At 43.3% G+C, this 288,358-nt stretch overlaps 1 protein-coding gene across 1 annotated transcript; it reads right to left on the bottom strand.

The window, feature by feature from the left end:
* Positions 1–67,823: 67,823 nt before the first annotated feature.
* Positions 67,824–279,050, bottom strand: ANTXR1 (ANTXR cell adhesion molecule 1). The gene is made up of 18 exons (XM_077263047.1): positions 278,646–279,050; positions 219,554–219,625; positions 218,958–219,029; positions 217,059–217,140; positions 211,062–211,095; positions 207,327–207,406; positions 206,407–206,475; positions 204,459–204,539; positions 184,037–184,097; positions 183,252–183,350; positions 179,625–179,694; positions 179,251–179,329; positions 170,679–170,774; positions 167,993–168,034; positions 135,551–135,646; positions 134,625–134,792; positions 112,021–112,101; positions 67,824–69,448 (listed from the first exon to the last, which is right to left on the bottom strand). The coding sequence occupies exons 1-18, from the start codon at positions 278,789–278,791 to the stop codon at positions 69,173–69,175; spliced, it is 1,704 nt and encodes a 567-aa protein (XP_077119162.1). The 5' UTR covers positions 278,792–279,050; the 3' UTR covers positions 67,824–69,172.
* Between the last annotated feature and the right edge of the window lie 9,308 nt (positions 279,051–288,358).

Below are 288,358 nucleotides of genomic sequence, written 5' to 3'. Positions count from 1 at the left end.
AAGGCACTGTATATCCCATATATAATACATGTGGTTTATGACGTTACATTGCCTAAATACAGTATATTAGTACCGTGTGATGCCAAAATAATAGAGCCACACATTGCCCTCATAATGGCGGCTTAGTGTGCCCTCCACCCCTACAAGGTTATGGATGTCATAAAGAGCATAAGAAAATGTTGTGCTCTCGTCCTGACTGTTATTTGGATTTTATTAAAACTTTGACACTATAACAGCCCAGTCCGAACAACCAGATTTAAGTCTGCAATTTTAATTTCTAAATTCAATATTTCTGGCAGATAATAAGTAGGAAAAAATGCCAGGAAAAAACTATATGAACTGGGCGTTGGCTGTAGGAAAATAATCTATAGCGCTGTTGCTGTGGCACGCTGTTTTGGATAAATAGAAAACGTCAATGCTTAGAAATTTGTCTTTCACTTACTTTGTCCTAAAATACAATTTATATTTTACAGCAAAAGTGAGGATGAGAGCCATAAAGCAGGTGTTATGTGGCTGCGCTGCACCATTAAACAATCCACTTTTGGCTTTATATGAACAGAGCTGAATTCCGATGGAGATGTATACGTAGCCGACCCGTTCTACCACGCTAAGAAAAGCAAGATTATATCTACATGACAAGCCCAGACTTATAGCCATTAATATAAAGAGTTCAATGCTCCACTATGGCCCTGACTCAATAACACAGACGTTTCGTACACCAGACTGAATGATGGGCCTGCAGGAATAAGACGCGCCTAAAACATTAGGAGCCACTTAAAGGGAACTTGTCACGTCCTATTTCGCTATTAATCTGTCCCCAGTGTGTTGTCAGTGATGCGATGTGCATCACTGACATATTATTTTCAAGCAAAACAGCGTAGTATTCTTTCCAAAATATCGCTTTGTATAGTATAGTTATGTTCTACTTAGTCTTTCAGTCATAGGGGTGGGCGAGTAAACTGTCAGTCATTACGTGTCTCACACTTTTATTTAAAATAAGCTCCGGAGGCAAAATCTCAGGGTGATCTATGTTTGACCCATAGATCTTAACAGCGTATTTACATATAAGAACAAAATGTATTTCTCTGAACTAAGAGATCAGACCACAGATAGGACAGCATCATTTTATTCAGCTTCCTAAGACCTACATGCCCATATAAACGGCTTATGAGGGTTAGTCCTACTCATAGATTCCCAGTAAGTACCAAAAACTCATAGATGGAAGCTCGGGGGCAAGTGTGAAGCCAGTAAATATGTACACTGTCTCTACGCACTGATGGAGAAAAACCAGACAGCTTAAAGGGAACCTGTCTCCCCCCCCCCCAGTCGTTTCAAACTAAAAGAGCCACCTTGTGCAGCAGTAATGCTGCATTCTGACAAGGTGTCTGTTTTAGTTCTGGGTGCTGTAACTAGAGAAATAATCCGTTTTATAATTTGTCAGAAATACCTGGTCTTCAGTCAAGGAGGCCGGCGTTTCCCCCCTGCTTTAGATGCCACACAGCTGTCACTCACATCTTCTTGGCGTCGGGCGGCGCCTCCTCCTCAGCGCTGTTTTGAAAATAGCCGGCGCTTGCGCTCTTTTCCCCTGCCTGGTGCAGGCGCAGTGAGCGCTGCCCGTCTTTCCTCATATGCAGTCTAGCTGACTGCGCCTGTGCGGCCGCTCTGCCTGTAAATCCCAGCCCTGCAGTGACTTATGATTTATTCTCACTGCGGGGCTGGGATTCACAGGCAGGGCGGCCGCGCAGGCGCAGTCAGCTGGGCTGCATATGAGGAAAGATGGGCAGCGCTCACTGCGCCTGCACCAGGCAGGGGAAAAGAGCGCAGGCGCCGGCTATTTTCAAAACAGCGCCGAGGAGGCGGCGCCCGGCGCCTAGAAGATGTGAGTGACAGCTGTGTGGCGTCTAAAGCAGGGGGGAAACGCCGGCCTCCTTGACTGAAGACAAGGTATTTCTGACAAATTAAAAAATGGATTATTTCTCTAGTTACAGCACCCAGAACTAAAAGAGCCACCTTGTCAGAATGCAGCATTACTGCTGCACAAGGTGGCTCTTTTAGTTTGAAACAACTGGGGGGGGGGGTGGTGACAGGTTCCCTTTAATCTAGAGAAAAACTGATGATGGAGAAATATGCAAAGTAGCAAATTGTGGAAAATATATGATAACATCATCCGAGCTCCTGCGTTGAGGATATTCTAGTCTGTCAGAATAAAAATAGTATTTAATTCAGCTGTGAGAGCATAAAGAATGAATGGAACAGAGATGTACATGTGTGAGTGTATGGAAAAAAGGACAGTGAGGGAATCTGTGTGAGAGCACGTGAAGTAGGGAAGGAAAACCTGCTATTATGCTGTAAGAAGAGAAACACAGAAAAATGCAAATAATTGGTTTTAGGATGAGCGATAAACAAACAGTCCTGCAAGCAAACAAATTGCAAAACGCACCTCTATAATGCGGTTGTGGCGCCCCTGTGCTCCGGCTGTCACAATGATATCGCCTCCCTAACCCGTGGTGGTATCATGTCTGGAAGTAAATGGAGCTCCCTACACTAAGTAAACCGCACATCCACACACAAGTCTGATCCCTGACCAGAAAGGGAAGCACAAGCCCCTAGTTTGTAGGGTGACTGCCTCTTCTAGCTGGGGGAGGAGTAAGAGCAGAATAGTGCAGTGTAGTGTGAGGTAGAGAATAGTGAGCACATGGAGGTTCCAGGGGTTGTAGCTATGGAAAGCTCACCCTAGTATTACAATGAGGACAGGGCACCAGAGCCCTAGGCTACCAGGGATTGCAAATCCTGGGAGCAGAATCTGGAGACCGGAGGGACTGCAGGTACTCTGGTCACCCCTGCAGCACCAAAAGCAACACATTACAGAGAGTTCAGAGCTGGAACCGAGAGTATAGCTTCCAAAGGGGCTCACAATGTATGCTGGCTAGAGCTGCTGCACAATAGACAAGAAGGGAGTACAGATCAGCTCATAAGCTGTTGAATCTCCAAAGATACGGGCACAGAACGGAAGGCTTATTATACCCACTTGGTGGAGCGGACTCCAGTTACTTTCAGACTGGCCGGAGCCTATACTTAGTGACCAGTACCCCTGGATTCAATCTGCATCCATCATCAGTTAAGGTTAAGACTGATTTCCTTTGCCTTCCTGCTTATTTCTGCTGCACTGCTCACTACAACTCCCATCATTGCCCGAGGGATATGCTCCTGCTGAGGGGAGTGATCCGTCTTGCTGCATTACCATCTATTCCCTGGGGACCCCACTTGCAGTGCTGGTCATCACTGGCCAGACACCTCAGCTGGCGTCACGATACAACCATAAACTATTATCCCCTGTAAATATTCCCTTTGCATTTGTCCGGTCAGGGCCACGGTGCTGGGCGATCGCCACTGTGACATCCCTGATAGACTTCCTGCCTGGCTATCGAGTACCCCTGCCCACACGACCACGGCATGGGCAGCACACAAATGATGAAATGTGATCACACTACAATAATGAACTACCACATGGTGAGTAGAACTGAGAAAAAATAATATAAAAGAGAAAATAAACAATTGACAACAATTATATGTAAACACTGACTAATTTCAGAAACTGACACCAAATACATGTCTATATAGTGGGAGTGTAGACTAAATGAGACACGAGACACCTCCTCAGGTCCCTGTGTCGTATCCATAAATCATCAGGCTCACACCATCTGGCGCCCTGCAAAATGACAACTGTACATGACAGGAGGAGGAGTGGTGCACATGACTAAACGCACCTTGCTTTTTTCGTCATTTTAGTGAAATTATGACTCTGTGTTCTCAGGTTCTGATTACTATACTACGGGCAGTGCTCTGTGTAGACATTCCTCAATAATGATACACCCACGAGCTCTCACACAGGGTGGAAAAGCCAGAGGCACAGCGAGCCTGAATGATGCACCTGTCAGTGACCACAACGTTCTCTCGATGTTGATATCTACCAAGAGATTTTAGCTTTAAAATAAGAGTCTGATATTTGTTTTTTTCTGTATAAACTATAAAGATAACCAAAGAAATGACTTTTCATGTCTTCTCAAAATAGGTGGTCTTATATGGATATCATCTAAAGGAGTGGTCCGCAACCTTTCTTACCTTAAGAGCTACATTCAACTCTAAGAGATGGTCATGAGCCACATCTAGAGCCTCTAGAGAAGTGACATTACTGTCCCCTTCGCACAGTAGTGACACCCACTGCCACTTATTACTGATATCAGGACAATCAAACTTCTCTGTCGACGATGAACTGAGATCATTTGCCCTTCTCCCTTATAGGCAGGGGTTTCCACCGAGCCCGTACCCAGTATGTAGGGAGTGTTTGATGCAAGAATACTATCACATCCATCTTTAACAACCCTCTAACTGGCAGTATTATCCTTTCTCCAGCTTAAAATATTACCTCCATGCCTTGGATCAATGGCGTAACTTGAAGCTTGTCGGCTCCAATGTAAAGGCTCGAACGGAGGAAGCTAAAACTATTGAAGATCTTTAATATTAATGGTCTTTTCATATGGGCCTCCTAGCCCCGGGATCCAGGTGCAATTGTAACTCCTGCACCTATTAATGTTACGACCCTGCCTAGGATATGTGCATCTAGATCTGCTCTTTGCCGCACCCAGTCATTATGTGTGAACTGCTGCTCATAGCTGTTTGCTAGACTTGATAATAATGAACCAAGCTAGCACACAGCCATGAACCAACCACACATTATGGGCCCTCAAACCACTAGTGGCTCCCAAGCCACAGGTTGGGGACACCTGATCTAAAGACACCCTCACCCTATTAGACATAGAGGAGAGCGATTACAAAAGAGTGGCTCCTGCTCTGGTGGACTTGGCTACCTATGTATTACAATGTCGGCTACTCAATGAAACAGGACTTCAATTTATAAAACTAATAGCATGTCACAGTGACTGGCATACAAACGTTTTCATAGATGAGGATGTGGGTTCTGAGATCCGTTCTGATCTCTAATACTAAAATGCAGTAGCACTTGGCTGAGCACTATTCCAGTTTTGTCCTTTTATTAAACTTTCTGTGGTTCAATGCACTGCACACTTGGATTTGCTATTTTTTATAGCTGGTCTTGATGACAACCTCCTTTCAAACAGTGAGTTCCTGGAGATCAGCTATGGGGGTTTAATAACAAGCCAATACAAATCCAGGAGAGAACTTGGTAGCCCAAATTTTAATGGCGTCCACTGGGATTCTGTCAAGAGAAATCCAGTAGAGATCCAGCAGAGGATTGATATCATGGTTTACAGTTGAAATCCAAATTATGCAACCTAAAATGCAATCCAGAATAAATAAAAATAAAATAAGGCAAACAAGAACAATTTAAATAGCTCAACACAGCTAATATAATAAGTAGCTCCTCCAAAAGTCAGCACAAAATGCCACTTCACTAACTACTGCAGTTTCCATATTATTCAACCCCTTCATCAGTACTTAGTAGAGCCTCTTTGGCTGTTATGACCTGCTGCAAATGTAATGCATAGCAAGACAACAGCTTTGGGAAGTGTTCCTGAGAAATCTTAGCCTATTTCTCATGGACAATGGCCTCCAGGTCACTAATATTCTCGGGTTGTCAACGGAGTAGTACAAAAAGGTAAGAGAATAAAAAGGATATAAATGATGGCAAAAACATGGAATGTTCCTAGAAATACAGTTGGAAGCTGAGTTCACAAGAGAACTCTACTTACATTACCTGGACATGGTAGAAAGAGACAAAGCGACAAAGCTATCACCGGCTGCCACCAGATTCCTGAGTAGGCAGGTAGTTGAAAGATTGACTGCAGAAGAGTGACTGCAAAAGATCTGCTGCTATATGCTGAAGCTCTTCATGCCCAAACTCTAAGATGCACACCTCTACTGACCAAAAAGAACAAGAAAAGTCATCTACAAACAGCTCAAAATCATATAAATAAGCCACTGAACCACAGTTTTGGGACTCTGTTTTGTGGAGCGATGACACTGAATGGCAATTTTTTAAATCTATGGATTAGCGGCATATCTGGAGGAAGAAGAATGAAGCATATGTTGTAAAAACATCCAGCCTTCAGTACAGCATGTGGCTCAGTGATTCCGTAGGGCTACTTTGCTTCTATTGGTGCTGGAAACCTGCAGTGTTTGGAGGGTTAGATACAATCAATCAAGTATCAGGAAATCATGAGGAAATGTCATGAAGAAAAAGGTATGTCTTCTGATAGGAAGCTGCAGGTTAATAGCATTTTTTTTTCTGGTGACAGGTTCACTTTTAGTAATGAAATGGATTTTTAACAAATTTGTGGTGGAACAGAATGACTCCATTACTATTTTTTGTAGGGTGATATTTTTGTAGGAGTTTTCACTTATGTTAAGGATGACTTTCTTGCTACTTAGCAGAGCGTTCCTAGCCCGACAAGTTATGGTATACTGAACAAATAGTGGCTTGCCTAGGAGCACAATGCCGGGGACACTGTGTGGATGACAAAGAATGCGTCATCTATACAAAGCAAGAAGAGTGGAGGCAATCAAGAACAGTGACACCCATCAGACCGGACCTACCTTAAGGTGAGTATAATAAAAGCTAGTCATGAAAATGTGATGGGCCCCAATGAAAAATTTAGACCTGGGTGTCACCTGCATGTTGGTCAGATGTATGGGCCCTTGTTGCGTTCTAGATCCCATAAAGACATATGTGTTCACCCCCAATATAATGATGTCCCCCTTCCTGAGCCATTTCCTGGTATAATGTTCCCAATGCTTAGCCCCTTCCTTGTATAATGATCCCCATCTTAGGTCCCTTCCTATAATAATCTCCCCATCCTGGCCCCTTCCTGGTATAATGTTCCCCATCCTGAGCCCTTTCCTATAATATTATCCCCCATTCTAGCCCCTTGCTATAATAATGTCCCCCAGTCTGTTCCCTTTCCTCGTATAATGTCCCCTATTAAGGGTCTCTTCTAGTAATGAGCAATGGTGCTCATTACTCCGGTTTTCCGAGCATGCTCGGGTTGTCTCTGAGTATCTTGGGCGTGCTCGTATATTATGTTTGAGTCCCCGCAGCTGCATGACTTGCGGCTGCTAGACAGCCTGAATACATGTGGGGATTCTCCAACAAACAGGCAATCTCTGCATGTGTTCAGGTTATCTAACAGCCGCAAAATCATGCAGCTGCTGCGACTCAAACATAATCTACGAGCACGCACAAGATACTCGGAGGACACCCGAGCATGCTCGGAAAACCCGAGTAACGAGCACACTCACCCATTAGTCCCTTCCTATAATTATGTCCCTCATTTTGTGCCCTTCCTGGTATAATATTCTTAATCATGAGCCCCTTCCTATAATAATGTCCCCCATCCTGGCCCCTTCCTATAATAATGTCCCCCCTTCCTGGTATAATGTCCCCTATTCTACGCCCTCTATTGGTATAATGTTTCCCATCCTGAGCCCTTCCTGGTATAATGTTTTCCATCCTAGGCCCCTTCCTGGTGTAATGTTGCCCATTTTGATCCCCTTCCTGGTATAATGTTTTCCATCCTAGGCCCCTTCCTGGTGTAATGTTGCCCATTTTGATCCCCTTCCTGGTATAATGTCCCCAATCTTGGGCCCCCTCCAGTAATAATGTTCCAAGATCTCCAACGTATATTTTCAAAATAAATTATTATCTTTACCTTCCTCCATGCCTACGACACACAGCGTCATCCTCTACAGCCGGCGCTGGAGCTAGCAGCTGACTTTGGCTTGCCCAGCACGCATGGCAATGACGTTATGCCCCACCCATGAAGATCACGCCGATGTCAGCTGTGGGCCTTTGATTGGCCAGTGGCATGTATTGCATTGCAGGCAGAAGGCAGGTATCTGTGACACAATATGCTTCAGCTGAATTAGGCGCTGGCATTTACGGGCCTCCATGCTGCACATTCCCGATCAAATCATCTGTGACTGCGATCGTTGCGTCTCTGGCTCTGTATGTATAGATTATCAAACTGTTTAATTACTAATTTGTGTATTTCAAGAAAACCTCAAAAACATCAACTGAAAATATGCTTAATTTTACTAAAGCTTAAGTGTGCTCATCTTTTTAATTTTTATTGCATAAATCACATGAAAATAAGGTTCTTGGTAATGTATCTTATCAGAGAAATCTGCTTCTTTCTCTGTCAGGACTCATTATTAGTTTTAAAAATTTCTAATTTTCTGGTAAATTTTGTATTCAGTGAAGACAGATTTTTTAATTACTGACATAGGAGATGATAGTTATTGGTGATAAGACTCCAGTTCAGATGGGGGAACGTGAGTGGGGAGGAGGCATTAGAAGCAGAGTTCCTGTCCCCCCATCTGTATAGAATCTTACCAGTACCCCAATAAAAGAGCTCATCTCCTATCTCAGTAATGTAAAAATCTGTCTTCACTGAATACAGATTTTATCCGGGAACTGAGAATTTTGAGAATGATCAATCCAGTATGAGGGAAAAGATTTTTCTAATGAGATATATCACAAAGTTGCTTATTTTCATGTACACTATTGATTTGTGAAATAAAAATGTAAACGACGGTTCCTCTTTAAATTGCACCATTACATTACTTTCTCCAGGATGGAGCTGATTTTACTCTGCAGGGTTTTGCTGGCTCAGTCCACCATTGGCTCCTAAATCATTTTCTTTGGCTTGTGCTTTTCATCTGATGTTACTGTGAATATATAATGATTCTGAATAATGTTTGTTCAGTCAGGAAAGGATCACACCATTCTTTAACTTTTCCCTTCCCCATCTTCCTTGTACACATTTTGAGGAGTAGCGTTCTGAAGACGTGTCGTTGGATGGGCCACACCATAGACCGTGGTATAATGCCAGATTCTACACAGTTTGACCCTGGAATATTTTCCCCCTTTTTTTAAAGAACAAGTTTAAACTTTTCTATCACTACATCAAAATATTATGTACTATTCCAATGACATCCACCAGGCTTAAAGGTGGGATCCGAGCATAATATATATGCGTGATTGCTGCAGCCAATCAGTTGCCGCGGGAGCCATGTATGACAGCCACATAAAATTAGAGTCCTGGAATTGATCATATGACCACAACAGAGACCTGAGATCAACGATTTTAAGGCCACGTTAACACATATTTGGTCAGTATTTTGTCTCAGTATTTGTATGCCAACACCAGGAGTGGAACAATCAGAGGAAAACTATAATAGAAATGAGTCGCCCGCCTGGGCTGTGGGGTACTCGGAGCCAGGTCCAGTCTTAAAGGGGATGTCACGGTGGCTGCGACTAGGGATTTTATGAATAAAGTTCGTGATGCCACCTGTGGTATTCAGTCAGTAGGGACCGACACTGCTTAAAGGGGTCCTCTGGGGTAATGGTATGGCAGCTAGGTGGTATAACTTCCCACAGGTGAAGTAGGTCCCCAGGGCGCCCAGTGTATGGTGAAGATGGTGGGTGGTGCGATAAAGAGCGAGGACACAGGTTAGCAATGTCTTTACCTGGTTTACTGTAGGCTTCAGGCAACCGCAGTCCAGGGCACCAGACAACAGGTACAGGCAGGGTCCAGCTGGCTTGGAAGCGAATACAGTCTCCCTTACCAGGTGGAGATCAAAGCCTTCCTCCAAGTGCGGTGGTGTTGTAGTCCCTTACTGCCTAAGGCTTCCAATAAGGTCCTCACAGTTCCTCTCTGTCCCCCATAAAGGTTAGGACACAACGTATGACAAGTGAACTAGGCCTTTTTACGGGGTCTCTATCATGACCTGGGCCCTATAGATATCACTGTGTCTCCTGGGTATCAATGTGGACAGGTGATGTACAATCCAGCTGTCCTGCCAGTTTCAGTTATGCCATTATAGAGTTCAGCACGGCCACGGTCTTCCAGCTACCGGAATCTGCACTAGCCAAGGAGGTAGCCACTTCTCAGCTCTGCTCCACTGGTGTTGTCCTCCTGTGCTTTCTCCCTCCTGCACTCTTTCTACAAGCTGTTCTTTCTTTCTGTTTCCTTCTTCCTCCAGGAGCTGTCATACCTTGGACTACACGGCCCCTTCAGACTTTCCGGCACTCACTGCCCGTCTGCTCTCTTCAGGTCCCCTGACAGTCTGCACTCTCTGCTGTCTGGGACGAACTCTCTGCTTTCCCTCCAAACCAGAATATATCAAGGGGAGTTCACCCTGAATCCATGTTCAGAGCTCCCCTTTCTGGTCTGAAGTGTGAACGTGTTGTATGTAGTGTTTACCTGTTGAAAGATATCCTTGATCGCTTCCAAGCGTGACACAACTCTCCCCGTGGGGAAAGCAATGCCACTGTGACGGCCAGGACCCTGGGGCGTCAGAGAAACACTTCACCACTTCTGTTTTTTACCTATACCTGGTTTTAGCTTACAAATAGTGATGTAAAATACTAACCAAATACTGATAGTGTGATCGTGGCCTAAAGGGAAACTGTCACTCATGGAAGATGAGATTTCCCAGTGCTGTTCGGCATTTGTGATCAGAGACTGCCACCTACTGTTCAAACAGAACCCTGTGGAACTAAAGGATGGGAGAAGTGTTGCGGGAAGGAAGGGTCTAAAAAGAGCTTCGGGTGACATCTGTGACACAGCTGGCCGGTACAAAAGGCAAGAGTGACAAGAGAAGAGAATTGGTGCTAATAAGTGAAACCAGCAGGATATGTGCTGAGATAGATGCTGCGGTCGAGTCATTGGTACGTGGTTGGAGGCCCAGACCAGCTTGGCGTTGTGAGCCAGTGAGTGGGGTACAGACATTGTCAGTCAAGACCCGTGAACCAGACTACACCAGTCAAGACCTCGGTCCTAGCCTATTGCCAGACAAAACCTGTGAATCAGACTACAATTGTCAAGATCTGAGGTCCAGCCCTCATCTATCTTGGCCCAATAGACGACCATCACAGGTCAAGCATCAAACACAGGGTGCAGACACAAATCCGAAAGAAAATGTCCGTTATGGTAGTCAGGAGGCGCTAGTGATCAGGGCCATTATTTCCAATGCTGACGAACGACACAGGGTTCGGTCTGGTGATGTGCAGTAGACAGGACGGGGAGCGGCTAGTGTGAGGAGGACCCACAGAGCATTACTTGTTAGAGGGACTTGTTGCCTATCGTGAAATACTGGTAACCCCATTATTGCCTGTAGCTTACGCGAACCATGTAGGAGAACCTTTTTGGTGGCGTCCTTATTGTAGTGAACGTTGGACCTGCTTACAAGTAGCTAGAGTATATGATTCCTGCTGCAAGTGTTCTTGTGTGTTTATTGTCATCTACACTAATATTGTATACTCTTAATATCTTGTATCCTTGAATAATTCACTTCATACAAAATCGCCCTCTCCGTATTTCCATGTTAAGAAAATAGTTAAGTTGGTTTCGCCTTGTCCTTGTCTTTGTATTGCTTCCCAGTAACCTGTTTACACAAGTCTACATCTACAGATCTGTGGTTAGCTCTTCAAGATGATTGGAACTACCTCCCCGCAGAGTTCCTTCAAAGACTGTGGGAGACTCTACCTAGAAGAATTGATGATGCTTTGGAGGCAAATGGCGGTGACACCAATTATTTGATTTAGATTTCTCTTTTGTTCTTTCACCTTGCATTTTGTTAATTGATAAAAAAATTATTAACACTTTGATAAAAAAAAAAAAGCTATAAAAACGTGTTCCCAACTGTTGGGACTTGCTATGAGTTGTAGTTTTGTACCATCTCAGGAGCCACCGATTGGGGATCCCTGCTCTATAGAATATAACTATTTCTACCATCTTAACAATATAAATCCTCATTATTCCAATCTGCACAGAGTCCTTGCAGATTTCTGTGAATGACATGTAATAAGGAAAACAGCAGCCGGATGATTAGTGTACAACATATTGATGTCACATGTCATGGCTACTACATGTTATCTGCATTATAGGAGCTGCAGCTCCACCTGGTGGCGAAATTCCAACTCCAGTCACACAGACTTTCAGATAAATTCTTACACAATTTCCATGAATTTGAATGAGATTAAATATGTCAGTGTAGCCTGAGAATCAGACGAGTGAATGTTGTTTAAGGGGTTTTTTCAGTTAAAATTAAAGGTAACCTGTCACAATGGATAATTGTATTGACCTGTAGATATGGGGATAGTCAGCAGATTAATAGCGTTAGGCCGGAGTCAAACGAGGGTATAACACGGCCGAGTGCTATCCGATGTTTTGTCAGACAGCACTTGGCCCAGTGCTATACTCTGGGGCAGAGCAAATCAGCGATTATTTTCTCCTGCCGATTTGGCATGAGAGGACAATCTCAGCATGGTGCAATTGGCAGCAAGGCTCGACTCACTGCACACATACAAGAATATGGGTGCGGGTGAAACATCGGACTGCACTCGGATGTCATCTAAGTGCAGTCCGATAAACGCTGAGATAGGCAATGGAGAAGATGGAGAAATGACTTTCTCCATCTCCTCCACACCTGTGCTGTGATTCTCTCATGCAAGCTGTAGATGTGCGTCATTAGCATATCTCATCGGATGATATACGAAATAAACCTTATTCATCCTGGGAGCAGCCAGGCCCCTTTATAACACTAAAAACCCGCAGATTAACCCTATATCTGCAGGTTGATAGCGTTATCCTACATGACAGATTCCCTTTAAATTTCTGCCATTAATGTATCTGACTGCAGATTGCTGAATCCTAATATTATGCCATGTGCCATGCTTGCTCTCTGCTGCTTGCTGGAGTGGTGGCCATGTCAGAGTTTGAGCCGAGTGTCATCTTAGTATGATCCGATTCTCTTGCATGTGAGAATCATATCACAGGTGAGGACTCAGGACTTAAAGGGATTCTGTCACCCCCTCCAGCCGTTAGAAACTAAAAGAGCCACCTTGTGCAGCAGTAATGCCGCATTCTGACAAGGTGGTTCTTTTAGTTATTGGTGCAGTCAAAGCAGAAATAAAGCATTTTATAATTTCGCAAAAATACCTGTCTTTAGCCCTGGAGGCAGGTCTTAACCCCCCTGCTGCACACGCCACACTGCCGTCACTCAAGGCTTCTTCGGCGCCGGGCGCCGCCCCCTCCGCGCTGTTTTCAAATCAAATCCGGCACCTGCGCAGTTTTGTTCTGCCTGGGGCAGGCGCAGTGAGCACTGCCCGTCTGACCTCAGATGCAGTCTCACAGACTGCGCCTGCGCGGCTGCCGTGCTTGTGAATCCCAGCCCCGCACTGTGCATAATGCATAACACACTGCGGGGCTGGAATTCACAAGCAGGGATGTCAGATTGCAATCGGATGACATCCGAGTGTAGTCTGAGGTTTCACAGGCACCTACATATTTGTATGGGTGTGTGATCCGAATTCCGGAGCCTCTCGTAAAAATAATGATTTTTTCTATAAAATAGTTTTTATTGTATAAAAGCACCAAAACATAAAAAAATGATATAAATGAGGTATAGCTGTAATCGTACTGACCCCCCAAAAAACTGCTTTATCAATTTTACCAAACGCGGAACAGTATAAACACTCCCCCAAAATAAATTCATGAATTGCTGGTTTTTGTTCATTCTGTGTTAGGGCTAGCGGAACGCACCTAATGAAAGTATATATTTTATTAGGATAGATGCGTTTGCAGCCCGGGGGATGCGCTGGAAAAATGCATCCGCTGCCCCCGATGTGCGGCGGAGACAACGCTAGCGTCGGGAATGTCGGCCCGACGCACAGCGACGGGCCGAGCCCGACGCTAGTGTGAAAGTAGCCTTAGTCCCAGAAGCGTCTGCTCGCCGCTGCCCAGCACTGACTTCAATGGCAGAAGCAGGAAAAGCAGCAGTAACTCTTTGTACAGAGTGGGACTGAGCAAGATGCCGGGACCGATGTCTCCGCTGAGCAGACTCCACTGCGGCAGGAGAAGCATGGGAGACCACAGCGGAGATGGACCAAGATTCCCCCTCTGCAGAGGCGGGAACTCGACCCCTAACATTCTGCCTAACAAAAATCAGAATAAAAAGCGATCAAAAAATGTCAACTTGTCCCACAAAAAACAGGACCTCACGTGACTCTGTAGACCAAAATATGGAAAAATTATAGCTCTCAAAATGTGGTAACGAAAAAACTATTTTTTGCAATAAAAAGTGTCTTTTAGTGTGTGACAGTTGCCAAACATAAAAAAAGCTATAAAAACCCGCTATAAATAGTAAATCAAACCCCATTCATCACCCCCTTAGCTAGGGAAAAATAATAAAATAATTTTTTTTAATTTATTTCTATTTTCCCATTAGGGTTAGGGTTAGGGCTAAAGTTAGGGTTAGGGCTACAGTTAGGCTTGGGGCTAAAGTTAGGGTTAGGGTTGGGGCTAAAGTTAGGGTTAGGGTTTGGATTACATTTACGGTTAAGATTAGGGTGTGGTTAGGGTTATGGTTGGGATTAGGGTTAGGGGTGTGTTGGAGTTAGGGGTGTGGCTAGGGTTGGGATTAGGGTTAGGGGCATGTTCAGGTTAGGGGTGTGGTTAGGGTTATGGTTAGGGTTGGGATTAGGGGATAGGGGTGTGTTGGGGTTAGCGTTGGAGTTAGAATAGGGGGATTTCCACTGTTTAGGCACATCAGGGGATCTCCAAATGCGACATGGCGTCAGATCTCAATTCCAGCCAATTCTGCATTGAAAAAGTAAAACATTGCTCCTTCACTTCCGAGCTCTCCCGTACGCCCAAACAGGGGTTTACCCCAACATATGGGGCATCAGCGTACTCGGGACAAATTGGACAACAACTTTTGGGGTCCAATTTCTCTTGTTACTCTTTTGGAAAATAAAAATTTGGGGGCTAAAAAATCATTTTTGTGGGAAAAAAGATTTTTTATTTTCACAGCTCTGCGCTATAAACTGTAGTGAAACACTTGGGGGTTCAAAGTTCTCACAAAACATCTAGATAAGTTTCTTGGGGGGGTCTAGTTTCCAATATGGGGTCACTTGTGGGGGGTTTCTACTGTTTAGGTACATCAGGGGCTCTGCAAATGCAGCGTGACGCCCGCAGACCATTCCATCTAAGTCTGCATTCCAAACGGTGCTCCTTCCCTTTCGAGCTCTGCCATGCGCCCAAATGGTGGTTCCCCCCATGTATGGGATATCAGCGTACTCAGGACAAATTGGACAACAACTTTTGGGATCCAATTTCTCATGTTACCCTTTGGAAAATACAAAACTGGGGGCTAAAATATCATTTTTGTGGGAAAATTTTTTATTTTATTTTCACAGCTCTGCGTTATAAACTGTAGAGAAATATTTGGGGGTTCAAAGTTCTCACAACACATATAGATAAGTTCCTTAGGGGGTCTACTTTCCAAAATGGTGTCACTTGGGTTTGCACTGTTCAGGCACATCAGGGGCTCTCCAAACTCGACATGGCTTCCTATCTCAATTCCAGTCAATTTTGCTTTGAAAAGTCAAATGGCGCTCCATCTCTTCGGAGCTCTGCCATGAGCCCAAACAGTGGTTTACCCCCACATATAGAGTATTAGCGTACTCATGACAATTTGTACAACAACCGTTGGTGTCCAATTTTTCCTGTTACGCTTGGGAAAATAAAAAATTGGGGGTGAAAAGATAATTTTTGTGAAAAAAATATGATTTTTTATTTTTACGGCTCTATACTATAAACTTCTGTGAAGCACTTGGGGATTCAAAGTGCTCACCACACATTTAGATAAGTTCCTTAGGGAGTCTACTTTCCAAAATTGTGTCACTTGTGGGGGGTTTCACTGTTTAGACACATCGGGGCTCTCCCAACGCGACATGGCTTCCTATCTCAATTCCAGTCAATTTTGCATTGAAAAGTCAAATGGCGCTCCTTCCCTTCCGAGCTCTGCCTTGTGCCCAAACAGTGGTTTACCTCCACATATGGGGTATCAGCATACTCAGGACAAATTTCACAACAATTTTTGGGGTCCACTTTTTCTGTTACCCTTGGGAAAATATAAAATTGGGGGCAAAAACATCATTTTTGTGAAAAAATATGATTTTTTATTTTTATGGCTCTACATTATAAACTTCTGTGACTGTCAAGCACTTGGTGGGTCAAAGTGCTCACCACACATTTAGATAAGTTCCTTAGGGGGTCTACTTTCCAAAATGGTGTCACTTGTGGGGGTTTCAATGTTTAGGCACATCAGGCGCTCTCCAAATGCAACATGGCATCCCATCTCAATTCCAGTCAGTTTTGCATTGAAAAGTCAAATGGCGCTCCTTCCCTTCCGAGCTCTGCCATGCGCCCAACCATTGGTTTACCCCCACAAGTTAATAAACTTCTTGAATGTGGTTTTGAGTACCTTAAGGGGTGCAGTTTTGAGAATGGTGTCACACTTGGTTATTTTCTATCATATAGACCCCTCAAAATGACATCAAATGTGCTGTGGTCCCTAAAAAAAAAAATGTTGTTGTAAAAATGAGAAATTGCTGGTCAATTTTTAACCCTTATAACTCCCTAACAAAAAAGTTGGCTCCAAAATTGTGCTGATGTAAAGTAGACATGTGGGAAATGTTACTTATTAAGTATTTTGTGTGACATATCTCTGTGATTTAAGGGCATAAAAATTCAAATTTGGAAAATTGCGAAATTTTCTAAATTTTCACCAAATTTCCGTTTTTTTCACAAATAAATGCAGGTAATATCAAAGAAATTTTACCACTATCATGAAGTACAATATGTCACTAGAAAACATTGTCAGAATCATCAGGATCCATAAGTTCCTTAGGGGTCTACTTTCCAAAATGGTGTCTCTTGTGGGGGGTTTCTACTGTTTAGGCACATCAGGTGCTCTCCAAACTTGACATGGCGTCCTTTCTCAATTCCAGCCAATTTTGCAATGGAAAGTCAAACAGCGCTCCTTCTCTTCCGAGCTCTGCCATGCGCCCAAACAGTGGTTCATTTTTTTTAAACATTCCAAAAATTCCTTCACTTCTTGAATGTGATTTTGAGCACCTTGAGGGGTGCAGTTTTAGAATGGTGTCACATTTGGGTATTTTCTATCATATAGACCCTTCAAAGTGACTTCAAATGTAATGTGGTCCCTAAAAAAAAATGGTGTTGCAAAAATCAGAAATTGCTTGTCATAACTCCCTAACAAAAAAAAATTTTGATTCCAAAATTGTGATGATGTAAAGTAGACATGTGGAAAATGTTACTTATTACGTATTTTGTGTGACGTATCTCTGTGATTTAAGGGCATGAAATTTCAAAGTTGGAAAATTGGGAAATTTTCAAAATGTTCGGCAAATTTCTATTTTTTTCCAAAAAACGCAAGTAATGTCAAGGAAATTTTACCACTAACATGAAGTACAATATGTCTCGAGAAAACAAAGTCAGAATCACCAGGATCCATGCAAGCGTTCCAGTGTTATAACCTCATAAAGGGAGAGTGGTCAGAATTGTAAAAATTGGCCCGGTCATTAACATGCAAACCACCCTTGGGAGTTAAGGGGTTAAGAAACTGAACTTTTAAATTGGGGGCTGGAAATCGTGGTGCAGCTTTTTTGAGACCCCCTGATAAGATTCCCAAGGTGTTTTTGGAGAATTGTGGGGTTCTGCAGTCTGACAATATGCAGCTATGTGGTATAATATACAGAGAGTCTTTATGCACAATGTGGTCTGAGGTGATGCTTCAGGAGATTTCTTAGCAGAGCAGGGCTGCAGTATGTGAGCAGGCAGAGCGTGGGCACATGGATAGTTATATAAGGGTGATTCTGGCCGGGTTTCAAGGCAGTGTTTCGACTGTTCTGTCCCCACATGAGGCGAATGGAGGTGTGGTTGATTAATAGGGGTTGAACTTATGAGAGATTCATACCTTCAGTTTCCTGGATGCAGGTCAGACAAGACCAATGCTATTCAGCATCTGGAGAGATGATGCACACCAGGGATTGTGCAATCCAGACTTGTTTATTTGTAAATCTGGACATACAGCGTATAATTGGTAATACAGTACTTTCTCCGGAAATGCAGGCATAGACATGGTACAGCAATATGTAGCACCAAGTATGGCTGCAAGCGTGAGCAGCAAGAGGTCGAAAGACTGATCCCTTCCTAAGCCCGGTACAAGCTTGTCCTCTCCCAACAGCAAGTAAACTAAAAATGAAATGGCTGCCAGAGATAGAGAAGATGTGGCGCCACAGGGTCCTGGTCGTCACAGTAGCATTGCTTTCCTCAAGGGGAGAGTGATGTTACGTTTGGAAGCGATGAAAGATATCTTTTATCAGGTAACCTGTTATGATCTGGTGGCCTAAGAGCAGCATGAGACGTACTCTGGAGAAGGTGGTACCTATACTGACCGCAGACCCTGAACTTAAAACCGCAACTAGAAGTAGCCGTGGAATGTACCTATCACTCCCTAGACATTTCGACACAGCCGGAGGACTAATTACCCCTAGAGATAGAAAAGGGAAAACTATCTTGCCTCAGAGAAAATCCCCAAAGGATAGACAGCCCCCCACAAATATTGACTGTGAGAGGAGAGGGAAAAAACATACAGAGACTGAAATCAGAATTTAGCAAAGGAGGCCACTTCTAGCTAAATAGAAAGGATAGGACAGAGTACTATGCGGTCAGTATTAAAACACTAGAAAATATCCACCACAGAAAATACAAAATCTCCACAGCAAACTAAAGATATGGAGGGTATATCTGCATCTCCAGAGATACCAGCTTGGCTAAACAAATCCCTATACAGACCAAGCTGGACAAGACAAAAACATGGAAAAGAACTGAACAATAAGGCCACAGCATGTGGACAGCAAAAAATCAAGGCCAGAACTTATCTTTGTTGAAATGAACAGCAAAGCAGGAGAGACCAGGCAGGGATGTGAATCCTCCAGGAACAATGGACAACTGGCACTGACTAAAGGGTGAGGCAAGACTAAATAGCCCAGTCAGAATTGAAAAAAGTGAACACACCTGATAAATGCTGCGATTCAGAGACAGCAGCGCTACCACTTACAACCACCGGAGGGAGCCCAAGAGCAGAATTCACAACAGTACCCCCCCCTTGAGGAGGGGTCACCGAACCCTCACCAGAGCCCCCAGGCCGATCCGGACGAGCCAAATGAAAGACACGAACCAAATCCTCAGCATGAACATCGGAGGCAACAACCCAAGAATTATCCTCCTGGCCATAACCCTTCCATTTGACAAGATACTGAAGCTTCTGCCTCGAAAAACGAGAATCCAAAATCTTCTCAACCACATACTCCAACTCCCCATCAATCAACACCGGGGCAGGAGGATCAACAGAGGGAACAACGGGCACCACATATTTCCGCAACAAAGATCTATGAAAAACATTATGGATGGAAAAAGAGGCTGGAAGGGCCAAACGAAAAGACACTGGATTGATAATTTCAGAAATCCTATAAGGGCCAATAAACCGAGGCTTAAACTTAGGGGAAGAAACCTTCATAGGAACATGACTGGAAGACAACCAGACCAAATCCCCAACCCGAAGCCGGGAACCAACACACCGACGACGGTTAGCAAAACGCTGAGCCCCCTCCTGAGACAACACCAAATTGTCAACAACATGAGCCCAAATTTGCTGCAACCTGTCAACCACAGAGTCCACCCCAGGACAATCAGAAGGCTCAACCTGCCCCGAAGAAAAACGAGGATGAAAACCAGAGTTACAAAAGAAGGGTGAAACCAAGGTAGCAGAACTAGCCCGATTATTAAGGGCAAACTTGGCCAATGGCGAGAAAGCCACCCAATCATCCTGATCAGCAGACACAAAGCATCTCAAATAAGTTTCCAAAGTCTGATTAGTTCGCTCGGTTTGGCCATTTGTCTGAGGATGAAATGCAGAAGAAAAAGACAAATCAATGCCCAGCCTAGCACAAAAGGCCCGCCAAAACCTAGAAACAAACTGGGAACCTCTATCGGACACAATATTCTCCGGAATGCCATGCAAACGAACCACATGCTGAAAAAACAACAAAACCAAATCAGAAGAGGAAGGCAACTTAAGCAAAGGTACCAAATGAACCATCTTAGAAAACCGGTCACAAACCACCCAGATAACTGACATCCTCTGGGAAACCGGAAGATCCGAAATAAAATCCATAGAAATATGCGTCCAAGGCCTCTCAGGGACCGGCAAAGGCAAAAGCAACCCACTAGCACGGGAACAGCAAGGCTTGGCCCGCGCACAAGTCCCACAGGACTGCACAAAAGAATGCACATCCCGTGACAAAGAAGGCCACCAAAAGGACCTACCAACCAAATCTCTGGTACCAAAAATCCTAGGATGACCAGCCAACACAGAACAATGAACCTCAGAAATCACTTTACTAGTCCATCTGTCAGGAACAAACAGTTTCACCACTGGACAGCGGTCAGGTTTATCAGCCTGAAATTCCTGAAGAACCCGTCGTAAATCAGGGGAGATGGCAGAAAGAATCACCCCTTCCTTCAGAATGCCGACCGGCTCAAGGACCCCAGGAGAATCAGGCAAAAAGCTCCTAGAGAGGGCATCAGCCTTAACATTCTTAGAACCCGGAAGATACGAGACCACAAAATCAAAACGGGAGAAAAACAGGGACCATCGGGCCTGTCTAGGATTCAGCCGTTTGGCAGACGAGGTAAATCAGATTCTTATGATCGGTCAAGACCACAATACGGTGCTTGGCCCCCTCAAGCCAATGTCACCACTCCTCAAATGCCCACTTCATAGCCAACAACTCACGATTGCCGACATCATAACTGCGTTCCGCAGGCGAAAACTTTCGAGAAAAGAATGCACACGGTTTCATCAAGGAACCATCAAAATTCCTCTGAGACAAAACGGCCCCTGCCCCAATCTCAGAAGCGTCAACCTCAACCTGAAAAGGAAGAGAAACATCCAGCTGACGCAACACAGGGGCAGAAGTAAATTGGCGTTTAAGCTCCTGAAAGGCAGAAACAGCCGCAGAGGACCAATTCGTCACATCAGCGCCTTTCTTCGTCAAATCTGTCAGGGGTTTAACCACACTGGAGAAGTTGGCAATGAAACGGTGATAAAAATTAGCAAAGCCCAAAAATTTCTGAAGGCTCTTCACGGATGTGGGCTGGATCCAATCATGAATGGCCTGAACCTTAACCGGATCCATATCTATAGATGAGGGAGAAAAAATGAAGCCCCAAAAAGAAACCTTCTGTACTCCAAAGAGGCACTTAGACCCCTTCACAAACAAGGCATTATCACAAAGGATCTGAAATACCATCCTGACTTGTTTCACATGAGACTCCCAATCATCTGAAAAAATCAAAATATCATCCAAATATACAATCATGAATAGTGTTGAGCGATACCGTCCGATACTTGAAAGTATCGGTATCGGAAAGTATCGGCCGATACCGGCAAAGTATCGGATCCAATCCGATACCGATACCCGATACCAATACAAGTCAATGGGACTCATGTATCGGACGGTATCCCTGATGGTTCCCAGGGTCTGAAGGAGAGGAAACTCTCCTTCAGGCCCTGGGATCCATATTAATGTGTAAAATAAAGAATTAAAATAAAAAATATTGCTATACTCACCTCTCCGACGCAGCCTGCACCTTACCGAGGGAAGCGGCAGCGTTCTTTGTTTAAAATTCGCGCTTTTCTTTCCTTTACGTGAAGTCCCGGCTTGTGATTTGTCGCGTGCCGCCCATGTGGCCGGGACGCAACCAATCACAGCAAGCCGTGAAGTAATTTCAGGTCCTTCAGGATTTTAAAATTACGTTCCGGCGTTGTGATTGGTTGCGTCGCAGTCACATGGGCGACGCAACCAATCACAGCAAGCCGTGACGTAATTTCAGGTCCTTCAGGATTTTAAAATTACGTCCCGGCTTTGTGATTGGTTGGTCACGTGAGGTTGGACAAGCGCGCATTTTAAAATGCGCGCGTGTCCAGCCTCCCGGCTTGTGATTGGTTGATCGCGACGCAACCAATCACAAGCCGGGACGTCACGGAAGGCTGGACAAGCGCGCATTTTAAAATGCGCGCGTGTCCAGCCTCCCGTGACGTCACGGCTTGTGATTGGTTGCGTCGCCCATGTGACTGCGACGCAACCAATCACAAAGCCGGGACGTAATTTTAAAATCCTTAAGGACCTGAAATTACGTCACGGCTTGCTGTGATTGGTTGCGTCGCCCATGTGACTGCGACGCAACCAATCACAAAGCCGGGACTTCACGTAAGGAAAGAAAAGCGCAAATTTTAAACAAAGAACGCTGCCGCTTCCCTCGGTAAGGTGCAGGCTGCGTCGGAGAGGTGAGTATAGCAATATTTTTTATTTTAATTCTCTCTTTTACACATTTTTACATTAATGTTGTTTCGATACCGATACCCGATACCACAAAAGTATCGGATCTCGGTATCGGAATTCCGATACAGCAAATATCGGCCGATACCCGATACTTGCGGTATCGGAATGCTCAACACTAATCATGAATTTATCAAGATAATTCCGAAATATATCATGCATGAGGGACTGAAACACAGATGGAGCATTAGAGAGTCTGAATGGCATCACAAGGTATTCAAAATGGCCTTCGGGCGTATTAAACGCAGTTTTCCATTCGTCACCCTGCTTAATACGAACAAGATTATATGCCCCTCGAAGGTCAATCTTAGTAAACCAACTAGCCCCCTTAATCCTAGCAAACAGATCAGAAAGCAAAGGCAAAGGGTATTGGAATTTGACCGTGATCTTATTCAAGAGGCGATAATCAATACAGGGTCTCAAGGAGCCATCTTTTTTGGCAACAAAAAAAAAACCTGCTCCCAATGGTGAAGAAGATGGCCGAATATGCCCCTTCTCCAAGGACTCCTTAACATAGCTCCGCATGGCAGTATGTTCTGGCACAGACCGGTTGAAAAGTCGGCCCTTAGGGAACTTACAGCCTGGAATCAAGTCAATAGCACAATCACAGTCCCTATGCGGTGGAAGGGAACTGGACTTGGGCTCATTGAATACATCCTGGAAATCTGACAAAAACTCAGGAATTTCAGAAGAGGGGGAGGAGGCAATTGACATCACAGGAACGTCACCATGAACCCCCTGAAAATCCCAACTAGTCACAGACATAGATTTCCAATCTAATACCGGATTATGCACCTGTAACCATTGGAAACCCAGCACAATAGCATCATGCAAATTATGCAACACCAGAAAACGACAATCTTCCTGATGGGCTGGCGCCATGCACATGGTCAGCTGTGTCCAAAACTGAGGTTTATTTTTAGCCAACGGTGTAGCATCAATGCCCCTCAAAGGAATAGGACTCTGCAAAGGCTGCAAGGGGAAACCACAATGTCTGGCAAAGTCCATTAAGTTTAGAGCGGCGCCTGAATCCACAAATGCCATGACAGAAAATGATGATAATGAGCAGATCAGGGTCACAGATAACAGAAATTTAGGTTGTACAGTACTGATGGTAACAGAACTAGCGATTCTCTTGGTATGCTTAGGGCAATTAGAAATAACATGAGCAGAATCGCCGCAGTAAAAACACAACCTATTCTGACATCTGAATCCTTGTCGTTCAGCTCTAGACACAATCCTATCACACTGCATAGGCTCAGGACTCCGCTTGGAAGACAATGCCATAGTGTGCACAACTCTGCGCTCGCGCAAGCGCCGATCAATCTGAATGGCCAGAGACATAGAATCACTCAGACCAGCAGGCGTGGGGAACCCCACCATAACATCCTTAGCGGATTCAGAAAGACCCTTTCTGAAAATCGCCGCTAAGGCATCCTCATTCCATTTAGTCAGTACAGACCATTTTCTAAATTTCTGGCAATATGATTCTGCCTCTTCTTGACCATGACACAGGGCCAACAAGGTCTTCTCAGCATGATCCACTGAATTAGGTTCATCATACAATAACCCAAGCGCCTGAAAAAAGGTGTCTACATTAAGCAACGCCGGATTCCCAGGTTCCAGGGCAAATGCCCAATCCTGGGGGTCACCATGCAGCAGAGATATAACAATTTTAACCTGCTGGATGGGATCACCAGAGGAACAGGGTTTCAGAGCAAAAAACAGTTTACAGTTATTTTTAAAGCTCAAAAATTTGGACCTGTCCCCAAAAAACAAATCAGGAGTTGGAATTCTAGGCTCTAAAACCCGGAGTCTGAACGATATAATCGGAAATACCCTGTACTCTAGCAGCAAGTTGATCCACACGAGAAGCCAATCCCTGAACATCCATACCAGCGCCGAACTCCTGAGCCACCCAGAGGTAAAGAGGGAAGAAAAAAAAAAAACACAACAGACTACAGAAAAAAAAATGGCTCAGCACTTTCCTTCCCTTCTTCTGAGATGCGTTTAACTCATTGTTGGCCAGTTGTACTGTTATGATCTGGTGGCCTAAGAGCAGCATGAGACGTACTCTGGAGAAGGTGGTACCTGTACTGACCGCAGACCCTGAACTTAACACCGCAACTAGAAGTAGCTGTGGAATGTACCTATCACTCCCTAGACATCTCGACACAGCCGGAGGACTAATTACCCCTAGAGATAGAAAAGGGAAAACTATCTTGCCTCAGAGAAAATCCCCAAAGGATAGACAGCCCCCCACAAATATTGATTGTGAGAGGAGAGGGAAAAAACATACACAGACTGAAATCAGAATTTAGCAAAGGAGGCCACTTCTAGCTAAATAGAAAGGATAGGACAGAGTACTATGCGGTCAGTATTAAAACACTAGAAAATATCCACCACAGAAAATACAAAATCTCCACAGCTAACTAAAGATATGGAGGGTATATCTGCATCTCCAGAGATACCAGCTTGGCTAAACAAATCCTTATACAGACCAAGCTGGACAAGACAAAAACATGGAAAAGAACTGAACAATAAGGCCACAGCATGTGGACAGCAAAAAATCAAGGCCAGAACTTATCTTTGTTGAAATGAACAGCAAAGCAGGAGAGACCAGGCAGGGATGGGAATCCTCCAGGAACAATGGACAACTGGCACTGACTAAAGGGTCAGGCAAGACTAAATAGCCCAGTCAGAATTGCAAAAAGTGAACACACCTGATAAATGCTGCGATTCAGAGACAGCAGCGCTACCACTTACAACCACCGGAGGGAGCCCAAGAGCAGAATTCACAACAGTAACCACCATACACACACAACATGTTCACATTCCAGGCCACAAAAGGGAGCTTTTGATCCTATTCCTAGGTGACTCCCCTATATATATTGTGGTTTGGAAGGAAAGAGAAGTTAGATTGTCAGAGAGTTTGTGTCAGACTGTGAGAGACAGAGAAGAGAGCAGATGGACCTAGAGGGTCAGAAGGTCTGAAGGGGCCATGTAGTCTGAAGTACTACAGCTCCTGGAAAGAAGAGTACAAAGAGCCGAACATTGTTCAGTGAGCGTGAAGGAGAGCGAAGCACAGGAGAGTAACATCAGGGGAGACCAGCTAATAGCAGGCTGCCTCCCTCTGAGGCGCAGATGACCGGTAGCTGGACCATCGAGATTGTAAGGACTCTACGACTTACATCAGAGACCGGCAGGACAGCTGATCTGTAAGCTACCTGTCCGCCTCAATACCCAGGAGACACGGTGACACCTATAGAGCCCCAGGTGTGCTAGAGTCCCTGTAAAAAGGCTTAAGTCACCAGTCTTATGGGTTATGTCCTATCCAATATGGGGGACAGAGAGAACAACTGTGAGGACCTTATGTGAAGCCATAGGCAGTAAGGGACTACAACACATCACGCTTTGAGGAAGGCTTTTAACTCCCACTTGGTAAAGGGGACTCTGGATTCGCTTCCAAGCCGGCCGGACCCTGCCTGCCCTGTGATATGGTACCCTGGACTGTGGCTGCCTGAAGTCTTCAGTAAACCAGGTAAAGAGAGTGTAAACTTGGGTCCTCTTTCTTTACTGCGCCATTTACCATCTTTCATCTACACACCGGGAGCCCTGGGGACATACTTCACCTGTGGGAAGTTATACCATCTAGCTGCAATAACATCACCCCAGTAGACCATTTAAAACCCTGCTATTCTGTTCATTACCACTATACACTTGTTATGCTCCGGTCATTTTTGACGAGACCTAATAAAGTCTTGATTTTTAGCTAATTTAAGTGTTTTAATTGAATATTTTTTGCAGTATTATATTGTATGTGAACCTAGTTGTTTATAAACAAATGAAAAATGGAAAGAAAAATTTACTTTTTATTTTTTTTGGTGTCAAAACATTTAACATGGCTTCATTGGAATATTTATGCATATTGCATATTTGCACATACAAAAATAATTATTTATCCAACTGTAAACTATAACTAATAACAATAAACTAAATGTAATTATATTATTTTCCAACAAAAACAAAAGAAAATTAACAGTTCAGTTTTTTTATGTAAAATGATAAATAAGTCACACGGTGCAAAATTTACTCTTTGCAATTGTCACAGGTATAATTGACATGTCTTTTGCATAAATATTTTTCACATCTGTAACTGTAACATATCACATTTGATTTGTGATTGCTTGATGTTGGACAGAAGTCCCATCGGTTCCGTTTTAGGCTGGTTGCGTTGCTGGTGGCATCCGTGGGTACTGTAGCAGTGCTGGTGGAAGCTGATAGTTCACTTTCTTTATCTTGCTGTTGGATCCGGTGGACAATGGCTGCCGCTCCATCAACTCTGGGTGTTTCCTTTCGTCCTTCAATATATGGCCTGTTATGACCTGGTGGTTAGGAGCACCCGAAGTGACCTGATGGCTAAAATAGAAAACCTGGGACAAGCTCTGAGGAAGTGGTAACTCTACTGACCGCAATCCCTAATCCTATCACACACACTAGAAATAGCCGTGGAGCGTACCTAACTCTCCCTAGACGCCTCTTCACAGCCTAAGAGCTAGCTACCCCTAAAGATAGAAATAGTAGCCTACCTTGCCTCAGAGAAATTCCCCAAAGTAAAGGTAGCCCCCACAAATATTAACTGTGAGTTAAGAGGGAAGTGACAAACACAGGAATGAAACAGATTTTAGCAAAGGAGGCCGAATCTTCTCTAGAAAGACAGAGGATAGGAAAGGGAACTATGCGGTCAGTATAAAAATCTACAAAAACCATGCAGAGTGTGCAAAAAGACCTCCACACCGACTCACGGTGTGGAGGTGCAGCTCTGCACTCCCAGAGCTTCCAGCTAGCAAGGAAATATCATAATAGCAGGCTGGACTGAAACATAGCATGTACTGAAAAATATATTCAAAAACCAATGAACAGCAAATGAACTAGCAGGGACTTAGCTTCTGCTGGAGTAGACAGGTCATCTGAGAAATCCAAGAGAGATCTGAACCAGTACTGAGACATTGACAGCTGGCATGAACTAACGACCTGGGCAGAGTTAAATAGGGAAGCCAGCAGAAGCAATAAACGAGGGCAGCTGAGAAAGCCAACCTCAAAGATCAGCAGTTCCACTCAAAGCCACCAGAGGGTGTCCAAGGACAGAACTCACCAAAGTACCATTCACGACCACAGGAGGGAGCCCGAGAACGGAATTCACAACAGTTGCCACTCCTCAAACGCCCACTTCATAGCCAACAACTCCCGATTGCCGACATCATAATTGCGTTCAGCAGGCGAAAACTTGTGGGAGAAGAAGGCACACGGTTTCATTAAGGAACCAACAGAATCCCTCTGAGACAAAACGGCCCCTGCCCCAATCTCAGAAGCGTCAATCTCAACCTGAAATGGAAGAGAAACATCCGGTTGGCGCAACACCAGAGCAGAAGTAAATCGGCGTTTAAGCTCCTGAAAGGCAGAGACAGCCGCAGAGGACCAATTCGCCACATCAGCGCCTTTCTTCGTCAAATCGGTCAAGGGTTTAACAACGCTGGAGAAGTTAGCAATGAAACGGCGATAAAAATTTGCAAAACCCAAAAATTTCTGAAGAGTCTTCACGGATGTTGGTTGAATCCAATCATAAATGGCCTGAACCTTAACCGGATCCATCTCCATAGATGAGGGAGAAAAAATAAAGCCCAAAAAAGAAACCTTCTGAACTCCAAAGAGGCATTTAGAGCCCTTCACAAACAACGCATTAGCACGAAGGACCTGGAACACCATCATGACCTGCCTTTCATGAGACTCCCAATCATCTGAAAAGACCAAAATATCATCCAAATATACGATCATGAACCTATCCAGATACTTCTGGAAGATGTCGTGCATAAAGGACTGAAACACAGATGGAGCATTAGAAAGCCCGAATGGCATCACCAGGTACTCAAAATGGCCCTCGGGCGTATTAAATGCTGTTTTCCATTCATCGCCCTGTTTAATACGCACAAGATTATACGCCCCTCGAAGGTCAATCTTGGTAAACCAACTAGCCCCCTTAATCCGAGCAAACAAATCAGACAACAGAGGCAAAGGGTACTGAAATTTGACCGTGATTTTATTGAGAAGGCGGTAATCTATACAGGGTCTCAGAGAGCCATCCTTCTTGGCCACAAAAAAGAACCCTGCTCCCAACGGCGACGAAGACGGGCGTATATGCCCTTTCTCCAAGGACTCCTTTACATAACTCCGCATAGCGGCATGTTCTGGCACAGATAAATTGAACAGTCGGCCCTTAGGGAACTTACTACCAGGAATCAAATTAATAGCGCAATCACAGTCCCTATGAGGAGGTAGGGCACTGGACTTGGGCTCATCAAATACATCCTGGTAATCCGACAAAAACTCAGGGACTTCAGAAGGAGTGGAAGAAGAAATTGACATCAAAGGAGCATCACCATGTATCCCTTGACAACCCCAACTAGACACAGACATTGATTTCCAATCCAGTACTGGATTATGAACCTGTAACCATGGCAAACCCAACACGACAACATCATGCAAATTATGCAACACCAAAAAGCGGATATTTTCCTGATGTGCGGGAGCCATGTACATGGTCAGCTGAGTCCAGTACTGAGGTTTATTCTTGGCCAATGGCGTAGCATCAATCCCCCTTAAGGGAATAGGACTCTGCAAAGGCTCCAAGGAAAAACCACAGCACCTGGCAAACTCCAAGTCCATCAAGTTCAGGGCAGCGCCTGAATCCACAAATGCCATAACAGAGTAGGACGACAGTGAGCAAATCAGAGTAACAGATAAGAGAAATTTAGGCTGCAAAGTACTAATGGTGACAGACCTAGCGAACCTCTTAGTGCGCTTAGGACAATCAGAGATAGCATGAGAGGAGTCACCACAGTAAAAACACAGCCCATTCTGACGTCTGTGTTCTTGCCGTTCAGCTCTGGTCAAAGTCCTATCACATTGCATAGGCTCAGGCCTCCGCTCAGAGGACACCGCCAAAAGGTGCACAACTTTGCGCTCGCGCAAACGCCGATCAATCTGAATGGCCAAAGACATTGACTCATTCAGACCAGCAGGCGTGGGGAACCCCACCATAACATCCTTAAGGGCTTCAGAAAGACCCTTTCTGAAAATTGCTGCCAGGGCACACTCATTCCATTGAGTAAGCACAGACCACTTTCTAAACTTCTGGCAATATACTTCTGCCTCATCCTGACCCTGACATAGAGTCAGCAAGATCTTTTCTGCCTGATCCACAGAATTAGGTTCGTCATAAAGCAATCCAAGCGCTAGAAAAAATGCATCCACATTAAGCAATGCAGGATTTCCTGGCTCAAGGGAGAATGCCCAGTCTTGCGGGTCACCACGCAACAAAGAAATAATAATCTTTACTTGCTGAATGGGATCACCAGAGGAGCGGGGTTTCAGAGCAAGAAACAGTCTGCAATTATTTTTGAAATTCAAAAACTTAGATCTATCCCCAGAAAACAAATCAGGAATTGGAATTCTAGGCTCTAACATCGGATTCTGAACTACATAATCTTGAATACTCTGTACCCTAGCAGTGAGTTGATCCACACAAGAGGACAAACCTTGAATATCCATATCTACACCTGAGTCCTGAACCACCCAGAGGTTAAGGGGAAAAGAAAGACAAAACAAGCTGCAAAGAAAAAAAAATTGACTCAGAACTTCTCTTATCCCTCTTTTGAGATGCATCAACACTTTGTTGGCCAGCTGTACTGTTATGACCTGGTGGTTAGGAGCACCCGAAGTGACCTGATGGTCAAAATAGAAAACCTGGGACAAGCTCTGAGGAAGTGGTAACTCTACTGACCGCAATCCCTAATCCTATCACACACACTAGAAATAGCCGTGGAGTGTACCTAACTCTCCCTAGACGCCTCTTCACAGCCTAAGAGCTAACTACCCCTAAAGATAGAAATAGTAGCCTACCTTGCCTCAGAGAAATTCCCCAAAGTAAAGGTAGCCCCCACAAATATTAACTGTGAGTTAAGAGGGAAGTGACAAACACAGGAATGAAACAGATTTTAGCAAAGGAGGCCGAATCTTCTCTAGAAAGACAGAGGATAGGAAAGGGAACTATGCGGTCAGTATAAAAATCTACAAAAACCACGCAGAGTGTGCAAAAAGACCTCCACACCGACTCACGGTGTTGGAGGTGCAGCTCTGCACTCCCAGAGCTTCCAGCTAGCAAGGAAATATCATAATAGCAGGCTGGACTGAAACATAGCATGTACTGAAAAATATATTCAAAACCAATAAACAGCAAATGACTAGCAAGGACTTAGCTTCCGCTGGAGTAGTCAGGTCATCTGAGAATTCCAAGAGAGATCTGAACCAGTACTGAGACATTGACAGCTGGCATGAACTAACGACCTGGGCAGAGTTAAATAGGGAAGCGAGCACAAGCAATAAACGAGGGCAGCTGAGAAAGCCAACCTCAAAGATCAGCAGTTCCACTCAAAGCCACCAGAGGGTGTCCAAGGCCAGAACTCACCAAAGTACCATTCACGACCACAGGATGGAGCCCGAGAACGGAATTCACAACAATGGCCTAACCAGTGATTTTCCCAACTCCTCTATAAAAAGTCTTCTCTTATATACCGTATTTTTCAGACTATAAGATGCACCCAGGTTTTAGAGGTGGAAAATAGAGAAAAAAATATTTGAAGAAAAAAGATGGTAAAATATTTAATAGCATACTATTATATGTGTTGTTATTATATATAATAGTATGCTATAATGTTGGAAGCTACGGGACCAGTGTGGTGTCTGTAAAGTACTATATGAAGATGCTGGAGGGTGAGTATAAGAATAGGGGCACAGGGCTTATATTTAAAGCACCACTCCAGCACTGAAAAATAACATTGGAGTGCTGCTTTAAGAACCCATGGGAGAACTATAACTCCCAGCATGTCCTGCTGATCCTATGGCATGCTGGGAGTTATAGTTCACCACAGGAGTGGCAGAGTGCTTTATTGTGTGTTGTAGTGACTAACCTTTTAATTGTGGCAGCCAGCCAGCTGTGTTGAGGTAAAATGCTGGAGCATCCCATCCCATGACACCTCAGAGCGCTCCCTCTTGTTGCCTCCCCACAGCACAGGAGGAAGCCAGCAGATTGTAGTGTTTTGTCTGCAGGACCAGTGATGACATCAGAAGAGGGAGGGCTCTGTGCTGCCATGTGATGCTCCAGCCTGCCCACTGCTGACATCACACAGGTCCTTGTGCTGGAGCACTCAGCACCCAGCACAGCCAGGCAGGTATGCAGCGATCTTGTGTCTCCCCTCTGGCCCTTGCTGCTGCTGCCTCCTCCACCAGACACACAGATCTCCCCAGCTGCTGCAGGAATCCAGCGCTGGGGAAGCCATGTGTGTCCCTGTGAAGGAGTATTCATTTGCTGCTCCAGGCTCACTGCTCAGCTGACAGGTGGGCGGGGAAGCAGCTAATGAATATTCACTGCACTTTAATGATCGGGACCATGTGGTTTCCCCAGCACTGATTCCTGAAGCCCCACAGGGACATTTTTCTGCCTCCCGCCTCCCAGTGCAATCCCACTCGCTGCTGCCCCCTCCCCACATTACATCCCTACCATAAGACGCACCCTGTTGTGAATTCTGCTCTTGGGTTCCCTCCGGTGGTTGTTGCTGGTAATACAGTTGTCCCTGGGTTGCAATCCTTGGCAGCTGTCCCTGCTGATTGCAGTGCTGACTGGGGTATTTAAGGTTGCAGGATTCATTAGTCCTTGCCAGTTGTCCATTGTTCTTGGAAGGTTTGGATCTCAGTCTGGTTCCTCCTGCCCTGCTGCCAATTCAGCAAAGATAAGTGTCTGGTTTTTGTTTCTGCAGCACACATGCTGTGTGCTTTACAGATCAGTGCTATTCATTGTTTTTTCTTGTCCAGCTTAGACTGTGCCATGATTTTTCCAGTCAAGTTGGATTCTCAGGAGATGCAGATATACGTTCCATGTCTTTATTTAGATGGTGGAATTTTTGTATTATCTGCTGTGGATATTTTCAGGGTTTTATTACTGACCGCTTAGCATTCTGTCCTATCCTTTCCTGTTTAGTTAGAGTGGCCTCTTTTGCTAAACCCTGTTTTCTGCCTGCGTGTGTCTTTCCTCTAATACTCACAGTCAATATTTGTGGGGGGCTGTCTATCCTTTGGGGTTCTGCTCTGAGGCAAGATAGGATTCCCATTTCCATCTATAGGGGTATTTAGTCCTCCGGCTGTGTCGAGGTGTCTAGGATTGTTAGGTGCATCCCACAGCTACTTCTAGTTGCGGTGTCAGTTTAGGGATTGCGGTCAGTATAGGTTCCACCTACTCCTGAGAAAGTCTCATGCGGCTCCAAGGTCACCGGATCATAACAGTACAACCGGCCAACAATGAGTTAAATGCATCTCAGAAGAAGGGAAGAAAGGTGTTGAGCATGGATATTCAGGGATTAGCTTTTCGTGTAGACCAGCTTGCTGCTAGGGTACAGGGTATTTCTGATTATATTGTTCAGACTCCGGTTTTAGAGCCTAAGATTCCTATTCCTGATTTGTTTTTTGGTGACAGGTCCAAATTTCTGAGTTTTAAATATAACTGTAAACTGTTTTTTGCTCTGAGACCTCGATCCTCTGGTGATTCCATTCAGCAGGTTAAAATTGTCATCTCCCTGCTGCGTGGCGATCCTCAGGATTGGGAATTTTCCCTGGAATCTGGGAATCCGGCCTTGCTTAATGTAGACGCCTTCTTTCAGGCTTTAGGATTATTATATGATGAACCAAACTCTGTGGATCAAGCAGAGAAGACCTTGTTGGCCCTGTCTCAGGGTCAAGAAGCGGCAGAATTGTATTGTCAGAAATTTAGAAAATGGTCTGTGTTGACTAAATGGAATGATGATGCTTTGGCGGCAATTTTCAGAAAGGGTCTTTCTGAATCCGTTAAAGATGTTATGGTGGGGTTTCCCACGCCTTCCGGTCTGTGTGATTCTATGTCTCTGGCCATTCAGATTGATCGGCGTTTGTGAGAGCGCAGAACTGTGTGCGCTGTGGCGTTGTCCTCAGAGCAGATGCCTGAGCCAATGCAATGTGATAGGATTCTGTCTAGAATGGAACAACGGGGATTCAGATGTCAGAATAGGTTGTGTTTTTATTGTGGCGATGCCTCTCATGTCATTTCAGTCTGCCCTAAGCGTACTAAGAGGATCACTAGTTCATTTACCATCAGTACTATACAACCTAAATTTCTGTTATCTGTGTCCTTGATCTGCTCATTGTCTTCATTTTCTGTCATGGCGTTTGTGGATTCAGGCGCCGCCTTGAACTTAATGGACTTTGAGTTTGCCAGGTGTTGTGGTTTTCCCTTGCAGCCTTTGCAGAATCCTATTCCTTTAAGGGGGATTGATGCTACACCTTTGGCTAAAAATAAGCCTCAGTTTTGGACACAGGTGACCATGCACATGGCGCCAGCCCATCAGGAAGATTGTCGATTCCTGGTGTTGCATAATTTGCACGATGTTATCGTGCTGGGTTTTCCGTGGTTGCAGGTACATAATCCTGTGTTGGATTGGAATTCTATGTCTGTGACTAGTTGGGGTTGTCAGGGGGTTCACAATGACGTGCCTTTGATGTCAATCTCCTCTTCTTCCTCTTCTGAAATTCCAGAGTTTTTGTCTGATTTTCAGGATGTATTCGATGAGACCAAGTCCAGTTCCCTTCCACCGCATAGGGACTGTGATTGTGCTATTGACTTGATTCCAGGCTGTAAGTTCCCTAAGGGCCGACTTTTCAACCTGTCTGTGCCTGAACATACCGCTATGCGGAGTTATGTTAAGGAGTCTTTGGAGAAAGGGCATATTCGGCCATCTTCTTCACCGTTGGGAGCAGGTTTTTTTTTTGTTGCTAAGAAGGATGGCTCCTTGAGACCCTGTATTGATTATCGCCTCTTGAATAAGATCATGGTCAAGTTTCAATACCCTTTACCTGTGCTTTCCGATTTGTTTGCTAGGATTAGGGGGGCTAGTTGGTTTACTAAAATTGACCTTCGGGGGGCATATAATCTTGTTCGTATTAAGCAGGGTGATGAATGGAAAACTGCGTTTAATACGCCCGAAGGCCATTTTGAATACCTTGTGATGCCATTCGGGCTCTCTAATGCTCCATCTGTTTTTCAGTCCTTCATGCATGATATCTTCCAGACTTATCTTGATAAATTCTTGATTATATATTTGGATGACATTTTCATCTTTTCCGATGATTGGGAGTCTCACGTGAAGCAGGTCAGGATGGTATTTCAGATCCTTCGTGATAATGCTTTGTTTGTGAAGGGGTCTAAGTGTCTCTTTGGAGTGCAGAAGGTTTCTTTTTTGGGCTTCATTTTTTCTCCCTCATCTATGGAGATGGATCCGGTTAAGGTTCAGGCCATTCATGATTGGATTCAACCCACATCCGTGAAGAGCCTTCAGAAATTTTTGGGCTTTGATAATTTTTATCGCCGGTTCATTGCTAACTTCTCCAGCGTGGTTAAACCCTTGACCGATTTGACGAAGAAAGGCGCTGATGTGGCGAATTGGTCCTCTGCAGCTGTCTCTGCCTTTCAGGAGCTTAAACGTCGATTTACTTCTGCCCCGGTGTTGCGTCAACCAGATATTTCTCTTCCGTTTCAGGTTGAGGTTGACGCTTCTGAGATTGGCGCAGGGGCCGTTTTGTCCCAAAGGGATCCTGTTGGTTCCTTGATGAAACCATGTGCCTTCTTTTCCCGTAAGTTTTCGCCTGCCGAACGCAATTATGATGTCGGCAATCGGGAATTGTTGGCTATGAAGTGGGCGTTTGAGGAGTGGCGACATTGGCTTGAGGGAGCTAAGCACCGTATTGTGGTCTTGACCGATCATAAGAATCTGATTTACCTCGAGTCTGCCAGATGGCTGAATCCTAGACAGGCTCGATGGTCCTTGTTTTTTTCCCATTTTGATTTCGTGGTCTCGTATCTTCCTGGTTCTAAGAATATTAAGGCTGATGCCCTCTCTAGGAGTTTTTTGCCTGATTCTCCTGAGGTCCTTGAACCGGTCGGCATTCTGAAAGAAGGGGTGGTCCTCTCTGCCATTTCCCCTGATTTACGACGGGTTCTTCAGGAATTTCAGGCTGACAAACCTGACCGCTGTCCGGTGGGGAAACTGTTTGTTCCTGACAGATGGACTAGTAGAGTGATTTCTGAGGTTCATTGTTCTGTGTTGGCTGGCCATCCTGGTATTTTTGGTACCAGAGATTTGGTTAGTAGGTCATTTTGGTGGCCTTCTTTGTCACGTGATGTGCGTTCTTTTGTGCAGTCCTGTGGGACGTGTGCGCGGGCCAAGCCTTGTTGTTCCCGTGCTTGTGGGTTGCTTTTGCCATTGCCGGTCCCTGAGAGGCCCTGGACGCATATTTCTATGGATTTTATTTCTGATCTTCCGGTTTCCCAGAGGATGTCGGTTATTTGGGTGGTTTGTGACCGGTTCTCTAAGATGGTTCATTTGGTGCCTTTGCCTAAATTGCCTTCCTCTTCAGATTTGGTTCCGTTGTTTTTTCAGCATGTAGTTCGTTTGCATGGTATTCCGGAGAATATTGTGTCCGACAGAGGTTCCCAGTTTGTTTCTAGGTTTTGGCGGGCCTTTTGTGCTAAGATGGGCATTGATTTGTCTTTTTCTTCCGCATTTCATCCTCAGACAAATGGCCAAACCGAGCGAACTAATCAGACCCTGGAGACTTACTTGAGATGCTTTGTGTCTGCTGATCAGGATGATTGGGTGGCTTTCTTGCCATTGGCCGAGTTTGCCCTTAATAATCGGGCTAGTTTGGCTACTTTGGTTTCGCCCTTCTTTTGTAATTTTGGTTTTCATCCTTGTTTTTCTTCAGGGCAGGTTGATCCTTCTGACTGTCCCGGTGTGGATTCTGTGGTTGACAGGTTGCAGCAGATTTGGGCTCATGTGGTGGACAATTTGGCGTTGTCTCAGGAGGAGGCTCAACGTTTTGCTAACCGTCGTCAGTGTGTTGGTTCCCGGCTTCGGGTTGGGGATCTGGTTTGGTTGTCTTCCCGTCATGTTCCTATGAAGGTTTCTTCCCCTAAGTTTAAGCCTCGCTTTATTGGTTCTTATAGGATTTCTGAGATTATTAATCCGGTGTCTTTTCAATTGGCGCTTCCGGCCTCTTTTGCTATCCATAATGTCTTCCATAGATCTTTACTGCGGAAATATGTGGTGCCCGTTGTTCCCTCTGTTGATCCTCCGGCCCCGGTGTTGGTTGATGGGGAGTTGGAGTATGTGGTTGAGAAGATTTTGGATTCTCGCTTTTCAAGGCGGAGGCTTCAGTACCTTGTCAAATGGAAGGGTTATGGTCAGGAGGATAATTCTTGGGTTTTTGCCTCTGATGTCCATGCTGCTGACTTGGTTCGTGCCTTTCATCTGGCTCGTCCTGATCGGCCTGGGGGCTCTGGTGAGGGTTCGGTGACACTTCCTCAAGGGGGGGTACTGTTGTGAATTCTGCTCTTGGGTTCCCTCCGGTGGTTGTTGGTGGTAATACAGTTGTCCCTGGGTTGCAATCCTGGGCAGGTGTCCCTGCTGACTGCAGTGCTGACTGGGGTATTTAAGGTTGCAGGATTCATTAGTCCTTGCCAGTTGTCCATGGTTCTTGGAAGGTTTGGATCTCTGTCTGGTTCCTCCTGTCCTGCTGCCAATTCAGCAAAGATAAGTGTCTGGTTTTTGTTTCTGCAGCACACATGCTGTGTGCTTTACAGATCAGTGCTATTCATTGTTTTTTCTTGTCCAGCTTAGACTGTGCCAGGATTTTTCCAGTCAAGTTGGATTCTCAGGAGATGCAGATATACGTTCCATGTCTTTAGTTAGATGGTGGAATTTTTGTATTATCTGCTGTGGATATTTTCAGGGTTTTATTACTGACTGCTTAGCATTCTGTCCTATCCTTTCCTGTTTCGCTAGAGTGGCCTCTTTTGCTAAACCCTGTTTTCCGCCTGCGTGTGTCTTTCCTCTAATACTCACAGTCAGTATTTGTGGGGGGCTGTCTATCCTTTGGGGTTCTGCTCTGAGGCAAGATAGGATTCCCATTTCCATCTATAGGGGTATTTAGTCCTCCGGCTGTGTCGAGGTGTCTAGGATTGTTAGGTACATCCCACGGCTACTTCTAGTGCGGTGTCAGTTTAGGGATTGCGGTCAGTATAGGTTCCACCTACTCCTGAGAAAGTCTCATGCGGCTCCAAAGTCACCGGATCATAACGGCACCCACACTTTCCTCCCAAATTTGGAGGAAAAAAAGTGCATCTTATGGTCAGAAAAATAGGGTAGTTTATTTTTGTTCCAATTTGGGTCTATTTCCTTCCATAGCACGAATGCATTGTATGCTGAGTGCTGACACATCAAGCATATTGTAAAAAATCACCATTGGCTACCGATTTGTTTTGCGCTTGCAGGTGTAAGTGCCTATCAGTTGATCTAGAGTATCAACAGCCCCTTTTGTAGCATTATAATTTATAATGTAAAATGATGTTCGGTTTTCTGTTGTCTCTATTACTGATTTCACTATCATGATGAACTGTGCTCATCAGAATTACCTGCTTGTGTTTCGTTGGGACGTAAGAAACTACTGTAGTATCCTTAGTAAAATAAAACATAGAACTATAAATGTCTCTCTTACTGAGAATACCTTGCGGCAGTTCTGGCTTATTTTTTCTAACATTTCCCAACATGGTCATTTTACTTTTCATCAACATCTGCCCTAATTGATATGATGTAAAAAAATTGTCGCATGTGACATTTTGTCCTTTGATTCCCTGGGTCAAATCCAAGACAACTCGCATACCTTGATTTTTTTCGTCTCTTTCTCCTGCTCGTTTTCCTATGTATACCTGTGCATTTAGAGCGTATGCACTTTTGCTGTCGCACAGAGTCCATATTTTGATGCCGTACTTTGCAGGCTTAGGCCGGCGTCACACTCAGCGTATGGAAATACGGTCCGTTTTTTACGGCCGTAATATGCAGAAATTGTCCAAAAACACTTTTCCGTATTAAATGCGAGGATGCGATTTTTACGCACAAATTTATCCATGTGTCATCCGTATGGCATCAGTATGGCTTCTGTACGGCGTTTTTTTCTCGCAGGGTTGCAAAATGGACATATCATGGATCCATCGGCTCAAATATTCTAAAAAACAAATATACAGTCTATATATATATATATGTCAGTGAGACACATATATATATATATATATATATATATATATATATATATATATATATATATATGTGTATATTTATATTTAATTCAGCGCTAGATAGCAGAAAAGCCGGTAATTCAATTGCCGGCTTTTCCTCTCTCCTTCACAAACCCAACAGGATATGAGACATGGTTTACACACACAGTAAACCATCTCATATCCCTTCTTTTATGACATATTCCTCTTTACTAATGTAACAAGTGTCTCTGTGTGAAATATTGGGTCTCTAGCTATTAAATTAAAGGGTTAAATCCCGGAAAAAATTGGCGTGGGCTCCCGCGCAATTTTCTCTGCCAGAGTGGGAAAGCCAGTGACTGAGGGCAGATATTAATAGCCTAGGGAGGTACCGTGGTTATAGGATCCCCCCTGGATAAAAACATCTGCCCCCAGCCACCCCAGAAAAGGCACATCTGGAAGATGCGCCTATTCTGGCACTTAGCCTCTCTCTTCCCTCTCCCGTGTAGCGGTGGGATATGGGGTAATGAAGGGTTAATGTCACCTTGCTATTGTAAGGTGACATTCAGCCAGGTTAATAATGGAGAGGCGTCAATTATGACACCTATCCATTATTAATCCAATAGTACGAAATGGTTAATAAAACACACACACATTATTAAAAAGTATTTTAATGAAATAAAGACACATGTTGTTTTAATATTTTATTATACTCTTAATCCACCTGAAGACCCTTGTCACCTGAAATAAAGTTAAACAAAACAAACACAATATTCCATACCTTCCTTCGTTCAGTCTTGTCCCACGCTGTAAATCCATCTGAAGGGGTTAAATCATTTTACACCCAGGAGCTCTGCTAATGCAGCTGTGCTCTTGTCTGTAAAACTTTGTGAATGAATGGAATGCAGGGGAATGTCCTGTAGTTACCTTGAGTCACGGTGATGCGCCCTCTGCTGGATGAACTCATATGAGTTCATACAGCTGCCGCACGTGTGCCACACTGATGTGCCACGTGAGCACACGGACACACGGACACGGATAACTCCGGTACCGATTTTTCCAGTACCGGAATTATCTGGACGTGTGGGACAGGCCTTAGATGGCAGCATGGTAAAATATAAGAGCAGATATACACAGCATGGAAACAACACATAGAAACTGAGGAGCATAACTTACACGGAACAGCACATACATTACAGGTTTTCCTATTCTTTCCCTGTTCTGTTCTCCAACCGCACCCACAGCAGTTGTAGTAGTTAAGGGGAATTCCACATGCTGAACAAAGCCCTACTTTCTGGCAATCCTAAGGGCCATATTGCAAGTCTCACTCTGAGTGTTCAGTCCTTAATTCAGGGCAGCAGTTCCCTCCCGGCCTGGTGGCCTGGAGGCCTGGCAATGCCCTGTGTCCACATGCGACTGTCTTGTCCTGAGGTCCTAGGCAGAGTGGTAAATGCTAGACTGTATGGGCTCCTTCCAAGTGTGTCGTCATTTCTGGGGGCGTGTCATACTGGGGGGGCGTGTTCTGACATAGCAAAGGCAGGAAAGCCACCATTATACATTTCTCTGAGCAGTCTGATGCCGGTGTAGATGAGCAGCAGGAAGGGAGGTCAGTGGTCTCAGTAAGAAACAGTCTAGGTTCAACCTAGGCAGTTCTGGAGGCAAGACAGCAGCTTCTTGTTCCCTCTCTGCTGCTGCTGCTTGCCCAACCCACAATATTAACTGTTTACTGTCCCTGAACTAGTAGCAGTGCTTAAATGGGACACTCACAATACAATATATCTCAATAGGAACAATACAGACATTACAGAACATTACAAATCCAGCAATACACAGTACAAATACAGCATAATAATACAACAACATGTAGGTGCATCATATGGCGGTATACAGAGTTCATCACATACATTGCAATAATAAACAAAGGACATATTTATATCAAGTGCAGGGGGGTCACAAGGAAGGAGGAAATGGCGCAACTGGGGGGGGGGACTGGTCACCTCCTTACACTCCTCGCTCCTTAAACATGGTCATCCCCGGCCATGGCAAACTAAGCAAACCGCAATAATAACACAGTGTATAATGGCCGGTCATCCTTTTAACATGGGAGGCCACACTCTTTAAAGTGTACCTCACTTTCAGACCCAACAGTCCTTTGTAGTGAAGGGATCCACATCACCCTAGTCCTTCCGGAGACAGGCCCCTTTTTGACAGTGGCAGGCTGCGTTTAAACATGGGGTTAGTCCAGGGGCAAGAATGGAGGCAAAGTTCAGGAGCAGGCAATCCGGCAGCCATGTCCGGAGTCCACCGTCAATAATCCCCATGGGGTCCTGGTCCCGTTATACAGCAGGGGGGACACCAATGGGTGACAACAAAACTGGGAGAGGGGAGAAAAATAAACAAATGTGGCCATCAACAGGTGGCCACTACAAACAGTATCATCCTTAGCCATTATGACAGGTCCATTGTCCTTTTAGGGACGCGGAACAGTCCCATAGAGTGCAACGGGCACCAAAAACAATGTTTTTTAAAGGGGCCGCTTAGTCCATAGATGGCCTCTGGGTTGCATAACGGGCCATATGTAGCCCTTGGACGACCACATACACATTTGATGCAGAACCACTGGATGAGGGGGAGTCTCCACTACTTTTCCCGCTCCGCACTCCCTCCAGTGGTGATCCTGCAGCTCCTTGAGCCTCTGGCTCTGTGGAAACATTGGCGGCTGCCTCATTGCTCCGAGGCACTGCTTACTCCAGTTTGGCCAGGGCTACTATAGCTGTAGCAGTCGGCCGGTTCACATCAGGGATCCCCTGGGGTGGATTCTCATCCAGATCCGAGGTCAGGCTAACGGCCTCTCTGCTTGGCACACATAAAAGGACTCGGGAGACAGGAGCAGAGAGTGTGGACGAGGAGGGAGTGTGCAGAGCTATTTTGTAAGCGCCCAATAGAGAAACAAGAGCAGAGGGGTGGGCGGAGCTAAGCTGGGTGGAGAAATGCATGGCGGACCAATGCTGGGCAGAGCCACCCTATCTGCATGGTGCTCATATGAGTGTAGCGCCCCCACTGCCGCAGGGCCGAGGGGTACCTGGTACCGGGCCTCTGAGTCTCTGCTCTGGGGTTGTCACGGCGGCTAGGTCCCGGTCCGTGACCCTGCCGTGGGGCGCACAGGGGATTACTAGGAGTGGATGATGTAGATGGGGGTGAGGCTGTAGTGGTGCGGTGCAGTAAATAACGAGGACACCAGGTTGCAGTCTCTTTACCTCTTTACTGAAGATCTCTGGGTCCTCAGTCCGGAATACGGTTCACCAGGCTGCGCAAGTCCGGCCGGTCCAATGGCACCTCCGGAGTTCTCCTCACAGGTGGAAATCGGTGCCTTCCTTCTAGCGCTATGTGTTGTGGTCCTTCCCTGCTGTGCTTACGGAAAGTCCCCACAACCGTTGTGTCTGTTTCTTAAGTTCCCTCACAACTCGATTAAATGATGTTCTTCTAATCCTCCGTCCCTCCCTGTTGTTCTGGTTGGGACGGCACCCGTATGACGGGTAGGCTCGGAGCTCTTCCGGGACCCTAGAGTCGCCCCTCTCCACAAGTTGCCCCCCAAGACTGCATAGGTGATTTAAGTTAGACAGCCCGCCTTAGACTGACTGTCCTGCCGCTGTTTAGAGTATTGCTTGAAGCTGAATGTTATGATACCCCCTCGGCGTTCCGGCCACCGGTAGTGCGCCTCAGTAGGGTGTTGCTCCGGTCTTACAGCACGACCCCTACTGGTATTTCTCCTTTTGCTTGATCTCGTTTCTCACTCAGCACAATCTATCTCGCTTCTAGTCCTTCCTTGGGCACCGCCGCTACCCGGAGCAGGCGCGGTCCCGTTACGTTCGTTCAAGTTGCCAAGCCTCTGTCAGGATCCCACCCCTGACAGAGACCCTACTGTATCTTCCCCCACAACACCCTCTGCCACAAGGTGTTGCCTGGTTCCAACCCTGTCAGCTTTCTGATCTAACTTCCTGCCTGACCCCCAGTTTACCCACTATGGTGGGGAGTGGCCTAATGAATAGAACCCTTAGCTCCCCCCGGAGGCCCAGCTGTGAAATGTATTGGTGTCTGTGATACCTGGTCAGATGAACTCCTTCAGTGCCATCAGACGCACCATAGCTCCCCATAGTGGTGGAGCCACAGTACTGCAACGACCAGGACTCTGGGGCGCTGCACTCCCCCCTGGTTAAACACAGTACTCCGGGACTGGGAAGAAAACAACAATACAAGTTAGCAAAAAGACATACAGTTTTGTTGAGTGCAATAACAATAAGTATACTTGAACAGGCTTCCCTTTATGGGAGGTAAGGACACTTGAACGTTACAAACATGGTTAACATTATAAATTACAGGCTATAAATAACTCCTGTTACCCAACCGGGTATTCTACTAAGTGCAAAATTGTTGGACAATAATTTAACATCGCCTTTAAGGACATACACTCTTTATCCACTAAAGACCTTCCTATAATCACATTATAAGGTAATTTAACTTTCTCATTCTCCTTCTTTAAATCTGCAGGACCGCCTGTCCTATCGGCACCAGACCTACTGCCTCTCCTTTCGGTTACAGGACCGCCCCGTTCAGCCAGGGCCTACTCCCTTTTCACTACTATACACAGTATAGAACATAACATTACTTTCAGTTTAAGAGCACTGAGCCATCTCTACATGACTCCTATGAGGACTCAGGGTTTACCTTCTATCCTAACTATCTATCAGCATTTTTTAAACATTTTCTATTGAACATTAAGCCTTCTCATTATCTTTCTCTCTATCATACATGCTGGACACCGCATCTATCCCTACGGGCCCACTGCATCCTTCTTCTATCTTTCACCTCTTTCTTCTCAGAGAACATCATCAGTATTTCTTCACAATTAACTAATTAAATACATATAACTCTCTCATATAAACATTATCATCACGTTTTTTGATCAAGACATTATTGCTTCCGGTCTTAAAGCAATATCACGGTTTAAGCGCAACAAATGAACATCCCCTTTAAGAGGGGACCAAGTCTCTGTGAGGTAGCACGCCTTCTCAAGCTACCAGTCCATACTCAGCAAAGGTTCCAGTGTGGTATCTTCACAAAGAGTCCTTCTTTAAGTAAAACCAGTAGGGAGCGCCTTTAATAAGGTGCAAACTATGTACAAGAAGTTCGGATCATGCACTGTTCATGATTTCAGCAGTTCTAGAAACTTGTGCAAATAAAACTTTAGAAAAATCAAACAAAAGCAAAACAATAGGGATCCCAGGTCCACAGAAGGATCCCCTTAAGAGTTAACCCTGGACGGGTTCAGCGAAACAGGAGAACAGTAACTATTTACATATACAGAAGTAGTAGTATCTTATTCATCTTTCGGTAGCCCCCACCGAGGCTTCACCTGGCAGGTGGCCCTCTGTGGCCCAGGCAGGTCGGTCTCCAAGTTCACTCCTGCGGCCAGGTGCACCCCGTGGGTTCGGGTCTTCTGCACGACCAGGTCGAGCGCTGCAATGAGGGTCTGTGTGGGCCGATGAATAATGCTGGCAGCAGCAGCGGCTTCAGCGGCGAGCTCCTCCCCCTCGGTGCGGGATACCGCCAGAACAGCGGTGCAGCGCTGCATATCCTGAGCCCACCAGCCGCTCCCCTTTAGGTGCCGGCGGTATGTAACCACATCCCCCGGCTTCATGAAGGATTTGGCGCCGTCTCCACACAGGCAGGGCTCCACTTCCTCCCGGGTGATGCGGACCCTCAGGGCTGTCCCGATCTCCTGCACGAAGCCCTTTCCCGTCTGGGGCAGGTACACAACCACAACGCCCCACTTCGGCAGGGAGCCCTCCAGCAGCTCACCTCGCGCCTCCCGCTCCACTTCTTGCTGGAACTCTGCGATCAGGTGGTTTCGATATTCCCCCCAGGGGAAAGGTCCTAGGTCATGCCCCCCCGGTGCATTGGTGCCAGACGGCGGGGACATCGGGGCGCCACCGGTCGCAGCAGTGACCGGGTCGTGTGCAGAAGTGAGGTGGCCTCCCCGGGGATCATGGCACTGGGTACCTTCACTTGCGGTAGCTCCTCCTGCGCAGCTTCCCTCCCCTGTGGAAGGCGTATGACTCGGGGACCGTCCAGGCACGGGATGCTCCATCGGCAGCTCCCAAGGATCCAAATCCTCCAGCGGGGGCATATCGGAGTAATCCGCTGGTGACGGGGGTCGATGCGGGGCCATTCTTTTCTGTAGGCCTTTCCTGGTCTCCAGTTCCACCTCATCTGAGTCATAGTTTCGTTTCTTCGGTCTCCGCCCGCCATAGAAGATTAAGAGGCGGATCTCTCCCGTCGACGGGCCCGCCCTTAGGATGCAGCAATATTTAGACTGGGCGGCCATTGCCCTTCGCGCTCTTTAGTTTATCTACGCCTATTCCACGCCCTTCTTCTCTTCCTGCGCTCTCCTCGGCGCTGTAATGGCGGCGGATTTTGGCGGTAAATGGCACAGCGCAGTCTTTACAATAAAGTACAGTCCAAGCGCTACTAATCACAGTTCCAAGGCACACATGACCTGATTCTTCAGGCTTAAGTAGATCCTGTTCGTGACGCCAAGTTGTAGCGCCCCCACTGCCGCAGGGCCGAGGGGTACCCGGTACCGGGCCTCTGAGTCTCTGCTCTGGGGTTGTCACGGCGGCTAGGCCCCGGTCCGTGACCCTGCCGTGGGGCGCACAGGGGATTACTAGGAGTGGATGATGTAGATGGGGGTGAGGCTGTAGTGGTGCGGTGCAGTAAATAACGAGGACACCAGGTTGCAGTCTCTTTACCTCTTTACTGAAGATCTCTGGGTCCTCAGTCCGGAATACGGTTCACCAGGCTGCGCAAGTCCGGCCGGTCCAATGGCACCTCCGGAGTTCTCCTCACAGGTGGAAATCGGTGCCTTCCTTCTAGCGCTATGCGTTGTGGTCCTTCCCTGCTGTGCTTACGGAAAGTCCCCACAACCGTTGTGTCTGTTTCTTAAGTTCCCTCACAACTCGATTAAATGATGTTCTTCTAATCCTCCGTCCTTCCCTGTTGTTCTGGTTGGGACGGCACCCGTATGACGGGTAGGCTCGGAGCTCTTCCGGGACCCTAGAGTCGCCCCTCTCCACAAGTTGCCCCCCAAGACTGCATAGGTGATTTAAGTTAGACAGCCCGCCTTAGACTGACTGTCCTGCCGCTGTTTAGAGTATTGCTTGAAGCTGAATGTTATGATACCCCCTCGGCGTTCCGGCCACCGGTAGTGCGCCTCAGTAGGGTGTTGCTCCGGTCTTACAGCACGACCCCTACTGGTATTTCTCCTTTTGCTTGATCTCGGTTCTCACTCAGCACAATCTATCTCGCTTCTAGTCCTTCCTTGGGCACCGCCGCTACCCGGAGCAGGCGCGGTCCCGTTACGTTCCTTCAAGTTGCCAAGCCTCTGTCAGGATCCCACCCCTGACAGAGACCCTACTGTATCTTCCCCCACAACACCCTCTGCCACAAGGTGTTGCCTGGTTCCAACCCAGTCAGCTTTCTGATCTAACTTCCTGCCTGACCCCCAGTTTACCCACTATGGTGGGGAGTGGCCTAATGAATAGAACCCTTAGCTCCCCCCGGAGGCCCAGCTGTGAAATGTATTGGTGTCTGTGATACCTGGTCAGATGAACTCCTTCAGTGCCATCAGACGCACCATAGCTCCCCATAGTGGCGGAGCCACAGTACTGCAACGACCAGGACTCTGGGGCGCTGCATGAGCACCCAGCAGAAAGAGAAGCAAAGGCAATGGCTCTGGGGCTGAGACGAACTGGAAGGCGGGAATGCCTTGTGGACCGCCGGCCTCCTGGTATTGCGGTGATGGAAGCGAGACCCTGGCACGCAGTATTTCAATATGGGGGTCAGACATCACTCAGTTATTCATTCTTAACCAGACAGCACAGATGAGCACCTTCAGGACCGAAAGGTGAAGAGAAGGAGAAGAGCTACTGCACCAAATATATGACCAGGTAAAGAGGGGGTTGAACTTAGCCCAGCGGCTTTTTATTGGTCAAGTTAAAAAGGGACAGGCCACCTTAATATGACACAGAGGGAAGGGAGAGAAAGAAAAACAAGTAGGATGAGTGAACGGGTGGGAGGGGCACGGATTTCAGTGACACATTCCTTAAACAGTGTCATGCCATCCAAAACAGCCTTTTCCCAGCACATCTGTACTATGTTTTTCAGACTATAAGATGCTCCAGACCATAAGATGCACCTCAAATTTTCAGAAGGAAAATAGGGGAAAAAAATAATGTGTCAAATGGGGGTCCGTCTTACAGTCCAAATTCAGCTTATCAGGAAAAGGATCGGCACAGGTGGAGGAGTGGAAACAGAGATTGTTCAGTGGTCCAGGCTGGTGCAGTGACATCCGGGAAATCCCATCCCAGGCTGGTGCTGTGGCAGTGCTCTGTGTGGTTGTGGTGATCTGTGTTGTGGTGATGCTCTGTGTGGTGGCTGTTCTCTGTGGTGGGCTGTGCTCTGTTGGGTGGCTGTGCTCTGTGGGGTGGCTGTGCTTTGTGGGGCGGTTGTGCTCTGTGGGGCTGCTGTGCTCTTTGGGGCAGCAGCGCTTCATGGTGTGGCGGCAGCGGGGCTCCATGCTGTGTGGGGGGGGCTCCGCCGGCATTTCATCAAAGCCCGGAGGCCCCTGCAGCTGTGTTGCTGCAATGCGTTGGCCTCCGGGAAAATGGCTACCGGGGACGGCGCATTTTCAGATTAATTTCTCGGCAATGAAAAATACTGTAATAACAAAAAAACACAGTCCTTTTCCATTGAAGTCAAAGCAATATCAGGTTCTCGCCCAGATGACAATTCAGACACTGTTCTTAGAGAGATTCTGGCATGTCTCTCTCCATCTCCAACACAACCCACTCTGCTCAGCTTCCCCTAGCTGACTGGCTACTAAGCAGGGCCGGCGTTAGTGGCAAGCAGACTAGGCAGCTGCCTAGGGCCCCCAGCCAGTCGCCTGCCGCCAGTGCCGACTGCCCCCCCCCCCGCCACCACCGCCGCATTGAACTATGCCAGCGTCATAGATGCCGGTACAGTTCAAGCAATGATGGAGGAAAGAGCGTCAGCTGACGCTCCCTCTCCCATCATTCCCCTCTGCCTCTGACACTGCGGGTGCACGATGAAGTCACTTCATTGCGTATCTGCTGTGTGCCGGGCAGACTGCAGCCACTGAGACCGGAGCCGCACCGGGAGCAGTGCGGGGCACGAGGAAAGGTGAGGATTGTGTGTGGTTTTTTTTAAATATATCAATGAGTGATTACTGGACTGTGGGGCAATTCTCGGGGGGATGTCAGCTACATTATATTCTATCGGGGAGGGCTGTATTAGATTCTATGGGGAGGGCTGTATTATATTCTATGAGGAGGGCTGTATTAGATTCTATGGGGAGGGCTGTATTAGGGTGTGTGCACACGTTGAAGATTTTGCTGCGGATCCACAGCGTTTCTGCAGCTGCGGGTCCGCAGCAGTTTCCCATGAGTTTATAGTTCAGTGTAAACCTATGGGAAACCGAAAACGCTGTGCACATGCTGCAGAAAAAAACGTGCGGAAATGCAGCGGTTTACAATCCGCAGCATGTCACTTCTTTGTGCGGAATCGCGGCGATTCTGCACACATAGGAATGCATTGCTATGCCCACCATGCAGGAAGTAAGCGGATCATGTGCGGATGGTACCCGGGGTGGAGGAGAGGAAACTCTCCTCCAGGCCCTGGGAACCATATTTGTGTAAAAAAAAAGAATTAAAATAAAAAAATAATGATATACTCACCTCTCAGCGCTGCACGCGGCCGTCTGGTCGCAGGGTTGCTATGCGAGCAGGACCTGCGATGACGTCGCGGTCACATGACCGTGACGTCACGAAGGTCCTTCTCGCAAAGCATCTTTGGAACTGGACCGCAGAGTGCAGCGCCGAGGAGATCGGGACGTCTGAGGGTGAGTAAAACCATTTTTTTAATTATTTTTAACATTACTATTGATGCTGCATATGTAGCATCAATAGTAAAACAAGTGCAGGAGTAAACCCGCAGCGGAAACTGCAAGACAAACCGCGATAAATCTGCAGGGATAACCGCAGCAGTTTTGCCCTGCAGATTTATCAAATCCACTGCGGGAGAACCCGCAGAGGACCCTTCCAACGTGTGCACATAGCCTTAGATTCTATGGGAGAGGGCTGTATTAGATTCTATGGGGGTTTTATACTATATGAGGGGGCTGCATATTCTATTTGGGGTTACATTATATTGTATGGCAGGGCTGCATTATACTCAGGGGGCTACATTATATTCTGTGGGGTGGCTACATTATACTCTGTGGGGTGGCAGCATAATACTACATGTGGGCTACATTATACTGTCTCGAGGACTATGGGGAATACATTATACTATATGAAGAACTATGGGGTGCATTATACAGGGTGGGCCATTTATATGGATACATCTTGGTAGGCCATGTACATGGATACATCTAAATAAAATGGGAATGGTTGGTGATACAACTGTTTGTGGAACATTAGTTTATGGGAGGGGAAAACTTTTCAAGATGGGTTGTGACCATGGTGGCCATTTTGAAGACAGATATTTTAGATCCAACTTTATAAATGGCCCACCCAGGTGTATCCATATAAATGGCCCACCCTGTACTATGGGAAGTGAATTGTACTACATGGATGACTATGGCGGTGCATTATACTATATGGAGCACTATGAGGAGTGTATTATACTGTATGGAGGACTGAGGAGTGTATTTTAATATATGGAGGACTATGAGGAGTGTATTATACTATATAGAGCACTATGAGGCGTATATTATACTATATGGAGGACTAAGCAGTGTATTTTAATATATTGAGGACTATGAGGAGTGTATTATACTATATGGAGAACTGAGAAGTGTATTATACTTTATGGAGGACTGAGAAGTGTATTATACTATATGGAGGACTGAGGAGTGTATTGTACTATATGGATTACTGAGTGAATTTTAATATATGGATAACTATGAGGAGTATATTATACTATATGGAGGACTGAGGAGTGTATTATACTATATGGAAGACTATGGGGAGTGTATAATACTATATGCAGCACTATGAGGAGTGTATTATACTATATGGAGGACTGAGCAGTATATTTTAATATATGGAGGACTATGAGGAGTGTATTATACTATATGGAGGACTATAGGTAGTGTATAATACTAAATGGAGAACTGAGGAGTGTATTTTAATATACGATGGACTATGGGGAGTGTATTATACTATATGGAGGACTATGGGGAGTATATTATACTATATGTAGGACTATGGGGCACATTATATTATATGGAGGACAATGGGGTGTGCATTTTACAATATGGAGGACTGTGGTGCACATTTTACTATGTGGAGGACTATGGGATGTATTATACTAAACAAGCAAAATGCTGCCTATTCATTGAGTGATTGGATTGTTTATGCGGAGACAAAAGTCATTGCTCACAGCAGCACATCGCCGGTGTAAACTGTAGATATGCTGCTGATAACATGATACTATATGGAGACAGATTGATCTAATGGTGATTGTCCTGTTCCCATCATTCTTTCTCAGTTGGTGTAAAGAGGCCGGGAAACAAGCGAATGACTTCAATATTGTCGATCACACTCGTTTAGCGGCCTGAACTTAGCGCATGTAAATACAACAGAAATGCTTCTGTGTGATGTGCAGTATGTCAGCATCTGGAGCCCCATTTTAAACTTTTGCATAAGGCCCCACTATGCCTAAAACCAGCCATGCCAGTGAGCACATGAACTGTTTTTTGTCATAGCCAGTCAATTGCCTCTAATCAGGACCTGTAGTGCTCCTACCTGGCTTTGCTACCTCTTTATTTTCCTCATAACTTAAAAGACTCCATAAAATCTTTCTGAAAGAAGTGTTTGCAACCATCTTGATTTTTAACAAGCTTTCACAGAAAATGAAATAACTATAAAAGGTTTGAACAGAATTTTAACATCTTGACAAAATATGTGACTGCAGGCTGCAGAGGTATTTCTTGAGGATTTTGCTAATTAATATGTTTAAGAAAAGTCATCAAAGTGAAGGATTTAGATATAATAAATATAAAATGTAGAAATTTCACTCTGGTGCAATTATTTTGTCATTTCATGCAATTTCATCAGTCCCACCGACCTATTAGACCCATCACTATTATCAACCAGACTGACTATATAATTAATACGGGTCAGAGCTTCAGTTACATTAAACATTCTGATGATATGAGAATAGGTTGGGTCCTGGGCCCTGCACTCTGAGGGGCCCACCCAGAGCTATGCTTCTTTCAACTGTATCAGCATTTGCACTCAACTGTATCAGCATTTGCCGATATAGTTGAAAGCATTTATGAAAGAGGGAGCATCAGCTGATGCTTCCTTTCATTCTTCATTCTTCCTCAGCGTAGCATCCTCTATGCTGAGCTGTGCGATGCTTCAGAAGAAGAGCTGTGGAGACCGGAGCAGTGGAAGAACGAGGATGTGAGACGAGTATTGTATTTTGTTGTTTCCTTTTAGAACATTGTGGTGGCAATATAACTGTATTTAGGATCATGGGGGGTGCATTATACTGTATGAAGCATGGGGGGATGCATTATACTGTGTGGACCATGAGGGGATGCATTATACTGTGAGGACCAGTGGGGGATGCACTATACTGTATGGGCCATGGGGGTATGCATTATACTGTATGGACCATGGGGGGATACCTTACACTGTATGGACCATCGGGGGATGCACTATACTGTATGGACCATGAGCGGATGCACTTAACTGTATGGACCATGAGTGGATGCATTATACTGTATAGACTATTGGGTGCATTATACTGTCTGAGCTATGGGGTGCATTGTACTGTATGGTCTATGGGGTGCATTAAACTGTATAGACTATGGGGTGCATTATACTGTATGAACTATGGGGTGCATTGTACTGTATAAACTATGGGGTGCATCATCCTGTATGAACTATGAGATGCATTATACTGTATGGACTATGGGGTGCATTATACTTTATGGGCCATGGGGTGCATTAAACTGTATGGGTTATATTATGCTGTATGGGCTATGGGGTGCATTATACTGTACAGGCTAATGGGTGCATTATGCTGTATGGTCTGTGGGGTGCATTGTGTTGTATGTAATATGGGGTGCATTATGCTGTATGGACTATGGGGTGCATTATACTTTATGGGCCATGGGGTGCATTATACTGCATGGGCTACATTATACTGCATCGGCTATGGGGTGCATTATACTGTACAGGCTATTGGGTGCATTATACTGTATGGTCTGTGGGGTGCATTATGTTGTACGGGCTATGGGGTGCATTATGCTGTACGGACTATGGGATACATTATACTATATAGAGTATGAGGTGCATTATGATGTATGGAGGACTATGTGTGGGCTATTATAACATTTGGAGCCTTTAAAATGTATAAATCCAATTATACAATGTGAAGATTTGTGTGGGGTCCATCATACTATGTGGAGGGTTGTATGGGGGCCAGTGTACAGTGTGGAGATGTGTGGGGCCATTATATTGTAGGTAGGCCCATTATACTGCATGGAAGGCTGTGTGGGGGACACAGTTGGAGGAGCAGACTGTGTTGAGGAGTGGGGTACAATGGGGTCATCACACTGTGTGTGGATGGTACTGTGGAGGATTTCACTGTAGGGGTGTCTTAGTGTTTCTGGGGCATTTTTGCTGACATCATACTTTATGAGTGCAATGAAAGGGGAATGTCTCCAGTAGGAGAAATATTAATGGGCACACAGTACCACACAGTAGGTGCATTAATAGGGACACATACAGCAGCAGCGGCTCAGCATTCGGGGATTAGTAGGATAAGGAGTTTGTGAAGGTTGTGAACAGATGGGAGACAGTGCCTGAAATGTGTGAAATCATATGTGTCTTTGTTGTAATCTCTGCCGAGTCCTGGCTGGAAGAAGTCATGTCGGTCTGGGCCAGAGGGATAAGTAAATTACTCTACCAGAAAGAACATCAACATCACCATCAATAACTATACTGCAATCTTATATGTTCTACAGCACTGGTATCTACCACTATATGGTCACCATATGGTAGTAATATCAGTGTTAGTCTTTGTAATGAGATTTTTTTTAGTAACAACACGGTCATCTGTGAGGTTCTCCTACATCCACTATTAGGGTGCACTACCATAGTTGCAATCAGAGTTACCTGATTAGGGGCCCACTTTGAAGTTTCACCCCCTGACCCAAACCCCTAGCTATGCCTCTGAGCCCCACCCATCTCTGTGACATGATTTCCTGCACTGCCACATGGCCTCTATGGGGCCTGTGAGTCAGGATGTCGATACAGTTGACAGCAGTGATGACAAAGGGAGCGTTAGCTGACACTCCTTCTCCCATCATTTCACCTAAGTGTCTGACATCTCAGCGCAGTGGGGGCGATGACGTCAGTACATGGTGCCTGCTGCTCTGATATGTGCAAGCAGTTCAGAACTCTCGCTGAAAGGACTGAAACAGCGTGGGGGGGTGAGTAGGAGAGGTGAGCATTGCATATATATTTTTTTATATTAGTGAGAACATTGTGGTTGCCAGAATGTTGCATGGAGGACTCTGGGGTCCACTATGTATGGAGAACTATGGGAAGTGCACTATACTACATGGAGGACTATGAGGAGTGCATTATACTGTATGGAAGGCTACAGGGAGTGTATTATACTGTGTGGAAGACTATGGGGCATGCATTATACTATATGGAAGCCTATGGGGAGGAGTGCATTATACCATATGGAGGACTATGGGGAGTACCTTATACTATGTGGAAGAATATACTGTATGAAGGACTATGGGGTGCATTATATTATATGAAATGCTATGTGGGGGCTATGGGGAGTGCATTATACTGTAGGGAGGACTATGGGAACTGCATTATACTGTATGGAGGACTGGGGAGTGCATTATACTGTAATGAGGACTATGGGGAGTTACTTATACTATATGGAAGGCTATGCTATGGGGAGTGCATTATACGGTATGTGGGACTATGGGGAGTGAATTATACTGTATGAAGGACTATGGGAAGTGCATTATACTATATGGAGGACTATTAGGAGTGCATTATACTATATGGAAGACTATGAGGTGCATTATACTGTATGTAGGACTATGGGGAGTGCATTATACTGTAATGAAGACTATGAGGAGTGCAGTATATTGTATGAAGGACTATGGGGTGCATTATATTACATGAAAGGCTATGTGAGGACTATGGGGAGTGCATAATACTGTAATGAGGACTATGGGGAGTGCCTTATACTATATGGTAGACTATGGGGAGTGCATTGTACTGTATGTGGGACTATCGGGTGCATTATGCTATATGGAAAACTATGGGGAGTGCATATTACTATATGGAGCACTGTGGGGTGCATTATATTATATGGAAGACTATGAGGACTGCAGTATATTTTATGTAGGGCTATGGGGAGTGCATTATACTGTATGGAGGAGTATGTGAAGTGCATTATTCTATATGGAGGACTATGGGGTGCATTATACTATATGGAGGACTATGGAGAGTGCAGTATACTGTATGAAAGACTATAGGTGCATTATATTATATGGAAGGCTATGTGGGGGCTATTATAATATTTGGAGGGCTATGTGGGAGATGTTATATTGAATGCAAGCAATTATTTATATAATAACATATTCATACCAAGTCTAAGAATGCATGCAATGTCCAAAACCTGTCTGGTAATAGCAATTCTTTCCCCATGTTCCCCATTTTTCTCTATTTCATGGACTACTGCTCTATATGCTTTTGATACTTATTTGGATACTTATCCTGGTTTTAAGTAATAGTAATCTTGAATAGTTGAGTGGTGGGGTACAGTATGGGCATCATGCTGTGCATGTGGAGGGTACTGTGCAGGAATTCACTGTAGGGGAATCTTACAGTGTTTGCGGGGCACTTTTGTAGACATCATACTTTATGAGTGCAATGAAAGGGGATTCTAGAGCTCCAGTAGGAGGAAAATTAGACGGCACACAGTACAACACAGTAGGTGCAGTAATAGGGACACAAACTGCAGCAGCAGCTCAGCATTGGAGTATCAGCAGGATAAGGAGTTTTTGCAGGCTGGCAATATATGGGGACTGGCTGGAAATGGGAAAAGTCATTTGTCATTTGTCTCTTTATTGTAATCTCCACAGTTGAATCCTAGCTAAAAGAAGTTGCCATATGAGTCTGGGCCATATAAAAAAGACGTAAAAAGTGAGTGACTCCACAAGAAAAAACGCCATCTGTAAGTTACCATCAATAACTGTATCGTAAACTTATATGTTCTGCAGGACTGGTATCTACCACTATATGGTCACCATATGGCAGTTATATCAATGCTGGTCTTTGTAAAGAGACATTTTTAGTAACAGTGTGGTTATCTGCTGAGGTTCTCCTACATCTACTATTGGGGTGCTCCACCATAGTTGTAATCAGGATTACCTGGTTAGGGGCCCACTTAGAAGTTTCTCCCCCATGAACCAAACCCCTAGTTATGCCTTTGAGTCCCACCCATCTCTCTGACTACTCGTAAACATAGCTCTTGACACACCCTATTAACTCTCTCAGCACTATAAGTGCTAGAGCCTGCTTTCTCGCGCTTATATCACCGAGGCTACCAACCTCGATGACACGTATCTCCCCTTGAGGATCTGTCCGGTGTCCATCTTACAATATCTGTATCTCATCGGTCAGTAAGTAGCTGGCAAACTAGTAGTGTCTTTATACTTGTATAATCCAGTATAATCACTAAGTACACTAACATTAGAATGTGGTGTCTCTACATGTAATATTTACAGTCATTGGTTTATTTCCATTGACTTGTTTTTAAAAATTGTATTTTGAATGAATAATAAATAAATTAAGACATGATTTGTTAACATTTTTAATATAAAAAACTCAAACAGAATTACAATAGATGAGAATTCAAATGTGACAACATAATGCAGCACAGAACTATAGAGAGTTCCAACTATGTCCTGGGGTGAAATCATCTAATTTATCATCTGGCATTCTTATGGAAAAAGTAAAAAGTTGGATGGAGGCATGAACACTAAAAAGTAATTGAATGTGATTTAAATGAAAGAATATTGACAAGATCAATGCCCTCAGTGCAAAGATCGTTGTCCCCAACTAAATCTCCCCATTTGGTTATTGCTGATGTGGGATTTCCATATTTTGAGTATAAAATTGACTTGCTTTTTATCTGCAGATTTTAGGTTTAAGGGGTAAGGTTTCTCCTTGCAGAGAGTGACATACCCTCTCTGGCATGCCAAGCTAAGGAGGCTTATTCACCCTGCAAAGCTCCTCTGGGGAATTTAATATGTAAATTGCCTCTTCAGAGAGGAAGAGGATGTGGCGCTATATTGTTCAAGTCCTATTCCTATCTAAAGAGGCAATTTGCATATCTGCAGGCAGGGCATAAGAATGGTTTTTTATTCTTAGTAAAATGACTGCCATTTACAACACTAGTTTTCTAAATTGAAGGGATTGTCTCATCTTTTTACATGGGTTAAATTGTAAAGTGTTTGTAAGAATAAGAAACTTTTCATTTATTGGCCACTACTGCAGTATATCAGCTGTGGTCGGTCTCCGGAGTCAAGAATAGAGAGCTATAGAGATATAGAGGTTGCACGTGCTGTTCTGAAGCTGGTTGGATGCTCGTTCATTGCTGCATAGGTAAAGTTGCCTTGGCTTGCAGCAGAGTGCACAGTTCGGGCCAGCAGCGCAGCCATGCTGCTGGTCCAAATTATCAATTATTAGGAGCATACCTCTGCCCGGCCAACAGTGCAGTCCTGAAGACAGAACATGGGACAAATGCTTTAAGGAAAAACTCAACTTTTACATAATGTCATTAAAAAACACAGTTCAAATCTGAAATCTTTGCAAGCCAGTTTGCTGTATTTTTTTTATTTGAAGGGGTTTCTTTCTTTATAGAAATAACTCAGAGAACAGTTTAATGTGGGAGTTTAGGTGAAAGTCATAGTTGTTAGATCACCTAATTGCCTAACAGTGAAGTTCAAAAGTTGCTCAACACTTTTTCCTAAGTTACTCAACACATGGAGGATAAGTTGTTGATTTTCCATATGGATTTGCAAACTTAAACACCCTAGTATGTTACAGTAGGCTAAAAGTGGGTAACATTTTCCCTAATCCTATTCAGGAACAAAATCTGTAAGGGAAATTTCCTGTGAAAAGGAATTTAAATTTTCAGGATGTCAGTTTATGCTGTGAATTTTCACACTTTGCAACTGCACTTGGAAATGTGTAGTAAGTGTTCAGCACTTTCAGTGGATTTTGATCCTGATTTGCCATGAATAAGCAAGAAAATCTGCAACAGAAAATTTGAAGATGAAATTTTGCATGTGTGAACTAATTCCTTACATGGATTTCAACTGTGAAATTAGCTGAGGCCACTAAAATATTATACTTCCACTGACTTATGCTTTTTAGGCTATGTTCACACTGAGTATTTTGAGAAGTTTCTTTGGAGCCAATTGGCTCCAAAAGTATCAATAACTGCTTAAAAACACTTGGCTATCTCTTGCTATTCCACTTTGCTGTTCAAGTGAGGACTTTTATGAGCATTTTTTTTCCCTGTAGAGGTTTTAAAAAATTTCTGGTGAAAAAAATACTGACAGCGCCGCATACCTTCTTAATATATACTTACCTTGTAATGTCTTCACAACCTGTTCTGTCCAGATGTGTTAGGATCCCAGAATTCCAAGCGGAGGAAGTTGACCGACCGCCATATTGGGACACCCAAGTGATGGGTGTCTCAATATGGAAACTCCTGGTGGTACCAGCCTCTTGCGTGGTACCACCAGAACACCGTCGCACCACGCACACACACTGTATATGCCGTATGCACCACACACACTGTATACGCCGTACGCACCACACACACACTGTATCCGCCGTATGCAGCTTCTTGTGCGGTACCACCAGAGGAACACTCGCGAACACGCCACCGGGATCAGACGAATGATTCACTGACCGCCATCATTTTTGTACAGGATTAGCGCATGCGCAGTTTTAATGTGACTGCCGCTATCTGTCTGCACAAAGATGGTAGCAGTCTGATTTACTGCGCCTGCGTGAATTCCACGCATGCCCAGTGAATCATTTGGCTGATCCCGGCAGCAGATGCCCAGAGGATACATTTTGTCATGTAACATATTTCACCCACTGTTTTTAAACAATATTTTACCTTACAAAATGTATCCTCTGTGATCCCCTGCTGTAATGTCAGTATTGTCTTTTGCTTCCTCGCCTGCCCAGGAGCTGTGGTATGTTCGGTACACGGTCAGACACAGACAATTTTTAAAATGAACTTTCGTTCGTGGGAAAACCCCTTTAAAAAGCAAATATCAACACCAACATGGCTCCTCCTAAAAAGTATGCCAATGACAATGAAAGGAAAGCAGCAAAGGCACAACGTCGAAGACAACAACGGGCAAATGAGACATTTGAAAAACAACAGCATCACTGGGACAAAAACAATGCATATAAGCCTAGGCCTCAAGCACGAGTCCCCTGATGCAAAAGTCATTAGATTATCACAGGATGCCATTATGCAACAACTGCGCATCAAACAGAAAGCTGCAGTCTTAACAGCAATACCATGCTCACAAGATAACCCATTGGAACCAGCACACCACACCGCCAAGTCTACAACATCAAAGTGTATGAGGTTAACTAAGAAGGCATTTTCCCAATGCAAGCTACTTTAGGAACAATGTCCATTAGCCACAGCAAGAAGACTGTCACATGAAGCAGAAGCACACCGTCTACAGCAACCAGCTGAAACACAAAGCCAGAGAGAAGTGCGACTACAACAGCTACGACAAATCAATAAGTCACATACAAAAAGGAAGACATGAACTTCAAATACAAGTAAAAATGTAACCCATGATGAAAACACAATTCACGAACACAGCTACGGTCCCATGAACTATTTATGTCAAAGTTGTCAATCTTTGAATTTTGGAGCTGAGACACCTTCCGATGGAAAGTGTGCTCAGTGCTGTCAGAAGGGGAAAGTCCATCTACCAATTCTCCAGTATCCAGGAAAATTCAAAACATTGATGGATGTTAAGGCCCCGTCTCACATAGCGATTTACCAACGATCACGACCAGCGATACGACCTGGCCGTGATCGTTGGTAAGTCGCTGTGTGGTCGCTGGGGAGCTGTCACACAGACAGCTCTCCCCAGCGACCAACGATCAGGGGAACGACTTCGGCATCGTTGAAACTGTCTTCAACGATGCCGAAGTCCCCCTGCAGCACCCGGGTAACCAGGGTAAACATCGGGTTACTAAGCGCAGGGCCGCGCTTAGTAACCCGATGTTTACCCTGGTTACCAAAAAAAACAAACACTACATACTCGCCTTTCGGTGTCCAGGTCCCTTGCCGTCTGCTTCCTGCTCTGACTGAGATCCGGCCGTACAGTGAGAGCAGATCACAGCGGTGACGTCACTGCTGCGCTCTCACTTCTCACTGTACGGCCGGGAGTCAGTGAGAGCAGGAAGCAGACGGCAAGGGACCTGGACACCGAAAGGCGAGTATGTAGTGTTTGTTTTTTTTGGTAACCAGGGTAAACATCGGGTTACTAAGCGCGGCCCTGCGCTTAGTAACCCGATGTTTACCCTGGTTACCAGTGAAGACATCGCTGGATCGGTGTCACACACACCGATTCAGCAATGTCAGCGGGGCCTCAACGACCAAAAAAAGGTCCAGGCCATTCCGACACGACCAGCGATCTCGCAGCAGGGGCCTGATCGCTGGTACGTGTCACACATAGCGAGATCGCTATGGAGGTCGCTGTTGCGTCACAAAACTTGTGACTCAGCAGCGATCTCGCTAGCGATCTCGCTATGTGAGACGGGGCCTTTACCTTTACCTATGTTGCTTTCATTTTAACACAGGGGGAGGGGTAAGTGCACATAGGGAAGAGGACACACGAGGGATACAACTCAAATGAGAGAACACATGAGGGAAGAAGAAAGCACAGTGGTGGAGAGAGAGAGCACACAAGGGGAGAGCACATGGGGTACACAAGTCAAAGAAGAGATGATATGAGAGGAGAAGGCAGCAAACGAGGAGAGAGAAAGCGCACAGGGGTGAATGAGACAGAGCACAGGGGGGAGATAGCTCAAACAGGACAGCACGAGGGGAGAACACAGCACAGGAAGGAGAAAGACAGCAGACATGGGGGATAGCACATGGGGTAGACAGGTCAAAGAAGAGAACACAGATGGGAGAAGTCAGCACATGGGGAAAGAGAGAGTGGATAGGTGGGTGAGCACATGTGGGGAGAGATTCTCGACTCTGCAAAGTCTGCCCCCATCGTGACATTACCGCCCTCCCGATGCGATAGCATCGGGCCTCCATCTAGTATATAATAAGCTTTGAAGTTGTTGCGCATTGTATTCTAATGATCGAAATGTAATCTGATGGACATGTCAGGACCAGCTTGGCCTTCCTTCTCTGTCTTTTAACGTTCCCTCGTTACCTATGATTGACATGAAAAACAGATCCTTCTTCATTCACAAAGGAAGCAAAACCTCATGCTTGCTCATCTCGTGCTGTATTCTAATTAGTGGCAAGCATTCCAATGGACATGTCTGGATAAAGCTAGACACCCATTTATTGCCTTTTAACACTGCCCCCCCACCTATGATTGACATACAGCTCTGCCAAAAATTAAGAGACCACCACATCAAAACCCTGTCATGGGCAGCCCAATCTCCAGACCTGAACCCCAATGAAAACCTCTGGAATGTAATCATGAGGATGATGGATAGTCACAAGCCATCAAACAAAGAAGAACTGCTTACATTTTTGCACCAGGAGCAGTGTGAAAGACTGGTGGAAAGCATGCCAAGACGCATGAAAGCTGTGATTAAAAATCATGGTTATTCCACAAAATATTGATTTCTGAACTCTTTATGCGTTAAAACATAAGTATTGTTGTTTCTAAATGATTATGACCTTGTTTTCTTTGCATTATTTGAGGTCTGAAAGCACTGGGTTTTTTTAGTAATTTTGACCATTTCTCCTTTTCCGAAAAAAAATACAAAATTTATTGCTTGGAAATTCGGAGACATGCTGTCAGTAATTTATAGAATAAGTGAAAAAAATTACATTTTACTCAAAAATATGCATATGAAGAGAAAAATCAGACAAACTGAACATTTTGCAATGGTCTCTTAATTTTTGTCAGAGCTGTATATGAAGTCTTCTATTTAATCCACAAAGCCAGAAAAGTCTCACACCTGTCATCCAATGGTATATTTTAATAATTGCCAAGTGATCAGATTGACATCTCTGGACCATGCTTGTTTCCCTTTCTCTGCCTTGTAATGCTGCTCCTTCATTGATGTGGATGATGTCTTCTACTTCATCCATAAAGCAAGCAAAGTCTCACACATGCTCAATTTATGCTGTATGTCCGATGGACATCTCCAGACAATGCTTGTTGCACCTTATCTAACTTCTAGCACTTCCCCTCCACCTATGATTGACATATATGACATCTTCTACTTCATCCACAAAGCCAACAAAGCCTTAAACCTGTTATATTCTAGTGAGTGCTGAGCAGTCACATGTACGTCTCTGGACCATGTTTGTTGCTCCTTCTTTGTCTTAGAACACTGATCCTCCACCCATTATTAATGCAGATGAATTCTTCTACTTCATTCACAAAGTCAGCAAAGCAGTTATATCTGTTCACCTCATGTTGTATTCTACTGAGTGCTGAGTGTTATGATGGACCTCCCCAGAATGTGCTTGGCGCCCTTTCTTTTCCTTGTAACACTACCCCTTCTCTGATTGAAGTGCATGACGTCTTCTACTTCATCCACAAGGCCAGCAAAGCCTCATGCTCAGGCTCTCTGCTTAAGTGAGGCATGCCAGCTGGGTAGATGATGTCATCCATGTCAATCATGGTTGGAGGGGCAGCTTTACAAGGCAGAAAGGGGGTTGGAGATGTCCATGGGACAGCTCGGTATTAATTAGAATACAGCACAGGGTTAGCAGGTGCAATATCTGAGTTATCTAATACAGGCTGGTTGTCAGCAATTTCTTGCTTGACAATATAAAAAAAAATCTGTTCTATGTTCTATCCCTGCAACCAATTTGACTCAGATGTCGACTCTCAGCTGTTAAACATAGAGCTAGACTGATGCCATGCTGACAACACATAAGCGGGAGAATATGTTTGTAAGCCATCAAAACATTTCACTCTTTTCTGAAAATACGTTTTCGGAAAACTATGAAATACCTTTAATGTGGTGTAGGTGTTTGCTTTTATATTGATTGCATATGGTGGAAAACAGAACAAAATGGTAGGGCTTCTACTTAATCTAGAGTTGTATTGCCAGGACACAACACATGGTTCTCCGGTAATAATATTACACTACCAGAATTATTCATTTGGCCGCCCCAAATGTGATCCAGAATTACAAGGGCTTTTCTCAATAGTGAATATAACTTGAAGATTCTGGAACCTAATGCAAAACCAAACCTGCCAGTCCTGAATTTACAAGGACTGGCCTGAAAGTTGAGAAAAAATCACGGCAAATTTGACGCATTCAAAATGGAAGAGATTTGTATGGGTGGACATTCAGGATTAGAATGGGGTGTTACTGGAAGCATCTAGAACATTGATTATTGGAGTTGGGGGAAGAACATAGACATCCTATTTCCCCAACAAAAAAGTTTGCGAGTATAGCAAAATCAGTAACAGTACCTTTAAACTACCATTCATACTGTAGCTTATGCTACTAATCCCCAAGGCCTGAAGGACATTTTGGACCACTTCAGGGCTTGGGGCAATTGTGACTTCTGCATCCCTTATATTTACACTCCTGAAGATAGAAGAGGAAGACCAAGCAAAGTCATCAATAATAATATTTCATTGGTATCACTGGTTTGCCACAAAGTCAGTTGACAAATATTACTGCACATATTAGCCATTTGGTGAATTATGCCTCTGCATATCACAGAATCTTACAGAATCATGACTTGTATTCCTGGTATCCCCTTAGGAAGGAACAGTCTACCAAGAAAATTGAAATTCCATGTAATCTATCGATGTCCATGTTATGTTTTATGTGACCCACTATGCAGCAAGGTAGACCTCAGATATAAGAAAACCAGCATTTTGTATAAAAGAAGGGTTTCTATTTATTTTAACCATAGTGTGCCTTAAAAGTTTCAAGTTTCCTAGGCATTGGATTTCATATCACAAAAAATGGCAACGTGTTTCGAACGCACTCCGCGGACAAAAAACTCAAAAGTGTGCTTTCAAAACGCACTGTCAATTTTTCTGATATGGAATCTAATTTTAGTCTTTTTCAATAAAGTGTAGCATTTCAAGGAGCAGGAATCTACTTTCGCTATTTTCGACTACTACGTTTGGTCACAACGGAATCCCTTGCTGCTGCACACCTTGATCTGTGACGGTGAGCTGGTTTCAATTACCTTTACTAGTATTTACATCCATAAAGAGACACTATAGATAAAAGTTGAGAAGCCAGCTTTTGACCAAATTGAGACCTTTAAAGTCTCACAGGTGGTCTATCCAATTGGGAATCCACAGGTATTTTCTGGCTATTGGAACCTGCCCTTTTGCTCAAGCAGTAGTTGTCTTTACCCTTCGAGGAACCGGCACAAGAAAAAGCTTATTGTGCAAAGAAGCAGCTTACCAGAAGACACCTTATCGATAAGTAATATCTATATGAGATTTAAGGGTTGGATCAACGGCTGCATGATCATTTTTGATTGAATTCTCACTTAAAACTTTGTTTTAGACCCATAAAATCTTTGAAAGTAATTTTTTTTAACTATCTGTGCCTTTGCGTAGGCTATTTCTTGAATTGATCTCTACATGTGTATTAAAAACAAAACCCAAATTTGAAGTTACAAGCACTGTCCTAAAAATTGAGACAAATCAAATTTGGGGTACCATATACTGAAGAGAAATTTGGGGTACCTATTCTTTATGTAGGGAGTGTATTTGGCACAATGATGTCCAGCTGCGAAATGGATTCCAATAGAAATAACATTAAAAACATATTTATAAACATTTCTTTGGCATCATGAAATATTTCATTAGAGGTCTTTGGAGAGGAAAGCCATAGTAATGCAAGAGTTTATTGTGTGCAGACAGATGTTTGTCAGTACAAGGAAAGTGAACACTCTAACAAATCCCTTCATAGGGAAACTTGTATGACAATATTCCATACAACAAGTCCTGCTTGGGCACAAAAATATCTTACATCTGTTATCCAGATAGGTATGAAGTGATATCAGTTATGTACTATCGATAAAAAGTTGCATGAGAAAACTCGGCATCCCCCGACAAATTGCTCCCATTTTGTGTCATCTTTGTAAAATGGCGACCATCCATTATATTACATGGCAAATTGGTATTTTGGAATAAGAATTAGGGCTCATCCAGATTTTTTTCACATACAAGAAAAATGATCCAAGTTTTATCATTCATTTTGTTCAGAGATTCATCACATTTTTCACCAGTGTGTCATCCTAGTTTAGTCCTAGTTTCATAAGTTTTTCTTGGATGAAAAAAAAAAGTTTCTCTACTTTCTCTTTTCTCTTATCTAGCGGTCCATGAAAAATGGACAGCACTGGGATGGCATCCAAGTTCTTTTCAATTTTTTCAAGGACCCATAGACTTCATGAAGAGCACAAAAATGTACAATGCTTTGTTTTTAACCTGATTTGTGACTTTATAGTCCAAAAAGTCACAATTTCTGCTGAAATGATGCAAGATTTGGGCCAAAATATCAGGCATGCATAAAATAACTCCATGGATGGGAAGCTGGGGAGCAATGTACTCCTGAAGAAAGAAGATGAAAACAACCCTTTAACCTGTAGGTTCAATAATCTTTTTACAGATAGAAGGTAAATACAAAGCAAGATTCTTTGTTTTCATTAGTGTTTGCAGCAATTGCATCTTGCAAGATGTTTTATTAGTCAGAGTTGTACAGAGCTGTGTAATCTGGAGCACCTATTGTAATATTAGTCTGGCTGTGTAATTTGGAGTTCCTGCTATAAAAATAGCCTGCGTTCATCCTCTAATAAACTCTTCATTAATGTCACTTATTGCCCTTGATAATTGAGAGCCAGGCTACATAGTGGCTCCTGACTGCTTATGTCTGCATTAGCTTTCAGGACTGGTCCAGAATATAGGATCCGACTTTTTGGTCAAGATTACCAAAACTGCCAATGTATTGGGATACAGATTACAAAGCAGAACTGCTGTTAGCCATTAGACCATAGCAAATGGTGATTCTTAGGTGGCGGTCAAGACTATGTAGCAAGATTTCGTTTTTAGCGGCAGTTCAGAATATGTAATTAGACTTGGTACTACACAGTCAGACTGCAGTCATATTAGGGTCAAGGCTGCAATACAAGACTGATATGATAGCAGAAGAACTGGACTTTATAGCCAGATGGAAGCATAGAGAGGCATCCATACTACATTACTAGACCAAATATTATAAGGGCTGGTCCAGACAACAGAACCAGCCTACTGTTATAATGGGTGGTCCAGACCACACAGCTAGACTATTGTTATAAGGGCTGGTCCAGACAACATTGCCAGACTACTGTTGTAAGGGTATGTGCACACGTCAGGATTTCTTGCAGAAATTTCCTGAAGAAAACTGGAAATTTTCTGCAAGAAATCCGCATTTTTTTTCTTGCGTTTTTTTCCCATTTTTTTCGCGTTTTTTTAGCATTTTGCAAGCGTAATTAGCTTGCAGAATGCTAAAGTTTTCCAAGCGATCTGTAGCATCGCTTGGAAAACTGACTGACAGGTTGGTCACACTTGTCAAACATAGTGTTTGACAAGTGTGACCAACTTTTTACTATAGATGCTGCTTATGCAGCATCTATAGTAAAAGATAGAATGTTTAAAAATAATAAAAAAAATTAAAAAATGGTTATACTCACCCTCTGCAGACAGCTGATATCCTCAGCGGCGTCCGTTCCTATAGATGGTGTGGTTCAGGACCTTCGATGACGTCACGGTCACGTGAACGGTCACATGACCAGTCTCGCGACCAATCACAAGACAGCGACGTCATCGCAGGTCCTGAACCACACCTCTATAGGAACCGAAGCGGCAGCATGCAGCAGTGAGAGGCGGGAACACTCCGGAGGCCATCGAAGGTGAGTATATGACTATTTTTTATTTTAATTCTTTTTTTTTGACCAATTATATGGGGCCCAGTCCGTGGAGGAGAGTCTCCTCTCCTCCATCCTGGGTACCAACCGCATATAATCTGCTTACTTCCCGCATGGTGGGCACAGCCCCGTGCGGAAAGTAAGCAGATCAATGCACTCCTAGGTGTGCGGAATCCCCGCAATTCCGCAAATTTAATAAACATGTTGCTTTTTTTTCCGCGATGCGATTTTTTCGCGGAAAAAAATGCAGCATGGGCACAAAATATGTGGAATACACTGAAAATAATGGGAGGCATATGTAAGCGTTTTTTCGCGTTTTTTTCGCGTTTTTTTCGGATTTTTATCACGTTTTTATAGCGAAAAAACGCGAAAATAACGCGAAAAATACTGAACGTGTGCACATGGCCTAAGGGGTGGTCCAGACTACTTAGGCAGACTACTGTTATAAGGGACTGTTCAAAGTACAAACAAAGCAAGACTCCTGAATAAAGGGGTAGTCCTCCAAACTACATAGCCAGACCACTGTAACCAAGGTTGTTCCAAACTTCACAGACAGATTATTGTTATAAGGGGTAGTCCAGCCTGAATAGCCAGACTATGGTAATAAGGGGTTGTCCAGACTACATATCCAGACTACTGTTATAAGGGATGGCCCAGACTACATAGCTAGACTACTTTTATATGAGATTGTCTAGACTACATAGACAGACTACTGTTATAAGGAATGGTCCAGACTACATAGCCAGTCTACTGTTATACGAGATTGTCTAGACTACATAGCCAGGCTACTGTTATAAGGGATGGTCCAGAGAATACAGTCAGACTACCATAATAGGGGCACTGCACTCTACACAGCCAAATTACTATTATAAGGGAAAGTTCAGATTACATAGCCAAACTACTCTTATAAAGAGTGGTCCAGACTACATAGCCAGATATATGTTATAAGGGAGGGTCCAGAGTACATAGCCAGACTACAGAGTTACACTACTATATTCCAAATTGACCAGTCCACAGTCAAGGTTAGTGCTCTCTAGCTTTCGACAAGAGCTGCACAAATTTCCTGAGATTCCAGGTTTCTTGGTGAGGTGTTTGATACGATGGCCTGGCTTGATGCCATCTGTGAAGCTAGTGTTGCACAGTTGACGTCCCACCATCCAGCTTATTGTAAGCTGAGCCTGGGATCCAAGAAGGTAAAGAAATTGTTGCATGGCCAGAGAGCACTAACCTGGACCATTCACCAAGTCTGTGTGAAGTGATTTGCTTATCTCTACCCCACACATTAAAGTAGATTGATGGTTGAACAATCAATCAATGAATGAACATTGTTGAGTGATTGCTACTCAGACATAGATATTTTAGTCCATTCACCGTTTTATTGTCTGTTAAAATTGTGAAAACTGTCCAAGCATGTTCAATGGCACCAAGTGAAGGATGACCAATCTTTCTGGGAATGTTCTTTAAGAGAACGATCATTTGTCGTTGACAAACCTTTCTTCTGACAATCGAAGAAAAATTCAAACTGGGCCAACTTCGTTTCAGTCAATGCTAGTGTGTCATCAGCGTGTTAGAATAAATGCAATTGTTACATTTCACTCAACAAATGTTTGTTATAAGTGAATTAGTTGACTTTCATCAACTTTACTATAGCGTCTATCTTTATAGGGGCATCTTAAGATTTTAGGTTTAGTGTCTCTTTAGGGTTGAGCATCCCATAATGAATGCAATAGCTAAAACATACGTATCTTAAGACAACATCACAATCTGTGAAAAATAAGAACGTTCCGACAGTATGTGTTTTCACTATGTTTCCATCTGTCTTATGTTCGCGTTTCCTTTCCATTTACATTTTCCACTGTCACCAACCTCCACTTTATATACTAGACAGCAATTATTAACACAACAGTATCAGTTTTGCTCTTTCTTTTGAATGACACTCTTTTCTTTGGTGAATTCACTCCATTTTATGCACATTGCTTGTGTAGCGCCATAGAGTTCCCAAATAAACAGTCAAAACAGTTTTGTAACTGGCAGCCATTACTGTAAAATATTAATGAACATGTCATTATGTGAACTGTGTGTTCCACAAAGGAAGCAGATGATAAACAAGAAATGACCCCTATATGCAACGCCCAGTGCCCCCTATACTACAATAAGCAATATCTTCTACATTACAGCTATTTCGAAAAGAGAATGCAAGTGTATACATGATAATGGTTAACCCACTATTCCTCTGTGGCAGAGGGCCCAGCAACGCATTGCGAAGCTCTAAAGTAATCTTTTATAGAGTCTGCTATAGCAGTTTTTTTTTTTTCATTGCAAAGGTCCAGCCTTCTGCTGTTCATTATCATAAATTTCCATAAGGAATATAAATCCCTTCTCTGAGGGGATTTAATACAATTCACTTTATATTTCCAATGCATCCTCAACAGAAGCTCAATACGAAGATGACAATCTGTAAATCTTCCATGTTGGTAAAATGTGTGCACACCTATTTCAAAAAATTTAAGACGTCTGGTTTCTTCATGGCTCATTGTGATCCACCAGGAAACCAATGCAGCCTTCTCCAGTCTAGATTATTTTTGAAATTGACCAGTAGGTGCTGTCGTTTTTCGGGTTCTTTGTAGAACATCTTGAATATATTAAAATAATGTAACCCAATGTATCATAAGACAGAATTAGATTGATGCATGTTCTAAACTGTCCAATCAATCCATAGTGGTCAACAATTGATGCAGTTTTTCTTTGGCAATTAAATAATTTCATATTTAATTTTTTTTTATCTAAAAAAACCAAAGTATTTTAGCGAGGAGATGCATTAATGCATTTTCATAGGACGACTTGAATGGCTGAACACATAGAAACTTCCTTTGCAAGACAAGCTTCTTAAGTCACTCCTTCACAGATCTCCTGAATTTTCATACGAGTGATGTAACTTTCTGACACTTGCCAAATCAGACATGTTGTCCAATGAATCCTCAGCAAATACTTCTTTGCTTCCAATAAGCTAAGATAAGAACTTTCATTTTTTTGGTGATAGGGTGGGTGAAATTCAGTTTCATCTTCTTACTGAACCCAGCACATTAATAGTTTCCATAGTTGACCAAATATTTAGAGACGGCTGTTAGTCCAGAATTTCCCGAGTATGGATAAATCCACAACTCAACAAAATCTAAGAGTGGTTATAGATGGTTTTGGTCAAAAGTGTTCCAATGAACATCACGTCCATTCAAGATCAAGAATTTCTCAAAAATGCAACCCCAGCATTACTGGAGATAAAAGTTGCACAAAGCAATCTAAAGCGAAGGTCTTGGTGGTGGTCTGCTGGGTGGTGGAGCTCTGCATGGAGGTGAAACCAAGGGTGGAGGTGGAAGACAGATTGTTGGAGATGGAACAGGTGGAGGAGAATGTGCTGGTTCAGGAGGTGGAGTTATGGGAGGAGGAGGGGTGTAAATTGGGCTATGCGGTGGTGTGTAGATTGGACTGGATGACATCAAATTATGAGAAGCATTGTTTAATGGGTATCTTGGTGGCATTGATTTCTTTTCCCTTGTGAAATTGATGCATCTTCCCTGAAAAAAAAGGGAGAGAGAAATAAATATAGTTTTGTTAGAAGCACAGCGAAGTACCTGGCTAGTGAAGCATGGTAAACATGAACTCTGGCACAACATTCTAGCTCCTGGTAATATAAGATACCTTAACAGTCAATGCAACTCATAGCATAGAAAGTGTCAGACATTTCAGCAAGCCGCACTTGCCTTTCGGTTACTTTCCAAAAATGACACAACTGACTCAAACACTTAAACCAGTTGCTGGAACAGAGAAGCTAAATAGAGCCCAAATAAATTGCACTGAGATTTGAAAATATGTGAATTATATGGCAGATTCTTTGGCTGCACTTGGGTGGAAATCTGTCAGCTCAGGGTCATGTAAGGATATTAACTCACTATAGTAAGTTCCGCAACACTCTGATTCTACAGTGGTTCTCGAGAATGGAATGAGACTCGGAATTCTATATGGATTCAATTTCTCTCTCGCCTCAGCAAAGCATTGCTCTCTGAGTGATGGGCATAGGCTCCAAATTTGTTCCTCATGGTGAAGGTGTTAAACATTTCCCCTGGGGTTTGGAAGAGCAGGCCTGGAAAATATTAAGTAAGTGGTGCTTGTAGGAATGGATTAATGTACGGTCTAATAAACATGGTTTTCGGCACAACACTCAAGTAACGTTTCTAACATACAACATTCAGACAGGTCATAGAATATGTAGAATTTTACTTCTCTTACATGCTGTACCAGGCAATGTGTATGGTACAAACAAAGGACCCTTAGTTTTTATAGGTGCTTTCTTGGCTCTAGATTGGTGCTGGATAGGGCTGGATTCCTTCAAATCCCTCAAGCATCTCCAATAAACATGCTCATGGCTCATGAAGTCTTTAATTTCCAATTCTTTCAAGGCTCAGTCTCCACACTTAATTAGGTAATACAAGTCATGGTAAAATCCCAATTGGCAACCTTATTGTTTTCCAATTTCGAAAAATCATGGGTAGTCTCTTCTATGTCTTGCATTACTTTCCTCTGCATTTTAAAGCAGCCATCGCATGACTATAAATCACTGTTTACTGCAATCATTATAAGAACATGAATTATGTTTTAAATTATTTTTTGGAAATTATTCACAATCAAAATAATAAAAAAGCCGAAATAAATTCTTTGCAACTACAAAAAAAAAAAGAGTAGATTACAAATACGATTTAGTTCTATGTTCCTGGTATTATAATTTTGCATTAAAATAGCGTAGCATTCTATAGTTTTCATTGTGCTAAAATTCTAGATAGTTTGATAAGTCAAAATTCAATTTTGGTCTGCAAATAGATGGTTTTCTAGAAATTCAGGGCCAATTGTTAAGGCTCGCTCACACTTGCGAATAAATTGAATGAATGCAATCTGATAAAAAAAAATCGGATTCCGTTTGGGTCAATGTTATGCTATAATTTTTTTCATCTCCGATCGGATCGAGATCGGACTGAAAAGAAATGCAACACGATGCGATTGTGTGCAAAATTCAGATCGCACTAACCCATACAAGACCAAGTGCAGAGCGATTTCCGCTGATGCCAGCAACAGAGGAGATGGAGAAATTGCTTTCTCTGTCTCCTCCGCATCTGTGCTGCGATTCTCTGATGTGATTTATGTGACCATTTAACTCTACATTTATTTGGGGGATTTATATTTGGGGGATTTAGACCACTAAATAGCGAACACTACCATTTTTGTCATATATATTAGAAAATGAAGAAGCACACAATATTGCATAAAAACAATATGGTACTTAATAGTGAACATTTACTTTAACATTCTTTTATTGGGAAGATATTTTTTCTAGGTCCTATTAGACTTTTGTCTATGTACAAATCATAATCTTCTGACAATGGAATCGATCCCTAAAAATCTACATATGCCAATATGGTAATGCTTGACAATAATATATGATTACAAACTAACTATAGACTATCACAGATGACATTTGCTGGACCTTACATATGCCGATACTCAATTTTCTCCTACTGTGCATGGATAAAAAAAAAATCTGTCATAGGTTTTAATGACCTGAAGAAATATGGCTCTTCTAAAATTCTCAGTCAGTTCTACTTCCAGGAATAGGTCAATGACCATAATTAACCACACTCTTTCACCCAAGAAAATGTTTTTCAATAGTCACTAAAACTGAGTTTGGCCGTAATGCATCAGTCATGATCACTGGGCCATTCTGCAGCTGCTCATAAAGTTGAACTATTTCCCCTATTTGTACAATGCATTATACACATCTGTTTTTCTTCATTTAACTATTTATTGGTCTCCAAATGGTGGGACTGAAGAAGAATGGATGCTTAAGATACGGCTTGATATTCAGTTTCTGGAGAATAATAATAATTATGCATAAAATGGTTGTCTCATAAAAACAGGATAGAAATAAAACATGTGATCGATGACAGTCTATCTCCTTAGACCTCCATCAAACCAAATCCCAAAGTTCCCTCTGCGGATGGAGCTGTAATGAGCATATGTGTCCACCAGTACTACAGACAGTGAATGGAGTGGTGGTCGCACATGCTCACTACCACTCCATCAACATAGCGGACATTGGGACCAAATCTGTAGAGGAAGAGTCTCAACTGACTAACAAAGAACTCACTGTTGGTTCAGCTAATAGGTAACTTGGAAAAGCCAACTTGATCCATTTTCCTAGAGGTGTGATATCCTTCAAACAAACATCAAATAATTTTATCAGATCAATCTATTGTCTATAGGCAGCTGGGTAAAGTTAGTCTACTTTTTTTAATAAATGGGCAACATCATAAATGGAATTCAAGACATCCAAGATAATCAGTTAAGTCATTGTTCTTTTAGATATTTAGGAATAAGCACTGTAACATTTGTGCCTGTTTTTTATGTAAAGGAACATGTAGGGTAATAAATAAAATTATTGATTGATACTTGATATATTGTTTATATGACCAGTGAATCCGACCTACAATGCCGTGGCACTGCACGATAAATGTGTTTGATCATGAACGCTGTGTTTGAACCTGGTAACTTGTCAGGATGATGTTTTGCAGGATCTTTTCATTGGCATTATGACAATGAGCAGTTTGTTTTCCTATTGGAGCAATGTAGAGAAGATAAATTGTGACGCTCACCCGAATAAAAATATCAATAGACTTTGTTTCAAATGTTCAAAAGAGTACAGTGTGGTAGTCCGTGGAACATTGAAACGTACGGACAACAGTGTTTCGCGCCAAACAGGCACTTTTTCCAAGCCTTTAGTCCTGGTCTTGCCTTCTGAGCACCACTTGAAGTTAAGAGGATAACTGTTTTTGCTGTATGGGGGTTTCTCTGCTCAACATTGAGTGTTTGACTATTGGTCAATGGTAAAACAATTCTCTTTCCCATGAAACCTCTTAAACCTAGAAGTGAATATATAAATATATATATGTACTGTACAGGGGCCAACCTTGTTGGTTTGATGAAGGTCTACATAATACATTTACCTATATACTGTATATACATGTGCCTCTCACAAAATTAGAATATCATCAAAAAGTTAATTTATTACAGTTCTTCAATAAAAAAGTTAAACTCATATATTATATAAAGTCATTACAAATAGAGTGATCTATTTCAAGTGTTTATTTCTGTTAATGTTGATGATTATGCCTTACAGACAATAAAAACCTAAAAGTCATTATTTCAATAAATTAGAATACTTTATAACACTAGCTTGAAAAATGATTTTAAAATCCGAAAAGTTAGCCTACTGAAATGTATGCTCAATTGCTGCATCAATGAGGAGGCAATCAGTCTGTGGCACTGCTGAGGCATTTTGGAAGCCCAGGTTGCTTTGATAGCAGCCTTCAGCTCATCTGCATTGTTGTGTCTGGTGTCTCTCATCTTCCTTTTGACAATACCCCATAGATTCGCTATGGGGTTAAGGTCAGGTGAGTCAGAGACTTACTACACCCCGTGATAATCAGCCTGTTCTGGGACTTATGGGAAAAAGCAGGGGTGCCTAGTGTCTCAGGAAGGAACCAGTGCAACCCTGATGAATCCCCGTCGCAGTCGGAGGTGGAGGAGTTACCTTTGGGTATCTTATGCGGACAAACCAGTGACCAGTGAGGCCATGGTTCCTGAACTGGAGGTTTCTGGAGAAAATTTTGGGACTTCTCAAATGAGGGATCTTACCCTAAAAGGGGCCTTTGAAAATGTGTCTGTGGTTGATGGGGTTGCTCAAGAGCCAGGGGCTGACACCAAGTACCCACATTTAGCAATCAATAGTGAATTGTTGTATTGAGTGACTACATGATGGGGAAGTGAAATAGTGGAGCAGCTATTGGTTACAGGGCCATACCTACGGATGGTTCTAGACATGGCCCATTCGCATGTCTTGGGGGGACATCTGGGGGTGGAGAAAACGCAGGAGAGAATATTGCAGAGGTTCTATGTTACCAGGAGATCCTGAATTATTGTAGGTCCTGCCCCACCTGCCAGATAACCACTCCCTTTTCTCACTTCCGAAGTCCTCTGGTCCTGTTACCAGTAATAGAGACCCCGTTCGAACGAATTGCCATGGACCTAGTAGGTTCTTTAGTTAAATCTGCACGAGGGCACCTATATATTCTAATGGTCATGGAATATGTGACCCAGTACCCTGAATCAGTATCCCTAAGGAACTCTTCAGCTAAGAGTATCACCTGGGAACTTGTCCATATTTTTGCTAGGCCTTCCGAGGGAGATTTTGACAAACCGGGGAACCCCCTTCATGGGCAAGGTAAAGAAAGAACTGTGTAGGGTCCAGCAGATTACCCAGCTGCAAACCTTAGTGTACCATCTACAGACCGATGGCCTAGTAGAACGCTTCAATAAAACCTTGAAAGCCATGCTCAAAAAGGTAATTGAGAAGGACGGTAGAGACTGGAACTACCTGCTTCCATTTTTGTTTTTTTCCATCAGGGAAGCTTGCCAGGTCTCTACTGGCTTCTCGCCATTTTAGCTCCTGTTTGGTCAACATCCGCGAGGGATCCTGGATGTCACCAAGGAAAGGTGAGAAGCAGAGGTCAAGCCACACTGGAGCATCTTAGAGCATGTCACCCAGCTGCAAGAGACAATGGCGAAAGTGATACCTATCGTGAAGTAGCATCTTCTCCACTCACAGAAGGCACAGGCATTGGTGTATAACCGATAAGCGAGGCTGAGGCAGTTCCAGCCTGGGGACCGCATGCTAGTGCTTATCCCCATGGTAGAGAGCAAGTTCCTAGCCAAGTGGCAAGGTCCATATGAGGTGGTGTAAAAACTGGGCGAAGTTAATTACAAGTTACACCAGCTGGGGCGAAAGTAGCTGCACCAGGTCTATCATGTGAACATGCTCAAACCCTGGTGAGACCGAGAATCGCTGGACATCCCTTGCCTGGGAGCCAGCCCAAAGTCACGGTGGATGATGTCACCATTGCAGAAACTCAGATGCCGGCCCAGCGGCAACAGTGTCAGGAGCTATTGCAGCAGAATCTGGACCTATTCTCAGAGTTGCCAGGGCATACGCAGGTGGTCGAGCATAACGTGTTGAAAGAACTACATGTAAGGGTGAACCTCTAGCCCTATAGAATTCAAGAAGCACAGAGAGAGGTGATATCAAATGAGGTGAAGAAGATTTTAGACCTCGGGGTGATAGATGAGTCAAAAAGTGAATGGTCGACTTCCATCATCCTCGTGCCGAAGCCCAACGGTGAGTGGCGGTTTTAGCTCACAGATGCACAAAGAGGACTTAAAAATCCTCCAGAAAATTGACAAAAAAATCACAGAGAAAAAAGCAGAGATGGTTACCTGCTGAAGCCTCCAAACAAATGCACCAGCAGGGCGCATCGGACCCGATTAATGATGGCAACAACACAGGTGCAAAAAATACCGATGAAACAACCACTTTCAATCCAGTATTGGTTGTTTGGCATTAGTGCACAAAAAGATAAGCGATAATAGCCTGTATGTGGCATTGTTCACACAAGCAATGCAGAGCATCTGGTCTACAGCCTATTACTAATGCACATACAGGCGGGCTGCCCAGTGCTACAAAATGCATGCTGTGTGAATGGAGGCCTACAGTTTACAGAGCCATCTTGGTCCGTTAGTAATAGGCTGTAGACCAGATGCTCTGCAATGCTTGTGTGAACAATGCCACATACAGACTATTATCGCTTATCTTTTTGTGCACTAATGCCAAACAACCAATACTGGATTGAAAGTGGTTGTTTCATCTGTATTTTTTGCACCTGTGTTGATGCCATCATTAATCGGGTCCGATGCGCCCTGCTGGTGCATTTGTTTGGAGGCTTCAGCAGGTAACCATCTCTGCTTTTTTCTCTGTGATTTTTTTGTGAGTGGCAGTTTTGTAACAACTACCCTGCGCTGAATGAAGTCTCTAGTTTTGATGCTTACCTGATGCATCATGTGGACAAACCCATTGAGAGACTTGGACCCACAGGGTACATTACAACCCTGGACCTGTCGAAAGGCTATTGGCAGATCCCCATGTCCCAGAGTGCCAAGGAGAAGAAAGCCTTCTCGACCCCTGATGGGTGTCTTCAATACACCAGGATGCCCTTCGGTCTGCAAGGGGCCTCGGCCACCTTCCAGAGTGCGATGAATTGGATCCTTGCTCCGCATAAGAAGTATGCCGCAGTGTAACTTGATGACATTGTGGTCTTTAGCCTTGACTGGGCTAGTCATCTGCCAAAGGTATAGTTGGTTCTGTGTTATGGTTCTCAATGGCAAGAGAACATAGCCCAGCATACATAGGAACTAGCTCTTGGAAGGATGGAAACTTAAACTGACCATGAACTAAACCTGCCGCACAACTAACAGTAGCCGGGTAGCGTAGCCTGCGTTTTATCCCTAGACGCCCAGCGCCGGCCGGAGGACTAACTAATCCTGGCAGAGGAAAATATAGTCCTGGCTCACCTCTAGAGAAATTTCCCCGAAAGGCAGACAGAGGCCCCCACATATATTGGCGGTGATTTAAGATGAAAATGACAAACGTAGTATGAAAATAGGTTTAGCAAAATCGAGGTCCGCTTACTAGATAGCAGGAAGACAGAAAGGGTACTTTCATGGTCAGCTGAAAACCCTATCAATACACCATCCTGAAATTACTTTAAGACTCTAGTATTAACTCATAACATCAGAGTGGCAATTTCAGATCACAAGAGCTTTCCAGACACAGAAACGAAACTGCAGCTGTGAACTGGAACAAAATGCAAAAAACAAACAAGGACAAAAGTCCGACTTAGCTGGAAGTTGTCTGGTAGCAGGAACATGCACAGAAAGGCTTCTGATTACAATGTTGACCGGCATGGAAGTGACAGAGGAGCAAGGTTAAATAGCGACTCCCACATCCTGATGGGAACAGGTGAACAGAGGGGATGATGCACACAAGTTCAATTCCACCAGTGGCCACCGGGGGAGCCCAAAATCCAATTTCACAACAGTACCCCCCCCTCAAGGAGGGGGCACCGAACCCTCACCAGAACCACCAGGGCGATCAGGATGAGCCCTATGAAAGGCACGGACCAGATCGGAGGCATGAACATCAGAGGCAGTCACCCAAGAATTATCCTCCTGACCGTATCCCTTCCATTTGACCAGATACTGGAGTTTCCGTCTGGAAACACGGGAGTCCAAGATTTTTTCCACAACGTACTCCAACTCGCCCTCAACCAACACCGGAGCAGGAGGCTCAACGGAAGGCACAACCGGTACCTCATACCTGCGCAACAATGACCGATGAAAAACATTATGAATAGAAAAAGATGCAGGGAGGTCCAAACGGAAGGACACAGGGTTAAGAATCTCCAATATCTTGTACGGGCCGATGAACCGAGGCTTAAACTTAGGAGAAGAAACCCTCATAGGGACAAAACGAGAAGACAACCACACCAAGTCCCCGACACAAAGCCGAGGACCAACCCGACGCCGGCGGTTGGCAAAAAGCTGAGTCTTCTCCTGGGACAACTTCAAATTGTCCACCACCTGCCCCCAAATCTGATGCAACCTCTCCACCACAGCATCCACTCCAGGACAATCCGAAGATTCCACCTGACCGGAGGAAAATCGAGGATGAAACCCCGAATTACAGAAAAAAGGAGACACCAAGGTGGCAGAGCTGGCCCGATTATTGAGGGCAAACTCCGCTAAAGGCAAAAAAGCAACCCAATCATCCTGATCTGCAGACACAAAACACCTCAAATATGTCTCCAAAGTCTGATTCGTCCGCTCGGTCTGGCCATTAGTCTGAGGATGGAAAGCAGACGAGAAAGACAAATCTATGCCCATCCTAGCACAGAATGCCCGCCAAAATCTAGACACGAATTGGGTTCCTCTGTCAGAAACGATATTCTCCGGAATACCATGCAAACGAACCACATTTTGAAAAAACAGAGGAACCAACTCGGAAGAAGAAGGCAACTTAGGCAGGGGAACCAAATGGACCATCTTAGAGAAACGGTCACACACCACCCAGATGACAGACATCTTCTGAGAAACAGGAAGATCCGAAATAAAATCCATCGAGATGTGCGTCCAAGGCCTCTTCGGGATAGGCAAGGGCAACAACAATCCACTAGCCCGAGAACAACAAGGCTTGGCCCGAGCACAAACGTCACAAGACTGCACAAAGCCTCGTACATCTCGTGACAGGGAAGGCCACCAGAAGGACCTTGCCACCAAATCCCTGGTACCAAAGATTCCAGGATGACCTGCCAACGCAGAAGAATGAACCTCAGAAATGACTTTACTGGTCCAATCATCAGGAACAAACAGTCTACCAGGTGGGCAACGATCAGGTCTATCCGCCTGAAAATCCTGCAAGGCCCGCCGCAGGTCTGGAGAAACGGCAGACAATATCACTCCATCCTTAAGGATACCTGTAGGTTCAGAATTACCAGGGGAGTCAGGCTCAAAACTCCTAGAAAGGGCATCCGCCTTAACATTCTTAGAACCCGGTAGGTATGACACCACAAAATTAAACCGAGAGAAAAACAACGACCAGCGCGCCTGTCTAGGATTCAGGCGTCTGGCGGACTCAAGATAAATTAAATTTTTGTGGTCGGTCAATACCACCACCTGATGTCTAGCCCCCTCAAGCCAATGACGCCACTCCTCAAAAGCCCACTTCATGGCCAAAAGCTCCCGATTCCCAATATCATAATTCCGCTCGGCGGGCGAAAATTTACGAGAAAAAAAAGCACAAGGTTTCATCACGGAGCAGTCGGAACTTCTTTGCGACAAAACCGCCCCAGCTCCGATTTCAGAAGCGTCGACCTCAACCTGAAAAGGAAGAGCAACATCAGGCTGACGCAACACAGGGGCGGAAGAAAAGCGGCGCTTAAGCTCCCGAAAGGCCTCCACAGCAGCAGGGGACCAATCAGCAACATCAGCACCCTTCTTAGTCAAATCAGTCAATGGTTTAACAACATCAGAAAAACCAGCAATAAATCGACGATAAAAGTTAGCAAAGCCCAAAAATTTCTGAAGACTCTTAAGAGAAGAGGGTTGCGTCCAATCACAAATAGCCCGAACCTTGACAGGATCCATCTCGATGGAAGAGGGGGAAAAAATGTATCCCAAAAAGGAAATCTTTTGAACCCCAAAAACGCACTTAGAACCCTTCACACACAAGGAATTAGACCGCAAAACCTGAAAAACCCTCCTGACCTGCTGGACATGAGAGTCCCAGTCATCCGAAAAAATCAGAATATCATCCAGATACACGATCATAAATTTATCCAAATAATCACGGAAAATGTCATGCATAAAGGACTGAAAGACTGAAGGGGCATTTGAAAGGCCAAAAGGCATCACCAAATACTCAAAGTGGCCCTCGGGCGTATTAAATGCGGTTTTCCACTCATCCCCCTGCTTAATTCGCACCAAATTATACGCCCCACGGAGATCTATCTTAGAGAACCACTTGGCCCCCTTTATGCGAGCAAACAAATCAGTCAGCAGTGGCAACGGATATTGATATTTAACCGTGATTTTATTCAAAAGCCGATAATCAATACACGGCCTCAAAGAGCCATCTTTCTTAGACACAAAGAAAAAACCGGCTCCTAAGGGAGATGACGAAGGACGAATATGTCCCTTTTCCAAGGACTCCTTTATATATTCTCGCATAGCAGCATGTTCAGGCACAGACAGATTAAATAAATGACCCTTAGGGTATTTACTACCCGGAATCAAATCTATGGCACAATCGCACTCCCGGTGCGGAGGTAATGAACCAAGCTTAGGTTCTTCAAAAACGTCACGATAGTCAGACAAGAATTCAGGAATCTCAGAGGGAATAGATGACGAAATGGAAACCAAAGGTACGTCCCCATGCATCCCCTTACATCCCCAGCTTAACACAGACATAGCGTTCCAGTCGAGGACTGGGTTATGAGATTGCAGCCATGGCAATCCAAGCACCAACACATCATGTAGATTATACAGCACAAGAAAGCGAATAATCTCCTGATGATCCGGATTAATTCGCATAGTTACTTGTGTCCAGTATTGTGGTTTATTACTAGCCAATGGGGTGGAGTCAATCCCCTTCAGAGGTATAGGAGTTTCAAGAGGCTCTAAATCATACCCACAGCGTTTGGCAAAGGACCAATCCATAAGACTCAAAGCGGCGCCAGAGTCGACATAGGCATCCGCGGTAATAGATGATAAAGAACAAATCAGGGTCACAGATAGAATAAACTTAGACTGAAAAGTGCCAATTGAAACTGACTTATCAAGCTTCTTAGTACGCTTAGAGCATGCTGATATAACATGAGTTGAATCACCACAATAAAAGCACAACCCATTTTTTCGTCTAAAATTCTGCCGTTCGCTTCTGGACAGAATTCTATCACATTGCATATTCTCTGGCGTCTTCTCAGTAGACACCGCCAAATGGTGCACAGGTTTGCGCTCCCGCAGACGTCTATCGATCTGGATAGCCATTGTCATGGACTCATTCAGACCCGCAGGCACAGGGAACCCCACCATAACATCCTTAACGGCATCAGAGAGACCCTCTCTGAAATTCGCCGCCAGGGCGCACTCATTCCACTGAGTAAGCACAGACCATTTACGGAATTTTTGGCAGTATATTTCAACTTCATCTTGCCCCTGAGATAGGGACATCAAGGCTTTTTCCGCCTGAAGCTCTAAATGAGGTTCCTCATAAAGCAACCCCAAGGCCAGAAAAAACGCATCCACATTGAGCAACGCAGGATCCCCTGGAGCCAATGCAAAAGCCCAATCTTGAGGGTCGCCCCGGAGCAAGGAAATCACAATCCTGACCTGCTGAGCAGGATCTCCAGCAGAGCGAGATTTCAGGGACAAAAACAACTTGCAATTATTTTTGAAATTTTGAAAGCAAGATCTATTCCCCGAGAAAAATTCAGGCAAAGGAATTCTAGGTTCAGATATAGGAACATGAACAACAAAATCTTGTAAATTTTGAACTTTCGTGGTGAGATTATTCAAACCTGCAGCTAAACTCTGAATATCCATTTTAAACAGGTGAACACAGAGCCATTCCAGGATTAGAAGGAGAGAGAGAGAGGAAGGCTGCAATATAGGCAGACTTGCAAGTGATTCAATTGAAAGCACACTCAGAACTGAAGGAAAAAAAAAAAAAAAAAAAAAAAATTTTTCAGCAGACTTCTTTTTTCTCTCCTTTCTCTGCCAATTAATTTAACCCTTTGTGGGCCGGTCAAACTGTTATGGTTCTCAATGGCAAGAGAATATAGCCCAGCATACATAGGAACTAGCTCTTGGAAGGATGGAAACTTAAACTGACCATGAACTAAACCTGCCGCACAACTAACAGTAGCCGGGTAGCGTAGCCTGCGTTTTATCCCTAGACGCCCAGCGCCGGCCGGAGGACTAACTAATCCTGGCAGAGGAAAATATAGTCCTGGCTCACCTCTAGAGAAATTTCCCCGAAAGGCAGACAGAGGCCCCCACATATATTGGCGGTGATTTAAGATGAAAATGACAAACGTAGTATGAAAATAGGTTTAGCAAAATCGAGGTCCGCTTACTAGATAGCAGGAAGACAGAAAGGGTACTTTCATGGTCAGCTGAAAACCCTATCAATACACCATCCTGAAATTACTTTAAGACTCTAGTATTAACTCATAACATCAGAGTGGCAATTTCAGATCACAAGAGCTTTCCAGACACAGAAACGAAACTGCAGCTGTGAACTGGAACAAAATGCAAAAAACAAACAAGGACAAAAGTCCGACTTAGCTGGAAGTTGTCTGGTAGCAGGAACATGCACAGAAAGGCTTCTGATTACAATGTTGACCGGCATGGAAGTGACAGAGGAGCAAGGTTAAATAGCGACTCCCACATCCTGATGGGAACAGGTGAACAGAGGGGATGATGCACACAAGTTCAATTCCACCAGTGGCCACCGGGGGAGCCCAAAATCCAATTTCACAACAGTTCTGGATGCTTTAAGAAGTGCGGGGTTTACCATAAATCCGAAAAAGTATGTTATAGGGAAGGAAGAGGCAAAGTAACTAGGCTATGTCACCGGAAGGGGCGAAATTAAACTGCAGATAAATAAGAATGAGGTGATTCAGAAGTAGCTGCAACCACTTTCCAAGAAGCAAGTAGGGGCATTTCTTGGAATTGTGGGTTATTACCGGCAGTTCTTTCCAAGCTTTGTTATAATCGCTACACCATTGATGGATCTTCTTAAATGTACCAAGTCAATCATAGTTAAATAGACTGCTGTCACAGAGATGGCATTCCAGGAGCTGTAGCAAGTTCTATATAAACATCCGATTATGGTGGCACCAGACTTCAGCAAGGAGATTGTGGTCCAGACGGATGCATCAGAAGTCGGGTTCGGAACCGTACTGTCTCAGAAAATAAATGGGGAAGAGCATCCCATCCTGTATCTGAGCCGGACGCTCTCGTCATGGAAAAAAAATTACGCCATTGTGGAGAAAGAGTGTCTAGCCATAAAATGGACAGTGGATAAATTGAGGTATTATCTACTAGGCCAGAGGTTCAAACTCGTGTCCGATCATGCCCTTCTTAGATGATTAAGGGAGAAAAAGGGTAAGAATGCCCAGATGACTAGGAGGTTCTTAGGCTTCCAGGATTTTAGGTTCCACGTAGAACAGAGGCCCGGGAAGTTACACGATAACGCAGATGCCCTCTCCCGAATTCCCTGTTTGGTGTTCGAAGGTGCCAAAGCCCAGGGTCACTGGTGCCATACATGAGGGGAGATATGAGTTGCAAAGGTTGCTTTCCTGCATAATGTGAAAGCCATAAGTGTTTTCTCCAGCATGATATGTGCTGCAAGCAAACCAGTTGCTATATGGGCTTGGCTTTCATGGTGGGTAGATCAGAGATAGGTGGGATGTCTACCCACCATATCTCAACCTCCAGAGTGTGGCTGGAGGGAGTTAAATGTCCAGTCAGTTTTTTTTTCTCTCTCTGTGTTGTGTGGAGGAGAGGTAACATCCAGACCTGCAGCCCCAGCGAGAGTTACTATATGTGTTGTCCCAGAGGCACTGGGCAGGACTTTACATGTACTTTTTGTTTTCATTTGAGCCAGAAAGGCTGTTTTTCTGTTACCAGTTTGGGTTTTTGGTTTATGATGCAATAAACCACCCAGAGACTCTAACCACGTGTGCCTGTGTCTACCTCGAGGAGCAGCTAAGTGAACCAACCTTCCACAATATATAAACACACACATACTGTACATTTATAGGCAAATGTATAATGTGAAGACACAAAAGAGCACGGTAAAACCAAACACACTCCGTTACAAAAAAATCACAGTAATCAACAAGTGCTAGTAAAAAGATGTAAAAAACAGGGTATTTGGTTAATACGTTTTTTGCAAAAAAATGTATACTAAGCCTAGTACTATAATACTATAGAGCAGTCCTAACTGATATATGTGATCCCTATCTGATGTATTTAAAAACCTGATCATCTGTATATTACCTGTATGAGCAGGCTTCAGAGAGGAAATGTCCATGTGGACACGCTGAATGGAACAGCTTTTGCAGATGGCCCACAAAAGCAAATCTTTTGTGTCCCTAATCTTGTAGACACAAGAGAACAGTTATGGAAACAAACACATGGGCTACTTGCATAGTGAACAAGTCTGTAAAAACCTGATCATCTGTGTATTACCTGTATGAGCAGGGTTCAGAGAGGAAATGTCCATGTGGACACACTGAATGGAACAGCGTGTCCAGCACGGTAAAAACAAAAACACTCCGTTCTCTTGTGTCTACAAGATTAGGGAGTTATCCACCACTCCTTGTGGGCTACCTGCACAAAAGCTGTTCCATTCAGCGTGCCAACATGGACATTTCCTCTCTGAACCCTGCTCATACAGGTAATATACAGATGATCAGGTTTTTAAATACATCAGATAGGAATTACATACATCAGTTAGGACTGCTCTATATGGGTATACCTTGACGTTTGGTGGAGCAGCTTAGTATACATTTTTTGCAAAAACGTATTAACCAAATACCCTGTTTTTACATCTTTTTACTAGCACTTGCTGATTACTGTGATTTTTTTGTAACGGAGTGTTTTTGGTTTTACCGTGCTCTTTTGTGTCTTCAAGTCTCTTGGTGGTGTGTGAACATGTTCCTACAGACTTGTTCATTGTGCAAGTAGCCCATGTGTTTCTGTTTCCATAAACGTATAATGTGGATGTTCATCGATACAACAATGTTGGCTCCTATTCTTTTCTTAGGTTCTTAGATGACTAAAATTTTTAGCATTTGCTTCACACAGACTGGGAGAAAACAAGCCTCAGTGAGATGATGCTAAAGGTGAATTAAAATGTAAAAGTTTAAAAATATATATTTTTTGTAATAGTGTTTATTTGAAATATCCCCTAGTTTTGTGCATGCTCCTATGCAGGCCTATGTGCTTCCATGTTTACAGACTAAAAGCAAACCTTGGCTGCAGGTTGATCCTATAGTCATACAGTATATTACTCCTCTCCCTTTGCTTCCTGTTCTTAAAGAATAGACTTAAGTCAGCTGAACCTGTGGATAGCAGTGGGAATGGCCAACAATCTAATGTACAGTATATGAAGGGCTCCCAACTTTCTCCCACAGATGATGTTGGGGGAGAGAAGGATCTAGCCATTGATATCTCAAAGTCTGATTCTTTTTTTCTGAAGTTAGGGGTCAACTGCTAGGGCAAGGGCCTGCATCAGGGCATTACTGCCCTTACTGGTGTATGAACAGAGGGGGCCCGCAGCGGCAGGATCCAGCCGGTTCAGTAACTGATCCGACACATGATCAGTTAAAATCTGTTGCCACGCACGAGATTCCTTTTGCACGGCAACAGTTAACAGCCACCAGCCAATGAAAGGCTGGCAGCTGACGTCAGCACGCAAATCGTCGAAGTATGATGTCACTGTCATACGCCGGAACGATGCTGCGCGCCTCAGCCGAATCGCAGGTGAGGACATTGCAGGAGCTCAGTCAGGTAAGGGAAAACTTTTTTTTTTGTAAAGCCACGGTATAGGGCATATTATACCGGCATATTATAGTGCTTTGGGGCTGCATTATTGTACTAAAGGGGTGCATTATAGTACTATGGGGGTGCATTATCGTACTATGGGATTGCATATACTTCTATGTGGGTGAATTATACTTGTATGTGGGTGCATTATACTATATATGACTATGGGGTACTGGAGCGCCCCCACCGTCGCAGGGCCGTGGGGTACCCGGTACCGGGCCTCTCTGTCTCGGTTCTGGGATTGTCACGGTGGCTAGACCCGGTCCGTGACCCTGCTAAGGGGCGACCAGTAAAAGTTGAGAGTGATGAGGTGTGGTGCAGGGTGCGATGAATAACGAGGACACAGGGTTGCAGTCTCTTTACCTCTTTACTGGAGGCTTCAGGATCCTCAATCCAGAGTACGGTTAACAGGGCTGTCTGAGACTGGCCGGTCCGATGGCACCTCCAGAGCTCCCTTTGCAGGTGGAAATCTGTGCCTTCCTTCTAGCACTTGTGTGTTGTAGTCCTTCCCTGCTGAGCACCGCGGGATAGTCCTCACAACTGTTGTGTCTGTTTCTGATGTTCCCTCACAACTGATTCTGATGTTCTTCTCCATCCCCCAGATGATATGGCTAGGACGCACCCGTATGACGGGTAGGCCTGGAGTTCTTCCGGGACCCTAGAGTCGCCCCTCTCCCACTGTTGCCCCCTATGTCTGCTTAGGTGATTTAGGTGAGACAGCCCACCTATAACTGACTGTCCTGCCGTTGGTTTGAAGTAAGGCTTGGAGCCAGTACTTCCTCGGCGTTTCCGGCCAGCGGCTACATGCCTCAGTAGGATGTTGCCTCGATCTTACAGCACGACTCCTACTGGTGTTTTCTCCTTGTTGCTTTGATCTCGTTTCTCACTCTTCACAATAAACCTCGCTTCTTGTCCTTTCTTGGGGTACCGTCGCGATGAAGTGCAGGCGCGGTCCCGTAACGTTCTCTCTGTTCGCTAGGCCTCTGTCAGGATCCCACCCCTGACAGGGACCCCCCTGAATCTTCCCCTGCAACACCCTCTGCCACAGGATGTTGCCTGGTTCCAACCCAGTCAGCTTTCTGTCTAACTTTCTATCTAACCCCCAGTTTTACCAGACTGTGAGGAGTGGCCTAATACATAGTGCCCTTTGCTCCCCCTGGATGCCAGACTATGAAGTGTATTGGTGTCTGTGATACCTGGTCAGGTGAACTCCTTCAGTGCCATCAGACGTACCATCACTCCCCTTAGCGGCGGAGCGATGTTACTGCAATGACCAGGTCTCTGGGGCGCTGCAGTACATTATACTATTATGGATGACTATAGGGGCAATATGGAGAGACATGGGGGAAGTATGGAGAGACATGAGGCAGAATGGGAGGACACGAGGGGTCCAGAATGTGGGATATTATTACTGTAGGTGCTAATTAAAGGATATTATTTTTGAGGATACTGTTTTCAAGGTGGGGGAGGAGATGTCATGTTACTGTGCAGGGCTACAAGGTCGCTTTCTTTCTTCATCTGGCATAGTGTAGAGGTTGGGGAAAAATTGGGGAATGTGCTCTAGATAACTGTGTTATTTTCTGCAGAGACAAGTCCTGTCTGGAAGAAGTGATGGCGATGTGCACTGGATGAAGATGAAAAGCGAAGATGAAGGACTTCAACTAGCGATAACACTGATAAGTCAGTGTGTTACCTATACACTGACACTTTATACTGTATACTATATACAGAGCTGATGTGTATAATGTCACTGGTGATCACTGTATTACTTGTACACTGACATTATATACAGAGCTTCTGTGTATAACGTCACTGGTGATCATTGCATTACCTGTACACTATATACATAGCTCCTGTATATAATGTCACTGGTGATCATTGCATTACCTGTACACTGACACTATATACAGAGCTGATGTGTATAATGTCAAGGGTGATCGCTGTATTACCTGAACACTATATACAGAGCTCCTGTGTATGTCACCGGTGATCCCTGTATTACCTGTACACTATACACTATATACAGAGCTCCTGTGTATAATGTCAGTGGTGATCACTGCATTACCTGTACACTATATACAGAGCTTCTGTATATAATGTCACCAGTGATAACTGTATTACCTGTACACAGACACTGTATACGAGGTACAGATCTGTGTAAATGGCACTTATGGTGATATTAGTATTGTGGTTTTCTTTTTATTAATGATCAGTATTGTAGTATTAGGTCACTATGTTGTGGTAATATGTGATATGGCCATGGTGTGGCGGTATTTATTACTTGTATCTAGTATTATTTGATCACTATAAGGTGTCAAAATGTGGTCTGGTCATGGTGTGGTGGTATTTGTTCCTTGTTTGTGATATTATTGGTCATTTTAAAAATTGAAAAATAAATAAAAATATACTTAAATTGTATTGGACAACAAATATTTAGCAAGTTACAGTAGAGTAGGGCCTGGCCAAAAGAGTCTACCTTGTCATAGTGCCGGATTAAAAAATCTTTTGGCCAAAACAAAAGAGCTGGCAATTAGTGTTGAGCGATACCGTCCGATACTTGAAAGTATCGGTATCGGAAAGTATCAGCCGATACCGGCAAAGTATCGGATCCAATCCGATACCGATACCCGATACCAATACAAGTCAATGGGACTCAAGTATCGGACGGTATTCCTGATGGTTCCCAGGGTCTGAAGGAGAGGAAACTCTCCTTCAGGCCCTGGGAACCATATTAATGTGTAAAATAAAGAATTAAAATAAAAAATATTGCTATACTCACCTCTCCGACGCAGCCTGGACCTCAGCGAGGGAACCGGCAGCGTTGTTTGCTTAAAATTCGTGCTTTTCTTTCCTTACGTGAAGTCCCGGCTTGTGATTGGTCGCGTGCCGCCCATGTGACCGCAACGCAACCAATCACAGCAAGCCGTGACGTAATTTCAGGTCATTCAGTATTTTAAAATTACGCTCCGGCTTTGTGATTGGTTGCGTCGCAGTCACATGGGCGACGCAACCAATCACAGCAAGCCGTGACGTAATTTCAGGTCCTTAAGGATTTTAAAATTACGTCCCGGCTTTGTGATTGGTTGCGTCGCAGTCACATGGGCGACGCAACCAATCACAAGCCGTGACGTCACGGGAGGCTGGACACGCGCGCATTTTAAAATGCGCGCGAGTCCAGCCTCCCGTGACGTCCCGGCTTGTGATTGGTTGCGTCGCTGTCAACCAATCACAAGCCGGGAGGCTGGACACGCGCGCATTTTAAAATGCGCGCGAGTCCAGCCTCCCGTGACGTCCTGGCTTGTGATTGGTTGCGTCGCTGTCAACCAATCACAAGCCGGGAAGCCATTTTAAAATGCGCGCGTGTCCAGCCTCCCGGCTTGTGATTGGTTGACCGCGATGCAACCAATCACAAGCCGGGACGTCACGGGAGGCTGGACAAGCGCGCATTTTAAAATGCGCGCGTGTCCAGCCTCCCGGCTTGTGATTGGTTGACCGCGATGCAACCAATCACAAGCCGGGACGTCACGGGAGGCTGGACAAGCGCGCATTTTAAAATGCGCGCGTGTCCAGCCTCCCGTGACGTCACGGCTTGTGATTGGTTGCGTCGCCCATGTGACTGCGACGCAACCAATCACAAAGCCGGGACGTAATTTTAAAATCCTTAAGGGCCTGAAATTACGTCACGGCTTGCTGTGATTGGTTGCGTCGCCCATGTGACTGCGACGCAACCAATCACAAAGCCGGGACGTAATTTTAAAATCCTTAAGGACCTGAAATTACGTCACGGCTTGCTGTGATTGGTTGCGTCGCCCATGTGACTGCGACGCAACCAATCACAAGCCGGGACTTCACGTAAAGGAAAGAAAAGCACGAATTTTAAACAAAGAACGCTGCCGCTTCCCTCGGTAAGGTGCAGGCTGCGTCGGAGAGGTGAGTATAGCAATATTTTTTATTTTAATTCTCTCTTTTACACATTTTTACATTAATGTTGTTTCGATACCGATACCCGATACCACAAAAGTATCGGATCTCGGTATCGGAATTCCGATACCCGCAAGTATCGGCCGATACCCGATACTTGCGGTATCGGAATGCTCAACACTACTGGCAATGTATGTGGTGATGAGAACTGTAAATGTGTGATTGGTGAGGATGTGGTGCAAAAGTGGAATTTTTCCAAGAGAGGGTTGTGAGACTGTGGATGGTTCAAGGGGTGGAGGCAGGGCTGGGGTGGAGCCTGGGCAGACTCTCAAGGGACTCTCCAAAAAATGTTGCCAGTATTGGGCCCCGAAATTCTTAGTGGCAGTCCTGCCTAGGGCAGCAGCTATTTTGCAGAGAATACAGGAATGCTCGACTATGGGTAAAGCAGAGAGAAAGTTAGCTATTAGGCGATTGCTTACCCAACAGCAGCCTTAAGTGCGTGGGGGTCTTCACTAAGTAGAAGACATAGCATTTGAAGAACTTAAGGTGTTCATACACCATAGACAATGGTCAACCATACACTTGTACAACTGACATTTAGCTATCCGACCCCCTCATACACTTGCACACTCATGTTGACCGAACGTGCATGTGTTTTAGTGGAGATAGGGAAGTAAGCCACTTGCAGACATCTCTGGTGGTAAACCATCTTCCAGGAAAACAAAAAGGATCAGCTATTGTAATTCAATGTGCCCGGGCCCTTCTCTCCACTGACGTCTGAAAGTGGTAAGTTCAACCACCAACAGTCTAATGTATGTATGGTCCCCAACACATGACTGCAGGACCAGATAATACCTTTTGTTAGTAGTCCATAACCATCTAAGCAAGTAAGTACAGAGGGGCTGTAGACACAAATCAGTAGTAGTGATGAGCGAGCATGCTCGCCACTGCTCGGTACTTGCCTGAGCATCTCACTGTTCAAGATGCTCGGAGCTCGCCGAGTATTTCTGGGGTTGCTCTGCGGGAGCTTGGGTTCCTTCACTGCATGTTTGGCGCTCTTTAGAGAGCCAATGAGCTTGCAGGGATTGTCTGCCACACACTGTAATGCAGGCAGTGTAGGGAGAGGTGCTGCTGAGCTAGGGAGATATTTGCTTGTTTCTTAGTGTAGGTATACCACAATATATTATACACATATCCATCTCAACTAACAGTACTTCTGAGTAGGGTTGAGCGAAACGGGTCGATCATTTTCAAAAGTCGCCGACTTTTGGCTAAGTCGGCGTCTCATGAAACCCGATCCGACCCCTGTGCTTGTCGGCCATGCGGTACGCGACTTTCGCGCCAAAGTCGCGTTTCAATGACGCGAAAAGCGCCATTTCTCAGCCAATGAAGGTGAACGCAGAGTGTGGGCAGCGTGATGACATAGATCCTGGTCCCCACCATCTTAGAGAAGGGCATTGCAGTGATTGGCTTGCTGTCTGCGGCGTCACAGGGGCTATAAAGGGGCGTTCCCGCCGACCGCCATCTTACTGCTGCTGATCTGAGCTTAGGGACAGGTTGCTGCCGCTTCGTCAGAAGCAGGGAGAGCGTTAGGCAGGGTCCACTAACCACCAAACCGCTTGTGCTGCAGCGATTTCCACTGTCCAACACCACCTTCGGTGTGCAGGGACTGTGGAAGCTATTTTTTTTTTTTTTTCCCCTCAGCGCTGTAGCTCATTGGGCTGCCCTAGAAGGCTCCGTGATAGCTGTATTGCTGTGTGTACGCCACTGTGGAAACCAACTGCTTTTTTCAAAGCACATATCCTCTTGTTCCTTCCTTTCTGCACAGCTATCTTTTTTGTTTGTCCACACTTTTTATTTAATTTGTGCATCAGTCCACTCCTATTGCTGCCTGCCATACCTGGCTTACATTACTGCAGGGAGATAGTAATTGTAGGACAGTTTTTTTTTTTTTTTGTTTTTTTTTTGTGGGAGATTAAGATTGGCATTTCTGCTACAGTGCCATCCCTGTGTGTGCCATCTCTCACTGAGTGGGCCATAGAAAGCCTATTTATTTTTTCCGTGATTTGTGTTCTAAAATCTACCTCAACACAAAAACACTACATCAATCAGTGGGAGAAAAATATTGGCCTCAGTCAGGGCTTGTGTGCCACTGCTGTGTGTGCTATCTCTCATTCAGTGGGCTATAGCAAGCCTATTTTTTTTTTTTTTAATATTATTTGGTTTCTAAAGTCTCCCTGAAAAAAAAAAAAAACCTAAAAAAACAGTGGGAGAGTAATATTGCCCTTTCAGCTTGTGTGCCAGTCTTGACTCCTGGGTGTGCCACCTCTCTCCCTCTCATTCAGTGGGCCATAGAAAGCCTATTTATTTTTTTTTTTTAATATTATTTGGTTTCTAATTCTCCCTGAAAAAAAAAAAAAAAACCTAAAAAAACAGTGGGAGAATAATATTGCCCTTTCAGCTTGTGTGCCAGTCTTGACTCCTGGGTGTGCCACCTCTCTCCCTCTCATTCAGTGGGCCATAGAAAGCCTATTTATTTTTTTTTTTAAATATTATTGGGTTTCTAAAGTCTCCCTGAAAAAACAAAAAATACATAAAAAAACAGTGGGAGAGTAATATTGCCCTTTCAGCTTGTGTGCCAGTCTTGACTCCTGGGTGTGCCACCTCTCTCCCTTTCATTCAGTGGGCCATAGAAAGCCTATTTATTTTTTCCGTGATTTGTGTTCTAAATTCTACCTCAACACAAAAACACTACATCAATCAGTGGGAGAAAAATATTGGCCTCAGTCAGGGCTTGTGTGCCACTGCTGTGTGTGCTATCTCTCATTCAGTGGGCTATAGCAAGCCTATTTTTTTTTTTTTTTTTTTTTTTTTTTAATATTATTTGGTTTCTAAAGTCTCCCTGAAAAAAAAAAAAAAACCTAAAAAAACAGTGGGAGAGTAATATTGCCCTTTCAGCTTGTGTGCCAGTCTTGACTCCTGGGTGTGCCACCTCTCTCCCTCTCATTCAGTGGGCCATAGAAAGCCTATTTATTTTTTTTTTTTAATATTATTTGGTTTCTAATTCTCCCTGAAAAAAAAAAAAAAACCTAAAAAAACAGTGGGAGAATAATATTGCCCTTTCAGCTTGTGTGCCAGTCTTGACTCCTAAAGGTGTCTGTCTGTGTGCCCCTGCCTGGTGTTGTCCTCAACTAAATAAAGCTGAGCTTCAACCTTCCGGCTCTCATTATGTGGTTTTAAAAAAAAAAAAATGGTGGTTAGGGCCTACTAACGGCTTCTGCCCCTCCCTGGTGTTGCCCTCAACTAAATAAAGCTGAGCTTCAACCTTCTGCTCCAAATTACCATTTTGAAAAATGCAATAGGCTTTTCCGGCCTACTAAAGGTGTCTGTCTGTGTGCCCCTGCCTGGTGTTGTCCTCAACTAAATAAAGCTGAGCTTCAACCTTCCGGCTCTCATTATGTGGTTTTAAAAAAAAAAATGGTGGTTAGGGCCTACTAACGGCTTCTGCCCCTCCCTGGTGTTGCCCTCAACTAAATAAAGCTGAGCTTCAACCTTCTGCTCCAAATTACCATTTTGAAAAATGCAATAGGCTTTTCCGGCCTACTAAAGGTGTCTGTCTGTGTGCCCCTCCCTGGTGTTGCCCTCAACTAAATAAAGCTGAGCTTCAACCTTCTGCTCCAAATTACCATTTTGAAAAATGCAATAGGCTTTTCCGGCCTACTAAAGGTGTCTGTCTGTGTGCCCCTCCCTGGTGTTGTCCTCAACTAAATAAAGCTGAGCTTCAACCTTCCGGCTCTCATTATGTGGTTTTAAAAAAAAAAATGGTGGTTAGGGCCTACTAACGGCTTCTGCCCCTCCCTGGTGTTGTCCTCAACTAAATAAAGCTGAGCTTCAACCTTCCGGCTCTCATTATGTGGTTTTAAAAAAAAAAATGGTGGTTAGGGCCTACTAACGGCTTCTGCCCCTCCCTGGTGTTGCCCTCAACTAAATAAAGCTGAGCTTCAACCTTCTGCTCCAAATTACCATTTTGAAAAATGCAATAGGCTTTTCAGGCCTACAAAAGGTGTCTGTCTGTGTGCCCCTCCCTGGTGTTGTCCTCAACTAAATAAAGCTGAGCTTCAACCTTCCGGCTCTCATTATGTGGTTTTAAAAAAAAAAATGGTGGTTAGGGCCTACTAACGGCTTCTGCCCCTCCCTGGTGTTGTCCTCAACTAAATAAAGCTGAGCTTCAACCTTCCGGCTCTCATTATGTGGTTTTAAAAAAAAAAATGGTGGTTAGGGCCTACTAACGGCTTCTGCCCCTCCCTGGTGTTGTCCTCAACTAAATAAAGCTGAGCTTCAACCTTCCGGCTCTCATTAAGTGGTTTTAAAAAAAAAAAATGGTGGTTAGGGCCTACTAACGGCTTCTGCCCCTCCCTGGTGTTGTCCTCAACTAAATAAAGCTGAGCTTCAACCTTCTGCTCCAAATTACCATTTTGAAAAATGCAATAGGCTTTTCCGGCCTACTAAAGGTGTCTGTCTGTGTGCCCCTGCCTGGTGTTGCCCTCAACTAAATAAAGCTGAGCTTCAACCTTCTGCTCCAAATTACCATTTTAAAAAATGCAATAGGCTTTTCCGGCCTACTAAAGGTGTCTGCCCCTCCCTGGTGTTGTCCTCAACTGAACAAAGCTGAGCTTCCACATTCTGGCTTTCGCCCTATACTATCAGATATTAAACTGCATTTGGCCTACTAGTGTGGTTAGGCCCTTGAAACAGTGTCTGCTGCTCTTGGGTTTGCTACTCCACTGAACAAAGCAATGCCGCCTGTTTAGTCCTGTTACCAATTTTGAACTGCATGTAGCCTACTTTATTCTTTGGCCCTATATCTGTTTCCTCCTCATCCTGCCCATTGCCCAGCCACTGCTAAATGAGTCTGCTGGTACATTGACCTAGACCACTACATTCCCCTTGTACTCTACACAGCCAGAATCTGTCCCTGCTGAAAGTAAGGTTCCCCTTCCCGCATGTTATACCACCTTACACAGGGACAAAGAGGAAGGTGCAGATGAAAGTGCAGGTTCCTTCATCAGGTGGGGGGGCATACTCGTTGGCGACGTCACTGGCACAGGGCCCCTCAGAGTACGCAAAAGTGTCGCTGCTGGTGGGAGGCGCCCCCGCCATGCAAACACACCGCCGTACTTTGAGGGGCCCTGTGCCAGTGGCAATGCGAACGAGTGGGCCCCCCCCCTGCTTGCTCAGGATCACAGCACTTGCAACTTTTAAATACTTACCTTTCCCTGCAACACCGCCGTGACGTAGTCCGCATTTCCTGGGCCCACGAAAAACTTGAGCCAGCCCTACTCCCCCCACAACTTTCCCCCAATTCCCTATGCCCAACTATTATTATACAGTTAATTAAGATTGGCAAGCTTCAGAAACAAGAATGGATGTTTTTGGCATTAAAATGGGCACTGTAGGTGTTTTCCTGGCCTCCACTCACTGCCGACTATGCTTCCCCATTGACTTGCATTGGGTTTCGTGTTTCGGTCGATCCCCGACTTTTAGCGATAATCGGCCGACTGCACTCGACTCGACTCTGGACAAAATCGGGTTTCCCAAAACCCTACTCGATCTTAAAAAAATGAAAGTCGCTCAACCCTACTTCTGAGGACTGGGCAGGCAGTGTATGTGGCAGGCTGCAGTGCATATAGCAAGAGGGTCCATTCCAGTTTGTACAGATATTTCTAGACATAGCCCCAGGTATCAGGGGCCGGGAATATTTTTTTTTGGATCTTATTCCTGTTTATTTGCTTAAAAAGCAATCCAGAGAACACCTTTTTTCTGCTCCATTTGCTTGTTGGCACTGCAGAATACTGCCAGATCCTTTACATATTACGGCGCTAAAAATCCATCTATTTAAAACTGTGGTTTGTCCGTCACACGGATCACATAAGTGCACTCAAGATTCTGCCATTTCTGGGCTCCATTTAAATTTTGTTGCAGTGTGTTAGCGAATTTATTGACACCAGTTTGCTGTTAAAAATAGTTACCTACAGGTCAGCTATTTAAAACTGTGGTTTTCAATCACATGGATCACATATAAGTTTGCCTCCAATTCAGCCATTTGTAGTGAACGTGGAAAATATTGTCCTCCATTTAAAATGGGCAAGGCGCATGGCAAGGGGTGGGGAACTGGACGTAATGGCGATGGTACATGCAGAGGCCGAGACCGTGGGCAAGCTGAAATTGTGCCACAACAAAAACCCACATCTTCTCGCTCGACCTTCCTGCCTCAATTACTAGGGGACCAAAGCACACCACTATTTAACCCAGAGCAGTGTCAAAAGGTTGTTGGTTGGATAGCGGATAATGCTTCCAGTCACTTTGCCACCACCACCACCACCCTGTCTTCCACATGATCAAGTCTCAGTAGCCATGAGTCTGGACCGCATATTCCTCACCGTGATCCTCCTTCCTCTCACTATGTCGAGTGCCCGGAGACAACTGATCCCACACTTGGACACTCCGAAGAGCTGTTCACTTTTCCATTTATAGATTCGAGCCTCTTGCCTAGTCCACTTGAAGTGGGGCAAGAGGAGATTGCATGTAGCATTGCCCAAATATTTGAGCAGCCATGGTCACATGAAGGCGACTGTGGGAAAGTGTCATAAGAGGTGGACAATGATGAGACACAATTGCCAGAAAGTCAGGAGGAGGACCAGGGTGCGGAAGTGGAAGATGAGGTGGTGGATGATATAGTAACTGACCCAACCTGGCAGGAGGACATGCAGAGCGAGGACACCAGCACACAGGGGGAGGGAGGCATAGCATCCCAACAGGCAGGAAGAAGCACTGTGGTGGCCACAGACAGAAGGCGGGCAACCGTTCCCCGTAACACCAACACGACGTAGGTTGACAGTCCAACTGTTAGGTCTTCCGGAGTCTGGTTGTTTTTTAAAGACTCTGCCAGTAACCCCAAAAAGGCCATTTGCACCACCTGCCAGGTCAGCATCCGCAGGGGTAGCAAAACTACCAGCCTGACCACCACCAGAATGATCAGGCATATGGCAGCAAAGCTTTACCAAAAAATCCAAGGAGAGAATTTAAACCCAATTTTCTTTTTTTGTTTCAAGTAGACACACGAATATATAACCAAAACAAACTACTTGAAAATATAATCAATAACACAAAAGAGATTTATTTTTAATGATAAAAACATAATATTTTATTAAATGTAAAGACACTAACAAACAATGACACAGACAGTCGGAGGAGGCACAGAAAAAAAAATATATATAAAATTCATGTATATAAAAGGACCACAAATAACAATATATATAAAGTATAGTAATATTATGTCCTTTCTTTTTTATTTATTTAACAAGTATGCATGAAACACGGCAAAGAACCACTATTAAATAAAAAGATATGTGTAGTAAAGTGCAATGTGCACTGTGCATAAAGCTGATAGCAATAGTAATAGCTGTATAAGGTATAATACCTATAGCTCCTATATATAATAATTTCTATAAGGTCAAAAACTAAAGTGCATTATAAACCACTAGAAAAAGATATTATAATAAAGTGTACTGTGCATTATGCATAGGGCTAATAGCAATAGTAGTAACTTCATAAGGTACAATACCTATAGATCCTATATATAATAATCACTATAAAGTCCAAAGCTAAAGTGCATTATATAGGTGGCTGACCTTACCAGTGCTCATGGTATATCTGTGCCTCGACCCCGCACTCCAACGCGCGTTTCGCGGCACGTCGCTTCCTCAGGGAGTGGCAGCAAAGCACCCGACTTTGTGGGCCGAACCCCAGGGTCCAGAAACAGTGCCTGTGGGTGACGCCACTGCTTCTTGCGCTGTTGTGCATGCAAGCCAATCCCCTGTCCATGGTGCATGCGAAGATGCCTCCTGCCCTGCACCTGTCATTGCACTCAACTAGCACCATCAGCAAGCACGTCCATGTCTTTGTCCCAGCACAGTGTTTAATTGTACATACCCCAGTCCTTGTAATGCAAGCGCAAATATGCAGCCAATAACCCACAGGCCACACTACTAAGTTCCCACATTTTGTGACTGCTTGCACTCAAAATGTTGCCTTTTAGGCTCGTGAATAGTGTTGAGTGATACCGTCCGATACTTGAAAGTATCGGTATCGGAAAGTATCGGCCAATACCGGCAAAGTATCGGATCTAATCCGATACCGATACCCGATACCAATACAAGTCAATGGGACTCAAGTATCGGACGGTATCCCTGATGGTTCCCAGGGTCTGAAGGAGAGGAAACTCCTTCAGGCCCTGGGATCCATATTATTGTGTAAAATAAAGAATTAAAATAAAAAATATTGATATACTCACCTCTCCGACGCAGCCTGCACCTTACCGAGGGAACCGGCAGCCTTCTTTGCTTAAAATGCGCGCGTTTACTGCCTTCCGTGACGTCACGGCTTCTGATTGGTCGCGTGCCGCCCATGTGACCGCGACGCGACCAATCACAAGCCGTGACGTAATTTTCAGGTCCTGAATGCCTAGAATTAGGCATTCAGGACCTGAAAATTACGTCACGGCTTGTTGTGATTTGTCGCGTCGCGGTCACATGGGCATATTGAGTATATCAATATTTTTTATTTTAATTCTTTATTTTACACATTATATCGATCCCGATACCGATTCCCGATACAACAAAAGTATCGGATCTCGGTATCGGAATTCCGATACCGCAAATATCGGCCGATACTTGCGGTATCGGAATGCTCAACACTACTCGTGGAGACCGAAGCTTTCCACAACCTGATGGTGGCGGCGGTCCCTCGGTAACTAACCACGAACACGTGGACAAGTGCTTGTGGGCAGGGAACATCTCTCTGACGGCACACTGGGTTAACAAAGTGGAAGCCGGGACCCAGTCGGACCTTGAGATGGAATGCGTCCTCCCGACTGAGGATTGCAGGCCCTAGGTCAATCAGGGTTGCTCCAACAGTTTACAGCTCCTGCACCTCATCCTCTTCCTCCTTCTCCTCCTCCTCTTCAGCCTCCATCTCTGAAATGACCACATCAGTCACAAGCTGGAAGCACTGCAGCACTGCCTCAGCCAAGCGATGGCTGTGCTGAAGCTATTATGCTTAAGTGACAAACCGCATAATACTGATGTATTGTGGACAGCTCTGAAAGAGCAGGCAGATCTGTGGCTGACACCACTGAACCTACAGCCAGGCATGGTCATGTGTGACCATGGCTGGAACCTGGTGGTGGCTCTGAGGTGAGGCAAGCTCACACACATACCATGCCTGGCCTATGTGCTTAATCTCGTGGTTCAGCGGTTTCTCAAAACCTACCCGGAGCTGCCGGATCTGCTTGTCAAAGCACGCCACCTGTGTGCCCATTTTAGAAAGTCAGCTACAGCTTCTGCCGCCCTTGCTGTTCTTCAGCAGCGTTTGCAGCTTGTGGCTAACTGGTGTGTGATATCCCCATGCGTTGGAATTCTACATTGTTGGGAAGGATTTGTAAACAAAAGAGGGCAGATGTTGACTACCAGCATCAATAAGGTTGTTGGTATTCAGTTCAGACTCCACCCATAAGACCTCAGGAGTGGACATGGATGTCAGACATATATACCATCCTCCAAAACTTTGAGGACTCTACCAAGATGGTGAGCGGTGATGATGCCATAATTAGCGTCATCATCCCGCTTCTCTGTGTTCTGAAATGCTCTCTGCTCACAATCAAAGAGGATGCATTGCAGGTGGAGCACGATGAGATGGAGCAAGAAGACATACAGGGTGATTACACACAGCCCAGCATCATCTCATCTCAACGTGGATTGGGTGACAATGAAGAAGAGGAGGAGGAGGAAGAACAGGAGCTAGTTTCATGTGCTATAGATGGTACTACCTTCACAAGTGTCATACCGTCTGTTCTGCGTGAATGGCCTGTTGACAGGGAGGAGAAGGTGGAGGAGGAGAGCATGGTCAGTCGTCCTCTTGGTGAGGACACAAAAGTCTTGGCTGTTATCAGTCTGGCATGCATGGCAGAGTTTATGTTACGCTGCCTTTCCTGTGACCCTCGCGTTCTCAAAATTTTGGGTGACAGGCATTACTGGTTGGTGACACTTCTAGACCCACGCTGCAAGGAGAACTCTCTATCTCTTATTCCCGAGGTGGATAGGTCTACTAAAATGGGGCAGTACCATAAGTCCCTTGTTGCGGAATTATTTAAAAAATTCCAATCTGAAAACGCTGGTGGCAGAGGTGACAGTCCATTGGACAACCAAGGAGTGCAGGTGAGAGAGACACAACTCCAATCCAGCAGAGGCAGGGGAACGCTCTCAAAGTTCTGGGAGAGTATTCTCAGACCCTCCTATCGCACAGGCCCTGATGCGCGGGATACTCTCACAAGGAGTGAAAAGTTTGGGAAGATTCTGAAGGAGTACCTTGCTGACCGTACGAACGTCCTCCGTGATTTTTCTATGCCTGATAATTATTGGGTATCCAAGCTGGACACGTGGCATGAACTAGCTCTCTACGCCTTGGAGGTCCTGGCCTGCCCTGCTGCTAGCGTTTTGTCAGAGTGGATTTTTAGTGCCGCTGGTGGAATTATAACTGATAAGCGCATCCACCTGTCAACTAAAAATGCTGACCGGCTGACTCTTATAAAAATGAACTAGGGCTGGTTTGGGCCAGACTTCTCAACACCATGCTACAATGATAGCAGCGTAACAAACTCAAATCCAGTGTCTTTTTTTGGGAGGTCTATTCCCATGCACCTCTTCACATCCACACATGGGTATACGCTTCCTGATTTTGGCTATTTGCTGTTGTCCTCCTCCTTCTCCTCATCCTCCACCACCATATCACCAGGGTGACCGTGGTCCGTGATGCAACACCCACATTGATTTTTTAAAGGGTGTTTATGAAGCACGTAAAAAAAATTTGTTATACAGTATATGTTCATGTATACCCCCAGAGGTAAATGCTTGTCAGCCCATACACTTCTCTTCCAAGGGGCATTGAAGTGCCTTCAGATTTTTGGCAGCCCTTGCATTCACTGCATAGGCAAAAACTATGGGAGACCTACTTCCTAATAATGGGAACATTGTTTTCAGGAGGCTCTCCTGTAAGTCTCTTCAAAGGGGTATTGGGGTGCGTCCAAATGTTTTAGAGCCCTGCCACTCACTGCATACGCCATAAAAGTATAGGAGACCCATTATTTAATAATGGGAACAACAAAGCATAGCCGGCTGATGGCTCTCTAAGAATAGTGAGGTCCGACTGCTGGCCCTCTAGGAATAGTAAAGGCCGCCTGATGGCTCTATAAACATAGGCTTTGTGACTTTCCGAGTCCCTCTTTCATAAATGAAACAGGATGTGTCTGATGATGTGTCACACACCACATGGCCAGATAAGGTTGTAAAATATTAAAATGACATTTCCCAGTGAATGCATTTGTCGTGGCTGAAAGCAATGCTACAGTTCAAACGCATCAAAAACGCTACGTGTGAACATAGCCCAAGGTGTAGAGGAGTATTTTTGTTTTTGGTTATTTATTTTGCCTTTTATACAAGTCATTACCTTGGAAAGGATGTTCCTTAACATATTTCCCAGGACAATCCATTTTGGTTTAGTTTTTGTATGTTTTATTGTGAGTCTGTAAAAGTGGCGTAAAACTCTGACAACATTGTTCACAGCAGTGACCTGGGAGTCAGAAATGCTTCCAGGGTCTTCCTCATGCTGTTCCCATGTCATTTGAGCGCTGTTCCCATCTATTTCTGCAATTTCTAGTCCCTCTGCAGACCGCCGGGAGGGGGGAACCGGAAAAATGCTCGAGTTTCCCATAGATGTACATTGGGCTCGTTTCTCAGGTCAAGTATTCCAATTTTTTCGACCCGATCAACGAGCACCTGAGCATTTTAGTGCTCGCCCATCACTAATCAGTAGACTACATTCAATCATGACTATTCATAAAGTTAAATAATTTTCTCTCTGATGTACCAGAACAGTAAAAAATGGTTGTAAATGTATACATAATCCTTTTAGTATCCTGCAGACCTGGCATGGGACTGGAGTTAGCATAATAAAACTGGGGTAAGGCTGAAATAAGAAAGGAGCAGAGGTGTAGTGTTTGGATCTGGTTCTTGGCGTCTGTAGACGATTTTGGTTTCCGCCAGTTTAAAATCTTGAAATGAAGTATAAAGTGTAATATTAATATTTACAGTGAATTAACTTCTATTCACTAAGTTATACTGAGAGACTTTCTTAAAAAGAGATTCCATCACTGTCAACTCTGAAGCTCAAACTGAAGAAAAGTAGCGGAGCATGAAGCTGGAGCTGAAGTGGATCCAGACCAAAACCAGTCTACTGATGGACGTAAGAGTTAAACTTGTCCTGGGCCATGATCTAAACTCTCTGAGCCAGTCTAGTCTTAGTCTGGGCTGCCAAGTGCACGCCGATTTTATGATATTGGATATAAACTATCAGTGCTGATAGTATTTGCAGAAGGAACGTAGTGATGTAAATGCGGAACTAGCTAAGCATGTGCCATATGAACGTGGCTTGGCGCACTTATCTGGAAACAAAGGGTTACCTATATTTCATAGGCTGTTTTCCTATGTGTTTGCTATAAGCCCAGTGTAAAAACAAGATACGTAGCCTTTGAAGATGTTGCTCATCCCAGTTTCCTACCCTTTTGTAGTTAAATCGCTGCAAAAATACTCCATTAATGATGTAGGAGACCGGAGAATGTTGAGCTTCCGAACATGTGAGAAAACCGCAGGAATCCCCATGTGACCTGCGCTCAGATGTTATTGGAAGCAGCTGTGACAGATAATGACCTATAACAACCCTCCGCTCCTCCTTGCCGCTGCCTTCTATTTAAATTGTATTGACTATATTTTCCAACAGGGGGCAACATAGTCTTAAAAAAACAACAACATTGTGCAATGGTCGCTATTATTTCCAGTGATGCAAAGTAGGAGAATTCGGAGAAAAATCAATATGGAGAAACTGGCTCAATCCAGTACAAAAGCAATCAACTTATTTTCTGCATCCAATAACCAACATATTGCAGTATTCCAACTAGTTTTATCTATATTTCAGATTGGGGCAGGGTAATGATTGCAGTGACTTTCACTCTTCTTGAATAGTTGCCCAATATTTGTCCCTTTTTGCCATCTATGTGGCATTTTTTTGTTACCTATGATGGTGTACAAGTGGATCTTTAGAGCATGAATGTTTCGTGGGGTACTGAGGATTGTACACATATAAGAGCACCGGGCCACTGTAGTCTTACCTGCTCTTGTACCATTTGGCCCTCTTGTTTAGAATTGGGCCCTGATGGCGTGTAACTGGCATGACTGCACTGGGTGCATCACCCTGCCATAGTAAGGGACGCAGGTAGAACGCATGTTTGCACCATGTTGGCCTCTGGACTTAGAACCATAACATGACCCTGATTCAACAATACCAGCCTTTGTTTACGCCGGTCTTGATGACGGACCTAGTGATGAGCGAGTGTACTTATTACTCAAGTTTTCCGAGCATGCTCTCCCAGTATCTTGGGCGTGCTCATATATTATGTTTGAGTCGCTGCAGCTGCATGATTTGCGGCTGCTAGACAGCCTGAACACATGTTGGGATTCCCTAACAAACAGGCAACCCCTACATGTATTCAGGTTGTCATGCAGCCACAAATCATGCAGCTGCGGGAACTCAAACATAATGTACGAGCACGCCCAAAATACTCGGAGGACACCCGAGCATATTCGGAAAACTCAAGTAACGAGTACACTTGCTCATCACTAGAAGGACCTTGTTGGAGTCAGAGGCGCCTAATACACTAGGAGGCTTACACTTCTTATTGAGTCAGGTGCGTCTTCACGGTGGCAAGTGCCTCTGCTCGCCATGTAACAAATCTTACTCCAGTCAGCGAATGTCTAAAAGTCACAACATTTTTGCTCAACCTTGTGTTGTGTTGTGTGAATTTTCAAAGTGCTTACGCCACATTTCTATGTGATTTATTGTCAGGGAGCACATCATTTTATGAGGAGACGAGATTCCATAGTCATTTGCTTGACAAAAGTAGAATGAGGGCGGTCAACCGGAGAAGAGGATACTGTATTGTAACGTGCTATGCCATACATTGCACATAAGCCACGTGATGTTTTGTCAGTCTTAGGCTTTATGACGCAGACATTTTGCAATACCTTATGTTTTGAGTCACAGGTGGCTCCAGACCATAAGAGACACATAAAAAAAAGATATAAAGTACGGTAAATGTGTTCTCAGCGCAGCTTCCTATTCTAATTTATTTGCTAATCAGCAAAACAAAATGATGTAGAAGTATATGGCAGAGCATTAAAGGGTTACCCTGTTATATGCATGGTGCCCCTATAATATTTGTAGTCACTGTGCTGGAGCGTCTGTAAGGCTGTTGCATGACGATTTACTATGTTGAGTCTCTCTTCAGCTTTGTGGAGTGCGTCTATTTGATCCTTTCTAGAGTATAGTCCATATACTCATCACATTACATGCTGGTTCCTTCTCTACTGACCTTTCTGGACCTTTCAGCTGCGTGCAGCTCAGAAACCCCCTGACTATGAGCCTTAATAAGGCTTCCAATGATGTCTGCAGCTGCATGTCTTCTGTTATATGCACAAAAATGTGTCAGTTTTCTTTAAAACACGTTGTATATTCATTGCCAGCTACTTTTATGTCTCAGTAGGAGGTGACAGAGAAATAACAAATATTCAGATGGACACAGTCAGCAAGCTAGTGCTAGCTGCGATCCCAGATGTCAGGACATTCATTACGTGTGGAAGAAGGTGATTCAGGCAGCTAAGTCGGAAAGGGTACTTTACAAATAAGGTTGAATGGGTATTTCTCATCTCCAAGATCCTATTCCAATATGTAGCAGGTGTAATAATAACGTTAGAAAATACCTCCTATCAGAAATGTAGTATAGTTCTTCTGATTCACTATGTTGCTTACCCCATGTGCAGGGCATTACAGTAACTTTAGGTATCCATGGTTACGACCTCTCATAGTGACAGTTAGCTGTTAGTGGTCCTAGCAAATACCGTATTTTCCGGCGTATAAGATGACTTTTTAACCCCTCAAAATCTTCTTAAAAGTCGGGGGTCGTCTTATACGCCGGGTACAGATAAAATGTGCATATGGTGGGTGGGGGGGAAGTGGTCCCGATGACTAAGACAGGGGGCGTCTCACAGTAAAGTGTGAGTGGAGTATATCCCCCTATTACCTCATTGCGGCAGCGTGGGGGTCTCTGTGCTGGGAGCGGCAGCTCCTTTTCGTGCCGTGGGTGCTCTGTGCTGTGGAGCTGCGGCGCATCTTCGTGCCGTGGGTGCTGTGGGGCGGCGGCGGCGACGCATCTTCGGCGACGTCTCGGGAGACGAGATCTGAATCTGAGCAGCGGCCATTTTCCCGGAGGCCACTGCATCACAGCAATGGGGCTGCCGGACTGCCTCCGGGCCTGGAGGAGATGCTGGAGAAGCCCCGATGCTGCAAGAAGATGCGCCGCCGCCGCCCCACAGCACCCACGACACAGAGCACCCACGGCACAGAGCACCCACGGCACGAAGAGGAGCTGACGCTCCCAGCACAGAGACCCCCACGGTGCCGCATTGAGGTAATAGGGGGATATACTCCACTCACACTTTACTGTGAGACGCCCCCTGTCTTAGTCATCGGGACCACTCCCCACACCAAAAGGCACATATTCACCGGCCCTATAAGATGACATACGGCGTATAAGAAGACCCCCGACTTTTAAGAAGATTTTATATTTTAACTGGAAAAGTTGGGGGGTCGTCTTATACGCCCAGTCGTCTTATATGCCGGAAAATACGGTAGCTATCTAAGCTTGCACATGGGTTAAGTGATATAGCGAATCAGTAGAACTGTACTACATTTCTAATTGGAGGTATTTGCTATTATTATTATTACACCTACTACATACTGGGATAGAACCTTGGAGATGGGAATGCCCCTTTAAGTTCCCACGGTGAGGTTTTTGTTAGTTCCAGCAGAGTTGATGGGATTTATAGAAATCTCATGCTCTCTGTACTTTTCTTTTACTCTGGGTAAACTGACCTGCGATCTGTTTTTTTAAATAAGCAACACGCCAATCTGTTTTGCAGGCACGCCGAGTATTCTGTGTGGATTTCCTTCATAGAATTACATTCAATGAGGAAAATCCGCTGCGGAAATGCTCTAAAAGGATTATAATCCACACATGACTGTACCAATAAAGTTCTGTAAAAGCAAAATAACATAAAGTATAAAATAACAAAGCAACTTAATTGAAAATAATGACATACCGTATCAAAAAGAGACAGAAAATGCATGTAAAAAAATGCAATCAAAATTGCAATGAAAAAAAAGCAAGTAAACAAATTTATCTAATAAGGTGCAGAAAAGGCTGCAGAAAATTTTCAGTATTAAAATCTCACCAAATACTCAGCGTGGGAAAGTAGCCACGTACTGTGGCATACCGTATCAGAGGAGGTAGTAATGGCGGATAGTGATGAGCAAACGTGCTCTGATAAGGTGTTATCCGAGAATGCTCGTGTGCTGAGTGTCTTCGACGTGCTCGGATAATATGTTCGAGTCCACGCGGCTGCATGTCTCACGGCTGTTCGACAACCACAACATGTGCAGGGATTGCCTAACAAACTGACTATCCATGCACATGTTGCGGCTTCCAAAGAGGCGCAAGACATCATGCAGTCGCGCCGACTCGAACATAGTATTCGAGCACGCACTCTATTAGCACACATGTATGCTTGGATAACACCTTATTCATGGAAAGAGGAAAGTCCAAAAATGTAAAACAGAAGACCATCCTGACAATGAGAACACGCCACAAAATGTCTTTCAGATATGCAAGTTGTATATCTTATAGTTTTACTTTCACAATTTATAAGTTAACTGTCCAAAGAAAGCCTCCTCAATTCCCCTAGCACCCAGTCTGTTCCAAGACTCCTGTACTGAAGTTTCCAAGTGCTCTGAATTGTATTTTTTTTTCTACCACATAAATTTCTCCATGACTTCATGTTGAGATTCCTCAGAAATAGTTGCAAACAAAGGAGAATAATTTAGACTTATGCTCATTTCCAGGAGTTTCATAACCCCAGTTCATTACAGATATTGCAGATAACAATCCTTATAGAAGCAGATCTGCCACCAGATAATTAATAGATCTCTTAGACAAGGAGTGGGGAAAGTTTTATCTGACAAGGGCCATTTCAATATTTATACCATCATTCAGGGGCAGCACAAAATTATCAACTTGAAAATAATCCTGCTATATTTGTTCAGACCGTTAATTAACACTGGGGTTGGAGCAAATACACAACATAGGAGACACTGGGGCTGGAGCATACACATTACATAGGAGACACTGGGGCTGGAGCAAATACATTACATAGGAGACACTGGGGCTGGAGCATACACATTACATAGGAGACACTGGGGCTGGAGCAAATACATTACATAGGAGACACTGGGGCTGGAGCATATCCATCACATAGGAGACACTAGGGCTGGAGCTTATACATCACTTAAAAGACACTGAGGCTGGAGCATATGCATCACATAGGAGACACTGAGGCTGGAGCATATGAGTCGCCCACAGGGCAGTGGGGTACTCAGTACCGGATCCGGTCGCAAGGGGGATGTCACGGTGGCTGCGACCCGGTCCGTGGCCCTGAGCCTCAACATTAAAGAGGAAAATGTTCAAAGTTTGTCATGACGCCACCTGTGGAGTTCAGTCAGTAGTAGGACCGATGCTGCTTTTAAGGGGTCCCCTGGGGGATGTTGCAGCACAGATGTTACACTTCCCACAGGTGAAGCAGGGTCCCCATGGGTCCTATGGTGTAGGGCGTGGATGGTATAGCCGGTGAATAAAGAGAGGAGATAAGTTGTAAGTCTTTAACTGGTTTACTATGGGTGACAGGCCACAGTCCAGGGCACCGGCAACAGGTGAATTAGGAGTCCAGGCAGTCCAGAGACAAGTGGAATCCCCTTGTCAGGTCAGGTAGAAGCCTTCCACTCTGTGCTTGCTGTAACTGAGGTCCCTGCTGCCACTAAGGGTTCTCAGCAAAGTCCTAATTCGTTCCCCTGTCCTGGGACTGGTACCTGTATGTAGGCAGCTTGAGCTGTGCTTACTGGGATCTTTTCATGGAGACTCCAGGCTCCAAGGTGCTGCTGTACCACAGCTGAATATGGGCAAAGTCCATGTAATCCTCTGCCCCCCGGTTCTGCTCTGTGTCTTATAGTTCCGCAAAAGCCTTGGGCTCCCGGTACCTGGCTACTGCGCACTGACTGCCTGGAGGCCTACTCATAGCCTCCTGGAGTCCTGTATCTCCTCTCTGCTCCCTTCCTGTCTGTCCTCGCTCACAGACTCTCTGTACAGACTAAACTGACTCCTCATCCAAACCAGGATCTTTATTCAGGGAAGCTGCCCTAAAACAGGGTTTTGAGCTCCCCTCCTGGCCTGGATTTGGAAGGTGTTGTGTTTGTGGTAACCTGCCAAAGGGAATCTCACTTGTCTCCAGGCATAGCAATACCCTCCCCGAGAGGAAGGCAGCACTACTGTGGTACCCGAACTCCTGGGGTGCCACACATACACATCACATAGGAGACACTGAGGCTGGAGCATACACATCACATAGGAGACACTGAGGCTGGAGCATATACATCACATAGGAGACACCGAGGCTGGAGCATATACATCACATAGGAGACACTGGGGCTGGAGCATATACATCACATAGGAGACACTGAGGCTGGAGCATACACATCACATAGGAGACACTAGGGCTGGAGCACATAGATCACATAGGAGAAACTGGGGCTGGAGCACATACATCACATAGGAGACACTGGGGCTGGAACATGTATATCACAAAGGAGACACTGGCGCTGGATCAGTCACATCATATAGGAGACACTGGTACTGTGGCATATACATCACAGTAGACAATGGAGTTCAAGCATATACATCACAGGAAACAGTAGGGTTGGTGTATCTACATTACAGGAGACAGTGGGGCTGGTGCCAGTGTATTCATCTGTGGGATGAGCGCACATTGCGTGCTATAACTCATCCACAAAATACATCCCAATGCTCACACTGGCCAGAGTCAGGACGTAATCCCGCAACACATGCACCTCAGCATACAGTAATGAATGTTGTGTGCTTGCAGTGCAAAAAGCAATTTAAGGGCTGTCAAAATGCAACCGTTGGACCAAAGGCTGCGGTCCCAGGGAATCTGGCCGGCCAGTGAAAAGGTCATTACTAGTGTTGAGCGATACCGTCCGATACTTGAAAGTATCGGTATCGGAAAGTATCGGCCGATACCGGCAAAGTATCGGATCTGATCCGATACCGATACCCGATATCAATACAAGTTAATGGGACTCAAGTATCGGAAGGTATCCCTGATGGTTCCCAGGGTCTGAAGGAGAGGAAACTCTGGGATCCATATTAATGTGTAAAATAAAGAATTAAAATAAAAAATATTGATATACTCACCTCTCCGACGCAGCCTGGACCTTACCGCTGGTAACCGGCAGCCTTCTTTGCTTAAAATGAGCGCGTTCAGGGCCTTCCATGACGTCACGGCTTCTGATTGGTCGCGGCCACCCATGTGACCGCCACGCGACCAATCACAAGCCGTGACGTAATTCTCAGGTCCTAAATTCCTAATTCAGAAGCCGTGACGTCATGGAAGGTGCTGAACGCGCTCATTTTAAACAAAGAAGGCTGCCGGTTACCGGCGGTGATGTCCAGGGGCCTCCGGACAGGTGAGTATATCAATATTTTTTATTTTAATTCTTTATTTTACACATTCATATGGATCCCAGGGCCTGAAGGAGAGTTTCCTCTCCTTCAGACCCTGGGAACCATACACTGGAAACTTCCGATTCCGATTCCCGATACCACAAAAGTATCGGATCTCAATCTGATACTTGCGGTATCGGAATGCTCAACACTAGTCATTACAGGTTCCCCACCTCTGTGCTAGACTATGTTCACCCATCATAAAAATTATTCTACTGATTCAGTCAAATATCCATGACACATCTGCAGGCAGATGTGTTTCCTGCGGATTTCATCCTATTCTATAAGACTAGGTTCACATGTTCAGGATTTGCAGCAGTAAGGAAAAGGATTTGCAGTAACTATTGTGCAACAATTTACAGTCCAATACAAGTAAATGGGGTTTTCCCAATCCCATTAACATGATGCGGAAAAAATCCACAAAAAAATAAAAGCATGCTCTGTGTTTCAAATCTGCAGCATACTCATCAGTAGGATAAAATCCGCAACAATATCAGCAAATAGCACACGTGAATTGTGTCTGCAGATTTATTGCGGATCTCTAAAATTTTCCACAATATGTGAACATTGAAAAAGAATTTAATAGGGTGAAATTGGCAATGAAAATTTGCACAAGAATGAGAAAGTTGCAGATTTTAAACTCGCACCACGCACTCATTTTTGGGAGGATTATTCGCCACAACATGTGAATGGGAATTTAAAAATGGCATTTACTTGTATTGAACTGTAAATTACTGAGGATTACATCACATCAGAGGAGGAGAGAGAAATTAAATGGGAAATTGGATTTTTTTATTTTTTTTTGCGGTCACGGGCGATCGCAACACTGGGGTTGGTAAAAACCGACACGAATCAAGTTCTCTGGGGTCTCGGTTACCACCAGTACCCGAGATCCCAGAAAATTTCCAATGCTGGGGGGTGCTATACACTTATTTCTCAGCGCCGTTAAAAAGCGATGCTGAGGCATAAGTACCCTTAACTGCCGATGTTAAAAGGCCTATAGTCGTTCGTTAGGGGGTTAAAGGACTTTTCGATGTGTTTATTTCTTTTGACTTCGGGGTTAGTAATGGGGGTATCTGACAGACACCTCTCCATTACAAACCCCTGGGCTTGATGTCAGTGGACATTGCACAGCTGACATCAACACCAAAACCATTACCTCGATTGCCACTGCACCAGGGCAATTAGGAAGAGCCGAGGCTAAGTGCTAGAATTAGTGCAGTTAAGGGATGTGCCATTTCTGGGTGACTGAGGGCTGATGTTATTAGTGTGAGAAGGGACCAATATCCATGGCCCTTCCCAGCCTATTAAAATCAGCCCACAGCTGTCTGCTTAACCTTTGCTGGTTACTAAAAATAGGAGGAACCCCACTTCATTTTTTTTGATTCTCCCTTTTTAGTAATCAGTAAAGTCTTCACAAACAGCTGTGAGCTTCCAGGGCTGCTGAGCAGAGATGGAAAAGATCCCACTCCAACAAGCATTCAAACAGTCCCTCATTACTTTCAAGGCCACACTCGCCACAGCTAAACAAACCTACTTCTCATCTCTCATATCCTCCCTGTCTCACAACCCTAAACAGTTATTCAACACCTTCAATTCTCTCCTCCGTCCCCCAGCACCTCCTCCCTCCACACTCATCTCAGCTGAAGACTTTGCCTCATTTTCAAGCATAAGATTAATAACATCAGAGACAGTTTTGGTCAACAACCCCCAGAGCCCTTCCTCCCAACTTCCCAGCCCTCCACCTCCAAAACCACTAACCGGAATCCCTCAATGTCTGTCCACTATTTCATCCTTCTTCTCCGCTAGATTTCTGATACTTAACATGGACAAAACAGAATTCATTATCTTTCCCCCATCTCACGCAACCCCCCAACAAAACTATCCATTACAGTAAATGGCTGCCCACTCTCCCCAGTCCCACAAGCTCACTGCCTTGGGGTAATCCTTGACACTGATCTCTCCTTCAAACCAAATATCCAAGCCCTTTCCGCTTCCTGCTGACTTCAACTCAAAAATATTTCACGGATCCGTACATTCCTCAACCAAGAATCTGCAAAAACCCTAGTCCATGCCCTCATCATCTCTCACCTTGACTACTGCAACCTCCTGCTCTGTGGCCTGCCCTTGAACACTCTCGCACCCCTCCAATCTATTCATCTATTCTAAACTCTGCTGCCCGACTAATCCACCTGTCCCCCCGCTATTCCCCGGCCTCTCCCCTCTGTCAATCCCTTCACTTGCTCCCCATTGCCCAGAGACTCCAGTACAAAACCCTAACCTTGACATATAAAGCCATCCACAGCCTGTCTCCTCCATACATCTGTGACCTCATCTCCCGGTACTTACCTGCACGTAACCTCCGAGCCTCACAAGATCTCCTTCTCTACTCCCCTCTTATCTCCTCTTCCCACAATAGTATACAAGATTTCTCTCACACATCACCCCTACTCTGGAACCCTCTACCACAACATATCAGACTCTGGGGCATGGGACAAATGTCTGTATGGAGCATCTTATGGGGTCATAATCAACATTTGTGCAGCATTATATGGGGCATATTTTAATATGGAGCATCTTATGAGGCCCATCATGAACTGTATGGAACATCTTATGGGGCCCATCATGAACTGTATGGAGCATTATATGGGGCTCCTGATTCAATATGGATATTCAAAAACACTTAACCTACTGATGTCTCAATCAATTTTACTTTTATTGGTATCTATTTTTATTTTTGACATTTACAGGTAGCTGCTGCATTTTCCACCCTAGGCTTATACTCGAGTCATTAAGTTTTCCCATTTTTTGTGTGGCAAAATTAGGGGTCTCGGCTTATACTTGGGTCGGCTTATACTCGAGTTTATACGGTACTAGTGTAAAGATTGGTGCTTTATGTGATTTACTGTTAAGGCCACGTTCACATGTTCAGTATTTTACATCAGCCAAAAACCACAAAACCAGGAGAGGAACAATAGAGGAAAAGTGTAATAGAAACATGTCGCCACTTCTGTATTTATCACCCACTCCTGGTTTTGGCTTACAAATACTGAGGTAAAATACTGACCACATACTGAATATGTGAATGTGGCCTAAAACTGACTTTTCAACCAGACTTTTTGGGGTTTGGTTTTCATAAACTCAGTTTCTTTTGTGGTTCAGTCTTTGGGACTTTTTTTTAAATCAAAATAAGACAGTTGACAAGACTGATCTAACTCATCACCTTTCTAAACTTAATGTACATATCAGAGTACATAACCTTACCTTATCTCCAGGCTGTGGTCTCATTATTGACACCCGACTGTATCCTTTTCTCAGGAGAACCCACAAAGCATCAAGTTTTCCCTGTAATGTCAGAAATACATGAAAATATTAAACATATGTCTCTAAAATTGAATGCAGAACGTTTTCCATCAAGCGTTACTTTCCCATTAGAGATGAGCAAATTGATTTTCCGGAACTTGATCTAATGTCAGTCTTTGGTAGCCCCCAGATGGGAGAACTGGGAGCCACCTCCTACCTACTGCCATTTTGATCACCTCTTTTGATTAGTTGACCTGGCACAGCATCATGTGTGTAATAATAAAGAGAAACCAGGCGCACAACTATAGTCAAAGTAACAGGGAGGTGCCAAGGGGCCGGTAGTAATGAACTACATGAGCAAGAAAGAGAAAAAAAGGCACTACCGTAAAAGCCCGCACACTACACCAAATAGTAATAATATAAAGCTTTATTAAGTACACCAAAACAGCAGAAAAAATGCATAAAACATAAGTAAAAACAGAGCAATAGCACCCCACTCCTGGACCCCCTATGCTGTGAGGGCACTACATCCACAATCCAAATGGTAAATAGAATGATGACAATAAATACATAGTTACAAAAAATATCAACATGAATATAAATATACAATAGTAACCATACACAATCCCAATGGTTAATAGAATGATGACAATAAATACACAGTAACAAAAATATCAATATAAATATACAATAGTCACCATAAACATATATAGTAATGCCCCAAGAATAACAGATGGCAAAAGACCTCCTATAGCAATCATGAATATATTAAAAAAGGAAGCAAAGCGCAGCTAATATAGTGGCCAGCATAAATCCTGTTTGGGCGAGTATATACCTATAGCCCAGTCAAAGTAATGGCCACGATAACAAATGCTATAGTTAACCCACCATAGCCCATGAAAGACAAATAGTAAGGCCCGCACAAAAAAGTAAGTGCAATAAAGGCCCTGTCATATGTGCAAATGGAGTCGCACAGATCTGAAGCTGCAAGCCATAATATAAATCAAGACCCAGACAAAATAAGAGGGAGATACCAACCAGAAGGGGGCCCCAGATGAAAGTAAGAGCGGGGTGCGACCCAACGCGTATCGCCGTAACCCGTACGGCTTCGTCAGGGGAAGATGTGTACACATGGATGCCAGGCACATAAATACCTGCTGGCTGATTGATGTACCAGGTGCAGGTGTGGACCACAGGTGCATGAGAGAGGCATGAATGCAGGAGCCGGAAATGAGATGTAAATCACAGCATTAAGCTGCGCATGAGCAAGAAAACATGGCACAACAGCGCCAGCGTGGGGAGATGAGAGGCAGGACAGGCCCAGGTGTACCCCACATAGTGGCGCCAGTCCGCGCATGAACATAGCGACACGGCGCCTGCGTGTAAAAATCACAGGCAAGAAAAGCCTAGGCGTACATAAAACAGTAGCGCTAGCCCGTGTATAAGCGCAGAATCATCAAAACACAGCGCCTGCGTAGAGAAAAGGCGCAGATAGTCAGCACACACAGCAGAAGGCAGCGCCCGACTAATAAAGCTGCAGCGCAGCGGGCACCTGCAGCGAGAGCACCCATGAGCCGGTCAGCATAAGCACGGCCAGAGCGGCCAGGATACAGGACAAAACAACGGGCCCGTATATATATACACACACACACATGAATAGACAAACAAATAACATAAAAAGTACAAGACAAAGTACTGCAAAAAAATAAAATAAATAAAAAATAAATAAATAAATAAATAAATAAAAAATAATAATAAAAATAATAATAATAATAAATAAAAAGAAAATGAAAGAAAATTTTTTATTATTAAGATTGAAAAAATTAGGAATAAGCCCACAGACTCCACAGTCAATGCATCATGTGTGTGTCACGTCACAACAATGACATCATGCTGGGCCTAAAAATCAAAATAAACACCGGGGAATCCAGAATGTAGGAAGCAGTTTGCAGAATGGCTCGTGTTTGATGGCCAAGGAATACTAACTCAGTTGTTGGACCAGGATCCTGTGAATTTATTTGATCATCTCTGATTTCCAACATTATGCATTTAAGCAGACTACCATAAATGCTGTTAAGGTTGCATCCCGTTTTACTGCAACTCAGTTCTATTTCAATAACCCAAATGCATTACATTAGATATATTTCCACTTTAACCCCTTAGTGACGGAGCCAAATTTTTAAAATCTGACCAGTGTCACTTTATGTGGTAATAACTTTGGAACGCTTCATCAAATCCCAGTGATTTTGAGACTGTTTTTTCATGACACATTATACTTTATGATAATGGTAAATTTGGGTCGATATGTTTTGTGTTTATTAATAAAAAAAATCAGAAATTTGAGAAAAATGTTAAAAAATTAGCAATTTTCAAACTTTGAATGATTATCTCTTTAATTCAGATAGTCATACCACAGCAAGCCATTAATAAATAACATTTCCCACATGCCTGCTTTACATCAGCACCATTTGTAAAATGTTATTTTATTTTGTTAGCATTTTAGGAGGTTTAAAAATGTAGCAGTAATTTTTCATTTTTTTAAAGGAAATTTACAAAATTTATTTTTTAGGGACTTATCCATGTTTGAAGTGACTTTAGGGGTCCCATATATTGAGAAACCCCCAAAAGTGATACCATTTTAAAAACGGCACCCCCTGACATATTGAAAATTGCAGTAAGGCAGTTTATTACTTCAGGTGCTTTTCAGGAATTAATGCAAAGTGGCATGACAGAAATTAAAATGTGTATTTTTACCACCTAAATGCCTCTAACTTCTGAACAGATTACTATAGCCATCAGGCTCTGAGGCCGCTATTTGGTCGTGAATTGCCATGGCAAACATCAGGACCACAAAATCATGATCTGAGGACACCAATTGGGATAAAGAGGAAGCCCCCACACTCTGTTAACCATTTATAATAAAATAGTCACTATTGACAGAAGCATCAAAGGGGTTAAACAGATTTGGATGGTTCAAACACTGATCATGACTGATGCAGCAAGTTGTCAGCTATAGTGTACAGCCGACAACTGCTGGATTGTCACCTGTATGGGGAGGCTATTCTCTTATATCTCAGGTCAGTTAAAAGATGTATTGGCTGTCATTAAGGGGTTAAAGGGGTTGTCCTATACAGCTAAGGGATCAATGAAAAATAGATTATATATATATATATATATATATATATATATATATATATATATATATATATATATATTTGTACAGTTTATATACACTACCGTGTAAAAGTTTAGGGTAATTTAGAAATGTCCTTATTTTTGAAAGAAAAGCACGTTTTTTTCCAATGAAGCTAACATTAAATGATTCAGAAATATACTCTATACCTTGTTAATGTGGTAAATGACTATTCTAGCTGCAAATGTCTGGTTTGTAATGCAATATCTTCATAGGTGTATAGAGGCCCATTTCCAACAACCATCACTCCAGTGTTCTTATGGTACGTTGTGTTTGCTAACGGTGTAAGAAGGCTAATGGATGGTTAGAATACCCTTGAAAACCCTTGTGCAAGTATGTTAACAGTTTGGCTGATTAGAGAAGGTTTAAACCTGACCTTCCTTTGAGCTAGTTGAGAATCTGGAGCATTACATATGTTGGTTCCGTTAAACCCTCAAAATTGCCAGAAAAAAAGAACTTTCATGTGAAATTCGACAGTCTATTCTTGTTCTTAGAAATGAAGGCTATTCCATGCGAGAAATTGCCAAGAAACTGAAGATTTCCTACAATGGTGTGTACTACACCCTTCCAGGAGAGTACAAACAGGCTCTAACCAGAGTAGAAAGAGAAGTGGGAGGCCCCGCTGCACAACTGAGCAACAAGACATTAGAGTCTAGTTTGAGAAATCGACACCTCACAGGTCCTCAATTGGCAGCTTCATTAAATAGTACACGCAAAACGCCAGTGTCAACGTCTACAGTGAAGAGGCGACTCCGGGATGCTGGCCTTCAGGGCAGTGTGGCAAAGAAAAAGCCATATCTGAAACTGGCTAATAAAAGGAAAAGATTAATATGGGCAAAAGAACACAGACATTGGACAGAGGAAGATTGGAAAGAAGTGTTATGGACAGACGAATCCAAGTTTGAGGTGTTTGGATCACACAGAAGAACATTTATGAGATGCAGAACAACTGAAAGATGCTGGAAGAGTGTCTGACATCATCTGTCAAGCATGGTGGAGGTAACGTGATGGTCTGGGGTTGCGTTTGTGCTGGTGAAGTGGGAGATTTGTACAAGGTAAAAGGGATTTTGAGTAAGGAAGGCAATCACTCCATTTTGCAACGCCATGCCATACCCTGTGGACAGCGCTTGATTGGAGCCAATTTCATCCTACAACAGGACAATGACCCAAAGCACATCTCAAAATTATGCAAGAACTATTTAGGGAAGAAGCAAGCAGCTGGTATTCTATCTGTAATGGAGTGGCCAGCGCAGTCACCAGATCTCAACCCCATTGAGCTGTTGTGGGAGCAGCTTGACCGTATGTTACGCAAAAAGTGCCCATCAAGCCAAACCAACTTGTGGGAGAGGCTTCTGGAAGCAAGGGGTGAAATTTCTCCAGATTACCTCAGCAAATTAACTGCTAGAATGCCAAAGGTCTGCAATGCTGTAATTGCTGCAAAGGGAGCATTCTTTGACGAAAGCAAAGCTTGAAGGAGAAAATTATTATTTCAAATAAAAATCTTTTTTTTTAACCTTGTCAATGTCTGGACTAGATTTTCAATTCATTTGGCAACTCATTTGATTAATAAAGTATGAGTTTTCATGGAAAACACAAAATTGTCTAGGTGACCCTAAACTTTTGAACGGTAGTGTATGTATGTACATACATACCCACTTCCCAGACTTGTACCACTGCTCTAAAATTGGCACTGTTTCCCTGTGATCACATGACATTGTTACTAAAAGTGACAGCTGCAGCCAATCAGCAGCCGCATGACATACGAATATCAACATCGGTGGTAAGTTTTTTGTTCTTCTTTATGTTATTTTGTACACTTTAGCTGTCAAGAAGGTGTCATCCAGTAGTGGGCTTCCCCTGTAATCTAATTTTCCAGGAAAAGCTCAAGAGGCAGCTTTTTCCTAGTGAGAAGACACCCAGATTACCCCTAAATTATATACTTATCCTACAACTCATCTGTCCTTGTCCAGTCTTTTTATAATCTATAGCCCCGGGACACATTAGATAGTTGTCGGGGGAACAATGCTTTGTCTGACAGCTACCACTGCCATCTCTTCCATACACAGAACTGCTTGGCATGGCCGAGAGCTCCAGTGTTCACTAGGAGAGAGCCACTGCCAGTCTCCTTAGGCCACAGCTTATTTCTGGAAGAACAAAAGGATCAGCTGTCAGAAATCCAACATCCTGGATCCTTTTCTCTCCCAGTATCATTTGCTGGGGGGAGCGATGGGAGGATCCAAGACACATTACACTATATTATGCTTTTTCATTATATAAGTAGAATGGAAACTTGTTGGACCAGGACCTAATATTTCACCCTCCTGCTGTGAAAACTTGAGTTTCTCTTTGGCAGATGAATGAACATCTTATACAGAAAAAATATTTTATGAGCTCCCCTTCCTGAATATTTAGGATAACATTTGTTTAATTTTAGAATAGTTCTGCTTTCAGAACATAAAAAAAGAATTTTCTCATCAAAAAGAAATCCAGAGATTTGTAGCTGTAGAGGTCGATCATTCCAGGCACTAAGTATATGAAAACTAGATCTATTCTGATTATTAATAATAATAATAATAATAATAATAGTTTTTATTTCTATAGCACCAACATATTCCGCAGCACTTTACAATTTTAGAGGGGATTTGTACAGAAAATAAAAGACATTACAGAATAAGCATAACTCAGATATTAAAAGGAGTGAGGGCCCTTCTGGCCCTTCTGCTCGCAAGCCTATAATCTCTGAGGAAATAGAGGTGACATGAAAGGTACATGAAATTGTACAATGCAGTCATAACATACTAATTAGGGTATGCCAGGACTCCGGTCTGAATTTCCTCAGTAACTTTCCTATCCAGTGTAACGAGAAGATATAAAATCAACAATATAAGGTTAAACACGCAGCCTCCAAGGCACTGGACCTTCTCAGGGCGTAACGATCGCAGTCCTAGAGGGTGAAAACGTGACTTGGCCAAGGGAGGAAGGGGGCCAGCTGACACCATTTTCCTCAGATGCACATTCAGTTGAAATGTTTTGTGGCGCAGAGAGCCATCGGCTCCCTGCACAGCAATATGTATACGAGCCACCGGCCAATCAGAGGCAAGCAGCTGACGTTGGGCTGCCAATTTTGGGCACTGAATGATGTCACTACGTCCCCCGTCCCCCGATTCTGATTATGGAGGATAAAGAGAACGCTGCTTGTCTTGGAAAGAGTTTTCTTTTTTTATGTGTATGTGAAGAGAAGCAGGATGAGGGATATTATTACAGGATGTGGGCCAGGATGGGGGATATTATTACAGGATGTGGGCCAGGATAGGGGATATTATTACAGGATATGGGCCAGGATGTGGGATATTATTACAGGATGGGGAACATTACTATAGAATGGGAGCAAGAATGGGTTATTGTGATAGGATAAGGGCTAGGACAAAGGTCATTATTACAGGATGGGGGCCAGTATGGGCGACATTAATACAGGATAGGGGACAATATTACAGGAGAGATGTCAGAATGGTAAATCTACATTATTAATTTATGGGGCCAGTGGGGGGCCATAATTACTGTAAGGGGACCAATTGTAAAAAAAATTGTCACTACCGTAAACTATAAAAAATAACAAATATATTTTCACACACAAAAAAAAATCTGTTTTATGTAAAAACTAAAGTAAATGAAAAATTACACATTTGGTATCACTGTGTCCGAAACAATTCAAGTTATGAAACTGAACCATAACCCATACAATGAACACTATAATAACAAATAAATTAAAAACACATTAAACATGTAGCTTTTTTATTATATTGACACACAATTGTGGAATAAAAAAGTGATTAAAAACTCATATTGAAAAATTGGTATTACTGGAAACATCTTGACCCACAAAGAACATGGCCCGTCAAATTCAAATTTTTTCTATTGGCAGCCCTGAAACCCCTGATTTAGATTATAGTACTAGTTATTGAAATTACTATGCCTTATCAAACACAAATTTGAGCTCCTGACTGCGGCTAACTCTTTCCACCTGTTCTCAGGACCCTGCCCACTAGTAGAGGAATATGATATTTTGGGTTTCCAGTTGTGATGATGCTAGGACTGCCAGGGTTGAAAAGGAGGTGTGGAAATTTATTGGGTCTACAGTTGCTGGAGACTTTATGCTATAACTATTATAATCATATTACAATATTTCAGGGAGTTTACTCTTTTAGCATTTACTTTGTTAGCTGGCCTGCAGTCGTGAAATGAAGACCTTGCATATGTTATTATTGCATGTCCACTACACTACTGTGGACACCTAAAAAGATGGACACTACCAGAAAGAAAGTCAAATTGCATCCTACATCTCCTATTTTAGACTTTGTGTGCCTCACTGAATTCAAACACTCTGTTCGGTGAATATATGAATTTCTTCTTTTCAGTTTTTCAGACAGGAGCCTCCTGACAAAGTCCTCAAATGTGATAAGCCAGCATGAACAACATCTTATAGTTTCTCAATGAGGGCACAGACTTGATGGTTACAAACTGGATAGTGGCACAGTGGTTAATGGTTAAACAACAATGATGATGCAGAGTTTGGCAGCACCATTAAACACAGAGCTTGATGGTTACACCTGGATAGTGGCACAGCAGGTAATGGTGTCACAACAATTATGAGAGTGACATCATGACTGAGGCACAGAGCTTGATGGTTACAAACTGAATAGTGGCACAGCAATTAATGGTTACACAACCATAATGAGCTTGGCAGTATCACTGAGGCACAAAGCTTGATGGTTACAACTTGATAGTGGCATATCGGTTAATGGTTACACAACCATGATGAGCTTGGCAGTATCACTGAGGCACAGAGCTTGATGGTTACAGTAAGCAACAGCAACAGTATATTCAGTGGGAGGTTTTAGCAGGCAATGGACTTCCCAAAAACTTAATAGTCAGGTCAAATTACTCAGCACATCTTACAGTTTTGAACATTCAGTACAGTCTGTAATTTTAGTATACCGTAAATAAAAATTATTATGCAGGTCACTTTAGAAGTTCCTGTGTATGCCAAAGTTTTCTGCACGGTCTCAGGCCACCTATTTAGTTTACCCTAAAGGTCACAGTTGCCTTCATTGTCTTAGGCAATAGTGGAGGTCATGGATACAGGACAGACCTGTTTCCCCTATCCCAAGACACATCACTAATTAATGTTACTGGTCACAGTCCTAAGCATTATTAAATATTTTCTTTAAGGAACACTAATAGACGAGATAGAATTGCAAAGAAAACTCTTAGTAAGTTTGAGAACAACATTGGACAGCAGCACTAAAAGCACTGAGTTAATTTAATGCCTCATCTACTTATAATCAAGTAGCTATCTTCAACAATGCTACAGGCATTAAAAAAAGTGTTTGACAGCCTATAAACATTTTCCATTTCTGAAGATCCTTGTTGTCAACTGTAGAATTTCCTGTTACTGGAAAGTTTTGGTACGTTCCATAACTTCCTTTTGGCTCTGTATCCAGTAGTGTCCATAACATGTTTTGCTTGTGTTTCCAAGGAGGAGAAAAAAACATTTGAGGTTCACATGATGCAGAGTCAGCTGCCAAGCTGCAGTCTGGAGGGGCTGTGCTTGATGTCAACAATGGGGAACATATGGTTCATATCAAATGGCAGAGTGTTGGAGGTCTGAGGCATCTCTGTGACTGGCATTCTGTCAGGACTTGTACTGGGCATCACTGGCATAGCTGTAGGAGATTTGCAGAGAGGTAGTGGACACGCTCATGTTCAAGGACCCCCAACAACATAAAAAGACACTAGTATTAGAAATGGCACATGGTAGGGGGGGTTCTATTACTTTTTTGACTTTGGAGACCTGGATCTTCAAGAGATAACTCTGTTTAGAGTCCCTCAAAAAAAGAGTTGCACTGCTTCTTGTAGCCTGAAGCTATTCTAGCTACAATCTGAGAAGATGCCACAGATGCCTTCACATATGACCTTATGTGACTTGGATCTTCAGTATTACATTTCAGATCAAAGACTTTCTTTTTACTGATTGTAAGAAGTCCTAAAATTACAACAGTTTTGCTCTACTGGGTCATTGTTCTGGTAATTGTTTGTGAGGCATCCTAAACAGATCTGTGTGTGCATTACCTCTGATATTCAGCATCTTGAAGTGCTCATAATACCATCTTCATTTTATGAAACTATAGTCAGGGGCAGATATATATTGGTGCAACCTGTTCAGCCACACACAGGCCCAAGAGGTAAGGGGGCCTACTACCGCCAACAAAACAGCAAGCAGCTTCTGTCACAGTGACATAATGGAGCTATTGGACTGCAGTTGGCCCATATACTGTCTTTGCACAGGGCCCTTCTTCTGTCTCGTGTCTGCCCCCAAATACAGGGTCCAAAATGCTTTACCTCTAAGGTGTCTTTGACCTGTTCAATTCAATGTCATTTCTAGCCCAGGAGTTGCGAGTAGCCATCATTAACATGTAGTTGACCGTGCCAAACTTGGCATGCCCATGGATTTGAAACCGCCGTATTACAGAACTGTCTGTCAGAGAGCTATTACCAGACTCATTTTAAGGGCAGGTTCACACCAACGTATAAAAATTCATTTAGTATTTCATCTAGAAAAGTGGGACAATTTTTCTCACTTGCCATCTATATGCAATCTGCTTTTTACAGCAGCAGCTATTAATCATGTACAGGACCATTTACAGTTTCCTACGTTACAGAATTGCAATGTATCTGTAAAAATCGGATGCTCTACCTTGGCTCTGTCTGGCATCTGATTTTTTTCACGCACCTATAGACTTCAATTTATGAGTCTCATCCGATTCACAGAAGAAACTAAAGAACGTTGCAATTTTTTTTCCACACGGAATGAGTCAGAGAAAAAAATGCTCATCTGTACTGCCCCATTGAATAACATTGGTCCGAGTGCTATGCGTTTTATTCACGGACACCACTCCGACGGAAAATATGGTTATGTGAATGAGCGCATATACAGCACACATAGAATAAAGAGGTTAGCTATCTCAATTTATTTTTAAATAAAATAAGGATAGTGTAGCAATTAACAAGAAGATGGTAATGTAAAATGGACAAAAGGGGTGAATACCCTTGGTCATATACTCTTCTGTGGTCTCCACAACTCCGTCTTCACCTCTATCAGAATATTCAAAACTTACTTCTTGGCACATTTATGTTAACATGATGGTTGGGGTTTTATATCAACATGAAGGTTGTGGGTAATTTGCCTTCTGTTTGGCAAAATTATGTGGGTGCAGTGCTGCACTTTCTTTGGCATTGAAAAGTGTAAGGTAGAATTATTTGTGTAGCATTATGGCAGGACTACTTCCCTAATCAATTTTCAACTTTCCATAAATAAGAAGTTGACCCCCCAAACAATTCTTAATTAAAAGCATTTTCCCTCCTTAGGGTACAATTCTGCAGTCACTTTATGTAACTGCAGACTTGTGTGCGCACTGCTCACAGTGTGCACACTGCTCACTGTGAGGATTCTCCAATGCCAGTGGCAGGTGTTTGACCGCCAGTATGCGATTTGTATACATGGGATCACATGCCAACTAGATGTGCATGGCCTTGCTCAATGCAAAAGTTTTGATCAAGGCTAGACACATCTAGTCGGAATGTGGCCAGAAGTATGCAGATCGCATGATCCCCTGCTGCCTGTGTCGGCATTGGATTATCCTCATAGCGCGCAGTGCATGTGATGTGAGGATTCACAAGTCTGCAGTCACATAGTATGACTCTACACTTGTAGCCTAAAGGTACCGTCACACTGAGCAACTTTTGAATGAGAACGACAGCGATCCGTGACGTTGCAGTGTCCTGGATAGCGATCTCGTTGTGTTTGACACGCAGCAGCGATCAGGATCCTGCTGTGACATCGCTGGTCGGAGCTAGAAGGCCAGAACTTTATTTCGTCACTGGATCACCCACTGTCATACACGCCGATCCAGCGATGTGTTCGCTTGTAACCAGGGTAAACATCGGGTTACTAAGTGCAGGGCCGCGCTTAGTAACCCGATGTTTACCCTGGTTACCATTGTAAATGTAAAAAAAAAAAAACACTACATACTCACATTCCGGTGTCTGTCACGTCCCTCGCCGTCAGCTTCCCGCACTGACTGTGAGCGCCGGCCGTAAAGTAAAAGCAGAGCACAGCAGTGACGTCACCGCTGTGCTGTGCTTTACGGCCGGCGCTGACACAGTCAGTGCGGGAAGCTGACGGCGAGGGACGTGACAGACACCGGAATGTAAGTATGTAGTGGGTTTTTTTTTTACATTTACAATGGTAACCAGGGTAAACATCGGGTTACTAAGCGCGGCCCTGCACTTAGTAACCCGATGTTTACCCTGTTACCCGGGGACTTTGGCAACCAACGATCACGGCCAGGTCGTATCGCTGGTCGTGATCGTTGGTAAATCGTTTAGTGTAACGGTACCCTAAGGCCAGACAACCTCCTTAAGGAGCTTAATCTAGTCAAAGGCAGACAAAGTAGGCTGTTTAACTTCTGGCAAATGTTCTTGGTCCATCTTGGTGTAAATTTTCAATTAAGCCGAGTTTAAGTTGAATCTGAGTTAGACTGGTTGCTAAGGACATTTTGCCTGACAAACTTATAGAAACGACAATGGTTGTTAGAATACCTATATACCTAGCAACTAAATTCAATTCCGCCCCTAAACTCAATATTTCGTTGGCACTCTTGACCTGTCAGCAGGCAAGACTAAAAGCAGCTAGATGGCATTCAGACCCTGTAATTCTTAATCCCAGGCTGGTGAAGTTCTTCAATTGCACCTACTAATAGAATAAATGTTAAAAAAAACTCACAGCTTTGAAATATTTTGCCCTTTGTATGAAAAACACACTGAAAACCTATATAAAATTAATGGAAAAAATAATATAATGTTTAAAAAAATCTGTGAAATTCCAAAGGAGGAGATTAAGGAATTTTATGATGTCTAAAGATTAATCATTCACCGTATAATAACAAATCAATTGTGTAATAGCAAAAGATACTCTGAATTTTGGCTCCAACAAGAGCTATTTCTCAAACACATTTAAGATCTGAAATGTTTGTGAGTTGTGTGTGTTCCCTGTAGCTCCGGTATTATTAGCCCTGTGGTTTTAGGTTTAATTTTCATTTATAATAACAATGTTGTAAGACTTAGGGAGAGTTGTGATGTTTTGTGCCTATGATAAACAGTTTATTCTTGTCTCCCAGTGTATGTCATGTAGTCCTGTAGTCAGACTTAGGAACCTAAAGGGAAACGCGACCAAAACAAAAACAAATATACAAAGATGGTTTGTGTGTGTAAATACATGACATGCTGGAATTTTTAGAGTTTGTTTAAGATGAAATAGTACCGATGAAATTCTTGCGTTTTTATAGAGTGACCTACTTGATTAACATTTCGCATTTTGCTCTGGGGTGGCCTGAGAAGATCACATACTCTATGCTATCTAACCAGCTTCAAGACTCTGTGATACCTAACCAGATTCATGACTCTGTGCTATCTAACCAGCTACATGACTCTGTAATATCTAACCAGCTTCGTGACTCTGTGGTATCTAACCAGCTTCATGACTCTGTGGTATCTAACCAGCTTCAAGACTCTGTGATATCTAATCAGCTTCAAGACTCTGTGCTATCGAACGAGCTTCATGGCTCTGTGCTATCTAACCAGCTTCATGGTTCTGTGCTATCTAACCAGCTTCATGGTTCTGTGCTATCTAACCAGTTTCATGACTCTGTGCTATCTAACCAGCTTCATGACTCTGTGCTATCTAACCAGCTTCAGGTTCAGTGCTTACAGTAAGAAAAGGTATAAAAATATGATAATAAAAAGACATACAACTTATGCAAAACAGTATAAAATCACAGGAGAAAACTTACAGAAATCATCTAACTTGGCAATCTGCTTTCTGCTCCCTGAGGGTAGGATGAATGTACTGTAGATTGGATCACACCAGCTTGGCTGCCCCCATTATGTGAACACAATTCTAGTTATACAGGCCTAATTTATGGCTTTGGTCTGGAGTTCAGATTTCTAGACCAGCCCCTCAGGTTAATATCATAATTGCTTGTTTTTTGATTGGACTATGGCTGCGCTACCAATGAATATATTATTTTCTCCTGAGATCCTTTTTGTAAACATTCTCACAGAGATACTATCAGGCTGTAATTGACATCTCTCTTTCAAGAGCTAGGAGGTGTCAAGTGTTACCCTTTCTTCTTGAGGTACCGTTACACTAAACGACTTACCAACGATCAAGACCAGTGATACGACCTGGCCGTGATCATTGGTAAGTCGTTGTGTGGTCGCTGGGGAGCTGTCACACAGACAGCTCTCTCCAGTGACCAACAATCAGGGGAACGACTTCGGCATCGTTGAAACTGTCTTCAACGATGCCGATGTCCCCGGGTAACCAGGGTAAACATCGGGTTACTAAGTGCAGGGCTGCGCTTAGTAACCTGATATTTACCCTGGTTACCATTGTAAAAGTAAAAAAAAAAAACAGTACATACTCACATTCCGATGTCTGTCACGTCCCCCGCCGTCAGCTTCCCGCACTGACTGTGTCAGCGCCAGCCGTAAAGCAGAGCACAGCGGTGACGTCACCGCTGTGCTCTGCTTTACGGCTGGCGCTGACAGTCAGTGCAGGGAAGCTGACGGCGGGGGACGTGACAGACATCGGAATGTGAGTATGTACTGTTTTTTTTTTTTACTGTTACAATGGTGACCAGGGTAAACCTCGGGTTACTAAGCGCGGCCCTGCGCTTAGTAACGCGATATTTACCCTGGTTACAAGAGAACACATCGCTGGATCGGCGTCACACACGCCGATCCAGCGATGACAGCGGGTGATCAGCGACCAAAAAAAGGTCCTGATCATTCCCATCGACCAACGATCTCCCAGCAGGGGCCTGATCGTTGGTCGCTGTCACACATAACGAGATCGTTAGCGGGATCGTTGCTACATCACCAAAAGCGTGACGTTGCAACGATATCGTTAACGAAATCATTATGTGTGAAGGTACCTTTGGTCCTAGCTAGAGCCCCTGGTGAGATTTGGAGACAGAAGTCTGCTTGTCTCAGGAAAATACATATTAACACCTGGGTGAGACCTGCCTTCAGGACAGATGTTACATTATCACTAGTCACACATATAACCCTAGATATATGTCACTACACACATATAGATATATACATACTGTATTTCACCACAATAATTACATTCATACAGCTCCTGTTAATGGCCAGAAAGCACTGACCTGTATATGGAATGGAGTCCCACAAAACAATCATCTCATCTTTAACTATTGGCTGTTAGGTATTCCTTATTTTGGAATTTAGACCAATTATCAACTTATGTTTCAAGATCTATTTTAACATTTTAAAACTGGAATAGATATACATATCGCCAATAGTTATCTTTTCTTGGTTTGGTAAGTTATTTGATGTTGACTATTGAAAATCAACTGAGTTGAAAAACTTGCAATATTCACACAAAAAATATTTCTTACTTCTTAAAGGTTTTTTTTTTTTCCCATTTTTTGCATATCACTGCATATGCCAAATGTTTTCACTCCCCCAGAAGAAGCAAGAGGCGAAACGTACATCGAGGTGAGGGAGACGCTGCTCTATCCAGGCCTTCTGCTACATTGCATTTGTAGCAGGTCTGTTTAGCATTACCTTTAGCTATGAGTGATGAGCGAATATACTCATTACTCGAGATTTCCCGAGCACGCTCGGGTGACCTCCGAGTATTTTTTAGTGCTCGGAAATTTAGTTTTCCTCACCTCAGCTGAATGATTTACATCTCTTAGCCAGCTTGATTACATGTGGGGATTCCCTAGCAACCAGGCAACCCCCACATAAACTTATGCTGGCTAACAGATGTAAATCATTCAGCTGAGGTGAGGAAAACTAAATTTCCGAGCACTAAAAAATACTCGGAGATCACCCGAGCGTGCTCGGGAAATCTCGAGTAACAAGTATATTCGCTCATCACTATTGGCTATATATTTTGTTATGATTAATGACATCCATCGTGACTGTTTTGAGGTATTTTTCTGATCCATTTAGTATAATCACAGAAAAGGTATTCTGATACCGATTTGATTAGCCTTCTGTTTTCCCTTAATGAATGTCCTTAATTATAGAGCAATATAGTCTTTATTACTCTGGGTAGAGTGGTAGTCTCCCTGACTAAGCACTGAGATTTTGAATCATTAATGTACGAGTTTTGGATACACGTTCAATCACTTCGCACTCAATTCTTTGATACTATAAAATAAGCTCATGAAGGGTAAGGAATCACAAGATAAAGCAGTGAAAATATGACCTTAAAATTTAAGGTAAAGCTACTCAGGATGCCATATAATGCTGCCCAGATGGGAATTAAAATATACATTAAACTTTGTGGTCTGAAAGTCTTTTCAGTACAGGGTTATATAGGGGAAAAGTCTGATAATCGTTCTGGCTTCACTACATTTATCAGACTGAACCTTTTAAAAAATAAAGTTCATATTGTTTGTATCAAAAGGGTATATGTAGTTGCAGACTTAAAATTGCAAGCCAATACATTTGGGCAATGGTTACCTCGTATTTACTGCATTTGCTTCTGTTTTTATAACTGTCACATTAGGACAAAGCTTTGATCTATGACTGCAATTTAGCAATATTATGTGAAGGCAGAGTCTAATGTAGTCTGCAATCCAGCTGACGTGCAGTAAGATTGTAAGCATCTATTGTCTAGCCCTATTAGAATAGCGTTTGCAGGCGATTACATTTTCTGCTCAATCTGAATACTTAGAGCCCTCACGGTTCACGGCTCATGGCAGTGCCAGCTTTAGGCCACAATCACACGTTCAGTCTTTGGTCAGTATTTTACATCAGTATTTATTTATAAGCCAAAACCAGGAGTGGGTTATAAATACAGAAGCGGTGCATGTATTTCTATTATACTTTTCCTCTGATTGTTCCATTCCTGGTTTTGGCTTAGAAATACTGATGTAAAATACTGACCAAAGACTGAACGTGTGGATGTGCCCTTAGGATCATTTAAACACTAGCCAAAATTTTAGACCCATCGTGAAAATTGCCGAAAAACGGTGCAAAAAGTTACAAGGGGCATTCATTAAAGATTTCCCCTGACCCACTTCTATTTATTACAGGATGCTGAAACTGCACAAGTGTGATGATATAAGTGTCTATAGCTTACGTGCCAATTTGCAACTCAAAACTGGTAACAGTCTTGATTTTACAGGTGCTGAAGTGATGTGAGGTTTGATAATGGACCCAATGAAATACAGAGCAGTAATTAAGTTCCTTTACTTGAAAGGCCGAACACCAAAGGAGATGTTCAATGAGATGAAAGAGGTTTATGGTAATGATTCCCCATCATATGATGTAGTCAAGAGCTGGCATCGTCAATTCGGTGCAAACAGCTCCAATACTAGGGCGACCCCACTCTGCTATTGATGAACATACCATCCAGCAAGTGGAGGTTCCCATTTTGGAAAATCGCCGCATAACCATTCGCCACCTAGCCCAAAATGTCAAGATTAGTGTGGGATCTGTGGAAAAAATCATCCAAGACCATCATCACAAGCATAAGGTATAAACTCGCTGGATTCCCTGGCTGCTCACACCTTTCCAGAAGCAGGAACGAGTCGAATGCTCTCAGGCTCAATTGATAATGTGCCATGGAAACCAGGAGGACTTTTTCAAAAGGGCAAGCATTTTCCAGATTATGAGACTCTGATTTCCGAAGTCACAACGTGGCTTTTGGAGCAACCTGTCGACTTCTACAAGTGAGGTGTTTACAGTTGCTTAAACAGAAGTGTGTGTCCCTAGAAGGACTAATACTAATACTTGACTGTGTCAAGTTTCATTGCTCTCCGTCCACAGGAAGTGGGTCAGGGGAATCTTTAATGAACACTACTAATAAAGAGGTTGTCCAGGACTTTTTTTACTATGTGCCTAAAAACTAACAGGCAGATAGTTACCAACAGGCAACTATCTACCTGTTGTGCTCGGCGCTGGCTCAGAGCAGTCCCAGACCACTCCCATAGGAGATTCAGCTGCTCCACATCAACAAAGCAGCTCTTTTTTTTCTATTCTGCTCTGTCGAGGGGATGTGACTGCCGACGTCATGCTGATGCAGTTAGGCAGCCGGAGAACCAGCTATCAATCAGCATGACATCAGCAGCGATGTCCCGTCAACAGAGCAGAGGAGGTGAGATGCAGCTGCTCTGTCAAATGTTTGGGTACCCTGCATGGTTAGTACCTAGACACACACCCCTTTTGAAAGTATCACATCTTGTAAACACTTTTTGTAGCCAGACAAGAGTCTTTCAATTCTTGTTTGAGGGATTTTCATCCATTCTTCCCTGGAAAGTTCATCCAGTTCTGTGATATTCCTGGGTCATCTTACATGCACTGCTATTTTGAGGTCTATCCACAGATTTTCAGTGACGTTCAGTCCCGGGGACTGTGAGGGCCACTGTAAAACCTTCAGCTTGTGCTTTTTAAGGTAGTCTATTGTGGATTTTGACGTGTGTTTAGGATCATTATTGATTTGTAAAAGCCATCCTCTTTTTAACTTCAGCTTTTTTAGAGATCATGTTCTGTTTGCATCAAGAGTTTGTTAGAATTTAATCTATTCTTCCCTCTACTCGTGAAATGTTCCCCGTGGCATTGGCTGAAAACAACCCCAAAGCATGATTGATCCATGCCTATGCTTAATGGTTGGCAAAATGTTATTTTCCCTACATTTTGCGACCTTTTTTCTTCACACATACTGTACCTTTGATTATTGTGGCCAAAGAATTCTATTTTAACCTCATCAGTCCACAAGACATGTTTCCAAAATCCATCAGTCTTGTTTAGATATTCTTTTGTATATTCTGATGCTAAATTTTATTGTGAGGACACAGGAGAAGTTTTCTTCTGATGACTCTTCCATGAAGGCAATATTTGTAATGGTGTCTCTGAATAATAGAACAATGTACTACAACTCCAGAGTCTGCTAAATCTTTCTGAAGGTATTTTGCAGTAAAGTGGGAGTTCTGATTTGCTTCTCTAGCAATCCTAGGGGCAGCTCTCACTAAAATTTAGCTTGGTCTCCCAGACATTATCTTGACCTCCACTGCTCCTGTTAACTGCTATTTTGAACTGAGGAAAGGGCAACTTTAAAATGTTTTGTTATCTTTTTATAACCTTCTCCTGCTTGGTGGGTCTCTGCTATTTTCATTTACAAAGTACTAGGCAACTGCTTGCAAGAACACATGGCTGATGTTTTTTGGTACAAGGCTATAGTAAGCTGGGTTTTTATAAAGCTGGGAAATTTGCATCACCTAACCTTTCCTTATGAAGCAGCCTAATTAAAGTCTGAAACTTTGGTCAAAGGCTAATCTACCTGTCTCCCTGCTATTCCCCAGCCTCTCCCCTATGCCAAGCCCTTCACTGGCTTCATATTGCCCAGAGACTCCAGTTCAAAACCCTTAAAATGACATACAAATCCATCCACAACCTGTCTCCTCCATACATCTGTGACATGGTCTCCCGGTACTTACCTACACGCAACCTCCGATCCTCTCAAGCTCTCCTTCTCTACTCCCCTCTCATCCCTTCTTCCCAAAACCGCATCCAAGACTTCTCCCGTGCTTCCCCCATACTCTGGAACTCTCTACCCCAACACATCAGACTCTCGCCTACCATAGAAACCTTCCAAAAGAACCTGAAGACTCACCTCTTCCGACAAGCCTACAGCCTTCAGTGATCTTCAACCTACTGAACCGCCACACAACCAGCTCTACCCTTTCCTAGTGTATCCTCACCCATCCCCTGCAGACTGTGAGCCCTTGCGGGCAGGGTCCTCCCTCCTTATGTACTTGTGTGCCTTGTTTTTTGCTCATGTTTAATGTACTTGTCAATGTTTTCCCCCTTCTTCACATGTAAAGCGCCATGGAATAAATGGCGCTATAAAAATGTATAATAATAATAATAATCTAAGCACACATATCTCCAAGGGTGCTCAAACTTTTACATTGGCCTATCTTCCTTTTTGTAAGTTAAAAAACTCTCTCTCTCTCTATAAATATATATATATATATATATATATATATATATATATATATATATATATATATATATATATATATATTACCTAAAATACAAAGGAAATGTGTCATCTATAACTTCATGGCTATTCGAGATCATTTGATCTTCAACTTGCTTAACTGTTCGCAATAACAGTAATTTTGACCGGAGGTGCCCAAAATTTTACATGCCACTGTATGCCAGCATTACTCCTGGTCTTAAACTATGCCACCATTAGTTCTGGTTTTCCAATCAACATCCTTATTAGTCTATTACTAGCCAACAACGTGTGAGCTGTTTAGGTTTATTGTCTATCACACGGTATAAACACATGAGTAATCCTCAGAACATCAATCCTATTTATATTAAACATCTAAAGCCATTGTGCAACAAATTCATGAAAATGTTACGAAATCAAAACCCTTAATCCTTTCCCTCTGCTCCAACAACATAGTCAAGGAAATTGCTTCATAGTAAAAAGTTATTGTGTCTTTCTTCCTGAGAAATTTCCTAAAAAAGCAATAAGGTATATAGAAAATAGTTCCTACTAACAGCATCTACGCAAGGGACTGGAAGAACATATGGTGATAAAATTCATTCGCAAAGGAGGAAAACCGGGAACCATGGACAGGATATTTCACCAATATTATTCTTAGCATTTGGAGAAAATTTTTCACAAAATCTGACACCTTGCTTGCAAGGAAATCCATTTACCAGAGACGCAGTTTAATGGTCTAAGACCTTTAAATCCTAATGAGACCCTACACCTAACTGCCTATGTCTTCACTTTACCTGTATGTCTGCTATACAGATTTGTTATCGTGGAATATTAAATTAATTGTTCCAAAATAAAAACTTTGCACCTATCCATAGAGTAGGTTTCCATTTATAATTACAGAGGGTCTGACTACTACAACACCAAATGAAAATGATAAGACCCCCAAAACCCCTGTCTGAGTGTTGTGCAGGTCATTTGATCAAATTATTCTCTAGGGAACTGAAGGAGATACCCACATATAGTTCTCGGTTATCCCTCAGTCCCAAAGAGCATAAATTAAGTAGCAGCATGGATGAGTGACCAGCATTTCATTCCCACAGAGACCACCATTTTGTGAACACTGGGGTCAGAATTCCTACGATTGGAAAGTTAGCACCAATCATCTGGATAGGTGATACCTTTAAATTTTGGGACAATCCCTTTAAGTTAGAAATTTATGCCATCACATCCTGATTGGTACTTATGATCTTGATCTCTTTGTGCCCACAAAATGGCCCACCACTATTGTTCCCCAAAATTCAGCATAATAACAATTAGATGGAGAATTAATCAATTATTGCTCCCTGTCTCCTCCATCACTTCAATCTGTAGTGTTCTTATAAGGGCGCAGTCAGACGGCCGTATAAATCAGACCAATGCTGAATCGCAATGCTTGGACTGGCCGCGGTTCTCCCCTTCCATGTGTGATAACGCCATATTTTTCGATGCAGATGTTACGCTTGGGTTGAGAGAGTGGTGCCCAGTCTGAGTACTGCAGTCTGATCTCGGTCCGATTTATTCGATTGTTTGACTGCACCCTAAATATAATATATACAATATATCTTTCCTGTCCCTCCACCAGTATATCCTCCACACATTTGCAGTGCTCAATATTTACACATATAAATAGTGGGGTCATCTCCTGCACTCATTGTACGTGGCACCTTCATAATTATCGGCAGCTTGCTTATGCACAATGACATGTTGGCTATAAAGACATAAAAAGTGTATTGCGCCCCCTCAGTGGGAGACTCCATACCCTCCGTTCTCCTACTCTATAAAACCAGAGACACACATCTGATTTTTAATAGTTGATGCTCCTCATCTATACAGACTAGGAGTCTGGTTGGTGGTACTATGGATGTTTTTGGCTTGACTCCTGTCATACTTCATGGCAGCCTAGTGTGTCGGACTTTGACTTGCAGGTTAAATACTTATATGCGGTATTAGAGAGACAGTTTTCAGCTTCTGATGGAAAATTATGTTGCATGTTTTTGTTTCCTTTTCCATAGAAAGAAATGGATCAGGTAGAACTCTGCAAAGAGAATCAGTACTTTCTAAATGTGCCTGTGGTGGTGAGCTGCAGTAATTTTGGGAAGTAGTGCTAGGTTAAGATGGTGGAGGACAAGGGTTGCCAACGACAGAGGAGCCATGAAGTAATTCTTCATTTTATGAACACATTTAATTCCATCTCATTGGTAAAAGTTATCTTGTAATGACAGGACACTTTGTACAACAGTCACTGAACACTATTGTAATGTTTTCTCAGCTACATCGAGTGCTCCTCTAGGAGAACATGCCGGGTGCACACCAAGAAACCACGTAGACCAGCAATATTTGTTACACGCTTGTGACCTCTTCTCTTGGCCTCAAGCAAATTTTCAAGCATGTCCAAAAATATCTGTGAACATTTCCTTTCGCCATGGTTTCACTGTGGTTTCTTCTGCCAAACATGAGGTGTAAGATTTATTTTGGGCACAAAGATAGAACTTGAGAACCATTTTTATATCATTTGCATGAAATTCATGCCCAGCAGCTTGAGTGTTTAGTAGATTCCAGTTTACATTTACGCACAGAAGTTTTATCAGATTGATTAAAGCATATGATGTCATTCCAGTAACCCCTTAATGACCTCCAGTAATCATTTTTTGCAATGGTTACCAGATTTCTCTTTTTTAAACTGCTGCCACTATGCTTTCTGGCTGAAAATTCCTTCCCAAAGTTATATCTCTTAGATCCCGCTAACTTGCATATCTTAGAAAAATAAATTTTTGAATTCTCCAGTGCTTGTCTGGAGTGTTTGGACCATACAAACGCCCTATTGAAATCTCGTTAAGAAACACATTGATGTGGATGACTACTCCTATGTCAACAACATGACATATATAATCTTCTCCATATAGTATTTGCCCTATTATGGGCAAAACCAGTTCAAATGTCGCTACCAGGTCATCAGCTTCATCATTCACCACAACAAAAATCTCTGAAAAATGGACGACACCTCTTTGAAAGGCATAGATGCTGCAAAGGTGACTAATTAAGAAAGACTAAATATATCACACCCGTACTGAAAAGCATACAGGAATGTACAGTCCAAAATCTTGTACCCTATATAATTTGTGCATCCATGCAGAATGCTGATTAATAACAATTTTTCATACAGTTATGTGCATGAGCTCAGAAAATTGCTGATTATTAGGCTACTGATCCTACCTTAATTGGGGAATACCACTTCCGGGAAGAGCTTGACCTCCCATAATTGATGTTGAGAATCTTTGGAGACGGAAACTCGTACTCCTGTTCTGGCATCTTCACTTTGGCATTTTTGGCTTTTTCTAACTTGGCTCCTTCTTCAGTAGAACCTTTCTCGCCCCAACGAACCTAAAGATAGGATAATACGTTTTAGCAAACAACTAAAATACTAAAACTATTGGTTCATAAATTTATAACAATCTTTGTATTACAGTGTAACTGGAAAGGGGGCACCATGATGGCTTAGTGGGTAGAAGGGTTGTTTTCCAGCACAGGGGGCAGGGTATATACAGTATGCTCTCTCTGTGGCATGTAGGGTTCTTCTCATGCAGTAAAAACTTAGAATATATAATTGTTTTCTATGAAACTAGCACTAGTCTGAGATAGGAAAATAATATTCCCACTACTCAAGCAAGAAGGTACCTTTTATAAGTATATGTGGTAAGTGAATCATTTCTCACAATATATTCTCATGACTTTGCCTAACTAAAAAAGTCAAGATTTTCAGAAAGCATTGGTTGGTTTGGGTGTATTCTATAATCTTTGAAGTTGAGAATATTAAAGAACCAGAGTTTTTCAAAGACATAAGAATTCTCAGAAGTTACCTAGCTACTCCCAAGGGTCAAGAAATATCAAAGTGCAGTAAGACGCTATAGCCCTAATTCCTATTTGAAGAAACCGCCCTTACTTTGGTGCCAGGATATTCTGTGCAGTTCACTTCATGAGAATATTTGTGGGTAAGTGATTTTGCTAAGACACCAATCTAATCTCTAGGCATATAAATTGATATCAATTCTTACTTACCCTGGATCCAGTACAGAGTGTAGTATAAAGACGGTCACAGCTTTATAAATCCATATATAAGGTCAGCACAAAATATATAATACCTCCATTCTTTTGATTCCGCCAACTCCTCGTCCTCCATAATAAGATGCATCCACTGTAGGCCACTTCTTTTTGGGCAATCCATCATCCTCTTCCTCCTGTAATGAAGACCAAGAGTTAGAGCATGTGCATATCAGAACTAATGCGAAAGAGAAGCTGATGTGATCGTTCGAGGGGGGTATAAAATGAGACAGAAGTGCCAGTTCCATATTTAAAGTACATTAGTAAGTACAATTGAAAAGTAACAAAAATGGGGTTAAGTGTCCTTAAATTGTTAAGGTGCGCAACTTACTGTAATAGACCTTAGATCAGAAATGTATTCTGACTTAATTATTAAGCTTTGCTTATATAGCGCTATCATAGTCCACAGCGATTTACAGACACTATCCTCATTGTCCCCATTGGGGCTCACAATCTATATTCCCTATCAGTATGTCTTTGGAGCATGGGAGGAAACCAGAAGAACATACAAACTCCTTGCACATGTCGTCATTGGTGGGATTTGAACCTGGGGACCAGCGTTGGAAAGTAACGGTGATAACCACTGATCCACCGTTCAGCTGAAATGTTCAGGGGCTGGCTTCTCATTTTAATAGCTAAACCAGCCCCCTTCTGTTTCAAAACCGATGTACAAAAAGAGAATTGGTTTGGCCTAGCTATTAAAATGACCAGCCATCCAGCCCCCTTAATTCTGGCCATCTACCGATACAGGAAACGCTGTTATTTTTTATAGCCGGGATTTTGTAGTTGAATATCATGGTTCATCTCCGACCTGGATCGTGATAGAGAGTTGCATAACTTACGATACTTACTAAAATACATTTCACTAAAATTTGTACTTACAAAAGATTAAAAAAAAATTTATGTGCCAGAAAAATCTTTAAAAAAAATAAGGCAGTATGCAGAAAGCAACTATGCTTCTTTTTAGAGAAGGTCACAGGCAGCCATAATGTTTTCTTAAATCCATGTGTATGTTGGGGTTTTGAACCCCAGGAAATCAGGAAATGAAGCTCATACTGCTACCAAACACTAATTAGCACAAAATTGTAAAAGCAGGACATTCTCCTATGGTTACCATGCTAAAATATAACATACAAGGCTCAGTTATTGCCATGAACATTTCAATCACAATATTATGTAGATTCGGACAATTTTCCAAGAAAAACATGGCAAATAAATAAATGGAGAGAAGAAATCGAGATGCTTTAAAACCCTCCTGGGTACATTCCATTGCTGTGATAAATGATCTTTAAAGCCCTTCATGGAAAAGATCCTGGTAAAATCTCTTCTAGCAGCTCTTGCACAATCTGATTTACTATTAAAGGGGCTGAAGCTAAATTTAATTAGGACCTCCGTAATGTGTGTGTGTGTGTGTGTGTATATATATATATATTTGTATTAACTATTTGAATATCATTCTGCATTGCTGCCATGTAGAGTGTACTTATAGAATGAGGTACTTCTAAGAACAGAGGTGGGCTCATATATTGGCCAATTCGTGTTTGCCCACCATCTATGACTGAGCACCTTCAATGATGGGATACACTCTGTCACACCTACTACTCCTGGGCCAAGGTCTACAAAATTAAAGGGCAGGTAGGGTACACCTTATTGTGCCTGGTGGACAAAGTGAATTGACTAATTTGTGCCATACTCAAAAGTATGGTCTATATAATAATTCAATTTGAATAGACTATCTTGAGTGTTTTTAAACTGGATATCTTGGCGTGCGGTGTGCTGCTGCACTCTTTGGTATGTACACTCGTCCGCGCTGCCAGGTAGGGACGCTGCGTTTGGTTGTGGTAATGGCAGCTTTCTTTGCCATCAGCTCCAGAAGATGGTACACATAATGGTCTAAGATCCCAGGAAGATAATTAGGTTTCCAGAGAAAGGTGGGTGGTGATACTGATGTGCTGCACCTCCACATTATCACATCGGAGCTGCTGGGAGAAAAGTTAGGTAAAAGTATATGGTGAGGTTTGACACTGATTGGGCATATTGTAGATAGATGATCCACATATGGTGTCTATTGGAACTACTGTTGGCCTATGCTGCAATTAGGTCTCAGACCTGTTCTACCTAAGGGAAGGTGTGGTGTATTGATGGACTTGAAATTGGGAACAGTGAGGAACTGGAGACTAGAGCAGCTTTCCTGCTCAGGACAACTGTGGTCTGGATACCAGACAACTTGATTCAGGCCAAGGTTTTTTCATGGAGAAGATGGGGAACCACTTGAGAGGGAAACATACACACTTTACACCAATGTGACTGTGACTGGCATGAGCTCTAACCATTGGAACCCTCGATGATTAAATAGCCTAATGGCCGATCTGCCCTGAAAAAGAGGAGTGGCTCAAACAGAGATAAAAATGGTAGTAAAGTTGCATGATGCCAATTACCCGAATAACATTGAGCAGCATAATTTATGGATCCCAGAAGTCAGAATAATTCTATATATACACAGACAGGGAACAAGATTGTACATGGACTCTACATGCACAGACTTACCACATACGTATGTACAGGATAAATACGCATGTGCTATTGGGTTACCGGGGCTAATGGTTACTAACTAAAACAATTTTCCATTTCTCAGATCTCATGCTGAACTTCAGAGACGTAAGGTGTATGAGGAAACTGAAGTTGGGCATTTTAAGAGCATTACTGATTAGTCTTATGGTTGAATTCAGTATTTAAAAAAAAAAAAATTTTTGGCTTTATTTTACTTTTGCCTTATTCTTCTTTTAATTTGTGCCTTTTTTAAAAAAAAGTCTGTTTTATGTGTTTACCTGTTTTGATCTTATGTACGCCTGAAATTTTTGTACAGATTTTGCAACATTTTAGCAGAGAATGCTATATTTTGAGCTAAAAAGTTGCAAAACCATTTAAGTAAAAACAGAAAGGGAATATTTGATTTTGTACAAAACTAATGAACCATGAGGGCCGTTTTGAACAATTTGGCATAAAAAACAATGAGTACCGCAAAGCAAAATAGGAACCGTGACTGCTAACAAAATAAAAAAATAATGAATTATTGCTAGATTATAGTTGTGCAATTAATTAGATTTACTGTTTTTAGTTCTTGAAGAATCAATGAACAAACTTCTGGATCTCCATATCCCTACATGTAGTCTTTAAAATTCTGATACTTCCTCCAAAAAACAGCATATCTGCTGTATATAAACTATATATTACAGATGCAGGAATGAAAATGCAGTAATGCGGAGGTTAATCATTCTTTTGCAGTGTTTTTTTTTATACTTTTTTGGGCTTTTTTTCCTCTTCTTGTCTTTCCCACCTCCCTAGACAGAATCTCTAATAACAGGAAATACCAAGGCCAAGAAGATCTTCCTTGTGACACGGCAGCGCTCTACCTGCCAGCCAAACCAAGAAAGCAATCACAGTCTTAAAAACAGTCCAGTTTGCTTACCACAGTCAATGGCCAGGGAACAGAACCACAACTATTAGTGTGCAAGATAAACACGTTACTGCTTCCAGCTCTCACACCTCATCATTAAGCCAAGGGTCATGAACTGGTGAGGAATTAAAGAGGTTCTCCTTGGAGGCCAGGTAGATAAATCAAATGATAAGTTGCTGATTCTGTGCTTGTAGGAGGCCCCAGAGGACAATATATCTGATAAATTGGGTCTATGAAGTGCTCTGGGCTTTAATACAGTATTCTGTAGTCTGCTTCAGTGGCATTAGGCGAGCTGTATTAATCTGCCTCATGATGGATAGACAATCCTACAAAATATGATGAAATAGTACTTTTAGTAGTCCTTAAAAAAGAAATGCTTACAGTGCACAAGTTGCTTAAGTTTGATGTGAGACAGTCACTTTGTAATGGAAACAATTTGAAGAAAATGCAGCTTGTAAATTTCCTAGGAAATAATGACACCACTAAAGAAAGAGCGTCTGCGGTCTTTTTCCCTTAGTTATCTTAATAATTCCCATTAAGTCGGTTAACTAAAGCGAAAAGGCTGCATTTAACCCAGTCCTATAGAGGACATCCTGCACGATGTGTCAGATTAAGTAAATTGCTTAAAGGTAATCTGTCAGTAGCATCAACCATCCTAAGCCGTCAATATTGGTATGTAGATCATTGGAAGCTGTATAAAATGATACCTTGATATCTGCGTTCCGATGTCTTATTAAAGAGAAATCCGTGTTTTTCTAAATATGTAATTGAGTTGTTAAGATCTATGGGCCGGACAAAGATCTCCCCAGAGTTTACTTTAAATGAAAGGAAGTGCTACCAGTGTGAGACATGTAAATCAGGAGAACAGACGGTCAGTCGTTACATGTCTCATACTGGCAATGCCTCCTTTTGTTTATAATAAGCTTTGGAGGCAGATTCTCAGGGAGATCTCTGTCCAGCCCATAGATCTTAACAGCTAGTTGACATATTAAAAAAACATGGATTCATCTGGAATACAACACTGGATTATAGACATCAAAGTATCATTTTATTCCACTTTGTATGACCTGCGTCCCCATGAAGATGGCTTAAGAAGGTTAGTCTTACTGACAGATTACCTTTAAGGACTAAAAAAACAGAAATCGAGGCTCATTGCCAGTGAGTACTTCTACAGTTCTCTAAGTAGAATATAATATATTATTTTGACTCAATAAAATACAAACAAAAAGCCGATCCCTGCTCATTTAAAATGGAAGAATGCAGAATAATAGACTAGGAGGTAAGTGAGCTATTTAGCGCACGGTGTGTGTCCTACATTTCAATTCATATATGTGGACTTGGAATGGGTAAACAGGAAGGGTTTGATCTGCTTTCCTGCTGGGTTTTTGGTCCATAGTGAACATTTCTTAAAAAGGAATACGGGGACAGATACCGTCAAAATTAACCCTTTTGCTACCAAACCTAATTGCCCAGTGTGCAATCGAATGTCAAACTCGCAACACTCTCTCACGATGGTGTTTTCAGACGCTTTGTAGCAGGACGCTAATGAGTTATGAGTTTTTTTCCACACCCGCTCCATTCCATTAAACCTTCTCCTCATCTGTTTCTAATCTGTAAACCCAACTCTATTTTTCCTACTGTAATGAGAAGTGGAAACTGTTGACTTTCTTCATTTTTTTTTTTCTCTCCATTTTCGTCGATATCTGGCAGAGCGTTTACTCAAAGAAAATCATTTTTCTTTTATGTATTGTAAACTTTGCAGATTTCTTTGTATTGAACTAAAAGAAAATTACGCAAATTTTCAAAAGGAAAAGATTTACAAATTCAGATGTGAAGGTTTTTGTTCGATAATGAGAGAATGATTGGTAAAATAACGACATATATTTACCGGGGAACTGAGTTAAAGCAATAAATAGAAATAGTTTGAGATATTAATCTAGAGCTGGAAAATTGTATAAAAAAACTGTCACCTTCCTGCCTTTTTATGTCTAATCATATAATTATGTAAACTTATACATGTTTTCATATACTTCATGCAAGTGATATTTCCTTAAACTTGGCCAAACATATTTAAAACCTTTTATTAAAATTATTGCAATTATGAAAACAGCCATGGTAGGCAATGATTCATAGCTTCTTCTGGGGGCATAGCAGAGAAAGCAATATTACCCCCTGAAGAAGCAGAAGCAAAAAGCATGCCAGGCACGCGACTGCGGCTTAGGTCAGTATTTTATAGATTAGTTTTGATATTTAGGGCACATTTTACACTTAGTTAATAATTGCCCTATAGCTATAGATTGATAAAAATTAAATAACAAAATGACTGTTTAAACAATACACTATTTCCAGCTGACCCGTAGACAATGAATGAAGTGGAGATCAAGAATATGCAGCTGTGCACATTTCAACACAACCTCTATGGAGCCCTGGAGCTCACTGGTGGTCTTTTGATTCTGAGAATACCTCTTTAATTAGTTTCCTAGCAAATAAGAACATTGCCTTTATCAAAGCTTTATTAGGGTAAAGTTATTCATCTGATCCTTTAAGGGAATTTTGAGCTAATGAGTTTTCTCATGTTCAGGTACAGAGGATCTGGAGGACCTGGCATTATGGTTGATTGCTGTTAGTCCCAGCCACAGCACCCATGATCGTATATTTGAAGGCACTTCTTACAAAAATAGATTGTTCAACGTTTAGAGAATAATTCTAAGTTATGTCTTCAAATACGGATTTCTTCCATAATATGAAAAAAGCTAAATTAAAGTTACAAATGATGTATTTTCTGTCACTGTTTTTATCCTTCATCTGAAGCTTGATGCAGTTCTACAAAGCATTGTATTGAACGTACTGGAAGCCAGTTACGTAACTCAGACTTATGAAGAACTTTAAACTTTGGTAAAAATACTGTCGGCATGGATAACATTAGATGTGGAGATCTTGGTTTTGGACAGCAATGCAATAGAGAAATGAATGTGTCCACATGTGGGATCTGGGTGTCTGTGCGGCTCCTCCAGCTAGCCAACCAACACTGTAAAAATTATACTTCTGATAGTGGGATCTGGCGTGATGACAGCACTGGAAATAAAGCTCCTTCATAGTACTATGGGACTCTGCAACTGCCATGGTAAAGATTATTGTATTACTGAATGATACCGTTTCTTTCCTTTCTTCAATTATACAACATTCTGTAAGACTTTCCACATCTGATTGACCACATATTTGTTCAGATTAGTTGAAAAACTGCACAAAAACCTGATAAGTAAAAATGAGTGAGAAGAATTTTTCATGATTCTATTCACGTAAATTCCAGCAAAATGGTGACCAGCTGACCACCATTTTGATAGATTTTGAGGGCTGGAAAAAGGGTAAAAAAACCCCAACTTACTCTTCCGATAGCACCACTGGTTAGCCCTCTATCCACCTCTCATGCTGCCAATGGTCCCCCAATTGTCTCCTCTCCTCCACTAGGAGACCAGAAACAGATGAAGATAGAAGACATATGAGGGAAGAAAAAGGAGCCGATTGGAGGACCAACGGTATCAAAAGAGGTATGAGAAGGGCTGAGGAGAGGAGACTATACGATTCCATTTTTTTAAGTTAAAAGAATTATATTAATTTGCTAATAGATTAAAATGGAAAGGAATTGCTGTTAAGGTAGGTAGTAAATTCTAAAGTATTTCATAACATTGAATGAATAAGCAAAGTCTATGACAAGAGAAGAGACTCTTATTGGCGGTGAGTGAGTAGGTTCAATGTAAATCAAATTTGTATAGAATTTTTGAGCATTCCTTGGACCAGGCAAATTCCAACAATTTGTGATTTGCTTTGCAGGAATTGCCAAAAATGTCTGCCACCATTTTAAACAATGCAGAGAATTCCATCAGTCAGAGAAGACTCACATGACATTGGGCATGGCTGGCCATGCTTTCCCAAAGTGCCTTGCAACTATCACATCACATGGTATAGCACAGCCAATCAGGAGGGGCTATTATAGCCTGCATTAAAGCAGAGGCAAGGAGCGCAGCAATCATTCTGGGGAAAACATGGATAATGAAAGGGCAAGATTGCTCACAGCTTAGAAAAATATATAGGGAGAGAAAGCCATAAAATATATGAGGAATTCTGCAGATAGTGTATGACAGCACAGGAGTGAAGAACAGTCTTCATCCAAGATCACTGATGTATATATATAAACTAGCTATTGAACCCGTTCTACGCCCGGGTGGCGAGCATTTATATTGGTATATGGTCACCATCCTGTCATGTGCTGCTCCATCCTGCGTCCCCATCCTGTCATGTGCTGCTCCATCCTGCGTCCCCATCCTGTCATGTGCTCCTCCATCCTGCGGCCCCATCCTGTCATGTGCTGCTCCATCCTGCGCCCCCATCCTGTCATGTGCTCCTCCATCCTGCGCCCCCATCCTGTCATGTGCTGCTCAATCCTTCGTCCCCATCCTGTCATGTGCTCCCATCCTGCGCCCCCATCCTGTCATATGCTGCTCCATCCTACACCCCCATCCTGTCATGTGTGTGCCCCCATTCTGTCATGTGCTGCTCCCATCCTGTCATGTGCTGCTCCCATCCTGCGCCCCATCCTGTCATGTGCTCCCATCTTGCACCCCCATCCTGTCATGTGCTGCTCCCATCGTGCGCAATCATTCTGTCATGTGCTGCTCCCATCCCGCGCCCCCATTCTGCCTGTTCCTGTTTCCATTCTGCCATATGTTGCTCCCATCTTTCTCTCTCCGGCTCTACTGCCCGAGTGCGGCTGTGCTGAGTGCGGGCGGCTGTGCTGAGTGCGGGCGGCTGTGCTGACTGCGGGCGGCTGTGCGTGGCTCTGCTGACTGCGGGCGGCTGTGCGTGGCTCTGCTGACTGCGGGCGGCTGTGCGTGGCTCTGCTGACTGCGGGCGGCTGTGCGTGGCTCTGCTGACTGCGGGCGGCTGTGCGTGGCTCTGCTGACTGCGGGCGGCTGTGCGTGGCTCTGCTGACTGCGGGCGGCTGTGCGTGGCTCTGCTGACTGCGGGCGGCTGTGCGTGGCTCTGCTGACTGCGGGCGGCTGTGCGTGGCTCTGCTGAGTGCGGGCGGCTGTGCGTGGCTCTGCTGAGTGCGGGCGGCTGTGCGTGGCTCTGCTGAGTGCGGGCGGCTGTGCGTGGCTCTGCTGAGTGCGGGCGGCTGTGCGTGGCTCTGCTGAGTGCGGGCGGCTGTGCGTGGCTCTGCTGAGTGCGGGCGGCTGTGCGTGGCTCTGCTGAGTGCGGGCGGCTGTGCGTGGCTCTGCTGAGTGCGGGCGGCTGTGCGTGGCTCTGCTGAGTGCGGGCGGCTGTGCGTGGCTCTGCTGAGTGCGGGCGGCTGTGCGTGGCTCTGCTGAGTGCGGGCGGCTGTGCGTGGCTCTGCTGAGTGCGGGCGGCTGTGCGTGGCTCTGCTGAGTGCGGGCGGCTGTGCGTGGCTCTGCTGAGTGCGGGCGGCTGTGCGTGGCTCTGCTGAGTGCGGGCGGCTGTGCGTGGCTCTGCTGAGTGCGGGCGGCTGTGCGTGGCTCTGCTGAGTGCGGGCGGCTGTGCGTGGCTCTGCTGAGTGCGGGCGGCTGTGCGTGGCTCTGCTGAGTGCGGGCGGCTGTGCGTGGCTCTGCTGAGTGCGGGCGGCTGTGCGTGGCTCTGCTGAGTGCGGGCGGCTGTGCGTGGCTCTGCTGAGTGCGGGCGGCTGTGCGTGGCTCTGCTGAGTGCGGGCGGCTGTGCGTGGCTCTGCTGAGTGCGGGCGGCTGTGCGTGGCTCTGCTGAGTGCGGGCGGCTGTGCGTGGCTCTGCTGAGTGCGGGCGGCTGTGCGTGGCTCTGCTGACTGCGGGCGGCTGTGCGTGGCTCTGCTGACTGCGGGCGGCTGTGCGTGGCTCTGCTGACTGCGGGCGGCTGTGCGTGGCTCTGCTGACTGCGGGCGGCTGTGCGTGGCTCTGCTGACTGCGGGCGGCTGTGCGTGGCTCTGCTGACTGCGGGCGGCTGTGCGTGGCTCTGCTGACTGCGGGCGGCTGTGCGTGGCTCTGCTGAGTGCGGGCGGCTGTGCGTGGCTCTGCTGAGTGCGGGCGGCTGTGCGTGGCTCTGCTGAGTGCGGGCGGCTGTGCGTGGCTCTGCTGAGTGCGGGCGGCTGTGCGTGGCTCTGCTGAGTGCGGGCGGCTGTGCGTGGCTCTGCTGAGTGCGGGCGGCTGTGCGTGGCTCTGCTGAGTGCGGGCGGCTGTGCGTGGCTCTGCTGAGTGCGGGCGGCTGTGCGTGGCTCTGCTGAGTGCGGGCGGCTGTGCGTGGCTCTGCTGAGTGCGGGCGGCTGTGCGTGGCTCTGCTGAGTGCGGGCGGCTGTGCGTGGCTCTGCTGAGTGCGGGCGGCTGTGCGTGGCTCTGCTGAGTGCGGGCGGCTGTGCGTGGCTCTGCTGAGTGCGGGCGGCTGTGCGTGGCTCTGCTGAGTGCGGGCGGCTGTGCGTGGCTCTGCTGACTGCGGGCGGCTGTGCGTGGCTCTGCTGACTGCGGGGGGCTGTGCGTGGCTCTGCTGACTGCGGGGGGCTGTGCGTGGCTCTGCTGACTGCGGGGGGCTGTGCGTGGCTCTGCTGACTGCGGGGGCCTGTGCGTGGCTCTGCTGACTGCGGGGGGCTGTGCGTGGCTCTGCTGACTGCGGGGGGCTGTGCGTGGCTCTGTTGACTGCGGGGGGCTGTGCGTGGCTCTGCTGACTGCGGGCGGCTGTGCGTGGCTCTGCTGGGGGCCTGAGCAGGCGGGGACACCGGCGCGCTGTGGGGGTCAGGTGCCGGGGTCGCCGCTAGCTCAGGCCCCCGGCACTTGCTATATTTACCTGTCCTCCCGTTCCACTGCTGCGCGCCGGTCTGTCTTCCGGGTCCTGTCCTCTGGCTGTGACTGTTCAGTCAGAGGGCGGCGCGCATTAAGCGCGTCATCGTGCCCTCTGAACTGAACGTCTCAGGCAGAGGATGTGGAGGACGGAGGCTCGCGCGCAGCGGTGGAACGGAGGACAGGTAAATATACTCACCCTCCTGGCTCCGTGGCTCGTCCCCGCTTCTCCGTTGGAGATCGCGGTGTGCGTTCAGTGCTTACGCATACCGCGATCTCCTGGGAGCGTCACTCTGTGGGGTCCAGACTGCGCCGGCGCTTGCGCTTGCGCAGTCTATAAAGGCTTCGGACAGAGTGACGCTCCCAGCGTTATATTATAGATATATATGCAGGTGATTATCACAAAATTAGAATATCATCAAAAAGTTAATTTATTTCAGTTGTTCAATACAAAAAGTGAAACTCCTATATTATATAGAGTCATTACAAACAGAGTGATCTATTTCAAGTGTTTATTTCTGTTAATGTTGATGATTATGGCTTACAGCCAGTGAAAACCCAAAAGTCATTATCTCAGTAAATTAGAATAATTAACATAAAACACCTGCAAAGGTTTCCTAAGCATTTAAAAAGGTCTCAGTCTATTTCAGTAGGCTCCACAATCACGGGTAAGACTGCTGACTTGACAGATGTCCAGAAGGCAGTCATTGACACACTCCACAAGGAGGGTAAGCCACAAAAGGCCATTGAAGAAGAAGAAACTGGCTGTTCACAGAGTGCTGTATCCAAGCATAATAGTGGAAAGTTGAGTGGAAGGAAAAAGTGTGGTAGAAAAAGGTGTACAAGCAACCGGGATAACCACAGCCTTGAAAGGATTGTTAAGAAAAGGCCATTCAACAATTTGGGGAGATTCACAAGGAGTGGACTGCTGCAGGAGTCATTGCTTCAAGAGCCACCACACACAGACGTATCCAGGACATGGGCTACAAGTGTTGCATTCCTTGTGTCAACCCACTCATGACCAATAGACGATGCCAGAAGTGTCTTACCTGGGCCAAGGAGAAAAAGAACTGGACTGTTGCTCAGTGGTCCAAGCTGTTGTTTTCAGATGAAAGCAAATTTTGCATTTCATTTAGAAATCAAGGTCAAGAGTGGAGAGGAAGAGTGGAGAGGCCACAATCCAAGCTGCTTGAGGTCGAGTGTGACGTTTCCAGAATCAGTGATGGTTTGGGAGCCATGTCATCTGCTGGTGTAGGTCCAATGTGTTTTATCAAGACCAAAGTCAGTACAGCCGTCTTCCAGGAAATTTTAGAGCACTTCATGCTTTCCTCTGCCGACAAGCTTTTTGGAGGTGGAATTTTAATTCTCCAGCAGGAATTGGCACCTGTCCACACTGCCAAAAGTGCCAATACCTGGTTTTCAAACAACAGTACCACTGTGCCTGATTGGCAGCAAACTTGCCTGACCCATAGATTATTGTCAAAAGGAAAAAAAAGACCCCAGACCCAACAATGCAGAAGAGCTGAAGGCTGCTATCAAAGCAAACTGGTCTTCCATAACACCTCAGCAGTGCCACAGGCTGATCGCCTCCATGCCACGCCGCATTGAGGCAGTAATTGATGCAAATGGAGCCCCGACCAAGTATTGAGTACATTTACTGAAAATACATTTTAGTATGCCAACATTTTGGATTTTAAAATAATTTTTCAAGCTGGTGTTATAAAGTATTCTAATTTACTGAGATAGTGATTTTTGGGTTTTCATTGGCTGTAAGCCAGAATCATCATCATTAACAGAAATAAACACTTAAAATAGATCACTCGGTTTGCAATGACTCTCTATAATATGAGTTTTACTTTTTGTACTGAAGAACTGAAATAAATTAACTTTTTGATGATATTGTAATTTTGTGAGAAGCACACATATATATATATATATATATATATATATATATATATATACATATATATATATATATATATATATATATATATATATATATACATATATATATATATATATATATATATATATACACATGCAGGTATACATATATGTATATTTATGTGTGCATGTATTTTTCCTGTGTATATATGTGGCTGTGTATATATGTATGGATATGTATGTACTCTTTGTATACATGTATGTATGTGCTATATGTATACATGTGTCTGTATGCATGTGCTCTGTGTATACATATATGTCTCTATGTATGCTCTCTGTGTATACATGTATCTGTATTTATGTACTGCGTGTATACATGTGTCCATATGTTTAGCTTGGTTTGAGTTGGTATACATGCAGTACATAGACTGGTGTCCACTGGTTGAGACCCAGTCCTTTTGTCTGCCATTATTCACACACTGAGGTCAACTCTGACACATGGTAAGGTTTTTATTAGACAGTGTAGGACTGTCCCGATCAGAGTCATCTTGTCGACTGTGGGATGGCTTTTATGCTATTTTTGATCAAAAACAGTATTACTAAGAACTCTGTGTTGTTTAAATGCACTTTTGCTTTTTACTTATTTAGTTACATCAGGGTTTTTGATCATTGTGTTTTTTGTAGGTTTTGTATTTTTTATGGCCAATGTGAACATGCGTTTATGTGCTGCATGTATACCAACACAAACCAAGCTCCATTTTTGTGTTTTTTCTCTGTATTATTGCATTCTGTGCAAGCCAGGGTGTGGCCTCCCTTTCCTGAGCTGAAAATTACACTTAAAGGCTTCCCTAGACTGCTGTCCCCTGGTTGGGACCCGATCCTTTTGTCTGCTCTTAATCACACACTGAGGTAAATTCTGACACATGGTAAGGTTTTTAATATTAGACAGTGTAGGATCGTCCCAAACAGAGTCACTTTGTCTACGGTGGGATGGCTTTTGTGCTATTTTTCATCAAAAACAGTATTACTAAGAAGTCTGTATTATTTAAATGTACTTTTGCTTTTTACTTGTATAGTTACAGCAGGGGTTTTGCTCATTTTGTTTCTTGTAGGTTTTGTATGTGTCTATATGTTTGTGTATTCATGTGTGTTTGTATATGCTCTGTGTAAGCATGTTTATGTATGTGTTCTGTGTATACATGTGTTTGTATCTGCTCTCTCTCTATATATGTCTGCATGTATTTGTTTTGTGTATACATGTGTGCGTTACATACCTGTCCCTGGTCTGGGCCCTTCTTCACCTGCCCCCGTCCATTGATCTTTCTGACACTCCACATTGGGCTTTGCATGTGGCCTGGTGTGCTTCCATGTGATGAACTGCCTGGCCTTATTTAATGGCTTCTAAGACACACACCCAGGCCTTGGTATTGAATCCAGTATTGAATTTGTGACTATCTTGTGTGTGCACAGAAGCCTGGATGAGAGCTTCAGGATGTCCTCTACCTACTAGTCTGTGGCTTCTGGTGACTGCGAGGTTCTCTTAGCTACATGTCCCCATCTCTATTGGACCCTATGTGTCAGCCTGCAGTTTTCAAGACGTCTTTCTGGCTGTGTGCGGCTTCATTGATTGCTTACTTTCCCTTACTCTGGAGGGTTATCTGCTGCTTTCCTGCGGTTTGCAGCATTGCAGTACCTGCCTGCGGCTTCCCACTCCACCTACCTGCCTGCGGTTTCCAGTACTGTACTACCTGCGTGTGGTTTCTAGACGTCCTCTGCCTGCTGTTTCCAACATTACCTGCTGCACTGATGCCCATGGTCCTGTGCCCACCTGGACCCTGAGCTTAGAGGATCCACTTCACTCAGTGAGCTCCTTGAACTTCTCGTAACAGTGTGTATGCATGTATGTGCTCTATGTATCTGTGAGTGTATGTGCTCAGCATAGCAGACGGGAATTCATATGTGTAAAAATGTCGGCAATCTGCTAATAATATTACACTGTATGGGAACAGATTAAGCTAATAATGATCATTCTGCGACCATCATTCTTCGCCAGTCTGTGTAAAGAGGCCGGTAAACAAACTTAAATGTTATTGACCACGCTCGTTTAACAGCCTGGACTCAGCTCATGTAAATGCAACCTAAATATTTCTGAGTAATGTTGCAATATGTTAGTATTTGGGGCCCACTTTTAACTTTTGCCCAGGCCCCCACTTTGTCTAAAACCAGCCCTGGACATATGATGTGAAATCGCCAAGTGACAACTGCTCAGACATACAATCACCATTACATTAACTGCAAAGACTTTTTGGATGGTAATATTACAGGGAACCCTCTGACCCATGACATGTAGATGGAAACATTACTATAGCCCGGGTAAAACAGTACACAGTTTTTAATCTTATGTCACATGATCAGTACCATGGAGAGTGCATATGAATATGCATGCTCGGCAGGGTGCCTAAGAGATTGCAGATGGTGCAATACATCAGAAATATTTCCAATATGTTAGACTTGCCATGAAATGTCATACATACGACACCAGGTGAATATAATGACATCAGCCACTATTAACACTGGCTAAAAGAATAAATAATATCTCACAAAAAATTAGCAACAACTTCCCAAAGGTATTTTATAGGTGCTGTTTGACCTACTTTTCCTGCCTGTTCATGCTTCTTACTTGAGCTGGAAGGGGAGGTCCATGAAGGAATCTGGAATAAATGCTGCTTATTCAGCATTGGTTTCTAATTAAAACATCTGTGCTAATGATAAAGTGGAGAAGAACTGCCGCCAGCTATTGACTATAATGAGTTCAAGCAGCCACGAGCTTGAGCAGAATCCCAATATATTTTTAGTTAGCTTCGAAGGGAGTGAAGACAGCACGACCTGAGCAAGCAAATATTTGGATCTTTGTTTACTGGCATGGTCAGATCTAGAGGCCACATACCGGCACACTGTCCAAGGACTTAATGACTTTTTGTAAGATGTTCATTATCTTAAGTGAAAAGCAAGTCTAAGGGTACCGTCTCACATAACGATTTACCAACGATCACGACCAGCGATACGACCTGGCCGTGATCGTTGGTAAGTCGTTGTATGGTCGCTGGGGAGCTGTCACACAGACCGCTCTCCAGCGACCAACGATGCCGAGGTTCGCTGGTAACCAGGGTAAACATCGGGTTACTAAGCGCAGGGCCGCGCTTAGTAACCCGATGTTTACCGTGGTTACCAGCGTAAAAGTAAAAAAAACAAACCGTACATACTCACCAACTGATGTCCGTCAGGTCCCTTGCCGTCCGCTTCCCGCTCTGACTGAGTGCCGCCGTACAGTGAGAGCAGAGCGCAGCAGTGACGTCACTGCTGTGATCTGCTCTCACTTTCCGGCCGGCAGACAGTCAGAGCGGGAAGCGGACGGCAAGGGACCTGACGGACATCAGATGGTGAGTAAGTACGGTTTGTTTTTTTTACTTTTACGCTGGTAACCACGGTAAACATCGGGTTACTAAGCGCGGCCCTGCGCTTAGTAACCCGATGTTTACCCTGGTTACCAGTGAACGCATCGCTGGATCGCTGTCACACACAACGATCCAGCGATGACAGCGGGAGATCCAGCGACGAAAGAAAGTTTCAAACGATCTGCTACGACGTACGATTCTCAGCAGGGTCCCTGATCGCTGCTGCGTGTCAGACACTGCGAGATCGTAACGATATCGCTAGAACGTCACGAATCGTGCCGTCGTAGCGATGAAAATGCCACTGTGAGACGGTACCCTAACAATATACTGAATACAAGTAGAAGCTATCTAGTAGCAAGGTTTTTACGGGGCTGTCAAATCTGTTACAGCACATGGACATCATAGAAGGGGGCATTTAAAAATCAGATTGGATAGCTGTTAAAGAAGCACTCCCATCATAGTTTATATCCTCTTAATATATTGCAGTCATCAAATTATACAGCACTGTGTACTTACAATTGCTCATTTTGCCTTTCTACCCAGATAATTCTTCTGTTTTCTCTGCTCTATAAAGAAACAGGAAGTCTCTTGTCCCTGTAATAATTATTTCCCTCTTCAACTCCTGACCCAGCTGCTCCGCTCTTCCCCCCTGCCTGGGACTTTTTGCTGTGACTCATGACTCATACAAGAAAAATTGACCTCTTGCTTCTACTGAGAGCTTAGAAGGATTCAGCTAGTCAGTATGTAATCATGTGATGTCATAGACCTAATGAAAAAAGAAGAATTAGCTGGGTAGGAAGGCAAAATGACCAATTGTAAGAACACAGTGCTATGTAATTTGACTGCAATATATTAAGAGGGTACAAATTTTGATGGGAGGAGGAGTGATTATTTAACAAGAAGAGACTCTGACGCTGGAGGATCTGGTTCATCTATTTGTTACATACAGCACTTTCACCTATTATATTCAGCTTTTTGTTCGGGCTCTTGGCAGCTGGACCCAAGGTGCTCAGTCAATTATCATGGCAGGTTTCATATTAACCATCAATATCCTTTTTTCAAATCCTTGACAGTCCTTTGAGCACTGATTTACAGTGGTTGTTTCTGAATGGCATAAAACTCAAGCTGACTGCTAGGCTGGCCTGGTGAGATGGATATTCTAAGCCTTAGGTCCGGGTGGGCACATGGACCTTGGGCGTTGATACAGCAAGCAGGAAGGCACTTTGGCAGCGAGGACTTGGCACACACGGAATTCTCAAAAGCAGCAGGACAGCTGGAGTTGATCCCAGCAGGGATAAATGCAAGCAAAAAATACAGCAAGTACTGATAATTTAGCAATCCAAACTTGGAACACTAGAGTCTCAATCCCAAGACACAAGTGTGTGTCTAAATGGGCCTTAAATAGGTCTAGAGAGATGATGTAATCGATTCACATGGAGCAACTTGCAAATCCTGACGTGGCGCACGACAGAGGGCAGCAGACCCAGGGGAAGGAAGTGGAGCTTGGGATAACCGGGACAGGTATATAACAGTGGTAATGCACAAAAGATAGATGTTAGATGTCCTTGACTATTTGGGCAGGACTAGCTGGCTATATGATGTGTATGGATATTTCATGACTTTTCCTTGACAGATGATATTGAGGGAAAAAAAATAGCATGTCAAATTCTTTGTTCTCACAGGAGATAAGCTGCCTCCAGAGGTGTCTGGCAGCAATTTATAATCCTCTCTCTATTCAGAATCAGAACACATGCTCCAAGCTACTTTATGGGGGTTAGGGGTGTCAGGAGGTATAGCTGACTGTAATAATGTGTATGGTCACCTTTATCTTTCATGCTCATGAACGTGACCAAATTGGTCTATTAATATTTTTTTAGGGATTAGGAGGAAACCCTGACAGTTATTGGTAGAATTATAGGATGGCACCTAGGACTCAAGTAGACAAGATATTTTTCCTGGGTACAATAACACCCATATAACTAAAGCAACCTACTTCGAGAAATGCTTTAAATCATATGTTCATTTATGTATAGAACATGCTTATAATCTCAAGTAGATGGATTCCTAACTACATGGCGGTCTCTTTCCTACCTCACAGAGGAGCTGGAAAACTCTGCTCCCACCACTTGGATGTTTGCTACGAGTATATACGTGTCTTGAGAACATCACAATGTATTTGCCAAATCTATATCCCCAAAATATGCAACTCAATGCTGTAATACAGTTACATCCATCCCCAATTGTGACAAAAATAAAAAAATAGGATTCATATTTTTCTTCCGAAAATCTAGCTGACATCATATTACTGTGATAAGAAAAATTGCTAGTATTTAGCATTTGTTTTGCCAATTATAGGCTGAAAAAAGGAGAAATGTATTCATCAGGATAATTTCAAGGTCTACACGTCGATCGTACAGCATTGGTGTGGGCACAATAGTCATGCTCACTGGACTTGGCCCACTGTGCTTGGATTTTGAGTAGATAAAGAAGAGTAAGTTGCTGATAAACTTCTCTGTCGGTGACTTATCTTAGAAAATAGGATCAGGTATGTTCAAATTTAACATGCCCGATCCTTCTTCCCCCCCCCACTAAAATTGACTGGTTTGCTTTAATGGGCATGGACACCTTAAGCCCGGCAATTAAATACAGTATATCATGAAGGGGAAGTCAAGCCACTCTGCTCCTTTCACATTAAGATAAAACACTAACCACTAAGTTTCATATTGAGGGATGAAACAAGACAGTATTCTTGAAGTAAGGGTATTCATAAACCACAGCTGACAAGTTGTGCTTATTTTGCAGGAGGACCAAAATAACTTCAAAAAGTATAAAGGGTAAACAAGAAAACAAAGTTGCAGAAACAGAAATCCAGGGACGGCACTTGTTTATGGTTTTCGAGATCTGGCTCTATCACCAGACGTAGGGCATGAATTTATGGGCATAATATCACTACATTGTTTGTTTTCACTGTCAGATATAGTCCATATTTGGACTAAGACCACTGAAGAAGAATGAACCCCATAGTGGTCAAGAGATTTTTAGAGGAAAAAAATGAAAAATAAACATATACAGTAGTGGACAAAAGGTTTGAGACAAACTTTGGTTTTCGCTAAGTTTGCGGCTTCAGTGTTTTTAGATCTTTTAGTCAGAAATTTCTATGGTTATTTAAGTACACTTAGAAGATGTGCACATGCCGTGTTTTTCCCACATTTTTTACATGGAAATTATAATGGAAATTTGCATTAACTCTAGATTGCTTTGACGAGTGATCATATGAACTGCAAAAAATTGCAATGTCATTACTTGCCATGAAGAGTTAACTTAATCACAAAACCCCCCTTTCCACTGGTTTTAAGGTACCTTCACACTAAACGATAGCGCTAGCGATCCGTGACGTTTCAGCGTCCTGGCTAGCGATATCGTTGTGTTTGACACGCAGCAGCGATCAGGATCCTGCTGTGATATCGCTGGTCGTTGAAGAAAGTTCAGAACTTTATTTGGTCGTCAGACCGGCGTGTATCGTCGTGTTTGACAGCAAAAGCAACGATGCCAGCGATGTTTTACACTGGTAACCAGGGTAAATATCGGGTTACTAAGCGCAGGGCCGCGCTTAGTAACCCGATGTTTACCCTGGTTACCAGTGTAAAATGTAAAAAAAACAAACAGTACATACTCACCTTCGCGTCCCCTGGCGTCCGCTTCCTGCACTGACTGAGCGCCGCAAAGTGAAAGTGAAAGCACAGCACAGCGGTGACGTCACCGCTCTGCTGTTAGGGCCGGCGCTCAGTCAGTGCAGGGAAGCGGACGCCGGGGGACGCGAAGGTGAGTATGTACTGTTTGTTTTTTTTACATTTTACACTGGCAACCAGGGTGAACATCGGGTTACTAAGCGCGGCCCTGCGCTTAGCAACCCGATGTTTACCCTGGTTACCCGGGGACCTCGGCATCGTTAGTCGCTGGAGAGCGGTCTGTGTGACCGCTCTCCAGCGACCACACAGCGACGGGCATCGTTGTCTGTATCGCTGCAGCGTCGCTTAATGTGAAGGTACCTTTAGCCCAGCTACAAAATGACCTGCTTATATATTTTCGGTGATCATCTTGTTAGCTCGATAAAGTGTTAACAAGGACAAGGCAGCTGAGATCACTCTGATGTCTTGATTGAATTAAAATAGTGGACTGTTTGCATAAAAGGAGGCTTCTGAATGAAATCATTGTGTTCTTCCATTATCTATGGTTACGTAGAAGGAAATGACATTCATTTCCAGCTATCATTGCTTTGCATGAAAAATGCCTTTACAGACAAGGACATTACTGCTTGTAAGTTTGCACCTAAATCAACAGTTTATCAGATCATTAAGAACCTCAAAGATTGGGGCTCAATTGTTGTGAAAAAGGATTAAGAGTGCTCAACTCAATTCAGCAAATGCCTGGACCATCTCCCAAAGAAGATTAGACTAGAGGATTGGTTCTACACCAGTGCAGTTTGTTCAGGAATGACAGAGGGCAGGCATTTGTATGCACAGTTAGGCAAAGGCTTTTGGAGACTGGTCTGGTGCCAAGAAGAGCAAAAAATAAGCCACTTCTCACCAAGAAATGCAAGAACAGACTGACGTTCTGCAGGAAGTACAGGGATTGGGCTGCAGAGAACTGGGGTCAGGTTAATTTCTCTGATCAAACCTCCTTCAGATTGTTGAGGACATCTGGAAGAATGATTATGCAGAGAAAAAAAAATGTGAGAGCTACCAAGAGTTCCGTGCCATGCCAACAGAAAAGCATCCTGAAATTATTCATGTGCTTGGTTGTTTTTTATATCCAAGGCAGTGGGTTCACTCACAATCTTGCCTAAAAACACTGCCATGAATAAAGAATGGAATCTAAACATCCTCCAAGAGCAACTTCTCTCAGCAATCCAGGAGCAATTTGATGATGAATAATGCTGTCTACAGCATGATGGAGACCATGTCTGAAGAAAAAAGTGATAACTAAGTGGCACTTTTGGGACAATTTCTCACCCTACTTCTTTGCTAATAATGACATTTGTACTGAGAGGGGAGTCTTGTACATGGAGGAAACCTAATTACAAAGGTAATGGGGACAACAAGGTCTGGTTAACTCATAGTTATATATTCTATATACACTATGCGGAGCATATAATATAGTCCTCAAATGGGAATACGGTAAGCAGGTAATCTTCATGACAGCATTTATTGATGGGACAACTGCACAGTATTGAAGGGAGGATGGATGGAGTCATGTATTGCAAGATTTTGGCCAACAACCTTCTTCCCTCAGTAAGAGGCATGGCTGGGTCTTCCAGCATAACAATGACCTGAAACACACTGTCAGGGCAAATAGGGAGCATTTCAAATCCTGGATTGGCCTAGCCAGCCTTCAGAGGGAACTGAAACTTGATGTTGCCCTGAAACCTGAAAAATCTGCACAAAATCTTAATGGTGGAGTTGGCCAAGTTCCCTGCTGCAGTGTGTGTAAACTTGGTCAAGAACTACATGAAACTTATGACCTTTGAAGTTGCAAACAAAGTTTTCTGTACAAAATATTAAGTTCTGTTTTTCTATTGTGTCAAATACTTATTTCATACAATAAAATACAAATTAATTATGTAAAAATAACACTATGTGATTTTATGGATTTTTAAAGTTTCTCATAGTTGAAGTTTACCTATGGTACAAATTACAGACCTCTCCATTCTTTGTAGGTAGGAAAACTTGGAAAATCGGTAGTGTATCAAATACTTATTTTCCCTGCTGTACATATATATTGCAGGGATTCACTCTCAGGTAGTTCACAAAGGAGATGCGGTTGGGTACAAACTTATGCTTTTATATTAAAACTCCCAGAGATTTCAAACCAAAAACAGCCTCTTCTGGGCACATACATATTACAGTAAATACAGTTCATTCAGCAGGCACATACATGTCAGTGCAGGCTCATCCGAACTAATTACAACACTTTTTCCTAGCGCAAACATCCTACACATAAGAGGCACAGTAAAACCAGTCTCCGTATTCCCTTCAGCCTGAGTGTTGTGAATTCTGTTGTGGGTTCTGCTCTTGGGCTCCCTCCGGTGGTTATAAGTGGTAGTGCTGCTGTTTGTCCTTCACAGTAATGAATTTATAATTCACCGCACACTCAAAATGAACAATACACAATATGCAACAAAGTGTAGATTTATTCTAAACCTGGGAGCGTAACAGAATAGAGCAGTTCATGCGATCATGTACAACGTTTCGGCTCCACCGGAGCCTTTATCACGTAATCGCTTATCTCAATAAGTGGAAAGCATGCGGAAAAGTGGGTGGAGGGAAGAAGTTCCAGTGGTGATACTTAAACTAGTTGTAGTATAACTGCCTGTGTGTAGCTGGTAGTGGCCAGGTGGGGTCACTCTACTGATATCGCTGGGGTAAGCGGCGCTCCCGCGCCTTGCTTGTAATCGGCGATTACACAGGCAGTTATACTACAACTAGTTTAAGTATCACCACTGGAACTTCTTCCCTCCACCCACTTTTCCGCATGCTTTCCACTTATTGAGATAAGCGATTACGTGATAAAGGCTCCGGTGGAGCCGAAACGTTGTACATGATCGCATGAACTGCTCTATTCTGTTACGCTCCCAGGTTTAGAATAAATCTACACTTTGTTGCATATTGTGTATTGTTCATTTTGAGTGTGCGGTGAATTATAAATTCATTACTTTCTGGGACTAACTGTCCCATTACACCGGCACCTCACCCTTATATTGACTGAGTGCACGCCAAAACCTTACTTTGTCCTTCACAGTAGTCATCAGGTGCGTCCACTTCAGACGGGGCTATTTAGTCTGGCTTCACCCTTTAGTGAGTGCCAGTTGTTCATTGTTTCTGGAGGATTCACATCCCTTCCTGGTCGCTCCTGCTTGCAGTTCATTTCTTTAAGATAAGTTCTGCTTGTTTTTCTGCCCACATGTTTTGGGCCTCATTGTTCAGTGCATTGCATGTTTTTTCTTGTCCAGCTTAATCTGTGTAAGGATTTATGCAGCCAAGCTGGAATCTCTGGAGAGGCAGATTTACCCTCCATGCCTTTAGTTAGATGTGGAGTTTTTGTATTATCTGTGGTGGACATTTCCTAGTATTTTAATACTGACCGCATAGCTCGCTGTCATATCTTTTCTATCTAGCTAGATTGGCCTCCTTTGCTAAATTCTGTTTTCAGCCTGTGTATGTTTTTTCCTCTCCTCTCACAGTCAATATTTGTGGGGGGCTGCCTATCCTTTGGGGATTTTCTCTGAGGCAAGATAGTTTTCCCTTTTCTATCTATAGGGTTAATTAGTCCTCCGGCTGTGTCGAGGTGTCTAGGATTGGTAGGTACATCCCACGGCTACTTCTAGTTGCGGTGTTAAGTCCAGGGTCTGCGGTCAGTACAGTTACCACATTCTCCAGAGTACGTCTCATGCCGCTCCTAGGCCACCAGATCATAACAGTACAACTGGCCAACAATGAGTTAACCGCATCTCAAAAGAAGGGAAAGAAAGTGCTGAGCCATTTTTTTTTCTGTACTCTGTTGTGTTTTTTTTTCCCTCTTTACCTCTGGGTGGCTCAGGAGTTTGGCGCTGACATGGATGTTCAGGGACTTGCTTCTCGTGGGGATCAACTTGCTGCTAGAGTACAGGGTATTTTTGATTATATCGTGCAGACTCCTGTTTTAGAGCCTAGAATTCCTACCCCTGATCTGTTTTTTGGGGACAGGTCCAAATTTTTGAGCTTTAAAAATAATTGTAAACTGTTTTTTGCTCTGAAGCCCCGTTCCTCTGGTGATCACATCCAGCAGGTAAAAATTGTCATATCTCTGTTGCGTGGCGACTCTCAGGATTGGGCATTTTCCCTGGAATCTGGGAATCCGGCCTTGCTTAATGTAGACACCTTTTTTCAGGCGCTTGGGTTATTGTATGATGAACCTAATTCTGCGGATCATGCTGAGAAAACCTTGTTGGCCCTGTGTCAGGGACAAGAAGCGGCAGAATCATATTGCCAGAAATTTAGAAAATGGTCTGTGCTTACTAAATGGAATGAGGATGCTTTGGTGGCAATTTTCAGGAAGGGTCTTTCTGAATCTGTTAAAGATGTTATGGTGGGGTTCCCCACGCCTGCAGGTCTGAGTGATTCTATGTCTCTGGCCATTCAAATTGATCGGCGCTTGCGTGAGCGCAGTGTTGTGCACACTATGGCGTTGTCTTCCGAGCGAAGTCCTGAGCCTATGCAGTGTGATAGGATTATGTCTAGAGCTGAACGCCAAGGATTCAGATGTCAGAATAGGTTGTGCTTTTACTGCGGCGATTCTGCTCATGTTATTTCTGATTGCCCTAAGCGTACCAAGAGAATCGCTAGTTCCATTACCATCAGTACTGTACAACCTAAATTTCTGTTATCTGTGACCCTGATCTGCTCATTATCGTCATTTTCTGTCATGGCATTTGTGGATTCAGGCGCCGCTTTAAATTTAATGGACTTAGAATTTGCCAGACGTTGTGGTTTTCCCTTACAGCCTTTGCAGAGTCCTATCCCTTTGAGGGGCATTGATGCTACACCATTGGCTAAAAATAAACCTCAGTTTTGGACACAGTTAACCATGTGCATGGCGCCAGCCCATCAGGAAGATTGTCGTTTCCTGGTGTTGCATAATTTGCATGATGCTATTGTGCTGGGGTTTCCATGGTTACAGGTACATAATCCGGTGTTGGATTGAAAGTCTATGTCTGTGACTAGTTGGGGTTGTCAGGGGGTTCATGATGACGTTCCTCTGATGTCAATTTCCTCCTCCCCCTCTTCTGAAATTCCTGAGTTTCTGTCAGATTTCCAGGATGTTTTCGATGAGCCCAAGTCCAGTTCCCTTCCACCGCATAGGGACTGTGATTGTGCTATTGAATTGATTCCAGGCTGTAAGTTCCCTAAGGGCCGACTTTTCAACCTGTCTGTGCCTGAACATGCCGCCATGCGGAGTTATGTTAAGGAGTCGTTGGAGAAGGGGCATATTCGGCCATCTTTTTCTCCATTGGGAGCAGGTTTCTTTTTTGTTGCCAAGAAGGATGGCTCCTTGAGACCCTGTATTGATTATCGCCTCTTGAATAAGATCACGGTCAAATTCCAATACCCTTTGCCTTTGCTTTCTGATTTGTTTGCCAGGATTAAGGGGCTAGTTGGTTTACTAAGATTGACCTTCGAGGGGCATATAATCTTGTTCGTATTAAGCAGGGTGACGAATAGAAAACTGCGTTTAATACGCCCGAGGGCCATTTTGACTTGTGATGCCATTCGGACTCTCTAATGCCCCATCTGTGTTTCAGTCCTTCATGCATGATATTTTTCGGAATTATCTTGATAAATTCATGATTGTATATTTGGATGATATTTTGATTTTTTCAGATGATTGGGAGTCTCATGTGAAACAAGTCAGGATGGTATTTCAGATCCTTTGTGATAATGCCTTGTTTGTGAAGGGGTCTAAGTGCCTCTTTGGAGTACAGAAGGTTTCTTTTTTGGGCTTCATTTTTTCTCCCTCATCTATAGAAATGGATCCGGTTAAGGTTCAGGCCATTCATGATTGGATCCAGCCCACATCCGTGAAGAGCCTTCAGAAATTTTTGGGGTTTGCTAATTTTTATCGCCGTTTCATTGCCAACTTCTCCAGTGTGGTTAAACCCCTGACCGATTTGACGAGGAAGGGCGCTGATGTAACGAATTGGTCCTCTGAGGCTGTTTCTGGCTTTCAGGAGCTTAAGCAGCGATTTACTTCAGCCCCTGTGTTGCGTCAGCCGGATGTTTCTCTTCCTTTTCAGGTTGAGGTTGACGCTTCTGAGATTGGGGCAGGGGCCGTTTTGTCTCAGAGGAATTCTGATGGTTCCTTGATGAAACCGTGTGCCTTCTTTTCTCGAAAGTTTTCGCCTGCGGAACGCAATTATGATGTCGGCAATCGTGAGTTGTTGGCTATGAAGTGGCCATTTGAGGAGTGGTGACATTGGCTTGAGGGGGCCAAGCACCGTATTGTGGTCTTGACCGATCATAAGAATCTGATTTACCTCGAGTCTGCCAAACGGCTGAATCCTAGACAGGCCCGATGGTCCCTGTTTTTCTCCCGTTTTGATTTTGTTGTCTCGTATCTTCCGGGTTCTAAGAATGTTAAGGCTGATGCCCTCTCTAGGAGTTTTTTGCCTGATTCCCCTGGGGTTCTTGAGCCGGTTGGTATTCTGAAGGAGGGGGTGATTCTTTCTGCCATCTCCCCTGATTTGCGACGGGTTCTTCAGGAGTTTCAGGCTGATAAACCTGATCGCTGTCCAGCGGGGAAACTGTTTGTTCCTGACAGATGGACTAGTAAAGTGATTTCTGAGGTTCACTGTTCTGTGTTGGCTGGCCATCCTGGGATTTTTGGTACCACAGATTTGGTTAGTAGGTCCTTTTGGTGGCCTTCTTTGTCACGGGATGTGCGTTCTTTTGTGCAGTCCTGTGGGACTTGTGCGCGGGCCAACCCTTGCTGCTCCCGCGCCAGTGGGTTGCTTTTGCCTTTGCCGGTCCCTGAGAGGCCTTGGACGCATATTTCTATGGATTTTATTTCGGATCTTCCTGTTTCCCAGAGGATGTCGGTTATCTGGGTGGTCTGTGACCGGTTTTCTAAGATGGTTCATTTGGTACCTTTGCCTAAATTGCCTTCCTCTTCTGAGTTGGTTCCGTTGTTTTTTCAGCATGTGGTTCGTTTGCATGGCATTCCGGAGAATATTGTGTCCGATAGAGGTTCCCAGTTTGTTTCTAGGTTTTGGCGGTCCTTTTGTGCTAAGCTGGGCATTGATTTGTCTTTTTCTTCCGCATTTCATCCTCAGACAAACGGCCAAACCGAGCGAACTAACCAGACTTTGGAAACTTATTTGAGATGCTTTGTGTCTGCCGATCAGGATGATTGGGTGGCTTTCTTGCCATTGGCCGAGTTTGCCCTTAATAATCGGGCTAGTTCTGCTACCTTGGTTTCACCCTTCTTTTGTAATTCTGGGTTTCATCCTCATTTTTCTGCAGGGCAGGTTGAGTCTTCTGATTGTCCTGGGGTGGACTCTGTGGTTGACAGGTTGCAGCAAATTTGGGCTCATGTTGTGGACAGTTTGGTGTTGTCTCAGGAGGAGGCTCAGCGTTTCGCCAACCGTCATCGGCGTGTGGGTTCCCGGCTTCGGGTTGGGGATTTGGTCTGGTTGTCTTCCCGTCATGTTTCTATGAAGGTTTCTTCCCCGAAGTTCAAGCCTCGGTTTATTGGTCCTTATAGGATTTCTGAGATTATCAATCCAGTGTCTTTTCGTTTGGCCCTTCCAGCCTCTTTTTCCATCCATAATGTTTTTCATAGATCTTTGTTGCGGAAATATGTGGTGCCCGTGGTTCCCTCTGTTGATCCTCCTGCCCCGGTGTGATTGATGGGGAGTTGGAGTATGTTGTGGAGAAGATCTTGGATTCTCGTTTTTCAAGATGGAGGCTTCAGTATCTTGTCAAGTGGAAGGGTTATGGCCAGGAGGATAATTCTCGGGTAGTTGCCTCCGATGTTCATGCTGACGATTTGGTTCTTGCCTTCCATTTGGCTCGTCCTGATCGGCCTGGGGGCTCTGGTGAGGGTTCAGTGACCCCTCCTCAAGGGGGGGTACTGTTGTGAATTCTGTTGTGGGTTCTGCTCTTGGGCTCCCTCCAGTGGTTATAAGTGGTAGTGCTGCTGTTTGTCCTTCACAGTAGTCATCAGGTGCATCCACTTCGGACGGGGCTATTTAGTCTGGCTTCACCCTTTAGTGAGTGCCAGTTGTTCATTGTTTCTGAAGGATTTACATCCCTTCCTGGTTGCTCCTGCTTGCAGTTCATTTCTTCAAGATAAGTTCTGCTTGTTTTTCTGCCCACATGTTTTGGGCCTCATTGTTCAGTGCATTGCATGTTTTTTCTTGTCCAGTTTAATCTGTGTAAGGATTTATGCAGCCAAGCTGGAATCTCTGGAGAGGCAGATTTACCCTCCATGCCTTTAGTTAGATGTGGAGTTTTTGTATTATCTGTGGTGGACATTTCCTAGTATTTTAATACTGACCGCATAGCTCGCTGTCCTATCTTTTCTATCTAGCTAGATTGGCCTCCTTTGCTAAATTCTGTTTTCAGCCTGTGTATGTTTTTTCCTCTCCTCTCACAGTCAATATTTGTGGGGGGCTGCCTATCCTTTGGGGATTTTCTCTGAGGCAAGATAGTTTTCCCTTTTCTATCTATAGGGTTAATTATTCCTCCAGCTGTGTCGAGGTGTCTAGGATTGGTAGGTACATCCCACGGCTACTTCTAGTTGCGGTGTTAAGTCCAGGGTCTGCGGTCAGTACAGTTACCACATTCTCCAGACTACGTCTCATGCCGCTCCTAGGCCACCAGATCATAACACCTGAGATCCAAGAGCTTCCAGCGTCAAAAGAGAAGTGTTCAACTCCGGGCACAGTTCATACTGGACAGGCAGCAGCTTTAACACGGTTCTCTGCAGCTCCAACTCACAGACTACTGAGCTTTCCCTGCTGACCCTTGCAGTCTCCATTCAGACAGAGACTTTGGCATGTCTCTCTTTAAGCTACAGCTCACATTTTGGTTGGTCACTCATCAGCTTCAACACACAGCACTCTGTTCACTCACCAGCAGCACACTCGACTTTGCTCAACATCCAGCAGACTGACACACATGGTTTTTAGTTAAAGCTAGTCAGGTGCTTCTAATTAAGAACACATTGCTAATATTTAACCCAGTTCTATCTGGCTTTGCTACAATATAGATATATAAATATATATGTATACTCACACACAGTAGCACTGATGCCATCTTGAGTACAAGGCAAGAATGCTTTTGTGTGTGCAATTACCAAAGCCAAACTGAATGGATAGGAGGAATAAAATAAGGTATGGTCTCAAAAGGAAGTTTTTGTGGACAATTTTTTTCCTGGAAGACAAAGAATAGTGGGGTCCAAGACCCACCCGGCCAAGCATCACAAAAGCTGACAATCATGAGATCCATGTATGAATTTTAAGGGCACTAGTTTGGCCAATCCTGATATATAACCTACTACTCCTACTATGCAGATGGCACTATTACATGAAAATTGGTCAGGCAGTACCTCCTACTGTAGATAAACACTGGGAAGCATGGTGGCTCTAATATCAGCAGAGTTTCTATGTTCTCCCTGTGTTTATTTGTGCTCCCCTCAGGTTCTCCTCTTTTTACAACATCTCAAAATCATTCCTAGGGGCTAATGTGAATGGTGACATACGGTACGCTGTACAGAGCTGTGGAACATGATGCTATATAAGAAGCAAATATTATACCATTTAAAACAAATCATGTGTTCAATAATAGAAAGCATTTGATCCTCATGAAGCGTTATATAAATGTATGTAGGCACGCAGTCTATTATGCCAAGAGCCACCCATAGAAAATAAATTGAATACCAGCAGGTTGCATTCTAATATTGTGCATTTTAGAGCTCAAAATAAATATTCACTTTACAGAATTATTGAGAAAATGTTTGTAGGGTGAGATTTATGGATGAGGCATCCAGCATTAAATTATAGACATATGATATCTATTCCCTACACAGAGAGGTGCACTGCTTTTTAATCTGTATCTACAGTACATGTTTTGCTTTCCTAAACATGATCTCTGCTGGCACACCCAGGTAAACCATCCATAATGGTTGGATTAATGACTAATGCTCCCTAATGGTAATGAAGATTTTCCTTTTCTTTTTTAGCAACCCTGTCCTCACACCACCTCACACATTTCTGCTATAAAAGGTCCATAAACAAGAATGGTATCCAGATGCTCAGGACCCTGTCATTTCAGGTCATGTCCTTACTCAATGCCCTAGTCATGCCACTTTCAATTTAATTCCTTCCACTAGGGTAAAAACATCATCTGGTTGACTTTATACTTTATATCCACAAAAATAATCCAATTAAAATATTTTTAGCCTAAATCCATATGGACAAAATGATAAGGTATACGTTCTGAGACCTTAAAAAATACAAGTCAGACGAGAAACACATTAAAGCGGATCAGTCAGCAGATTTCACAATACAAGCTGCAGACATGATAAAATTGATCTCTTGGACCAGATGAGGCTTGTGTACTTACAATAATGAACAAAAGGGTAACAATGCTTTGAACTTTTGACTTTTAGGCTACATAACTTACCATCCATTACTGTTTCAAACTTGAGACTACCATCATTTTAAAGATAATCATTTTGTCTATCTCTTACATAAATTTGACTTGCAACTGTTTAGCATGTGATTAGTTATGCAGATTCTTCTCATGGACCTTTTTCTTCCTGAATACTACAAATTACAACCTGTTCTCACATCCCCTTATAGCTCAGTGTGTTAGTAGGGTGATTCCCAGCAGAAAAGAAAAACAGCATCATCCAGCTCATTGATAGCGATCTCTCTGCCAAGAAAATTACCAAACTGCATCATATGAGTGCCATGACAGCTTGAAGATTATGAAATCAAGTCCGTCCATCCGTTTAAAAGCCAAGAGGTGGACATCCAGGCAAAATATCGGAGTCAACAAGTCGGCTCATCACAAGGTCTATTAGTGCTAGTGCGACAAACACGGCAGTGGAGGTGGCTCGTATGCTTCATAATAGTGAGATTACAGATGATGCAAGCACCGTACGACGCATGTTACATAACGCTGGAAGAGTGGCCCAAAAAAGGTGAAGAGACCTCGACTTCAATATCGTCATGAGTGGACAATAGAAGATTGGAAACCTGTTATTTCGAGCTATGAGACAAAAGTCAATAGACTAGGCTCTGATGGTTGCAAATGGGTTTAGAAGAAACAAGGAAAAAAGAGGCTTAAGGATCAAGAAATTGAAGGAACTGTCAAGTTCGGTGCAGGAAGCCTGATGATATGGGGTTGTTTCACAGCCATAGGCCTTGGATACTTTACCAGGATCGATGGTGGTCAAAAGTGTTGAGCTATATGTGAGTATCATACAAGACATGTTACTTCATACGCTTGAGTACTAGGAGTATGAAAAGGATGACATAGTGTTCCAGCAGGACGATTTGAAGTATACCTTGAGATTGGCGAAGAAATGGTTGAATGACAATGAAGTAGAGGTGCCTCATTGTCCCCCACAGGCCCAAGATCTCAACCCAATCAAACACTTGTGGGTAGCGTTGAATAAAAATCTGTATACATACCCAAGTGAGTTGACCTGTATGCACCAACTTTGGAAATGAGTAGAAGAGACCTGGGATCGGATTTTGCTTTAGACATGCTTGCATCTGATCTAGCATGAACCGCCTTTTTAAGGTCATGCCACAGCATCTCAATCGAATAAAGGTCAGGACTTTGACTAGGCCACTCCAAAGTCTTAATTTTGTTTTTCTTACGCCATTCAGAGGTGGATTTGCTAGTGTGTTTTGGATCATTGGTCTGCTGTATAACCCAAGTGCACTTCAGCTTCAGATCACGAAAAGATAGCCAGACATTCTGTTTCAGGATTTTTTGGTAGACAGTAGAATTCATGGTTCCACTTACCACAGCAAGTCTTCCAGGTCATGAAGCAGCAAAACAGCCCCAGACCATTACACTATCACCCCCATATTTTACTGTTGGAATTATGTTCCTTTTCCAAAATGCTGTGTTACTTCTACGCAGACGTAATAGGACATACACTTTCCGAAAAGTTCAACTTTTGTCTTGTCAGTCCACAAAGTATTTTCCCAAAAGTCTTGGGCATAATAAATATGTTTTTGCCACTTGTGAATAATAGCTCTCACTGTAGTTTGCTAGAATCCCAAAGCTTTGGAAAATACTTTATAACCTTTTCCATTCTGATAGATCTCACTTACTTCGATCCTCATTTGTTCATGAATTTCTTTGGATCGCGACATGATGTCTACCTTTTGAGGATATTTTGTTCTACTTCACTTTGTCAAACAGATCCTATTTATGTGATATCTTGATTGAGAACAGGTGTGGCAGTAATCAGGCCTGGGTGTGACTAGGGAACTTGAACTCAGCTTTCCAAAGATGTGATAAACCACAGTTAATTTATGTTTTAAGGGGGAGGCAATCACTTTTTCACACAGGGCCCTGTATGTTTGGGCTTATTCTTCCCTTAATATTAGAGACCTTCATTTAAAACCTGCATTTTGTGTTTACTTGTGCTATCTTTGTTAAATTTTATTTTTGTTTGGTGATCTGAAACATTTAATTGTGACAAACATGGAAAAGAATAGGAAATCAGGAAGGAGGCAATCACTTTTTCACATCACTGTATACAATATGTTAGAATGCTGTATATCTTTCTGCAAAAAAAGGCATGGAACAAAATTTGCTCAAAGACCAAAGAACATATGTAATTGGGGTGCCCATATTTGTGAACATTTTTCCTAATGTTATTCATGGCATTTCAAATGGTTTTTTTTAAGCTTTTTGTTTTAGGATTCTTGGATATATGCTTGTCTGACCACTGGGACCTGCATCTTCAGCATGTGGCAAACAGGTCCATCAATAGTCATAGGGTCATGCAAGAGCAGCTTTCTTCAGTATGGGTGTTCCAAATATTGCTGAAGACAATGGCAGAGTAATTTTTAGAACTTCTTTACAAAGAAAATAAATTGGGTAGGTCTCGCATGCATGGCGAATTCCCCGGTAGCACCGGTGCTCACATTTATCATACATTAATGGCTATAAATGTACAAGATGGAAATACCCCTTTATAATATAAAATGCACTTTATACAATGGATTTTAATTTGTGTTTTTAAATGCTGGATATCACAAATTGAAAAAACACCACTAAAACGCTAGAAATTAATTGCCTTTTTTCTTACCTCACTGTCTTCTTCTGGTGGTGGCGGAGGTGCTTTGATCATCTAAATAAAGGACAAATATAAGTGTTGTGTTTATTAACCTGGAACAGTTAATTTTTGCATTTCATAGTCAAGTTTTCATTTTAGTTATATGCCATTTTTTAGGGTGATAGTGAAGGAGAAAGGGTTTGAAAGTGAACACTATACCAGGCATGTATGCACGCAAGCTGATTGACCCTAGCATCTAAGCTCATACAATCAGAAACCCTCTAGAGACAGGACTGGATCTCATCACTCTTCTCTCACTTTAGAGCGCAGTATCTGGCCTGGTTTCCAAATATGAATCCAGATTTTCTAAACAAGTCACATTTCCAGGAATTTTTATTGCATCATACAACGTTACTCAGCAGTAATTAACCATTACACTACAAAGAGTTAATTGCTTACATTCAGTTCCTTGATATACTTGTGGGTTCTAGCTGTACAGTTGTGTCACTTGAAGGAGTATTACAATTTTTGTAAATTAATCACATTTTTTTGTGTAATGAAAACTATAGTATTATATAAAAATGCAATACATATAATTTTTGCCCTTGCTGCCTATAAAGATGTCAAGATTTCTGTCTGCTGACATTATATCAGTATATTTATGGCCTTCTTCCTGTGGTTTGAAGTGTTATTACCAACGTTAAAAGTTAACACCTATCTCAAAGTATAGTTAATAACTTCTGGAGTGGTGGGAATGCTACTGCTGGGAGGACGCATACTAATCCCGAAACCAGAAATATTGCTCCATTGGAATGCACTGGTGGCTACACAAATGTGCCACCATTCCATTGATTCCCTATGGAATTCCTAGAAATCATTGAATACTTCATTTATCTGTCTCCAGCCATTCTATAGTGAATGGAGTATGGCGACCACTACTTCCAGCCATTCTATCGTGAAGGAACAGAGTATGGCGACCACTACTTTATTTTGAGGTGGAACTTCGGAGCCCTGTTTTTGGAATTGGACGAGGTCCCAGCCTCTTAGTTGCTAATCTGTACCAGGACTCATCTTTCTAGACCCTTCCTACATTGCTTTCTGGCTTGAAAATATCTTTCCAAACTTCAAGCGCCCAGTATCCCTGAAAAATGGACAACAGTTCACTGGGTGTGTCTGGACCATATAATCTACCTGTTGAAATTGTGCTAAGCAAGCCCTTTTTCTTTCGATTGATCATTCACACACTACTAAAAATCTCCATTTCATAGCGAATGACTGGCACATGCTCTGCCTGTATTGCCCTTATGTGGGCAGAGGTATCAACTGCTTTTTGCGGATGGGCTGGTCAAAATATCTTATTTTGCTCATCGGTTTCATCCTGGCTGCGGTATATATGAAATTCACAGGGTATCTTTCTGCTGAAGCGAGTGTCCTTTACCATCCCTCCCTGATCCCTGATGGAAATTAGTCTTTTTTCAACTGTAACTATGGTGTAAAAATGGCGCATGCACAGAAGAAAGGTTTACATATTCATCAGAAATGAGCAGACTATAAAAAAATATAGACTGTAATAAAAAATGTCAGCATCCTTCGGGTGATCGGCAATATTTTATAGTATCTACTGCATGTCCAACCACTACAAAAGTAAATCATAGCACTACATTATCTAAGCAGTCTGCCTGTTTAACTGTAATAAAAGTAGATTTATAGGACATGTGTTACGTGTCATAAGCTTTCCTGACTTCGTAGGACGATAAACTGATAATTCTCTACCGCAACGGATGCTGCATATACTAAAGCAACCAGCAGTATTATTATTATTATTATTATTATTGTTTATTGTTATAGCGCCATTTATTCCATGGCGCTTTACATGTGAGGAGGGGTATACATAATAAAAACAAGTACAATAATCTTGAACAATACAAGTCATAACTGGTACAGTAGGAGAGAGGACCCTGCCCGCGAAGGCTCACAATCTACAAGGGATGGGTGAGAATACAGTAGGTGAGGGTAGAGCTGGTCATGCAGCGGTTTGGTCGATCGGTGGTTACTGCAGGTTGTAGGCTTGTCGGAAGAGGTGGGTCTTCAGATTCTTTTTGAAGGGAACCTGTCACCTGAATTTGGCGGGCCCTTTTTTTGGTCCGATGGGTGGTGTTTTCGGGTGTTTTATTCACCCCTTCCTTTCCCGCTGGCCGCACACTGGCAATATCGTCTTGAAGTTGATTTGTAGAACACGCCTGCGCAAGGCAATCTTGCATTGCGCACGCGCAATATGCTTTGCCCAACTGCGGGCAAAGCCGAAAAGCATTAGTGCGCATGCGCCGGCACACTATGTCCCGGAAGTATTTCGATGTGTATCGGGACATAGTGCGCCGGCGCATGCGCACTAATGCTTTTCGGCTTTTCCCACAGTTGGGCAAAGCATACTGTGCATGCGCAAGGCAAGATTGCCTTGCGCAGGCTTGTTCTACGAAGGATAGCGAATCAACTTCAAGACAATATTGTGACTAGCCTGCGGCCAGCGGGAAAGAAAGGGGTGAATAAAACACCCGAAAACACCGCCTATCGGACCGAAAAAAGGGCCCGCCAAATTCAGGTGACAGGTTCCCTTTAAAGAACTGGATGCAGGAAAACAACTGAGGATACGCACGTTTCGCCAACCCAGGGTCACATCAGGTGCCTGTAACACAATGCAATAATGACATCTAATACTTACCACAGTGCAGCACAGAGGCCAGAACCACCATAGCAGGGCCAGAACCAGCAGGAGAAATAAGATGAGCAGGGCAATAGCCAGGATGGTCCCATCTGCCTGTAAGACATAAAAGAAAGCAAAATGCTCACTTTGAGATATGCTTGATTCATTATTATATATCAAATCATTTACATTGTGTATCTACTAGTGCCTCATATTTATCATAAGAGTAGGGTACCAGTACTTTGTATGGAGTAAATCTATCTACAAGGTGCTGGGTCACCAGACTGCTAGACAGCATGGTGCACAATTTGTCGCCATATGACTGGCACCTTATAAAAGTCTTATCTAATGAAAATAAGCAACTAGTCCCATCATGAATGATCGGTGGAATGAGATCACATTTCTGCTCTGGAGCACATGATCTTTCCATGCATCAAATGGCCAATGTTTTACTGGATTGGCCACCGTGCACCACTACATTTCCCTTGCAGCTGGTGTTACATGGAAAATGGATGGCTGGCACATGTACGTATCAGCTGATTCTTAGAAACTTCATTTAAAAGCTACCCCATACCGGCAAATAATACACAGATACAGTTAGGTCCATATGTATTTGAACAGAGACAACATTTTTCTAATTTTGGTTATAGACATTACCACAATGAATTTTAAACAAAACAATTCAGATGCAGTCGAAGTTCAGACTTTCAGCTTTCATTTGAGGGTATCCACATTAAAATTGGATGAAGGGTTTAGGAGTTTCAGCTCCTTAACATGTGCCACCCTGTTTTTAAAGGGACCAAAAGTAATTGGACAGATTCAATAATTTTAAATAAAATGTTAATTTTTAGTACTTGGTTGAAAACCCTTTGTTGGCAATGACTTCCTGAAGTCTTGAACTCATGGACATCACCAGACGCTGTGTTTCCTCCTTTTTGATGCTCTGCCAGGCCTTCACTGTGGTGGTTTTCAGTTGCTGTTTGTTTGTGAGCCTTTCTGTCTGAAGTTTAGTCTTTAACAAGTGAAATGCATGCTCAATTGGGTTGAGATCAGGTGACTGACTTGGCCATTCAAGAATATTCCACTTCTTTGCTTTAATAAAGTCCTGGGTTGCTTTGGCTTTATGTTATGGGTCATTGTCCATCTGTAGTATGAAACGACGACCAATCAGTTTGGCTGCATTTGGCTGGATCTGAGCATACAGTATGGCTCTGAATACCTCAGAATTCATTTGGCTGCTTCTGTCCTGTGTCACATCATCAATAAACACTAGTGACCCAGTGCCACTGGCAGCCATGCATGCCCAAGCCATCACACTGCCTCCGCTGTGTTTTACAGATGATGTGGTATGCTTTGGATCATGAGCTGGACCACGCCTTCGCCATACTTTTCTCTTTCCATCATTCTGGTAGAGGTTGATCTTGGTTTCATCTGTTCAAAGAATGTTCTTCTAGAACTGTGCTGGCTTTTTTAGATTTTTTTTAGTAAAGTCCAATCTAGCCTTTTTATTATTGATGCTTATGAGTGGCTTGCACCGTGCAGTGAACCCTCTGTATTTACTTTCATGCAGTCTTCTCTTTATGGTAGATTTGGATATTGATACGCCTACCTCCTGGAGAGTGTTGTTCACTTGGTTGGCTGTTGTGAAGGGATTTCTCTTCACCATGGAGATTATTCTGTGATCACCCACCACTGTTGTCTTCCGTGGGCACCCAGGTCTTTTTGCATTGATGAGTTCACCAGTGCTTTCTTTCTTTCTCAGGATGCACCAAACTGTAGATTTTGCCACTCCTAATATTGTAGCAATTTCTCGGATGGGTTTTTTCTGTTTTCGCATCTTAAGGATGGCTTGTTTCACCTACATGGAGAGCTCCTTTGACCGCATGTTTACTTCACAGAAACCTTCCAAATGCAAGCACCACACCTCAAATCAACTGCAGGCCTTTTATCTGCTTAATTGAGAATGGCATAACAAAGGGATTGCCCACACCTGTCCATGAAATAGCCTAGGAGTCAATTGTCCAATTACTTTTGGTCCCTTTAAAAACAGGGTGGCACATGTTATGGAGCTGAAACTCCTAAACCCTTCATCCAATTTTAATGTGGATACCCTCAAATGAAAGCTGAAAGTCGGAACTTCAACTGAATCTGAATTGTTTTGTTTAAAATTCATTGTGGTAATGTCTATAACTAAAATTAGAAAAATGTTGTCTCTGTCCAAATATATATGGACCTAACTGTACATGACCTTTCTTTTGGATGGTGGTCATTTACCGCATTTATTGAAACATTAGAAAGCGCTATTAATGGCACAAACATGTTATCAAAATATTGAACGGGGAAACGATATACTAATTCCCAAAGAATTCCCAAAGGGGTATATCTGCCTTTGAAGCTCCACCACTACCACCACAGATGCCTTGTTAAGATACCACCAGCTGTGACTTTAGCATATAATTCTCATACATGTAAAACAAGAAAAAGAATTTATGATAAACAATGTTTTGCAAAATATATGATCTGTAAAACATGGTGTCCAACCAGCCTACCATAATTGAGACCATTGACCTAAACAGAAAGGAGAGATGGTGATGATGCATCTCTGGGAGATAGAGTCTAGTGAGGGGCTAACATGGAGCTTAAAGGGGTTTTCTACTCTCAGAATGGTGGACCAAAAATGCTCTAAAATACCTCAAATAACCTACACAGCAGTTACTCACTTTCCCTGTATCTACCATCAGATCCCCGCCATTGTTCGGATGTCAGTGTTTTGCTGCAGCAGTCATATCACATCAACAGAGGACATCACCACTGTAGTCAATCATTGAGCTCAGCGGCTGTGCTGAGGTAGAGGTTAATAATTGACCACAGAGGTGATGTGCACTCTCAATTTCACACGCCTGCTACAGCGGCACCCGAGCACCGCTAGATCCGGGAGGGTGAATATCTGCTGTGTTTGATATTTTAGGTATTTTGGAGTATTTGGGGTCCACTTTCCTAAAAGTGGAAAATCTTTAGGCCATGTGCACACGTTCAGTATTGGTCAGTTTTTTACCTCAGTATCTATAAGCCAAAACCAGGAGTGCGTGATAAATACAGAAGTGGTGACGTGTTTCTATTATACTTTTCCTCTGATTGCTCCTCTCTTGGTTTTGGCTTACAAACACTGAGGTAAAAAACTCACCAAATACTGAACATGTGACCGTGGCCTAATGTTACACTAGTAAGGCTGCCTGAGTAGGAGGGTCTCTCTCTCTCTCTCTCTCTCTCCCCTCCGTGCAAAGCATAGGTTGTGTTGTTCTGTGCAAATCGCTACATCCCAAACGGTAATATGGCTCTGTGATGCCGCAGAAAGCAAGCCGGAAACTGTGTTATCACGCTGCCAACACTTCTTCATTGGCTGAAAAAATGGCAGGGAAAGCGTCATACGAAACATGACTTTGGCGCGAAGATCGCCGACCGCGTGGCCGATCCCACGCTGGGGTCGGGTTTCACGAAACCCGACTTTGCCAAAAGTCGGCGACTTTTGAAAATGAACGATCTGTTTCGCTCAACCCTAGTTAGCACCATAGCCTTGCAGCACTAGAGTCCTGGGTTCAAATCCCACCCAGGTCAAAATCTACAAGGAGTTTGTATGTCCGACCCGTGTTTGTGTGGGTTTCCTCTGGGTTCTCCTACACTGAAGAAATACTAGTAAGAAACTTAGCTTGTAAGCCCCAATGGCGACAGTACTGATGACGTCTGTAAAGCACCGTGCAATTAATGGCGCTATATAAGTGAGTATAATACTATTACTACTACTACTATTACTACTACTACTACTACTAATAATAATAATAAAATACTGGTCTAATAAAAATACACCATGGGGAAAGGGAACTGGAGTGGAGTTTTTGTGACTTTTTAAAAAGTCGCAATTGATGAATCTTTCGAAAAATTGGAAAGCAAAATATGCGAGTACATAAACTCAACAAAAGATGCAAATAGAATAATTAATTGGGTGCAAACAAAAAAATGTGAAAACACACTAAACTAAAAAACAGGTGCCAAGACAATGATGAATTGGGGTCACAGTACTCAAACATTTACAGTAATCCTTGATGTTATCTGGATTCAATTCTATCCGTAACAGGTAGCAGGTGGGGCACAGCTGAGTGTCCCAGATGGAGAACAGCTAAGTTTGTCAGGTTAAACAGCTCCTCTGTATATTACCATATGTTAAAAATGTATGAAAAGTTATGTTAAGGGGGTTGTCTCATCAGGAACATCATAACCCCTTTCGTAATACAGCCATCACGGTAGTCAACTGACACCTTTCACTTCTAGAACTCGGGGCAAAAAGCTGATTTTTCCACAATAAAACCTAAGATAAAATCAAAATGAGCAAATACCCTTTAGTATATAAGTAAGTAAATAGTAATAGTACATGTAAATAACATTGGGTACATGGTTAACACTGTTTTGATCAAAAAAGCTTAAAAGCTTTGATCTAGTCATTTCATCTATATAACTGCAGAAAATTGTAGAGGAAGAACCTCATGGGACAGTCCAAAAACACCGGTCAAAAGGGGAACTCGGGGGCACACCACAAAAAAGGTAAACATATGTCCAAAATGAGAAAAGAAAGGTAACACTCACTGTCCGTATAAAACATTTTTTATTTCAAGTCCTTAAAACATTGCAGTGAGAGAATGGCTTGGACACTTCATGGACAATGGCCGTTTCGGGCTGTCTACTAGTGATGAGCGAATATACTCGTTACGCTCGGGTGACCTCTGAGTATTTTTTAGTGCTCGGAGATTTAGTTTTCATCGCCGCAGCTGAATGATTTACATCTGTTACCCAGGCTGAGTACATGTGGGGGTTGCCTGGTTGCTAGGGAATCCCCACATGTAATCAAGCTGGCTAACAGATGTAAATCATTCAGCTGAGGTGAGGAAAACTAAATCTCCGAGCACTAAAAAATACTCGGCGGTGACCCGAGCGTGCTCAGGAAATCTCGAGTAACGAGTATATTCGCTCATCAATACTGTCTATGCTTCATCGGACGTGAGTGTCACCTTTCTTTTCTTATTTTGGTCATCTATATAGCTTCCCATGGTCAGATGTCTGGACAGTCGGGCCTGGGTCTTGCTCTGCCCCATCGATACTATTATAGGATAAGATATGACTGGCCCGATGGGGTTCACCTTGTCACGGTGGGATGGCTATTATGATTTTTTTGATTAAAATAGTGTTAACTAAGTACCCTAAGTACATGTACTATTACTATTTACTTGCTTGCCTACTAAAGGGTGTATGCTCATTTTGTTTTTTAGGTTTTGTCAGTTAAATGGCTACAGTGTATACTAGCTTATGTTCTGGCTCATTTATTTGATTTTTCAGCAACTGCTGAAGGGGAAATGTAGTACCGTAGTACATGACGGCCATTTAGACGAATGGTCATCCCTGTGATAAAAGGAAGAACAGGAGACACTCTTCCCCCATGATGCCAATATGCCTGAGTTGAGCATACAGACGGGCTTGTCTTCTGTGGCACAAAAAATATGATGTATAAAGAATAACCACATGCAAGGACTAAAACTGCTACGTAAATCTAAAAACGCTGTCTAGTCTCAGTGTAAATGATGAGAGGTTGGAAATTAGGCAAAAACTTGTGTTTCGATCTATTTGACATTATAGTCTGAAGTGTCCAGGACAGGATCACCTGGATCCATTGTACTTCGATGTCTTAACATCCTTCAAGCACAAAATTAAGTCTAAATCACAAGACTCCACATTGAGACATCCGTCTCTCCATTTATTATTGCAAGATGTGTTGGAAATCTTCCAGGTCCTCGCTTTGCATCACTGCTTCTACTTCATTATAACACATTTATAACAAAAGTTTCACAAATCAAAAAGAATTCCTACATGTTAACGTCCATTCATTGCCGAGTTTGTTCTTGTATGGAAAAAGGATTAAAAACCACATAAGAAAAGATTAAGGAAAAGTATGCAGAATAGGACTGACTGTGACTTGTGCCTGTCTAAGCTAATGTACATTTCATTTTAATCCTTGCACTGCTAGACTAAGTTGCAGAGCAGGAAAAGGTCACCAGGACAATCCCCGGAGGATTAAGGAAGAAAAGATGTTAGACGAAACCAATGATGTCAACAGGACAGAAGTGTATTGTGAACATTCACCAGAAATAATGGAAAAATCTGCCACTAATAAAGTCACATAAGGATCATCTTAAATAGGGGGTTCTGTTGTGATGTCACAAGTGAGCTTACGACTGTCGCCCAAAAAGTGGCTAAAGTGACTCTTGCCCCTATGTGCTTATGAGAGGATGTGGCCATATGGACCTATTCCATTAAAGTGATCAGTTTATAGTTGAGTCTATCTTGCAATTTCCAACAAGAGGTGGTTAAACCATTTTGTCGATGATCACATCAATGGTGAAACTGAATTTTCAACGTAATGAAGCCGATATGGAGGCACACCCATGTGTCGCTAGAGGATACTCCATACGGCACAGCATGATAGGGTTAGTCTCTTCTAGAAAGAGTTAACCCTCAAATATACCAGAGTTGTCTTAAAGCAGTTACTGGCAGTAGCTTCCTAAATAAAGTTTGCAGTCACAGCTAAGTTGCAGCAGCTGAAGTTCGGTTTCTCTGTTCCAGATGTGTCACAAAATAATAACACAAGAAGAAGGCTGCTCTCACTGGGAGGTATGGTGGTAAAATAGTTCTTTGTCACAGAAATGTACAGAATGGAGCCTTAAAACTCCACCATTACACAGAATAAAATGTGTCATGAATTGAAGATCTCAAAAGTTGACCATAGACATTAGATTAGACCTGGGCAAAGTACAGGTCGAGACAGCCAAAGGCTGTAGACACTGGCCCATGGGCTGCATCATGCGGCTATCATTTCCCACCCTGCGTCCCGATGTCACCGCTATCTGCATTCTAAGGATGTACATAGCGGTGAATATAATGGTGGAGGAAGGGGACTCCGGCTCCTTCTACCACCATTCAGCATTTATATCACTAGACGGCATCTGAAGTGCGGCAGAACGTCAGTGCACACAGCCAAGAAAGGAAAGTCTGACTATGCTGGGTATGTGTCTGTGTATATTAGAGCTATATGAGGGCTCATACTGTATATAGGGTGATTCTGTGGGGTTCATACTGAATATATGGGACCTGCCTGTGCTCATACTGTATATTGGTGTGCTGTGTGTAGGCTCATACTGAATATAAGGGGGCTGTGTGTGGGATCATGCTGTATATAGGTTGTCTGTAGGGGCTCATAATGTCTATAGGTGGGCTGTGTTTGGGGTCATATGGTATATAGGGTGCGGTAGGTGGGATCATGTTGTATATAGGGTGTTTGTGGGGGCTCATACTGTATAATAGGGGGTTTGTGAGGACTTATACTCTGTATGGGGGATTTTGTGTGGGCTCATACAGTATTTATGGGGTCTCAGTATACTGAATTATTTTCAATATGAAATGATACAATTATTTTTTATATGAATATTAATATTGAACAGAATAAATTTCAGCCTATCGATTTTGACCTCCATAACAGTCGCGGACTCTCACGTGACGCCTCAGGAAATTGAATTGCCCACCCCTGCAATAGATAGTCGCCAGCAGACCTTGCTGATATAGATGGCACCCACCACCAGTGTAATGTGTGAGGGACAGCCCAGATTTCTCTGTGAGAGTAAACAATGTTTGGATAGCCTGGAGTATAATTGCTCCAATCTTTTGGTTACGCCTGAGATAAGCTGTGACACAATTGTCTGGCAGTCACTTATTCCCTTTCCCCATTGAAATAACATGCAGATTCAGTGAGTCACACACATCAAGAGTATTTAGGGAAATTAACTAATTGGTTTATATGTAATTTCAAGTTAAAGAGGATGGCCCAAGTTTGAAAGCCTGTTTTTTATGTTTTTCTGGACAATTTATCCAGAAAATCATGGACAGCCAACATTATTTGGAGAAACATAATTAAAACTAAAGTTATATGTAATATAGATAGCTCAATATACTGTGAAAATTACAGTCATAATAACCGGTACAAATTCTTACACCTTTAAAAAAAATCTTAAAAGCACCATTATTTTATGAACAGTGGTAAAAAAGAAACAATTTTTAAATACTCTACAGAAATTTATAGATGGTTAGCAACCCCGGTATTAATTCAGAAACCTAATTTTGAAATTAAAGTTAGATTGCATGTCATGTAGGATCAAGTAGCTGGACATGAGCATGGCTACAGAGAGCATTTATTTTTCTGACTCTCTAGCAAACGTAGCTCACAACTGAATTTTATGGACAGTATTTCAGTTATTCCTAAGACAGGTTATACAACCATGGCCCTGGGAAGTTTAAGGTGCGCTCACTCAGACTTTTTTTTAATATGGATTTTGAAGCTGATCTGCATCAATACCAAACTGACCCTAATAAAGCTTTTCCTATGTAACTGACAGCTTATTGTACGAAATACAACAAATCAAGTCTAAAAATTAAACGACAAATCATATTAGTTACAATATCTCATATAAGCAATACAATAGGTTCTGTGGCTTACACAGTGTGTGCTGGTAATGATGACAGAACTGGAGATGAAGCTCAGGCCATCATTCATGCTGACTTGGAGGGTAGCTGTCCTGCAAACGCAAAAAGATAATTAACAATCAGATCTAGAATTTCTACTTAATTCAGCATTTCTATATCTCTGAAGTATGTTTCTGTCCACTCGCTGGATGATTTGTCTTCTCCATCTACACAGTATAATTGAATTGGTGGCCAAAGCTTTCTATTCTTCACAGTCAGTACTCAAGAAAGGAAACATGGAAAATGCACAGTAAACCATAAAATCTGGTCCATCCAGTAAAGACTAATAAGTGGGTGGCATTAACATAACATATATCTTTATAATGAGTTTGGTGCTTGGTCTCTTACATGCCAACTTCTTCCAGGATGGGTGCAGGGCACAGCAGATATGTGTCTTCCACAACAAGGGGCTTCTCGTCTATAACACAAACAAAACATGTATTACAGCTAAGTTCTAAGAGGAGCAAAGTCCACTTATATTTTATCAATTCTGTAATACGGTATATATAAATGTAATTCTGTTAAGTTTATGGTATTATCAATCAAACTCATCTGCCTCATTGTGACGGAGGTAGGTGTGGACCCTCTTTGCCACTGGTCGGGCATACCCTGGAGGGTAACTAAGTGACTACTGGGTCTTCATTAGAAATTCTGATGGCGAGGGTAGGCTTGGGCCGATAGTGTAGTCACCAGGTACCAATCCAGGGCAGTCCCCGAAACTGCAGCAGCTGACGGTAGGGTCAGAGGCACAACATGAGGTACATAGGGTGAAGAAAGAAACGTGGTCAGTCTGAGGTCGGGGTGGGCAGCACAGAATCAAAATGCAAAGTCAGGGTCATGATAGTAGAGGTCAGACTAAATGAGTAAGCAAGCTGGGTCGGTAACAGGAGAGACAAAACAAACATGTACCTAGTTGGATAACTAGAGACGGACTGAAACTAGAACCCTAAGTTCAGGCAAGGTGTGGAGGGAAGAGCTGTCAAATGTACCCCCTGCTGGCAGGGGATAGGCCAAGGGAAGCAAAACTCTGCAGGACACAGTGGGTTAAATTCCTACAGAGTCTGGCTGCATCTCCCTATAGCAAGATGGAGACTCTCCAGCCACATGAGGACACAACAGTGCTGGGAGTGCACCAAGTTGCAGTTCAGCACAATGGCCTGCACCAAAAACCAGGCTTATCCTGGAGGAGTGTAACTAAGTGACTGCCTGGTCTTCACTAGAGACTCTGATGGGGAGGATAGACTTAGGCCATTAGACTAGTCACCAGGTGCCACTCCAGGGCAGTCCTTTTACCTGCAGCAGCTGACTGAAAGGTTAGAGGCACAACACGAGGTACAGAGGAAAAAGAAAGAAACACGGTCAGATATTCTGAGGTTGGGGCGGGCAGCACAGGATCAAAATACGAAGCCAGCGTCAGGAGAGAAGAGTCAGACAAAATGAGTAAACAAGCCAGGTCGGTAACAGGAGAGACAAATCAAACAAGAGCCTAGATAGATAAGTAGAGTTAGACTGAAACTAGGATTCCAAATTCAGGCAAGGTGTGGAGGGAGGAGATGCCAATTACATCCCCTGCTGGCAAGGGAAGCAAAAGTTTGTAGGACAAAGCAGATTCAATTCCTGCAGAGTCTCGCTGTAGCTCCCCATAGCCAAGTGGAGACTTTCCAGCCACATGAGGATGCAACAGTCCTGGGAGTGCAGCAAGAAGCAGTTCAGTGCAGTGATCTGACACTGGGAGGAGCAGAGCAGTGAACACAGTGAGTAGGACAGCTCTGAGACGGCGTGCAAGTTACCGGCGTGACACTCATTTACTAATGGATACAGTGGACAGAGGGTGCTGTTTCTCCTTATGGAAACCACAAAGCTAGTAAGACTTACAGGGCAGTCAATGCTTCCTGAAAAACGTGTGCAAATTAACTCTCCTCCCATAAAAAATGGCTGTTCTTTAGTCTCCCTACTGGAGGTAGCCACTACAGTAGTACAGTTTCATAGTTTTATAGTTTTTAAGGTGCAAGGTAGACTTAAGTTCATCAGGTTCAACCTATAGCCTAACATGTTGATCCAGAGGAAGGCAAAAACCCCATGGGGCATATATTAATAGCTCCCTATTAGGGGATAAATTCCTTTCTAACTTCACATAAACCAATCAGACTAGTTCCATGGATAAACAGCCCATCACAGAATCTAGTGCACATAACTTGTAATATATTTTTTAGAGAATAGCATCCAGGCCCCTTTCGAATTTTGATGTGGTAGAGAGTTCCATAGTCTCACTGCTCTTACAGTAAAAAAAAATCACCTGTGATTATGATTAAACCTTCTTTCCTTCAGATCTTTAGATCTAGAAGATGCTTGTCACTGTTGAAACTCCATGTGTAAAAAAGATAATTAGAAAGATCTATGTACTATCCCTTCATATACTTGTGCATTGTAATAAGATAGCTGAATTTGCTGTTGAACCATATGCCAAAGTCTTTTTCGGTGACAATTTTACATTTTAGTAAAAAATTATACATTTTATTTCCTCTGTCCAAGTGCATGACCTTATTTTTATTTACATTAAACTTCAATTGCCATTTCTCAGCCCAGCTTATATAAATCCCTCTGTAACATTAAATTATCCTACTCTGTATTGATCACCTTGCAGTGATTTTGAAGTATTTTGCGAGTATTTGAAGATGATACTAAAGTATCATCTTCAAATATTGAAATTCTACTCTGTATGCTCTCTACAAAGTCATTAATAAATATGTTAAAAAGAAGAGTGCCCAGTACTGACCCCTGGGGTGCCCCACTGTTAACTGTGACCCAATATGAGTGTGTTCCATTAATAACCACCCTTTGTTTCCTATAATTGAGACATTATTTAACCCAGTTACACATATTTTTACCTGGTCCTGTCTGGAACTTACCTTTTCATAGAGGTAGTTTGAAAGAATCAATCCCTCATAAAAATTCTTTGGACCCTGATCTAGCAGTCATGTTGGTAGTCCATGGCTGCTGGACCAGAGCTCTGTAAACCTCCTTCTACCTTCCAGATCCCCAACATCTCTTCTGTGTCACGCTCTGGATGGGAAGGTTCGGTGGATGGCACAACACACACAAACAACCATCAAAAAAAGGGAGAGGAAGGCCCTAACAGTAGGGAGTGAGGGATGGGGCACCTCCCAACAACAACCTGTGCCTATCCCTAAACTCCCCTAACTCCCTTTGTGGGTCCTTCCCCTCCACTGCCATCATGTGCCTAGTCCCTAGTTGTCACCTCACAATACCCTGGCTAGTGCACTGGCCAGCAAGGACGCTAGCCTCACCACTGCAGATGGTATCAACACAGGGGGTAGTGACAAGCATGAGACAGATAAGGAAAGCAACAACGAAATTTAACTCGAGCCTCTGCTGCAAAGCTCCACACAGCAGAGGATATGGAGCCAGGACCCCGAACTCCACAGAAGCAGCAGACACCCCGCTGGGACCAGAGAGCTCCAAACTCCTAGACAAACTCTATTACCAACAGTCAGCTGATGTGTCATGTGACTATTTAAAGGATGGTGGGAGTGATCACCACCCACATGAGCTGACCAGCAACAAAGCAGCTGCCAGCAAGTAAACTGACATTAACCCTTGCTGGCCCAAAAGTCAAAACAAACAAAATTAAAGTAGAACCAGAGCTGTCACGACTCCAAAAACGAATCGTGACATTCTGATTAGTAATGACGTTGAGTGGCCAACGAGTCAGAAAAGGCAGCGCTGACACTCCCAAGTAGTAGGATGCTCTCAGGACTTTGATTTGGCAATAATAGGCTACCAACGTGGCTGCTGAACCAGGATCCTACAAATTTTTTACTAGCCACAACATAATGTAATATTGGACCCCAGACAAATTCCCTAATTACTTTTTTTTTTTTTTAATTATATGATTTAGCAACAGACATTTCTTCATTTAAAGGAGACATAATTAAGAAATGAATATATACTTACTGAGGGAAGTCGTATCATTGATTCTAAAACTGCAGAGAACTCGATCTACATTCCGAGCAAAGCGAAATCCATTTCCTCTTACAACCACTTGAAAGGACTCTACAAGCAGATGTTATAAATCACACACATAAATGTGAGAAATTGATTGCTATTTACTTTCTGTTTTTAAAACCTCTGCTACTTTCTACTAGTCAAACATATATGCATACATTTTTAACACAAGCATTTCAGTAATTTATGACATCTGAGCAGTAGATTATTCCATATATCACATAGATAACATCCCATGGTCCACACATACAATCCCCTCTTGCTCCCTGTGCAGTTTTACAGCATTATCTCATGGAAGTGAATGATGATGCCACAATCTAGCACAGCTTCTATAAGGAGTCTGATCGCTGGGAACGACGCTGATCGGCAGAATGGATGCACTTTTATTTCCTTTGGAATTGAGTGTCAGTGCGCATGATCGGCCACTGCGCCATTCTTTCAATGAGTTTGGATTTTTCTGGCAGCCCCATAGAGAATGAAGAGAGGTGGTGTTCCGCATACTCATTGCAGCTCCATTTTGTACCGAGGATAAAAGTGCCTCTTTAGAGATAAAAGTTCCCTCTTTTGCTGATTGGTGTGGCTTCCGGTGGTTCAGATCCCAGCCGATTAGTATGTTACCACCAGTCCCTGGGATACTTGTTTTCAACACCTCTAACCTGCAGCGTATACTTTTAACTACTAATATTACCTTTCAGAATTCTAGACTGTTTTGTAGTGTGATATATGGTACTTACCTCCAGCGCATATACTGGAAGGCTCCGCAGCTAGAATTTCGATACAGGACATCTTTAGGATCTGCATGTTACAGAAGGATATCATAAGCTTAGTTTTATGAAAGTATTTTTGGAATAGAATTATATTTTGTTAAAGCCTTGCCAAAAAGAGAATAATTACACTGTGTGCAGAATTATTAGGCAAATTGTATTTTAGAGGATTATTTTTATTATTGATCAGCTACTATGTTCTGAATCAACCCAAAAGACTCATACATATCAAAGCTTAATATTTTTGGAAGTTGGAGCTTTTTTTTAGATTTGGCTATCTTAGGAGGATATCTGTTTGTGCAGGTAACTATTACTGTGCAGAATAATTAGGCAACTTAATAAAAAAACAAATATATTCCCATCTCACTTGTTTATTTTCAACAGGTAAAACAATATAACTGCACAAAATTTAGAAATAAACATTTCTGACATGCAAAAACAAAACCCCCAAAAATTAGTGCCCAATATAGCCACCTTTCTTTATGATGACACTCAACAGCCTTCCATCCATAGATTCTGTCAGTTGCTTGATCTGTTTACGATCAACATTGCGTGCAGCAGCCACCACAGCCCCCCAGACACTGTTCCGAGAGGTGTACTGTTTTCGCTCCCTGTAGATCTCACATTTTATGAGGGACCCCATGTTCAGATCAGGTGAACAAGGGGGCCATGTCATTATTTTTTCTTCTTTGAGACCTTTACTGGCCAGCCACGCTGTGGAGTATGGAGGCATGTGATGGAGCATTGTCCTGCATGAAAATCATGTTTTTCTTGAACGATACCGACTTCTTCCTGTACCACTGCTTGAAGAAGTTGTCTTCCAGAAACTGGCAGTAGGTCTGGGAGTTGAGCTTTACTCCATCCTCAACCCAAAAAGGTCCCACAAGTTCATCTTTGATGATACCAGCCCATACCAGTACCCCACATCCACCTTGCTGGCGTCTGAGTCCGAGTGGAGCTCTCTGCCCTTTACTGTTCCAGCTCTGGCCCATCCATCTGGCCCATCAAGAGTCACTCTCATTTCATCAGTCCATAAAACCTTTGAAAAGTCAGTCTTAAGATATTTCTTGGCCCAGTCTTGACGTTTTATCTTATGTTTCTTGTTCAAAGGTGGTTGTTTTTCAGCATTCCTTACCTGGGCCATGTCCCTGAGTATCTCACACCTTGTGCTTTTTGTTACTCTAGTAATGGTGCGGCTCTGAAATATGGCAAAACTGGTGGCAAATGGCATCTTGGCAGCTTCACGCTTGATTTTCCTCAATTCATTTGCAGTTATTTTGTGCCTTTTTTGCCCAACATGCTTCTTGCGACCTGTTGGCTATTTGCCATGAAACGCTTGATTGTTCAGTGATCACGCTTCAAAAGTTTGGCAATTTCAAGACTGCTGCGTTCCTATTTTGGACATCTCACAATTTTGGACTTTTCAGAGCCTGTCAAATCTCTCTTCTGACCCATTTTGCCAAAGGAAAGGAAGTTGCCTAATAATTAAGCACACCTTATATAGGGCGTCGATGTCATTAGACAACACACCTCCTCATTACAGAGATGCACATCACCTGATTTACTTAATTGGTAGTTGGCTCTCAAGCCTGAACAGCTTGGAGTAGGACAACATGTATAAAAAGTATCATGTGATCAAAATACAACTTGCCTAATAATTCTGCACACAGTGTATATATGTATTTAAGGGAATCTGTCAATACATTTGACCTATCTAAACTATTAATATGGACATACAGGTTACAAACTCATGAGAAAGTCCTAAATGTATGTCTCATATCAGATTCTTGGTTGTTGATAAATCATCTTTTATTACTTTATGTAGATGACCTCTACCAGGCTATGGGGAGGATGCTGCCTGGAAGATATCTCTGCCTCTAGAGGTTATTCTAAATCAAAGGAGGAGTTACCAGCATGAGACAAGGAATTAACACAGAACAGGAGAATTGAAATTAGTTTTCTTGCAAACACATTTGTTGCAGCTCTCTCAGCTCTGCTGTATTTTAACAATATTTCAACCCTGTTTGTCTGTAATATGGAAGCTGATAGGAACCTGCAGATGTGGTAGGTATAATCACACACAGCTCCGCAGTGAGTTCAGGAGAGCAGACACAGTACAGCAGAGCTAAGCATTGTCTTATTACAAATACAGCTGTAGCACTCCTCTCACAGTGGTCTAAGCTCTACTGTACTCCCCTCCCTTACAATGATTGCCAGTAAGATGGAAGCTCACGAAGAGTTGTAACCAGGCACAGCTTTGTAGTGAGATCAGGAGAGCAGGCTGACGGTCATTACATATAACACTGGTAATGCCTCCTTTCATTTAAAAGCAGATTCTCAGGGAGATATTTGTCTGGCCCATAGATATTAATTTACATATAAAAGATGTGGATTTCTCTTATATAAGACTACAGATTGCAAGGCATCATTTTATTCAACTTGCTATGACTTTCATGCTCATATAAACAGCTCAGGAGGGTTAATCATACAGATAGAATATATACAATAACCCCCATCCAGTATGCAGTATTCTGTCTTTATTGCATAATAGACTGAGGAAACCCAGTACCAGGCCTACTGACCTGACTACACAGCCAGTAAGGGGGCTGTGCAATTTCCTCTGGGAAATTTAATATGCAAATTGCCTCTTCAGAGAGGAAGAGGACTTGAGCTCTATAGCGCTACCTGTTGGAAGCAGCAATCCTACAAGTCACTCTTACCCTTTAATGAGCCTTGAAATGTGACTTAGGATAAAAGCCAAATAAGAATCTCAATTTGCAGACATGGTGTTTCGGGGTATTGCCCCTCCTCAGTGCAAAGTATGAGAACTGATTTGGCTATTTTTCATACTTTGCACTGACGAGGGGAAATACCCCAAAACACTTTGTCTGCAAATTGAGATTCTGATTTGGATTTTAATGTAAGTCACATTTAAGGGTCAAGAGTGACTTGTAGGATTGCTGCTTCCAACAGGTGGCGCTATAGAATTCAAGTCCTCTTCCTCACTGAAGAGGCAATTTGGATACACTAATGCAGCCAGGTATCTTTTTTTTCTAAAACAGTCCAACATTTCAGATAAAGCTTAATCTGAAGATCTGGCAAGGAACTATAGGGAGAGATGATTCTGTTCTGGTGCCGCCCCTGGCGGTTAAAGTTGACCGACTTGTCTCTCTCCATGTATACTTAATGAGAGACCTATCAATCACCTGGAGCAAAGTAGGGAGAAACCAGTCAGGTTGGCTCTGGACTAGGCTCATCTATCCCTATGATCTTCAAGCTAGGTCTGCTCTGAAATACTGGAGTGTATTAGAAAAACATACAAGTCTGCAGTTGTGCCGCCACAATGTGATTTAGGCTGGTGCAGTTCGAGCAGGACGATAGGTTCTCTCTAAGCATTTTATGTCTGACTGAGCGCAGTTCAGATCATAAACATCTCTAATTCAAGACTTCCTGACTGGGCTGTCAAAACTCCCGGGTATTACTGCTGCGGGGAGAGCTGCGTGCCGCAGCAAGGAAGCTGAGAGCAGAGTGGCGGGGAATTCACCTGGTAGCAAACAAGACCTGAACCACATGACAGGGTAGGAGGTGGTTGAGGGTGGCGCCAGACGCCGAGACACAGAGGAGACGACATACACTGGAGAGTAGTTAAACATGCCAAGATCAAAACCAGGAGATAGCGAGGTAACCGAGGGGTGAGACGTAAGGATAGTCACAAAGGGAGCCAAAGGTCAGAAAGACAAAAGAACAAACAAGCAGAGTAAGGCACGGAGAGCAAAACAAGCAAATGCAAACCGAGCACACACTCAAGGGGTCAGACACCCAGACTAAACGAAAGTATAGCTGACAGGGAATCTAAGTCTGGAGTGTGTATAAATACCTAAATACCCCTCCCAGATCCAAAGAGAGGCCAGCAATATTAACCCTGAGAGAGCAGGACATGAACCATGTCCTTTACCATGACAGGGGCTTTTTGATGACAAAAAGTAAAATAGTAACTAGAAGTTGCAGAGCCCCTTTGCAACAAGCCCCTCTCTTGCCACATAATATATGAATTGCATATACTGTATACTCATGCCTCCACAAAAACAGGGAACTAGTTGTGCACTCATTTTGCAAAGTTTCACACCACTGTATCCTATACAAAATTTCCCACTGCGAAAATATGCTAAATATGTCTGCAGATATAATGGCTGTTGAGAAGACTAGTCATGGGTCAGAATAAGAATGCTTTCACTTAGCAGTGACTAGATTTGCACATTTTTACATCAAAGAACATTTTGCAGCATGTAATCCAAACAACAAATAATTAGAAGAACATATGTGCAATAATCATTTATTAGTCTGTAAACAATTATAGCCACTTCTCTATATTTCTTGGAACTGAATTATATACAGTAAACAGAATATATATTTATATGCAGTATATACCCCAGATTCTTAGGAAAAGAAAATTCTGAGACGACATTACTATAAAATTGTCACTCTCAAGGCTCAGGAAAAAGAAACAGTACCGATTTTTCGTACATAACATGACTATTGATCAGAAATGCTAATAGAAAAAAAGCCACCCAATTAGAACTCATCACAGCATTACAGATCAATTAATCTCTTACGACTCTTTCAACCCATTGATTATGTCTCTACTCAAACATTTTAATAACCAGAGTTGATTCTGATGCTCAGAGGAGGGCATCATAACCTTATTCTTCAATTCTTCAGTCCAAACATTTGTTTTACAGCAAGTAAATAATCAAATGAGAATGCCCAACACCTATCAATTGAATTCTATGAGACAGCTTGGTCATAATGTAGTGGCACGTGTACAAATGTCTCTGTGCAAAGAGAGGGAAGCGAGAAGAGCAGGAGGTGTTCGGTTCCCATCATGTCTTGTCAGTGGTGTAATCTTATGTATCCTACCTTTAGCCTCAGAAGAGAGGTATTCTCTTATCTTTTAACCTGACCTATGTTGATAATGTTGAGATAAATGCTGACGACCTGACTCTCAGTGGACACAAAACAAGCTAAAATTTGATTTAAAAACGGGATGTATCATACATTTGTTATTGTTTACTGATTCAAATTTTTAATGACTTTTTTAACACACACACAATCTATGCAAGTATATACACATACACAGTGTACATACACATATATATATACTGTATATGTGCACAGAAACACAACATGCACACACACATACATACATTTATAGTGTACACACGAACAGTTATGGATGACGGTGTTGGCACCCTTTAAATTGTTCCAGTAAATTATATATTTCTCACAGAAAATCATTGCAATAACTCATGCCTTGTAATACACATGTGTATTTCCTTTGTGTGTATTGACACAAAAAAAACAGAGGAAAAAAAGGCAAACTGGATATAATCTCACACAAAACCCAAAAATGGGCTGGACAAAATTGTTGACACCTTTCCAATATTGTGGCTAAACAACTTTGTTTCAAGTATGTAATGCTCGTTCAAACTCATCTGTAATTCAAATTGCCCTGCAGGCTCGGGGTACTGTTGTGAATTTACCTTTTGGCTCCCTCTAGTGGCTACTAGTGTTTTTACTCTGGGTATGTCTATCATCCCTTGTATGTTCACCTGGGTCGTTAGGTCAGGGGTGTTGCTATATTAGCTCCCTGGACCTTCAGTTCAATGCCTGGCAACGTTGATATCAGAGCTAATCTGTAGTGCTCTTGTCTACTGATCCTGGTTCCTGCTTGATTAAGCTAAGTCTGCTTTCTTGCTTTTTGCTATTGTTTTTGTTTGCATTTTTGTCCAGCTTGTACATAATCTGTATCCTATCCTTGCTGGAAGCTCTAGGGAGGCTGGAGTTCTCCCCCCGGGCCGTTAGACGGTTCGGGGGTTCTTGAATCCCCAGTGTGGATTTTTGTAGGGTTTTTGTTGACCATATAAGTTATCTTACTACATTCTGCTATTAGTGAGTGGGCCTCTCTTTGCTAAACCTAGTTCATCTCTGTGTTTGTCATTTCCTCTTACCTCACCGTTATTATTTGTGGGGGGCTTGTATCCAACTTTTGGGGTCTATTCTCTGGAGGCAAGAGAGGTCTTTGTTTTCCTCTTCTAGGGGTAGTTAGTCCTCCGGCTGGCGCGAGACATCTAGCGACCAACGTAGGCATGTTCCCCGGCTACTTCTAGTGTTGGCGTTAGGAGTAGATATATGGTCAACCCAGTTACCACTGCCCTATGAGCTGGATTTTTGTACTTCGCAGACTTGCTGTTATCTCTGAGACCCTCGCCATTGGGGTCATAACAGTTTGCCAGGCCAGTATTAAATGTTTAATGCATTGCAGAAGCGGGATTATAAGAAAGAAAGTTCTGAGTTTTTTTTTTTCTCTCTCTCATTTTTTTTTTCTTTTCCCCTTTACCTCTGAGTGGCTTGTGATTGCTGCAGACATGAATGTCCAGACCTTGATTACAAGTGTGGACCAGCTTGCTGCTCGTGTGCAGGGCATACAAGATTATGTTACCAGAAATCCTATGTCAGAACCTAAGATACCGATTCCTGAACTGTTTTCCGGAGACCGATTTAAGTTTAGAAATTTCAGGGATAATTGTAAATTGTTTTTGTCCCTGAGACCCTGTTCCTCTGGAGACTCCGCTCAGCAAGTGAAAATTGTTATTTCTTTTTTACGGGGCGACCCTCAGGATTGGGCTTTCTCGCTGGCGCCAGGAGATCCGGCATTGGCTGATATTGATGCGTTTTTTCTGGCGCTCGGTTTGCTTTATGAGGAACCCAATCTTGAGATTCAGGCAGAAAAAGCCTTGCTGGCTATGTCTCAGGGCCAGGACGAGGCTGAAGTGTATTGCCAAAAATTTCGGAAATGGTCCGTGCTGACCCAGTGGAACGAGTGTGCATTGGCTGCAAATTTTAGAAATGGTCTTTCTGAAGCCATTAAGAATGTGATGGTGGGTTTTCCCATTCCCACAGGTCTGAATGATTCTATGGCCCTGGCTATTCAAATCGACCGGTGGTTGCGGGAGCGCAAAACCGCAAATTCCCTCATGGCGTTGTCTGAACAGGCACCTGAATTAATGCAATGTGATAGAATCCTGACTAGAAATGAGCGGAAAATTCATAGACGCCAGAATGGCTTGTGTTACTACTGTGGTGATTCTACACATGTTATCTCAGCATGCTCTAAACGTCTTACTAAGGTTGTTAGTCCGGTCGTCATTGGTAATTTGCAACCTAAATTTATTCTATCTGTAACTTTGATTTGCTCACTGTCATCGTATCCTGTCATGGCGTTTGTGGACTCAGGTGCGGCCCTGAGCCTTATGGATCTGTCATTTGCCAAGCGCTGCGGATTTGTTCTTGAGCCATTGGAAAATCCTATCCCTCTTAGGGGTATTGATTCTACGCCATTGGCAAAAAATAAACCGCAGTTTTGGACACAGGTTACCATGTGCATGACTCCCGAACATCGGGAGGTAATACGTTTTCTTGTTCTGCATAAAATGCATGATTTGGTTGTTTTGGGTTTGCCATGGTTACAGACCCATAATCCAGTCTTGGACTGGAAGGCTATGTCAGTGTCAAGTTGGGGCTGCCATGGAATTCACGGAGATTCCCTGCCCTTGTCTATTGCTTCTTCTACGCCTTCGGAAGTTCCGGCGTATTTGTCTGATTATCAGGATGTCTTCAGCGAGTCTAAGTCCAGTGCACTGCCTCCTCATAGGGAATGTGACTGTGCAATAGATTTGATCCCTGGCAGTAAGTTTCCTAAGGGGAGACTGTTTAATCTGTCGGTACCTGAACATACCGCGATGCGTTCATATATCAAGGAGTCTCTTGAGAAGGGGCATATCCGTCCTTCTTCTTCCCCTCTTGGTGCGGGATTCTTTTTTGTGGCCAAAAAGGACGGATCTTTGAGGCCTTGTATTGACTATCGGCTTTTAAATAAGATCACTGTCAAATTTCAGTATCCTTTGCCGTTGTTGTCAGATTTGTTTGCCCGGATTAAAGGTGCCAAGTGGTTCACCAAGATAGACCTTCGTGGTGCGTACAACCTTGTGCGCATTAGGCAGGGCGATGAATGGAAAACCGCATTCAATACGCCCGAAGGTCATTTTGAGTACTTGGTGATGCCATTTGGGCTCTCTAATGCACCTTCAGTTTTTCAGTCCTTCATGCATGACATTTTCCGGAAGTATCTGGATAAATTTTTGATTGTTTATCTGGATGATATTCTGGTTTTTTCTGATGATTGGGACTCGCATGTGGAGCAGGTCAGGATGGTTTTTGAGATTTTGCGTGAAAATTCTTTGTTTGTAAAAGGCTCAAAGTGTCTCTTTGGTGTACAGAAGGTTCCCTTTTTGGGGTTCATTTTTTCCCCTTCTGCTGTGGAGATGGATCCAGTCAAGGTCCGAGCTATTCATGATTGGACTCAACCCTCGTCAGTTAAGAGTCTTCAGAAGTTCTTGAGTTTTGCTAACTTCTACCGTCATTTTATCGCAAATTTCTCTAGCGTTGTTAAACCGCTGACGGATATGACCAAGAAAGGCTCTGATGTAGCTAACTGGGCTCCTGCTGCCGTGGAGGCTTTCCAGGAGTTGAAACGCCGGTTTACTTCGGCGCCTGTTTTGTGCCAGCCTGATGTCTCACTTCCCTTTCAGGTTGAGGTGGATGCTTCGGAGATTGGGGCAGGGGCCGTTTTGTCGCAGAGAGGCCCTGGTTGCTCTACTATGAGACCTTGTGCCTTTTTCTCTAGGAAGTTTTCGCCGGCAGAGCGAAATTGTGATGTGGGCAATCGGGAGTTATTGGCCATGAAGTGGGCATTTGAGGAGTGGCGTCATTGGCTCGAGGGTGCTAAGCATCGGGTGGTGGTCTTGACTGATCACAAAAATTTGATGTATCTCGAGTCTGCTAAACGCCTGAATCCTAGACAGGCCCGCTGGTCATTGTTTTTCTCCCGTTTTGACTTTGTGGTCTCGTATTTACCAGGTTCTAAGTATGTGAAGGCCGATGCTCTGTCTAGGAGCTTTGTGCCTGATGCTCCTGGAGTCGCTGAACCTGAGGGTATTCTTAAGGAAGGAGTTATCTTGTCAGCGATTTCTCCAGATCTGCGACGTGTGTTGCAGAGATTTCAGGCTGGTAGGCCTGACTCTTGTCCACCTGACAGATTGTTTGTGCCTGCTAAATGGACCAGCAGAGTCATTTCCGAGGTTCATTCCTCAGTGTTGGCAGGGCACCCGGGAATTTTTGGCACCAGAGATCTGGTGGCCAGGTCCTTTTGGTGGCCTTCCTTGTCAAGGGATGTGCGGTCATTTGTGCAGTCCTGCGGTACTTGTGCTCGAGCTAAGCCTTGCTGTTCTCGTGCCAGCGGGTTGCTCTTGCCCTTGCCTGTCCCGAAGAGACCTTGGACACACATCTCTATGGATTTCATTTCGGATCTCCCGGTGTCTAAAGGCATGTCTGTCATCTGGGTGATATGTGATCGTTTCTCCAAGATGGTCCATCTGGTTCCTTTGCCTAAGCTGCCTTCCTCTGCCGATCTGGTTCCTGTGTTCTTCCAGAACGTGGTTCATTTGCACGGCATTCCTGAGAATATTGTGTCGGACAGAGGATCCCAGTTTGTTTCCAGGTTCTGGCGATCTTTTTGTGGTAGGATGGGCATTGATTTGTCGTTTTCGTCCGCTTTTCATCCACAGACTAACGGATAAACGGAACGAACTAATCAGACTCTGGAGGCGTATTTGAGGTGTTTTGTCTCTTCTGATCAGGATGATTGGGTGACCTTCTTGCCGTTGGCTGAATTTGCCCTTAATAATCGGGCTAGTTCTGCCACCTTGGTTTCGCCATTTTTCTGCAACTCCGGTTTCCATCCTCGTTTTTCCTCGAGACATGTGGAGCCTTCTGACTGTCCTGGAGTGGATTCTGTGGTGGATAGGTTGCAGCGGATCTGGAATCATGTGGTGGACAACTTGAAGTTGTCACAGGAGAAGGCTCAGCGTTTTGCCAATCGCCGCCGCGGTGTGGGTCCCCGACTTCGTGTTGGGGATTTGGTATGGCTGTCTTCTCGATTTGTTCCTATGAAGGTCTCCTCTCCCAAATTTAAGCCTCGATTCATTGGTCCTTACAAGATATTGGAGATCTTTAATCCTGTATCCTTTCGCCTGGATCTTCCGGTGTCGTTTGCCATTCACAACGTATTTCATAGGTCCTTGTTGCGGCGGTACGTTGTGCCTGTGGTTCCTTCTGCTGAGCCTCCTGCTCCGGTGTTGGTTGAGGGCGAGTTGGAGTACGTGGTGGAGAAGATCTTAGATTCTCGTCTCTCCAGGCGGAGGCTTCAGTACCTTGTCAAGTGGAAGGGCTATGGTCAGGAGGATAATTCCTGGGTGGTCGCCTCTGATGTGCATGCGGCCGATTTAGTTCGTGCCTTTCACGCCGCTCATCCTGATCGCCCTGGTGGTCTTGGTGAGGGTTCGGTGACCCCTCACTAAGGGGGGGGTACTGTTGTGAATTTACCTTTTGGCTCCCTCTAGTGGCTACTAGTGTTTTTACTCTGGGTATGTCTATCATCCCTTGTATGTTCACCTGGGTCGTTAGGTCAGGGGTGTTGCTATATTAGCTCCCTGGACCTTCAGTTCAATGCCTGGCAACGTTGATATCAGAGCTAATCTGTAGTGCTCTTGTCTACTGATCCTGGTTCCTGCTTGATTAAGCTAAGTCTGCTTTCTTGCTTTTTGCTATTGTTTTTGTTTGCATTTTTGTCCAGCTTGTACATAATCTGTATCCTATCCTTGCTGGAAGCTCTAGGGAGGCTGGAGTTCTCCCCCCGGGCCGTTAGACGGTTCGGGGGTTCTTGAATCTCCAGTGTGGATTTTTGTAGGGTTTTTGTTGACCATATAAGTTATCTTACTACATTATGCTATTAGTGAGTGGGCCTCTCTTTGCTAAACCTAGTTCATCTCTGTGTTTGTCATTTCCTCTTACCTCACCGTTATTATTTGTGGGGGGCTTGTATCCAACTTTTGGGGTCTATCCTCTGGAGGCAAGAGAGGTCTTTGTTTTCCTCTTCTAGGGGTAGTTAGTCCTCTGGCTGGCGCGAGACATCTAGCGACCAACGTAGGCATGTTCCCCGGCTACTTCTAGTGTTGGCGTTAGGAGTAGATATATGGTCAACCCAGTTACCACTGCCCTATGAGCTGGATTTTTGTACTTCGCAGACTTGCTGATATCTCTGAGACCCTCGCCATTGGGGTCATAACAGGGTGCATCAGTGTCAGTGTGAACTTTCCGTTGATATTTGAATGAAATTAAACGCTATGGCAGGTGACCCAGGAGGACCCCACTGCTGACACAGACATAAAAAACGCTAGACTGTAGTTTGCCAAAATGTAAGTAAGTAAGCCAAAATCCTTCTGGGAAAGTGTATTGTGGACAGATTAGACCAAGAAAGAGCTTTTTGGTAAAACACATGTCACGAGTGTGTCATGTCCTCTTGGGAGATCTGGGTTAGAAGATCACTACATATTGTGAATCGCAGATCTTCCATTTAGCCTGTGTGTTTGTGTCCCATATTAAATGGATTTAGTTTTGTTTGGTGCTGATGCTAAGAAGTTATCGACCTTTTCTATGCTGGTCGGTCAGAAACTTGCAGCTCCATTTTGAGCTGCTTCTGGTCTGGTCATTACCTCTCCCTATAAAATCTGGCCAGACCTTCTCTGTCTTGCCATTCAAAGCTTTGCTACCTAACTCCTTGGAGATGCTATGCTGAATAGTAGTTCGTTGTTGCTACTGGAGATTGTTGTGTGCTGTTTTTGGGTGTATGTTTTCCTCATTGTCCTGTTCCAATTTGGTTGGTAAATTTATTTCTTCACTATATAGTTTTTTTTGGTGCTGAAGAGGTTAACGACCTTTTCTATGCTGGTCAGTCAGAAACTTGCAGCTCCATTTTGAGCTGCTTCTGGTCGGGTCATTACTTCTCCCTATAAAATCTGGCCAGTCCTTCTCTGTCTTGCCATTCAAAGCTTTGCTACCTAGCTCCTTGGAGATGCTATGCTGAATAGTAGTTCGTTGTTGCTATTGGAGATTGTTGCGTGCTGTTTTTGGGTGTATGCTTTCCTCATTGTCCTATTCCAATTTGGTTGGTACATTTATTTCTTCACTATATACAGTGGGGCAAAAAAGTATTTAGTCAGTCAGCAATAGTGCAAGTTCCACCACTTAAAAAGATGAGAGGCGTCTGTAATTTACATCATAGGTAGACCTCAACTATGGGAGACAAACTGAGAAAAAAAAATCCAGAAAATCACATTGTCTGTTTTTTTATCATTTTATTTGCATATTATGGTGGAAAATAAGTATTTGGTCAGAAACAAAATTTAATCTGAATACTTTGTAATATATCCTTTGTTGGCAATGACAGAGCTCAAACGTTTTCTGTAAGTCTTCACAAGGTTGCCACACACTGTTGTTGGTATGTTGGCCCATTTCTCCATGCAGATCTCCTCTAGAGCAGTGATGTTTTTGGCTTTTCGCTTGGCAACACGGACTTTCAACTCCCTCCAAAGGTTTTCTATAGGGTTGAGATCTGGAGACTGGCTAGGCCACTCCAGGACCTTGAAATGCTTCTTACGAAGCCACTCCTTCGTTGCCCTGGCGGTGTGCTTTGGATCATTGTCATGTTGAAAGACCCAGCCACGTTTCATCTTCAATGCCCTTGCTGATGGAAGGAGGTTTGCACTCAAAATCTCACGATACACGGCCCCATTCATTCTTTCATGTACCCGGATCAGTCGTCCTGGCCCCTTTGCAGAGAAACAGCCCCAAAGCATGATGTTTCCACCACCATGCTTTACAGTAGGTATGGTGTTTGATGGATGCAACTCAGTATTCTTTTTCCTCCAAACACGACAAGTTGTGTTTCTACCAAACAGTTCCAGTTTGGTTTCATCAGACCATAGGACTTTCTCCCAAAACTCCTCTGGATCATCCAAATGCTCTCTAGCAAACTTCAGACGGGCCCGGACATGTACTGGCTTAAGCAGTGGGACACGTCTGGCACTGCAGGATCTGAGTCCATGGTGGCGTAGTGTGTTACTTATGGTAGGCCTTGTTACATTGGTCCCAGCTCTCTGCAGCTCATTCACTAGGTCCCCCCGCGTGGTTCTGGGATTTTTGCTCACCGTTCTTGTGATCATTCTGACCCCACGGGGTGGGATTTTGCGTGGAGCCCCAGATCGAGGGAGATTATCAGTGGTCTTGAATGTCTTCCATTTTCTAATTATTGCTCCCACTGTTGATTTCTTCACTCCAAGCTGGTTGGCTATTGCAGATTCAGTCTTCCCAGCCTGGTGCAGGGCTACAATTTTGTTTCTGGTGTCCTTTGACAGCTCTTTGGTCTTCACCATAGTGTAGTTTGGAGTCAGACTGTTTGAGGGTGTGCACAGGTGTCTTTTTATACTGATAACAAGTTTAAACAGGTGCAATTACTACAGGTAATGAGTGGAGGAAAGATGAGACTCTTAAAGAAGAAGTTACAGGTCTGTGAGAGCCAGAAATCTTGATTGTTTGTTTCTGACCAAATACTTATTTTCCACCATAATATGCAAATAAAATGATTAAAAAAAACAGACAATGTGATTTTCTGGATTTTTTTTTCTCAGTTTGTCTCCCATCATACCTATGATGTAAATTACAGACACCTCTCATCTTTTTAAGTGGTGGAACTTGCACTATTGCTGACTGACTAAATATTTTTTTGCCCCACTGTATCTCTTTACCTTTGGTGAGTGTTTGTATGTTTGCTGCTTTCTGGTATCCCTTTTTTGCCTTTGTGTCTTGTTTACCTTATAGTTCTGTCCAAAGTCCTATGGGGTGGGGGAGGGTGCAGATCAGTGGGTAACAGAAGCATAGTAAGGTCAGAGATTCGGGCCTCTCTACTTTCAAGAGTATCCCTAGGACAAGGATAGTTAGGGTCCCAGTTTCAGGGACAGTTTACCGGGACTTGCTTACCGAAGACCATCACAGGGTGACAGCAAATCATTCTACTATTCATTGAGAACAGAATGAGACCGACAAAAAAAGAACACAGTACCTACAGTCTTATATGGTGGAGGTTCAAAGATGTTTTTGGGTTGCCTTGACTGTGTGCAATGCATCATGAAATCTGAATATTACCAAAGAATTTTGGATTGTATTGTAGTGCACAGTGTCAGAAAGACCCCAAATGTGCTTCAAGAAGCACCCAGAAATGGATGGAAGTAAAGCTCTGAAGAGTTCTGAAGTGGCCAGCAATGTGTCCAGATCTATATCCCATTGAACACCTGTGGAGAGGTCTTAAAGTTGCTGTTTGGAGAAGACACACTTGAAACAGTAGAGACATGTAGCAGTTTGCAGAACAAGAATGGTCAAATATTCTAGTTGAGAGGTGTAAAAAGCTTATTGGTTATAGGAAGCAATTGATTGCAGTGATTTACTCCAAAGGGTGCGCAACAAAATAGTAAGTTGAGGGTGCCAACAATTTTGTCCTGTTCATTGTTTGGGGTTTTCTGGAAAATTATGTCCAAAGTTTTTATTTGTGCGGTTTCAATACACACAATAAACATGTACCGTATATAGCAAAATACGTATCTTTGGAATAATTTTCTTGAAGAAATTGTCTCATTTTCTGGAACAATTTCAAGGGTAACACTAACAATACTTTCGGCCATGACAGTGTATACACATACACACACATATACACATATACACAGTGTACACAATATATACACACACAAACACATGCACAGATAGATACATACACAAAGGCATACATATGTACACAGTGTATAAACATGTACACTGTGTACACATACATTATGCACACAAATGTACTTGAACACACACAGTGTACACGCAAACACACATATACATATGTACACACATACATTCATTCACATTCACACACACAGTGCACACACATTGTCACGCCAGCGACTCGTACGGATGCTAGGTGCCGCCCTACTCACTGCAGTCATTGCTTTGCTCTCCCCAGTCATGGGCTGTCTCGCTGAGCTGCCTTTTGTAGCATTTCCAACACTGCTGCATCCTCCTGCTGCTGGTAAGTCTCCACCATGCTGCAGGGAGGCGGGCTACTTTCTGCAGGTATTTAACCCTATCGTGTACTGCAGAGGTGAGATTCTCTGGCCTATTCCCAAGCTGCAGGAATTTTTTTAGGCTGCTCCTTCCAGCACTCCTTGCCTTATCTCGGTGCTAGTTCAGTTCCTGTCTAGATTCCTGTAAGGTGCATTCTTACATTGTCTCTCCTGTTTTCTGGCCTGGCTTACCTACCCATTTATCCTGATCTCTCCACTCCTGACCTCGACCACGTACATTGAACACATGCTGCCTGCCCTGACCCCGGTTTCTCTGATCACATTTTTGCCTCTGTCCACCTGTATCTCATACCCGTGTCTTTGAACCTCTGGTCAGCTGCTGTAGACTTGGGGACAGCCCTGGAGTGGTAACTGGTGACTACCGGCGGCCAAGCCTATCCTCACCATCAGAGGCTCTAGTGAATAACCTGTAGTCACTTAGGGTAAGCCTGGTCCGCTTTGCAGTTTGTCTACACCCACCAGCATTACACACATAAATTAACAGACACAGTGTACACACATGAACACACACAGTGTGCACAGACATACATAAACATACACAGCAATCACACACAGACACGCACACACAGTGTAGTGCACACACACACACACAAACACAATGAAGGCAGCACTCCAAAGATTTGGTTAAAAAAACATGATGTTTTGATAATCCTTATCTGAGTGATGCTTTGGCTTCGACCACATGAACCTTTTAAATATGGATTAGTAAAACACCCTCCTTGTTTTCAACAAATCTTTGAAGTGCTGCCTACACTTTTTTACTATATTATTTTATCAAGGGTGTAAAGTTGGGGCCTGGAGGCCTGCACCCTTCCTTTGTTTAGATATATTTGTGTACTGTAAATTCTCTGTAAGCTCTATGACTCAAGTCAAGGATTGTGTCACAGATTGTAAACCTGTATCATTGGTGAATTTAACTGCATTGTGGCATGAAGTCTGCTCTTTGTAAAAAGAAAACACCCTTTTGATTTTATAGGGTGCCGTATGCAGTAATGAAACGGTTATATGACTCCACTTGTAGCTTCTGGAAAAATAATTATTCCAAGATGCAGATTTTCACCGAGACACTTTCTGCAGAATCTTGGATGCTGGCCATGGCTTGTTTTTTTTGTTACCTTAGCGAGTTCCTGCTCATGAAGCTACAATTATTGTTTTCTCATATATTCAACTGAATTTAGCACACTAACCCACTTGTGACATTACCGGGAAGATGGTATCTGTGGAGATTTGTTTTTCTCATTGACTGAGCCTGCATGCCTGGATCTGCATGGATCTTCCATAATTGCCTTCAAGGCTCTTGAGATAGAGATCACAATCCTAGGCTATGATGAGTTTGTGTTCTGCTGAAACCTGCTCCTATGATATTATTTTACAAGCAATTATATATCATTTTGTATTTTCTATTTAAGGTAAATTTTCGCAATCCTGCTTTCTGAGCCAAGAATACTGACAAAAACTAAACTAGATACAGTAGTTCTCTTAAGGTTAGACATCTTCTAGCCTTTGTGTTGTAGGTGGAGTTGGAGCTTAAAATATCTCCAAATTTATTCCAAGTACAGAAATAGAGTACTGAATATTAGCAAAATTGGAACATGCTTCCTAAGATTTGATATATTACTTTACGCCATCTATTAAGATTTGAAATATTAAATTCTTTTTACCCTTTAAAGAGAAAATTTGCTAAATATATCAGATATTTTTCAGTAGATCACAGCCATGGAGTTGGAGTCTGAATTTGGATCTTCAGCAGTTTCCAAAACTATACTGAACGAAACCCATGCAGCACAGCCTAAAAAATGAATGGAAATTTCCGACACATCATTCTAAATGCACTACCATTCGAATCAATGGAGCTCTGCTTAGAAATTGGCTTAGAGATCTCAAAGCATGGCCAAATGGGTTCAGGCATTTTGTGGAGAGCAGAAGCCTGTTTATTCTGGAAATCAGGGTAGGTCTGAGCTCACTCAGTCCTCCAGTGTGACTTTCTGACACTTATCTGTTTCATATTAGGAGATCATTTTTGACTGACTTTGGTGGCAGCCAAACTGGACATTATGTCAACTTATTTTTTATTGAACTAGTTACAGTAATTTTAGACTGTAGATGGAAAGTCTAAAGAGTATTTCTTGCATGCTCACATCTTTGTATTGAATGAATTGAAAGGTTTCACACAATAGCCCTAAAATACCTCAACTACGTTAACTGTTTTGACGAACAATTGGCCTTGTTTTAATTGTAGGCAATCAATGTTCAATTTCTCTTTTTCTTTACATGCGCAATTTAATAGATTTAGATTCTTTCTTTAAACTGATTTCTCTGTCATTTTTTTGTTAACTGTTGCACATTGCTTTTTGAATGCTACTATTTCTCCACATATATGTATACTTTAAGCATACCGTGCCTCCCAAGCATCCTGGTTCCATCAGGACAGTCCTGAACTTAGGCAGCTGTCCCGGCACCCGGGAGATCAAGGTATGCGCTTACTTCAGCTATATTTGTGTCTCCAGAACACAGATATAGTTGAATACAATCAGTTTCATACTCTACTGTTCAGTCTGTGTAGAGACTGAAGGACTTTCAAAGACTTTTATGTCACATGACTAGAAATCTAGACCCTCTTAGTAAAGAAGCAGGACTCACTGAGAGGCTTGTGGGACATCGTACTGTATGTGTGACGGCATCATACTATGTAGAGACACTAAGGACATCATACTGCGTGTGATGCTGTGGGGCATCACATTGTTGTAGGGAGGACAGTGGGTGGCATTTTACTGTGTGTAGGTGGTAGTGGTGGCATAATACTGTGTGTAGGGGGAGGTGCGAGGGCATCAAACAGCATGTGAAAGATGCTGGGGGCATCATACTGTGTACAGGGACATTGTAAGACCACAATACTTTGTGGTGGACATTTGGATGATGTGATATGAAATTGTTTGTGAGTGGTTGTGAGGACATTATACTGTGTGTGGGTGTCTGTAGGGGAATCATAATGTGTGTGTGTGTGGCTTCAGGGGTATCATAATGTGTGTGCATGAATTTGGAAACATTATATTAGCTGGTGAACACCGGGATCCTCATACTGTCTGAGTAGTGATGGGGATATCATACTGTCGTGGGTGGGACTGGAGGTGACATATTGTGTGTAGGTGGATGTTGGCACATAATATTAAGTATGGGGAGTAGTGAGAGCATTAAACTATGGAAGACACTTCAGGCATCATACTGTGTGTAGGGGCATTGTATGGGCACTATTTTGTTTGGTGTATACTAGAGACATCATACTGCATAGGGAGACAGTGTGGAAAATTATACTGTTTGTTGGCAGCTGTGGGATAATCGGTGTTTATGGTGAATCATACTGTGCGTGGGTGGGTGTGGGGGCTTCAAGGGGCAATTCCTTGCCTGAGGAGGTGGTGATGGCGAACTCAGTCGAGGGGTTCAAGAGAGGCCTGGATGTCTTCTTGGAGCGAACAATATTGTATCTTACAGTAATTAGGTTCTTTAGAAGGATGTAGATCTGGGGATTTATTCTGACAGAATATAGACTGAACTGGATGGACAAATGTCTTTTTTCGGCCTTCCGAACTATGTTACTATATTATGTTACTGTGCACGGAAAAATGTACAGTGGGGGCATTTTACTCTGTATGGTGGGCTGTGGGGGCATCATACTATATGAGGGGCACAGCATGGGTGTCATACTGGTGTTAGGGCACTGTGGGAGCCATGAAAGGAGCACAATAATATGTGGGAACTCTATTGGGCTTCACTAGAAGAAATATTTATGTGTGGGCACATATAATGACTGCGCGAGGTTAGGGTACTGGCTTAGGATAAAGTAAAAATTGCTATGCTCACCTCAGTATGTGTGCCTCTTATCTTATAAAGTTTGGAGGTGAGGTTTCAGGTTGTGTTTTCTCCTTACGCTTTAAGCTCTAAAAGGCATGTGCAATATTAATTGTATGACTTTACACTGCCACTTTTAAAGTGGAATTTCACTTTCCAATCTTGAGAGCTCACTCTGTCTCAAGATAAATATTGAGAATCAAAAAAAAGGTAAATTTTGATTGAAAAATGTATTCCAGTCAATCAGTGAAACCTTATAAACAGCTCCAAACTAATAGTAAAGACCAATACATGTTCTAAAGCGGACATGTCAAATGCAATAAATATGTATTTTTTTACCTGGTGTAAATGTTGCTGTTCTCCTTAATCTGGCCTTATTTATTCCTGTGCCCTTATGTTCCTGAGATATGGTCCCCTCTTACATGTGTCTTGCCTGTTTTAGCCAGTTTGACCTAGTCCTCAAGAATACTCCCAGATAGATGAGGTCCACAACTACTTGGATAAAAAAAGACTACGTATATTCTACCTGGATGAGGGTGGCCGTATCACTGGAAGATAGAAGCACAGGAACAAAACAAACTGAGATAGATTTAGGAGAATAGTGGCATTTACACCATATAAAATATATTTATGTCAAATGACAGGCCTTCTTTAACTCCACAATTATAATTGCAGGCAAACTATGACCACCACTAGCATTGACAAAAGTTCCATTATCCCCAATATCAGCAGTTTTATCATCATCACTATTATTCCATCCGCCAGTGAATCATCCACAGGGCCAGACACAGACCGAAGTGGGCTCCTGTGCAAGAACAATATACGGGCCCTTTGCAGTCCATTAGCTCATCATTATGCACAATTCCACCTTGCCTCTTGGAGCCCCGGTGCGGCCGTATAGGCTTCACCAATGATGTGTCTGACCCTGATCATACAGGGTGGATGGGCAGTACCTGGCTGTCAAACCTATATGCTGTGCAGCTCCACAACTGATCACATCTGGCCAACATCAGGAATATCTCACATCAGTGGTTTCGAATGTCGCACCCCCACCAATCCAGTATTTATGACCTATCCTAAGAAGAGTCCATCAATATAAAAATAGTGGATAGCCCGTTTAACTAAAACTGACCGAGTCAATGTCGACCTGGCAATATTTATCTTTATCGACTTGTACAAAACAGGGCTAAATCGGGGTTCCCGTCAGAATCCAGTTTTTCGGGTATTCCAGCAGATAACCCGCTATAGGGTTTGACAGAGAGCAACGTATAAGTGTGAACTGAGCCTTGGTCAATATGCATATTATGTAACTTAATAAGGCGGTTATAGCAAAGTTAGATCAGACTTCTTATATGAGGATGAAGTTATTCTAATGGCTTTCTAATATAGAGATTACAGTTGCAGTTACTCACTTTTCCTATAATATTATGGAGAGCCTCAAATCCTCCATTTACAGGGAAGACGTGGTCCTTGCTGTCAGCTATCCGAGCCAGCTAGGTACACAAGAGGAAAAGAGGAGTCAATGATGTAACCGATAAGGAATCACATTACAGCACATTGTAGACTGGAGACATATCAGGAAAGTACTAAACCTCATCATAGATGTTATTCATAAACTATTCACGATATTCTTTATCATTCATTTACAGAAAAAATAAATCATAATTTTACAATATTCAATTCAATATATTTAATTCAATCAACTCCTAGCTTCAGTCTTATAACCAGAGTAGATCAAGGGGCTCAAGATCTTGGGATCAATGGGGATCCCGGCCGTAGGTTCCCCACTGATATAATGTGTTTCACCTATCTAGGCTCAAACACTCTGTTTAAAAATACATATCACTTCTGCAAAACACACAAAAAAATGACGGATGATGAATTTATAAGAGGAAGCACATTCAGCTGAAGTGTATTGCAACAAAGGGACCCTCAGGCTCCTGCTCTACAATATACGCCGATGGCCAATCAGAGGCGTCAGCAGGCCAGTCATGAGCGGCACATGGCACTGACATCATACGCTGCCCGTGCAGGCACACTGAAGTCAGCTACAGAAGAGGACACCGCACATTGTGGGAATGGAGCAAGGTAAGAAGAAAGGTTAATTTTTTATGATTTTTGAAAAAGAACGGATATTATACCAGGATGTGGATCATTATACAATGAAGGGGACGAGAATGGGATGTTAATACACCAGAATAGGGTCTAGGATGAGGGTCATTATACCAGGAAAGTGCCCAGGATGAGGGTCATTATACAAGGAACTTTCCCATGATGGGAATCACTATACCAGACTGAGATCCAGAATGTGGGTCATTATACCAGGAAGGAGCCCAGGATAGCCGTTATTATGCCAGGAAGGGGCCCAGGATGGGTGTCATTATACTAGAATGGGGTCCAGGATGGGGGACATTATATCAGGTAGGAGCCCGTAATGGAGTCTATTATACCAGGATGGGAGACATTGTTACAAGCAGGCAGCAGGATGGGGGACAATATTACAGTAAGAGGCCCAGGACAGGGAACATTATACCAGGAAGGGCTCCAGGATGTGAGACATTATAAAAGGTAGAGGCACATGACATGGGATATTATGACAGAAAAGGGCCAGGATGAGGGGCATTATTACAGAATGGGGGCCAGGATGAGGGGCATTATTACAGAATGGGGGCCAGGATGAGGGGCATTATTACACAAAGAGGCCAAGATTGGGAGCATTATTACAGAAGGGTGCCATTATGAGGACTCTATTACACATGTGTCTTTATAGGATCTAGAAAGCTACAAAGGCCCTTAGATCTGACCAACAAGAAGGTGGGGGCCCAGGTACAACTTTTGCGCCGTGGCTCATGGGACTAGTTACGCCACTGCTCATAAACTATAGCAAGTGTGTGTTGAATAATGCGTATGATGTCACATGGTCTCAAAATGCAAAAAACTGTTGCAGAAGACATATTTGCCTATTTATAGAAGTCATAATAAACTGGCATAATCATGGAGAAGTGCCATGTCAGTAGCTTAAGTTTACACTGAGCTCCCTGATGGGTAGATAAACGATGGACAAGTCAAATGAATGAAGGTTAGATCCCAGTCGTGTAACTGGCACATAACAGCACATAATGGCAGGCTACTGAATATCTCCCTGCGGAGCAGCCTGCAATACGTCATCTGCTCCAGAGTAACACAATACTGTGTATCTCAATATAAACGTCTATTATACTGTGCATTTATGTGAAGCGCTGTGTCATATTCTTGGGTTGCGGCCAGGCATAGGTGGCGTCAGGAGAAAATAACTGCAGGGCATGAACTCAACTAAAAACAGAAAGATTATTTTCTCCTCCAGCTTCAGAAACAGAATACCTGCGTCTCATTGAAGTCTTTCACCCCCACACAGTACACCTGGGCTCCCAAATCACGAGATCTGTTTGCCTAAAAGATCACAATAATAAATTATTAAAATCTCTAAATGATTAAAGTGAATCTTTTTTTATCACTAACCCATTTTCGTATATTTTATCTTATGCTACAAAGAAACCAACAACAGGAAAGTGAACAGAGTAAGTAGCACTGATAGTGATACCAAATGGCTTCATTGTAGCTGTAATTTACAGATCGGGCTCCTGTGAATGTCTCATGAATATACTAAGATCTGTCTGTTTTTTTTAATCACACCCAATTGTGGATCTTATTTTTATTCCAAGATCTAGTGAAAAAAATGAACTTTTGTTCGTGGGGCAAACCCTTTAAGGATTTCCAAAATGTGTCTGAATATAAAATTTTGTCAAGAAATGCATAAATATTCATGTCTACATGCACATTAACATTTATCTATCTATCTACAGTATCTAACAATGAAGGCAGCACTTCCTTCATTGGAGTGCTGCCTTCATTGTTTGTTTGCATCTGGATTTGGGCAAGTATTGGACTTATTGCCTGGGAGACCTGGCACCTGCTACTAAACATTGTGCTGTTCCATTTTTTCCAAATATCTACAGTATCTATCTATCTATCTATCTATCTATCTATCTATCTATCTATCTATCTATCTATCTATCTATCTCATATTTTTCTATTTATTTTACTAACATGATTGACTGGAAAGAAATACACACGGCTTTTTTATGAACAGTTTCAGAACTTTTAAGGTGAACATAAAGAATGGCTACAATAAAGGATAATTCTGGAATACACCATCTTTCTTGGTGGAATAATTTGCAATTGAATTTTGACGCAGTTGGCAATGACAACAAGTTTTAGTCATGTTGCAGACTGATCTGTACCTCTCGTTCTGCATAATAAAAGAGGTCCTCATGGAGCTCCCCGTCTGTTAAAGCAATTATAACACTTGCTGTCCTGTAACCTGCACAGATAAAAACACATAGCATACAATCACTTTTAGCAAACCCTGTAAATGGACCTAAAAAGGGCTATCCAGGAAAGTAATAAATTGGAACCCGTCTCATAATTCAAACACAGCCATCCTTGTCACGTGTCAGAATGGGCTGCAGTCTAAATAAACACAGTTCACCAAACCTACAGGTGCTTCTCATAAAATTAGAATATCATCAAAAAGTTAATTTATTTCAGTTCTTCAATACAAAAAACTAAAACTTGTATATTATATAGAGTCATAACAAACAGAGTGATCTATTTCACGTGTTTATATCTGTTAATGTTGATGATTATGGCTTACAGCCAATGAAAACCCAAAAGGCATTATCTCAGTAAATTAGAATACTTTCAACACCAACTTGAAAAGTGCATTTACTGAACATACATTTCAGTAGGCCAATATTTCGGATTTTAAAATAATTTTTCAAGCTGGTGTTATAAAGTATTCTAATTTAATGACATAATCACTTTTGTGTTTTCATTGGCTGTAAGCCATAATCATCAACATTAACAGAAATAAACACTGGAAAGAGATCACTCTGTTTGTAATGACTATAATATATGAGATTCTTTTTTTTCTATTTTTTGATTATATTTTAATTTTGTGAGAAGCACCTGTAAGTGTGAACTGACAGGAGCTGCATCATAATCACACAAACTTCTGTGAGCCGAAAAGCGTGTGACATAAGAAGAAATAAATCATATTTTTTCTCCATCCTCACTCCTCTGTTCTCAGTCAGACGCAGAGAACATACATCTCTACTGTCTCAACTGCTCAGAAAGGTACGTGTGCTGACGATACAGCTCCTGTCACTTGAGACGCAGGTCCTGGGAGCTGTGTTCCTAAGACTGCAGCCCATCTTCATGTGTGAGTTAGACACATTGCCTCTTGAATTATGTGACGGGGGCCATTTTATTACATTCTTGGAGAATCCATTTAACGAGAAACATAATTGACAAAGGAAATAATAATTCTGTCTACAGCATATTTTATAGTAACAGAATACAACTTCATAATTGACAAGTAATAACTCAGATATATTTGAGTTTTCACTTTGAAAAATGATGAAAGGTGGGCAGTGTAAAGCCACAGGGCACATTGCTCTGAATCAGGAACCACCCAGGTCAGATACAAGAAAGGAGTTGACTAGCGGTGGATTCCGTGTCTCTGCCAGACACGCCGGCACGCTGTCCCTCCCGGGCTTCCATTAGTTACCGGTAATACCGGTCCGGACCTTTCTCCTTTAGACAGACTCTTTTGCTACTGTGCCGATAATATATAAACGCGTTCACCTACGCTTTCATCCCTCTCTGATAAGCATTTGTTACTGAAGAAGGCCGTCTATTGTGGCCGAAACGTTTAATTTGATGACTATATTACATCACAAACAAATCCTGCATAAGTTGAGTGCCTAAGTTTATTTTCTTCTAGATACAAGAAATCGACTTCTCTTATCTGACCTGGGTGGTTCCTGACTCAAAGGGTGGCGCCCTGTGGATTTCCACCATCCAGCTTTCATCCGTCTTCACGGCTCCTGAGCAGGATGCTAGGAGAAAGTGGAAGGTGCTGCAGCACTCAAGGACTGCCATAATTTCACCACATAGCATCCGCGTTGTGTCTGGCATGCTCAACTACTTCTTCCCTCTCCACTTATGTGCTGTGACATTCTTCACATGGAGCATCCTCCCTTTTGGTTTATTTTCACATGAGTTTCACATGTAATTTCAGATAAAGTCCTTTACTGACAAAGTCCAAGGTTATACTGCAAATTTGGTTTGCAGCCAAATCTTTGCGGCTAAAGATTTCTGTACGCCGCTGTTACAATATAATGCAAGTGAATGGGGTCACATTTGGACCCATAAGGTACCGCAACTGTGACAAACAAGACGACAAAATATCAGAACCAGTTGGATTTTTTGCAATATGCAACTTCTTTCCACCAGCATTCAACACATTAGGTGGACATTCTGGGAGAGAGTCAAAAGAACACCAGATGTATGCAACAATGATATCTAGACATGAGATCTTAAGTGATATCACGGGAGAATAGATTATATTTTACCGGACCAAACAGTAAATTTATATTTTATCATGAGATGACTCATCTAATGATAACCGTTTATGATCAATGGAAATAAGTTCTCAGAGTTGCAACAAGTTTAGGATCTCTGTCAAGTTCATCCTTACTGGTACATTATTTTCAATTATAAGAACAATTTCCTACTTAGAAGAAAAAATCCAACCATTTCAAATATGATTCTATAACAGGTTTGAGTCCGGATTGTAGGAAATGCTAGATCTTTCTATATATGCCCAACTGTGAGTAAACTTAGTTAAGCCTAAGCAGGGGCGGGTCAGAGGGCACTGATGCTAACTAATTTAGGTGCTTAAGGCAATCTTAAAAAAAAAATTGCAAATTTAATCCCCTGTAACAGGACCACTGCTTTTGGTCACTTGGCAGCTTTAATGAGGGCTACCACAAACAGGCTTGGCACTAGCTACTCTGTTTTCCAGATCCCAGGAGTTGCTCTGACCTTCTCATCCTTTAACCCCTGTACAGCGATCCGGACTTAAGAGAGACCCCCTAGACTGGAGCCAAAGAGTTAGATGCCGTTCAGTGGTGCGAGCTGGAAAGAAGAATGGTCCGGTAGCTGGGTCAGAACCAGGATACCAATACAATTCCAAAATCACAATGTAAGAAACTAGTCAAAAAAACAAGGCTCCGTCAAAATCAGAAATGCCACCAGGAAGTCAAAGCAGGATATTGAGAACTTCTCTTGAAGCAAGCCAAATTATAACTGGCAGTGGGCAGCAGGCTTTCAGGAGCTTAAATGGCCTGTAACATGCCCAGGCCACACATAAGGAAGCAAATACTGAAAAGTTAACCCCTGATCTCCCAGTACGGACAGAGTTAGAAGTACCCCATCACACAGAACTAGTGTTGTCACCTTGCGATGCCCACAACAAAAGCAGAGACAAATAAGTCAGACACAGTTGTCACATCCCCTTCTTCACTATTCAGCTCTTATTACTGAGTGAAGTAGGGTCATAATTATACATCAAATGACAGAAGGAGAATCATTATAGGCACAACACCAAGATCAAGTCTCCATAAAGTGGTATTCTCAAGTTTGGGAGTTATCCCTTATCCATTGGATAGGGAATAACATCTCGATTGCTGAAGGTCAGATCACTGGGACCCACTGATGAGATGACCAATGGGATGGGCAACATAGTAGCTCTGTTACTTTGTAGAACTGGGGTTCTGAGTTCAAATCCCCCCAAGTGCAACATCTGCAAGGAGTTTGTATGTTCTCGACTGTGTGCATTTTCTTTGGGTTCTCTGGTTTCCTCCCATACTTCACATAAATACTGATGATAGAGAATTTAGGTTGTGAGCCCCAATGGGGACAGTGATGATGATGTCTGTAATGTACTGTAGAAATTAATGGCGGTATATAAATGAGTAAAATAAATTTACCTATTTATGTGATTTCAATGCATCTGTTACATGAATTTAAAAAAAAAAATTAAACCAAAAGTTGACATTGTATTAGTGGAAAACATTGGTTAAGTAAGACTAAAGCATAAAATCCCATCCAAAAAATTGTCAACCACATACCTTTGTAATTCTCATGATAAATTTGCTCACTTGCCTGGATGAATAAAAAAAAAAAATTAACACACAGCAAAACAAAAATACACTAGTTATCCTTTCCTCTTCCCATCTGAGCTATAACATACCGTACATATGTGCTAATCTACATATAAGGCTTCATTCTGACGTCCATGATTCATGTACAGTCTAACCACGAGTTTGACAGATAGAACATGTACCCATTAAAATCTATGAAGCTGTTCATGACTTTGCTTTTTTGTGACCAAGTGTATGTGAAAAAAATAAACAAAGACATGTGCGATCTTGATCTGATTTCTGATGGAAATAAATAAATAAATAAAATAAATGTTTTTCTTGTGTACCAGTATCTGGGCACCGTAGTAAAACATTGACCATAGTGATGTCACTGTAATAAGAAGCAGTGAAATCACTGAACCAAAATGTGCTTGAAGATTTGCAGGGAGAGCGACTGTGTGTTGGACCTGATCGGGTGACCCACTGGAAGGATTTCCTCTATATAAAAGTCCTGCGCACCAAACCACAGGCTGATGTGGTGCCAGAGAAGAGAGTGGAGTAGATAAACTCCATGGGTGTCGCTGAGGCCAGCATAACAGGTTTCAGCAGAATGTCTATGCCATCATGGCCATCGCCTGACAAGGCCTGGATTCCGCACATGATGACTCCGAGTAATCGGGACCAGGATTCGTGCTCCACGCCAGTAAAGCTCTAGAAACCAGACGTCGCCCGTTAAGAGCTGAGGTCTAGTCCACTCAATTTCAATCCTAAGAGACGTCCGTCGACGGTCAAGCCCAGAAGATCCGTGAGGAGACTGCAACAGTTTGGGACATGCCTGTGTCTGTGGAAAGACCGCGTGTGAGCAGGGCTGTCACATCCAGCTGTCCTCTACAGTACTGGGGTCGGCTTGGACTAGGGTCTCAGGTTATGAGGGGGCCGGTAGGCATGGGAGGTTCAACGGGCTTTGATAGACTACATCAGAGAGAGGCTTGTGGCCTAGAAGGAAAATCTGGTTACTCTCAATAGGGCCAGATTTGAGAGAACTTACGTGGTGGCTCACATGACTGGGCGCACCACCATTGTGAACAGAACATTAACGTTAGCGAAAGACTTCCTTTGCTTTTCCAAGTTTGTCTTTATCTTTGTTTGAATGTAAATCTGACTTGTTATCAACACTAATTGTTTAGAGTTACTTTAAATCACTGCATATAAAGGCATTCCCTGGACATACTGATAGGGAATTTAGATTGTGAGCCCCATCGGGGACAGTGATGATAACACAGGTCAACAAAAAAAAATTTTTTTTCTGGTGTCCAAAATATTTTAATGAATTTGGGGTATTTTTGGGGTGCTGATTCTGAATATGCTATCAGTTTTGCCAGATTGGCTCAAGTTTTTGAGATTTTTGGTATCTTATTTATAGCACTTGTTGGTAAATGCGACGCATCATCTCATTAATTTCTTTGGATTAGTACTTGAACTGAGCAGTTCTCAATATAGTTTTGTGTTAATTAGTGTTCTAAAAGTTTGTTCATAGCTTGATTTTTGCACTAACTTTATGTTGTTGTCTGTTTTCCAGTGAAAAGCATGAACTCATCAAGAAGAAGTTGTCTTAACGATCCAGACTCATTCTGTTACATTTGTGGTGAATACACACTGCCAAAACATAGAAGAAACTTAACAGACTTCGTAAAAAAAGTGTATTTTGCCTATTTTGGGGTTATGCTTGGGGACCAAAACAAGTTTTGGGCACCACACATAGTGTTCAAAGCATGTATCGAATTATTACGAAAATGGAGCAAAGGACAAAGAAAAAGCTTCAAATTTGGTGTTCCAATGGTGTGGAGAGAGCCAAAAAATCATCATGATGACTGTTATTTCTGTGCAGTGCAAGTGCAAGGATTCAATAAGCATAAGAAACGAAAATGGGAGTAACATGGAATCTGCAAGAAGGCCTGTCCCTCATTGTGAAGATGTGCCTGTACCTGTGTTTACCATAAATAACAGTCATCATGATGATTTTTTGGCTCTCTCCACACCATTGGAACACCAAATTTGAAGCTTTTTCTTTGTCCTTTGCTCCATTTTCGTAATAATTCGATACATGCTTTGCACACTATGTGTGGTGCCCAAAACTTGTCTTGGTCCCCAAGCATAACCCCAAAATAGGCAAAATACACTTTTTTTTACGAAGTCTGTTATGTTTCTTCTATGCTTTGGCAGTGTGTATTCACCACAAATGTAACAGAATGAGTCTGGATCGTTAAGACAACTTCTTCTTGATGAGTTCATGCTTTTCACTGGAAAACAGACAACAACATAAAGTTAGTGCAAAAATCAAGCTATGAACAAACTTTTAGAACACTAATTAACACAAAACTATATTGAGAACTGCTCAGTTCAAGTACTAATCCAAAGAAATTAATGAGATGATGCGTCGCATTTACCAACAAGTGCTATAAATAAGATACCAAAAATCTCAAAAACTTGAGCCAATCTGGCAAAACTGATGACATATTCAGAATCAGCACCCCAAAAATACCCTAAATTCGATGAAATATCTTTGGCACCAAAAATGCTGTTGACCAGTGTAATGTGTGCAAACTGTAAAGTGCTGCAGAATATGTTAGCGCTATATAGAAATAAAGATTATTATTATTATTATTATTAAATAGAACTATAGTCATCCCTGACTGTCTCTGCCTCGTGCCTCTGTGTGTTGCATCCAGACACCTGCAGTACATCACTACAACTGCTCATTACTTGCCAGCCCACACACATGATACGCCGCCCCTTTCATCCCAGCTATGTAAAAAGAGATGTGATGGGGCTCAAACAGAAAAATTGAAATGAGATATTCTAAGGACAGGTGCAGACGGCCATATATTCTTTCATCCGAGAGAATCAGGTCGATTATGCAAATCACACTCTGATCAAACTCTGATCAAAGTTTGATCCTGGTATAGAAGTAAGGCTCACTGGACTGTAATTTCCTGGCTCCATCTTCTTTCCTTTTTTGAAGATAGGGAAAAGATTTGCCCTTCTCTAGTCTTCTGGGAGTTATCATGCTCTACAGAATTGTTCAAAGATTCTGGCTAGTGGTTCTCCAAATTCCTCTGCAAACTCTTTCAGTGCCGTAAGATATAATTCATCTGGACAAGGAGATTTAAATTAATTTAAATAAGCTAAGTGTTCCCTCACATCTATCTGTTTATAGATAATGTTGATTCATTTGCTTTCTTAGAAGACACAGATGTAAAACAGAAATTTAAACATCATTTTTAACCATATCACCCTTTTCATCCTGTAAAATTACTATAGCATCTTTGACTTTTCTTTTGCTTTTTACATTCCCCAACATCTTTTTTTATTGCTTTTGATCTCCCTTGCAAGCCTTACTTCATTACTGACTTTAGCTCTTCTAACGCTTACCCTGCATTCCCTGCAAACAACATTATATTCTTCTTTAGATATGCCTTTTTCCCATTTAATATACATTTCTTTTTTCATTTTTAATAAGTGCTTAAGTTCTGTGTTCATCCGTCCTGGTCTCTTTAAATGTTTCCAATTCTTCCTTCTTTTTGGGATTGTTACTGACTGTGCAGTAAGAATTTCATTTAGCAAAATCTCTCATCCTTCTTGGACATTTCTATCATTTCTATCATATCTATCTTCCTGTGTTAGCACCTCCAATTCTCCTCGCTTGTTTCCCATGCTCTGTGCATTTGTATAGACACGTTTTAGTTTGTAGTTGGTTTCTCTTGCTCCTCTATTTTCATTCAGAGTTTGTTGTTTTTGTTCTTTATTTCCACTTCTAATAATAGGGTTCTCAAAAAAATGCATTAGCTGCATATTTTTTTCCTGGCCATATATTTCCCATCCCATATTGCTCTAGTTTAAAGCTCTCCTGATGAGTGTAGCAAGTTGTCTACCAAATATGTGTTTTCTTATTTTCGTAAGATGCAAGCCATCTCTAGCAAAGAGTCCATCATGTAAGTAATTCACTCCATGGTCAAGAAACTCAAAACGTTGCTGAGGCACCATCGACATAGCCAGTTGTTCACTTGCAGCACCCTGTTCAATCTTCTTGGTCCATAACCATCCACTGGGAGGATGGATGAGAAGATGACCTGCACTCCAGTTCCTTCCCTTTCTGGCCAAAGAATCTGCATATAGTTTCCAGGTCCTTTTTTGCTGTGTCATTGGTTCCTACGTGTATTAGTGGCCATGGGTGGTCATCAGTAGTGCTGAGGAGTTTTGATACCCTATCAGACACATCTTTGATTTGAACACCTGGAAGATAGAACACTTGTGAGATTGTGGTGCCCCAGGGTCCTGGTCGTCGCAGTGGTATTACTTTCCTCTCGGGGAGAGTGATGCTATGTTTGGAAGCAAAGAAGGATAACTGCATCCAGGTATCACAAACATGCAACGCATTTCACACTCCAGACCACCAGGGGGAGCTTCTGCTCCTATTTATTAGGTCACTCCCCATATATATATAACTGGTAGTCTGTAGGGAGAGTTAGAACGTTCCAGACCAGGGTCTGAGGTGGACAGAGGGTCCAAAGGAGCTGTGCATGCCCTCAGAGCTGCAGCTACCAGAAAGAGACATTCAGAAGGCAGAATTGTATTGCAGCGAGCGTGAAGGAAGTTGTAGCAAAGGAGAGGATACCAGAAGGGGACCAGCCCTGCACAGGCTGCCTCCTTCTGAGGCGCAGAATCCCGGTAGCTGAAACACAGAGGGAGTAAGGACCTTTATGCTTTGCTACAGAGACCGGCAGGACAGCTAATTGCAAGTTACCTGTGCGCCCTACACCCAGAAGGCACAGTGGCAACCCATGGAGGCCGGGGCGTGCTAGAGTCCCCCCTTTTACACGGACGTCCCAGGGCCACGGACCAGGTCAGCCACCGTGACATCCCCCTGTCAACCGCTTGACCCGGTACCGAGTATCCCATGGCCCCATTGGAGGCGATCCAAGATAATGTCTTGTCGGCCGATAGCAGCTTCTGTTTCTCTCTGTAAGGAATCCTCTAGGACCACCTCCTCATTCTCCTGATTCTTTGGGTCATATTCTTCCATTTCTCTTCTTCTGCAGGTACATTGAAAGGTGCTTCTCTTCAAACATTTTGAATAGTTATTTCTACTCTGACATTACCTTCTGCTGGAACTCTGAAAGTTCTTCTCTTGCAACATTAGGAAGAGATTCTTCTGCTCTATCAAGGAAATTCTCATCTTATTTGATGAGCTTCAATGTAGCTATTCTCTCCTGAAGACTGTGCTTGGAATACAGAAATGCATAAAGATAGACTCTGCAATGTTGCAAAATTTTCTCTACGATGGAAACAATCAGCAAGTAAAGTAACTGATGTTGATGAATCCAATTATGTGTTGCATGTGCCTTAATGAACTCATTGATTGAACAAATGTAAAATGTTTGAGTTTGAAGTCCAATAAATTCACTCCTCTTTGTACTACAAGGATCTTTTATTTATACATTGGAGCCACCTTCTGCCTAACGCTATATTTTGGATAAGACCTATTGCACTTTTATCATTTACCCTTTATAATATTAGGCAGTCACAACGTCCATGGTGGTCGGTGTGTGAGTGGCTGTTTCTTCACTATTTTGCACCTTTGCTGCACCCACCATTATCATGGGGGTCTGCACCATCCTGTAGTACATTGCTAATGTGACCTGGTGATGGTGAATCTTTTTTCTGGGATGTTTTTGGACATACATAATGGGTTTTTTAATCTGTGACATTTACAAGTTTTTTTAAACATAATCTAAAATGTCCTGGTCTTTTAGATCTAATACCCTCATATAAATTCTGCATTTGGTGTAACTTATCTGAATGTGTACAGGAGTGGTAACAATGGGAAGAATAAAAGGATTTTTCTTATACAGTTGGGTATGAGTGTGAACCCAGGAATGGTTTTCTTAAAAAAATGTCAGGGAATGATACAGTTTTTTTGCTTACCCTCTCAATTCCATCATGCATATAAGTGTCTCCACCAGGCCGAACGTTCTTTAGCTCCTCCAGTCCCAACTTGATTTGTTCTCTGTTACAAAAAGTGAGGGAAAAAAAACAATGTGGTGGGGAAATATCCTAGTTGTCGTGCTCAGACTGGGTTCAGATGGCTATAATGATAATGCAGCCTCATTTTATCATTCATTGATGACAATATTTGGACCTTCTGCAGTTCTGAAGAAGTCACCGTTATAGACTATGAAACCAGCTTTATGTTGCAAATGAAGAAGACATGTCTCCAGTAACGGCTGCTATGTTTGGGTCAGGGAAGTGATTATATATATATATATATATATATATATATATATATATACATACACACACGCAGTATATACAGTATATATATATTCCATTGTTTTGCAGCATTATGTACGTGGAATGTAATATTTGGATAACTAGACCTGTCTACCTTTGTGTACTTTCCTGTGGTGATGACATGCCGACTAACTGCTCCAACCAATCACTGACCATAGCATGCTACCATTACTGCTGCAGTCATGTGACCATGGGGGCTACATCATGCAGGACATTCCGCATAGTTCAGTGGGAGCAGCAATGCTGGAGCAGTGGGAGATTTGATAGATGAATAAGGGATTTTGCTATTTCATCACCTTAACTGTGTTTTGGGAATTTTTTTTGCAAAATTCATGACATCCTTTCAGGATACATTGAGCTGTATTTTCATCACCATTTTCAATTAGTATTTCTAAGTCCTAAGCACATCAGACCTAAAAGTCACTTTTGTACCTTAATTTGTTACACTTGTGGTTTTGAAGGATGCAAAATACAGCCCAGTGTGAAAATTGCCATAGAATGAGTCCACACGTAGAAAACGGATTTGGAGGATAGTGAATCCATTATGTATGCATTTTTGGAGATTTCACTTTTTGCACTACAGATGTAGATTTTGCTTTGGATTTAGTGCAGGGACACATGGATAATTCCCCACATGGACCAATGGTCTGCGTGGAAAAAAAATCACAACATTCACTACTTTGGGCTGATTTACAGACCAGACTAGTGGATGTAAATAGCAGGCATCACCTGCACTTGTCTGATATGCGGACGAGCACACGGAGCTACACACGGTCATTGCCACAGCCTCTGCACCCTCACTGAAAAGTAGCATTGTCAGTGAGCTCCGTTTCATGGGCTGGGGCACTCTCTGCTCTATTGAGCATGCGTCGGTTGTCAATTCACGCTTATTTTCAGTAGGATATTGTCACTGTGCAATATGCACAGTGACAGTGCGCTCGCTCGCTGGCTTTGATCACAAGTGACGAGCTGGTAAGAGAGTCCACTGCCAGTGCACTTTCTATAGAGAGAAAAAGTGAACAGAGTCCAGCGTGGTTGGTCTCTGGTTGCCGCATACTTTGAAAGCCGCCAGGAACCAAGCCACACGGGAGACTAATCTGACAGCTGCTTCTCCCTACCACTCTCTTACAGTGACAGTTCTCTCCCTTCATGTGAGTATAGTGAGAGACTTGTCACTCCAAGGCAGCAAGCAGGGAGAAGCCGACAGGGAACTACCAGTCCCACTAGTCTCCTGTGCATCTCGGTCCCCGGCAGCTTTTAAAGTATGTTTTTCACTGAAATCAGCAGCGGTGCTTCAAAGTCAAATACACATGGCTGAAATCATGAGGCCGGCATCTGATATATGATGCCCATGTATCAGTTACCATATATCGGATGTAACTGTGACAATGACTCTGTAGAAAATATTGTGAAACCATAATAACTGCTAGAAGTGACAATACTAATATAATGAGTAGTGCTTACAGAACTGTCACAATTTCTTTTTTTACCATTAGTATTTCTTTTGTATATTAGCAGCCTGTCAGCACTTACCTGTCATCTGTCAGTCGCATTAAAGTTTCTCCTGCTGTGGAAAACACAATGATAGACATTCGGAGCTGTGGGCTATAAGGGAGGACAAAACACAGGAAATTGCTATATGACATATCTCTTATGATTAAATGTACAAGCTTCAGTCTAATTCCCCAACCATTAGGATACCTGGTGAAGTGACAGCACATGTAAGACTTGAAGCAACTCCTTTTATTCATTTAGTTCTTATGGCAATTGAGCTGCAGAGGACTAGAAAAAAGGCTGAAGCTGATAGATATCACCCCATCAGAGGGAGTCCATCAACCAGGCTACTGATTACAACCTTCTATCCTTCAGAGATTTGGGCAGAACCATGCGCAAGGACACTGTATGGAAGTGCACATCATAGACATCCCAAGTACCACTGCAACCCTTCTGTATGACATCTGATGCCTCCGCAAGAACTGATTGCGTATGTAAGTACATTATTGTATGTAATTGCAAGTGTAATTTACACTGATCTATTTTGGCTGATCTTAATGACATTTGCCTTTACTCCTTTTTTTATGGCTTGTAACACTAAACGTGATATTGGTGGTAACATGACGCTCTACTACCTGATAAACTTCTCTGTCAAATGTTCCACAAAGTCATAGATTTCATTCCAGTGGTGGAGAACACTTCCAGACCTAGGGAACAACACAAGGTTTTTATAGATTATTATTACATTTAGAATATAAGGTCCACTAACAAATCCATATATAGGTATCAACATAGACTCAAACAGTCGCTGAAATCTAGATCGTATTTCTGATCACAGCCCAGATAATGATCGCATTACATAACCATTACTGAATAATAATGATATTTTCAGCATGTTATATAGTTTGGCAAACTCGGTGAACAGGCCAACTAACGCAGGTATATTACCAATGACTTGATATGTCCGTAATGGTAATTCCTTTTGCACCACTCTACAGGTTCCATGCTTCCTTGAGACAACTTCCCACCCAAATCCAAAGACAAATTGTTTCCAAGACACCTTGACGATAACTTAATGGTGTCTTAGAAACAACTTGTCTCCATCAATTGCTTGATATTACTTTGATATTTTATCTACTAAATGAATAGCACAGTAATCAGTAAACTAACAAGACTTCCAACAAGCCAACTAATGAACATAAAGCCAATAAAATGCTCCGTTTCCCATGTTCTCCATAGGTCAACTCTGCACATCTTTACGTGTGGCTCCTCTCACTACTATCTTGGTTAATGACTATGTTAGTAACGCAAAAAACTTCATCATAGGTTGTTTCTCAAAGGCAAAGGTCTGGTGTTATAATAAATGGTATATCAGAGAACCCCCTCCAATGTATATAACATGACAGTCCAGAATAGAGGCTTGGTGGTACCTGCTCCTCTTATGCTATGAAGACTACTGATTCCACCAGTTGTTGACTTTTTTTTATCCATCCGATTCATTTCTGAGATTTTCATGGCTACTTCTCCATGAAAAGCTGACATCAGGAGAAGCTCATGAGTATAATGGGTAAGGTCTTAGTCGTGGGATATTAGACCACGAACTACCATTATGTCAAGCATGGTGCTTTCTTGGGATTAGCTATGGTTAGACTCACACAAATCTTAATTCTATGACTGTTTTACAAGTACTGTATCTTCACATTGTCAACATGCCTCTATGGGATTATTATAACAATGATGAAAAGTTAAGTAATACTAAAAATTGGCTACTTGATCAAGTCATAGGTAGGATATCACAATTCGATAAACTGGAAAACATTCTCTAATTTTAGTTTTCCTGGAAAGTTCAATCAAGTTGTGACCTCAGATACTTGGACCTTTAAGGACACAAAATGTCAGAAGGACAATGAATCCCAGGCCTCCATAGCCCCTACAGTTCATTGTTTATTCCAGACATGCTGGCCAATTTTATAGCAGAAATACATCATGTGGATTTAATGAGTTACCATAAATATTTTGAGCCGAGGCTGCTGACTGAGCAGATCTTACAAGTATCGCTGCCAAAACATGCGAGGAAAGAATAGGAGACAGTAAATTCCTATTCCTTCCATAAGTAAAGCGATAGCAGTCGTGGTGATACTGTACAAATACTCTGTGTTCCTGGTAGGGTCCTCGTGTTACTTTCGAAGGACACATTATGAAGCCAAGTTCTCCAGGTGGCAGGAAAATGGAATTCCTAAACATGGCCAGAAATTAATCATATTGCCATAGTGCCAGTTCGATGAAGGCACTGCCATGAAATTCATGCAAAACAATATTACTATTGTTTGAATTCAATAAGGTTGAAACTGCATATTTTAAAAAGAATGAAATGCCATGACTGATGGCGATGTCCCTCTGAGACTTGTCTCACAACAGCTGGAGAGTCTGAGGCTGCCAATGTCAAATAATTGTATGGAGAAGTAATCTGGCTTCAGAGAAAGCACAGTTATTTTCATTTATAACTTTAAAGAAGTCCTTCTTTTGAAACCTTTTGAAATGTACCCTGCCTTCGTTTTCTGCCTGCCTGAAGGTGAAGCTTGCTGATGAGACCAGAGATGCAAGAGAACATATGCTGGAATCTTCCTTACCAAGGAGGGCTCTTACTATTTATTATTATTATTTATTTATATAGCACCATTAATTCCATGGTGCTGTACATGAGGAGAGAGGTTACGTACAGGGTTATAGATAACGTTTACAGTAAACAAAATTACAATGACCGACTGGTACAGAGGGGAGAGGACCCTGTCCTTGCGGACTTACATTCTATGGGATAATGGAGAGGAGACAGAAGGTCGGGGTAGCGGCAGCTCTGGCGGTGGTGACGCGGCAGCTCGGGTGGTGGTGACGTGGCAGCTCTGGCGGTTGGTGACACGGCAGCTCTGGCGGTTGATGACATGGCAGCTCTGGTGGTGGTGACGCGGCAGCTCGGGTGGTGGTGACGCGGCAGCTCTGGTGGTTTGTGACACGGCAGCTCTGGCGGTTGGTGGCGTGGCAGCTCTGGCGGTTGGTGACGTGGCAACTCGGGTGGCTGGTGAGGCGGCAGCTCTGGCGGTTGGTGACGCGGCAGCTCTAGCGGTTGGTGACGCGGCAACTCGGGTGGTGGTGATACGGCAACTCGGGTGGTTGGTGAGGCGGCAGCTCTGGTGGTGGTGAGGCGGCAGCTCTGGTGATGGTGAGGCGGCAGCTCTGGTGATGGTGAGGCGGCAGCTCTGGTGGTGGTGAGGCGGCAGCTCGGGTGGTGGTGAGGTGGCAGAATGGTTATTGCAGGCTGTAAGCTTTCCTGAAGAGATGGGTTTTCAGGTTCTTTCTGAAGGATCCGAGGGTGGTGAATAATCAGACGTGTTGAGGTGTGGAGTTCCAGAGGATGGGGGATATTCGGGAGAAATCTTGGAGGCGGTTGTGTGAGGAACGAATAAGTGTGGAGGAGAGTAGGAGGTGCATATTATCCATAAAACTTAAAAGGAATATGTCACCAGATTTTTACTATCCCATCTGAGAGCAGCATGATGTAGGGTCAGTGACCTTGATTCCAGGGATGTATCACTCACTGAGCTGCTTGCTGTAGTTTTCATAAAATCACTGTTTGCTACAGATCTAGCAGTGCTCTGAATGCTGAGCTCTGTATAACCCCACCCACACCAATGATTGGCAGCATTCTGTGTACACTGTGCATAGGCAGAAAGCTGACAATCAGTGGTGAGGGCATGGCTAATGATCAGCTACTCCTGGATATTCATTCCTTCCCAAACACTGGTTGTCAGCTTTCTGCCTGTACACAGTGAATACAGAAAGCAGTCAATCAGTATTTTGCATGGGGTTTGTTAGTGCTTTTTATTGAGAGGTCTATCAGAGAAGAAGCAGATAAAACAGTGATCTTACCAAAACTACAGCAAAAAGACAGAAAGTTACCCACTACTGGAATAAGTGTTTTTGTACCTATTTTATGGTGCTTTCAAATTGGAAGTATAAACCTAGCTACAGATTCCCACTAAAGATCCATATCATGGTATTATGGAAGGTTGGGGATCTTATTAGATTTGACATGTTAACTTCATATTATACCTCTGGGAAAAACACTTCATACATACAAAAATATTACTGCTCCTCTAACATTTTCAAAAAATTGCTGATGTTCCGCCTGTAAGAATTGACTCTCTTTAAAAAAAAACCTGGATGTATTCTCTTTCATCAGCCTTGCTGTAGGGTCACAATCACATTAGCTCCCATGGAGCTTTCTTAGAATCCCATTTTATAGTCATATCTGTCCTATTCCTGTTACACTGCATATGACAATATGGATAATGGTATATTCATACAGAGCAGACATGGCAGAAATTGTCAGAAACTGAAAAACAGGCTGTTCCTGCAGCAAACACAAGGATCTCTGCAGGCCGAATTCCGATGAATAGGACAGTCATGGAAATTCGTACAACAGCCGTAAATATTCTCTTACGAGTTCTATGGTAGTTGTAATGGCATCCATATGGGCTGCGAGCCAGTTTTCCAAGAAACAGATATAATAAAGCTGAAAACAAAGACAACAAATAAGAGACCTTTTTTTGGTGGGGAGGTGCGGGATGTTTTTCTTTTCTTTTTAATTTTAGAGCCTTTTTGCAATGCTACATTTTAGGAATATAGACAAAGGCTTTCTGGCCAAAATGTGGGTTGAGGAGGGTGCACTACCTGCATTTCCCAGGCCACCTCTTCCACCAGGTAAACACTTGTATATTTACTATGTATGTCCAAACCGTGAGTGATGTCTGCTATAGTTATTGCTCGCCTATATGGGAAAGTTGTTAGTACTGTGACATTAACTAACGCTGTACACCATACATGGACGGATATTGTTGTATTATGTGCGCCCTAATGCTCGTATGTGCATGTCCTATCATTCCCTCCATGTCCTTGTACCTTGGTTATATTTAATAAAATTTATTTTTGTACTTTAATACTATGGGATGTTTGATCGACATTTCTGTATCTATATTTTCTTCTCTCTCCAGATTTCCAGTAATAAGGTTGTCTCTAGTCTCGCCTCCCATTATGATCTGTGCCAGTCGGAAGTGTTGGGAAATCTTCTTGGTGGCCGTGTGGGATCATACAGCTAAAACTTTACATGGATGGCTCTTGTTTCCCAGAAAGACTCCTGAGACGTCTCTTACAAAAAAAAAAAAGCTTTATTTCGCCTCTTTCCAGTAACAGAACTAAAATCCACTTTGGGATCGGCGAAGACTTTTTCTGCTTACACATCAGTCCCCTCCGTTCCACTTCGAATGCCGTTCTGTAGAGTTCACCGTCTTGGCCTATTAAGGTCTTTAGCGAAACCACTTCACACGCTGATTGTGTACAGCTCATCCTTCTTGCTGAGGCTAGCAAAGAAAAAACGTCTCCTGACATGTGAAAAACAATCCTAAACACACTGCATTTACTGGTAACTACATGTATGACGCATCACTTTACCTTTACTAGACCTGTTGGGCATAATTCCAAAATCTTCAGATGGTCGAAGAGGTGTGAAGAATGTATTTTTTTCAAGCTTATCTACAAGCATGAAAAGGATTTTATTTATATATTTGCACAAAAACAAATGATCACAAAATCTGAGATCTGCTTTGCTATAAATTATGCAAATTTTTGGGAAGAGAAATGGTAAATTTATTCATGAAAATGTATTTCCCATGTAAAAAAATGAGGGGAGCCGGTCAGTACAAAGTAACTGTTCAAACAAAGGGCAGGTGCTTGGCGCAGCCTTTAATTGGCCATCAGTTCAGTGCAGCTATTTTTCATTTATCTCTGCCTTATCTGGTTCTTGTAAAGATAAAGCAGTCAATCAATGAAGAGGGTGACAGAGACAGATAAAATAAGTAGGCGAGAAGATGTACTGAAAAGTTTGGCCATGCTAAGGGTGCACTGCGCTCATGTGCTTGGTTTGAACAGTCATTTTGCTGCTGACAGACTCCCTTTAACCGCAAAGGGTAAAATAAATACTTGGGTTAAAACCAGAGACTGTCGTGCCAGAAAAGACACACTTGAGAGGTTTGCTGCTAGGATATTGCACAGGGAACACAATATTCTAAACAATTCTCTGACTGAAAGCGATCTTTTGCCTCTTTTTTCTCAATGTGGGTGCTTTCTCCATAGGATGCATGCATTTCAGAGTCGTCCAAGGTGACATATAGTGCATTAAAATGTGAAAAAGGACAATATCAATATGAGATACCTGGATTCGCAGGTATGCTATTTCTTATGGCATCTAATGACTGGCAAAATCCAATATTATTAACAAAAGACTGATGGTTACTTCCAAACAGAAAACTGGCATGTTCAGGTGCATACTAAGAGTCGCCATCTCTATACATAACAAACAAATAAAGTTGCATTCTGTACCATGTAAACATGAAATATATGAAATTTGAATTGCATTACTGCTCCAGATAATAATAAAAAACTGAGATGCTTAGCACATCATTTGGCCAATTCATGCATGCTCAGCAACCAACAACATGGCGATCTCTGATTGCTGGGAACCTCTGTAATGTAAATCCTCTCCGATGATAAAGCTTGCATTTACGTTCCAAGCCTATAGCTGGGAGGTATTAGTTAGGATCCTGCTGCAACTAAAACTTTCACAGGCTGATGGGTGGAGTGCTCGGTTTTAATTGCAGCAGGATCTACCAGCCCAAAATGCAGACTTCACCCTAAATACCTTAAATACCTAGTACCTCCCAGCTATAGGCTGGGGACATTTCAGGAGTATGCTCGCTGCCCCTTTAAGAAGTGGGGAGTGCGCGTGCCCTAAGCGTGTTGCTGGGAGACCTGCATGATGTGCACGAGTATTGGGACATGGAAGCCATGAACTCCCGCAATCTCTCTTTGCGACTTAATCCTTTCCAATCCACCAGGATAAAAGTTTTATCCCTCACCTTCATCATCATTGCAAAATTTCTCTTCACTTCAAAGACATCCTCAGAGCAAACGAGTGAATGTGTGCAACCAGGATCCTTGCAGAAGTGGCTCAAGATAACTGGCATGAGGAGAGATACGTGGAATGAGTTAGGCACTCGTATCGAGGCAGGAAGCTTCAACTTGTAGGAGGCGGCGTTTATTTGCTTGATGACCTCAAAGGGACCGATAAAGTGAGTACCCAACTTGTAATATGAAACCTTGAGACATATGTGTGGCGCCCCAGGGTCCTGGTCGTCACAGTGGCATTACTTTCCCCTTGGGGAGAGTGGTGTCACGCTTGGAAGTGATGAAGGATATCTTTCACCAGGTAAATCTCACATACAACACGTTCACACTCAAGGCCAGAAGGAGGAGCTCTGAACCCGGATTAAGGGGAACTTCCTTATATTCTGGCTGGAGGGAAAGTTAGTAGGCAGTCTGAGAGAGACAGTGAAAGAGGGCAGACGGACCTAGAGGGAAAGTCTGAAGGAGCCATGTGGTCCGAGGAACCACAGCTCCAGGAACATGGGAACAGAAAGCACGGACAGCTTGTAGAAGGAGAATAGGAGGGAGAAAGCAAAGGGGAGAAACACCAGGGAGTAGAGCTGAGAAGAGGCTACCTCCCTGGCTAGTGCAGATTCCGGTAGCCGGACGACCGAGGCCGTGCTGAACTCTAAAGTGGCATAGGCAGCTGGACTGCAGATCACCTGTCCGCATTTATACCAAGGAGACACAATGATAATTATAGGACCCGGGTCATCCAAGAGACCCTGTAAAAAGACCTAGTTCACCTGTCACATGGGTTTTGTCCTATCCTTTATGCGGGACAGAGAGAAACTGTGAGGACCTTATGTGAAGCCTTAGGCAGTAAGGGACTACATCACCACCACACTTGGAGGAAGGCTTTGATCTCCACCTGGTGAAGGAGACTCTGGAATCGCTTGTAAGCCGGCCGGACCCTGCCTGTCCCTGTTGTCTGGTGCCCTGGACTGCGGCTGCTTGAAGCTACAGTAAACCAGGCAAAGACTGCAAACCTGTGTCCTCGTTATTCATCATACCATCCACCACACCATCGATGCCTTACACCTGGAAAGCCCTGGGGACCCCGCTTCACCTGTGGGAAGCATTACCATCTTGCTGCAACAACATCACCCCAGAGGACTTCTTTAAGCAGCATCGGTCCCTACTGACCGAACACCACAGGTGGCGTCACAAACAACAGACTTTATCAAATACCCATAAAAGACCTTCCCCTTTAATTGGACGCCCAGGGCCACAGACTGGTCTCAGGCACCGTGGCATCCCCTTTAAGACTGGACCTGGTAACGAGTACCCCACGGCCCTGGTGGGCGCTCCATATGTATCTCTAGAAGAGCCGCACCTTATTCCCTGGATGAAAACATGGTGGATCCATGCGTCTTTAGTTAGCATGCCTTTCCATCTGTTGGGACAACTTCTCAAGAGTGGCTTTCCTGTCCTCCCAGATCTTGGAGAACTCTGAAGTGAAAGCATCAGCTGCAGGGATGCCAGAAGCGGTTGAAACCAGAAGAGGAATACCAGGCTGTTGACCATAGACAATGAAGAATGGTCACTTCACGGAGACCATGCTTACATAATTATTATAAGAGATCTCTGCCCAGGGCAAAAGTTTGACCCAGTCACCATGGTTCACATTTGAGAAATGCTGCAGAAAATTAGACAGAATCTGGTTTACCCTCTCCACCTGACCGTTGAATTGAGGATGGTATGCAGAAGAGAACACATGGATGTGAACTGAATGCCACTGTCAATAAAATGTGAAGTTGAAACCCGTGAAGGCAGAACATGTGCTTAATAAACTTCTCAGAGAGCACTGGAGCAGACGAAAGACCAGGCAATGGGGTAAAGTGAGCTATCTTCCAGAAATGGTCCACTACGCAGATGACGGAGCATCCAGAGGACACAGGGAGATTCGTAATCAATTCCATAGTGATATGCTGCCAGGAAACTGAAGGCACTGGAAGTGGTAAAAGATGCATAGAAGAAAGTTGCCTGGGAGTCTTGTTATGAGCACAGGAAGAACAGGCTGAAACTAATTCCACAATATTCTTTCGCACGGTCGGCCACCAATAATGACTCGAGATAAGTTGAAAAGTCTTTCACTGCTTTAATTGACCAGCCAACTTTTAAGAGTGCCCCTACAGCAGAACTTGACGCCTATGCGATTCCAAACCTAAAGCCTTCCCTGGAGGAATCTGAGAAAAGTTTACCGGAGCCACAGTAACCATCTTGGAAGACTCGATAATAAGTTGAGGCTCCTCCTCTTGGTCAGTGGGTAGGAAGGACCTAGAAAGTGCCCGTTCTTCTCGTGTGGAAAATGAAGGAGGAAGTCAAAGCGGGCAAAAAACAGTGATGAGCTGGATTCTTGTGGGGAGAAGACCATCTCCTTGTGGTGGAACTTCTCTATATACTGGAATCTTCATCAACAGCGCAGGTACAGATATACTGTATCTTACCTGGATCAACAATTTTCATTGGTGTTTTGACCTGTGTCCTTCATTACCAGTGAAGACCCTATTTTGCGCTTGTTTTTCTCCCCAGCATCTCGACTACATCACCTTCATAATGGGACATAAAAAATGCCACTCTAGCCCGATCACAGGAAACTGGTGGGCCAGCAGTTCATAGTGCAGCATGCACTGATTAATAAATCCACGACACTGCTTGGGATCTTCGTCAAAACATGGTGGAGTAGACAGATGAGGACCAGCTCCAGGTGCCTGAGTTGCAGACTGGTATTAACTGCCGAGACTGCTGCAGCTTGGACTGGTGCATCTGAAGCAGCCAGCATCAGAGCATCAAATCAGGAGTTTACCCACCGTAAGTAGGACAGGATTTGACCCTGCTAATTTCGGTGGAGGGTCATCTCACAAACACAAACCAACCGTGAGAGTGCAGGGGTATTGGGGTCAGCAGGGTCCATGGCCTAAGCAAACTGTCACGCTGGTGAGCATGGACCCACTGTGCCATGGACTGGGCTTACCCAGGAGGGAGGTAAGTGACTACGTGGTTCTTCACTAGAACGTCTGATGATGAGGTTAGGCTGGTGCTGCAAATAGTTGTCAGGTACCACTCCAGGGCGGTCCCATATACTGCAGCAACTGCCCCAGAGATCAGGGATGCAGGTATGGACTCGGAATCTCAGGCAGGACAGGATCAGGATCACTGGTGGTATGGATACTGATGCCGGTTCAGGAATGACGGTCTCAGGATTACTGGACAGGTACAGGAAGAGGAAACTAACAACGGACTAGTAGCTTAGAGACACATTAGATTCTTTAGTTGCTCAGGCATCTCCCTACAGCTATAGGCTTGGGACATTTCTGGAGTATGCATGTTGTCCCTTTAAGAAGCTCTTAGCGCATTCCCAGGAGACCTGAACGACTTGTGCAGAGACTGGAACCTGGGAGCCATGGCAGGAGCAGGAGATACCGCCGAGTGGCCGTGGCAGTGAAAATGACAGCGTCATTGCCGAGGGAGAAAGGGTAAGCATGCAAGGATGCCGGAGTTAGGCTACATCCCCATGGTCAGTAACCGGCAGCACTTTGTATGCAGCACATGTCCGATCCGTCCAAAGTGCTGCCTGCTTTTGAATGCAGGTGATTCCACATGTGTTCATTGAACCGTGCGGAATCACCATGTCCAATACATTGTACGGGTGATATTTATCTTGCGGAGACTAAGCATCTCAGCAAGATAAATTGACATGTCAGTCTCCGCAGGGAAGAAGGAGGCATACAGTACGTGCACGGATAGTGAAGATGGGATTTCTTGAAATCCCATCCACTATGCTGTAACATCTGGCCGCTGCGGGTTGGACACAGCAGATGTATGCAGCGTCCAATCTGCAGCGTTTACTGACCATGGGAACATACCCTTACAGTAGCCATATAAGCTCTTCTGCTAAGAGTGCTTGAAATATCCTGTGGATAAATGATACCTTGCAAAATCTCCCAAGAAAATTTAACTTGGCAGATTAATAACATGATCCCTACATGGTGGCAGCTAAAGGCAAACGCCTTTATTCCATCCCCTTGTACAGGGCTATTAGATATACACATCCTAAGGAGCTTAGTAAGCACTTCGCTTAGAATCAATACTTCCATTCAAGTTTATTCTCCTCCCACCATTCTTCTACTAATTTTTGGGAGTTTATTCCCTGGTCCTTCATAGAATAAAGAATATTCAGAACATGACATCATTATATTTTATGCTATGCAACAATCATTTTGGCAGCAGAACTGGATTATTTGGGTCTGTATCATTGTGTTGACACAAACTCCACATCTTGGAACAGATGGATGAGTTTAGTTACTTAATACTTTTGAGCAATGTAGAGATGACCATAGATATTACATAAAAACTATCCAAAAATAATAATTCCAGTCAGCTGAAAGTTTTCCCCCATGTTTATGATCAGTTGTATTATATAATAATTGTCTAACTGTACAGTCAATAAACTAATTTTCTAATTACCAAATTGCCGACATTGTTTTACAAAGCACTAAAATATATTGGTGGACAAGTAATACATTCGGGAGGGTTTAGTGTTTTTTTGTGTCTTCCCCTTCAATATGCTTTGTTAGTAAGAAGAATAATATGACTGTCATAAATGGCAAAATAGGACCAATCCCTTAAACCATCTCTTGAGAGTGGACGAGGCACCCACATATTGAGGATTGAAGCTTGGCTTCATCATAAATTGAAATGGAAAAAAGAGCTCTGGCCCCTTTTTGTTCTATGACTCAGTGGCATACCGCCAATAGCAGCAGACTACATGGCCTCACCCGCATTGTTCCTTCAACTGTTTCGGCATCCTGGATACCGATACAGTTGATAACATTGATTGGAGAGTGAGCCGTTAACTCCCATAATTCCCCCTCTGTATCTGAGCTTTAAGAGATCTCAGCGAAGACAGCGCGATTACAACACTACAATGCTGTGCAGAGCAGTGCAGATGGTCAGAAAATGCACTACCAAGACCGGAGCCATGGGAAACAGGGAGAGGTGAGTATTGGTTTATTTATTTTTTAAGTATGGAGGACTATGTGGTGCCCATAATACTGTATAGAGGACTATATCGTGCCCATATTACCATATGGAGGACTATCTGGGACCCACTATACTGTATGGAGAAGTATGTGGTGCCCATAATACTGTATGGAGGGCTATGTGGTGTCTATAATACTGTGTGGAGGACTATGTGGTGCCCATAATAGTGTATAGTGCTATATGGGAGCCATTATACTGTATGGTGGGCAATGTGGGGGCCATCATAATGTTTGCTGAGCTATGTGGGGGCCATTATACTGTTTGGAGGACTATGGGGGGCCATTATACTATTTGCAGGTCTATGTGGAGGGGTCATTATACTGTTTGCAGGGCTATGACATGGACCATTATAATGTTTGGAGGGCTATGTGGGATCATTATGCTATTCAGATGGCTAGTGGGAGCCATAATACAGTGTGGATAATTGTATTGGGGCCATCATACTGAGTGGAGTGGTGTGGGGGCCATTATACTGTATAGAGGCTCATTATACTGTATAGAGGGCCAATTGTCCATTTTCTCCTGTTACCCTTGTGAAATGAAAAATTTGGGGCTAAACCAATATTTGTGCTGGAAAAAAATATTTTTTCATTTTCATGTCTCAACATTATAAACTTCTGAGAAGCACCTGTGTGTTCAAGGTGCTCACCACACCTCTAGATAAGTTCTTGGAGGGGGTGTAGTTTCCAAAATGAGGTCACTTGTGGTAGTTTTCTACTGTTTAGGTACATCATGAGCTGTGCAAACACGAAATGTCATCCGCTATCTATTCCAGCAAATTTTACGTTCTAAAACTCAAATGGTGCTTCTTCCCAGTAGTTTTCCATCACATCATGGGGTAAAGACGTTCTCAGGAGGAATTACACAACAAATTGCACAGTCCATTTTCTCATGTAACACTTGGGAAAATGAAACGTGTGGGGCTAAGTCAACAATTTTGAAAGAAAAAGTAAAATTGTCATTTTTTTCCCTCCTACTTTTCTTTAATTTCTGTGAAGCACCTGAAGGGTTAATAAACTTCTTCAATGTGGTTTTGATCACTTTGAGGGTGCAGTTTTTAAAATGGTGTCACTTTGGAGTATTTTCTGTCATAAAGGCCCCCAAAGTCCCTTCAAATCTGATGTGGTCCCTACAAAAATTGGTTTTGTAAATTTTATTGGAAAACTTAGAATCTGCTGATCAAATTTTAACTCTTCCAACATTCTAACTGTAACACTATTTCCATCGCCCCTGCATGGTTCCTCTTCCCCCTCCATGCAGGGATGCTGGCATACTCACTGCTCCGGCCTCGCGGTGTGGTCCCCTTCTGCTGGCATGTCTCCTGATTGTGCACACCACGCTTCCTGGCAGCACACCTAGTGTGCATGTGCCTGTGCTCCCCTGTTCTTAAAAGGGCATTCCTCCAGCAAATGGCTGGGAGGCATTTAGTATTAGAATACACCATCAAGATGGCTCCCAGCCAATAGCTAGAAGCCATCCTGTATAAAAGACTCCCTCCCCCTTATGGAATCACAGAAGAAACCATTTTCATTAGTGTGTCTTTTCTCTTACTAGTGAGTTGTGAGATCCTTTGGTCCTGCTGTGGCCAGGATTCTGAACCCGAACCACTGGTCCAAATGCGGCCAGGTCTTGAACCTGCTCCCCTGGTCCGTGTGCAGCCAATGGCTGAACCTGATCCCCTAGTCCATGTGTGGCCAGTTCTTGAACCTTCTTCCATGGTCTCTGTGCAGTCAGTGCTTCAACCTGCTCCCCTGGTCCATGTGCCTTAACCCCTAATTGCCATCGGACAGAATAGTACGTCTGTTGGCAGTTTCCCCCGCTTTGATGTGGGCTCCGGCGCTAAGCCCGCATCAAAGCCAAGACATGTCAGCTGTTTTGAACAGCTGACATGTGCTCGCAATAGGCGTGGATGGAATTGTGATCCACCTGCGCCTATTACTAGTTAAATGCCGCTGTCAAACTCTGATAGCAGCATTTAACAGGCGCTTTTGGCCATATGGCCAGAAATGCGCACACCAGTGATCGGGGGTCATCGGTGCGTCGGTATGACAACCAGAGGTCTCCTTGAGACCTCTATGATTGTTGATGCCGGATTGCTATGAGTGCCACCCTGTGGCAGCACGGTGGTGCAGTGGTTAGCACTGCAGCCTTGCAGCTCTGGAGTCCTGGGCTCTAATCCCACCCAGGACAACATCTGCAAAGAGTTTGCATGTTCTCTCCGTGTTTGCGTGGGTTTCCTCCGGGTACTCCGGTTTCCTCCCACATTCCAAAGATAGGGAATTTAGATTGTGAGCCCTATTGGGGACAGCAATGATAATGTGTGCAAACTGTAAAGCGCTGCGGAATATGTTAGCGCTATATAAAGATTATTATTATTTATTATTAATATATAGAGGCGATCTGAGCATTGCCTCTATGTAGCAGAGCCGATTGAGTTGTGGCACCTTCTATCCTCCCATGGAGGCTAATGAAGCATGGCAAAAGTAAAAAAAAAATGTTTTTAAAAATATGAAAAAAATATATATATAAAAGTTCAACTCACCCCCCTTTCTCCCCATTCAAAATAAAACAATAAAAAAAAAAATCAAACCTACACATATTTGGTATCGCTGCATTCAGAATCGCCCGATCTATCAATGAAAAAAAGAATTAACCTGTTCTCTAAACGGCGTAGTGATTAAAAAAGTAAAATCACCAGAATTACATTTTTGTGGTTGCTGCAACATTGCATTAAAATACAATAACGGGCGATCAAAAGATCGTATCTACACCACAATGGTATCATTAAAAATGTCAGCTTGGCACTCAAAAAACTAAGCCTTCACCCAACCCCACATGATGAAAAATGGAGACGCTACGGGTATCGGAAAAGTGCGCAATTTTTTTTTTTTTTAGCAAAGTTTGGAATTTTTTTCACCACTTAAATAAAAAAGAACCTAGACATGTTTGGTGTCTATGTACTCGTAATGACCTGGAGAATCATAATGGCAGGTCAGTTTTAGCATTTAGTGAACCTAGCAAAAAAGCCAAACAAAAAACAAGTGTGGGAATTTTTTTCCCGTTTTCTTTTACACGACATGGTAAAACCAATGGCGTCATTCAAAAGTACAACTCGTCCCGCATAAACTTAGCTCTCACATGGCCATGTTGACGGAAAATAAAAAAGTTATGGCTCTGGGAAGGATTGGAGTGACAAACGAAAACGCAAAACTGAAAAAAGCTGCAGGGGTTAAGGGGTATCTTGTCCCCAGGTCTGTTTATATCTTGACTGCTAAAACTAGTCTTCAAATCAATCCAGTTTGGACGTAGCCCGAATCCGTGTCAGTAACTATTCTGCAGAGGTGCCAGAACTTACTAGTCTGAACGAAGCCCTAGTCCTTAATCAGTGTCAATGTCAATTAACCTGACTCTTGGGATCAGCAGCTGCAGTCTGTCTCCACCATCAGGAGCTCCAGTGAACAGCTGGTAGCCGCTTAGCTACGCCTCTATCTAAGGCTGCGTGTCCACGTTCAGGATGGCCGGCGGTATCGCCGGAGCGGCGAAGCCGCTCGGCGCTAAGCCCCGCCCCCTTTTTGGACGCGATGATGCCGGATGTGTTAACTGTACACATCCGGGATCATCGCCCCCCTCCCATAGGGCCCTGTGTTATGCTGTACGGACATGCTGCGATCTGAAAAGACGCGCAGCATGTCCGGAGTCGCAGGCCCGCCGCGTGCGGGTTTCCACGCATAGTGGACACGGGATTTCAAAAAATCCCCTCCACTATACTGGAACATCTGGACGCTGCGTGTTTGATGCTGCAGCGTCAAACACGCAGCGTTTACTGACCGTGGACACATACCCTAAGTCTTGTGGCACAGTAGGTTCTCAAACCCACGTGCATCACTAACAATAAAAAATGATGTTTCAAAAATGATTTTGATGTAAAGTAGACATTTGGCAAATCTTAATTATTAACTATTCTGTGTGATGTAACTATCTGGTTTAAGGGCATAAAAATTACAAAATTTTCAAAAATTTTCATCAAAATTTTGATATTTTCATAAATAAATGCCAAAAATATTGGCCTAAATTTACTACTAACATGAAGTATAATTTGTCATAAAAAACAGTCTCAGAATCAATGGGATCCATTGAAGCGTTCCAGAGTTTTTACCTCAGAAAGTGCTATTGGTCAGAATTGCAAAATTTGGCTTGATCAGGAAGGTGAAGTTAAATCACCACTCTAGATTTTGTTTTAATTTCAGTATTGGAGTGGTGCTCCTACTTTAAGTTTCCTGCTTATAGTAATATACCGTAGTTACCAGCCACCATCTTTATTTTTTATCTGCACTGCTCGGTCTTCGGCAGGCTGTAACCTGCCAGATCACTCCAGTGTTTGCTGGGTGATCCGGAAGTCACAACTCATTGTAAGTCTATGAGGCCAGAACGAGGTCACCATAGACTTACGGTGAGAACCTGTGACTGCTAACGCTGACTTAATTAAGAAGTTGTGGTCACAAGATAGCGGTGTGGGCCTAGAGGAGCGCCAGGAAGAGCTGAAGACAGTGACTAAAAAGTATAATTCTAGGGGCAAAGAACTTAGATTAGTGGTACCAGTCTAACGCTGGAGTGGTGTTTAAAAAGATAAAATGATAATCAAAACTTAAATTTGTGTGTGTTAAAAGTATGTTCCAAGGAATACTATCTATGACATACTGTATTAACTCCTACTGATTTTAAGACCAAATTTTCCCTATTTTCAACAGCGACCTGGTCAACAGGAATTGTTCCCTGTCATGTTAGAGAACAAAAAAAAATGACTACTACATGTCAGCAATGGTTATATATGGAAGCCAAAGTAGTAGTGAGCAACCTTGAGCCAGATCAGGAGCCACACTTCTGAGAACCTGGGAAAAACTGGCATGAAAATGCCAAAAGTTGTACAATTTTGGCTGAACTGAAATTTTACGACTTCAAAGCTTTTATGCCATTTTTTGGCATAAAATCTTTGATGAATCTTGGCCAAAGTCACTCAAAGTTAGGAGGCCACCAACAAGAAATTTCAACATGTTATCACAGCTGTGAGACGTGCTAATGTTGGTGGTCTTGTTTTGATGCCACATTTGAATGGAACTTCAGATCAATGGTCCACCTTTGTCTCTTAGCTTTGTCTAGTATTGTGCAGCTCTCAAAAGGATAGTTCTTAATAGATTTTAAGGTGGTTGGTAACAACTTGAAAAAAATATTACAGATTTTTCCTAAAATTACATTTTAACTTAAATGCAGTGAAAATTACTTTACGTGTCATGAAAATAATTTGCTTGTAAATCCCACTTACGTCACGCAGCTCCCAGAACAAGTCATATAATATAACCCTTGTTCATTGCATTGGTTGAGGTTTATGTCAGACGCAATGTGCTACAGAGCAAGGTCATAAAATTATTAGCTGTAGTTTAAGCAATTTCTGTCACCCAATTATGTGAAATGGTGGTGTGATCCTCCAGTAATTCCATATGTTCTTCTTATAATGGATGACTTATATTTATCGAAGCCCATCGGAGAATGCTTATGGCCTGATGATATGATCTTGCCAAGAATGAGCTTATTAAAATCATATGGGCAGTCACAAATTATCGTAAATTTTAGGTAGTCAACGTCAAACGCAACATTTTCACCTTCCTCCAAGTGCTTGGGTGTAACCAACGGGAGGATGGAACCTGGCGCCAGAATAAAATGTAGCCCTCCTCAGCATAACTCCACGACTATCATGGAGCTACTAGTACTAGTATCCATAGTGTCCTGTGTAATTCTACAGGACTCGGAGCTGAGGGAACCGGCTCATTACACTGCTAGCAGTTAAAGGGTTGACTTCGAGCCCAATCAGCAAAGTCAGTATTCGCTTTCGGAAGTGGACGGAAGAGACACATCTGCTGTTCGTTAGCACAATGGTTTGGTGATAATTGTATCGATGACATCACATCATACACTGGGTAAATGCTTCCTAAACTCCATAATGATAGACAGGCTGCTTTTTTTCAAGAATTTATAGACAATTACAGTGAAAAAAACACTTTATATAATAAATTCTGGAGTGGAAACAGACCTAAGCATGACGTCACCCCGGAAATTACAATGGATACTGTTATATTAAGAAACATAAAATAAAACTTTGAAACAAACTCAAATTAAATAGTATTAATGGTTGATGAGGATAACGGGGGGGCATTTCTCATTGCGTTTGTGCCACATTTTTTTGCACAGATTGGGGCATTTTATTATAATAAAACCCTAAGCCAATTTTATCAATGTTTTACCTGTGGCAAAACGTAAAAAATGACAAAAAAAAGGGGGCATATTCTACACAGGTCATAGCGCTCTTAAAAAAGACATGGAACAGATACATTTATGTTGTAAGTAACCAAAATTCTATATTACCATGTAACATGCGACTGTGACATATTGGTCTTCTGCTCTTTTCTAACATTGGAAAGTGAACCAATTCACGTGTATAAAAATGTCGCAGTTTGCTTGAAATTTTCCATTCATTGGTGACATTTGACACACAGTTCTTCCATTTTTATCTAACATTGTGAAGTGTACTACCATGCTTAAAAAAGTTGTACTGGCTGAAACTGTATTATAATGGTGCAATATTTCATAAAATATATAAAGACATGCCGTAATTAAAAATAAATAAATAGTATTAATAAATGAATAAAATGAGCGCATTCAAGATTTGGCGCAAATAACACTATTTTTGATAATTGTGGATAATATTTAAAGAGAATCTGACACTTGATACATGTGCTTAGTCTATAGAAAAGGGCAGCATGTATCAGGTCCTTGCTTGAAGGGAATATGTAATCAGAAAACAACTTATAGTTTAAATCAGGTATTTGTGTTACATATGTTTTTTAAAAACATTTGTTAATGTTTTGTTTTCTTTCCATATCACAGTCTTCAGTAAAAATAAAAAAATTAAATTCTTGCAATTTTCACACAGCCCACTGGAGCTTTAAATGGAATCTGTCAGCAAGTTTTGTTATTTAATCTAAGTATCATGGTATAGGAGCTGAGAGCCTGATTCCAGGGACGTGTCACTTATTAGGCTGTGTGCTGTAGTTTCAATACAATCAGTATTTTATCAGCAGGAGATCATCACTAGAGGACTATGTCTCACATGTAGACCAGTCAGGCTAATCTGTGTTAGTCCACCCTCACCACTGGTTGGCAGCTTGCTGACAATTCACAGTTTACGCAGGATGCTCTCAATCAGGGATGTGGTGGTTATAAACAGCCCAAAAGTCGTAGCTCTGCTGCATCTACATCAGACAAATCAGGGATTCTATCAAAACTGCCCAAGCACCCCAGTAAGTGACACATCCCTGGAATTAAGATGGCTTCCTCTCCATTATGTTGCTATCGGATTCCATAACAAAAGCCTGCTGATAGATTCCCTTTAACTTCCATTTCTTTAAAGAAGCAACTCTTGCACATTAGAGACAATGAATGGACTCTGATCCTATCATTTTTATTGAAGCAACTAATGAGAGTGTGAAAAGTTCATTGTGAAGGGAGAGGGAGTAGGGTCAGCTGTGATTTTGTCTATTATGATTGGTGGATCCTTTGTTATCCGCTTTGTATACAGGTGTTATCATCATTGCAATCCTTCCTGCCTAATAATGAGACTGCTGAAAACTCTTTGTGAAACAATAGGAAGTGCAAAAAAGCCCTAGTGGTCAGTGTGAAAACTGCAAGATTACTAAGTTTGATTTTTAGCAAACACTGTGATATGAAAAAAAAAGTTACTATTTTTTTTGGAAATTCATGTAACACAAAAATGAATCCAGAAATGAAAGAAATGGACATCATTAAATGAATCAAACAACAGCATGTCCTTGTCACTTTTCAGGACTGGCTGCAGTATGAAGAAAATTAGCACCTGGGACCTTGTGTCTTAAGCATATGTAATGTAGCTGCCGCCAGAGAAGTGTGTGAAAGGAGAAAAACTATATATTTTCCTAAAGGCTGACTGACCACAAATTATGTGGTCCAGCCTCAGTCCAATGTGCTCATTCAGCTGAGGAGAAGAGATATATATATTCTTTTGTCACACACTTGTCCAGCGGCAGATCCAAGACATGTGCTTATGATACAACTCCTGTCAGTTGAGACACAGGTCTCGGGAGCTGTGTTTCTTTAGACTGCAGCCCATGGTGACATGTGAGCAGGACTGGCTGCCATTTGAATTATGTGATGGGGCATTTTATTATATTCTTAGAGAACCTGTTTAAACAATATGTTATTTTCTGCTGATACATAGCCTTTAGCACTTATTTATCTTTGCCTTTATTCACAGTGGAGCTCACAATCTAAATTCCTCATGTGTAATTATAACACAATAAGTGATGTTGACAGCTTCCCACTGAACAATGACCTCAACACAGGTTACAGAACATGTCTAGAAAACTCTTCCATAGAAGTTAATGAACATCGCCAGTCTAATGTTTTCTTTGGTCCACGTGGTTGCTGTAAAAATCATCTTTAAAATGGCCCACAGTAGGACCACAGGACTATTTGATTCTCCAGTGGGACCAGGCTCCAATTGATGTAATGGTTACTTCACCACTAGCATCACAAGACCGTGTTTTCTCTTGCTCGAGAGAAGCAGGTTGATTATGAAAATCACTCAGTTTGATCAGAGTGTGATCATGGTGTGATCTGATTCTCTTGGACGAGGCGAAGATGGAAAAAAATAATGTCTCCATTTTCTCCATTATGGGAAAAGAGTAAGCTGTTTTGCTGTGTGACAGTCATTATACAAGACATCAACAAAGGAGCACTACCTAGGTGTTCAGAGGAGTGGAGACAAATTCCAAGGAAACAAATTGGACCAGAGATAGAGAATTAGTGCAGACTCCCTGTAGCCTGTACGGGCAAAGGCAGGTGAGTACTGGCCAGCTACAAGAGGAGTGGGGATAGTGGCAAACAAAGAAGCCTGTATAGGTGAGAGAAGCTAGTTGTCCAGGAAAGAACCGTCCAGTTGTTCAAATAGGGCACTGTGAGAGCAACGTCCTGGAACCCATGTTGAGAGGTGACCATCCAGTTGTATAAGTGGGCCCGGCAAGGGTCTGAGGCTCAACGAAAGTAATGGAACATGTGACTATTTCTTTCACGGATTCATATAGAATAATGCACAGTATTGGCTCATACTGTAGCTTTCTCTGGGTGATGTATTATAGATCCATACAGCATGACCTTGTGCAGGTCAAGTCAATCCAGAAATTAATAGCAATGAGATATCAAGCTTCAAGTGTTGAGGACAAGTTGAAGACCAAGAACAGAGAAGGAATAAGAAACAAAATTCAGGACATAAGCTCACCACGGCATCAAAAGAAATACTGGCAAAAATCTTGATTGTAGGTGCTTGAATTCCTCAAAGCCAGTTTCCTCGAGTAGAGCAACAAAACCTAGAAAAAGAAGAGTAATCCAGCACAGGAGGATTTGTTAAAAAAATCCATTAAAAAGTTGTACCGTAGATAGAAGAAAGGGAAACCAAAAGCATATTCCCACCTGACATGTTTCGAACTGTAACAAGTCCTTAGTCATAGGTATAGAAAGAAGAGATAAGAAGCATTAAGTGTTGAGGAGTGGAGGAAATATTGAAGACCAAGATCAGAGAATGAATAATTCCCATATTCTGGAGAATCTGGAAATTTACTAGCATTCGCTTCTTTACTTGCAAGATTATTTTAGATGGGTTTCTTCCTGTGTATTTATATCCGATATTGAAGACGCACCTATGAAAATTTGGTACCGCTGCTGTTACAGCATTGTACAGTATTCTGTAGCAGTGTTGTGCTATTTGTCTTATGTTTTAGATATCAGGAAGCCGAGCAGACGCGCACCCCTGCAAAATTCTGCGAAGCATCTGTTTTCATAGAGGATATATAGAGCTGAACAAACCTTGCAATGCCCTCCGGACCAATCTGCTGTAATGTTTTGGATCCCGTCCAGACCAGCTGGCTTGGATATTGGAATGATTCCTAACACACACCTACAGGGTTTCAATTCATCAGGTTCCCAGAGGCATTAAAAACCTCTGTAGGAATTAGAATAAAAAAACAACAAAGAAGGAAACTTCTATGATTTACATGTATCTCTGGTTAGTTACCATGGTGTAATTACTTCAAGATGATGTGAAAAAGTGGAAAATCATGAATTGCTGAAAAATATTTCCACTATATATTTATTTATCTACTGTAAATATTCATGATCAATGGTTTGGGGTGGTATAAAGATATCAATCAAAATACAATATCAATAAAAGGTTGGTATGGTATTTAAAAGGAAACTCCAGACCAAATTTTAGTTTAAGACTGGAAATATCTCTATATTAGTCAATGACCGGATGTTAAACACTTAGGTCCATCTTGACCTATGTTTAGATAATTGTATGTATTTGTTCCCATACTCAGGGTGCAGCCCTAGGTAGAAGATTAATACAAAGGGACCAACTTTTATCCAAGAATACATTAGAGCTCATTGAGTTGACATATTATATTATTTTGTATTTTTCTTGTGCGCCAATAACTCACTAAGTTGCTGTAAAGTACAGTACCTGTAGGTCTAGGAAAATCTCAATTTACAGTAACAGGGTGCAGTTATGAATACATTGACAACTGGGTTTTACCATTTCCTGTCTCACAGAGGCGTGTCTCTGCACAGTTTGGCTCTGTCAGCACTGATTGGACAGGGACAGAGTGTGTAGGGACACACCCCCAACTGGTAACACCTAGTTGTCAATTTATTAATAATTTTCCATGAAGAATAACAATGTTCTTAGGAAAGATGCTCCAAAATAGTTTTATCAAAAGTATTGACTAAAGCAGACTTGTAAGGTAAGTAGATGGGTCCTCCTTAAAATTTCCGTCTCTAGAGATGAGTGGATCTGCCAAGATTTCAATTCGATGAATCACGCAGATTTTACAGGGAAATTCGATTTTCAGTGAATTTATTTGATGCAAATTGACTGTTCCTTATTATGTTCTAGGGTCTCAGCAGACAGTAGGATGAAGAAGATCCCAAAACTTAATATCCACCTCACTGCTTACCTGTCCCACTGTCCCCACATCCAACATCCTGTCCTATGTGCCTCTTAGCTTCCCCTTCCTCTGTCACATGTATTCTCCTCAGCCACTTTACTCCAGGCCCTGGTTTCTGCCGCATCTAGGCCTCGGACATCACTCCGCGCCATGCTATCAGTAGGGAAACACACGTTGTGACGTCACGCGTGCACCATGATAGAGCGTGCAGGGATGTGAGGCCTAGCCATGCCAGAGGTCTTAGCTTGGAGTGAAGAGGCTAAAGAGGATGCATGCAATGGGGAAAGTAGAAAAAAAGTGGTGTGGTGGACTGGATGGCAAGCAGTTGGAGCATTGGGACAAGTGAGCGGGAAGGTGAGTGCCATTATAATTTTTTTAACTGTCTACTTAGCCCTCAATGGTTTAGCAAAATGGAGGGTGACATTTTGCTAAATTTGCGGTGAGCAAATTACAAAACATCCAAATTCTGGATAAAATATATATATTTTCAATTGAAGGAGGATTCAATTCTTCGCTCATCTTTAATTTTCTCCTTTGGGAAAACTCTGTCCACTCTTCCTATTAGAGCACACAAATGTTAAAGACGGGAGTCCACTGCTTGGCTTCTGCTCTGGAGGGCTCAGAGTGACCATGTATTATTAGGTGTCCCATGTAGTTGAAATATCAAGTACAGATGTAGTATCATGAAATCAACTGACTCTTTCCCGGTAGCTGTATGCCAGCTGACTATTGGGGATTTCAGTGTAAGTGGCCATCAGCTGATTGCCTCATTTATAGATGTGGAAATCTCTTTAATTATAAATACCAGGATCATCAGACTTGAAGTATAAAGCTTATTGAACTGTAGCTCAATGAAACAGCTGCTATTATTAGTCACATGGATGTAGAGGCTACTATTTGAGATACAATAGTGCTCGAGGGAGACATATTTCTTGTCTTCCTGTCAACAATCTCATTGTAAAACTATGTAAAATAGATCATGCCTGTCAAATGGCTGCTTGCAATTTACAAAAGTGATAAAACTCACATCACATGGTGTCACATTATTGGAACCCCAGTAATCAGCTATAATTTGGTAACATATAGCACCACCATAGGGAAAATAAAGCATGGTTCCAAATCAAATCAGTAGACAAAGTGTGAAACTTATAGGCCTTGATCCAACAAGACTGGTGATATTAATGTTGACCTTGATGTTGGGGCCTGATGGAGTCAGATGTTCCTGATTCATTAAGAAACGCATGCCTCTTATGGAGTCAGAGGCACATGACAAGAGGCATGCATCTCCATGTGTCCCACCACAAATCTTACTCAAGTCGGGAACTGGAATAAAATTTCTGGAGTAAGGATCACCACAGTTTGTCCTGAATTAGACAAGCTTTGGCCTCATGTGATGCCATCACACTCCCGCTCTGCCCATTTTGGTGGAGCTGGGAAAAACTGGCGAGAAAACACCAACATTTGCAAAATGTTTGTGTAACTGAGTTGCTGGTGAATTTGATTTGATGAATTTGGCCATAGCTTATAGCCAAGCTTATAGCTTGTCATAGTATCTTGATGTAAGATGTCTTTATACCAACACTTCTACTTGGCTCATGATTATTGCAAAGTCATGTTGAAATGTTTTCTGTACCTGAGAAAACTGCATGGCCTCAAAGCAAAAAATTGCCTAATGTACAGAAAGCATGTATATGAAGCATAAGATTTAAAAAAAAAAATATGTCCATATGGAATTACTTAGAAGACATAAGAAGAGAATTTAGGATGTTTTCCTCAAGTACGTTCAGGTTTCTGAGTCAAAGGTAAAGTCAAACTCCAGGGGACATTCATTTTTATTGCAGGTCATAACCTAAAGCTTTCCAGCAATGATTATTAGAAAGCTAGAAATTCTCAGATAAGGGATCAGTTAAATTCTTAGAAACTAGTAGCCTAGCTGTCATCATGATTCTACTGTTATGGTAAGCAATGAGAAAGAGAGAGAATTAGTTGATCAAAGTCAAGCCAGAAGTGAGGCAACATCTTGTTTGCGTTCAGTAGGACCTTTCTTGGCTATGATCTTTAAAAACAAAGTATTTCATCAGTCCATATGTCTGCTTATACAGCCATATGGAAGTGTACATCGGAAAGGTCATATAGCGCTCTACCGGGAGAAAAGTTAAGTTACTGGAAAATTCTCCTTTAGATCCTGGAGTTTTAATTTTGTACTTTTTATCACATAGACTAGACTTGCCATTTACTCAGTCCAGATCTTGCCTATGGCCAAAAAATATTTTAGATGAAAACTGCATTTATAAATTCACAAACTGACAAAAAACTCCAAAACATAGAAAATAAGTCACACAAAAAGTTTAGAAAGTTTGACAAGAACATTCTGAAAGAAGAAGAGCAAATTCATGTATGTTCGGGTCTGGTAGGTTTGGCCAAACATTTATAAAAAGTTTGGTTCGAGTTCCAGAACCATACAATAACTGAAACCCAAACCTGTACCCGATTCAAATGAATGGGGGCCTGAACATTCGGTTTTTCCCACGTTGTCATCTGTGTGACAACCCGAGAAACACCGGCTCAATAACCTTTCAATTTACCTCCGGTCAGAACGCTGCGGTTCCCACGGTGTCATACAGATGACAGCATGTGAGTCAGCATTTGTGACGGTTGGCGAAAAGGTTACCGCCGGTAACAAGCATCGGCTGATAAGAGTACTATTCTCATTATCATACGCTTGCTCTCGCTGATAGCAGCTATAGCAGGCATCAGCACATGAGAGTATTCACCAGTCAGCACCTGGGAAATAAATAAATAAAAATGGTGTAGGGTCACCTCTATTTTTAACAAGGGCAGGCAAAATCAACAGCAGCAGGCTACAGCCCTCATCTGTCAGCGTTATCTTGGCTGGTTATCAAAAATAGAGGGATCCCATGCCATTTTTTTAAATTATTTAAATAAATGATTAAAAATGGCATAGAGTCCCAACCCATTTTTAACAACCAGCTAAGCTAAATCAGACAGCTGGGGGTTGGTATTCTCAAACTGATAAAGGGCCAAGGATATTGCCCCCCCCGTGAAAAAAATAGGAGCCCACAGCCAACCCTGAAAAGGCGCATCCATTCGATACTCCAATTTTTACGCTTTGCTGGGCTCTTCCCAATTGCCCTGATGCGATGGTAAGTGGAGTAATAGTTCTGGGCTTGATGTCAACTTTGTAATGTTAAGCCCACAGTTTAGTAATCGAGAAGCATCTATAAGATGCCCCCATTACGGACCCCATTGTCAGATTGTAATAAAGACACAGCAAAAATAAAAGATAATCCATATCTGTCCCATGATGCGCTCCAACTCTGCAATGTCTGGTTTTCATGGCTGAGCAGTGGCATGGTGCAACTTCTCCGCCGTGAATCCATGACTCACTGAGCTGAGCATGAGAGCTCAGCTGCAGCGTACAGCGTTGCTGTCAATATAGTGAGTAAAGTACATAATCGATGAAATCCGGTGACCACACTGAAGTTAGCACCCGTGAGAAAGTTCTCACAAGTGCCAGTGCTGACGTCAGTGAGGTCATCAGAGTTCATCGACTATGAACTCTGTTCACTTTATTGACATCACCGCTCGGTGGTGCAGCTGAGTTTACAGGCTCAGCTCAGTGTTCTCCTGGATTCATGACTCAGCAGTCGCATCATACCACTGCTCAGCCATAAAATCCAGATGTAGCAGAGTTGGAGCACTTCGTGGGACATATATGGATTATCTTCCCAGTGGACAGGTGAGTAATATGGTATTTTTTTTATTTTTAATTTTGAAAATAAATGGGTAAAAGTGGTTGGAGATTTTTATTTCAAATAACAAGTTTGTGTGTTTATTTCAAATAAAAGACTTTATTCTTGCTGTGTCTTTATTACAATCTGACTATGGGTTAGTAATGGGGGCATCTTATAGATGCCTCCCCATTACAAACCTGTGGGCTTGATGTCAGCTGTCATTAAAGCTGACATGAACCCTACAACTATTACCCCACTTGCCGCCGCGCCAGGGCAAGTGGGAAGATCGAGGCTAAGAACCAGTATTGGTGCATCAAATGGACGCATTTCTAGGGTGGCTGAGAGCTGATGTTTTTAGTCTGGGAGGGGGGGCTAATATTCTTGACCCTTTCCTAGGCTATTAAGACAAGCATGCAGTTGTCTTGTCTAGCCTTTGGTGGTTATTGCACCTTTTTTTGGGATGGTGCTCCTCTAATAACCAGTGAAGGCTAAGCAAACAGCTGTGAGCTGATATTAATAGCCTGGTAACCTTTATGGATATTGGCCATTCCCAGAATATTAACATCAGCCCCCAATTGTCAGCTTTTCTTCTGCTGGTTATGAAAATTATGAGGGACCCAACACAGTTTTTTCATTCTTTTTATTTATTAACAAGAAAAGTAAAATGCACACCCAAAGTAACCTTAGTTCACAGCCTCCAGGTTTTCCAGCAGGTGGAAACTCCAGTAACCTTTAAAAGTCCCTCAAAGGTTCCCATGAGGTTTCCGGGCCTTGCAGCTTTAAGGATACCTGAGCTCACAGCTACCGTGTCTCACATTAGTTCAAGTGTCGGGCTGATGAATCCTGGGGTACGGAACTTGTGGTCAGTCATCAGTCCAGCACTGGCATGTGAAAAGCAAGAGAAACCGCTGCTATGAACTCAGATGACCTTACTGTACTTGTTAATAAATAACAAAATAAATGAAAAAAAAAGTGTGGGATCCCCCGTAATTTTCAGAACGAGCTGAGGGAAAGCCAATGTCTTGGGGCTGACCTAAATATTCTGGGAATGGGCCAGTATCCATTAAGGTTCCCAGGCTATTAATATCAGCTCAAAGCTGTTTGCTTAGCCTTTACTGGTTATAAAAATGATGTGGGGTCCCCCTATATTTAATAACCAGCAAAGGCTAAACAGACATCTGTGGGCTGCTATTAAAAGCCTATGAAAGGGTCATGGACATTGGCCCCCTCCCAGACTAAAAACATCAGCTCTCTGCTACCCCAGAAATGGTGCATCCGCTAAATGCACCAATTCTCGCACTTAGCCTTTCTCTTCCCACTTGCCCTGGTGTGGTGGCAAGTGGAGTAATAGTTGTTGAGTTCATTTCAGTTTTGTAATGTCAGCTGACATGAAGTCACACTTGATGATTGTGAGCCAAATCGATGGTTTGGCAGATTATATGGCCACTAGCCATCTCAGCAGGCTTTCACGTACACAGTAATACTCGTTCAGCTGATGTCTGGCAGCAGCTTATCTCTGGGAGAACAAAAGGAATGGCAGTCCGAAATCAGACATGCCCAGTCATTAGCTCCCCTGACAATAGTTTGGGGTCACCATACACATTAGACTGTAGACTGAACTTGTCGATATCAGTGAGTTTGGCCAACATTAGTCTAATGTATATGGGGAGTTTAACTTCCCTTTTTGAGGGCAGAAGAAAAAAATCTGATGGCTTCTCTTCACCACTAAAATTAAATGAATTGAGCGTTGTTCTTTTATATACTGAGATCTTATGTCATATTTTAGAGTATCCTGTCTGTCACCAGTGCTTCATAGGGAACTTCTGGTTTTCAAACTACTTAGCACATGCTCTTGATTTGATGACGTCCAGTTACTTATAGAGGTCCGTAAAGCCTTCAGCCTACACCAGATCCTTATGATCCTATAAGCATGTAAATACATTTTATACCAGTGACCTTTTAATCACTGATAAGATATTTGCCAAAAAATTAAGAAGTATGGAATATTTTGCTAATTAAACATTGAAAATTTGCTGTAGATGTTTTTGGGACCAAAAAGCCATTCCATATATTTGAATAAGTTTCTTTCTTCCACATGTACTTGGATTTTTGTATTCCCATTAAAAGAATGAGACTAGTACATATCTACTCTTAATGGGATTGTGAATCACACAGGTTTACAAGGATACAAACGCTCTTTAAAGGAGTTGGACAGAACTTTTGTAAGAACTTTTTTCAGTAGTGTAACTTGTCTTTACATTTACATGAATAGAAAAACGCAATTGGGAGAACACTTAAATATACAATAGCTCAAAACAAAACCAGCCTCTTGAGATTTTAACCTTTCCCATTGATTGCATCTGTCCCAGGTGATTATATTATTGACCGCTTGTTTTAATAAAAAAACATTCAACCCTCTCCTCATAATTTATACAGCCAATAAATTCCCTGAATTCCAATAATGTCCCCCAAGGACAATCGACAGGGAGGGAATGTGATACACAGATCCTCCGGACAGCCCGTAACAGAAGCCTACGCTGCTTCCTTTATATTGTATGCACTCAGCAAAAATTATGCGAAACACTTCATTTTTTTCATGACCAATTCTCCAGATCTGAACGTAAATCGAGACTTTTCTATGGCTGCAAAGGTGAACAAAATGCTGCAACTCATGTCTTACTATATCAATCAGAATCACATTGGTTCTTATAACCACAATTTTTTATTTCTTTTAGATAAAATATAGTACGTAATAGTTATTCTCCATTTTCTATTCCAGCATAACAAGGGTTACAATATGTTGTGTGGGCTGGACTTTTATAAAGCCCAGTGGGAAACAGATGATATGCGCTGCACGTCAGTGGGACGGAGCAAGCTTTGAATGGTTTATGTCAGTGATTAGCTTGGGCATAATTATATATTTTTCTTGGCATCTACTCAAGTAATGACCTCACTGCAGCGTTGTACAGGATTAATTCTGGAAGAAGAAACATTTCTGGGTTCATTTTTACATCTACACTGTTGCATCTGAAAAGTAGCATATAAACTAGTTGTGACTGTAGCAGAAGTCTGCAAAATCAATATTCTCAAACTTGGAAGAACAATCTTAACCCCAGTTTGGCTCATTCAGAAGTCAGGCAAAAGTAATAGAGAAATATATTAGAAATGCAGAAACTAAAGTTATGTAACCCCTGGATGGTGGATGGCGCTCTGCTGGCCGCGGCTTCAGGAAAATGGCCGCCGCGATCTCCATCTGCGCACGCGCGGCATCCCGCGGCCATTTTCCTGAAGCCGCGGCCAGCAGAGCGCCGCTTCTGCGCACGCGCGGCCAAAGGAAGATGGCCGCGCCCACCGACCACCAATGGAATAACGGACATCGCTGCTATTTTCACCCCCCCGTGCAGGATTGGGGACGTTGGACATGCGCACACCACTACGCCACCAACGGAAAACTACGCAATATCTGGGGGAAGAAGCCACGCCCATCCGACCTGACCAGCCTGATTGACAGGCGAAAATGACTACTTTGGTAACGTATTTCGGCAGCATAGGTGGGGAATCGGGGTCCACAAACTACACTATTGTAATGCACAGCTCAGGCCATATTTAACAGTATTTTTATCTCATACCGAAAAAAACGGGGTGATAGGTTCCCTTTAAATACATATATCGGAAATGCATGACTCAGCTAATGGATGTGCAAATAAAACAAACACCGGTTGGAGTGGTGCCATAAATGTAAAACACTACAATTAATATTCCTATGGCATATTTATGACTTGTAATCAACCTATGAAAATGGTTAACATTGTGATGTTTGCCAGTAAGCATTGGTTGTTAGAGATATTCTTGTTCAAGGATCCTTTCCTGACTAGGTCTATGGGCTCTTTCAGATGTATGTGATGATTGGTCCGATCTCAGACAGCAATACATGGTCTGGCTGCGTAGAGACCGATACAGAGAACTGCATTGTTTTATAGTTCCTTGGAGGGACTCTCTGAATATTATATTTGCCTGTACTTTTATTTCCCATAGGCACTTGAAATCAGATGTGCACAAAATCATTCTTTAAAATCCATCCATAATCTGTCTCTTTCATATATCTCCTAAACTAATCTCCTATTACTTTCCAACACGTAAATCTCCGCCTCTCTCAAGACCTCCTTCTCTCCTCCACAATTATATGTTCCTCACCCAATCGCCTCCAAGACGTCTCCTGAGTATTTATATTTATGTATATTACTTACTTATATAGCTCCATTCATTCCACAGTGCTTTTACAGACATTATCATCGCTTTCACCATTGCAGCTCACATTCTATATTCCCTATCAGTATGTCCTTGGAATGTGGGAGGAAACCGGAAAACCTGGAGGAAGCCCACACAAACATGGGGAGAACATACAAACTCCTTGCAGATGTTGTCCTTGGTGGGATTTAAACCCAGGACCACAGACTGCAGTGCTAACCACTGAGCCACCATGCTAGAAAATGTATAACATATATTCCATTGATTTATTTATAGCAAATAGCCGGCTGCTCACCTTCCTCCTTCTCACTGGTTTTCCTCTCACCTTCTGAATAGATGCAGTTATAAATCACCAGCCCCTCAGCTTTCACAGTAGATCTTCTAATCATGGCTTTCTGCCCTCCCAGTCTGGAGCTGTGTGCTTGTTCAAATGTCTTATTATCTCGATGTCTAAATATAGTGATAACAGTGTACACTCCAGAATAGCTGAATGTGTTACAGCAGACCTTGTGCTAAGCTTTCTAGTTCTGCTAATACTGCTTCCTTTTCTGACTGTGCATTCCTTCCATTAGCCTGAGGCTGTTTTTAATTAACACTTGATCACACCTGCCCTTTGTAAGCTTAAAGTACGGGAGAGGCTTTTTTTGATAAATATTAGGTTTAGGGTGATTTCTAAGAAAGGTCACCTTGCCGTGGTTGATGGGCAAGTATATTCTATATACCTTTAATGTATTTCAAATTTCATATATTCAATGTTTGCATAAATCTTAGTGCTTACAGAGTGCTGCTGTATTAAAGCTGTCACTCGAGGAGAGTCAGCCGTGCCAGTTGGGAGATTGCATGGCTCTGAATTGCTCAAGAGTCAACTTGAGAATACCCATTTATGACTATTTCCAAGGACCCCCTGGGAATGATTCAAAAGGCACATGCAAGAGGTGAGATTTGAGATGAGATTTTTTTTTAAAAAAGTCTGCACCTAATTTGGGTCACATAATTGCTCCAGCTAATTGAAGCAGGTAATAAGTAGAAATGCCTGTCCAACAAGGATTTATTGTTATAACATCCCAAAACATATAGGATTATCACACAGTTGGATAACTTTCCTAAAGAGTGTGGCACCCGTGTTATGATTATATGATCCCGACGCATTTTCCTTCCTTGCAATTAGACACCAAAACTTTCTATTCAACAACTACAAGCAAAGACCTTGAAAACTGTGAAGAACTGATCCAGAAGTATCATCAAGACGTATACCTTTAAGTAAGCATTACACAATTATAAAAGAAGAATAGAACTATTCAGATCTCTACGTTTCTTTTTTTTTTAACCACGGTGAGTGTAGAACGCGCTTTCATCAATTCTCCCCATTTGACCAGTCTCAACAAAAGACTTTGAACAAAGTGTAAAAATACAATTATCATGTCAAGTCAACTAAAAGGTGACACCTCTGTGACACCTCTCACCCAAACATTAATTACAAGCTATTTCTGCCTATAATTTTGATAATACACCATGACCTAAATGCATTAAAATCTGCTCCCAGGTATAATATGAGCAGGAACAGCGTCACAGATTCATACCTGAAAGAGTAAGCCTGGCAAGACGCCTGTGGAAAAGAAGGTAACCAGGTTCTATAAGATTTCAAAACATGTCCACTTTCTTCCAAAACAGTGCCACTCCTGTTCATAGGTTCTGTCTGGTATTACAGCTAAATCTCATTCATATACTGTAAATGTGGCTGGAATGTAATACTAGACACAACCTAAGTGATTCTGAAAAATACCCACATTTTTTTAATCTCACGTGATCATGCATCTTCTACGAAATTCTTATGCAAAAAAATGGGGGCCCGACTTCCAAAGTTTGAAGATGATTTAAATATGTTGTCTCAGAAAATAATTCATTTTGTGAGTGCATAGCGCGGAGGTTTATTTTAGATAATAAGGTCCTGATTCGCCCACTTTCATCCAGTTGCACCCCTCAGGAATTATACAAATCTTAAACCACCCAAAGTCAACACTATCTTCGCTCTTTACTATATGTATTTCCGTTGGGGACTATAAAGTATTCAAGCAAAAAAAAAAAGAGTAATAGTACCCAAAGACAGGATGCAGATCATTTTTCTTAAAGGAAATTTTGACTATTTTCCACACTTAGAATTTAACCCTTTACATGGTAGTCTTTTTTTTTTTTACTTCATCTGATTAAAGTAAGAACAAAAATAATCATAAAGGGAACGAAGGCCAGTGCAAAATTTTACAGATTGTATATTTACTTACAGGGAACCTTTCACCAATTTTGTCCTGTGTCAACTAAAACTATGACCTTAATCAGCGCCTGTGCTGCAGTCCATCAATGCTTATATATTGGCTGACTCCCCCCTGTATACACCCCAAAAAGCCTTTTGAAGTTCTCCTGCGCTGTATGTTAATCCTGTCGGTCTGGTCCAATGGACGTGGTTTCTGCAATCTACATCCCTCCTCCGGGCTCCTGATAGCCGTCCTCCTACTGTTATTGATGTGGATGACGCCGTTTGCATCATCCATATAGCTGGGCGATATCTCGTTCCTGAGCACTATGCTCTGCTCTATTGCCAAGAACATAAGCACGCATGGTTCGGTATGATTTAGGCTCTGTCCACACTAGAGCAGTGCATAGTGCACAGGCGCGAGATAGCGATTTCTCTGCGCAGCTGCCAGATTTCACCTGGCTATGTGGATGACGTTGGAGGCGTCATCAACGTCATAGGAGGACGGCTATCAGCAGCCAGGAGGAGGGATACAGAAGCTGGGAGATGGATGGACACAGCAGAAATCACGCCCATTGGACCGAACCAACAGGATTAACACACAGCGTGGGAGAACTTTAGCAAGTTTTTTGGGGTGTATACAGGGGGAGTCAGGAGGTTATATAACCATTAATGGACTGCAGCACAGGCGCTAATTAAGGTCATAGTTTTAGTTGACACAGGACAAAACTGGTGACAACTTCTCTTAAATTTTAAAAGTTAAATAACTAAACAGTTTGGATTACTCATTACTTATTTTGTACTGATTCTGGATTAAAGGGAATCTGTCACCAGGTTTTTGCTACCTCATCTGAGAGCAACATGATGTAGTGAAAGAGACCCTGATTCCAGTAACGTATCACTTAGTTGTGACACAATCAGAGTTTTTAGTTGTAGCTTGTAGCAGGGCTACAGAGCTGTTTAATTAATACATATGCAACTACTAGTGCGTTGAGAAAAAACATCAACTTTATTTTCAATACACCTGGACATTCGCCTTTTCAGCAGCGTGGATGACATCCACAAAACTCCTAGATTGAATAAAATCTATTTTATGAGTATATATACTATGTAGGTCTCTTTTTCCTACCCTTTGTTATCTGTATATATAATGTTTATAGACAGTAAACTGCTTATCACAGGCGATATTTGCATGTATTAGCCTTCTGACTGAGCACTCCGTCCCTTAGCCTCAGGCGTTTTTAATTTCAGTAGGACCCTACCCCTCCATAGAGATATAGACTTCAGTCTAAGAGAGGATTCACACTAAGTTCCCAGAGAGATGTAGACTGTGTACGAGAGGATTGGCATTAGGTCCTGCAACGAGAATCGCCTTATCGTGGCTGCCAGGTACACATGAATTGGCCAATTTATGCCTTAAGCATTCTCAATTTTTCATATTTCTAGTGCAGTAATGCAATTCAATTTTCATATTTCATGTTTTCATGCTATAGCGCTACAGAATGCTGCCTTATCTCTTTGACTATGGGATCAGTGACGTGTCTGCTGTTATGGTTCTCAATGGCAAGAGAACATAGCCCAGCAAACATAAGTACTAGCTCTTGGAAGGATGGAAACTAAACTGACCATGAACTAAACCTGCCGCACAACTAACAGTAGCCGGGTAGCGTTGGCTACGTTTTTATCCCTAGACGCCCAGCGCCGGCCGGAGGACTAACTAATCCTGGCAGAGGAAAATATAGTCCTGGCTCACCTCTAGAGAAATTTCCCCGATAGGCAGACAGAGGCCCCCACATATATTGGCGGTGATTTTAGATGAAATGACAAACGTAGTATGAAAATAGGTTTAGCAAAATTGAGGTCCGCTTACTAGATAGCAGGAAGACAGAAAGGGCACTTTCATGGTCAGCTGAAAACCCTATCAAAATACCATCCTGAAATTACTTTAAGACTCTAGTATTAACTCATAACATCAGAGTGGCAATTTCAGATCACAAGAGCTTTCCAGACACAGAAACGAAACTACAGCTGTGAACTGGAACAAAATGCAAAAACAAACGAGGACTAAAGTCCAACTTAGCTGGGAGTTGTCTAGCAGCAGGAACATGCACAGAAAGGCTTCTGATTACAATGTTGACCGGCATGGAAGTGACAGAGGAGCAAGGTTAAATAGCGACTCCCACATCCTGATGGAAACAGGTGAACAGAGGGGATGATGCACACCAGTTCAATTCCACCAGTGGCCACCGGGGGAGCCCAAAATCCAATTTCACAACAGTACCCCCCCCTCAAGGAGGGGGCACCGAACCCTCACCAGAACCACCAGGGCGATCAGGATGAGCCCTATGAAAGGCACGGACCAGATCGGAGGCATGAACATCAGAGGCAGTCACCCAAGAATTATCCTCCTGACCGTATCCCTTCCATTTGACCAGATACTGGAGTTTCCGTCTGGAAACACGGGAGTCCAAGATTTTTTCCACAACGTACTCCAACTCGCCCTCAACCAACACCGGAGCAGGAGGCTCAACGGAAGGCACAACCGGTACCTCATACCTGCGCAACAATGACCGATGAAAAACATGAATAGAAAAAGATGCAGGGAGGTCCAAACGGAAGGACACAGGGTTAAGAATCTCCAATATCCTGTACGGGCCGATGAACCGAGGCTTAAACTTAGGAGAAGAAACCCTCATAGGGACAAAACGAGAAGACAACCACACCAAGTCCCCAACACAAAGCCGAGGACCAACCCGACGCCGGCGGTTGGCAAAAAGCTGAGTCTTCTCCTGGGACAACTTCAAATTGTCCACTACTTGCCCCCAAATCTGATGCAACCTCTCCACCACAGCATCCACTCCAGGACAATCCGAAGATTCCACCTGACCAGAAGAAAATCGAGGATGAAACCCCGAATTACAGAAAAAAGGAGACACCAAGGTGGCAGAGCTGGCCCGATTATTGAGGGCAAACTCCGCTAAAGGCAAAAAAGCAACCCAATCATCCTGATCTGCAGACACAAAACACCTCAAATATGTCTCCAAGGTCTGATTCGTCCGCTCGGTCTGGCCATTAGTCTGATCATGGAAAGCAGACGAGAAAGACAAATCTATGCCCATCCTAGCACAGAATGCTCGCCAAAATCTAGACACGAATTAGGTTCCTCTGTCAGAAACGATATTCTCCGGAATACCATGCAAACGGACCACATTTTGAAAAAACAGAGGAACCAACTCGGAAGAAGAAGGCAACTTAGGCAGGGGAACCAAATGGACCATCTTAGAGAAACGGTCACACACCACCCAGATGACAGACATCTTCTGAGAAACAGGAAGATCCGAAATAAAATCCATCGAGATGTGCGTCCAGGGCCTCTTCGGGATAGGCAAGGGCAACAACAATCCACTAGCCCGAGAACAACAAGGCTTGGCCCGAGCACAAACGTCACAAGACTGCACAAAGCCTCGCACATCTCGAGACAGGGAAGGCCACCAGAAGGACCTTGCCACCAAATCCCTGGTACCAAAGATTCCAGGATGACCTGTCAACGCAGAAGAATGAACCTCAGAAATGACTTTACTGGTCCAATCATCAGGAACAAACAGTCTACCAGGTGGGCAACGATCAGGTCTATCCGCCTGAAACTCCTGCAAGGCCCGCCGCAGGTCTGGAGAAACGGCAGACAATATCACTCCATCCTTAAGGATACCTGTAGGTTCAGAGTTACCAGGGGAGTCAGGCTCAAAACTCCTAGAAAGGGCATCCGCCTTAACATTCTTAGAACCCGGCAGGTAGGACACCACAAAATTAAACCGAGAGAAAAACAACGACCAGCGCGCCTGTCTAGGATTCAGGCGTCTGGCGGACTCAAGATAAATTAGATTTTTGTGGTCAGTCAATACCACCACCTGATGTCTAGCCCCCTCAAGCCAATGACGCCACTCCTCAAAAGCCCACTTCATGGCCAAAAGCTCCCGATTCCCAACATCATAATTCCGCTCGGTGGGCGAAAATTTACGCGAGAAAAAGGCACAAGGTCTCATCACGGAACAATCGGAACTTCTCTGCGACAAAACTGCCCCAGCTCCGATTTCAGAAGCGTCGACCTCAACCTGAAAAGGAAGAGCAACATCAGGCTGACGCAACACAGGGGCGGAAGAAAAGCGGCGCTTAAGCTCCCGAAAGGCCTCCACAGCAGCAGGGGACCAATCAGCAACATCAGCACCCTTCTTAGTCAAATCAGTCAATGGTTTAACAACATCAGAAAAACCAGCAATAAATCGACGATAAAAGTTAGCAAAGCCCAAAAATTTCTGAAGACTCTTAAGAGAAGAGGGTTGCGTCCAATCACAAATAGCCTGAACCTTGACAGGATCCATCTCGATGGAAGAGGGGGAAAAAATATATCCCAAAAAGGAAATCTTTTGAACCCCAAAAACGCACTTAGAACCCTTCACACACAAGGAATTAGACCGCAAATCCTGAAAAACCCTCCTGACCTGCTGGACATGAGAGTCCCAGTCATCCGAAAAAATCAAAATATCATCCAGATACACAATCATAAATTTATCCAAATAATCACGGAAAATGTCATGCATAAAGGACTGAAAGACTGAAGGGGCATTTGAAAGACCAAAAGGCATCACCAAATACTCAAAGTGGCCCTCGGGCGTATTAAATGCGGTCTTCCACTCATCCCCCTGCTTAATTCGCACCAAATTATACGCCCCACGGAGATCTATCTTAGAGAACCACTTGGCCCCCTTTATGCGAGCAAACAAATCAGTCAGCAGTGGCAACGGATATTGATATTTAACCGTGATTTTATTCAGAAGCCGATAATCAATACACGGTCTCAAAGAGCCATCTTTCTTAGCCACAAAGAAAAAACCGGCTCCTAAGGGAGATGACGAAGGACGAATATGTCCCTTTTCCAAGGACTCCTTTATATATTCTCGCATAGCAGCATGTTCAGGCACAGACAGATTAAATAAACGACCCTTAGGGTATTTACTACCCGGAATCAAATCTATGGCACAATCGCACTCCCGGTGCGGAGGTAATGAACCAAGCTTAGGTTCTTCAAAAACGTCACGATATTCAGTCAAGAATTCAGGAATCTCAGAGGGAGTAGATGATGAAATGGAAACCACAGGTACGTCCCCATGCGTCCCCTTACATCCCCAGCTTAACACAGACATAGCTTTCCAGTCAAGGACTGGGTTATGAGATTGCAGCCATGGCAATCCAAGCACCAACACATCATGTAGGTTATACAGCACAAGAAAGCGAATAATCTCCTGATGATCCGGATTAATCCGCATAGTTACTTGTGTCCAGTATTGTGGTTTATTACTAGCCAATGGGGTGGAGTCAATCCCCTTCAGGGGTATAGGAGTTTCAAGAGGCTCCAAATCATACCCACAGCGTTTGGCAAAGGACCAATCCATAAGACTCAAAGCGGCGCCAGAGTCGACATAGGCATCCGCGGTAATAGATGATAAAGAACAAATCAGGGTCACAGATAGAATAAACTTAGACTGTAAAGTGCCATTTGAAACAGACTTATCAAGCTTCTTAGTACGCTTAGAGCATGCTGATATAACATGAGTTGAATCACCGCAATAGAAGCACAACCCATTTTTTCGTCTTAAATTCTGCCGTTCACTTCTGGACAGAATTCTATCACATTGCATATTCTCTGGCGTCTTCTCAGTAGACACCGCCAAATGGTGCACAGGTTTGCGCTCCCGCAGACGCCTATCGATCTGGATAGCCATTGTCATGGACTCATTCAGACCCGCAGGCACAGGGAACCCCACCATAACATCCTTAATGGCATCAGAGAGACCCTCTCTGAAATTCGCCGCCAGGGCGCACTCATTCCACTGAGTAAGCACAGCCCATTTACGGAATTTCTGGCAGTATATTTCAGCTTCGTCTTGCCCCTGAGATAGGGACATCAAGGCCTTTTCCGCCTGAAGCTCTAACTGAGGTTCCTCATAAAGCAACCCCAAGGCCAGAAAAAACGCATCCACATTGAGCAACGCAGGATCCCCTGGAGCCAATGCAAAAGCCCAATCCTGAGGGTCGCCCCGGAGCAAGGAAATCACAATCCTGACCTGCTGAGCAGGATCTCCAGCAGAGCGAGATTTCAGGGACAAAAACAACTTGCAATTATTTTTGAAATTTTGAAAGCAAGATCTATTCCCCGAGAAAAATTCAGGCAAAGGAATTCTAGGTTCAGATATAGGAACATGAACAACAAAATCTTGTAAATTTTGAACTTTCGTGGTGAGATTATTCAAACCTGCAGCTAAACTCTGAATATCCATTTTAAACAGGTGAACACAGAGCCATTCCAGGATTAGAAGGAGAGAGAGAGAGAGAAAGGCTGCAATATAGGCAGACTTGCAAGAGATTCAATTACAAGCACACTCAGAACTGAAGGGAAGGGAAAAAAAAAAAAAATCTTCAGCAGACTTTTCTTTTCTCTCCTTTCTCTGTCAATTAATTTAACCCTTTTTGGCCGGTCAAACTGTTATGGTTCTCAATGGCAAGAGAACATAGCCCAGCAAACATAAGTACTAGCTCTTGGAAGGATGGAAACTAAACTGACCATGAACTAAACCTGCCGCACAACTAACAGTAGCCGGGTAGCGTTGCCTACGTTTTTATCCCTAGACGCCCAGCGCCGGCCGGAGGACTAACTAATCCTGGCAGAGGAAAATATAGTCCTGGCTCACCTCTAGAGAAATTTCCCCGATAGGCAGACAGAGGCCCCCACATATATTGGCGGTGATTTTAGATTAAATGACAAACGTGGTATGAAAATAGGTTTAGCAAAATTGAGGTCCGCTTACTAGATAGCAGGAAGACAGAAAGGGCACTTTCATGGTCAGCTGAAAACCCTATCAAAATACCATCCTGAAATTACTTTAAGACTCTAGTATTAACTCATAACATCAGAGTGGCAATTTCAGATCACAAGAGCTTTCCAGACACAGAAACGAAACTACAGCTGTGAACTGGAACAAAATGCAAAAACAAACGAGGACTAAAGTCCAACTTAGCTGGGAGTTGTCTAGCAGCAGGAACATGCACAGAAAGGCTTCTGATTACAATGTTGACCGGCATGGAAGTGACAGAGGAGCAAGGTTAAATAGCGACTCCCACATCCTGATGGAAACAGGTGAACAGAGGGGATGATGCACACCAGTTCAATTCCACCAGTGGCCACCGGGGGAGCCCAAAATCCAATTTCACAACAGTCTGCATTATGAATGCCTAATCAGAGCACCACCTGAAGACCCCCACACAGGCCGCCTGGGGCACGAGCATATCATTAACTAAAAATTGAAAATAAAGTTTAAAGAACAACCATAAGATGGATTTCATCAACCAAGGTATCATTGTAATCAGTATAAACAGTGCTGACCTGACACTGTGTGTTGGTTGCTCAGCACAATCCTGCTGACAGGTTCCCTTTAAGCAGTTCTCCAGAACAACAAAATTAGATGTTTAAACATAGGCCAGCAACATTAGATGGGTAAAGTTCCCACTCGCAGAATCACACTGATTTATTGGGGGAGTGCCACAGATCTCCAGTGAATGCTTTGTCACCTTCATTGATTACTAGCTCCATACTTCTGTTAGTGGTTGCAATTGGTATAACAGCTCATTTTCATTCACTTAAAGAGTTATTCTCAAAATATTAAATTATCCACTATCCATAGGATAAATATTGGGCGCTGGAGGTCTGACAGTTTGTACACTGATAATGGGACTCTAGAATCTGGGAACCAGGCACTGCAGAGTCCCATTTTGAATAATGCAGAGATGATCATGCTCAATCTCCCCATTCATTATCTATGGGAACATTGTGCTCAACTTTCTCCATAACAATCCATAAACAATAAGCAAGACAGAGGTTGAAAATTTGCATCTTTATTCCATTCTAGATGGAGCTTTGAAGACCTTGGTTCCCAGGCTCCAGGTACCTAATATTAGGATACATATAATTTCCAGCAATCGGACCCCCAGCAACCAGTAAACTATTGAGAACAGAATAAGTTGTATTGCGCTGTAATACCAGACTATGCTACTATCAAAAGGAGGTTTATACTGATCGGTGGGAGTGATAAAAGTTGGATCCGTACTAATCTGATATTGGTGGCCAATCCAAACAAAAGGCAATTAATTTTGCAATTGCAGAAAAATATAAGACTTTTATATTTTAAAGTATAACAATTTAGGAATAAAAATCACTTGCGGACTTTACTATTTGAGGATTTCTCAGATATGCTGTAATTTAGCAGTTTTCTCCAAGGTGACACTCACAACACTTAAAAAACTGTTAAGATTCTCTGCTGATCTGTGGGTTTCTAAATGTTCCTGAGAGCAGTAATTGAATGCATAGCGAGTGGGACCTACGTAAGAGCAGGATTGGGGGAAGATTACATTTCACATCTTGGACCCATTCTCTTTAAATCACCAGAATGGTTTAAACATCAAGATAGGGTTTACTCTTTTCACAACCTCTGCATCTAATTTGTGAGCAACTGAGAAGTATTAGCTTTTAATCCAAGGGATATCCATAATATTTTATTTTCTGGCAAGATTCTTTGGATTAACATCATACATCCACTGAAGCACATACACAATTTAATATTGGTCTGTGCTGAAATCTATTGCTTTTTATTTCACGTGAATATTATTCTTGGTGACCAAGCTGTTAATGCAATTCATTCCACTAGATGGTAGCACTAAGAACTGGCAGCTCGTAGAAACCTTTTGGATGCCAGATCGGAGGATATTCAATGCAATCTCTTTCTAGGTCAAAAATAAAACAAAACTTGGCAACTTTTCTAATGCTAAACTACATCTTCCACGATGCTCAGCCAGTTGTTCCTCCCATGGTTGGCCATTAATTTCTTCTCTCCTGTGCATTATAGCCTATTACTCACAACCTAAGTCAAGAAGAAACCAACCAAGAGCTCATTGGCAGCAAATCTTCAGTAACACTGCTGGCACACTCCATCCAATAAACAATCCTTTTTTTCCTCTTGGAAAAAGTTAAAGTCCACACCAGTTTTCAGGAGTTGTCTAAGGTCAATGCCTAACCACTCCAAATAGGAAATTTGATGAGTCCCAAACTCCTAGCAATTAACATCAACGACCACTAATCATCTAAGATGGTAGGTTATGGGGATTTGATTTAGAGGGTCCGGATTTTATAATGGTTCAGTGTGGTTGAAAGTGGGTCATTAGTGGTGACCACTTGTGACTTCACGGTCTCCAATTTGAAGGCCAAACCAGTCTCTAGAGTACAGTTTATAGGACCTCAGTAAGTGGGACATTATTTCACTGCAAGAACCTTTTTTAACAAGAAGTTGGTGTTGTAGACTTACTGATACCCAGATATGGGACTGTATAGACAAAATGTGCCTTCTACTACTGTGATCTTCAGCATCAACACCATAGATATAAAGTATAGAATAATTGGAAATTAAATTCAGGGCTGGTGTGTTGGATGATAAAGAGGGCTCTTGTACAGGGCTCCTTTTCCTAAATATTTCTAAGGACAAAAAAAAATTAAACAAACTAAATCACCCAATAGCATTGAAAGTTTAATCGCTTTGTTATATGGCCCATTTACAGGTGCATCTCACAAAATTAGAATATCATCAAAAAGTTAATTTATTTCAGTTCTTCAATGCAAAAAGTGAAACTCATATATTATATAAAGTCATTACAAATAGAGTGATCTATTTCAAGTGTTTATTTCTGTTAATGTTGATGATTATGGCTTACAGACAATAAAAACCTAAAAGTCATTATTTCAATAAATTAGAATACTTTAGAACACCAGCTTGAAAAATTATTTTAAAATCCAAAATGTTGGCCTACTGAAATGTATGTTCAGTAAATGCACTCAATACTTGGTCGGGTGTTGTGAATTCTGCTTTTGGGTTCCCTCCGGTGGTAGTAGGTGGTAATGCAGTTGTCCCTGGGTTGCAGTCCTGGTCAGGTGTGTCTGCTGATTGCAGTTCTGACTGGGGTATTTAGGTGTGCAGGATTCATTAGTCCTTGCCAGTTGTCAATTGTTGTTGGGAGGTGTTGGACCTCTGCCTGGTTCCTCCTGTCTTTCTGCCAAATCAGCAAAGATAAGTGTCTGTTTTTTTTTCCTGTGGCACACATGCTGTGTGCTTCACAATTCAGTGCTATTCTTTGTGTTTTCTTGTCCAGCTTAGATTGTGTCAGTATTTTCTCAGTCTTGCTGGATTCTCTGGAGTGGCAGATATACATTCCATGTCTTTAGTTAGATTGTGGAACTTTTTGTATTATCTGTTGTGGATATTTTTGGAAGGGTTTTAATACTGACCGCCTATTAATCTGTCCTATCCTTTCCTATTTAGCTAGAGTGGCCTCTTTTGCTAAATCCTGTTTTCTACCTGCGTGTGTCTATTCTTCTCCTACTCACAGTCATTATTCGTGGGGGGCTGCCTATCCTTTGGGGGTCTGCTCTGAGGCAAGATAGCATTCCTATTTCCATCTATAGGGGTATTTAGTCCTCCGGCTGTGTCGAGGTGTCTAGGGTTTGTTAGGCACACCCCACGGCTACTTCTAGTTGCGGTGTTAGTTCAGGATTTGCGGTCAGTATAGGTTCCACCGACTCCAGAGAAATTTTTCATGCGGCTCCAAGGTCACCGGATCATAACAGTCGGGGCTCCTTTTGCATCAAATACTGCATTAATGCAGCGTGGCATGGTGGCGATCATTCCCCGTCATTTTAAATCTCACCATGGATGTGATGCCAGGACACTTAAGATCCGGGCAATCGATATTCTCCATCTGGGCATTAGAGGTGGCAATAATAACAAACTACTTGCCCAGATGGAGACAAAGTGGATTGTCACTTTGGATACTAGGGTTCCAAGGGCCTCAACGAATCTTTGAGTTTTGCCTCATTATAAATTACTGATGGTCCGAGTTATCCGCTTGTCTTTGGCATCATAAATTAGCATTGGCTTTTCAGACATATGGAATTCAGACATTGGCACCTTATAATAATGCAACAATGGAGTTTTGCACTATTGTGTGAATGTATATGGACTGTTGAGCTCCAATTGATATGTGCTCCCTTTATTCTTATGTGGCTGTGGCTCTAGATGTACTGTTTTCATTTGTTGATGTTGTTTAATAAGGGTGATCTACTTTAATAATTATTTTCTCCTCCTGTTAATAATGACTATGGTGCTTACCCCTATGTATGATCACTTCGGCTTTGTCCTTAGTGTATCTGCAATATTTATACCTTGTACGGTTGCTGGGTATATCATAGTTCGCTCCGTATGCCCTCTTTTGGCTGTGCGCATGCGTGGTGTGGCTCATCGGCTCCTTATACCGCCAGGCATCTCTATATCCTCGGCGTATGTGCTGTGGTATCTTATGCCTTGGCTGCTGCGGGACCTAGTGTGTGCACTGCGCATGCGCCGCAGATGCCATTATGATTGGTCCATTGCCAGCATGTGATCTATCATGAGGACTATTTTAAGGTCCTATTTGCACATTGTAATCATCCCCTTGAGAAAGATGCGTTTGTGCCAGCAAAACGCGCGTTGTGGCTGACATCCTTCCTTGGAGTCACCACCTCTTCAATTCACAGGCCTTGGTAAGTCTGTCCCCTCATATTTTTATGTGTTACCCTGTGTGACTCGCGTCACCTCATTTGGTAGGGGCTCTCTTTTCTGTGGTCTTCTATGCACTATGGCTATGTATTAATGCTTTATATTTTGCATTGCTGAGGTGGGGACCTTTTTCCCTGTTTGTATCTTCTTGGAGTATGTGTTACCTTACATATTGTGATTTATTTGATCTTTTAATATTTTATATTAAAAGATTTATACTGTTTTTTTATTAAAATTATCACCTAGTACTCCTTTTTCTCCTACTTTGCTATGTTTCTTGGAGTTGGTGTAGTTTTTTTTAGGGTGGGCTACCATAAGTGCCCCATTTCCTAGCATTTGATATGCAGCTGGGTTGGTTATCACTGAGATGCATGTTCAGTAAATGCACTCAATACTTGGTCGGGGCTCCTTTTGTATCAATTACTGCATCCATTCGGTGTGGCATGGAGGTAATCAGCCTGTGGCACTGCTGAGGTGTTATGGAAGCCCAGGTTGCTTTGATAGCAGTATTCAGCTCGTCTGTATTGTTGGGTCTGGTGTCTCTCATCTTCCTCTTTACAATACACGATAGATTCTCTATGGGGTTAAGATCAGGCGAGTTTGCTGGCCAATCAAGCACAGTGATACTGGTGTTTATAAACCAGGTATTGGTTCTTTTGGCAGTGTGGACAGGTGCCTAGTCCTGCTGGAGAATGAAATTTCTACAAGGAAATTTTAGAGCACTCCATGATTCCCTCTGCTGACAAGCTTTTTGGAGATAGAAATTTCATTTTCCATTTTCCAGCAGGAGTTGGCACCTGCCAACACTGCCAAAAGTACCAATACCTGGTCAGTATTTTACCTCAGACCAAATACGGATATAGTGTGAACGTGACCTAAAAGTTGCAAGCAGGCGCCTATCCAAAGCCCCAACATCACTAAAACAGACCCTGACTAAGTGTACAATCGTAAGTAGCAGAACTGAATTGTGTCATTTAAATTCGGTCATTGTGGATGTTGACTAATAACCATGAAATATAAGCCAACTGACAGGCCTATGTAAAACCAGAGATAGCACATTGTGACGTCACAATGAGTTGTGCCAGGTTCAGCTTTTGCATTCTTAGCTTTTACATAGGCTTCTGCCATTTTCATGAGGCAGAACATATAACTTTTTGACTGCGGATGTTTCCTAGGATGAATGATTTGGGAAGCTTGGTGAATGTAATGATGTCATAAATGTATTTTGTATTATAGATCAGTTGTGAATGGACTACCATACAATATCGATGGAACACTGAAAAGTAATATGAAGCCCATGCAGATAGTCTCTCAACATCTCTCTATAAATATTGCCTTGGGCCAGAAATTTCTAAGACAACTTCCATGAGCGCAGCTGGCAGATCTGCAGCAGGAATGCACGCTCGCACTCTGCTGAAGAAGGAAAACAGCTGGCTCAGCTATATATTTTCTGCCTCCAGCTATGTGCAGGCAGTCAGCATCGATCCACAGTAATCTTCACATTTCACATGGAAATTTAGAAGAAAGTGAAAAACTGTGATAAAATATTTTTAGACCCAATAAAACACCCTTATAATACCAAACTAAAATACCACTCAGTGACATACAAATCACCACGGGGCCCACTTGGCACGATGCCCCACTCCATCAGATCATGAATGGCTTTTGATTATTTCGGCCTACACATTACATTCTATGACTGCTTTTCTTTCCAGTGATCTTCAGTCATTTTAAAGACAAGGTTATATTACAATGTGGAACTAGCCTAAAAATCAGTGCCAAAATCTATAGTGAAATACCAGTGTGGATTTTCATGCTGATTCAGCAGCAGATATCACTTATTGCATTGCAGAGTAAATTCACAACATAGAGCACTTTGTAGATCTGAAAATCTGCAGCAAATTTATAATCTACTGCAGATTTGTTTCCGCTGTGAGCAAGTGGGGTTACAAAATCTCAATGATCCATATTGCCTTGCACTTTATAGCAGAATTTTGATGCCAATTTTTCAAGTCAAAATCTGGAACAAATCTCTAGTGTTTGAATCTAGCCTTAAATTTTTGCATCCAGCATTCTAGGTTAGCACGAAATACAGTATGCAGTTGAGCCCTACCAAAAGTGCTGTACAGTGGTAGTTCTGCCTATAGTGCCCTGGTAGTTCTGCCTAGAGCACCTTTGTAGTTCCGCCTATAGTGCCCTCGCAGTTCTGCCTATAGTGCCATGGTAGTTCTGCCTATAGTGCCCTGGTAGTTCTGCCTATAGTGCCCTGGTAGTTCTGCCTATAGTGCCATGGTAGTTCTGCCTATAGTGCCCTGGTAGTTCTGCCTATAGTGCCATGGTAGTTCTGCCTATAGTGCCATGGTAGTTCTGCCTATAGTGCCATGGTAGTTCTGCCTATAGTGCCATGGTAGTTCTGCCTATAGTGTCCTGGTAGTTGTTGCCTATAGTGCCATGGTAGTTCTGCCTTTAGTGCCATGGTAGTTCTGCCTATAGTGCCATTGTAGTTATGCTTATAGTACCCTGGTTGTTCTGCATATTGTACCCCGGTAGGTTTGCCTATATTGCCCTGGTAGTTCTGCCTATAGAGCCCAGGTAGTTCTGCCTAGAGCACCTTTGTAGTTCTGCCTATAGTGCCCAGGTAGTTCAGTCTATAGTGCCCTGGTAGTTCTGCCTATAGTGCCCAGGTAGTTCTGCCTATAGTGCCCAGGTAGTTCAGTCTATAGTACCCTGGTAGTTCAGCCTATAGTGCCCAGGTAGTTCTGCCTATAGTGCCCAGGTAGTTCAGTCTATAGTGCCCTGGTAGTTCAGCCTATAGTGCCCTGGTAGTTCTGCCTATAGTGTACTGGTAGTTGTTGCCTATAGTGCACTGGTAGTTGTTGCCTATAGTGCCCTGGTAATTCTGCCTAGAGTACCATGGCAATTCTGTCTGTAGTGCCATGGTAGTTATTGCCTATAGTGCCCTGTGGCTCTGCCTATAGTGCCCTGGTTGTTCTGTTTATAGTACCCGGGTAGTTATGCTTATAGTGCCCTGATGGTTATGCCTATAGTACTCTGAGGTCTAAGGGGTGAGGTTTCTCCTTGTGGAGAGTGACATACCAGATCTGGCTTGTCAAGGTAAGGAGGCTTATTCGCTGTGCAATGCTCCTCTGGGAAATTTAATATGCAAATTGCCTCTTCAGAGAAAAAGAGGACTTGAACTCTATAGCGCCACCTATTGGAAGTAGCGATCCTACAAGTCACAATCAACCCTTTAACAAGTATTGTAATACTATTGTCATATTGCAAGACTCGTTAAAGGGTTAATTGTGACTTGTAGGATCGCTACTTCCAAAAGGTGGCGCTATAGAGTTCAAGTCCTCTTTTTCTCTGAAGAGGCAACTTGCATTTAGTGCTCTGGTAGTTCTGCCTATATTGCCCTGGTAGTTCTGCCTATAGTGCCCTGGTGGTTTTGCCTATAGTGTCCTGGTAGTTCTGTCTATAGTGCCATGGTAGTTATGCCTATAGTTCTCTGGTGGTTCTGCCTATAGTGCCTCGGTAGTTATGCCTATAGTGCCCTGGTAATTCTGTCTATAGTGCCCTGGTAGTTCTGCCTATAGTGCCCTGGTTGTTCTGCATATTGTACCCTGGTAGGTTTGCCTATACTACCCTGGTAGGTCTGCCTATACTGCCCTGGTAGTTCTGCCTTTAGTGCCCTGGTAGTTATGCTTGTAGTACCCTGGTAGTTCTGCCTGTAGTACCCTTGTAATTTTGCCTATAGTGCCATAGTAGTTCTTCCTATAGTGCCCTGGTAGTTCTGCCTATAGTGCCCTGGTAGTTCTGCCTATAGTGCCCTGGTAGTTCTGCCTATAGTGCCCTGGTAGTTCTGCCCAGGGCCATCAACAAGGAATTACTGCCCTTACTGCTGTATGGGGCCCAGTAAGCTGCAATACATAGGGGGGCCTGCAGGTCCGAGGTCCCGCTCTTGTACTTCTGCTCACCCAGCCCCATCGTGCACTAAAGTGCTGTGCACTGCGACGCACACGTCGGCGCTGTGAGCCGGGAGCTTTCTCGGAGCTCCACAGCCATCTAACCTTGATGGCTGTGCAGCTCCTGCTCCCTCTGTCTTCTCTGTACTTCAGGTCAGGTAACGGCGCCTGCTGCAGGGGATCATCAGGGCGGTAAGTATGAAAAACTTTTTTGTCTTCTTTATAAAATGGATTCAATAGGTGAGGGGAGGAGAAGGGGGACTGCAAATGATGAAGTGTGTCTGAGGGGCGGACTGCACATGATGAAGTGTGTCTGAGGGGGAGAAGGGGACTGCACATAATGAAGTATGTCTGAGGGGGAAGAGGCGGACTGCATGATGAAGGGGGGGAGGGGGACTGCACATGATGAAGTGTGTCTGAGGGCCAGGGGGACTGCACATAATGAAATGGAGAGAGGGGGACTGCACATGATGAAGTGGGGAAGGGTGACTGTACATGATGAAGTGGGGGGAGGGGGACTGCACATGATGAAGTGGGGTGGCTCCACATAATGAAGTGGGGGAGGGGGATTGCACATGATGAAGTGGGGGGTGAGGGGGACTGCACATGGTGAAGTGGGTGGAAGGGGGAATGCACATGATGAAATGAGGGGACTGCACATGATGAATTGGGGGATGAGGGCAACTGCACATGATGAAGTGGGGGAGGACTGCACATGATAAAGTTGGGGGATAAGGGGGACTCCAGAAGATGAAGTGGGGGAGGAGGACTGTAAATGATGAAGTGTGTCTGAGGGGGGACGGCACATAATGAAGTGGGGGGAGGGGGTTTGCACATGATAAAGTGTGTCTAAGGCGAGACTGTAAATGATGAAGTGAGAGGGGGGTAGGGGACTGTAAATGATGAAGTAAGGGGGACTGCAAATTAAAGTGGGGGGATGGGGACTGTAAATGATGAAGTGGAGGAACAGGATGGGCGACTGCACATGATGAATTGGGGGATGAGGGGGGCTGTACATGATGAAGAGGGGAGGACTGCACATGATGAAGTTGGGGGTAAGGGGGACTGCACACGATGAGGTGGCCGGGAGTGGGAATGCAAATGATGAAGTGTGTCTGGAGGGATTGCAAATGATGAAGTGTGTCTGGGGGGACTGCACAAGATGAACTGGGGGGAGCGGGACTTCAAATGATTAAGTGTGTCTGGGGGACTGCACATGATGAAGTGGGGGGAGCGGGACTGCAAATGATGAAGTGTGTCTGGGGGACTGTGTTATGACCCCAATGGCGAGGGTCTCAGAGGAACGTGGAAGTCTGCAGAATACAAAAATCCAGCTCATAGGGCAGTGGTAGCTGGGTTGACCATATATCTACTCCTAACGCCAACACTAGAAGTAGCCGGGGATCATTCCTACGTTGATTCTAGATGACACGCTCCAGCCGGAGAATCTAGCTACCCCTAGTAGAGGAAAACAAAAGACCTTTCTTGCCTCCAGAGAAGGGGACCCCAAAGCTGGATAGAAGCCCCCCACAAATAATAACGGTGAGGTAAGAGGAAATGACAAACACAGAAATGAACCAGGTTTAGCACAGAGAGGCCCGCTTACTGATAGCAGAATAAAGAAAGGTAACTTATATGGTCAACAAAAACCCTATCAAAATCCACACTGGAAATTCAAGAACCCCCGAACCGTCTAACGGTCCGGGGGGAGAACACCAGCCCCCTAGAGCTTCCAGCAAAGGTCAGGATATATATTTGGAACAAGCTGGACAAAAATACAAAACCAAAACAAAATAGCAAAAAGCAAAAAGCGGACTTAGCTGATATAACTGGAACCAGGATCAGTAGACAAGAGCACAGCAGACTAGCTCTGATAACTACGTTGCCAGGCATTGAACTGAAGGTCCAGGGAGCTTAAATAGCAACACCCTTAACTAACGACCCAGGTGCGGATAAAAGGAATGACAGAAAAACCAGAGTCAAAAAACTAGTAACCACTAGAGGGAGCAAAAAGTAAATTCACAACAGTACCCCCCCCTTAGTGAGGGGTCACCGAACCCTCACCACGACCACCAGGGCGATCAGGATGAGCGGCATGAAAGGCACGAACTAAATCGGCCGCATGAACATCAGAGGCGACCACCCAGGAATTATCCTCCTGACCATAGCCCTTCCACTTGACCAGGTACTGAAGCCTCCGCCTGGAGAGGCGAGAATCCAAGATCTTCTCCACCACGTACTCCAACTCGCCCTCAACCAACACCGGAGCAGGAGGCTCAGCAGAAGGAACTATAGGCACAATGTACCGCCACAACAAGGACCTATGAAATACATTGTGAATAGCAAACGACACAGGAAGATCCAGACGAAAAGATACAGGATTAAGGATTTCCAATATCTTGTAAGGCCCAATAAAACGAGGTTTAAATTTGGGAGAGGAGACCTTCATAGGAACAAAGCGGGAAGAAAGCCATACCAAATCCCCAACGCGTAGTCGGGGACCCACACCGCGGCGGCGGTTGGCAAAGCGCTGAGCCCTCTCCTGTGACAACTTCAAGTTGTCCACCACATGATTCCAGATCCGCTGCAACCTATCCACCACAGAATCCACCCCAGGACAGTCAGAAGGCTCCACATGACCCGAAGAAAAGCGAGGATGGAAACCAGAGTTGCAGAAAAAAGGCGAAACCAAGGTGGCGGAACTAGCCCGATTATTAAGGGCAAACTCAGCCAACGGCAAGAATGTCACCCAATCGTCCTGATCAGCAGAGACAAAACACCTCAAATAAGCCTCCAAAGTCTGATTGGTTCGCTCCGTCTGTCCATTAGTCTGAGGATGGAAAGCAGACGAAAACGACAAATCAATGCCCATCCTACTACAAAAGGATCGCCAGAATCTGGAAACGAACTGGGATCCTCTGTCTGACACAATATTCTCAGGGATGCCGTGCAAACGAACCACGTTCTGGAAAAACACAGGAACCAGATCGGAAGAGGAAGGCAGCTTAGGCAAAGGAACCAAATGGACCATCTTTGAGAAGCGATCACATATCACCCAGATAACGGACATGCCCTGGGATAGCGGAAGATCAGAAATGAAATCCATGGAGATATGTGTCCAAGGTCTCTTCGGGACAGGCAAGGGCAAGAGCAAACCGCTGGCACGAGAACAGCAAGGCTTAGCTCGAGCACAAGTCCCACAGGACTGCACAAATGACCGCACATCCCTTGACAAGGAAGGCCACCAAAAGGACCTGGCCACCAGATCTCTGGTGCCAAAAATTCCCGGGTGACCTGCCAACACCGAGGAATGAACCTCGGAAATGACTCTGCTGGTCCACTTATCCGGGACAAACAGTCTGTCAGGTGGACAAGACTCAGGCCTATCAGCCTGAAATCTCTGCAACACACGTCGCAGATCCGGAGAAATAGCTGACAAGATAACTCCATCTTTAAGAATACCAACAGGATCAGCGACTCCAGGAGCATCAGGCACAAAGCTCCTAGAAAGAGCATCGGCCTTCACATTCTTTGAACCTGGTAAATACGAGACAACAAAATCAAAGCGGGAGAAAAACAATGACCAGCGGGCCTGTCTCGGATTAAGGCGTTTAGCAGACTCGAGATACATCAGATTTTTGTGATCAGTCAAGACCACCACACGATGCTTAGCACCCTCGAGCCAATGACGCCACTCCTCAAATGCCCATTTCATGGCCAACAACTCCCGATTGCCCACATCATAATTTCGCTCGGCAGGCGAAAACTTCCTAGAGAAAAAGGCACAAGGTTTCATAACAGAGCAACCAGGGCCTCTCTGCGACAAAACGGCCCCTGCTCCAATCTCTGAAGCATCCACCTCAACCTGAAAGGGAAGTGAGACATCGGGCTGGCACAAAACAGGCGCCGAAGTAAACCGGCGTTTCAACTCCTGGAAAGCCTCCACGGCAGCAGGAGCCCAGTTAGCTACATCGGAGCCCTTCTTGGTCATATCCGTCAAAGGTTTCACAATGCTAGAAAAATTAGCGATAAAACGACGGTAGAAGTTAGCGAAACCCAAGAACTTCTGTAGACTCTTAACTGACGAGGGCTGAGTCCAATCAAGAATAGCTCGGACCTTGACTGGGTCCATCTCCACAGCAGAAGGGGAAAAAATGAACCCCAAAAAGGGAACCTTCTGTACACCAAAGAGACACTTTGAGCCCTTGACAAACAAAGAATTTTCACGCAAAATTTTAAAGACCAACCTGACCTGCTCCACATGCGAATCCCAATTATCAGAAAAAACCAAAATATCATCCAGATAAACAATCAAAAATTTATCCAGATACTTCCGGAAAATGTCATGCATAAAGGACTGAAAAACTGAAGGCGCATTGGAGAGCCCAAAAGGCATCACCAAGTACTCAAAATGACCTTCGGGCGTATTGAATGCGGTTTTCCATTCATCACCTTGCTTAATGCGCACAAGGTTGTACGCACCACGAAGATCTATCTTGGTGAACCACTTGGCACCTTTAATCCGGGCAAACAAGTCAGACAACAGCGGTAAAGGATACTGAAATTTGACAGTGATCTTATTTAAAAGCCGATAATCAATACAAGGTCTCAAAGATCCGTCCTTTTTTGCCACAAAAAAGAATCCCGCACCAAGAGGGGAAGAAGACGGACGAATATGTCCTTTCTCTAGAGACTCCTTGATATATGAACGCATAGCGGTATGTTCAGGTACCGACAGATTAAACAGTCTTCCCTTAGGAAATTTACTGCCTGGGATCAAATCTATAGCACAGTCACAGTCCCTATGAGGAGGCAGTGCACTGGACTCAGACTCACTGAAGACATCCTGATAATCAGACAAATACTCCGGAACTTCCGAAGGCGTAGAAGAAGCAATAGACACAGGCAGGGAATCCCCATGAATACCACGACAGCCCCAACTTGAGACTGACATAGCCTTCCAGTCCAGGACTGGATTATGGGTCTGTAACCATGGCAGCCCTAAAACAACCAAATCATGCATTTTATGTAAAACCAGGAAACGTATCACCTCGCGGTGTTCAGGAGTCATGCACATGGTAACCTGTGTCCAATACTGCGGTTTATTTGCTGCCAATGGCGTAGCATCAATACCCCTAAGAGGAATAGGATTTTCTAATGGTTCAAGAGTAAAACCACAGTGCTTAGCAAATGACAGATCCATAAGACTCAGGGCAGCACCTGAATCTACAAACGCCATGACAGGAAAAGACGACAGTGAGCAAATCAAAGTTACAGACAGAATAAATTTAGGTTGCAAATTACCAACGGTGACAGGACTAACAACCTTAGCTATACGTTTAGAGCATGCTGAGATAATATGTGTAGAATCACCACAGTAGTAGCACAAGCCATTCCGGCGTCTATGAATTTTCCGCTCATTTCTAGTCAGGATTCTATCACATTGCATTAAATCAGGTGTCTGTTCAGACAACACCATGAGGGAATTTGCGATTTTTCTATCACATTGCACCGAATTAGGTGTCTGTTCAGACAACACCATGAGGGAATTTGCGGTTTTGCGCTCCCGCAACCGCCGGTCAATTTGAATAGCCAGTGCCATAGTATCATTCAGACCTGTGGGAATAGGAAAACCCACCATAACATTCTTAATGGCTTCAGAAAGGCCATTTCTAAAATTAGCGGCCAGTGCACACTCGTTCCAATGTGTCAGCACGGACCATTTCCGAAATTTTTGGCAGTACACTTCAGCCTCGTCCTGCCCCTGAGACATAGCCAGCAAGGCCTTTTCTGCCTGAATCTCAAGATTGGGTTCCTCATAAAGTAAACCGAGCGCCAGAAAAAACGCATTAATATCAGCCAATGCCGGATCTCCTGGCGCCAGCGAAAAAGCCCAATCCTGAGGGTCGCCCCGTAAGAACGAAATAACAATTTTTACTTGCTGAGCAGAGTCTCCAGATGAACAGGGTCTCAGGGACAAAAACAATTTACAATTATTCACAAAATTCCTAAACTTAAACCTGTCTCCGGAAAACAGTTCAGGAATCGGTATTTTAGGTTCTGACCTAGGATTACTGATAACATAGTCTTGTATGCCCTGCACACGAGTAGCCAGCTGGTCCACACTTGTAATCAAGGTCTGGACATTCACGTCTGCAGCAAGCATAGCCACTCTGAGGTAAAGGGGAAGAAGAAAAAAAAAAAAAACTCAGAATCTTCTTTCTTATAATCCCTCTTCTGCAATGCATTAAACATTTAATACTGGCCTGGCAAACTGTTATGACCCCAATGGCGAGGGTCTCAGAGGAACGTGGAAGTCTGCAGAATACAAAAATCCAGCTCATAGGGCAGTGGTAGCTGGGTTGACCATATATCTACTCCTAACGCCAACACTAGAAGTAGCCGGGGATCATTCCTACGTTGATTCTAGATGACACGCTCCAGCCGGAGAATCTAGCTACCCCTAGTAGAGGAAAACAAAAGACCTTTCTTGCCTCCAGAGAAGGGGACCCCAAAGCTGGATAGAAGCCCCCCACAAATAATAACGGTGAGGTAAGAGGAAATGACAAACACAGAAATGAACCAGGTTTAGCACAGAGAGGCCCGCTTACTGATAGCAGAATAAAGAAAGGTAACTTATATGGTCAACAAAAACCCTATCAAAATCCACACTGGAAATTCAAGAACCCCCGAACCGTCTAACGGTCCGGGGGGAGAACACCAGCCCCCTAGAGCTTCCAGCAAAGGTCAGGATATATATTTGGAACAAGCTGGACAAAAATACAAAACCAAAACAAAATAGCAAAAAGCAAAAAGCGGACTTAGCTGATATAACTGGAACCAGGATCAGTAGACAAGAGCACAGCAGACTAGCTCTGATAACTACGTTGCCAGGCATTGAACTGAAGGTCCAGGGAGCTTAAATAGCAACACCCTTAACTAACGACCCAGGTGCGGATAAAAGGAATGACAGAAAAACCAGAGTCAAAAAACTAGTAACCACTAGAGGGAGCAAAAAGTAAATTCACAACAGGACTGCACAAGATGAAGTGGGGGAGAGGGGCAGCAAATGATGACATGTGTTTGAGGGGGGCACTGCACATGATGAAGTGGGGGAGGGGGACTGCACATGATAAAGTGTGTGGGGGAGGGGGAAGCACATGAAGTGTGTGGGGGAGGGGGTTTGCAAATGATAAAGTGTGTCTAAGGCGGGACTGTAAATGATGAAGTGAGAGTGGGATAGGGGGTTGAAAATTATGAAATAATGGGGACTGCAGATGAAGTGAGGGGCGATGAGGGACTGCAAATGAAAAAGTGAGGGGGATAGGGGACTGCAAATGATGAAGTAAGGGGGACTGCAAATTAAAGTGGGGGGATGGGGACTGTAAATGAAGAAGTGGAGGGATGAGACAGGTGACTGCAAATGATGAAGTGGGGGGTGAGGTGGACTGCAAATGATCAATTGAGTGTGAGGGATGGGGACAGCAATTGAATTGAAGTTGGAGGGTGGGGAGAGCAAATGATGACCTGGGAGAGAGCAAATAATGATGAATTTTGAGGGTGGGGGAGTAAATGATGTATTGGATGTGGGGGAGAGCAGTTGACAATGAATAGAGGGTGGGAGAGAGAGAAGACATGACAATGAATTGGGGCAGAAGGGGCATGTAAATATAATGAATCAGGGTTAGAGTGGGAGGTACATAGTGCAGGGTGTTGAGGATGAAGTGACTGGTAATGAATTGGGGGAAATAATATAGGTTCTAATTAATGTATATATTAGGTGGGAAAAGTGGCTATGTATAGTTAGTGGATGGCACAGTATTGGATTATAGTCTATATTTGGAATGGTGGATTGCATAATAACCAATCATATATTAATGGTGGATGCATGCCTGTATTCAGATGTGTAGTGTAGTAGAAATGGAAAAAGTGGGGAATGTGATCTGGAACCGATGCTCTAGATAACTGTGTTATTTTATGCAGACACGAGTCCTGGCTAAAAGAGGTGATGGTGGTCTGGGCTGCATGAAAATGAAAAGCAAAGATGAAGGACTTTAGTTAGAGACATCACTGGTGAGTCAGTGTGTTACCTGTACATTGACACTATACACTGTCTACTATATACAGAGGTCCTGTGTATAATGGCACTTAGTATTGCCTATATTGCCCTGGTAGTTCTGCCTATATTGTCTGATAGTTCTGCCTATAGTATCCTGGTAGTTCTGCCTATAGTGCCCTGGTAGTTCTGCCTATAGTGCCCTGGTAATTCTGCCTATAGTACCCTGATAGGTATATATGCAGTGAACTGGTATTTATGCCTATAGTGTCCTGGTAGTTCTGCCTATAGTGCCCTGGTAATTCTGACAATAGTGACCTGGTAGTTCTGCCTATAGTGCCCTGGTAGTTCTGCCTACATTGTCCTGGCAGTTCTGCCTACATTGTCTTGGTATTTCTGCCTAAAGTACCCTGGTAGTTCTTCCTATATTGCCCTAGTACTTCTGCTTATAGGGCCCTAGTAGTTCCGCCTATACTGTACTGGTGGTTCAGCCTATAGTGCCCTGGTAGTTATGCCTATAGTGCCCTGGTAGTTCCGCCTATAGTGCCGTGGTAGTTCCGCCTATAGTGCCCTGGTAGTTCCGCCTATAGTGCCCTGGTAGTTCCGCCTATAGTGCCCTGGTAGTTCTGCCTACAGTGCACTGGTAGTTCAGCCTATAGTGCACCGGTAATTATGCCTATAGTACCCTGGTAGTTCTGCCTTAAGTGCCCTGATAGTTCTGCCTATAGTGCCCTGGTAATTCTGCCTATAGTGCCTCGGTAGTTCTGCCTATAGTACACTGGTAGTTCTGTCTATAGTGTCTTGGTAGTTCTGCCTATAGTGCCCCGGTAGTTCTGCCTATAGTGCCCTGATATTTCTGCCTATAGTGCCTCGGTAGTTCTGCCTATAGTGCACTGGTAGTTCAGCCTATAGTACCCTGGTAGTTCTGCCTATAGTGTCCTGGTAGTTCTGCCTATAGTGCCTCGGTAGTTCTGCCTATAGTGCACTGGTAGTTATGCCTATAGTGCACTGGTAGTTCAGCCTATAGTACCCTGGTAGTTCTGCCTATAGTGTCCTGATAGTTCTGCCCATAGTGCCTCGGTAGTTCTGCCTATAGTGCACTGGTAGTTCTGCCTATAGTGCACTGGTAGTTCTGCCTATAGTACCCTGGTAGTTCTGCCTATAGTACACTGGTAGTTCTGCCTATAGTGCCCTGATAGTTCTGCCTATAGTACACTGGTAGTTCTGCCTATAGTGCCCTGGTAGTTCTGCCTATAGTACACTGGTAGTTCTGCCTATAGTACACTGGTAGTTCTGCCTATAGTACACTGGTAGTTATGCCTATAGTGTCCTGGTAGTTTTGCCTATAGTGCACTGGTAGTTATGCCTATAGTGTCCTGGTAGTTTTGCCTATAGTGCACTGGTAGTTCTGCCTATAGTACCCTGGTAGTTCTGCCTATAACGCCCTGGTAATTGTGCACCACTATTCAATAATAATTTTCAGCCATATACTTGCATAAAAGTTGGACAAGTAGTTCAAAATTTTATAAAGAAAGATGTGGCTGGACTGCATTGATCACATCAATTTTTGGAATTCATATGTGATCATGCCGTGTTGGCGATACACTGCAGTTACCCTGCACAGAATCTACAGGATCTATACTATGGTACCCTTTCATCTACCCACCTGATTATATCACAATGTGTTAGTGCCAGTTTGATGTTATGTCATATGAGCATATACGGAGGAGGTGAACGTGATGTAGCCTGTCAAGGTATTATTGCCATTGTTATTTTCCAAGCCCACATCTGCCTGCCATTTGCACTGCATGTGTAGGTCTGCAAACAGCTTTCTAATTTTTCACTGGTAGAAAAAAAAAACAACGTACGTGTTCATTACAACATTCGCTTCTCGATAATGTCCATACAGTAAATATCTCCATGATCTCAAACTCTTCTTTGTCTTTTTGGTCACCAGGTTTGCATACTTTTTGCATAATTAATTATAACTCTTTAATTTAAGATAATATACCTCATTTACCTGAAAACCACATCACAATAAGTACAAGTGTCACGTGCCAATTTCCGCCTTTCTGTATCTGCATGCAATATAGTACAAGTCACCAGAAATTCTACCGGCTTGCTTATTATTTGCAAACCCTAGCACTTCTGCGAAGATGCCAAGTTAGTCACGTTAAAAAGAATAGAACTAACAAAAAAGACTCTTTACCAAACATCTCTATCATATAAAGTCATTACAGATTCTGAGATAATCCCAATGACTACGTTTTGAAGTGTCTGGAGAACGTAGAAATAGGTTACTTTAAATATCCTACTGGTCATCATCGTAAAGTGGGTCATGAGCTGACCTAAGGCTGGAACGGTGCTCTTTAGTCCGCTGTTGACTCTAGGCCAAGAACCCAACTGCATAAGCGATCTAATAAACTTTTGCAGCTGAGAGTCAATCTGCAGAATTTCCACTATTATTCTGTAGGAACATCTCAAATAACCTCATTCCTGACATAAAACCTATCATTCTACTTTTGGTCTGTTAAAGCAAAAGGTAGAAGGTTATTGTTCTACACAACTTATGCAAAGTAATTAGTCAATGCACTTACTTGTCCAATACAAAGTACAGGTCAAAACCTCCATAGCAGGAAGGTCCACCACTTTCTTCAGTACTACGTTGACCATCACAAACCAAAAGAAATACAGTAAGGAGAAGGGGCTTTAAACCCAAAAGGAAGGTGCATAATACAGCCATAGTTAGTCTGAATTTCCAGGACTAAAGTTTCTTCCTATAAGTGCACAATCCACACAGATTTCCGAGTGCTCTCCACTTGAAGATGTGGCCTTAATTCTTCAAGTTTTTCCTTTTTGTCTATCTTCTGTCTTGGGTTTCAGGGCTAGTGCAGCTCTGTCTTCATATCTTTCTTGTTGTCTAGTGTTTGCATCACATTTGTATGCTGCTCAGAGGAGGCACAGCTGTGCACTGTTTAATGGGATGAAAACTTTTTCCTGACAAACTTGCTTTGTCTAAACCTGTAGATTTTTTTTATTTCCGCGTGAGTTCATGGAGCAAGAATAGTACAAATCCTGACATCTTGTGATGATAAAGCAGAATGCAACATCCATGATGGAATGGGATATGTACAGTTTTATGCTTTACTCATTTTGGCCCTAGTGGTATGAAGATCCTTTTATTCCTGATTTAGGCTATGTGCACACATTCAGGAATGTCAGCAGAATTTTCCTGAACAAAACCAGACTTTTTCTGCAGGAAATCCGCACGAGTTTTTTTTCGCATTTTTATCGCGTTTTTTAGGCCTTTTTTTTGCAGATTTTTCGCATTTTTTTCCGGAGATTACCAATGCAAAAATGCGAAAAACCCATAAAATTAATGAATATGCTGTGTTTTTTACTGCGATGCATGTGCACAAAAATGGCGGAATGCATTAAAATGATGGGATGCTTAATGTAAACTTTTTTGGCATTTTTTCTGTGGAAAACGACCGAAAAAACGTGAAAAAAATGCAAAAAATTCTGAGCATGTGCACATAGCCTAAAGCTTTTATTAAATAGTTTAACGGAGTTTCCTGTCCCTAAAAATTCTTGGGAGCTGATCAAATGGAGGTTTCTCAAGCCTGAAAGACCTGATGCTGATATGTCAGAGGCAGAAATCCATTCCATGGGGTGAATTCACATGTGGCTGTCCGACATTATTTCCAGGCATAGTCTGCACAGAAACTGCTTCAATAAGTAGCCGGACTGTTAATAGCTGTGGTGGAGCACGGAGTCCATCACTCACACTGGAAGGCCAGCTCCATACAGCGGGTGTTGGTGCATTGCTCCACCTGTGTCCTCTGCAAGACTGGATAGAAGAAGAGACGGTGTTGCAATAAACATGAAGGCTGGATTAGGTGAGTATAAGGTTGTTTTTTTTGTTGGCTCTGGTGAGCACAATATTATATAGAGGAACCATTACACTGTATTGGGGCTGTGAGGGGACTATCATACTGTGTGGGAGACTGTAGGGGGACTATCATGCTATGTGGTAGCTGTGATTTCTCCAACTGGGGAAAAGTCAAAACAGGCACCACTATCGCTTGATTTACTTGGGTCCATGACTAGGGAAAGTCTCCAAGAACGATATGGATTCTCTCTTCTTTTTCCTCCATGGGTTGAGAAGTACCTGGGTCTTTCTCCTTGTTTCTCTGTTTGTCAGGGCACACCTTAAGGTGATCTCTAGATACTGCAGTTGAGGTTTCTCCTCCATCTTTGCTTATGAGACATACTTTAGTATTATCAAAGTTTGATGGTAAGATGGTATGTGGTTCTGGTTCCCACTGGTCATCAAGTTTATGCATTCTCCTTTTTCGCTTTAGCACTTGTTCACTTGGTGACAAGGGAATTACACGGGCACTGTCAGTTATAGTTTCTCTCTTGTTTTTGTCTTGCCTGGGACAAGCTTCTATCCACACACTCTTGTACTTGGCGGTATTTCTGTTGTCGCTCAGTATCCCAATCTGCATCTGGTGAGGTTGTTTCTGGTGTTAGGACTCCCATTTCAAGGTCAACAGGTAATTTACTAGGTCTTCCTCTGATCAGGTAGGCTGGAGTGCAGTTGGTGGAATTCACTGGGATGTGATTGTACAGATCTACCAAGTCTGGCAACTTCTCTGGCCATAAGTTTCTCTCTTCCAAAGGCAAGGTTTTCAACAGGTTTATTACCACTTGATTCATCTCTTCACACATACCATTTGTTTGTGGATGGTATGGCATTGTTCTTATCTTCTTACATCCGTATGGATCGCCCCCATGGGGCCGTGGGGTACTTGGTACCGGGTCCTGTGGTTCACAGGGGGATGTCACGGTGGCTGACCCGGTCCGTGGCCCTGGGACGTCCATGTAAAAGGGAAAGGTCTTTAAAAGGGATAAAGTTTGTGTTCGTGACGCCACCTGTGGTATTTGGTCATCGTGACCGACACTGCTTTAAGGGGTCCGCTGGGGTGATGTTATGGCAGCTAGATGGTATACCTTCCCACAGGTGAAGCATGTCCCCAGGGCTTCCCGGTGTGTAGATGGTGATATGGTGAGAGGTGCAGAGAAGAATGAGGACACAAGGTTGCAGTCTCTTTACCTTTACTGAAGACTTCAGCATCCACAGTCCAGGGCACCAGATCACAGGCCAGGCAGAATCCGGCCGGTTTGGAGGAAAGTCCAGAGTCCCCTTGTCCAGGTAGAAATCAGTAGCCTTCCCTTGCGCTGTAGTAGTGTAGTCCCTTACTGCCTATGGCTTCACATAAGGGTCTCACAGATGTGGTGTTTCTCTCTCTGTCCCCCATAGTCAGATAGGACAATACCCGTATGACTGGTGGCTTGAGGCTGTTTGTAGGGACTCTAGCATGCCCTGGCCTCTGAGGGTTGCCATTGTGCCTCCTTGGTGTAGTTGCGGACAGGTAACTTGCAATTAACTGTCCTGCTAGTCTCTGGAGTAAAGCATAAAGGTCCTTACTCCCTCGGTGTACCGGCTACCGGGATTCTGCGCCTCAGATGGAGGCAGCCTGTGCAGGGCTGGTCCCCCTCTGGTATCCTCTCCTTTGCTCTGACTTCCTTTATGCTAACTGCAATGCGTTCGGCTTTCTATGTCTCTTCCCAGGAGCTGTAGCACTTCAGGCTACACGGCTCCTCTGCTTCCTTTCCCTCTGTCTCCCTGACAGGAACTGAACCCTTTCCCTCTAGATCAGGATGTTCTTATAGGGCAGTTCACCTTAAACAGGCTTAGAGCTCCCCCTTCTGGTCTGGAGTGTGAACATGTTGTATGTTTGTGGTACCTGGATGCAGTTATCTGTTGTGAACTCTGTTTTCGGGCTCCCTCTTGTGGTCACTGGTGGTATGGTGTGACTTTTGCTTTGGGCTCCCCCTGGTGGCTTTGTTTGTTATCCTGCTGGTCTCTGGCTATCAGCTGGTTCGTTATCCTCTGGGAGGTTCCTATATAGCTCTGTTTCACTTCCACTTGTTGCCGGCTGTCGATGTAATCAGTGCTACTCAGATTCCTTCTGACTACCTTGCTCCCAGTCCATCCAGGACAAGCTAAGTTTTGTTTGCTCATTTTTTGATCAGCAGTGTTTATCATGTTTTCTTGTCCAGCTTGCTAAAATGTGATTCCCTTGCTTGCTGGTTGCTCTAGTGGACTGAGTTTCTCCCCACACACCGTTAGTTGGTGCGTGGGTTCTTGAAATCTCAGGATGGATATTTTGTAAGGGTTTTTTATTGATCGCATAGACCCCTGCTCTATTTTCTGCTTTCTAGTACTAGTGGGCCTCTTTTGCTGAATCTGATTTCATCCCTATGTATGTGCCTTCTTCTTACTTCACCGTTAATATTTGTTGGGGGCTTCTATATCTTTGGGCATTATTTCTCTGGAGGCAAGCGAGGTCTTTCTTTCTCTTTAGGGGTAGCTAGTTCCTCAGGCTGGCTCGAGACGTCTAGGAATTTTTTAGGCACGTTCACCGGCTACCTCTAGTTGTGTTGGATAGGTTTAGATTTGCGATCAGTCACCATCTCCCTAGAGCTTGTCCTAAGTTTATTCACTTGCTGGTCTATTCATGATCCTCAGCCACTAAGGATCATAACAGTTATCTATCTTTGCCTCCAAACGTTGCATCACTATTCCTGAGAGGAAAGCAATACCACTGCGATGACCAGGACCCTGGGGTGCCGCACGTACAGGTTGCAGAACTCCTTGAACACTTCCGCTTCAAAGGCTGGGCCTTGGTCGGTGAGAACCTTCTCAGGGTAACCATGTGGTTGACAAAAGTGTTGTTGAAATGCCTTGGCTGCCATATTCGTTGTCTGGTTCTTCACAGGCACGACTACCAGGAATCTGGAACAATGGTCCACTATGGTCAGAGCATAGACATAGCCTGACCAGCTTGGTGTTAGCTTCACGTGGTCTAAGGCCACCAGTTCAAGTGGCTGTTTGGTGACTATGGGCTGTGGGGGAGCCCTCTGGCTGTCACGGTCCTTTCTGCACAGGTTGCATGGGCCACACTCTCGGCACCACGTTTCAGTGGCTTTTCTCTTGCCAATCCAGTAGAACCTTCCAACTTCTTCCATCTGACGTGTCCTGCTCCATCGTGGTACGCTTCCAAGACCATTGGCGCATCTTGTCTCGGGACTACCACCTGCCAGACCAATTCGTGAGTGCGTGGGTTGACATTCCTCCGGCACAGCTTACCATCGTAGATAAACAATTTGCCCTTCTCCTTCCACATCTGTTGAGTCTCTTGTGGAGCATCTGGACCAGGGTGTGAATCGGCTTGCATCAGCAGCTCTTTTAACAGACGGACTGATGGGTCACGATCCTGCGTCTCTGCCCATCCATGGTTGGGAATGGGTTCATTATGGCTTCTCGCTTGTCATTGCACTTGTTCCTCACATGATGAGAATACTGAGTCGCCCTGGGGCGATGGATGGCTGGTAACTCAATCTCTTCGAGTGCTTCCGAATCTTCTCCCACCTCTGGTAAATGGGGCATCCTGGACAGCGCATCGGCATTTGGATTCTTGTGCCCTGCACGGTACTTGATGGTGAATTCATAGTTGGACAACCAGGCCATCCATTGCTGTTCCAAGGCCCCTAGTTTTGCCATCTCCACGTGAGTCAGCGGGTTGTTGCCTGTGAAAATGGTGAATCTTGCTGAGGCCAGGTAGTATTTGAACTGCTCTGTTACCGCCCAGACTATGGCGAGGAATTCCAGCTTGAAGGAACTGTAGTTTTCGGGGTTCCTTTCAGTGGGACGAAGCTTCCTGCTGGCATAGGCAATTACTCTTTATTTGCCTTTCTGCACCTGGGACAACACTGCTCCCAGTCCCACATTGCTGGCGTCTGTGTAGAGCACAAACGGTTGGTCATAGTCAGGGTAGGCCAGTATCTAATCTCCCGTGAGAGCCAACTTCAACCGAGTGAAGGATCCTTCCAGCCTGTAGTTCCACTCAAATGGAGGGCCCTTGCTCTTGGTCTTCTTGGATTGGCCCACTAACAGGTCTTGCAGGGGTGCGGCTATCTTAGTGAAGTCTTGAACTTTCGGTAGTAGCCTACCAACCCGAGGAACTGTCGGACGTCGTGGATGTTGCTGGATTTAGGCCAGTCCCTAATCACTGTGACCTTGTCAGGGTCTGGTGCCACTCCTTCAGCGCTTACCACATGGCCCAGGTACTGTACTTTAGGCTTAAACAGGTGGCACTTGGATGGTTTTACCTTCAGGCCAAAGTTAGACAGAGCTTCAAACACCTCAGCCAGGTGCTTCAGGTGGTCTTCATAAGTCTTGGAGAAGATGATGACATCATCCAGGTACAACAGGATGGTCTCAAAATTCTTGTGCCCGAGAGCGCACTCCTTCATCCTCTGGAATGTTCCTGGTGCGTTGCGCAGTGCAAACGGCATGTAGTTGAATTCAGAGAGGCCCATCGGGGTCATGAAGGTGGTCTTTTCTTTATCCGCCTCTGCCACGGGAACCCGCCAATACCCACTAGTGAGATCTAAGGTAGAGAAATAGTTAGCAGATTTTAAAGCAGCTAATGACTCTTCGATTCTGGGCAACGGGTAGGCATCCTTGTGTGTAATGCGGTTTATCTGCCTGTAATCAACACACATCCTCATTGTACCATCCTTTTTCCTGAAGAGGACTAATGGAGCGGCCCAGAAGCTACAACTATTTCTGATTACCCCAGCCTCCTCCATCTGTCGTAACATACTCTTGGCACATTGGTAGTGAGCAGGAGGTACAGGCCGGTACCTCTCTTTAATGGGCGGATGACCTCCAGTGGGGATATGATGTTGAACCCCTTTTACCTGCCCAAAATATAGTAGATGTTTGCTGAATACCTGCTCATACTCATGGACCACTTGGTAAACCCCATGTTTTTGGTGTGCAGGGGTAGAGCCCGTGCTCACATGTAATTTCTGACACCAATCCTCCAACTGTACTGCAGAGCCATTGTCCTCCGCCTGGTCAGACGGGACCAAGAGTTCTGTTGCTTTTATTGCATTATTATTAACAGTAAACAGTTTGGCAAGTGTGGCATATCTGGGTAAGTGGACCTCCTTCTCTCCACAGTTAAGGACATGTACTGGTACCCTCCCCTTGCGGACATAAACCACCCCTCTGTCTGTCAGGATTGTGGGCCTACTATCTGAATACACAGGTTCTACCAGGGCCTGGTAGTCTTTACCTCTGAGGCCTATTGCTGCCCAACACCAGATTAACATTTCACTCCTGGGGGGTATTGCAATGGGGATCGGATCACTCACTGTGACGCGGCCAATTTCTCCACCAGACAATTCTACCTGTTGTCTCTGCATCAGGGCTCTTATTTCTTTTTGCAGAACACGCTGCTCACTGGAACCAGCAGTTTTGGCCACCTGTTGTAACTAGACAATAACCTCGGCAAGACAATTTTCTATGACATTGGTACCTAAGGTCATCATAGGGTTACATTCTTGCCGGTCAATATCAACAATCACCATCCTTCGGCCTTCAATTCTACCCGCCTCACCTTAATGGTTACCTCTTTGCACCCCACCTGTGGCAAAAACTGACCATTACTGGCTACTATTGTCAAATCACTATCTGGGCCACGGGTAACGTCTGAGTCAGCCCAGTACCGATTGTAGAGAATGTAAGGCATAGTTATCACCTGAGAGCCTGTGTCCAGTAAAGCGTTCAACGGGATGCCGTCAATCACAATGGGGAGGACCGGTCGTCCTCCGACGTACTTGGCTCGCCAGTTCTGTGGATCTGGTCGTTTTACTCCTGGGGGTTGCTTGTTTAAATGGCAGAACCTTGTGATGTTCCCTGCCTGATTGCAGCGGCGGCAGATGGGTCGTCTGTCCTGATGATAGCGGTTGTTGTTTCTTCCTCTGATCGGTGGGATCCTCTTCTGTCGTCGCCAGGGGACGTCATCTGGACTGGAAGCCAGCTGGATTTTCTCCTTTGGGGATTCCTGCAGGGACTGCATGGTTTTGGCTAGTGCAGCTATGCTTTTAGTCAGCTCCTGGACCTGGAGACGCAGTCCTGTGGAGGGATCATCATCCAGGATCTGTGCGTCGGCCTCAATGGGAACCTGAGGAGAGGGTGTCACCTCCTGATGGTACGTGAGGGCTGGACGCCTAGGGGGCACTGTGTGGCTGGGCTGAGGTTCATGCAGCACCCGGATGGCCCTGTCTTTAAATTGTGCAAAGTCCAGGTCAGGGTTTTGCAATGCCAGGATGCGCAGCTAAGTATAAACACCGTGTGCACAGCTACAGAGTGGTGCTCACGACTAGGTTCCGAAACCATCAAATCTATGTCAAAAAAAGTCTAGCACTCAACTTAAGCATCCATTTGTGCATTTATTTGTAGCACTTGAAACGTTTCAGTCCATGTGGACTTTCATCAGTCACGTGCTATTCATAGCATATGTAGTAGAGCTCAACGTGAAAAGTAATGCACAGATCGTGCAGAGAAAGGGGAGAGGAGGGGGAAAAAGGAAGCCGCCACACTGTCCCGCAGTGTATGGAAGTATCTACTCTAGCTTATTGTCAATGCTGTCGGTGTGGGGCGGTGACCTTCCACTATGCGCTGGTCTGTAATCCCTTGCTGGGAAATTACGGTATTACAGCAGCAATACAAACAGCAGTACATAAAATATTAGGACACAAATCTAACAAGGTCCTCTTTCTTCCATATCCAGGGACAGTTTCTGCACGGTAGGCAACTTGAGCCGTTTCTTTGGGGTCTCTGTCCACGGTGATTCCAGGCTCTGATTGCTGCTGTACCTCAGGTATTATGTGGTCAAGTCCCTTTTAGTTTCCGGCCCTCCGGTTCTGCCGTGTGACCTGTAGTTCCTCATGACCTCAGGCTCCCGGTGCCCGGTTTCCGCACTCAGCTTAGAGAGGCCCAGTCACAGCCCTCCTCTAGCTCCTAAGTCCTTCTGTACTCCTTCACTGTCTGCTACCAACTGTCAACTCTCCGCTTGTCTGCACCAGACTAACTGACTCCTCCTCCATACCAGGATGTTTATAGGGAACTTCCCCTTGAACCGGGTTTAGAGCTCCCCTTTCTGGCCTGGAGTCATAATGTGTTGCATGTAAGGTTACCTGCCAAAGGGATTCTTCCTGTGTTCAGGCATGGCGTTACCCTCCCCGAGAGGAAGGCAATGTCACTGTGGTACCTGATCTCCTGGGGTGCCACATATATATTTTTTTATTCAGACCCACATGATGTGGTGATGTTTCGGCTCACACTGAGCCTTTTTCAAGCAGTGATTTTATTATTCAAATGGGTATATATAGGGTTATTTACAGAATTATTAATTTACAGCAATTTCCATAAAAAGTACATTTGATTACTTGATTTCATCCCAAGTGCCATACATATAGTAACTATACATTACTCCAAAGTGCTTGTGCTATAATGTGCATAGCAGTGCATAGCAGAGGTACATGAAGTCGGCCAACACTTACCTGTCTCCACAATGATGACAATTTTCCATCTCCTCCACCCTCTCTTGCTCCTCAATCTCCTCCTCAGCTCATCCATGTAGGAGAGATGGGACAAAGCTTGTGTGGGTACTAGCCTCTGTTGCACTAGCCAACAGCTTCTGTTACTCCTCTTCTTCTTTCTCAGCGTCAACCTCCTAGTTGACACCCAATCCACGCTGAACAGATAAGGTAAGGCTGGGCTGGCTGCAATCTCTCTGTGTTATGTCTTCCTCCATCCCCACCTGGTCTGCATGCAAATCTTCACGTTTAATTATGAGCAGTGACTGTTTATGTAAGCACAGAAGCCTCAGCCTCCACCTCCTCATTGTTATCTAATGTGCGCTGAGCAGATGAGACGAGACTGGGTTCCCTGTCTGATGTTTTCCTCCAACTCCATCTCCACCTGGTCCGCATGCAAAGTTTCATGTTTAATTGGGGAAGGGGGCTGAGATGGCACTATTTTATTTAGTAAAAACAGGACCCCACATTGGGGAATTTGGCATTACATTACATTGGGCCTACTTCTTAACTCTGTCTCCTGCAATGTCTCTTCTTTACCTGCCACTAGATCACCAGGGTGAACGTGCACTGTACGGTGAATTTTGGGCAAGGGGGCTATGATGGGACTATTTTATTTAGTAAAAACAGGACCCCACATTGGGGAATTGAGCATCACATTACATTGGGCCTACTTCTTAACTCTGTCTCCTGCAATGTCTCTTCTTTACCTGCCACTAGATTACCAGGGTGAATGTGCTCTGTTTGGTGAATTTTGGGCAAGGGGGTTGTGATGGCACTATTTTAT

Source organism: Ranitomeya variabilis, chromosome 5, assembly GCF_051348905.1.
Source record: "Ranitomeya variabilis isolate aRanVar5 chromosome 5, aRanVar5.hap1, whole genome shotgun sequence".
Taxonomy (NCBI): domain Eukaryota; kingdom Metazoa; phylum Chordata; class Amphibia; order Anura; family Dendrobatidae; genus Ranitomeya; species Ranitomeya variabilis.
The sequence above is the reverse complement of the archived record's forward strand: the minus strand, read 5'-3'. Positions and strand labels throughout refer to the sequence as shown.

Coding starts and splice junctions, on each gene's coding strand:
- ANTXR1 (XM_077263047.1), bottom strand. CDS start 278,791: ATGGCTGTATTATGCACCTTCCTTTTGGGTTTAAAGCCCCTTCTCCTT. Junction 179,695..183,251: donor CAATGATACGACTTCCCTCA/GTAAGTATATAT, acceptor TTTGTGTTATAG/ACGAGAAGCCCCTTGTTGTG. Junction 168,035..170,678: donor GGCCTCTGTGCTGCACTGTG/GTAAGTATTAGA, acceptor TCCTTTATTTAG/ATGATCAAAGCACCTCCGCC.